Below are 288,358 nucleotides of genomic sequence, written 5' to 3'. Positions count from 1 at the left end.
CAGGGCATTCCTTTTTCTCACCCTTAAATTTTATGTTTTTGGATATCATCTCATCATAGTCAACTCACACCCATGCCCCCTGTCTAAGTATACCCCTTCTAACTGTCCTAATAAAGAAACAATTCTTAGGAGTTACAAGTATAATTTTCTTATACAGGAATGAAAACAAGTTTAGCCTTATTGAATCCCTTAATATTTCTATTTCCCATTTACCTTTTTATGCTTCTCTTGAGACATCTTTGATTGTCAGATTTTCTTTTTCAGCTCTGGGCTTTTCATCAGGAAAATTGAAAGTCTTGTCTTTCATTCAATTCCCATTTTCCCCCTGAAAGATTATAATGTATTGTTTGGTAGGTGATTTGTGGTTGTAATCTTAGCTCCTTTGCCCTCCAGGAAAATCATATTTCAATCCCTCTGATATTTTAATGTAGAGGCTGCTAAATCTTGTGTTATCCTAACTATGGCACCATGATACTTGAGTTGTTTCTTTCTGGCTGTTTGCAATATGTTCTCCTTGACCTGGAAGTTCTGGAATTTGCTTATAATATTACTGGGAGTTTTTATTTTGGGATCACTTCCAGGAGGTAATTGGTGGATTTATTCAATTTCTATTTTATCCTGTGGTTCTAGAATATCAAGACATCTTCCCTTGAATTTTTTTTCTTGTCTTTTCTTTTTTTGGGCAGGGTAATGAGGGTTAAGTGACTTACCCAGGGTCACATATCTAGTAAGTGTCAAGTGTCTGAGGCCAATTTTGAACTCAAGTCCTCCTGAATCCAGGGCCAGAGTTCCATTCATTATGCCACTTAGCTGCCCCCCTTGATATTTTCTTCAAAGATGTAATTAATCCAGGTTCCTTTTTTGATCATGGCTTTCAAGTAGGCCAATAATTCATTTTATTTATTTATTTTTTTTAGTGAGGAAATTGGGGTTAAGCAACTTGCCCAGGGTCACACAGCTAGTAATTGTTAAGTGTCTGAGGCCAGATTTGAACTCAAGTACACCTGACACCAGGGTCGGCACTCTGTCCTCTGTGTCACCTAGCTGCCCCAGCCAATAATTCTTAAATTATTTCTCCTCAATCTGTTTTCCAGGTCAGTTTTATTTCCAATGCATTACTTCACATTTTCTTCTATCTTTTTTGATCTTTTTTAATCTTTTGATTTTATTTTATTATTTCTTGATTTCTCATAGAGTCATTAACTTCCATGTGCCCAATTCTAACTTTTAAGTAATTATTTTTCAGCTTGTGTACCTCTTTTTCCATTTGGTCAATTCTATTTTTTAAGGAATTCTTTTCTTCAGTGAGTTTTTGTGCCTCTTTTTCCATTTGGACAATTCTATTTAAGGGATTCTTATCTTCAGGGGATTTTTGTTCCTCTTTTAACATTCAGCCTATTTTGTTTTTTAAGATGTTATTTTTGTCAGTATTTTTGTGCCTCCTTTACCAAGCTTTTGACTCTTTCTTGCATCATTTTCATTTCTTTTCCCAATTTTTCTTTGCTTCTATTATTTAAATTTTAAAATTCTTTTAAAGCTCTTTCAGGGCCTGAAATAAATTCACATTTTTTCTTTGAGGATTAGCATGAAGCTGCTTGAATTTCATTGACTTCTGAGTTTGTGTTTTGATGTTCCCTATCAACATAGTATCTTTCTATGGTCAATTTGTTTTTGTTGTTGTTTGCTTATTTTTCCAGTCTTTTTCTTGACTTTTAACTTTACATTAAAGTAGGGCTCTGCTTGCAGGGTGGAGGATGGACTGTCCTAATCTTTTGGTTTTTCATGTTGCTGTTTTCAGAGCTAGTTCTGGGGGTTTGTAAGTTTCGATTCTTCCAAGGTGGTATGATCTAAAGAGAGGTGTGGTCAATGCTTTCCTGACCTGTTTTCTGGTCTTTAAGTGACCACAGGCACTCTTTTCTGCCCTGGAATTACGACCAGGGTCATAATTTAAAATTGGATATAATAAGAGCATTAAACTCTCCTTTAACCTTTCCCTTATATATCTCCCTGACCAGTAAGAGAAAGAAGCCTCTGAGCTTTAGAGAGGGATTAATTAGCTTTTATTGTTTGTGAATTAATTAGCCAACAAACAGGTGATACTGATTAGGGAAATAGGAAAGTAGAAATACAAATGAATAGTCTTAGATCTAAGCTTAGTCTATAGTCTTTTATAAAACTCACCGAATCCCAAAACTACCTCTCAGGCTGAGAACCAGAGTCAAACGTGTGCTGCCACCAAGAACCAGAGCTGATCATCCGAATGCACAGTCAAACCCGAGCCAGAGTATGTGAGCCAGAACTGAGTATGGACAATGCAATAGAGTCCTATACCCAATGCCAGAAAGGGTCTCATGTAATCTTCTGACCTGTTTTCTTTGGAACTATCTTGGACCATCTGTAGGCTGAGAGTTCTAAAAGCTACCACCATGCTGGTTTAGTGCTCTTCCCCACCTCCAAGACGTGCTATTAGTTTGCTAGGGTTCAGCTTGTACTGGCACAATTTGTGCTGTATTGTGCTCCATTCTCACCCTAGTGAGCCAGCCCTTTCTTGCTCATCTTCTAAGTTGTCTTGGGCTGGAATTTTGTCTCACTCCATGCTTTTGTTGGTTCTGCTATTGCAGGATTCATTTTGAGGTATTATTTTACAGTTGTTTGGAGGGAAATTCTTGAGATCTTAGGTAAGTTCCTGCCTTTACTCCATAATCTTTTCTCTTCCCCTCCAGGGTAGGAACATATAACAAGGAGATATTTACTTGAGACCTTTGACGAAAAGATTCCTTTTCTCAGTTCTTTATCTTCTCATCTCACCTAAATAGCTGGCCTTCACGTTATCAAACAAACCCTCCTACATTTATAAGTATTTCCATTCCATCCTGTGTTTTCCAGTGAATTGCCTTCACTATCATAATAACTCTTTCACTTATCTTCAATCTCTCTATTTGTTGGTTCTTCCATACTATCTATAAACATGCTCATGTCTCTCCCATTCTCAGAAAATCATCATCTTATCCATCCTTCCCCACTAACATTCATCTTATTTCTCCACCCTTTCTAGGTTCCACTCCTTGACCAGGATGCATAAAATGTCTGCCTCTACCTCATTTCCTCTTACTCTTAATTTTCTGTAGTCTGGATTCCAGCTTCATTCACCTGAAACTGCTCCCTCCAGTTACCAGTGACCTGACTTCCAAATCTATTGGATTTTTCTCAAACCTAATTCTTCTTGACATCTCTGAAATTTTAATGCTGTCAATCACTCTCTTCTCTCTGGTTTTGGTGACACTGCTCTCCTGGTTCTCCTCCTACCTTATCTAATCACTTCTTTCTCAGTCATATTTGCTGTATCTTCATCCAAATCATGTCTGCCAACACTGGATATTTTGGACATTCTTTTCTTCTCTATATATGCTTATTCACTTGGCAATATGATCAGCTCCCATGGATTTGATTACCATATATTTTCTGATGATTCTAATATCTATTCATCCCACTCTAATCTTTAACCTTCAGACACACATCTCCAGTTCACTTTTGGATATTTTGAATTTTATGTTCTGAAACAAATTAAATATGACAAATCCAAAAGTTATTATCTTCCCATTAACAATCCCTACCATCTTCTCAAATTCTAAATTTCACATCACTGTTGAGAGCACCACCATCCTCCAAGTCATGAAATATTGGTGTCATTTTAGACTCTTCACTCTTACCTCACATATTTAAGTCAATTGCCAAATCTTGTTGATTTCACCTTTGTAACATCTCTTCTAAATTTCCCCTTCTCTCCTTTTACACTGCCAACACCCTGATGTAGGCCCTTGTCATCTCAAACCTGGACTATTATAATAGATTTCTTATTTGTTTCCCTTCCTCAAATCTTTCTTCATTCCAGTTTATCCTCTACTCAGCTAACTTTACTATCACCATCCACCTACCTAAAGATTCTTAAATCTTATACCCTATTCAATAAACCACATCTTGACTTGTTGATGTGACCTGAAAAAATACACATTTCAGAACATTTGGATAAGGACAAAAAGGGAAAGAAATATAACTGGTGGGCCTAAGGAATTATACTGTGAGGGCCAAAATTGGATATACTGAGAGCTATTTGGGTGACTTGCCTTAATTTGGGGTCCTGGAAATACGAGGGACTTTTTTAGGTTTAATCTCCCCTCTGAACTATTCTTTTTAGATATTTCTCCCTGGCCAATAAGAAAGGAGCCTCTAAGTTTTAGTTCACAAGAGGATCAGATTTTATTACTCAGGAACTGATTAAACGACAAAGGTGAAACTAATAAAAATCTAAGATAAGGAAATGGGAAAATAGAAATACAGATAGATGCTCTTAACTCTAAACTTAGCCTAAGCTGGTTCAAAGGAATTTAGGGTTTTCAGTAGGTAATTCACCAACCTGAACAACCTGCCAATCTAAGGTTGCTCATGCACCACCAAGACCTCATTCAAGTGCCAGAGAGAACATTCCCGAATTCAGGCAGTGCCTGAGAGCTTAGCCTACCAGAAGTGTCTCACCTCCCTTCAGTTTGCATTCAATCTTTCCTCCCCCAAAAGGGGAGGTCCTTCAAAAGCTGCTCATGAAGAGTTCTCCTTCTGACCTCAGTAGCATACATAATCTCAGGCTGGGCCAGGTCTGGTTCCTCCCAAATGATTCAGCTAAAACTTGTGATATTAATCTTTACAACAAATAATTTTTACCATAATACTACTGAGTCCTCAGGTATATGAAATAAATGGATGTTGCGTTTTAGTCATAGATTACATAGTTAGTATGCAGGCAAAAGTGAAGAACCAGAGAGACCTATTTGTTGAGTACTGAGGACTGAGGACTGAGTATAAGAAGTATGTGGTAGTATGGGAGTATGACTAGGGCTAGATGATTAATCAAACTGGCCCACAATCTTCAAACAGTATATATCAGCAGAATGAGCTGCAAGAGATTTAAAAAGGAAGAGAACAAATCTGAAAGCTATTGAGGCTAAGCTTGATTTTGTTTCCTGAGAAAATTCTAGAATTAAAGATATGATTGCTTAAGCATCTTGTGAGAAAAGAATGGGTTTTGGAATGCCCAAAGGCCCCAGCTTGAGAGGATTGATTGGATTGACTGACTTCACTGATTAACTCATTTAAAGTCTTTCAATTAAAACCACACCTGCCTGGCCCTCAAGAGGGTATGTTTTCAGAGGGTGTGAACTCTGACCTCAACATGGGACAACCCTAAAGTCTAGTGAACCAATGGATTTGGGTGATGCTGGCCAATTAGCTTAAAGCAGTGTATAAGGATTGCCTCTCCTCCCCATACAGAAAGAGCTTCCACTCTCAGTTTGTCTCTTGAACAGGCTTGTGGAGGAGGACTTGGAGGAAGAACCCAGCCAACCTGGAGCTCTAGGCTATATAGGACTTTTCTTAACTTTCTGACCCAGGTGTTCTCTTTTTACTAATACTTGCTGTGCTTTAATAAATGCTTAATGCCCCAAAACTGGTGCTAAAGCTTCTAATTTATAAGTAACAAACATATTAGAAACCCTAGTTAATTTTCCCCAAACTTGGGACAGAAATAAGGCAAGCACACATATAGTTTTACTTGTCACAATCTAGAACAAAAAGGAATAATTACAAAGAAACAGCATGGCTTCATTGAGAAATCAATTACAGATCATTGTGTCATTTGAAATATTAAGGAGAAGCTTGTCTCTGTTCTAAATTATTGGGGAACTTAGCTAGGGTTTCTAATATATCACTACTTATAAATTAGTGGCTATTGCACCAGTTTTGGCAGCAACCATTTATTATTAATTTGACCCCATGTCTGAAAAAACTTCCCCATTAGTTTTTTGTTTTGTTTTGTTTTGTTTTGTATTTTTTTTAGTGAGGCAACTGGGATTAAGTGACTTGTCCAGGGTCACACAGCTAGTAAGTGTTAAGTGTCTGAGGCTGGACCCAAACTCAGGTACTCCTGACTCCAGGGCCAGTGCTCTATCCACTGTGCCATCTAGCTGCCCCTAGACATTCTTCATGTTCTATTTTTTTTTTAGTTATTATTTTTGTTTTGGTGGGGCAATTGGGGTTAAGTGACTTGCCCAGGGTCACACAGCTAGTAAGTGTTAAGTGTCAGAGGCTGGATTTGAACTCAGGTCCTCCTGAATCCAGGGCCGGTGCTCTATCCACTGCGCCATCTAGTTGCCCCTCCCCATTAGTTTTTTTTGTTTTGTTTTTTAGTGGGGCAATGAGGGTTAAGTGACTTGCCCAGGGACATGCAGCTAGTAAGTGTCAAGTATCTGAGGCTGGATTTGAACTCAGGTACTCCTGAATCCAAGGCTGGTGTTTTATCCACTGTGCCACCTCGCTGCCCCCCCCCCCCGCATTAATTTTATACCTAGAGTGGAGGCCCAGAAAGGGGGACTGGAGAAAGCCAGCCCAGGGGTAAGAGAAGTATAAGCAAGTATGAGATGCAAGCCCAGCAAGAGAGGCAAGAGCATATGCCTGACTCTAGAGATGGAGAGAGAGAGAGAAAGCACATAGCTCCAAGCAGATTTCAGAGATCCTACATTATGTAGACAGAGAGAGAGAAGAATGCATTGCTAGTTCACTTGGGTCCCAGGCAAAAGACTGAAGCCTTTTGCAGTTTATACTCCTTACTCCTTCCCTAGGGTGTGGCTCTTACACACAATTCAAAGTTAATTGGCTAGAATCATTTGACTCCATTGATTGACATGACTTGGGGGTGGTCAATCTGCATTCTTTTTTAAGCTGCAGGCTCTTTCTAGGCTGGGGAGGGGGAGAGCAGTTTCTGGATTTCTCCTAGAAATTCATTATTAATAATTATTTTCTCACATCTTGCTATAGTAACTTTATTTCTTTTTGTGGACAGGGTTATTCAATTAGTTGATGAGAAGACTACTATTGAGGCAGTTTGTCTATATTTTAGTAAAGGCTTTGTTAAAGTACCTCATACTAACCAGGTGAAAAAAGTAGTCATATGTGAACTAGACAATCATGCAATTATATGGATTCAGTACTGGTTGTATGGCCTGATTTCAATAGTAGCAATTAATGATTCAAAGCCAACTGAACTGGTAGTGTCTGCTTACATATCCTAGAGATCTGTACTTGGTGCTCTGCTGTCTAACATATTTTTATCAATGACTTGGGCAAAGGGATTGATGGCATGCTCATTAAACTTTTAGATGAAAGAAAGTTTGGAGAAAAGAGACAAATTTAGGCTTACTGTTAGGAAAAATTACTAACAATTAGAAAAAGGGAGTTGAGTGGTCTGCCTTGAGAGATGATGTATTTGCCTTCCTGGGAAGATAAAACAAAGGAAATGAATTGTATTCTTTTGAATTTCTTCTTTTTTTCTATTCAGAAGGGATAGTCTTGGGTAACAAAGGGTGACTTAGGATGTGGGTTATAATGTTGTTGCTGTTTGTCCTTTATTCTCAAAGAGGACCATGACATAAGGGTGATGTCATGATTTTCAGTTAATTGAATTTTTCAGTGAGGGAAAGCTGTGCAGAGTCACTAGACTTACTCTCTCATTATGAGCTATCTGGGTATAGTGGCAAGATGTATATCAGGATGACTGGAGACAGCCTTGGATGTTTTTGTTTTGTTTTGTCTTTTAGACAATTGGGATTAAGTGACTTGCTCAGGATCACATAGTCTAAGGTGAGATTTGAACTTAAGTCCTCCCAACTTCTGTGCCAGTGCTCTATCCACTGCACCACCTAGCTGTCTCAGGTTATAATGACAATAGAGAGGCTGCAGGCCTCAAAACCAGAAAGATCTGAGTTCAAGTCCTGCCCTGATAAGTACTGGTTATGTGATCTTGGATAATTCACAACCCCTTGCTGCCCTAGGCAACTCTCTAAGACTGTGGATTGCAGAAAGGTATTGATTTGCATTCAGAGAGATAACTTTCTCAGCCAGAATTAACCAACACTAGTTAAATCACAAGTCTAGGTCTATCTTATTCCCATCTTGAGATAAAATATTTTCACTTACACATACACACACACACACACACACACACACACACCACCACCACCACCACCACCACCACCACCACCACCATAAAGATAACCCTATGATTTAACTACACAAGAGGTTGAGGGATTTATGTGTGACCCTATAATGAAATTTTTCAGATATGTGGTAGGTTAAGTCTTTGCCACCTTAAATCTCAGTTACCTGTCAGAGGTACTCATGAGGAAAATGTTTATAAGTGATAGAATCTAAAGAACTGCAGCAAACCAGTGTTAGCCATTGTTCTATAGTGAATGACTGAAACAGGACACTGTTTCATGCAGCTACTCCTCATCAGTCAAAGGATGCATTTCTAACATGTTGCCTTTGTGACTAAGTGGAGAAAACAAAGGCACATCTTTTAGACAAAAATTATTCCCTGGTGAACTCATTTCCATTAGCAAATGCTTTGAAAGAAAACAAATGCTCCATTCAGCTATTTTGAATAAAACTGAAATTCTTTGAGAATTTGTTAGTCTTCCTTGCTTTTTCTATGTAGACAAGGTCAGTCAATGTTTTCTCCAGAACAACAAAGCCAGCAAACCTTGAAATCTTGATAGGACATAAGCCCACGTGAATTGAGCTAAGTGACTCTATGAACCAAAGATTTTCAATGTACTATTTTAGTTTCCCTGATTTGAAGCCTAAAATAAATTGCACATTCATCAACACTAATCCTTGTGTCAAGCCCAACTAAAATTTTTGACCTAAGGAGTTGTAGAGACGCTTATTAACATATGACACAAGGAGGCATTTATTTTAGAACTTATTGATGAGGGATGCAAGGACAGAAAAGGAAGTTTCCACTGGAAGGCAACAATATATTTTCAGCACCATAATTATTGTGATTTACACTGCTGTGAAGCTTTTTAATCCAGGGGAAACTCATCAGTAGAATATGACTCAATTTGGTCTGAAAGTCCTTGAAAAGGGGAGAGATATTTGCAGATGGTTGATCATCTGCTCTTCATAATTACAGTATACGTTCACACACTAATAAACCTAAAAATATATCAAGACAAATACATTGATACCAATATAGCCAATCCTCTGAATAAGCAATAACTAATGAACATCTGGCAACTGCTGCAAAACTTGTAATTGAGTAGATAGTTTCCAATTAAGTCAATAAAAAATTACTCTTTGTTCCTAATAGAAATAGCCCAAGAAAACCTGTATTATTAAAAAATCACTAGATATATTAGAACCTTTCTGCCTCAGCTCCCTCATCGGTAAAATTGGAATGATAATAGCACTTACCTCCTAGGGTTTTTGTGTGGATAAGATGAGATAATATTTGTAAAACACTTTACAAACCTTAAAGCTCTCTATAAGTGCTAGAAGATATCACTGTTATTATTGTAATTATTATCAAAAGTTATAATAATATATACTGCAGTTTAAACAAAGAACGTAGTAAGGAAATCTTAACCCAAACACTGGATAAATTTAAGCGGCCTGTGAAATTGTTAGTTTTAAAAATTATTTGATAATTCTATTTCAATGTAATTGGTTTCCTTTGTAGTACTTTATTTCACTCATTTAAAAACATCATTCTGAGAAGTGTTCTGTATGTCTCAACAAACTTCCAAAGGTTCGCAAAAAGATTAAGAACTCCTGCCTTACATAGAATAGATTTGGCATACCCAGACCTAGAGAAAATTCTGAAGTAGGCACACAAGAGATGTCTTGATGTTCTTTTAAGGAAATCCACAGAAGAAGAAAAAAGAATACTGCCCATTTTAGGGCTGTGTCCTGATTTTTCTTTGGCTGTATCACAAAATCATAGAATGCTATAGTTGGAAGGAAACTCCAAGATAAATCACCCTTCCACCTGCTCTCTCCCACACATTTTGCAGATAAAGAAAACAAGGTCAAGAAAGAACTGACTTGCCCAAGATCACAGAACTAATTAATGATGGTACAGCAACTGTGTTCATAGATTATTTTTCTACTTGATAAAGAAAAGTCTAAATTAGATAGTCTATGACATTTTCAGTTTCAACATTTAAAATGCCTTATTTAGTTCCTGTAATTACAGATATTTTTCCTGTCAAGGCTAAGCTTCCATATAAGTTTAAACCCAGGTTTTAGGAAACTGGTACAGAAAACTGTAACTGTTCATGTTTATCCAGTGCATACATTGGGATAAGTACACATCACTTGTTATGGCTCTTATTCATAGATATAAAATCTGGAGGTTTTACTTGATGCTTTAGCATCTTTACATCTTGTGAACGTAAGAGGGATGCTTATATATACTGATTTCTATGCACACCCAAATGCATCTCATTCCAATATCAGTGAAAGCATAAAATAATCATGGTCTTTTCCCTCCCTCCCTTCCCTTCTTCCCTCCCTCCATTCCTTCCTCCCTTTCTTCCTTCCCTCCTCCCTTCCTTCCCTCTTCCCTTCTTTCCCTCCTTCCTTCCTCCCTCCCTTCCTTCCTTTCTTCTTTCATTCTTTCCTTCCTCGTTCTTTTTTGGGCAGCCATGTAAATCAGAGCAAATCTTATCAAACCTCATAGGCTAAATGATTCCATCATTAAAAGTTTCTACAAACATTTCCTGAGTGCCTACTAGATTCAAGACACTGTGCTAGATTGTTGCTCTATTTTAGCAATATAAAACTGACAAACATGATAACTATAGTCATTCCTTATACTTATGGACATCCCTTTAGCCAGGACATTCGGTTAAAATTTATTTTAAAATAACATTCACCATATAATAGTATAGTATATTGCTGTAAAACTGAAAACTCATTTAACAATGAAATACTTCACCTGACTGATTTCTTTATTTAGCTAATTCTAGGAGGTTTTCAGTGATTGAAGGCATGGAGTTTTCATAATGATCACCTTAAAGGACTCTGGTCTTTTAAAACTGGACAGGCAAGGATCTTTTTGGGAATATGGAAAAGATGATTTTTTTTTGTAAGGAAGGAATGCACTGATGAATAAGTCTTCCTTTTAAGCTACAACTGGAAAGGACCCTTTCATAATATGTCTCTCCTTTCTTCCCTTCTCTCTGCCTTTCTTATTCCCTCACCATCTCCCTTCTTACCCCTTTTCCTTTCTGCCTATGTATACTTCAATATGGTCTATGAACAAGTACACTGCACCTAGACCCAAGAGAACCAGGTGCTGATTATTGCCTTTCTTTATGACTTCTGGTCAATCACTTAACCTCTTGGAGACTCAATTTATTCATCTGCATGATCTCCTAGGCTTGAAGCTCCATGAAGAAAAGGCATCATATCTTATCTAAGCTTTGTATTTTCCCCCCTTACACAGTGCCTGAGTCCACTATTTGAAATGAACCTTTTGAAAAATTAATTTACCTTACTTTGGATAGTGATTACCTAATACTGAATGTGTTCTTGTTGTAACTACTGATTCCTACATAGATAACAATAACATTTTAAAGGTAAAATCATTGAGATATGAAAAAGTTATCATAATATTTCTTGTTATTTTATTTTTTTATATTAATGACTAATACCCATTTTAATTCTTGGTCAAAGAAACTGGAGAAAACTTAAAAGTTTTATAAAACAAAGTGGGGTGAGTCAGCAAAAAATTGATCTAAAGTGTATACTGGAGGGCAGCTAGGTGGCACAGTGGATAAAGCACCAGCCCTGGATTCAGGAGGGCAAATTTGGCCTCAGACACTTAACACTTACTAGCTGTGTGACCCTGGGCAAGTCACTTAACCCCCATTGTCCTGCAAAAATAAATAAATAAATAATAAATTCTATACTAAAATCCTTAAAATTCCTGTGTACACACAGTAGGTATTTAATAAATGCTTATACATACTTTAAAAATGTGGTGGGGGTGTGAACTAAATGAGTATGTTATTTATGTAACTAACAGACAATGATTGTGCGAGTCTAAATAGAAAAATAAATTGTTTTAAGATCAAAACATTTCCCCCATATTTATCACTATTATAGAGGATATACAACACAATCAAAATGGAAGAGAGATGATAAGTTCCTTTAGAAGTTCCAGGTTGTGAATAATGTTATTCTGTGTATGTGAGTGAGTGCACATACTCATGTTTGTGTGTGCATGGCCAGGACTTATCTGTGTATTATTCAATAAAAATAGACAAAGTACTACAGCCAGAATTCAATGTAGGAGGGAAGAGGGAAAGACACACTTTGAAAATTTTGGACTTCTTTTAATGTCACCAAGTTTGTCCCTGATAGAAAGATTTGTCTTTTTTAATACCAATATTCTTATGGTGATGCTGTATGCCTGCCCGAATCATGAAGTGCTATCATCCCTGAAAATTTCAACTTGCAGTTCTACCAAAAGGCATTGGAAAAAAATTATATTAAGAAAGAGAAGACTAAAGCAAATTACCAGCAAAAAATTGTTCAGAAATAGTTCAAAAAGAATTATCAAAGAAATGTACAATTGCTAAAGGAAGTGGGCTTGTCATATAATAAGAGGTAAGTAGCCCATCAGTTTTACTGGTATCCCGAAAATACCAAGGCTCAAAGCTCACAGAATGGATCCCTTGTGGAGAATTTAGAGTGGGACATGAGAATGGATAGGATTTGCCATTGTGGGAATACCCATTTAGTTGAAATCACACAGTCAAAAAAAAACTTTCAAAGTTGTATTTTTTTTTTAAATAAAGAATTAAGAAAAGTTTATTTTCTATGCCAGGAAGACAAAGTAGGTTCTTTTGCTCTTGCAACCCCACATTGACTAATAAAGTAAATGTAACTCCTTTCTCTTATAGTTATTTCAAAGGAAAAGAATAACCGTTCGTCTGAGACCAAGCACTTTCACTTGGAATCTCTAATAATCTTGTGAGACTCTGTTAGAGAATATTATAATTGCTGTCTAACTCAAGTCTAGAGGTCTGCAGCCAAAGCCAAAACAAGTGTTTCTTCCATTAAAGAACATTCGTTCCCTCCTCTAAACCTCTCTCTCTATCTGCCATGGCTGGAATGAATTCATCTTTCAATACTGTCATATCTCCTGTTTCACAGTTGTTGCTGATTATGAGCCTGTCAATCGGCTCAACACATCTCTGCAGCAGAAAACAGAATACTGAAGCAAGCCATTAGTTTGGCATCGTGTGTTAGTTTAAGCAAACCAGAACAGCTCTGCTGCAGTCATACCAACTTTAGTGGAAAGCAAATGATGCATCTCTAAGAATTTTACTTGGAAAAGGCAATTTACTAGATGTGGCCTGAGCCACAGGATTAATCATCTTCATCATCGTCATCATCATCATCATCCCATTTCAAAGATTAATTTTTATGACTGTAAATGGTGATTACCTCATTCTGATTTGTTCATATCAGAAGCTCTGGCCCCTACCCAGGTATCAATTGTCCTATTATACATCGTAGATAGCAATAATATGGGGAAGCAAGGATAGTGATGCCTGTCATTTTATTTTCTTTGGATATTAGTGACAGATACCCATTTTCAGGCTTGACTCAAAGACACTGGAAAAAAAGTAGCTTATAAGTTTTAGTAAACTCAAAGCAGCTATTGTGAGTCAAAACAGGGAATTGATCTATGGTGTATAATGAAGTTCTTAATATTCCAAAATAATGACACACATATGTAGGGTACAAATAATGGTAATATAGCTGCCCCTAAAATTCATTTTTTGGTATATGGTTGTAATCCTTTTTTCTGAAAAAAAAAAAAACAACTGATGGCTGGTCAAGATAATGTCTTTTCCAACCAGGACTACAACAGAATTATGTGAAAAAGAAAATACAAGCTATCTTTTGCATATGCTCCACTCCCCTTTCTTTGACCAAGTCTATAATTCCATTGTTGTAAGGATCTTCTTGTCAAGAAATTCCCTCTATCAAAGCAGAGTTGGATATGCTCTGTGACTTGTAGTCTTAGAGAGATGCCTGGGGTCATTGAAAGACTAGGTTATTTGGCCATTCACCGTCACAGTATTTGCTAGAAATGAGACTGGAACTCGGGTCTTCCTGACTCTAAGACCACTTTTCAATCTAGCCAATTAAATATACACTCATGTTCAAAAATCTGGTCAAAAGTCTTTTTTTTTTTGCATTTTAATTTTTGCATATCCATGTCATCTCTCCTACTATATTGCAAAGTCCCTGAAAGCAGGGACTTTGCCTTATTCATTGTTGTATCTCCCACAGCATATGACACAGTACTTTGCCAAGAGTCTGCATTTAAGGGGACATTTTTAGAAGTACAATTTGAATAATCCAGAGAGTTTTTTCATTTGGTCATTTTACAGATAAATAAACCAAGGCCAAGAAATTTTAGATGAGCTCATAGAGCTAGTAATAAAATGCAAGTCGTTCAATTTCTGTCTTATTCCTGTTATAGCATTAACTGATAACTGAATCACTAGATGAGAAAGGCTTCCTAGTAACATTTGCACATTGACATCAAATTCATGAAAATGACCAAAAATTTCAGGAATCAAAGGGACAAGGGTATAGTACTTGGATTATAGAGATCAGACTTGGTAATTTGCAGCATTGATTCCTGCCTAGGCTTTCCTTAAATTATGGCAGATACTTGTTCCCAAGACTGGCTTTGTCACTTTTGCTCCTGCTCATAACAGTTATGGTCCTTGAATTATATTAGTCATAAGATTTAAAGATAGGGGGGAGGCTAGGTGGCGCAGTGGATAAAGCACCAGCCCTGGAGTCAGGAGTACCTGAGTTCAAATCCGGCCTCAGACACTTGACACTTACTAGCTGTGTGACCCTGGGAAAGTCACTTAACCCCCATTGCCCTGCCCAAAAAGAAAAATAAAAAAGATTTAAAGATAGAAGAGACTCTAGATATCATATAGTTCTACCCATTTGTCTCTGTGCACATAAAGTGTACATACCTGTAATTATTATCTGAATCCTAGCAGGATGGAAAAGACCCATATTAACAAATAATCTTTTTGCCACATGAGAAGCCTGTCCTAGGCAGATATTGTGGCTGTTTAGGCGACCTGTCCCTGTTTGCCTCAAAAGATTCATGATGCTTGTACTCAAGAAAGCTGCTTGGGCTCTGATTGCTGCCCACCAAATGACTGTTTCTCCTGCTGTGTCTCAGCAGTCCACAACAGGATTGTTTGATTTCAAAGCCCACACCTGAGAACTGTCACACTGGAGAGGGAAGACATCTCCCAGAGAAACCAGTGTGACCTTTGCTCAGTGAGGCATTGTTAACAATTCCTATGCAACTAGTGTGGATCTTTCTGGATGACAACTGATCTCCTCCTCACAGTGTCCCTGATATCTTCCTATTAAGCAATTTCTCCTGTTTGTCACCACAAAAGTAAAACTGTGCAATAATGGAAACGGCCCTCATTTGGATTGACCAGATAATATTTATCTAGCCTTCCTCAGGTAGATAGTACAGGCCAAAAAAGGGTCCAGAGATTAATAGTGATAGTGTTGTTGAAACCGGTTTTTTAAATAAAGAAAAAGTAAATTGTATTTGCTACTGGCATTCCTTAATTTAGCATATATCCAAATCTATTGATATGTCTGTGGTATGATTTTTAATTCCTATATTCATGTCTATATTAACTATTAAGATGAAACAGGTTCACAGTGTTTTATGGCAAGGCAATAAGCATTTATTAAGTGCTTACTATGTTCCAGACATGTGCTAAGTACTAGATATGCAAATACAAACAAAAAGAAAAAAATAGTCCCTGCCCCCCAAGGTGTTCACATTCTAATGGAAGAAGATAACATATAAAAAGATAGCTGCTTGGGGGAAGGAGATGAAATACTAACATGAAGTCCATAGAAACAGAGGCACATCTGGAAGAGGAATGAAACTTGACTGACCTGGGTCAGTCTCCAAAATGGAAGTTCCAACATGGACTCAACAATGGGAGGAGGCAAGCAATGTAGAGGGATATTCCAGGATGAGAATGGCCCAGGCACTGAGCAAAATTTCAGGAAAATTAGGCATGTGGTTAAATGATGGCAAAGTTCACAGAGCCACAAACACAATCTTGAAGGGAATGAAATTATTTTTTTTTCCAGCACACATATATTTTAATTCACTATTGCAGAAATTTTATGCTATTTCCCTGTCTCCAATCTCTCTCACTTCTAACCCAGAGTAAACACCACAACCCAATTACTACCTGTAAAACTCAACTTTAATTAGAGTCTAAGGATCTGCATTCAAATCTTTCTTCTCTCACTGTCAAAAATTATATTTTCTCTTTTCACATAGAGCAATTAATGAGGAAAATAGCAAAAAAAAGCATTTTGTATAAAGGAAGATATTTATATTGCTTGTCAAATTATGTAAGATTTTGCTCCCATTATGGATGAACAATTGATATCTGAGCAGAAAAAGAGCTTCGTTTTAGTATATACTGATAAATAGATGATAGATGACAGATGATAGATGAGATAGATAATAGGTAGGTAGATGATAGATGATGATGATGATGATGATGATAGAGAGAGATGATAGATAGATAGATAGATAGATAGATAGATAGATAGATAGATAGATAGATAGATAGATAGATAGATAGATAGATAGGTAGGTAGGTAGATAATCTGAGTGGATTTTGTGGACTCCCCAAAGGAGATTGTTTTGAAGGGAAAACAATGTATGGTATAAATTTGATGACAGATATTTTTGTTAATATTATGGAATAATGCCTTATTTCTGTGGGAAAAGTTTAATGTTATAAAGAGGAAGAAAATGATCTTTGATTTATTAAAAACTAGAGAAATGTCAGTATGGAGAAATTGTGTTTTAAGGGCACCAAAAGAGACAAACTACCTTATTAAAGACTTAAGAGGAGGCATTATGGGTACTTCCCCTAATTTGTATATTTGTGCTTTATGATTAATAAGGTACAACTAAGTAAATAAGAAATCATATAAACATAGGAAAACTGAGGCATGTTTTTTTAAAAGGACTCATAACTTTGATAGGAGAAATTTAGGGAGTTGTGACTTTTTAATCAAAAGATGTGTCAGTGACAGTCAGGAAGTTGTCAATAAACAAAAGAGAACAAGAGGCATCATGAAAGATAGCAGTAGAAGAAAAACTTTAGAATATAAGAAGACATAATAGGGACAATGAAAAACTGCTATGTTGAAACTATGGCCATTAGAGTTACTCAGCTCAGCTGAGAGATTCCTGATTGGCCCAAGAGGGGTAACTAATATCATTTACTCGTCATCAAAATGTAGAGAAAAGTAGAACTTCTTATTGCTCTCTTTTGCCACCTCTGCCTTGAGAAAGAAAAAAAGGGATTTTGTAACTTCTCTGGTATCTGGATGAACTGATTTCAAAAGTGAACTTTACTTGTATTTTTGGAAGCTTCATTTTGATTATACAGTGTGGCACTGGTGAGTGAACAACTTCCTCGGCTTGTCCATATAGTTTAGAGATAGCCAGTATGGTGCCTTTGGCCATTGTTTGACATAAAGAGAGCTGCTATTCATATTAGGAGATAATATATTTTAAATGAAATTTTAAGTAAAAGTGTCAATTGAAAAAGTTTATAAAAGATATGTGATGGTAGAGAAGAGAACAGGATTTCCCCAGATAAAGAAGGGTAAGGATGAACAGCCAAGTAGTAAGGATAGTCACATTCTTGTGTAGTACAGATATTCCTAAATGGTTCAATAACACTGAAGCTCAGAGTTATGTTACACTAAGCACATGAGTTCTCTTTTCAACAAGTCAACATGTTCTTATTAAAAACCTACAATAATGGAACAAGATGGAAAAGTACAAAGAGCTTTTCAGCTGAGCTCTCCCTATATTCTCCTCCAAATAACTAAAACAATGCTTCAGATTGAATTCTGAAACAGCATAGCAAACAAAAAGTCAGGATGAGACATTTTTCCAGCCCAAGAAAACTTAAGAGCTTGGAAGGAGAAGTCTATGACATGGTAGTGGGGGCTGTCCCAGCACACACAGAAGGAACACAAGTGGTGTGCATTGGAGACAGCTGTGACAATGGGCTACTGGTAGTAGATTCAGAAACTCTCAGCCCAGAGATAGTAAAAGGATTGGAAAGCTGATCAAAGAGATTATATGATATCCTTGTTCTAACAATTGGTACAGGACCAGATTCTATTTGCCAACTCCATTGCTCATAGCCAGCTACAGTTTGCAGTTCCAGGGAGGAGAGGAGCATTACTGTGTCAGTAATGGAGCAGGAACCTGTCCCTGGTAAGGACTAGAGCACATGCCAGGAAAACAGTGACCACATTTCTTTCTGGATCACACCATCTTAGAAGCACTAAAAACTTACATCCTCCAAGAACTAGCTGTGAAAACAGTAGCAAAAAATCAAAACAAAACAAACAAAAAACCCCACCAACCCAAAGCTTAAGACAATCCCACCCCACTGCACCCTGGCCAGATGAGCACAGCCCAACTTTAACATAAAGTTAAAAGTGAAGAAAGAGGCTGGGGAAAAAATGAGTAAACAATAACAAAAAAAACAAAAACAAAAAAAACCCTAACTATAAAAATCTTCTATGATAACACAAACGAGAAGACAAAGATATGAAAATAGGTACAAGGAAAACCTCAACAGGAATAAAAAAGTAAATCTACCAAAATCCCAATAAGAATTCCTAGAAAAGGTAAAGAAAGAACAAAAATACAAAATCAAATTAAGAGTTATAGAGCAAAAAAAGTAGGAAAACACATGAGAACAATGCAATGAAATCACAAAAATTAAATTAACATCTTCATTAAAAAGGCACAAAAACATCAAAGGAAATAACACCTTCAAAAGAGAATTGGGCAATGCTAAAAGAGATATAAAACCTCACTGAAGAACAAAACTGCTTAAAAAGTGTAATTGGACAAATGCAAAAAGAGATAGAAAACTTAACTGATAAAAAATCCTTAAAAAGAAGGACTGGCCAAAGGAAAAAAGGCACAAAAACTAACTGAAGAAAATAATTCCTCACAAACTAAAATTGGGCAGGTAGGAGCTAATGATTCCATGAGAAATCAAGAAACAATAAAAGAAAGCCAAAAGAACGAAAAATTACATAAAATGTGAAACTTCTCATCAGGAAAACAACTTGTGGAAAATAGATTTTAGAAGAGATAATTTTAAAATTGTCATACTAACTGAAAACCATGATAAAATAGAGCCTAAACATCATATTTCATGAAATTATAAAGAAAAACTATGTTAGAACCAGAGGGTAAAACAGAAATGAAAAGAATCTCCCACTTAACTCCTGAAAGAGATCCCAAAATGAAAATTCCCAGAAATATTATAGTTACATTCCATAGTTCCTGTGTCAAAGAGAAAATATTGTAAGCAGTAAGAAAGAAACCAATAAAGCATCATGAATCCAGAATAAGGATAACACAGGATTTAACAACTACCACATTAAAGAAGTAGAAGAGAATATGATATTCTGTAAAGCAAAATAGCTGGGATTACAAGCAAGAGTAAAATACCCCACGGCAGCTAGGTGGCACAGTGGATAGAGCACCAGCCCTGGATTCAGGAGTACCTGAGTTCAAATCCGGCCTCAGACACTTAACACTTACTAGCTGTGTGACCCTGGGCAAGTCACTTAAACCCAATTGCCTCACTAAAAAAAAAAAAAGAGTAAAATACCCAGAGAATATGAGTATGTTGAGGGAGAGTACATGGTAAGAAGACTGGAAAGATTGCAAGAGGCCAGGTTATGAAGGATTTAGGTCAGTTTGATAGGGAAATTCAAAATGGATTAGAGTGGGGACAGACTTGAGGTAGGGAGACCAACCAGAAAGCTATTATAATACTGCAGGTTTGAAATGATGAGGGCCTAATCCATGGTGGTAACAGTGTCAGAAAATAGAAGGGAATACCCCAAAATTTTTTTACCAAAAAATGATACACAGGATTTGAGAACTAATTGGATATGGAGGGTGTATCTGTGTCAGATGCCTATAAGTAAGAGTTCACTCTTTACCAAAGTTGTTGAGTGCATTGGTAGAAGAGTGTGGTCTGGGCTTATATTTGTATGATGGTGATTTTGATTATTTATATATTTACTTTAATATTAGTATAAATGATATTATTTATTTTACCTTGTTAATTACATAGCTATGTTTAAGATCTAACTGTGAATAGTTGGTTGCATAGATAGAAAACATATTGCTTGGAGGCGGGGCCAAGATGGTGGAGAGGAAACAGCAAGCTGCCTGAGCTCTCCTTCTGTTCCCTCAAAAAGAACATTAAATCGAGCCTCTGGACAGATTCTGAAACTACAGAACCTGCAAAGAGACAGAGAGACACAGTCTTCCAACCAGAGATAATTTGGAAGACTTCAGGAAAAGGTCGGTCCGACTCCGGCAAAAGGGAGGCCCAGCACAGGGCAGCAGCCCAGGGCCAAGGGGGTCTGGGCAAGTCAGCAGGAGCTGCGGGCCACAGCCAAACAACTGAGGTCCCTAGAACTTGGCTCAAAAAATCTGGTGGCCAAGAAGAACAGTGGAAAAACCTACTTGCACCAGCCAAGAGGGCAAGTTGCCAGCGGCAGGTCCACAAACTTGATAGGCACGACCAGGCACACGGACGAAGTGCATTTAGACAGGAAGTGCAGGGGGGCGAACTGCACACACTACAAAGGCCTCAGAGTAAAAAGCCAGTCACACAGCACCTATACCCCTGCACAAGAAGCCCAAAACAAGGACCCTGGTGCCCCCAGAGCAGACCTCGACTTAAAAAATAAATAAATAAGTTGCAATAATGAGTAATGAGAAAAAAGAGCCCTCTCCATTGAGAGCTTCTGTATCAATAGGGAAGAAGCCAATGCAAACTCAGATGAGGACAATACCCTCAAATTGCCTACATGTGAAGCCTCACAAGGGAAGGTGAATTGGTCTCAAGAACAAAAAGCCTTCCTGGAAGAGCTCAAAAAGGATTTCAAAAATTAATTGAGAGAGGTAGAAGAAAAAATGGGAAGAGAAATGAAAGCAAAACAAGAAAACTATGAAAAAAGAATCAGCAGCTTGGAAAAGGAAGCACAAAGATTGACTGCAGAAAACAATTCCTTAAAAAATTCATCTGGCCAAATGGAAAAAAAAAAGTGCATAATTACACTGAAGAAAACAATGCCTTAAAAAATTCATTTGGCCAAATAGAAAAAAAAGGTGCATAATCTCACTGAAGAAGACAACGCCTTAAAAATTAAAATTGGACAGCTGGAAGATAAGGAATCCATGAGACACCAGGAATCAGTCAAGCAGAAGCAAAAGAATGAAAAAAAATAGAAGAAAATGTGAAATACCTCATTGGAAAGACAACTGATCTGGAAAACAGATTGAGGAGAGACAATCTGAGAATCATTGGACTGCCTGAAAGCCATGACCAGAAAAAGAATCTAGACACCATATTCCAGGAAATTATTAAGGAGAACTGCCCTGATATCATAGAATCAGAGGATAAAATCATCATCAAAAGAATCCACCAATCAACTCCTGAAAGAGACCCCAAAAGGAAAACTCCAAGGAATATTGTAGCCAAATTCCAGAATTATCAAGTGAAGGAGAAAATACTCCAAGCAGCCAGAAAGAAGCACTTTAAATATCATGGAGCCACAGTCAGGATTGCTCAGGACCTGGCAGCTTCAACATTAAAGAACCGCAAGGTTTGGAATATGATATTCCAGAAGGCAAAGGAGCTTGTATTGCAGCCAAGAATCTATTACCCAGCAAAAATGCACGTTCTCTTTCAGGGGAAAAGATGGAAATTTAATGGCATTGGGGACTTTCAATCTTTCCTGATGAAAAGACCAGAACTGAATAGAAAATTCGATCTTAACATACAAGACTCAAGAGAAGTTTAAAAAGGTAAACAGAGGGGGAAAAAAAAAAGGTTACCCTATTAGGTTAAACTGTTTATATCCCTACATGGGAAGATAATACTCATAACTCTTAAGAACTGTAAATGTATTTGGGCAGAGAGAAGGACTTTACATAGAGGGTATAAATATAAACTGTCTTTGATGTGATGATACAAAGAAAACTAAGGGGTTAAAAAGGGAGTCCATGGGGAGGAGAGGAAAGGGGAGGTGGAATGGGGTGAATTATATCATATGAAGAGGTGAAAAAAAAAAACCTATTACAATAGAGGGAAAGAAAGGAGGAGTGAACATTAGATTTGATTCAAAGAGGGAATAACATATACGTTCATTGGGATAAAGAAACTTAGCTCAACCTTTAGGGAAGCAAAAGGGGAAGGGAAAGGGGGGGACTGATAGAAGGGAGGACAAAAGCAAGGGAGAAAAGGGTAAAGAAAATAGAGGGGGGTGATAAAAGGCAGGGCAGATTGGGGGAGGCAGAGGTAAGAAATAAAACATCAGTGAGGAGGAATAGGGTGAAAGAAGGGGGGAAAAGTACAAAGGGGATAAATAGAATGCAGGGGAATAGACAGTCAGTAATAATAACTGTGAATGTGAATAGGATGAACTCTGCTATAAAACGGAAGCAAATTGCAGAGTGGATTAAAAAACAGAATCCTACAATATGCTGTTTACAAGAAACACATTTGAAGCAGAGAGATACACACAGAGTAAAGGTAAAAGGCTGGAGCAGAATATATTATGCTTCAGCTAAAGTAAAAAAAGCAGGGGTAGCAATCCTTATCTCAGACAAAGTGCAGGCAAAATAGATCTCATTAAAAGAGATAAGGAAGAAAATTATATCTTGCTAAAAGGTTCTATAGATAAAGAAGTAATATCAATATTAAATATGTATGGCCATGTGGTATAGCATCCAAATTCTTAGAGGAAAAGTTAAATGAGTTACAAGAGGAATTAGACAGTAATACTATACTAGTGGGGGATCTGAATCTCTCCCTCTCAGAATTAGATAAATCTAGCCAAAAAATAAATAAGAAAGAAGTGACAGAGGTGAAAAGATTACTAGAAAAGTTAGACCTGATAGATATTTGGAGAAAATTGAATGGGGATAGAAAGGAATATCCCTTTTTCTCAGCAGTACATGGGACATTTTCAAAAATTGACCATGTATTAGGGCACAAAAACAGCATAGTCAAATGTAGAAAGGCAGAAATAGTAAATGCATCCTTCTCAGATCATGATGCAATAAAAATTACATGTAAGAAAGAGCCATGGAAAAGTAGAATGAAAATCAATTGGAAACTAAATAACATCATTCTAAAGAATGAATGGGCCAAACAAGAAATCATAGAAACAATCAATAACTATATCCAAGAGAATGACAATAATGAGACAACATACCAAAACCTATGGGATGCAGCCAAAGCAGTACTTAGGGGAAAATTTATATCTCTAAAGGCTTACATCAATAAAAAAGAGAAAGAGTAGATTTATGAATTGGGCATGCAACTTAGAAAGCTAGAAAAAGAACAAATTAGAAATCCCCAATTAGATACTAAACTAGAGATTCTGAAAATCAAAGGAGAAATTAATAAGATTGAAAGCAAAAAAAACTATAGAATTAATCAATAAAACTAAGAACTGGTTTTATGAAAAAAACAATAAAATAGATAAAATATTGGTTAATTTGATTAAACAAAAGAAAGAAGAAAACCAAATTATCAGTATCAAAAATGAAAAGGGTGATGTTACCACCAATGTAGTGGAAATTAAATCAATAATTAGGAATTATTTTGCCCAACTGTATGCCAATAAATTTGACAATCTAAATGAAATGGATGAATATTTACAAAAATACAAACTGCCCAGGTTAACTGAAGAAGAAATAAAATCCTTAAATAAACCCATATTAGAAAAAGAAATTGAACAATCCATTAATCAACTCCCTAAGAAAAAATCCCCAGGGCCACATGGGTTTACGGGTGAATTTTACCAAATATTTAAAGAACAATTAATTCCAATATTATACAAATTATTTGGAAAAATAGGTGAAGAAGGAGTTCTACCAAATTCGTTTTATGACACAAATATGGTGGTGATACCAAAACCAGGCAAAGCAACAACAGAGAAAGAAAATTATAGACCAATTTCCCTAATGAATATTGATCCTAAAATCTTAAATATGATATTAGCAAGGAGATTACAGCAAGTGATCACCAGGATAATACACTATGACAAGGGGGGATTTATACCAGGAATACAGAGCTGGTTCAACATTAGGAAAACTATTAACATAATTAACCACATCAATAAGAAAACCAACCAAAATCATACAATTATCTCAATAGACCCAGAGAAAGCTTTTGACAAAATACAGCACCCATTCCTAATAAAAACACTAGAGAGTTTAAGAATAAGTGGAGCTTTCCTTAAAATAATAAACAGTATCTACCTAAAACCATAAGCAAGTATTATATGCAATGGAGATAAATTAGAGGCCTTCCCAATAGGATCAGGGGTGAAACAGAGATGTCCATTATCACCCCTATTATTTAATATTGTCCTAGAAATGTTAGCTTTAACAATCAGAGAAGAGAAAGGAATGAAAGGAATTAGAATAGGCAAGGAGGAAACAAAACTATCACTCTTTGCAGATGATATGATGGTATACTTAAAGAATCCTAGAGAATCAACTCAAAAATTACTTGAAACAATTAACAACTTTAGCAAAATAGCAGGATATAAAATAAATCCACATAAATCATCAGCATTTCTATACATAACCAACAATGTCCCGCAGCAAGAGATAGAAAGAGAAATTCCATTTAAAGTAACAGTAGATAATATAAAATACCTGGGAGTCTACTTGCCAAGAAAAAACCCAGGAACTCTATAAACACAACTACCAAACACTCTTCACGCAAATCAAATCAGATCTGAATAATTGGAAAAATATTAATCGCTCATGGATAGGCAGAGCCAATATAGTAAAAATGACAATACTGCCTAAATTAATTTACTTATTCAGTGCCATACCAGACTACCTAAAAATTATTTTATAGAGCTAGAAAATATAATAACAAAATTCATCTGGAAAAACAAAAAATCAAGACTATCCAGAAAAATAATGAAAAAAAAATTCATAGGAAGGTGGGTTAGCGGTACCAAACCTGGAGCTTTACTATAAAGCGGCAGTCATCAAAACTATTTGGTACTGGCTAAAAAATAGAGTGGTAGATCAATGGAATAGGCTAGGCACAGGAAATGCAGTAGTAAATGACACTAGTAATGTAGTGTTTGATAAACCCAAAGACTCCAGCTTCTGGGATAGGAACTCAGTATTTGACAAAAACTACTGGGAAAACTGGAAGATAGTATGGCAGAAATTAGGCATGGACCAACATCTTATACCTTATACTAAAATAAGGTCAAAATGGATACATGATTTAGACATAAGAGGTGATACCATAGGTAAATTAGGAGAGAAAGGAATAGTCTACCTATCAGATCTTTGGAAATGAAAACAGTTTATGACCAAACAAGAGACAGAGTATATTATAAAATGCAAAATGGATGATTTTGTTTACATTAAATTAAAAAATTTTGTTCAAACAGAAGCAATGCATCCAAAATTAGAAAGGAGGCAGAAAGCTGGGAAACAATTTTTGTGGCCAGTACTTCTTTTTTTTTTTTTCTTTTTTTTTTTTTTTTTTTTAGTGAGGCAATCGGGGTTAAGTGACTTGCCCAGGGTCACACAGCTGGTAAGTGTTAAGTGTCTGAGGCCGGATTTGAACTCAGGTACTCCTGACTCCAGGGCCGGTGCTCTATCCACTGCGCCACCTAGCTGCCCCGTGGCCAGTACTTCTGATAAAGGCCTCATCTCTAAAATATATAAGGAACTAAATCAAATTTATAAGAATCCAAGTCATTCCCCAATTGAGAAATGGTCAAAGGATATGAATAGGCAGTTTTCTGATGAAGAAACCAAAACTATCTATTCCCATATGAAAAAATGCTCTAAATCTCTATTGATTAGAGAGATGCAAATTAAAACAACTCTGAGGTACCATCTGATACCTATCAGATTGGCTATTATGACAAAAAAGGAAAACAATAAATGTTGGAGAAACTGTGGGAAAATTGGAACACTAATGCATTGTCGGTGGAGCTGTGAACTGATCCAACCATTCTGGAGAGCAATTTGGAATTATGCCCAAAGGGCGATAAATCTGTGCATACCCTTTAACCCAGCAATACCACTTTTGGGTCTTTTTCCCAAAGAAATCATGGAAGGGGGAAAGGGACCCACATGTACAAAAATATTTATAGCTGCTGTTTATATGGTGGCGAGGAATTGGAAGTTGAGGGGATGCCCAGCAATTGGGGAATGGCTGGACAAGTTGTGGTATGTGAATACAGTGGAATACTATTGTGCTGTAAGAAATGATGAGCAGGAAGAGTTCAGAGAAACCTGGAGGATCTTGCGTGGGCTGATGATGAGTGAGATGAGCAGAACCAGAAGAACACTGTACACAGTATCATCAACATTGAGTATTGACCTACTGTGATGGACTATATTCTTCTCACCAATGCAATGGTACAGAAGAGTTCCAGGGAACTCATGATAGAAAAGGATCTCCAAATCCAAGAAAAAAAAAAAAAGAACTGTGGAGTATAGATGCTAAATGAACCATACTATTTCTTTTGGTTTTGGTGCTGTTGTTTTTTCTATTTTGAGGTTTTTCATCATTGCTCTGATTTTTCTCTTACAACATGACTAATGCAGAAATAGGATTAATGTTATTATGTATATATCTATATCTATCTATATCTATATCTATATCTATGTCTATGTCTATGTCTATGTCTATGTCTATGTCTATGTCTCTGTCTATGTCTATGTCTATGTCTATGTCTATGTCTATGTCTATGTCTATGTCTATGTCTATCTATCTATCTATCTATCTATCTATCTATCTATCTATCTATCTATCTATCTATCTATCTATCTATAACATATATCATATTACCTGCTGCCTAGGGGAGGGGTGAGGGAGGTAGAAAAATCTGAAATTGTAAAGCCTGTATAAACAAAAGTTGAGAACTATCTTTACATGTAACTGGGAAAAATAAAATTCTTTATTAATAAAGAAAAAAAGAAAACATATTGCTTGGAGGCTCAAAAGATAGAGCTGTGAGTAAAAACATATTTCCTGTCCTTGGGAAATATTCTAGGGATCTTACAGATTTTGAATGTAATATTCTGGTAGGTCTATAACTGGGAACATAACCTTGCTAATGTAAAAGCAGGTTGGACGATAAAGGCAAAACCAGAGAAAGTTTGAGTGTTTCACAAAACTAGGTCAGAGTCGTGAGTCCCCAAATTCTACATAATACCCCATTTTGTGTCTAGACTGCATCTATAGTACATATATGGTGTTACATTTTGAAGATTTTGGAATAGTGTTGCTTTACTGTACCTTGACCAACGTCACTATATGTGATATTGAGGAAGTATTAAATTTCTTTGTATTTCATTTCATCATATATAAAAGGAGGGGGAGATAGTAAAGTGCATTTGAAAGAGCCCTATATTTAGATTCATAGGATCTGAATTTGAATAACAGCTTAACTTCTTATTGCCTTTGTAACTCTCTGTGTTTCAGTTCACACATCTGTAAAAGCAAGAGCACTGTACTAGATCATCTTTAATATCCTTCCTAACTACAAATCTAGAACTCAATTATCTTATGCCTTGATGGTATCTTTGGTTCTTTCCAATTCTAAATCATATGTTCATGTAACTCACATGCTCATAGGTTCTTTATTGACTAAAGGGTAAAACTCAAACTTATTATTTTATGATCAAAACAACCCTGGCATTTGGAATATATTATTACCTTCTCTGTATAGTTAAGGAACCTGAGGAAAAGAGAGATTAACTGACTTTCCCCGGGTGACAAAGATAGCAAATTTCTGAAGCTGAATTTGAATTCAGGTCTTCTCACTCAAAAGACAAAAATGTTTGGGCCTTAAAAGAAGTAGAAGAGATCAAGAAGAGGTGGACAAAATAGATGAAATGCAAGAAAAATCTTAACATAATCAATAACTATGATGTTGTGGTTACTTATCTACAGCCAGACATTCTGGAAAATGAAGTCAGGTGGGCCTTAGAAAACATTTCTAACAATAAGGCTAGTGGACGTGATAGAATTTCAGCTAATATATTTAAAATACTAAAATATGATGCTGTTAAAGTGTTGCACTCAATATACCAACTGATTTGGAAAACTAAACTATACAGTGGCCACTGGATTGGAAAAGATCAGTTTATACCCTAGTTGTAAAAACAGGGCAATGCCAAATGATGTTAAAATTATCCCAAAAAGGTGCTTATTTCAGTAAATTTATGTTTAAGATTCTGCAAGCTCAGCTTCAGCAATATGTCAACTAAGAATTACCAGAAGAGCATGCTCATTTTCTTTTTTTTTTTTTTTCATTTGTCCTTCATTTTCTTTTTTTTTTTTTTGAGATATTTTATTTTTTTCCGTTACATGTAAAGATAGTTCTCAACTTTTGTTTATACATGCTTTACAATTTCAGATTTTTCTCCCTCCCTCCCCTCCCTCCCCCCTCCCCTAGACAGCAGGTAATCTGATATAGGTTATATCTATATATATCTATACATATACATATAGATATATATATATACACACACATATATATATATACTCATAATAACATTAATCCTATTTCTGCATTAATCCTGTTACAAGAGAAAGAATCAGAGCAGTGATGCAGAACCTCAAAATAGAAAAAAAAAACAACAGCACCCAAAACAAAAGAAATAATATGGTTCAATCAGCATCTATACTCCACAGTTCTTTCTTTCTTTTTTTTTTTTCTTGGATTTGGAGATCCTCTTCTATCATGAGTTCCCTGGAACTCTTCTGTACCATTGCATTGGTGAGAAGAATATAGTCCATCACAGTAGGTCAACACTCAATGTTGATGATACTGTGTACAATGTTCTTCTGGTTCTGCTCATCTCACTCATCATCAGCTCACGTAAGACCCTCCAGGTTTCTCTGAACTCTTCCTGCTCATCATTTCTTACAGCACAATAGTATTCCATTGTATTCATATACCACAACTTGTCCAGCCATTCCCCAATTGATGGGCACCCCCTCAACTTCCAATTCCTTGCTACCACGTAAAGAGCCGCTATAAATATTTTTGTACATGTGGGTCCCTTTCCCCCTTCCATGATTTCTTTGGGCAAAAGACCTAAAAGTGGGATTGCTGGGTCAAAGGGTATGCACAGATTTATCGCCCTTTGGGCATAATTCCAAATTGCTCTCCAGAATGGTTGGATCAGCTCACAGCTCCACCAACAATGCATTAGTGTTCCAATTTTCCCACAGCCTCTCCAACATTTATTATCTTCCTTTTTTGTCATTTTAGCCAATCTGATAAGTGTCAGGTGGTACCTCAGAGTTGTTTTAATTTGCATCTCTCTAATCATTAGAGATTTAGAGCATTTTTTCATATGGGAATAGATAGCTTTGGTTTCTTCATCAGAAAACTGCCTGTTCATATCCTTTGACCATTTCTCAATTGGGGAATGACTTGGATTCTTATAAATTTGATTTAATTCCCTATATATTTTAGAGATGAGGCCTTTATCAGAAGCACTGGCCTCAAAAATTGTTTCCCAGCTTTCTGCCTCCCTTCTAATTTTGGATGCATTGCTTCTGTTTGTACAAAAATTTTTTAATTTAATATAATCAAAATCATCCACTTTGCATTTTATAATATACTCTATCTCATGTTTGGTCAAAAACTGTTCTCCTTTCCAAAGATCTGATAGGTACACTATTCCTTTCTCTCCTAATTTACCTATGGTATCACCTCTTATGTCTAAATCATGTATCCATTTTGACCTTATTTTAGTATAAGGTGTAAGATGTTGGTCTAAGCCTAATTTCTGCCATACTATCTTCCAGTTTTCCCAGCAGTTTTTGTCAAATACTGAGTTCCTATCCCAGAAGCTGGAGTCTTTGGGTTTATCAAACACTACATTACTAGTGTCATTTACTACTGCATTTCCTGAGCCTAGCCTATTCCATTGATCTACCACTCTATTTTTTAGCCAGTACCAGATAGTTTTGATGACTGCCGCTTTATAGTAAAGCTCCAGGTTTGGTACCGCTAACCCACCTTCCTGTGAATTTTTTTTCATTATTTCCCTGGAGATTCTTGATTTTTTGTTTTTCCAGATGAATTTTGTTATTATTTTTTCTAGCTGTATAAAATAATTTTTAGGTAGCCTGATTGGTATGGCACTGAATAAGTAAATTAATTTAGGCAGTATTGTCATTTTTACTATATTAGCTCTGCCTATCCATGAGCAATTGATATCTTTCCAATTATTTAGATCTGATTTGATTTGTGTGAAGAGTGTTTGGTAGTTGTGTTCATAGAGTTCCTGGGTTTGTCTTGGCAAGTAGACTCCCAAGTATTTTATATTACCTACCGTTACTTTAAATGGAATTTCTCTTTCTATCTCTTGCTGCTGGACTTTGTTGGTCATGTATAGAAATGCTGATGATTTATGTGGATTTATTTTATATCCTGCTACTTTGCTAAAGTTGTTAATTGTTTCAAGTAATTTTTGACTTGATTCTCGAGGATTCCTTAAGTATACCATCATATCATCTGCAAAGAGTGATAGTTTTGTTTCCTCCTTGCCTATTCTAATTCCTTTAATTCCTTTCTCTTCTCTGATTGCTAAAGCTAACATTTCTAGGACAATATTAAATAATAGGGGTGATAATGGACATCCCTGTTTCACCCCTGATCTTATTGGGAAGGCCTCTAATTTATCTCCATTGCATATAATACTTGCTGATGGCTTTAGGTAGATACTGTTTATTATTCTAAGGAAAGCTCCCCCTATTCCTAAACTCTCTAGTGTTTTTATTAGGAATGGGTGCTGTACTTTGTCAAAAGCTTTCTCTGCATCTATTGAGATAATCATATGATTTTGGTTGGTTTTCTTATTGATGTGGTTGATTATGTTAATAGTTTTCCTAATGTTGAACCAGCCCTGCATTCCTGGTATAAATCCCACCTGGTCATAGTGTATTATCCTGGTGATCACTTGCTGTAATCTCCTTGCTAATATCTTATTTAAGATTTTAGCATCAATATTCATTAGGGAGATTGGTCTATAATTTTCTTTCTCTGTTTTTGCTTTGCCTGGTTTTGGTATCACCACCATATTTGTGTCATAAAACGAATTTGGTAGAACTCCTTCTTCACCTATTTTTCCAAATAATTTGTATAATATTGGAATTAATTGTTCTTTAAATGTTTGGTAAAATTCACCCGTAAACCCATCTGGCCCTGGGGATTTTTTCTTAGGGAGTTCATTAATAGCTTGTTCAATTTCTTTTTCTAATATGGGTTTATTTAAGGATTTTATTTCCTCTTCAGTTAACCTGGGCAGTTTGTATTTTTGTAAATATTCATCCATTTCATTTAGATTGTCAAATTTATTGGCATACAGTTGGGCAAAATATTTCCTAATTATTGCTTTAATTTCCACTTCATTGGTGGTAACATCACCCTTTTCATTTTTGATACTGGTAATTTGGTTTTCTTCTTTCTTTTTTTTAATCAAATTAACCAGTATTTTATCTATTTTATTGGTTTTTTCATAAAACCAGCTCTTAGTTTTATTGATTAATTCTATAGTTTTTTTGCTTTCAATCTTATTGATTTCTCCTTTAATTTTCAGGATCTCTAATTTAGTGTCTAATTGGGGATTTCTAATTTGTTCTTTTTCTAACTTTTTAAGTTGCATGCCCAATTCATTAATCTCCTCTTTCTCTTTCTTATTCATGTAAGCATTTAGAGCTATAAATTTTCCCCTAAGCACTGCTTTGGCTGCATCCCATAGATTTTGGTATGTTGTCTCATTATTGTCATTCTCTTGGATAAAGTTATTGATTGTTTCTATGATTTCTTGTTTGGCCCATTCATTCTTTAGAATGAAATTATTTAGTTTCCAATTGATTTTCATTCTACTTTTCCCTGGCTCTTTCTTACATGTAATTTTTATTGCATCATGATCTGAGAAGGATGCATTTACTATTTCTGCCTTTCTACATTTGACTATGATGTTTTTGTGCCCTAATACATGGTCAATTTTTGAAAATGTTCCATGTACTGCTGAGAAAAAGGTATATTCCTTTCTATCCCCATTCAATTTTCTCCAGACATCTATCATGTCTAACTTTTCTAGTAATCTATTCACCTCTTTCACTTCTTTCTTATTTATTTTGTGGCTAGATTTATCTAATTCTGAGAGGGGGAGATTCAGATCCCCCACTAGTATAGTATTACTATCTAATTCCTCTTGTAACTCATTTAACTTCTCCTCTAAGAACTTGGATGCTATACCACTTGGCGCATACATATTCAATATTGATATTACTTCATTATCTATAGTACCTTTAAGTAAGATGTAATTTCCTTCCTTATCTCTTTTAATGAGATCTATTTTTGCCTGCACTTTGTCTGAGATAAGGATTGCTACCCCTGCTTTTTTTACTTTAGCTGAGGCATAATATATTCTGCTCCAGCCTTTTACCTTTACTCTGTGTGTATCTCTCTGCTTCAAATGTGTTTCTTGTAAACAGCATATTGTAGGGTTCTGGTTTTTAATCCACTCTGCAATTCGCTTCCGTTTTATAGCAGAGTTCATCCCATTCACATTCACAGTTATTATTACTGACTGTCTATTCCCCTCCATTCTATTTACCCCCTTTGTACTTTTCCCCACTTCTTTCACCCTATTCCTCCTCACCGACGTTTTACTTCTTACCCCTGCCTCCCCCAATCTGCCCTCCCTTTTTATCACCCCCCTCTCTTTTCTTTACCCTTTTCTCCCTTGCTTTTGTCCTCCCTTCTCAGTCCCCCCCTTTCCCTTCCCCTTTTGTTTCCCTAAAAGAGTGAGTTAAGTTTCTTTATCCCAATGAACGTATATGTTATTCCCTCTTTGAGTCAAATCTAATGAGAATAGGGTTGAAACCATGTTCCCCCCTCCTTTCTTTCCCTCTATTATAATAGGTTTTTTTCCACCTCTTCATATGATATAATTCATCCCATTCCACCTCCCCTTTCCTCTCCTCCCCATAGACTCCCTTTTTATCCCCTTAATTCTTTTGTATCATCACATCAAAGACAATTTATATTTATACCCTCTAAATAAAGTCCTTCTCTCTGCCCAAATACATTTACAGTTCTTAAGAGTTATGAGTATTATCTTCCTGTGTAGGGATATAAACAGTTTAACCTAATAGGGTAACTTTTTTTTTTCCCCCTCTGTTTACCTTTTTAAACTTCTCTTGAGTCTTGTATGTTGAGATCAAATTTTCTATTCAGTTCTGGTCTTTTCAACAGGAAAGATTGAAAGTCCCCAATGTCATTAAATGTCCATCTTTTCCCCTGAAAGAAAATGCACATTTTTGCTGGGTAATAGATTCTCGGCTGCAATCCAATCTCCTTTGCCTTCCGGAATATCATATTCCAAGCCTTGCGGTCCTTTAATGTTGAAGCTGCCAGGTCCTGAGCAATCCTGACTGTGGCTCCATGATATTTAAATTGCTTCTTTCTGGCTGCTTGGAGTATTTTCTCCTTCACCTGATAATTCTGGAATTTGGCTACAATATTCCTTGGAGTTTTCCTTTTGGGGTCTCTTTCAGGAGGTGATCGATGGATTCTTTCAATGATGATTTTATCCTCTGATTCTATGATATCAGGGCAGTTCTCCTTAATAATTTCCTGGAATATGGTATCTAGATTCTTTTTCTGGTCATGGCTTTCAGGCAGTCCAATGATTCTCAAATTGTCTCTCCTCGATCTGTTTTCCAGATCAGTTGTCTTTCCAATGAGGTATTTCACATTTTCTTCTATTTTTTTCATTTTTTTTATTCTGCTTGACTGATTCTTGTTGTCTCATGGATTCCTTTTCTTCCAACTGTCCCACTTTAATTTTTAAGGCATTGTTTTCTTCAGTGAGATTATGCACCTTTTTTTCCATTTGGCTAAGTGAATTTTTTAAGGTATTGTTTTCTTCAGTGAGATTATGTACCTTTTTTTCCGTTTGGCTAAGTGAATTTTTTAAGGTATTGTTTTCTTCAGTGAGATTATGCAGCTTTTTTTCCATTTGGCCAAATGAATTTTTTAAGGCTTTGTTTTCTTCAGCTTCCTTTTCTAAGCTGCTGATTCTTTTTTCATAGTTTTTTTGTTTTGCTTTCATTTCTCTCCCCATTTTTTCTTCTACCTCTTGCAATTGATTTTTAAAAGCCTTTTTGAGCTCTTCCAGGAAGGCTTTTTGTTCTTGCGACCAATTCACCTTCCCTTGTGAGGCTTCAGATGTAGACAATTTGAGGCTATTGTCCTCATCTGAGTTTGTGTTGGCTTCTTCCCTATTGATACAGAAGCTCTCAATGGAGAGGGCTCTTTTTTGCTTCTTACTCATTATTGCAGCTTATTTATTTATTCTTTAAGTTGAGGTCTGCTCTGGGAGCACCAGGGTCCCTGTTTTGGGCTTCTTGTGCAGGTGTATAGGTGCTGTGTGACCGGGCTTTTACTCTGAGGCCTTTATGGTGTGTGGAATTCCCCCGTCCTGCACTTCCTGTCTGATTGTGCTCGGCCAGCCAGGCGCCAGACCCCGGCGTCTGATCCCGCCGTTCGTGGCCCTCTCGGCCGGTGCAGGTAAGTTTTTCCACTGTCCTTCTTGGCCACCAGATTTTTGAACCAGGTTCCGGGAGCCTCAGTTGTTCGGCTGTGGCCCGCAGCTCCTGCTGATTTGCCCCGACCCCCTCGGCGCTGGGTTGCTGCCCTGCGCTGGGCCTCCCTTTTGCCCGAGTCAGACCGACCTTTTCCTGAAGTCTTCTAAATTATCTCTGGTTGGAGGACTGTGTCTCTCTGTCTCTTTGCAGGTTCTGTAGTTTCAGAATCCGTCCAGAGGCTTGATTTAATGTTCGTTTTGAGGGAACAGAAGGAGAGCTCAGGCAGCTTGCTGCTTCCTCTCCGCCATCTTGGCTCCGTCCCCTAGCATGCTCATTTTCAAAGAGGTAGAGGAACCAGAGACCAAATTGCCAAGAACCAGTAGATAATGGAGAAAGGCTGTTCCAGAAAAATAATCTACTTTTGCTTCATTGACTACACTAAAGCTTTTGACTATGTGGATCACAATAAAACTGGGCAAGTTTTCAAAGAGATAGGATTACCAGATCATCCTACTTGTCTCCTAAAGAACCTGTGTGCAGGCTAAGAACCAACAGTTAGAACCAAACATGGAACAATTGATTGATTGGTTTAAGATTGGAAAAGGAGTATGAAAGGTTGTATATTTATTGTATTTATTATTGCATACATATAATAAGGTTGTATACCTTATTGATTTAACTTATATGTAAAGTACATCATGTGAAATTCCAGGCTGGATGAATCAAAAGTCTAAATTAAGGTTGCTAGAATAACTATTTACAATTTCAGATATGCAGATGATACCATTGTGATGGCAGAAAATAAAGAATTAAAAAGCCTCTTGATGATGATGAAAGAGGAGAGTGTAAAAGCTGGTTAAAAAAAAAAAAAAAACTAAGAGCTTGGCAAGTGATACCATCACTTCCTGGCAAATAGAGTGAGAAGAATGGAAGCAGTGTCAGATTTTATATTCTTGGGCTCAAAGATCACTGAAGATGTTATCTGCAGCATGAAATTAAAAGATCCTTGCTCTTTTGAAAGAAGGATATGGCAAATCTAGACAGCATACTAAAAAGCAGAAATGTTACCTTGCTGAAAAAGGTGTGTATAGTCAAAGCTATTATTTTTTTTTCCAGTAGCAATGGAGGGCTATGAAAGTTGGACTATAAGTAAGGCTGAGCACCACAGAATTACCACTTTGAAATTGTGGTATTGGAGAAGACTTTTGAGAGCCACCTGTCATGTTAAATGGGGTCATGAAAAGTCAGACAGGATTGAATGACTTCACAACAAACTCACTCAAATCCAATAATGTTCTATCCTCTTTGCCACCTAGCCATATTTTCTTTGCTACCTAAACTGTCAAACTCAGAATGAAGTTTGGACCATGTAGAATCAGTCCTACTTCTGGTAAGTTCTTTTTTTTTAATGAGGCAATTGGGGTTAAGTGACTTGCCCAGAGTCACACAGCTAGTATGTGTTAAGTGTCTGAGGCCAGATTTGAACTCAGCTACTCCTGAATCCAGGGCCGGTGTTCTATCTACTGCACCACCTAGCTGCCCCCAGGTAAGTTCTTATAATGAATAACAAGAATGATTAAAAGGCATAATTCTATGTCAAAAGACCCCTAAAGAAAAGCTGCATAAAAAGGTATTATCTTTTAAACTGACACTCCCCTGCATTATCTTTATTATAGAAAGATATCACTAGAAAAGATGTAGAGGTATCAGTGACATTTTTATAGTAAGGTACAGCTATCTGACTTAGAAGTATTTAGTGTGCATTACTATCTTTGGCAGTTTGGTTTCAAAAATCATTGTTTGTGTTGTAGAAAGATCGAGAAAAAAAAGAGAAATATTTACATAATGACCTCAACAAAACACCACTGAAAGATATTAGAACTCCAATCAAGGCAGTAAATAATGGTGAATCAAGGACTAATGATGAGTCATGCCTGTCCCTTTTCCACCAGAAAATGATAGACTCTAAATGGGGAATGAAGCATATACTGTCCCACATGGCCAATATATTGGTTTATTTTGCTTACCTAAACTGTTGTTGTTACAAGAAGCAGTGGAATGAAAGAATAAAAAGCATTTCTTAAGTGCTTACTATGTGCAAACACTGTGGTTAGCATTGGGTAGACAAAAAGAAAATTGGAAATAATCATGGCTGCCACATGATGTCAGGGTATTTGCACTGTAATGGGAGAGACAACATATAGCTGCAAGTGAGCGGGAAAGAGTCCATGGTCCTTGGGATAAAACAGCAATGCACATTTATCTTCTTTTTTTTTTTTTTGGTGGGATAATGAGGGTTAAATGACTTGTCCAGGGTCATACAACTAGTAAGTGTCAAGTGTCTGAGGCCAGATTTGAACTCAGGTCCTGCTGAATCCAGGGCTGGTGCTTTATCCACTGTGCCACCTATCTACCCCCAAATTTATCTTCTTTAATCTAATTTTCTTTTTAAAAATACCCATATCCATTTCTTATATGAACCACTTGAAAATGCTGAAGACTTTGGTGGCAAGAACTTTCTTCTTCTGGTCCTCAGCCATGGCTACAGAGGGGTCAGAGATTGCAACAGCTGTTTGTTGGTCTAAATTGATCATTAGTTGAAGAAAGTAATTGAGATAGTGGAAATGGTTGGACTCACCTGTCACAAGATGCATTGCTTCAAATAGGCTTACTTGCCTGCCCCATGATCTGTTTTGTGTATTTATATGTATATCTTCTGGTAGGGTGTGAGGGGGAATATCATTATGAAGTAATGAAAATGTAAAAAAAAAAAAAAAAGAACATCCACAAAATATTTGTAAAAATAAAACAAAAAGCCATATTTCCAAAGGCTTTGGGAGCTTAGCAAATCACAATTTAAAAGGAATCAAAAGTTATTTTCATATTTTCAGTTTTCTTTCTCTTCCCCTCATTTCTATGTTTCAAAATGTCACCTTTGGTTTATATGCTGAAAGCGCCTTAAGAGTCTCCTTGTTCAAGGAGTCACTACCCTTTACAACATCTACACTAAGTAATCATCAGTTTTCTACTTCAAGAACTTTCAAGAACAACAAGGAAAGAGAATTCACAACTTCCCAAAGCAGCTCACTCCACTTTTGGACAGAACTTATTCTTATGACATTTTTCCTTACAACAAGGCTAAATATTCCTCCCTGTAACATTCACCTCTTGTCTAAAGTTCTGTCCTCTAAAGGCAAGCAGAACAATTCTCATATTTTTTCTACATAATAATTTTTCAAATATTTGAAGACCTCCATGAAGTTCTCTCTAAACCTTCTTTGAAGGTAAACAGACTCGATTCCTTTGGCTCATTCTTTTATGGCATTGTGTTCAATTACCTCATCAGCCTGCTTCCTAAAATGTGATTCCCAGAATTGAACACAGCACAGATGTGACCTAAACAAAGCAGAATCTAGTAAATTATTACTCTTTTACTCTAGACACCATGCCAGTCTTAATGTGACCTAAAATAATATTAGATTTGGGGCTTCCAGACATGAACATTGACACATACTGGGTTTGAAGTCCAATAGTACCATTAGATCTTCTTCACTAAAACTCTTATCTAGCCAAAAGCCCTTCCACGTTGTATGTTATCAAAGTGTTTTTAACCACATATACATATATGCCTATTAAATTTCATTTTATTCAGTTAATCCCATTCCTATGGCTTGTTGAGATCTATGTGGATATTTATTCTGTTTCCAAACTTCATAGCATGCACAGTACCAAAGACAGATCTCTGGTGTACTTCATAAGAAATGGCCTCCCAAATTGAGATCAACCTATTTAAGGATTTGGGGGGTATGATGATCTAATTAGTAGCAAAGTCACCTAAATACATTGTCATCTTACTAATAACTACTTCTCAGTAACAACTCTAGCATGAGTAGCTTTGACAAATACTTTAATGAAATTTTTCTGGCATGTCCATAGCATGCCTTTGATTTACCAGCCCAGTTTTCCTGTGGGGGAAAAACAGAAGAAATGTCATTACCCTGACATGACTTGCTTTTTAATGAAGTTATGCTGGCTTTTAATGATCACTTTTTTTTTCTTTTCTAAGTGTCCACAAACCTTCCCTTTAACAATGCATTCTAGAATGTTTCTTGGAATAGAAATGTGAATTGATTCCCCCCACCCTATTTTCTTTTTAAATTGTGATGATATTTGCAATTCATCAATCGGGACCATTCGAACTGATTGCTCACTAATCATATCTGTCACTTCTTTCAGTATCCTATATAGGACTTTTTCTAGGCTGGGCCTTGGGGGGGGGAGGAGAAGGAGGAGGAGGAGGCAGAGCAGGAGGAGGAGCAGGACCAGGAGCAGGAACAGGAGAAAGAAGAAAAGGAAAGAAACAAAAACTTTCAAAAATCACAACAGCCTAAAGTCATTTTGTACAGGAGCAAATTGTTGCATATACTTCAAAAGCCTCCAAGGGCAACATTATATTATAGAAATAGAATGGATGTTCATAATGATCATGCTGAATCATACAGAAAATGTGAAACTTTTTTCTGTTCATTCTGTTTAAGAACAGGCAGCATGTGACACATTTAAGAAGTATTTGTATTGAAACAAGTAAAATAATATAAGTTCTATGACTACAAGCATATAACTATTATTTAGAAAACTCAATTAAGTCGCTGATTTTCCTCATTTCAAATGAGGGATTACTTTAGTGTTCTGACACAGCTATGATACCATCAAACAAGAAATCAACAAATGCTGCATAACCACCTATTATGTGCCAGGGTCTGCTGGGTACAAGGGATGCAAAGAGTCCAGTGGAACAGTCTGTGACCTAAAAGAGCTTCTATTATATGGAATCAGTGTATACTCTTTTCAATAGTATAGATGGAAACTCCTCCAAGCCTTCTTATACTTCTATTTTTTTTTCCATAAATCCTCCATAGAGAATCTACATAACTGAATGGAGGTCCTTTTCTTTCCTTTTTAAGCTAAATGTTTTTAGTAGGTTTCACTGTACTTTTAATGACTTGTATATTTTAATGTTTATGTTTTATGCCTTTTTCTTTGTTAATGTTTTTGCCTTGGAATATAAGCTTCTAGAGTTAAGTGGTTCATTTAAAATTATTTCTACCATAGTTTTATATTCTAGAAGGAAATTCATAACTTACTTTCAATAATGTATGTTTTCAATTGAAGCTATAAATGTTTGTTACAATGGAGGATAGTATAGGACAGAGTGTTTGGAAGGGTGTTTTAGGATGAAGGAACTGCTTTGCAAATGGTGCTGGGAACTAGGCTTTGTCAACTTTAAAGTGTTAATTATTGCAGTAAAAGACCATAAATTTATATTTTATCAATTAGGAATTCATATTTGGAGTATATACGTGGACATTCTGCATTGGTCATGATGACTTCTTAGGCATAATTTTCTAATAATTTCTAAATAGCATTTCCAATATAGAGAAAAATATCATATTTTATTTTATGCAGCTTTCAATCATCACTGGACTCATAAGAACTCTCATATTACAGAGATTATGTCCACCATGACTGGTATTGCTCTCTCAGGCTCTCAATCATGCTCATTGATCATAGAAAACATAGAATATTATTGTAAATAAGGAAGAACTGGGAGGCCAAATATGTACTGAAATTTATGACATTCTTTCTGTGACATGAAATGCATGTTACCAATAGGTAGTCTCAAACCTTCAAAGGGAAATGCAATTAAGGTCCTTTATACCAGTGTATCAATCCATGGAAATGGAAGAATAACACTTTAGAGAAATGTTCAAACATAAGTAGGAGGCACTGAGTCCTTTTCATGGGATCAAGGTCCCAACCAATGGCTTCATCTTTATTCCATTTTTTAGTCATCAAGAGTTTCTTAAAGGACTATGGGAGATTAACTCTTTTTTTTTTTCCGGGTCAATGAGGGTTAAGTGACTTGCCCACAGTCACACAGCTAGGAAGTGTGTCTGAGGTCATATTTGAACTCAGGTCCTCCTGAATCCAGAGCTGGTGCTTTATGCACTGTGCCACCTGAGATTAAATCTCTTATCCAGGGTCATATAGCCAGCGGGTCAGAGATTAGACCTAGAATTGAGGTCTTCTTGACTCTGAAGTCAGTTCTTTATTCAGAACTCCACACTGCCTCTTCACGTTCTATCTATGAGAAGTAGAATAGCACTTCCTTTAAAAAAATAACCTCTGCATCATAAATACTACAGATGCAAAATAGGTATTAATTACCAAATATTTAACATCCTTAAATGTTACTATGAAAAATAAGAGCATACACCGCTTCTAGGAAATTCACTAGCAATACAAATGTATATACTAGCCATAGTACAAGTAAAATATGTTTTAATTGCATAGATTAAATTACGTCCTATGACAGTGTTGTCCTTTAGCTGTATTGGCCTCTAACAATTGATATGCAACCTTTCACAGCTCTAGAGCTGCTTTGTCACTCATCAGTATTGTGGAGAAGCATAAATAATCATTGTGTGACATCTTGACATGAGTTTTGCATTCTGACATTGACAGAATATGTGAGGACATTTCATCAGCAGCCAAATCCTGCCTTGCAGAATGCAAGGAAATTATCCTGTCCACTGGTTGTAAAAACTGGGTTTTTGACTTGTCATTTTCCCTTTTATCTTTCTTTCATTTAGCTTTTCTGATGGCTACATTCTTATTCTCTGGTTTATCATGAAGGGAACTTCTTCCTGAAAGGTATTTCTGTCCACATACACAGAAAGATAATTCATTATTTATTTGATACTTTTATAGAAGATTTTCAATCTTTCTTTATGTCTTTCATCTCCCTCAGAACAAAACAAAAACAAACAAGAAATCTAAAAGCTGAAAGACATCTGCTTTAGACTAGATCTTCAACAAAAAGTTAACATCCAAACAGTTGCTATTAAAAGTCCTTTTGACCCATTTGGATTAGCAACAAAGGAAGAAATTCTCTCATCTTGATCTACTCTGACATTCATTTCAGTTGTGCTGAGACAACAGGATTTATAATTACTAGAGTAAGAGTTAGATGAGGAGAGGTTGGAAAAGGACAGGGAGACGGGAATTATTTTACTGTTTTAATTGTTTCTAGAGCCACAAGCAGTATGTGTTTGAGGAAAAAAAACCAGATAGCTATACATTTCCTAAATAGTCAAGTCATCATATTATATTTTACTTTACTGTTTATCTGGATTAATTTTTAAGAATATTTACTACCTACTTACTGCAATCTGAATTGAAATGAATAAAAACTATGATATCAATACTGATAATTTGGAGAAGGCAATATTTAATGAATATATCTGCAGCTTAAATATTTTTCACCACTGTAAGAAACAAACAAAACACACACACACAAACACACACAACATATTTTTCAAGTCCTAAGAGTCTCATTATAGGGATAGAACTTTGGAATTTCAAGCAATGAACATATTATATGTTTTTACTGCACTTCTGTAGGGTAAAATCAGTGGAAGTTCTCCATGGATAGAGTACTTGTAGTGGAAGAATTTCAAAAAAATATATAAAATAACAGATTAGAATCCAGTTGTCATTGTAGATAGGCTTTTCTGGAATAGATCATCTCATTCAATATCCCAAGTCAAGATCAGCTCATTCAAATGTCCAGAATTAACCAACTCACCAAATGTAATATTTTCCCTATGTTACCTATGCTACAGGTGCTTAGCTTTATGTCTACAGCTGACACATAAAGAATAAAAAAGCACCAATGTACACTTCTGGTTCTACTGCATTCAGAGTTCCACATTTTAAAATATATACATTTTCATAGATTCTATACAAAAGAGTGATGAAGAAGGCAGGATTTTTTTATTTACAAAAGTTGCAACATCACTAAGGAAAATCCTTAAAACATTTATAGAATTTACAGTTCAATGATCATAGTTCACTTTAGTTCACTATTTTATGATTGTGTGGGTTCTTGGGATGGCTTAAACTTCCTCCAGTCTCCAGTACCTGTGACATCACTAAAAAAGGTTTCCCCCTGAAAGAGAATGGTTAGAAGTGGTAGTAATATAATTATCAAGTAGCTACGTTTACTTATGTGCAATGCTCTCATGGACACTGTACAATACATTAAAATTCTAGTTAATCTGTGATCTTATTGATGTGCAAATTCATTTAAGTGGTTCAAATTGCAAGCCATCCATGCCAGCCTGTCCTGTACAGTTCTTTGTGTTATTCCACAAGGCCAACATAAAGGGTCTATCCTATATGCTAGCTAGCATCTCCTAGATAGGACCATGTCACTTATTTGCTCAAGATGCATCAAGTGTCTTTCTGGGATAAAATACAAACTCTTCTGTTGGACTTTTAAAGCCTTTTACAATGTTTCTAACCTATATTTCAAGAATGGTTTTATATTACTTCCCTTCACTCACTCTGATGTGCCAGTTTGTCAACAAACAAAACATACTATCTCCCATTACTGTGCCTATGCACAAACCACCTCTGGTCTCTAGAATGCTCTCATTTCTCACCTCTCCCTCTTGAAATCTTGAGATTCTTTCAAGGCTCAAGTGATATCCTTGGCTTTTGGCACTCCCACCCTGGAAAAAAATTGGTAATTTGTCTGTTTCATGTTTACTTATCTGAGTATATCTTGTTTACCGCCATTAGAATGTAATTTCCTTCAAGTTGGAGCCAGTTTCATTGTTTTTTCTCTGTAATTTCAGCACCTAGCTCAGTATCTAGTGTGTACAATAATTTAACAAATACTTGTTGATTTAATTCCTTTAGTTTTCTTTTTTTTTTACATAGTATTTATGATAAATGGAGCAGATTCAATCTCCATTTTCATACTTCGATCTTGCTATGTGATAACTGACCCACATTTTTGTTATTATCTATCTTTTATGAAATCCATTATGGTATTTTTGCTGTGTAATTTTGTACTTGTAATGTGTTATGGACTGCTCATGCCCATTATCTGAGCAACTAGGCGGTACAGTGAATACAGTGCTGGGCCCAATGTCAGGCAGACTCATCTTCTTAAGTTCAAATCTGGCCTCAGACCAGATGTGTGACCCTGGGCAAGTCACTTAAACCTGGTTTCCTCAGTTTCCTCATCTGTAAAATGAGCTGGAGAAGGAAATGGCAAACCACTCTAATATGTTTACCAAGAAAACCCAAAATGAGGTCACAAAGAGTCAGACACAATTGAACAACATGCTCATCAGGTAACTTTCCACAGGCCTTTGCATAGTTTTAATGTTCATTAATGAAGTCTGTACTTTTTCATGAGTTACAATCATGGAAGTTCCAGTTCTAGCCACTGGCAGAAAATTGGTGTTAATAAATCAGGTGATTATTTCAAGAAGATGCTTGAATTATTAAAAAAAATTTCAATTTCCTAAGGACAATGCATCCTGATCTATTAAATTCTGAGCCTACCTCATTGTCCATTTGCAAAGTATGTACAAGATTATATATGCATATACATATATACACACATGCATATATACATATATAATCTTGTATGTATTTGCATACATATGTAGATGTATTCACACACATACATACATATACTAATATATGATAAAAGTATGGTCAATATTCATCCTTTATACACATTTTCTCAGTACAGATAGACATATTCTTTTGAGTGATTATGTATCTTATCTATGAGTTTCTGCAATATTCTGAAACTTAATTAGTAAAACATAATCTGCAAACAGAAACATTAGGAGAAAATGAACACCCAAAGTAAGGGTCCTTGAACGGAGGTCCATGAACTTAATATTTTATAACTATTTCAATAACTATGTTGGTAACTATATTCCTTTGTAATCTTATTAATTTTACTGTATGCTTTTAAAAACATTACTCTGAGATGGGGTCCATAAGCTTTGGCAGACCAAAGGGGTCCATGACACAAAAAGGCCAAGAATACCCAATCTCTAGGGAATTAACGAAGTGAAAAATTGATGGTGAAATATATACCAAATGTGCGGAAATTAAAAGTAAAAATCTTTAGGGAAGTAGAGATAGATTCATTTGGACATTCATACTGTCTCTGAGGTAAGGGAAGAAATAATGACATGAAAATGCTGTTAATTTAATCTGCTGAAGATTTCTAAATGATTTTATAACAGTACTTATACTTAATACATAGTTATATTTTCATAATAGATGCCCTTCCATCAGATGCATATTTTGAAATATGGGAACTTTTTAATGTTTTCAGAAGAAAAGGTTCTATCTTTAACTGAAATAGGACTGGGAAATTTTGAGTCTCTGTTCATATGAATTCACTTTCATATGACAGTCACTGGCGATAAAAGATTAAACAAAGATTAAAAATAATCCCTGCCCTCAAAGAGTTTTATATTCTATTGTTGTTCATTTATGAAGCCCTGACAACAAACTTGAGGACACATTATTCAATTATAAAAGTTTCTTTCCTTTAACTGAAAGTTTAATTTTTGCAATACATATATGCATTTTTAAAGGATTTATCATGCTTGGCTCTAAGTCATAAAAAGCTTTGATGGTTGAAAATAAATGGATTATGGGTGGTGACATTTTTGCTTTCTCCTGAATCCTCTGGAACAGGCTACAGTTTGGAAGTACAACTAAAGATGGAATGGGGTGAATTATCTGTTTTGGTAACTCAATGTCTCTTTTCCTAAATCTAAGCAATCATATCCCCAAATGATTTTTATTTCTGCAGAGGAAATAACCAGTATTCTTTAATTTTTAATTTTTAAATCAAAAGTATCTTATTATTTTCCAGTTACATGCAAAGACAGATTTCAACATTTGTTTTTATATGATTTTGAGTACCAAATGATTCTCCCTCACCCCCCAAGACAGAAAACAATCTGATATAGGTTATATGTGTACAAACATGTTAAACATATTTCGGCATTAGTCAAGTTGTGAACGAAAAATCAGAACAAAAGGGAAAAAATTCAAAAAAACCAATAACAAAAGTAGAAACAGTCTGGTTCAATCTGCATTCATTTTACACAGTTCTTTTTTTTTTTTTTCTGGAGCACTGGTTATGTAGCATAACCAGTGTTCTTTTATGGGAGGGTAAAAATGGAAAACCATGCTTTTTCCCCACACTACATCCAGTGACAGCCCAAGGGAAAGGCCCCTTAGAAAGCAATAAGGAATTACTCCCCCATGTCTTTCTCTCCCTGACACCAAATTGCCCGAAGTGTTAGAAATGGGAACGGGGTGAGTGAGTATTGCACAATGTAGGAGATTAAAGAACATTTTCCTGTCTGTATAATGTATTAGAGTGAATAACAAAGATGTGTGCTATAACTCAGTATGGTCATCAAGTGAATGATGAAATAAGCATGCCATAGAGTTGATACCATACAAAAATATTGAAAAACTAAATCAACTAGCATTTAAAATTTTCCTATTCAGTAACTTTTTAGAAGTGTGCTTCCCAAGAGCAAAGATTTTTGCTTTAACATCCACTACAAAGGATAATTAAATGACCATGTGGTTGCATAAGTCCTTCACCCTTATTTAGTATGATGCATAAATTCATAGTTCTTCAGTTTTGAAGATACTGGTATTTATGATATTTCTATCTATAAGTTCAGCAAAAAGCATACAGTAGCAGCAATCTTCTCCAGAATTTGTTGTAGGTAACCATTACTTGTGGCTTTGCTTTTTCACATTCTGGGCTAACCCTGTACAGGAATCAACCTCCCCGTCCTACCTCCATGTCCCATTGTTGCACTCTAGGTAATTTTTAGAATTATACATTCTCTGCTGTACTACCACTTTGGCCCCCCTTTTTTTTTGCTTTCTGTGCTCCACTTCAGCTTATCAGACATCACTTGCTTTAGTATCCAACTGTCTCTCATTCATTTTCTACCTGTCCTGTCCCATGGAGCTGATACTTCTGAAAGCATCATTTCAATGCTGGTAAGCCAGCTGTCCTTCAGTATATCTCTGCTGTGCATGCTGACACTTTTCCATTACCTGGCCTCTCTGGTCCATCAGTGAAATTCTTCAAAAAGTTGGATAAGATGTCTAAAGCAGGTCAAAGGTTTATCCATATATTAGGTATGACACAGGCACACTTTGATAACTTCTTTTGGAACTTAATGCTATGTTGATTTCATCTTTTACTTCTTACTTTTTCCTTTGTACTGTGATATTGTTCTTCATTAAGTTAGTGATAACTTTCCATTACCTTACAGTTCAGAACGACTTTGGTGAAGACTAGTTGGGTAGGTGAGAATCCCTTAAGGCAGCTACTATAAGACTTCTGCTGCCTTTTGAATTAGTCCATAGCATCAGAGTAACTCTTTAAAATGGCTTGTGATCCCTTGTTGGCAAGTATAACTCTAGTGCACAGCCATCAGCATACAAAAAAGCATAGTAAGAGCACATTGCTATTATATAATCTTAGCAACAAAAACAATGGTAGGAAACCTTTGATAGTCCAGTCATTCTCTTATCAAAAAGCTTACATGAACACCATATTTTGTCTTATAATCCAAGTAATGAAAAGTTCTCTTTTGCCTTCTTGCATCTGCTGTGCTAATGTTTGAGTATATATAGATTCTGTTTTAATGGAATTTACAGATGAGAAGGGATGAAAAGGAATATCCTGTATACATACCAAATAGGTTTAATTGTAGAGTACCTTTCAGATAGGTCACTTAGTCAAATGATTCTATCATTTTCCAAATAGATCCTCTTAATTGCCTGTGCTGCTCTTTATAGAAGCAGGAAAAAGAAAATAAACATTGGAACCTTCCTCAAATCTTTTCCCCTCCCTGTATTGTACCCCTCTCCTTTATTACCCTAACTGAGCTGTTCCTTTCACTCAGCTTTTCTTAAAGTGAATGAAGCAACATTTAGAATATTGGATTCCTGCATAGCACAGCAATCGTCAAGTTGGAAACCTTTGCTGTAGACCCAGCACACAGTTCTCCTAAAGCCCCTCTGCCAAATGCACCTTGGAGTTCTTAACAGCCCTGTCTCTGGCTTCCCTATCTCAGAAGCTGGCTGTTCCCTATTTAAAGGGACCTCTGCTGTTAATGATGGAGCACCACAACTAGGCATCATTTTTGAGTTAGAGCCATAGTTATTATAACCACAGAGCGCAGTGCTCTTCCTTCAGACTAGCAGTACTTGCTTGTTGGGGTGGTTTCTGGCTGATGGGACAAAGAAGGAGAGTTGGCTGGTTTTGGCAAGCAGATTTTGAGGAGCTCCTGATTCTAGGGGCTTGCCTTTTCTTGTGCTGCGAGACACTGCAGGCTCAACTCAGGAGCGGAGGTGCAATTCAGGCTGTTGGAACACTGGGGGAAGGCTGGGACAGGCGGGGCTAGCTGAGCTCTGCAGCTGATCACACGCACCAACAACACCACACTCCCACAGACCCTCTGCTTCTCTCTCTCTCTCTCTCTCTCTCTCTCTCTCTCTCTCTCTCTCTCTCTCTCTCTCTCTCTCTCTCTCTCTCTCTCTCTCTCTCTTTCTCTCTTCTCCTCCTCCTCTGAAAAGGGTAAAAGGGTAAGGGGTAGATTGAAAGAGAGAAGTAAATCTTACTATGAAGAGGAAACAGTGGAGCAGCGTTCCCCTTTGACCTGAAAGTCTGATCGCCAGCTCCCATCTTTAACCTCTTTGCTAAGGAATCACCGCGATTTGCCAGGAAAAGGGGGTGGAGGGGTGGGGGAGAGAAGAAACGAGGTGAAACCAGGAGCTCAGCTTTGAAGTCTCGCTGTGCCCAGCGCACCAGGATTCCTTTTGGGGGAGGGGGCTCTTTGGTACGCACTGGAGAAGGCTGGCTATGGGGGAGCTGCATTGGCACCCGACGTGGTAAACCAGGAAAAGTGGGGGCGAGGATGAAAACAACCTAGGAGTAAGAGAGACTCCTGAGAAGGGAAGCCACTGCTGCTGCTGCTGCCTTCTCTTTCCCCCTCCTAACAACCCCCCCTCCCCATTGGCGCTCCCTCTCCCAGATCTGAGTGCTTGGTACTGTCAGTCCCGTCGTCTCTTCGCAGGGGGGCGGCCCATGTGCCACTCTTGGGTCCAGCTGAAGAGCCCTGGCTGTTGCTACTGAAAGCCTGGCCGGACGTCGAATTAGGGGTAGTCTTGGATTTGCCAACCAGAAAGGGACTGCTCTGCTCTATCTTCTGAGACCGAAGGAAGGGGGGCGTTTTGCGGGGTGTCGCACCATAACGGGTCAGACATGCCTTTGTATCCAATTTTGGCGGAAGGATAGGAACCAGGAGTGGAGGGGTGCAGTGAGACTAACACCAGCAGCAAGGAAGAGGGGAGGCTTTGGGGGGAGGGGGGAGGGTCCAGGGAGGCAGTTCAGCCCTTAGCTACTCAGCTAATTTGCAGGTGGAGTGGGAGTAGGTTATTTATTTATTTTTTTAATGTTTTGTTTTTATTGCAACTTGCGGGTGCAGCTGAAAGGAGGGAGAAGTGAAGAAAAGAGGTAGAAGGTAAGGGGAAATGAGGAGGAAAGAAGGGAGAAAAGAGCTTTAATCGCACAAAGGTAAAACTGGGCTCTGTCCTTGCCTGGATTTCTCCTGCTCTTAAGTGTAGGAGAGCACCCTCCCCCCCCCCCTTTTAGGACTTAAATTAGAAAGAAGGAATTTGTCCCAGGGGAGGTGCCAAGGCATCGTACCTGAAGAGGAAAGAAAGAGGGAGGCTAAGAGACCTAGGATACCTGCTTGGCTGTCCTCCCTCCTCCCTTTCCTCTCCATTTGTTTCTCCTCTCATTCCCCCCCCCCGCGTTGTTGGTATTGGTTTGCAGTGCTTCGTTCCTGCGCCTCCTTCCTTTTTGAATCTGGCCCGCTCCCCCGTATTATGTCTGCGCTCCGCAGGAAATTTGGGGACGATTACCAGGTAGTGACCACCTCGTCCAGCAGCGCGGGCTTGCAGGGCCAGGGGCCCCAGCAGCAGCAACAGCAGCAGCAGCAGCTGGTCCCCAGGAAGAAGCGGCAGCGGTTCGTGGACAAGAACGGGAGGTGCAATGTGCAGCACGGCAACCTGGGCAGTGAGACTAGCCGCTACCTCTCCGACCTCTTTACCACCCTGGTGGACCTTAAGTGGCGCTGGAACTTGTTCATCTTCATCCTCACCTACACCGTGGCGTGGCTCTTCATGGCGTCCATGTGGTGGGTGATCGCCTACACCCGGGGAGACCTGAACAAAGCCCACGTCGGCAACTACACGCCCTGCGTGGCCAATGTCTACAACTTCCCCTCTGCTTTCCTCTTCTTCATCGAGACCGAAGCCACCATCGGCTATGGCTATCGCTACATCACCGACAAGTGCCCTGAGGGGATCATCCTCTTCCTCTTCCAATCGATCTTGGGCTCCATCGTGGATGCTTTCCTGATCGGCTGCATGTTCATTAAGATGTCCCAGCCCAAGAAGCGGGCGGAGACCCTTATGTTCAGCGAGCACTCGGTGATCTCCATGAGGGACGGGAAGCTGACACTCATGTTCAGAGTGGGCAACCTGCGAAACAGCCACATGGTCTCCGCTCAAATCCGCTGCAAGCTGCTCAAAGTAAGTCAGATAGTTATCCTCCCACTCCCTTGCTGAATTCTCACCCTCATCCTCACCCTCACCCTTGTCCCTTGGAACAATCAGCAAAGGAGAGCTTAGATTTCCCCTTCAAGTCTTACTTTAGGTTCGCAATCCCAACAGGTAAACTCACTTTCTGTCCTAGGAAAGCTAGTGCGGGTGCTTAATTCATTCCTCATTTCGCTGCCTCTCACACCTTTAGCTAAATTTATCACATTGGGCGTTTGTGTCCCTTTCTGGAATAGTAACACTTATCAAGAGCATGTTTTGGGGGGTAATTGTGTGCTTGGTTTTTGTTTTATTTTGTTTGTTTGTTTTTCCTTTCTCCCTTTCCTTGTTGACTTTCACAACACTTTGGGTTTGTTTTTTATACCTTGTCCCACTAAATTTGAAATGTTAAACTGAATATCTTTTATTTTTGAAAAACTCGTATTGATGTAACATTCCTTAAAAAGGAAAACAGAAACTTTTTTATCTTGTTTTCCTGAAAAGGGTAAAAAAAAAAATCCCTTCTTCTGCCCTTTGCCCCCCCCCCAAAACCCAACCCTGCAAAGCCTTTGGATCTTTTAATTCAGTTAACCCACTCCAGCTCAGTAGATAGTATCAGCATAGTGATAAAGAGAAGTCACACCTAGACCTGAGTTAGCTTTTTTCCCGTCTCGATTTTAAGTTTTAGAAGTTCTGGGAGGAAAATTGACTTTTTTGAAATCTGGACGACCCACTTCACAACAGCGCTTCTGTTAAGTAGGTTTTAAATTGACTGGTTCTATGAAGCAATTGTCAATTACAGTTTGTACTTGAAGCTTTTCTAAATCGATTAAAGAAGGCTTCCTAACATCAGCAGCATAAATGACTAAAATAAATTGCATATGGAGTGATTATGACCATGTCCATCTTGTCTTTAGAGGGCACTAAAGCAAATAAGAGTCACAGATGTCCTTTTATGGCAGAGTCACCCAATTAGGATCTGGAACACTAGAATTCAAATCAATTTAGCCTATGGGAGTGATTTTTAATTCATTGTTTCCAAAAGGGTTTAGCTTTAGGAAGTTCTCAAATATGACAGAATTGAAAAAGATAGATGAGCCTGAGTAAAATATTTCATAAAAAATATGGTCAGCTGAAGCCAGTTTCAGAACTAAGTATAATAAAAAAAAAGTATTAATCACTTAATTTGAGACCGAGCCTTAAAAGATTACCACACTAAATACCTACCCTTACCTAAGGATATAATCGTTTTTCCTATATCTCTACAATCGTTAGCCAAAGCTCACCTAGTGAATGTGGAAAAAATATTTTCGGAGTAACTTTAATTGTAATATATAAAAGTTACATCATCTATATTGCTCATTAAAATGTGCTAAAGTTCTGGCTATGCTCGAGGGCTTGTCCACATTTTTAATTGCTTTGAAATTTTGCTTTATTGATTATTTCTTGAATAAGTGAGCCACTTCCTGTGTCTTTTGGACCTTTTTTAAATATAGGAATGCCTTCTTTCTAATTTTATATTTTAAGTTGATTTGACCTATGTATGTGTATAATATACATATAAACATTTATATTAATAATATACTTATCTCTATACACTCTCAAAAAAAGAATCATAGATAATCTCTTGAGTGGCCATGTCTTTTGATTCCTTTACTTTATGCAGGACCTGATGATAAGATAATCCCCAGGCAGAGGATGGGACTCTTCTATTAAAGAACTCCAGAGAGGAGTCTAACACTTTGCACTGGACTAAAATGAGTAATGTTTAACATATTTCACTTTTAAGGCAATAATTTTGTTTTATATGCCACCTAAGCCTCCTTTTCAATAGTTGAAGCACAGTTCTGTCTTATTTGGGCCTCACTGAAATGAAAAATGGTTGTTAAACATTTATGGACAGTACCCAGTTTTTTTTCAAAATAATTATATTTAAACATTTTGTAAAAACAAATTTCTATACTTAGAAAATGACTTTTGGAGAGGGATTTGGAAGATCATTAATAGATCTATTTTCTTCCATACATATAAGTTTTTTGAAAGTAAGCAATAAACTGAAATACATATATGGTCAGTTTATTGCTTATTTCTGCTTCCTCAAATAGAAGTTTGTTCTTTTTGAAGGCATCTATGACCTTAGGCAACTCTGCTTAGATCACCAAGGTCTAAAGTCTATTAGTGGTGCCTTGCTTGAGAACCTAATGTTTAAGTATTTTGAGTAACTTGGAGCAAGGTGCTATATAAATACAAGGTCATATAATTCAGTGGTTAAAATTCATTTACAATATTCTTTTTATATCCTTTCAAATGTTGCGATGCTGAGGAATGGGGGAGATATAACAGTTACACAGAAGAAGGAAAAAATTACATAGGAAATGAATTTTGTTAGCAGAATTATGGAAAGTATGTCTACTGAAATGGTGACCTCAATGACAGCATTTCACCCAGCCAATTATAGTAGTTCATTTGAGGTCAGTGTTTACTGTAATTGCCCTAATTTACACACAATCTGAAAAATCCTAAGTTAGTCTTAGATTTTATTAAAATGGGATAACATTTTCCCCTCAGAATTCAAAGTGGACTTGTGCTTTAATAAGGTAGTTGTCAGTTATTGGGCTAATTTTCTCAAAGCTATACTGGGAAAGTGGCCTTTATGGACCAAGTGCATTTTAAAAATATACCACACTAAATATTTACGTATAATTTAGGTCAACATTTGTTCCATAAAGACTCAAGCAGTGAATTATAGTCTAAGTATGACCTAACGTTATATTAAAGTTTACGCCCAACTTTGAACCTCTTTTTAGAAATGTGTATTAGTTTTTACTTTTAATTTGAAAAGAAAAGATGCAGCTTAGAAAGCGATGAAAGCAATATAGTTATTTATGTGATAACTATGTGTCCTTGATGTTAGCTAAATTTTTCCTTCCTCTGATACCTTTACCTACCCTAGGTATTCATGGAAGCTAATTTCAACTCTCCTTCCCTTTTTGTTTATTTCTTTACTTTTTCAATTTTCCCAAAAATGTTTTCATTTATTCCAAGGATAACAATGTATTTTCCACCCCTTCAAATGTAGGCCTTTCATTTAATTATCTGGAGCAGTCTGCTTTACTATATCTGAAAACATATGCTTAAAAAAAGGGTTAGTCTGGTAATTCATAGTAGTCATCTACACTTAATCGTACAAATGATATAAAATTAAAATTATTTTTCAGTTAAAGCCCTCCCCAGTTGCCCCAGCAAAGGGCAAGGTGGAAACTAAACCATGTGAATTTAAACAGTTACTGGAAGTTTTAAAAAGAAACTTTTATGAAGGGACTACAGCAAGAAAAAATGCACCTGTTTGGTGAAAAGTATTTGGACTATTAGTATTTTTTGTGTTGAAACTAAAGAATCTCATATGATCTCATAGTCAAGTCTTTTAAGACCAAGGCAACACCTCAAGCTATCAATTCTAATGGTTGTTGCATTATTAATGATTACAAGGAGAGTAATTTCAGTGCCCTTCTTTGGTAACTTGTTTCAGTCTTTAGCAGATGTACATCTTGAAAGTCATTCAGTAGATCAAAGATTTGAAGCTGTAAGAGACTTTGGAGGTCATCTAGTCCATCCCCTGATGTTACAGATGAGAAAAGTGAAACACATAGAGATTAAGTGATTTGCAGAGTCAAACAGAGAGTAAGTGGCAGAGTCGAAATTCAAGCCCAGCTTTTCTAACTCTAAAGCCAGAGCTCTTTATGGTCCCACATTTAGAAATCTACAAGACTATCAAGTTAAACAGTTTCAGTTTAATCAGGTCAGCTGATGATTTTTCTGGCATTTCTATATCATATACCTTCTTTTATGATTCTAATATCTTGCTAGTCTTTGAAATAATGGCTAACTCATTCACTTTGTGATTCATAATCCACTCCTGGATTATTATCTTAATGCCCTACCCTTAATAACAGGGGTTTTTTTTTGTCCTTACACAAATTCATGTTGTATTTGATACATCATTTTCTTCAGTTTATCACAAGTGGAGTCATTCTATTTTTCTTTTACTATCCTGAGAGAATTTAACTTTACTTTAGATTGGTTGACCATACCAGGGCATCATCATTCAAATTATCAATAAAAATAATATTGTTTAATGATCAAGGACCCTGAGGGAGGGATTCAGCAATGACCTGATCTTGAATTCTCTAAGAAGTTACACTATCTACTTAGGATAGGTTGATTCTTATTTGATCAGGATTCATTCTCATTAATCGGACATGTGTGCATAAAAATGTCAAGATTCTATGTTTAAATTGGAAGCTGTTTTTGAAATGGCTTTTCCAAAGTAGATATGAGCAAAGCCTGAACCTTGTACTCTTAATCATAAAGTGTGAGCAGAAAGAATAGAAATAAATATCCCTAGTTCCACAACAAAAGCTAAGAGTGAAAGAGGAAGGAAGGAAAAAAAAAGAGAAAGGCATAGGTTGAGCAGCAGGAGTGGAGTTCTATTTAGTCAGCAGGATGATGTGGTAAGAAAGAAAGAGAACTGAACCTTCCTGTTATATTATTTAAAATATACCTATACAATTTAAGGTGTTATTTTCTCTGAAATTGCATGTGGCCTTTGGAACATCACAATAAATGGTATATATTTTCAAGTATATGGAAGTAAGATTATTAAGTACAGATTATTTGCTGAGGTTAATATATTAAATATCCACATTTGACTTGGGACCTGTAGTATTTCCTTCAGTGGAAAATGTATGTATCGTATTCTCAGCATAAACAAATAAAAGATACACACAGCCATGTAACATGCCGTGCACATATATGCCCCCAAAGAATTAAATAATACACTTCAGGTTTTTTTGCGTGTATTTTCTTCTTGCTGCCACCCTAGTGCCATATCTGCTCTCAATCTTATTGGCACAGCAAATCTTGATTCTTACTCATCCTGGTCCTTGCCCTACTATGTTTTGGTCTCTATTCTTAACTCTATTGCTTATTCTTAAATTCCAGCCTAATGTAGTTCCTTTTCCCTCCTTACCCTATACCTTTTAAATATTTAAGCATAGGGAAGTATAATGACAAATGAAAGAGTAGTAAGTCCTCTGTCCTTCATTCTAGCCCACTGTTCTCTACTATCCCCAGGCCACCAATTCTGACAGCTAGTGAGCTGAGGAAGACTATCCACAGAGAATAAAATAGAATGAGGTAAAGAGATGTACTGTTCCTGACATTTATTATGGAGGGGACGAACAGTTGTAATGAGATTAAAGTTGCAGTATAGCAGGATAGATGAGTGATAGGAGAAATGGGGCAAGGGTTGGGAAGGCAGCAAATTCCTAATTTACTTTACATTATGCCAAATGTTAATTTAAATTAAAAATTGCATTTTTAAATGGAAGTCTGTATGAACAGAAATAATATATTTCAGAGATTTGTTTATTGGCAAAAGCTGGGTAACCAGAACCCTTAGAGGAACAGATACTATGACAGAGTGTGGTCTTGCAGACTGAGCATGGATTGATTCATTGTCATGTGGTCTCCAAAAGAAAAGCAAAAGAAAAGCAAGGGTGAGGCTTATCTCCCTTTAATTTTGCTGTTTTCCTCATAGCACTTATTTACTATATCTGTTTTAGTTTCTAAAATGAAGGGTTAAACAAAGCTATCATTTGGGTTGCCTCCAATATTGTCTATATTGTGGTGCCCTTGTTTTATCCTGATGGAGGCCTGATGGCATGAATTCATTTATATGTTTTGTTGCCTCTTTGAAAGCTCAAAGTGTTGACTTATTTTATGGGCTGTGTTCATTGCAATTTAATATATGATTACATTAAAGAGTGATTCTAAGTTAATATTAGCACATGGGCCTACACATAAAATAAAATGTGGGTATACCAGTAACTAAGTGGCAATGACTTTTATTGGAAAATTTAAGAAATTGTACCAAAAAGTCATTTTTAAGGTCTTAATGATAAATACCTTAAAGAATTAAATTCCCATCATCCCCTGGCAATTTGTGCAGTTATTCCTGATGGATAGAATCCAATTATTGCCATAATCATTCCAGATATGCAAAAATAAAACAGTAAGTTTCATGAAAAAAAATAAATGCTTGTATTTCCCCCCCCCCCTATTTATGCAAGCTATCTGTAAACATATCACTGGAAATTAGACTTGTAAACAAAATTCATTATGGTATGTTGGCAGGAGCAAGCTATAGTGTAAAGAACACTGAAAACATGGGTTAAGGTCCCAGGTGTAAGAATATCTACTTAGAAGACCACAAATCATCACCTCTATGTTAGGAGAGGACTGAACCTGATTAATTCTGAGGTCTCTTTCAGATTTAACATTCCATGATTTATAATCCTGTGTGAGCCAGTTACTCTATTGATTTTTAATTAATCAAATATTTTTATGAAGTCTTAGAACTTGCAAGGTCACAAATTTATATCATAAAACCTCTCTTTCAATCCCATGCTGAATCTACATGCCTTTAGCTAGTCCACTGAGTGAAAAATATAAAAAACCTGGTTGTATAGCATTGTAAGTACTGAATTTTCTAACTTTTCCACCAGTTATTTTAGTACTTTTATCATGATAGTCCTAGAGTACACAAAAATAAACATTATTGCTTCATTTTAAAATTCTCTTTATCTTTTCAATTTGGTGAGTCAATAAAGCTCCAAAAATAAGATAGCATAGCAGTAATTCATTGGCATCTTTACTATAAGGCATAAAATAGCTCACATAAGAAAGTAGAAGTTAACATTAACATCACTGGCTTTCACATTTATTCTAATATTAGTTTATTTGGAATAGTTTTGTTTATAATAAAGTAAAGGAAAGTATTCTTTGAGATTTGGTAAATGTTGGGTCACTAGGAAAATTAAAGGGTTGTTGCAGAGTAATACAAATAATTGCATAGTGGTAGAAATTATTTTTATGCTGATGCAAAAATTCTGTATCATAAACTTTTTTTTTAAATGGGGCAATGGGGTTAAGTGACTTGCCCAGGGTCACACAGCCAGTAAGTGTCAAGTGTCTGAGGCCTGATTTGAACTCAGGAACTCCTGAATCCAGGGATGGTGCTTTATCCACTGTGCCACCTAGCCGCCCCTATCATAAACTTTTTATAAAAATAAAAGCATCTTATTCCCCTTCCCTTTATCATATATATATATATATATATATATATATATATATATATACATACATACATATATATATGCACATTTTTATTCAATTGTTAGAAAATAGGTAAGATAAAAATGAAGTTTACTCTTGCTGGCTCAAATTAGTCTGTTTAAATGAGGGTGATAGGGAAGCAGAATTAAAATCATCTGGAATGAGTTTTATTGGCATTAAAGGGAATGTATATGTTTCTCACCAAGTTTTACAATGTTATATTGGTGTTTGTATCATTAACATAGATGTGTGATCCTTGACTTAAATCCATGAGAAATAACACCACATTTATTTGGCAATTTAAGTCCATTGAATATAAACCCAAACCAAGGCGTGAGTCTTAGCAACAGAAGAGACCCTTAAAATCCCCTGTGCTAAAGCTGTACACTTAATTCCTTCAATCAGAACTTCATTGGTCCTTTCTTAGTACAATTCTTAATAAGCTCGATTGTCTAAATAAACTATTCTTAATATGCTTGACTTCCTCTACTGAAGTAAGCAAGTAAAAAGTAAGGAGAGACTAATCTTATAATAAGCAGATTTGACAGCCTGATAACAAGAGAGGAAATAGCCAAACTAAAAATAAGGTATGAGTGCATAGGAAAATAATAGGTGTTTAAAATGATGTCTTTGATGAAAAAAAAAAGGTTAAGCAGGGCATTGCATTAAGTACCTAAGATACAAGATTTGTAAAAATAACATAATCTTTGCCCTCAAAGAATTTATACTCTAATAGGAAAAATAAAAATGCACATGAGTAATAGACAAGGTAGAATGTCATGAGCACTAAGGAAGTTAAGCCAATAAAAATGAAGACAATGAGTACAATATCCAGACCACAAGAGGGATTACTTTCAGTTGAGGGCAATTGGAGAAGGCTTCATGGAGAAATTCCTTCAAGGCTTGAAGGAAAGGAGGGATTTCAACAAGTCAAATGAGAACTGAGTTCATATTAGGAATGCTACATGATGTACACAAAAACATAGAAGCAGGAGAAGTCAGGGCAAAATTAGAGAAATTTATTTTGAATGGAATATAGAATGAATGTTGTGGAAGGAAAACCTGCTGATTTGAGATCAGAGCATTTGGGTTAAAATCCTGTCTTTGACCTTTTGTAACCTTAACTTTTATTATGTCCCTTAGTCTTAGTTTTCTCATCTGTAAAATCAGGACATTGGACCTGATGATTTCTTCTGGCTTTAGATTTATGAACATATAGGTAGTGTGAGATAGGGTAAAAAATGTAGATTGATAGGTAGAAAAGGTGGATTGTGGAGGATAGGAAATGCTAGATGGAAAAGTTTTTCTTTTATCCTATAGGTAATGGAAGAATTTTTCAATATTCTTAACAGATAAATGGGATTCCATGATGTTCTACATCATCTGTTTTAAAAAGCTGGGGAATGACTCAATTGAAAAAAACAAAACAAAACAAAAATACTAGTTATAGTATCACAAACTTAAAGCTAGAAGGACATTAGGGATCAACAAGACCAACTCCTTCATTTATTTTATTTTTTCCCTTTTTGCAACATTTCACTATCCAATGATACCAGATAAATGAAGTGTTATTGCAATTTTTAAAGTTTTGTACATGATGGATAATAATGTTGTTCACAACGACATGGATTGAAGATCAGGAATATTCTGAGGGACCAGATATACTCTTAAGAGAATAGGGCTTTCAGGAAAAGGGTCTTTCTGGAGCCCTATAATTTTCTATGTAGTCAACCCTAGCTTCCCTAAATTCTAAATTTCTACTTATCTAATAACAACCAGCATTTGCATTTATATGGTGATTTCCTCCTCATAATATCCTTCTGAGTTGGAGGCAGTGTGAGTGCTATTATCTGCATTTTATTAGATGAAGAAATTGAAGCTCATAGAAATAAGGTTACTTGCTGCATGGTCAAGCAACTAAAGCCAAAAGCTGAGAACTAAGCTTTTAAGCTCTACAGCTGAAAAGTGAACCTGCTACTTCTGGACTGTTCTTAATCCCAAATTCACTATTTTAAAGGTTTTGCTTCCTTCTGTCACATAGCACACTGAATGAATCTTTACCTCTGCATGCCTTCAATTGGTGGGTGTTCAGGGAATAAAAATTAATTATGATGTTAGTTTCAGCAAAAATAACATTAGAAAAATAAATTTTATTGAAGGGGGAGAGACAGACATTCCAAAATAAAATAGCAAATACTTTTTTGATTATCCATGGCACCTACCTTTATCAAACGTAATGTGGAAGTGAATATCGGTATCTATAATGAAGTTGCCTTTTACCACTAGTAATAATAACAATGCCTTGTGTTTGTATAGCACCTGTTTTTAGTAGGTCAGACTATTTTATAGAAAAAATATTTTGCTAATGCAAATTTTATGAAAATTGAGGCATAAAGAATTGGTGAATTTCAAAAGTCACAACATGAACAAGTCTATTTTTAAAAAATTGAAGGATGCAGCTATACTTTCTGGACAAGCAGGTTTGTCATAGGTTTTTATTCTTAATCATTCATTCTTTGTTGCTTCAGTCTAGTTATTGAATGACAAAGGCTAATTAGGTAAACCTAATTGATTTCTTTAGGACCTTCCCTTACAACTGTGCTATCTACTATTAATGTTCACAACATTCACACTATATTAGAGCACTGAAGTTCATTTATGGCCCATGTTGATTCCAATGCTCTCTGCCAGTGCAGGCCACCACCGTTTGAAACCCTAATATGTTTCTAAGATTAGTTCTTATTAAGTCACATTTCTTAAATTTTCAAATTTTTTTTGATCATGTGTGATGGAGAGGGAGGCATTTGGACATCTAGATGATACATTACATCCTTTGAGTCTTAACTCAAGAGAAAAATATTCTTACTACTATCCTGTCCACTAATTCGGCTGTGTACCCTCCCACCCTCATGCCCGCCCCCAAAAGGCTTCAAAGTTAGTTGGGCCTGAAAAACTTAAAAACTTTTAAAAAATAGCCATTACCATATCTGTCCTACCTCTTGGCCATCTTCATTTCTCAGTAACTAAACAAAAGTTCCTGTCTTTTGTCAAGCTCCCTTCTCTTCCTCTTAATATCAGAAGTAAAAAATGAAATGAAAAGTGAATGGAAACAAAGAGACAGTACCTTCCATTTTAAGTCTACTGACAGCTTTATGTTTACATTGATTTTTATTAGACTTGCCATGAAATTTTTCCATTTGGGATTTGACTATCTGTCATCATAAACAGTTTTTCCCCCACTGGAGCTTCCTTTACTTTGTAATGATTGTCGTATAGAAATCCATTGTTATTGACATAATTATTTTAAATAATTTAAATAATGTAGCCCTATCAAAATCATGTCTTGGTTAAGTATATTTCAATTGAGCAAAGATCTTCATAACTGAATTTCATTTTTAATCATATTTAAATAGTGAATTTAAAACCTCTGAAGCAAGTTTGTAATTATCCTGAAAGCCCCTAACAAAATGCACCTGTGATTTTTTAAAAATATTGGATGAACCACAAAGTACATAAAACAACTTTGAAGAAAAAAATAAATCTTATCTCATTTCTTCATTACTATGTATCATTTTTCATCACTTTGTTAATTTTCAAGCATGTTAGAACCTCCATTATATTAATTTGGTTTCCAACCACTGTTCTGATATTCTTTTGTGATTTTAAACTTTTGATTTGTCTGACTTTACTGAACCATTTTCATAATGTAATACCTTTATTGCTTTAAAATATTTCATGGGAGTTATATATCTAATTGCAACCCCTCCAAAAACCAAACCAAACCAAACCAAAAACCTTTCTACCAAGTCCCACTTCTAATACATGCTGGCTGTGTGAACTTGGGCAAGTCACTTACCTCTCATTGCTCTAAGAAGCTCTCTAAGTCTTTAAGCTGCAGAGAAGATGCCAACCTTTTTTGGCAAAGAGCCCTGTTTCCTCATCCCAGAGCTCCCAATATTAATGAAATCACCAGCCAGACCCAATCCCTATTCCATCATGTCACAAATATTGCATGTATTCTCTACATGAATAATATGGAGCTTCTACCCATTTGCCATAACAAAGTCAGATTTTGTTGCAGATGATTGATAGGGCAGAATGTTGGCAATGATGTGAATTGCTGTTGGGCTGTCTTGAACATTGCTGTACTAGTGGTGATTTCTTCTCTTTTTCTGTGTGCTTGTCTAGTCTCGACAGACACCTGAGGGTGAGTTCCTACCCCTTGACCAACTTGAACTGGATGTAGGTTTTAGTACAGGGGCAGATCAACTTTTTCTTGTTTCCCCCCTCACAATTTGCCACGTGATCGATGCCAAAAGCCCCTTCTATGACCTATCCCAGCGAAGCATGCAAGCTGAACAGTTCGAGATTGTCGTCATCCTAGAAGGCATTGTGGAAACAACTGGTGAGTAAAAAAAAGAGCTATGTGATAGAATATCATTGTATCCATATCAACATTTTATTTATTCCAAATTTTTTTGAACTTTACATCACCTGTCAAAAATTGGACCAAAAAACCCACTGGGTCTCAAATGGTTAGTATAAATGAAAGTCATGATGTTACTTGTTTGCATTTAAATAAAACATCTGTTGAATGTTGTTTAGGAAATTAGGATGTCTTAATGAAGATGAAGTGTGTGTATGTACACACATATATATGTATATATAATATATACACATACACACATATATTTATATATATATATACATATATATATATGTATTGAAATTAAAGAGCTTAGAATTGATACAGATCCTTACAAGGTGTTTTATATTTCATTTTGAAATGTAAACCTGGAATATCCTGCAAATAAGTCTGTTCTCTATAGCTTTATTCCTTTGAGATAGAAAAATACAAATTAATGTGTACCTGAGCTCCATGTAAAATTGCCTTTGTGTTTTATACTTGATAGTCCCTGAAAAGCTCTCAAACATGTTAATGTATATAACCTTAATGGGAAGGTTTTTTTTAAACATTAGTACACATTAAGTGTCATATTGCTGAAGTCTCTTCTAAAACAATGTACTAATGCCTTATGTTATTTTAATGAAGCATGAGAGTAGGCAAAAGGTTGAGGTGGGTAAACTGAAAATATGTTTGCTGGGAACCCACATATTAAATGGCTGGTGTTGAAGTACAATGGGGTAGAGATTGGCTTAATTTGGAGCCAGATAGTGGCTCCAAATGGGCAACGATCCTCAATAGATTCAAAATATATTAAGCACTGACTGGAAAAAATATCCAAAGTCCTTGGTAATTAAATCACATCTCATATAATGTTTTTGGAAATAAATTGCTCTTTGCAAAGAGGGAAGAGGAAATGATATATTTTTTCTCTTCAGTTTGGATACCACCCAAAAGCAAAGAGATATTAGCTACAATCATGTGATTCTTTTTTCTTATGGATGGACTCCACCAGCACTAGGAAAGAATACTGAATCCTCAAGGAATTAGTGAAGTTCAGTTTTACTCTGCACCACTGTGTTTCTTAAAAGAAACTACTTCTTCTACCATTTTTTTTTGCGGGGCACTGAGGGTTAAGTGACACACAGTTAGTGTCAAGTGTCTGAGGTCATATTTGAACTCAGGTCCTCCTGAATCCAGGGCCAGTGCTTTATCCACTGAGCCACATAGCTGCCCCCTCTCCTACCTTTTCTTACTAGACATGATAATCTCCAGGTTTATTCACTGAACCCAGACTGATCATTTCTTCATAAATGTAAAGAATTGCTTCTTTTACTTACCTCTTACAAACACAAAATACTGATCATCATTTGATGTGAGGATTATTGTTCATACAACTCTATATTCTAGCTGCCTGGATGACTTGCCACTTGCCCTCTGGTCAGTCACTTTCCCTGTCCATTTCATTACATATAATGGGATGATAATATTGACCTTGAAGTTGCACTCTATATATTGTGTCAAGGTCTTAAAGGGTGATTCCTTGTGAATATAGCAGAATTAAGGAAACATGAAGAGTTGCAGAATCAAACAAATGCTTCTTTGTGCAAATCTTTAAGATCCTTGATCATGTATCACTTCCCACTAGATGTCCATCCAGGCTTCCTGTGCTTCAGGAAAGAAATTAAAAACAAACAAACAAGGATTAAAATAATTTATAAGTAAAGACTTCCCTATAACATCTATAATTGTGATTCTACTTTTTGGGATATTTAAATTCTGTAAAATTCTTAAATAGGATTTCCTACTTGGGTTTTATTCCTTGAAATAATACAGTTAAAAAATTAGATAACTTAGTTTTTACCATAACTAGATTATTTTCTTTTGACAGTAGAAATAGATCTAGATATATGATTTCTAGAGAATTCTCAGCATGGCAACTCCGTTCACTTTTTGTTTTTTTGACTGGACAATGAGGGTTAAGTGACTTGCCCAGGGTTGCACAGCTAGGAAGTATTAAGTATCTGAGGCCAGATTTAAACTCAGATCATCCTGAATCCAGGGCCAGTGCTTTATCCACTGCACCACTTAGCTGTCCTATTCCTTCACTCTTAAAGATGAGCAATTTCTCTGTAACTTGTACTCTGAGGGTTGCCTGGGCAGAGCCAAGAGGTTAAGTGATTTGTCTATCCTTCCACAGATGATAAATATCAGAGGTGTAACTTGACCTCTGATTTTCCTAATTCCAAGGCCAGCCATTGATCTGTTTTCCCACTCTTGATCAAATACTTTTTAGATGTGTTTTATTCATTGAAACTTTTTGAGGTAAATCTCAAGTTGCTTTTAGTTTATTTGTTCAAATAATAGTATGTTATCACAGCTTAGAGAACAGATGTCAGATAAATATTTTATTGTTCTCTTGTGGTTTATGGTTTCATAATTCCAAAGAATGACAACTGAGAGTTGAATTCAAGGTACTGGATGTCACCAGCACACCTGTTTATAGTTTACCAAGTGTTTATTATTAATGAATGTAGTGATCTGGAATATGAGTTAAACTTGGGATTATTTTTGACATTCTAAAGAAACATTCATTAGAAATTTTAATGTTTTACTGTATGTGTCCAACTTAGGGAATGATACTGTGTACAATATTTATATTCTGCCTATTTTTTATCAACTGATTAATTTTCATCTCCCACATTAGAATATCTAAGGTATGTACTTTTATTGTTTTGCATGAGGCCATCAGGGAGCCTGTGATAATGAGAATCTTTTAAAATGTCAGATTGGCAACCTCTCTCCTTTTTTAAACTTAGATGACAAAAAGAATTTGATAAGCCTGAATTTCTTATTTAGGGACTAAGTTTTTTTTGGTGGTGGTGTTAGTGAGAGATTTAAGCTTACTTTCTTATTATCTTAATTGAACCTTGTTTCTACATCTAAAATAGTAAGACAAACTGAGGAATATTAATCATCACATATATCATTTATTGAAAGGAAAAAGTACACCTGACTTTTTGTTTGAATTAATACTCTAAAAATGAACACATGCTATTTAAACTCTGTAAACTTGTATGCTATATCAGAGTTTAACTAGTATAAAAAGTATGTAAAGATTTCTAAATTCTGTTTTAGTCACTCAACTCAGCTTAAATTTCTTGAAAAAAACTCAATATTTTAAAGATAAATGTTAAGAATATATCTTCATTTGGGCACCTAATTACAGTTTTAGAAACTATGCATTAATGAAAATGAGGAGAGATTTCATCAATTTTTTTAAGCTGTCAATATTCTATAGAGTCTGAAATCATTCTTAAGTGTTGGTCCCTATTATTTTGTTGATGCCATGTTCTGCTTACCCAACTTTAATTATGTATTCCTGTTGACAGTTTAATATCTTTACACCTTAATTCATAAGATTGAGATGAATTTTGCTTTACTGGGTGAACTGGGAAATTTATAATTTGGTTAAAAACTAGAGTTGTTTTACTTTTCCCTTCCTATTGGACAACTCTCAACATCTTCCACTGGGGTATTCACATAACTCACACTTACACAGTGGGGACAGCAGTGCAGCGTGTGACTACTACTTTGGGTTCTAGAGTTCCCACGTGGATGGCTACTCATATTACTGTAGTTCATAAGCCCATACCAGTATGCTTCCCATTAACAATTAGCCTACAGATACAATTAGCACATAGCAAAGACATTTACCCAAGATGATGTACTTAAAACAGCAGGTACAAAAGCATCTATCCCTTAAACTTGAGGCATATTTTGCCATAAATATACACATCTCCATAGTAAGAGGGGGTTGAAACTTTAAACATATCGGTAGTGAAGCAAACCTTTAGAATACATATTTGGCAAAGGGGCTAGGATGTATTTTCTCACTTTGTAACATCCTCATGTAGCTCCCTTTGGTGCAGTATCTCAATTGGGTTCCTTGGATCTTAACTCTTCTGTATAGTTCTACTGTCTTTTCTACTTAGAGAGTTCTTAGTTTGGGTTTCTGTATGCATGGTATGCCCCTTCTCCTAGCTACATGCAGTCTCTCCTATAGGTCCAGTAGCTCTGATGACATGGTGATGGTGCAGAGGGTAGAGTAAGGAGAGCAAAACACCATCTACATCCTTGATGCCTTCTTGTAATAAGCATATAGATGCTCCAAAATTCTGGTCAACTTCTGATATCCCCAGGTTCCTCAGGGCTCAGCTATTTTTTGGGGGGTGTGGGGTTAATGTGGGTTAAGTGACTTGCCCACGGTCACACAGCTAGTAAGTGCCAAGTGTCTGAGACTGGATTTGAACTCAGGTCCTGCTGAATCCAGGGCTGGTGCTTTATCCACTGCGCCAAGTAGCTGCCCCCTAGGCTTAGCTATTTAAAAACCCCAAAGATATAGCAAACTTGCTCACCCAATTTTTTTCTTCGAATTCTATAATAGAAAAGTATTCACAAATCATTTAAGGGTCAGGACATAAACTTATCTTTTATAGTTATTTTAAGACCTCAATATTTTATGATTACAATCTAGGCCTTCTGAGTTTATATCTAACTAAACATGTGTATGGTGCGATTCATCTCTATATTTCATAATGAGTCAAATTGTCTGAAAATTAGCAGCACTCTAGAAAGAATAATGAAAGTACTCTGTTCAGAAAGAACTGGAAAGTTTTTTCTGCTTCTGTGCAATTATTATTATTTTTTTAAACCTTTCCAGTGTAAGGTAAACCTAGATTGTGCTAAGATCTCTCAGGTTTTTTTTTTTTCATTTGTACTTCCTGCTGGACTATATTCTATTTATATGTAGGTATCCAAGAAACTGACAAATGTGATTATGATTAGCAATTGAAAGGAAACAAACACTATTCATATGTTCTTGCTTACTTTACTAGTGAAAGAAAATTAGCAAGAAATGGACTGCAAATCACTCAAGCTAGTCTTGGTTAATTGAGAGTTACTGCATGTCATTTTAATCTTATAACATAATACTCCATTTGTCTTAGTAATTTTTTTCTCTGATGGTCATCATTACCTAGAGTAAATAAATACCTTATATGCTCTATTAAGTTATTGTAATTTTATAATTTGCAATATACTTACTTTAGCTCATCTCAGGTTCCAGTAAGTTAGAAGATCAATTGAGAAATCAGATCTTTATACCTACTCAGCCAGTGTCTTTAGTTAAGCCATTAGCTTGACTCTATATCAACATTATCTATCATCTATAATTGTATTTCCTCAGGTTGCTGTGACCTTTCAGAATAATGATCATTGGAAAGGTTTTCATCATTTTACCACTTTTGCTGACAAGTCTAGTGGTTGGACTAATTTGCTTATATAATCAAAATATCAAAATTAACTTCTAACAAGGTCCAAAGTTCTATTTATTCAACTTATATTTCTTTCTAATTTCATAATATATTTTTGTTTTATTTTTCTTTTGAGATAGCTTTACATGGTGGTTAGAAACCCAGACGCAGAAGACCTAGGTTCATGAGTAACTTCTTTCCCATATTGGCTGTGTGATCTTACAGAAGTAATTTAACTTTTCAAGTGCTTGAGGCGATCATTGACCTGTATTTATAGAGGGAGCCCCTTACTAAGGGATATTTATAACAATGAAATCTGAGATCCAGTCTCTATCCCTGACCCTAGAGAAAGCTCCAATAAGATGATGAACATAACAGTCATTTGAGCAATATTTGGTTTCTACCTCTTCTTTAATTTTTTCTATTTCCTTCTGTATCCTTAAAAAGTTCTTTAATTTTCCTTTAAATACATCTTCTTACATTTGAACTATTATAACTTTAGCTACTCTTACTCTTTTATTGAGACTCTTTGGGCATTCTATTTTTTTTTTAATTTCACAATGACTTTTTTTAAGTAGGTAATTTTTTAGCAGCATTCGCTTATCTTGTTTGTTGAGAAAGTATTTTCTGTTGGCTTCCTTTCACTCTTCACATCCCATGACTATAGGAATGTTGAAACTGTTCTGTTCTGATTATTTTTTTTAAGTGAGGCAATTGGGGTTAAGTGACTTGCCCAGGGTCACATAGCTACTAAGTGTTAAGTGTCTGAGGCCGGATTTGGACTCAGGTACTCCTGACTCCAGGGCCAGTGCTCTATCCATTGCACCACCTAGCTGCCCCTCTGTTCTGATTATTAAATTACAATTAACCATTTTTCAATATGGGCTTTAATTTTCCCTCATTAATGTATTGTTTTGTGGTTGTAGAATATATGTTTTATTACTATAATTTAGATATTTAGCAACATATTTAACAGATATTCAATGGACACCTCCTATGACTAAAATACTATACTATATACCAGGATGCATCCCTGCCCTCAGGGAGTAAATAATTTAGCAAAATATATTTGCTACTTTTCCAAGGTAATTAGACTCCTCTCTGTAGAGAGCTCCAACAATTCTTTGAAATCAATGAGATCTATAAAATAATTTTCTTACCTTTTAGGTTCATAAAGTTTTCATTATTCTCAAATAATGACTTTTACCCCTTAGTTCCCCATCCCTTCACAGTGAACTTTTATTCCATCATATTGACTAATCCTGCCAACTCTGCTTATTTTGTCAGGTTAATGTAGATATTTTTTGTTTGTTGTGTTTAGAGAAGAGGGTATTAAAGGAGATTATTTTCTCTCTTTGTTTCTGATCAAATTTAGGAAAGCAGGAAAAAATTGTAGATCGAAAGGGAGAAGGGTGATAAAGGAAACAAAGAACTGAAAAGCAATGAGACAAAGTGACGGTGAGGATGATATTACGGTGGGGAGGAAGATTATTGACATAGCTAATATAATCATATTAAAGGACAGTTCAAATCTAGCCTCAGACACTTAATAGCTGCATGTCCCTCAGCAAATCACTTTTACCTCCTTTTGCTCTAGTTTCTTCAACTAAAAGGGGAAATTTGGGGCAGCTAGATGGCTCAGTGGATAGAGCACCGGCCCTGGAGTCAGGAGTACCTGAGTTCAAATCTGGCCTCAGACCCTTGACACTTACTGGCTGTGTGACCCTGGGCAAATCACTTAATCCCAATTGCCTCACAAAAAAGGGGGGGAATTGATAGCATGTATGTCAAAAGGTTGTTTTAGGTATTAAATGACATAATATTTGTAAAGGCACAGTGCTTGGCATGTAGTAGCACTATACAAATATTTACTCTCACCCTTCTTTTACCTGATTGCCTTTAAAAATCTGAAGATTGTAAACATTTCTTTATGTAGTTGTCTTAAGACTTTATGTCTGATTATTGTTCTTACAGTCAAATTGTGCTGCTTGTAAAACCAACTCAAACCCACTGTCCCAATGCCTTCAGGCTTTGAAATAACTGAAAAACTCTTAAAGGTATTAACCATAATGGCAGAAAAATAATAGGAAATTAGTGTAACTTTTGTGTGAAAAAAGGGAAGATTGTAAAGAACACAGGTGACTAGAGTATTCTAGTTTTAAGAAGCTCATCGACTCATTATTTGACCTGGGCAGGGATTAGGAGGCAGTGGGGGATACATTATCCCACTGATAACTGGGTATCCACAAAACACACAGAAGAGCTGGAAAAGGAGGTTTGTGAAAAATGTAAGCTATCCTAATCAAAGAAGCGAAATGCAAATGAGCATGGGTAGAAAACCAGTATAAATCAGGAGTATGAATTAAAAAGCACTGTCATTCATCATCACAACCAAAAACAGGATGTGATAGTTATTGTGGAACATTTTGTGAAGATGTAATATAAATGCCAAACATGAATACTGGTGTTACTAACTGATGGATAGACTACAGATCATTAAAATTTCTGCACATGCATTAGACTACGGCTAGGACACTGTGTTCAGTTATTTACTGTTTAATATGAGATGATATTATGCTTATGATAAAGTTTGAAAAAGGACAATTAAAAGAATTTCAATCTGAAATTATTGCTAGATATTGTTATTGAGGCAAATTATTTGAGTGTATTCTCTTCCAAAAAATAGAATTATTCTTAGAGCAATGGCCAGATTGTTGAGATTAAATAGGATCCTGTGAGGTTAGCATTTGGCAACATTAATTAGGGAAACTTTTGAAAGGTAGACCCAATAAATTTAAGTTGACAGACCTAGGCTCTAGGTCTGGATTTGATATTACTTCACTGTTCAGTTTCTTTGTCTGGAAAACAAAACTAAAAACCCTGATTCTACTTCACAGGATTTTTTTTGAGAATTAACATGCGACTTTTTCAAATATAAAGTGCTAAATTAATAATCATAAATTTTGTGAACTGACATTTTTAGATTCTGAGAACATTTCAAGGCAGATTTCATGAACTTAGAAATAATTTTGAATCTTACTTTTAAAACCCCATGAGAGAAAGTCAATATAAAAAAATAAGACATTATAATATGAATTTCTTATTTCCAAATATGTTCACTGGGTAAATAAATGCAAACTGGAAAATGGTCTCTTCATAGAATAAAATACTGAAACTTTCACCATTTGCTTGTTTAAGAAATTGGCTCAAATGTAGAATTCTTTCTATATTTCATTTTTGTTACCAAATACTGGTAGCTATGCAAATAACATTTGAAGCTTTTCTCTCTAGCCAACCTCCCCTAGTCCCAAGAATACTGTAACCTCCATTCTAACACTATTAGACCATGAAAGAATAATCATATCTTCATGTCTGCATGACCAAAAGATGCTATAAGCTTTGGATGTTTCTTGGTTTTCAATAAGCACATGGTTCTTGCTTGTTCTTGAAAAAAAAACACATGTACAGTTAAATCAAATTGGGGAAAGAAGTTGTAAGCACTGTACTTTTTATCTGAATCTCAGGTTACTACTGATGCTGTTTTTTTTTTCTTTTGTCATTGTTGTTATTTGAAAAAGCTGGTAAAATCTTTAGAGTTTGCTTTCTAAGCTCTCCAGTGGTAATCAGTTACTGTATTTGTATGGGGAACCCTCTTGGCACAGGTCCTGGGACAATTGTTTACCATTCATTTGGGTAACTTTGTTTCTTCAAACTTATAAAAGATAATTTACAGTATTATTCTTCCTTTTTTGTGGTGCAATGAGGTTTAAGTGACTTGCCAAGGGTCACACAGCTAGCAAGTGTCAAGTGTCTGAGGCTGGATTTGAACTCAGGTCCTCCTGAATCCAGGACCAATGCTTTATCCACTGCACCACCTAGCTGCCCCAAATATTGTTGGAATACTGCTAAGTTTTTATGTTACTTCTTTTTTTTTTGGTGAGGCAATTGGAGTTAAGTGACTTGACTAGGGCCACATAGCTAGTAAGTGTTAAGTGTCTGAGGTCAGATTTGAACTCAGGTCCTTCTTAATCCAGGACCAGTACTCTATCCACTGTGCCAGCTAGCTGCCCCCATTCTTTCTTTCATATAGATCTCAGCAATCTATTTTTACTTGGGCATTTTGCAATAGTACTTTAAAGCAAACATGCCCACTCTATGCTTAATGGATTTCCATCTCTCCAGGTGTGTGCATTGTCTTCTCCTACATATAAAACTACCTTTTGAATTGCCCCATCCAATGTGTCCATGACCAACCCAACCCAAAACATGTTTTGAATAAAAAAGCTACATTTATTTTTTTCTTTTCTTTTGCCTCAGTAAATTCCAACTGTTATCCAACAAAATACAGGCTCTCTTTTTAATTTAAATTATAACATTCATACAGCATATGCCTGAGTAGATGGGCTGTTCAGAGAGGATCAGCACCAGTTTATAAGGGCTTGTTTAGGCTTTTTCAGGGCTTTTCATCTACCTTTAGTATCCACCTTCACCCAACTTTTCCCTGTGGCTCATAGAAACTGTGGTCTGTGAAGCAGATGGGCTAAATGAGGTTGAGGGTACCTAACAGGCCTCAAAACTGTTGGTGAGCTAGGGACATGTTTACCACAGGCATGTGAATATTTCCCCTAGCATAATGGACAGATGAGAAGAGTGCATATTAATGGCCATGAAGGAGGCATTGTGCAGTCTTAGAGCTTGACCAGACATTAGAGATGCCAGTGTCATTCAATGCACCCCTGGCCATCACCAATTGTCTGGACTTTTGTCTTGTTACTGGATTTCAGTGTCTCTGGGAGAGAGAGAGAGAGAGAGAGAGAGAGAGAGAGAGAGAGAGAGAGAGAGAGAGAGAGAGAGAAAGAGAGAGAGGGGCTGATTAGTTTGTGCAGCTCTGCCTCACTTAAATCTAATTAATCTCTGAGGCAAGGCATGACTCTGTGAAGTCATTGGTCCTCTTGAAAATAAAAGACAAACAAGAATTAGAAGGAGCATTGAATTTGATGTTAATAGAGAACTGGATTTGAATCCTTCTATCACTAGCTCTGTCACCATGTATAATCACTTAAGATTTCTGTACCACAGTTCCCAATATGTAAAATAAGAATAATAATCATTTATTTCATGGGGTTATGACAAAAATGACACAAAGTATGGATATTAATTAGCTAACCTTAAAGTGCTATATAAAAGTCATAACCAGAGATTTGTAGAAATCTCTTTTTATAATATTTCAAGTCTCATTGGCTATAAAACTGAGAAAACAATTTCCTGTCTCTAAATTTTGCAATTTCACATGGCTGTACTTTAAAATGTGACTATATTTTCCCCTTTAGTGTTTTTTTCCAAATCCTAATTTTATTTCACTTGTCACTAAAAAGCCATTTTGAACAGTCAGGTGAATGTAGCCTGATTGTAAAATGTGATTTGAAGCCTTGTGAAGCCAGTTGTTGTGATATCTTGTTGGACCTAATAACATCATTATATCTTTTTGATCTGAGTTGACTGGCTTGTGTGTTTGCTATAAACAAAATTCGTGTTGAACAAATTTAATGAAATTACTTGTAGCCTAGAAGAGGCACATTGCTTCCTTTATTTTTTCTATTATGTTAGTCAGAATATTGTCAGAACCAGGAGGAGAGGCAACAGGAATAACCAATTTAAATTTCTCCTATTATTTGGGGGCATTGTTGCTATATAACTGTAATGATGGAACTAGACAATTATAGATTTTGAGAGGTAGAAAGAACCTTAGAAGTCAGATAGTTCACCAACTTTATTTTATTAGATGACAAAGCCAAGACTTAGAGAAGTTGATTCATCCAAGATCACACCATTAATGTTAATGGAAGAACAGGACAAGCACCCATCCCCCTGATGGCCAGCCCAGTGCTCTTTCTACTATTTTCAAAGCTTCAAGTAAACAGTAGAATTTCTTATGCATTTTCCAGCCAGTTTCAGTCTCATATACTTTGTTAGCAATAATTAAAATTTAGAGAGACAGCCTAGCTGGCTAATTGACTTTGGAGGCAAGAAGACTTGTGTTCAACTCTATTTTTTTCAAGCAGGTGATTCTCGGATAAGTGGCACCATGGATAGAGAGATATGCATGGGGTCAGTAAGAACTGATACTTTTTAACTATATGACACTGGGCAAATCATTTAACCTCTCAGCTCTACAGAACTCCTTACCCCAGTACACTCACAGTTCTGCTCTTAAAACAAAACAAAACAAACAAACATCAAATGTTTACAGCACCTTGAAATGTACCTACTAAGTTGGTCCTAAAGACAATGAATGAGAGAGGGTGAAGGAATATATCTCATTGCTAATGGGGAAGAAAGAGAATTCAGAATTTTCCTGGGATAGTAGCATCATCTTTTATACTGAAGAAAACATATCTTTATTGATCGATCTATCAATACAAAAGTATTTTTGAGGAACATCCTTGAAAACATCAAGTTTGTTATAAAAATTTGAGGTCAAATTATAGTAAAATGGCTTTGGAACTCATCCAAGATCACTAAGCTTATCTCACTCAAGAACATATGTTTCATATCATAGTGCATTGATTTTCTATTTGGGATTCACCTTCAATGTGTTTATGTGGTTAGATTACTGCTTTAAGTGAATATTATTAGCTGAAAGATTAATGGGATAAAATTGTGCATTTTTTGAAATGTACTACATTAACTTTAATATAATAATGTGTACATTCTCATAATTCTCTAATAGTTCCCTCTTCACTCTACTTTTTCTGCTTGGATTTCAAGGGTCTCAATAATTTGGCTACTTTTTTTCTATCGAATGTTATTTCTTTGTATTCCTCAATACAATCCCTTTGCTTGGGTTAGGCTTACATATAGCCTTCTCATCCTAAAATAACACAAAAAAACAAAACCAAAACACCCTTATCTAAATTCTTACTTCTTCTGGGAACTTTTCTGCTGACACCAAAGAGAATTGATGTCCTTTTATTTTAAATCCTTTTGTAGTCATCTGTAGTTCAGTATTTAGCACTTTATTATATGCCTTCTAATGCTGATATTCATATATTATAGGTTCCTATCCCTATTTATATATCTGTTTTTAAACAGTATCATGTTTTTCTACTATGTGTGGTATGCTTAATTGCCTCAACAAAAGATTAGGCCAAACACATATTAGGGAGTGTTTTATAACTTCAGTTTTCATGGCCTTCTATTTTTCTAGGTATAGAGTAAATTGCTATGAGGTATCTGCTATGTAGGTCAGTGAAGTTTGACTATTTCCCTGGACCTTATGTTCTATAGTATAAAAAAAAGGAGATATGAACAGTAACAAATAGACTATTTAGTTCAGTGTGTACTGATGTTAAATAACTGTCTTTGGCATGTTTGTAAATGTAGTACTTGGACATACAAGAAAAATATTGATTCATTAACTTGGACATTTATATGTTATATAACATTATGAGAAAAAACATTTGAATAGATAATTCATATTGGCTAGGAATTAGAGACTCATTGTGCCCTCAAGTTGTAAAAATATACATCAATGTTCTTATTAACTTTTCAGTGGACAATTTTTATTCATTCATTTATTTGTTTGTTTACTTATATGTTTATTTACTTATTTTTTGCCTCTTAATTCATTCGTTTGTTTATTTGTTCATTAATCCATTCATCCATTAATCCATCCATCCATCCATCCATCCATCCATTCATTCATTCTTTCATATGAAGCAGACAGGTACCAGGCACTATGGAGATATAGACCTGATCTCTGCTCTCATGAAGATTATGATTAGTAGGAAACAGGGAGGATATACACAGAAGATACGACGCACAATGCAGTAATCAAATAATAGCATCAGGAAAGTTTATGATAGTTCATAGTAGGGAAACATTATTTTTGGCTAGAAGGATCAAGGATGGATTTGTGTACTATATGTCATGTGAGTTGGGGCTATGGAAATACATAGGAATTGAATAGGTGGAGTATAGGGATGAGTATTAGTTATTATATAGTATTAGATTGATAAGATTGAGTATTGGGTTAGAAAGAATAATGTGAAAATAATGTAGACATAAATAAGAAGCAAGATAAATAGGAAACCATGAGATGTCCTTAAAACAGTAATAGTCCAGTTTGGCTAGAATGAATTAGGCTTTGTAAAGGTGAGTAGTGGGAAAAATAGGTTAGAGTCAATTATAATTTTGAATGTTAACAAAGATTTTGAACTTTATTCAGTAGATAATGGTGAGCCTTTATAAACTTTTTTTTTTTTGTGGGGCAATGGGGGTTAAGTGACTTGCCCAGGGTCACACAGCTGGTAAGTGTCAAGTGTCTGAGGCCAGATTTGAACTCAGGTCCTCCTGAATCCAGAGTCAGTGCTTTTATCCACTGCACCACCTAGCTGCCCCGAGCCTTTATAAACTTAAGAGCAATGAGATGATATTTTATGTCGTAAAAATTCATACTTATTCATTTATAATGGAAAGGTGAGGGAAGTGACTAAGGTAAAAGTATAGAGATAGGAAACCACAAAGTATGTTTTAGGGAATAGAAGTATCTCAGTGTGGCTATAATATTTCCTAAAATTTATTTTATTTTTAATTTTTGGAAAAAAACAAGCATTTTCACAACATAATAGGCCATTGTGTTTTTAAGATCATTTCTGGGGAAAAAACAAAACAAAAACAAAAAAACAACAAGCTTAAGTCCTGATTTTGTATTCATTATTTGGGTGACCTTGAGCCCATCACTTTCTTTCATTCTTTTTTTTTTTTTTTTGGCAGGGCAATGAGGCTTAAGTGACTTTCCCAGGATCACACAGGTAGTAAGTGTCAAGTGTCTGAGGCCAGATTTGAACTCTGGTCCTCCCGAATCCACTGCGCCACCTAGCTGTGCCCCCCCATCACTTTTCTTTTCTTAGGCATGGTTTTCTCATTTGTAAAATGAGATCATTGAACTCAATTACTTTCTTTTTTATTTATTTGTTTATTTTTGTTTTCAACATTTGTTTACATAAGATTTCCAATTTCAAATTTTTCTCCTCCTCCCCTTCCTACCCCCTTCCTGAGACAGCAGGTTATATATATAATAACATTAAACATATTTCTGCATTAGTCATGTTATAAGAGAAGAATCAGAGGAAAAAGGAAAAACCTCAAAAAAGAAAAACAACAGCACCTAAAACAAAAGAAATGGTATGGTCCAATCAGCATCCATATTCCACAGTTACTTTTTTTTTTTCTGGATTTGGAGAGCCTTTTCCATCATGAGTCCTTTGGAATTTTGTTGTACCATTGGATTGGTGAGAAGAATCTAGTCTATCACAATTGATCAACACACAATGTTGATGATACTGTGTATAATGTTCTTCTGGTGAACTCGATTATTTTCATCTTGAACGTTTCTATAATTCTGAATCATATATGGGAAATTTTCCCATATATACATCTGCAGGTATGCAAAAACAAAGGTGAGGTGAAAAGGGTCTTATAGTTAATTCATTCTGACCGTATCATTTTACAGATGAGGAAACTGAGGTGCAGAAAGAGAAAGGAAAGTTTCCAAGAATGAGCTGGTGGACTATATTCCTGTCAGCCAAGTATCAACTCACAGCTAAATTCATATAGGCTTGTCATCCAAAGGTTGGCCAGTCACAGATAATGTAGATAGTTTTCTACATCTACTTCAACTTTCTGAGGTTAGTCATTTCCATCAGTTCTGTTTGAGAAAGTTTTTTTAATAGTTACATCTTTATTTTCACAAACCTTTGCCTTCCTTTATAATTCTCCATATTTTATTTTGTGTGTTTCCAAACATGATGCATATTATCTGTATCTATTTATTTGGATACAAAAAATGAAAGCAAACTAACAACCACCAAAAAACAAAAACTACAATTAGAGGATTCTTTTCTGAAGGCTAATCTGTTACTAACTTAACAAGTGAGGCTTTGGTGCAGCTACATGGTGCAGTGGATAGAGCACTGACCCTGGATTCAAGAGGACCTGAGTTCAAATCTGACCTTAGACACTTGACACTTACTAGCTGTGTGACCCTGGGCAAGTCACTTAACCCCAATTGCCTAACCAAAAAAAAAGTGAGGCTTTGGGGCTTCCTGAGATATGACATTTAGTAAAAATAAATAAAATACATAAATAACTTTTAAAAAAAATTATTGGCCACGTGTGGTCTAAATGTGGATCCATGCTAGGAAAAAAGTGGTTGGGGGCATTTTTGCCATAGGGGAAAATCAGGTACAAGACAGACAGAGGACACGGAATGTCATATGTGAGGAATGGCAAGAAGGTGTGGATCATAGAATACATAGAGGAGAGTAATGCTTAAGAAAGATAAAGTACAATTAAAAAAAATAAGACTAGAAAGATAGCAAGGGGTCAGCTTGTAAAGGAACTTAAAAGCCAAATGTAGGATTCTATATTTTATCCTAGAGGTCATAGAGAATTACTAGAATTGAATGATTTGGGGGAGGGGTGTGTTGATGTGGTTAGATCTCAGTTTTAGAGAAATTGCCAATTCATTGGACGCATGTGAATGTGGTAAAAAGTGAAAGTTACTTTTAACAAGTCGGTTAAGACGCCAGTTTTTGAAGGACCACCCTTTTGGGGAGGAGACTGTGACGAACCGCCAGTCAGTCTGCTAAGCACTCCACTTCCGGGGTGCGAGCTTAAAAGGCAAGGAGAGAAGGGAAGTGAGGTCTTTTTCTGCTCTCCTCCTCTGCTGGCTGGCACTACACACACAGACGCTGACTGAGGTTCGACTTGGCCAGGTTCTCCGTAACAGCATGTGCTTGACGTGGCTCTCAGCCTCAGAGGTGGCCTTGGGTTTTTGGTGAGTTCTATATGGAATATAGACTAAGCTTAGATCTAAGACTATTTGTTTGTACTTCTACTTTCCTATCTCTCTAATCAACATCACCTTGTAATTCCCAAACAATAAAAGCCCTAACTAAAGATCAGAGGCTTCTTCCACTTACTGGTCTGGGAGATAAATAAGGGAAAGGCTAAAGGGGAGTTTAATGCTGTTGTATCCAATTTTAAATCTCACATGAGAGAGACATGAGGTGGTCAAAGCATTCAGCAAACTGTGGCTGCTTCAGGTGATGAGGATATAAGGACTTGCATCAGGGTAGTAGCTGTGACGAGAAGAAGAGACAAATATAAGTGATGCTGTGAAAGCAGTATCAACAAAACTTGGCATGACATTGAATGGGGGGGGGAGGTTAGAATGAGGGGTATAGAATGATGTCTTGGTTATAAAAGTGAGTGACTGGAATGGTGTTGCCCTCTATGGTATTAGGAATGTTTGGAAAAGTAAACGTTTGAGGTTAAAAGTAATGAGTTTAGTTTTAGTCATGTTGAGTTTAGGAAGCCAGTTGAATCTATTGATTTGGCTGGTGGAGATATGAAACTGGTGATGAAGAGAGCGATCATGGCCAGATATGTAGATCTAAAAATAAAACCAAATTCTTGTATAGCTCTAGCCAAAAGAAAATAAGCATTTAATTTTTCAGTCTTGAATTGCTAACATAAAGTGTTTAAGTTTCTTAAATTTCTTATGTCTCTTAAGTTTGTTACTTCTTTTAGGCATGATTCAAAATTTTCCTTGCTGCTGAAAGTCTTCTTGTTGTGAACCATAAACAGCTTTGCAGGATGTTATTTGGGGTGCCAACTGATTTGTGCTTTTAACAATAGTTATTTTTCAATTTCCATTTGCTTCCTTTAAAAAAATATAAGGGGAAATACTGTTCTTTTTTGATTGAATCTCCTTGGAATTGTGAGAAAATAATCATTAATGATGGATTTCTTGAGGGGACTCAGAGATCAGTTTCTCAGTGCTTTCCCCCTCCCTTTACTCCAGAAAGCCCTGTTCTCCTTGACCTGGAACAGATCCAAGGGAACAAAAGAAATGGAGAATGATACTTTTGTCTAGCTCTGTGAAGGACTGATGGGATCATAGCACACCTAGATAAGGAACTTTGCCTTGAGCAACTTCAGTTCAGGACTTTTGCATTCTTTTCCCAGATGTCATCTGTAGAGTTTATTTTAATCTGAACCACCTTCAAATCATGCCAACCAATGGAATTGAATGATGCTAACCAATTAGCTTTGATCAATGCATAATGATCAACCTCTATCTAAAGAGGATAAAAACCCTGGGAAGAGTCCAGGAGCTCTCTTGTTGGGCTTTTGGCTCTTGGATCTCTATTTGAGGGCATTGTAGGTCATGTAGGTCTTGTGAACTCTCTTGGGTCTCTTTGAGACCACATGCTGTCTCTGGGAGACAGAATGAGTCTGTCCTTTGGGGATTTTTTCCTCCTCTCACTAACTGCCACGCTGAAGCTCTCTCCCTTATTTCTCTACCTGGGAGGCTGGTTGTAAAGAAGTTAGAAGAAAGCCTTTGGAATTGAATCTCTTTACTGGCTTCTTCTATACAGTATATTTGCATGTAGAGTATTAAGTTGTACTAGTGTCACATTCTTATCCTCTATTGATTCTTTAATTTGCTCTACTCCTCTACAAGTCCATATTCTTCTACACCTACTCTATTTACTTATTCTTAAACAAGAGAACTGATCTGATTCATGGGCTTCCACCTAATCAGGGAACATCGTCCTACCTGGGACATTGATGAGAGGTTAAATCCAAATCTGAGTGTCTCAAACTTTATTTGTCATGGTGTCCAAAGAGCCGCCATGGGCTAAAGCATCTATGGGCTAGGTATGTGTGTGGTAAGGGAATGGAGGTGTGAGGGAGAGCAGAAGTAATGATGGACTGGCTAGATGGTATTCTTTTTTTTTTTTGATGTGTAGGTGTAGAGGGTGGGTGTAGGTGTATTTAAGATCACTTAAAAAAACATTTTGCTTTAATTAGAACATGCAAGCACTTTTTTTTTCAAATCAGCATTTCATATCAAAATTATCTCAAGCAATGGTTGGCAACACAAGAGCCAAATTCTTGGCCCCATTTTAGGGATGCTGTCTAAGGTACATGAAGAAAAAAAGCACTGGCCATTATGAGGTGTGCCTAAAGGCAAACTTTTAAGGCTGCCTTTTGCTTTGTATCATAGCAACAACCAAAATATAGAAAGGTTTCTAAAGGAAAAAAGACATTCCTTTTGTCTTTATAGTAAGATTTGGTTACCTGAGAAAGTAAATGTGTTCATCAAAAGTTTAACAGCTTGCATCAGAATTTACTTTCCCACATGGGTTATAAGGGAAAAGGGAAGGAAGGGCCTCTTTTATTCTCCCCAGTGCTCACTGGAAACAGCAAGGGGCCCCTGACACTCAATAACTTTTTTGTTCAGGATGATGAGGAGAAAGATCCTCCCTAAGTTATTTCTTGCTCTTCCATTTTCTGCTATCTTCTTTATTAAAGACTAATTTGAAAGTACTTTTGAGTAGCATAACCATTTTAGTATCTGTTTACCAGTTCAACATTACAATAGCTGATTTTAATTCACAAATTCATTTAATTAATATCACTATGCCAGTAAGTTAGCATTTATAACCAATAAACCATGTATCCCACATGGGACTCTAAAAAATGGCTTTCAACTAGAGCACAAAGAAAGAGAAAACTTGTGTGATTCAAAGAACATTCAATGTACTGTCATGAAACCAGTTTAAATCTGTGCTCAGGAAAAAAACTGTATTAAATTTGTTTTTATGACAAACATAAAGTTCTTTGAGAAGGCAGGAACTTTCTAATAAAAATGAAAAGTTGTAAAGAGATAATGGTGCTCAATAGGATATTAGAGGTTTCTATCAACTTCAATTAAATGCATGTAGCCAAAGGAGAGTTAGCAGACTATTTCAATTTTCTAAAGACTGCAATAGAAATCTCTCTCTTAATTGAGGAAAAAATAGCCTTCACCAGTTACATTTCTTTTGTTTTGTTGTTTTTAATGTTTTCAGCCTTTTTTTTTTGTTTCTTCTCTTCTTTTGCCCTTGTAACAGAGGTGAAACCATTGTAGGTTTAGTTCAGGAGATGGTTATGGAAGGGCATGGTAGCCTGGAAAGATTGTTGGCTCTGGAGTAAGAAGACCTGGGTTCACATCTTAGTTATGCTACTATCTTTCTATTCTTGGCCAACTTATTTAACCTCTTTCCTTGTTTCATACCTGTAAAATTTGATAGAATTTTATGTTCTCCAAGGTCCCTTCTAACTCTAAATGCAGCCAACTACAATGCTAGTATCAGAGGAATGAATGCTTAAACTGAATTACACATCATTTGCAATAGTGACAACTGACACTGCCAGAAGAACATAGCTGATTTTCAGGTGATTTTATGATGGTATTGATAATGAGTTAGGGATAGTCTAATCCTTGTTTGATTTATTCACTTAGAATGTCCTTTACCTCTACATTAGCCTTCAGTGGTCTTTACTTCCTACAAAGTCTCATACATAGTCCCTTCAATAAATTTCTAAATAATTCAGCCCCTACTCAGATCCTCTAGTCTGAGTCTAAATAGGATTTTTGCACAGTTTATGTGTAGTAAAAAGAGCTCTAGATTTAGAATCAGGAGTCCTGTGTTTTGTAAAGAATTAATTGTTATTTGAGGTTTCTATGCCTCAGTGTGCACTGGCCTGGGGCTCCGCAAACCACATGGTGTTCCATCCAATGGTTATAGCTGTTGCCAGGGCTCTGGCACCTCACGTCATCACCACTGGCTGATGCCTACATGGGTCTGGCAAAATTATAATGATTGGAAGCCTAATGAGGGCAGTCATGTGACTGTCAGAGCAGCCATCCCATTGGCTGGGGCTGTGTGGGGTTTTTCTAGGTTTGGGGAAGAAGAATTGGGCATTCTAGTTGGAAGCTGGAAAGCGACTGGCGTTCTGCTTTGTGTTTTCAGCTGATTCCTGGGCGGTGGTATTTTTTCAGGTATTATAATTTCCCTTTCCCCATTTTATTTCCTTTCCCTTGATCCTACTCATCCTGTTTGTGTTTTTTTTTTTAAGTTCGTTCTTGTTAAAATAAATCTTGTTCTGTTTTGAGGGAGGCTGCTGGTCTCCTTCCTTGCCCCAATATTGCGGCGAGCCACTTAGCTAGCACTTCCCAATTAAAAATTGGTCCCCACAGTTTGAATCCATTACTATTTGTGTGACATTGGCCAAGTCATTTCTCCTCTTTCGAATTTAATTTCTTTGTATATAAAATGAAAAGTTCAAATGATATGATTCCTAAGGTCCCTTCAAATTTTAATGATCTATGACTCTGCTCTTATTATATTTTCAACTTTTGTTTATGTGTGCATATATATATACATATACATATACACACACATATATATATACATATATACATCATACACATATATAAAATGAATGTTTGTATATACACATATGGTTGTTGTTGTAATTATTGAGGTGATTCAGTTATGTCTAATTCTTCCTAACCCCATTTGGGGTTTTCTTGGCAGATACTCAAATGCATTGCATCTCTCTAATTAGATTCTAGGTTCCCAGAAGGCAGGTATCATGTTCTCTATATTTTGAGTAGTATTGTCTATTATTACCTAATATAGTGGCCTTTATGTGGTAGGCATTTGATAATTATAGCTTATTGGTAATTATAAGCCATAAATAGTGAAATCTCAGTGAAAATATCTAGTTAGCTCACAATCACCTGACAAGTATTTTTAGACAATGCCTACATATAGCATACCAAACTTCATTGATTACATCAAAGACGAGAAGTTAATCTTTTTCCCAAGATTCACACATGATTTTGTAAAAGATATGACAGTGCAAAGAAAACACAAGGCAATAATGAAGACAAATGTTGAAGAAGTGAACTTTGGGCAAAGGTAAATTTTTCTTTCATTGTCCTTTTTTTCCTAGTTCATCCTGCTATGTTTTAATTAAAATCGCATTTTTCCCCTGAAAACCTTCTCACCTTGTAAAAGGGAGAGACAGAATGATATGGTAGAAAGAACCCTGGATGTGGACTCAGGAAAAGTAGGGTTGAATTAGAGCTACATCATTCTCTGCCTTTGTTGCCCTAGGCAGGTTAGTTTACCTTTCTAGACCTCATTTGAGAAGGGATTATATTAAGTGATCTTTTGGTCATTTTCTGTCTTGGCCTCCTATTGTTAAACATCATAATAATACACTTAAGTTTCCCTTTTTAGAATCCATCTTGAGGATTTGCCATATCTAGGCTCCTGGAGTTAATGATGCCAGTCATTAACAGAATGTAAAAACAAAACAGAATCATGTGTTCTGGCCAATGTAAAATATAGTGAAAACGTGTTCTTTCTGTTGCTGCTATACTTCTATACATTTTCAACAGTTATATCCCACATAAAAAAAATATCCTGACAAATGCTGTCAAATACCTTGAGGAAGTGATGCATTCTATCCATGGCCCCTGATTTACCAATCATAGTAGCCCTGAATAAAAAGAAATTAATATTAATTTGGTTTAAAACTTGTTTTTAGGGAACCTATGCTGGCTCCCAATAATTGTTGCTTTATTTTGCTAGTGTTCACAAAAATCTGTTTACTTATTTCTTCTAGAATTTCATTACAGATTAATATCAAGCAGTTTCCTTTTGAAATTTGGGCCACTTGTTTATCTGCATGCTTTTAGCATCCTTGCTATAGTGTTGGGATGTATTCCTTCGGACTTGGATTCAACTAAAGCTTATACAATTTTAGTGATCAGTTAGCTACTTCATTTTAAGCTTCAGGTTTCATTTCTTCATTCTTGTTTTACTGTTTCTAATATAAAGACTATCCTTGATAAGAGAAGATAGAAACAAAATGGGAGTTGAATATTTCCTACTTATTTCTATCATTTGTTAACATGCCATTTTGCTCAAACAGAAGTTTTATTGTATACTAATGAGAAGAATAGAAGGTAAATTTAGATTAGCATTGAATTTCTTGGGTTGCCTTAGGTTTCATATATCTTAGATTGAAACAGCTTCATGTTTTGAGTTCCCTTCTAATCCTTTGATTCTATAAAACCTTTACAACAACTGTATACTGGTACCTAACATGAGTGGCGTGAATTATTATCTAAATTATGTTACTATTTTGATGTTTAACTTTGGACCCATTACTTCATTGGAGTTGAGTTTGCTTGCTAGGTGAACTCTAATTGTGATATTCATATTCACATACTACTTTTAAATTTACTTGCAGTTTTACCATTATAAAAATAATTTGATGATCATTTCCTTTTCTGTGTTAAATTTACTTCATTACTGATGTAAATGAACAGCAATATAGGCCCCATCTTTTTACTTTTATCACTGGATTTTGAGACCATTAGCATGAAAGCTCCTGCCAAATAGTAAATGACAAAATGTTTAAATTATAATTTTGTTACTGTTAGAATTAGGATTGTGGATATTCTTTTTTTTGTGGATATTCTTAAAGAAAGAAACTTCCTTAGTATCTTCAATTTTGCTTCTTATCACAACAGAAAAGATATTATTTACCTACTGTGCCAGATTGTTAATTCAGGCCCTGCAGGAAACTATTACTGATTCCCTTGTGAAGTGTGGTTTAGTGAGGCAACACTGTTTTGTGGAAAAATGGGAAACTAGAAAATGTTTTGAAAGCAATTCAACACCTATCTTTTTAATTTCTTTTGTAGAACTAAAGAATGTATTATTGATAGTGATGAGTAAGTTGGAAGATGCCCAGATATATTTCTTGGCGTAAGTGTATTTTGAACACACTATGACAACTGTAACTCACATAGTGAATTACTATAATAAAAGGAATTAATTAAAAACCACCATTTTTACCTTTGTAAAGTAGCCACGTAAAATAGTTTATATTTTGAAGTAGAGAATTGATGGAGCTATCCGAGTAACCTTAAAGAAATTAAAGTGCTTGAAATATTTTCATACTTAGTTAATTATCTCTATAACTACTTTATCTATTTGACATTTGTAAAGAAAGTCAGAGGAAAATTACCATATCCAAATATGACAACTTTTGACCTGGTTCCTGATCATCATCTTGGAGCTTAGATGAAATAATCTGTTTAAGACATTTTCCTGGTTCTTTAAGAAGGAACATATCCATGGTTTAATCTAAATATTTCCTCCAGTATACAAATGGAATTTTGAAAGCTTTAACTGGGGAACCAGTGAAATAATAAAGACATTTTTTTGTATCTGGCTTGAATTTCATGCTCATACACATCTGGTTTCTTATTTTTATAGGTTCCCAGGACAGTTTGGATTCTGTGAAAACTATATTGTTTCCTAATTAGAATGAGCATTTATGGGATTCTCTGTGCTCTCTATTTCTCACTTCCCTTCTCTGTGGGCAGTGGCTAATTTTCTGTGCCAATGAAATTTGGATCAGTTTTTAAAAGGAAAAAGAAAAAAGAAAACAGATCTCGATTGTCTCTTTGGAAATATAAAAGCAGTTTAGAGACAAAACTGTGTTTTGGCACAAGTATACAAAGACTGAGGAACAAAAAGCCTAAGTATCTCAGACTCTCTTTACACAAAATGTATAGGTTGAAATTTCATAATACCTGGCATTAAATTTGAGTTGATAATTAATTTATGAAATGGAACATTCATGTGTGGTTCTTTGGGTACTTGCTGGGAAAGAATACAACGGAAATAGGAAGTGAAATGGCGGTCAAAATTTAATAAGGGACAGAGGGGCACTTTAATAAGGGACAACACACAGACAAGCAGTGAAAGGGGTACAGAGGCAGATGGTGTGAGGACAGAGGTTGAGGTGGTAAAGGAAAGCAGGCAATGAGAGGAAGAGGATGGAATATGGGTGAATTATTTTTTTTTTAAGTGAGGCAATTGGGGTTAAGTGACTTGCCCAGGGTCACACAGCTAGTAAGTGTTAAGTGTCTGAGGCTGGATTTGAACTCAGGTACTCCTGACTCCAGGGCTGGTGCTCTATCCACTGCGCCACCTAGCTGCCCAAATGGGTGAATTATTTAACTGAATATTGGAATTGGGAACATGGACCCTTAGAAGATAGAAGAGTACATGGGGAATAGGAGTTGGAGGTCTCATTTTATAGGGTTTTTGTGGGGAACAGACTAACTCTTATCCATGTCACCTTGGGGTTAGTTCATTAAATTATCAGGATCATCTCAAACTTGTCAGTAAAACTTCAAAGTTAGCATGTTCATGTCATCACAAAATTACCAACACCATTTGTTGATTTTTCGGGATTTACTGCTCATATCTGGAATTTGTCTGAGATTTACATATCGTAGGACCAAAAGGCCCTGCAAACAAAACCTAGATGGCTTTGCCTAATTCAGTATGTATTACTATGATGTGATTTCTGGGGGTAAATATGATACAATTTGTAAATTATTCTTCTGTAATCTTTGGGATGGTTTGTACATGATTTGTAGGTTCGCCTTTGCAATCTTAGTCCCCATTATTGCTACTTTATGCTAGATACTTATAACCTTACTTCTTATACTGACTAGAAAGGTGGAGAGGATAGGGGGACCAGTACAAGATGCAATTGTAACAAAATATTTCTTATATATGTTATTCCAAGCAAGCATGACAAGCATCACATTAATTGGACATTTTTTTGTTTGTTTTATTTTTGTTTTGTTTTGTTTTGCTTTCTTTAGATTGATTAACTATTGCCTATCAGAATTTAGTATGTGCCTTTAGAGCTGATAAAGGCATTTGGGCAAAATATTAATTAGGGGAATGCATTATTTCCAAATCACTTGTAAAATACTAAAGGTTATACACTGAAGAGAAATAGGGCAGAAAATACATTTAATTTTTTTGAAGTAGTGATTTTGTTTTACTGGTGGAAGAAGTCAGATATTTAGTGTATTTCTGGCTAAGCTGGATCAAATGCATGCAGTTCAAAGCAGACACCTGGCAGTTCTCCACTGAGTTGGGACTTTATGTTTGGCCAGCTAAGAAAATTATGAGTAAGCAATAGTAAAACAAACAAACAAAAAAAAACCCAAACTTTTGTTCAAAGTGCTCTTTGCTTAGCTATAAAGATTGCACCAGTACCAAGCACTTTATTGGATGATAGAATTCAGTCTAGTGGCACAGTGGAAGTGTATAGCCCTCCCTCAGTTAAATCCAATTCAGCCCAAGTCATGCTATCACCCCAATGTCATGGTCCTCCTCGAAACAAAATTACAAACAACAATATCAGAGTAGTTGCTTGTTTATTTAGTATTTATTAATACAAAGATCCTTCTGTTTTGAATTATTTTGAATTGGCTATTTCCATAGGCAAAATATATTGTGTAACTTTCCACTTGATATTGTGAGATACAGCCATAGTCTTATTGAATGAGGATTTGGTGGGGTGGGGTGGGGGGACAATGAGGGATAAGTGACTAGCCCAGCATCACACAGCTAGTAAGTGTCAAGTGTCTGAGGTTGGATTTGAACTCAGGTCCTCCTGAATCTAGGACTTTATCTACTGCGCTGCCTAGCTGCCTCGAATGAGGATTTTGTTGTTATTGTTATACTTGAATTAAAAAAACAACAAAAACAAAAACAAATAAACCAACTTTAAAGCTCAGTCTATGCCATAGGCTCTATTGACATTTTAGTCATCTTATTAAATGGTTAGCTCTGTACTTCCCTCAACATAAGAAAACCAAAAGCTATATATGCTTATGCAGGTGAAGAGAAAAAGGGAACATATACAGACATGGATATTTTTCAAGTTTATTCTTTAGTCCAACACAGTCTTTTGAAAGAAGGGGAGAAAACTGTGTTAGTGACAACAATCTGCATTTCATGTGTAGGCACTTAAATGTGTGTTTTTTTAAAGTTGATTGGAGAGGGTGATGGAAAGCTTAGCTTCACCTCTCTTTGTGCCATATCCCCTTGGATATATATATATGGAATGACAGAATTGTAACAATTCTACTGTGGTCAGTGCCAACTTTTCCCAGTAGGCTATATACCCAATTATATAGATACTTTCAAAAATTGTGTATGAAGCAGGGCAGTGAGATTAAATGAAGCAATCTTTTATATGATCAAAACCAGTTTTTATTCCATATGCATAATGTGTGGTAGGATTCAAACTATTGCTGCTTCTTTATAAATATCAGAGGAGCTCTAGAAAAACAGTAAATGTAGTGATATCTGCAAATACTTGATTTTCACCCTAGTTACTCTGCTTTAATTTGGAGTTTGTTTGAATTGCTTTTGAAAGGTCCAGAATAAAATTAGAGCTTTGTCTTCCTTTCCCTCACCCAGAGGACTTTTTCTAAATTCTTTTTCCTCCCTCCACATATTAGGCAGGCTAATTTATTTCCTATTTTTAAAAAAATTTTAATTACTTTTAAATTATTTGATGTATTCTAAAGTAAACTTATCTTTTACTTTTACTTCTGATGACTTTTTTATAGTTTCTTTTGCAGCAGTGAAAGAGAGTGCAATTTGTAATACACATATTTGAATGATCTGCAGGGAAATCTTTAGTAGAGTCTACTATAACTAAAATTAGATTTAGACCTGAACATTTCCTCAGTATAGCTTGCTGTCATCAGAGGAGAGGTTGTGAAATGCACTTAATATTGTATTTGAGTGATATAAAATTCTGTATGTCTGGCTGGGATAAAGATATGAAAGTTAAAAACTGGATGTGTCTTGGGGGAGAGGCAGCTGGATAGAGCATTGGGCTTAAAGTTAAGAAGACGTGACTTCAAATCTGCCTCACATACTTACTATGTGATGCTAGGCAAGTCAGGTTCCTCAATTGTGAAACATCAATAACAGTAGCACCTGCCTCACAGATTATTGTTGTGAACATCAAATCTTTAGCATTGTTCCTGTTACATAGTAGGCTTTTAATAAATGTCCGATTTCTACATTTGAGTGTTTTCAAAGGGACATTTGATTAGAGTTATTCTGTTTAGCACCAGAGAACAGAACTAGGAACTGTGGAAGAAAGTTACAGAAAAATAAATTTAGCGTAATGTAAGAAAAAAAATGATAATAATTACAGCTTTCAAAAAGTGGAATAAAGTGCCTCCAGAGGTCATAGGATTATAGGGTCACATATTTAGAGCTGGAAGTTACCTTAGAGGTAGTACCTAAGTTGACTTCAAAATGGATTTGGAATTTGCTTAAGTCTACCTGGGTTATATTCTTATCTGATATATAATGTTATGCATGGGTGGGGGGGTACAGTAAGTAACATAATGAAGTAGTAGAAACTCTACAAAATAAAGCCCTGGGGTAGGAGAGAATATTGCTTTCCTCTCAAGAGATGATGTCTCACATTGAGGGTGACAATAATTGGCCTACTAGGAAGCTAAGGCTGTTGAATTTACAGCATTGAGAAGGGATGGAAAAACCAATAGAAAAGGAAACAGTGGGGGATGTGCCTGCCTAGTCTCTAAAAGGATTATTTTTAAAAATCCTACCTTAATTATCTATCTTTAATAATAATATTGATTTCATTATACAGGGTATAATGGAGCTCTAGCTCCATTATGAAATGCATAGTTTAATGAAATTAATAGACATTATCTCAGTCTGCTTTTTGACTTTTAGAAATTATTCAGCTCCATTCAGCAAATATCTACTAAAGTGCCTCCTATGTAGTAAACTGCTGGGTGCTTGGACTACAAAGGTGAAAGGACATCTTCTGTCTCTTAAAGTAAGTTATAATGTGGTAGGAGAAATGTGCTATGTACACAGTGAGAATGTGCAAACAAATATGCAAACATGGTTCGAATCATGGTTTGAGAGATTTAAAAAGGGAGAGAAACAATTTGAGGAACGGCATTGTGGAGGCTTTGGTACCAGAAGCAACCATTAAGGAAAAGAAGCATTTTGCAGACAGAGGAGTATATTCCAGGTTAGGTGAACAATATGTATATCAAATAGAAATTGGGGAACTGTAATTTAGTGGAGGCTACAAGGCAAATAAATCATGAAATAATGTTGAATAGGCAAGTTGGAGAAACATGGTAGAAAGCCTTGAATGACAGGCTAAGGAATTTATATTTTCTTTAGTAAGCATTCATTGTGTAGTATCTTTGTAGTAGTTTGCTTATTAAATTATGGGATTTTAGAGCAGGCTAACTTGCCAAGATATCATTACTGTGTAAAAGGGGGACTTTCTATTACATGACTAAGACTCCAAGGTGTTGATTTAGCTAGTTTTATAATGGTTTACTCTTATCCTTACATCAAGCTTTGGAAAATCTTGAAGTAACATTGTTGTAAAATGAGAGTAATAGCTCACTCACAGAGCAGGTAGTATAATGAAATGTAATGTATATAAAGTTTTTTTTACAAACCTTAAAATGGTATTTCAGTGTCTGCTATTTTAAATTATTAATACTTGAATCATATGACAATTATAAGCAGTGAAAGTATTATTTAATTATCATTATTATTAAGTCATGACAACTCCATGGTAGTGCAAGTGTCGTTATTACTTGAGGTTATGATTACTGTAAGGAAGTAAAATATTATTTTCACTTGAATCACATGGCAATATAAGGTAGTATAAGAATTATTATTATTCATTCACATTTTATATATAAGGAAAGTGAAACTCAGAGAGATTAAGTGACTTGCCGAAGATCACACAGTTAAGTGTCAGAAAAAGCATTGGAACCCAGGTCTTGCTTATTCCAACTCTATTATTATTTCTCTTATTACCATATTGCCTCTTGAATGCATTGTACCATCAACATACTTGTGTTTTGGCAGCAGATCTATTGTCAGTTTTCATTACTATTAATAGGATCAGTTAACTCTTTCCAAGGTGTTTTGCAGTGTGGTGTTGTAATTTTTAAACTTAGGATATTTGTTTTTTCTTGATTATAAATTGAAGTAGAAAGCAGTGGTGTATGAGGAAGTGAAAAGCTAGCTGAAAGGGGGAAAATCTTATTACCTACCTTTATTACCTACCTTTATTACCTTTTCCTTAACAGATAAAAATTCATGATCCCCTTAAGCAACTTGTCTTAGAATAAAATGGAATAAAAAAATAGATAACAAGGTGTGAAGTGAAAACAAAAGCTGATCAGGAGCTCATGGATTTGGGGTCTGTAATAATTATTCCTTCTGGTGATTCAGAATATTTTAAAAAAAATTACAATTATAGTCTCTTTTAGGAGTGTGATTTTTCCCTTAGTTATTCATGAGAGATTGGGGAAGCAAGAGACTGACAGACAGACTGACAGACAGACAGACAGACAGACAGAGACAGACAGAGACAGAGACAGATAGACAGACACACAGAGAGATAGAGACACAGAGAAAGACAGAAGTGGGGAGAGGGAACGTCCTTCCTTTACCCCCATTGGATTTTGACGCTATTTCTGAAAAATTGAATGTAACAAGGGTAAGAAATCATTATAGATTTTTTTTTCTTTTCTCCTTGCTTTTTTACTGTAACATTTAGAAAAGTTTATTTTGTGCTTCTTCTTTTGTCTTAATTTTTTTTTGGTGGGGCAATGAGGGTTAAGTGACTTGCCCAGGGTCACACAGCTAGTAAGTGTCATGTGTCTGAGGCCATATTTGAACTCAGGTCCTCCTGAATCCAGGGCTGGTGCTTTATCCACTGCCCCACCTAGCTGCTCCCTCATTTCTTGTCTTTTTGAAAGAAACACATTAGGCAGCCTTCCTTTCTCTTGATTATATTAAAAGATCTTGCTTCTCTCCCATTTTTACCAGGGATTGAATAATATCCTAAGAAAATTTTATAACACAATCTTTCCAATGACCATTGGCTCTCTTGGGTGAGAATCCAAATGAAGGAATTGTTTTGTTAAAGGCAAACTCACAAACCAAAGACATATCGGATGACTTTATGGATATGTATGATTAAAATGCTCTCCAGAAGGAGAAGAGAGTGGGCAATGAATATTCTCAGGGTGATTATTGTCAAACTGAAAATGAAGATCATGAAATATCCTCTGTATTCAAAAATTTAACTCTATTTTTAATTTCATCTAACTTTGGCATTTAAAGTTCTTCTTAGTCATTGGTATGGGTAGCCAGGCCTATAATTTCATTTGTACAGGGCATACCTGCTGAAGAACTTCCCACCAAAATGGGTCACCACCGAACTTCTTTGCAGTTTAGAGTCTTAGAGAATTGCCTTGAACACTGAGGTTAATTGTTTTGTCTAGGATAAGCTCTACTTAAAGCAAGTTAAACCTACTTTTTGTTTGTTTATTTTATTTATTCATTTATTTGTTTATTTTATTGATTTGATTGGGCTTATGATTTCTTTGGTGGTGGGGAACTTCTGGTGTGGAAATTACCTCTTTCAATGCAGATCAGCAACTCGTGCAATTTATAATTTTGGAGAATGGCTTAGTGCACTGACAGTTTATTCAGCTTATAGTGATTATAAACTAGTGTGTATCAGATGCAAAGCCTAAGCCTGGGTCTTCCAGACACCACCTCAAACAAAATCCAGACACCTTTACACCCCTGTCACCATAAAGTTCAGCTGGACTACATAGAAAGAGACACCCTTCTCATAAGCCACCATTAGCAAATCCACCCTTCCTACAACAAGCCTGAAATCACTCGGAAATCCCAAAGGATGAATATCTTCTCTGTCAAAAATGAAATCCAAAAGATAACTAAACTTCTAAATAATGAACAATGTGTTATGGTTGGTCAGTACATTTTAATGATTGTGATATTTTGGTGTGGTTTTTTTTCTATAAATCCCATACTTGAAGGTTTTGAATATTATAAAATCTGCTTTTACATTTTATCTATTCCTATTTTTTCACTAAAAATCTCATTTTCCCCAAATAAGACCACCCCTCCCCCACTATGGTTTGAAGTCAGATGGAAGGGGTTAACTTATCAATTTATTTTATGTTAACTCTTTCTGACATTGAAAACTATTCTCAATAGAAATGAGTACAGAAAAAAAAAAAAAAACTTCAATTTTTTCACCCTCCTCCCTGCTACCTCCACTATCCTAGGTGGTTTTGCTAGGCCATTTTCAGTGCTTGCTTTACCTCCTTTCTTGGAAATCCCTAGGGTTATTTGTTTGTTTTCTCTTTACGTTTTCACATTACTGACTGAAAATCAAGCAGAATTATTAATGTTAATTTTCATTTATAGAATTTTAGTTAGCTACTCCTGGTAATGAGGGGGAAAAATCCTTAGAGAAAGTGCTGATTCTTCCTGAGATTTCCTTTTGCAAGGTAGAAAATGCTGCTTTTTGGATAGCAATTATAAAGCCCCAATATTGAGCCCTGAATGAGGCCCTTCCAATTTCAGCATCTGTCTCTTTGGCAGAGGTATTAATTAGGTGGTTGATTGGATAGGAAAGTACCCTTGGGTTTTGTGTAGTTCTCCTGTTGCAGATGGTAGGCCTTTTTCTCTTTAGCACCGTCACTCTTTTAAAACCCCTCCTTTTTCCCATGAAAAATATTCGTATCAGTAGACAATAGCAATTTTTCTGTAAGATCCTTATAGAAAGCACTTTAATAGTGACACCTAGTATGCTTCCAAACCCATATATATTATACATTTGCAGAATTTATCTTTCTTGACTTTTTATTTGCTTTGCCAGTGTTCTAACAATATAATTCATAAAAAGAAACCATTTGGTCATATTTCCCTTTTTTTTTGGTATTTATTAGTCACAGGTGGATTTCAACCACCAACATTTTAATTTTCTACAGAATCCTTTACCCTGAAGGGATCTTGAGAGGACATCTTCACCATTCCTTTGCCTTTGGATAACACTGAATTCAGACTAAGCACCCAAAGAATTGGAGGTTCATCACAAATCTTGTAAAACAAAAATAGATTTATTAGGAGAGAAGGAAGTATGGCCTGTCAAAGATCACTACAGAGAACTGTCCCCACTGGAGTAAAAGAAGGCCTGGTCTTTTGTATCTTTACAACACAAAGAAAGTGGAGGGAATTACAAAGCAACTGGGAAGGAAATGCAAACAACAGGGAGGGGATTTTGGAATAATGGGACATCAGTAAGATATGCAGCACCTGTCCATCATCCAAGCCTATCATCTTGCAGACCTTGGTATTGCTTATAGGTGTACCCCAGAGTCTTGCTTGGCAACACCCATTCCTGAGGTGGGAGACACCCTTGGGAAAGTTTTAAGGATTCCTTGGGGATTGGAATCTTTAGGTTTCTTCTGGTCCCACTGCATTCCCACAACAAAGGCAGTGTAATCTAATGGAAAGAGATTTGAATTTGGGTTCAGAAGATAATCTTGGTCAAAATCCCAGTTTTGTGTTAGAGGCAGCTGGATGGTTTAATGCATAGTGCACTGCAGTTAGGAAAACCTGTGTGACCCTGGACAATTCACTTAACCTCTGATTCCCTTAATCCACCAGAGAAGGAAATGGTAAAACACTCCAGTATTTTTGCCAAGAAAACGAATAGTTTTCATGGGGTCATGAAGAGTTGGACATGACTGAACAACTGAACAACAACAACAAAAATCTGTGTCATCTTGGGGAAGTAAAAATACAAAAACAAAACTCTATGTCTGTTTCCTTATCTGTCAAATAAGTGTAATGAGTTGAATTAGATGTCTGACCCCAAGTTCCCTTCACCTCTAAACCTATGATCCCCATTCTTTCTCTGTATTAATGCTGAGTTCAAATTATTTTATACTGACTTTTTATTAGCCTTATCATATTCTTTGTTTTTTGTCTTTAATGAAATAGATCAGTTAGGAGTATTTCCTAAGTAGCTCTAAATAGATCCAGTGTTCCTTTTAATAGAAACACTGTACTGAGGCACTATCTTCCTTATGTTCTTAGTGGTGGTGTCACCACATACCTAATATCTTTAAACTTTTATTTCTTCCCTGACTTTGCAGTGAAATTTTATGATATGTATAGGATCAAATCTGCTTTGGAAAATATAAAAATCTGGGCATGTCTTGGAGTGTTTATGAAATTTCTTCATCTTTTACTTGTCATCTTCTTTCTATTTTTCTCCAATTTCTACTTCTAGACTTGAGAATTCTTGATCATAAGCATTTTTCTATCCTTATAAAAATCAGCTAGTGGCAAGATGGATCTTGGGCTCAGCAGACTTTGTTCTATTTGAATGATACCTTCTTGACTTACGATGTAATTTGTTTTGTTGTTGTTGTTTTGTATTTTATTTCTATTGTATTTAAATCCTGTTTTCTTTTGAAGGCAAATTTTCTTGAAACTTATTGGGCCAAATTGGCCTTTGGTACCCCAGATAAAGGAATAGTCTAGATTTATCTAAAGGCAGACGAGTGTCCCACCTCTCAAGATCCCTTCAGGCTAAATATTGAAATTGAATCATTTTTGTAATTTAAACAGGGCCATTTTCTCATCTAGATATGTTTGAAACAGCTTTTTGAAAATTTCACCTCAGATTACAATTTTTCAATCATAATTACAGTAGAATAAAAGTTTTTTAGTTGATATGATATTGCATGGGTGTAGAGGTCATGAATTAGGAACTGAAAATGAAGCTCAGAGGGGATAAGGTATTACAAATTATGGTGATGAAAATAATGTGAAAAGAAAGGTTTAAAAAGGATTCAGGCAATCATAGGCATTTATTGTAAATTGTAGGGCAAAGCTTCTTAAACTGTAGGATTATGACCCTATATGGGGTCGGAAAAGTAAATGCAGGGGTGAAAAATTTGGCAACAGTAAAATGTTATATATATAACATTTAAATACCTATTTACTTGCAGTCATGTAAAAATTTCTTGGGTGAAAAGGAGTTACAAGTGGAAAAAATTTTAAGAAGCCCTGATGTAGAGATCTATGGAGGTCATCTATACTTGAAGTGCCCCCAAAATCTAACCCTATTTCCATTTGATGATCAGTAAAATGTAGAATTTTAATATTCATGAACAAAAGTATTCTTTTTTGGGTAGTTTTGGTAAGGGTAAACTACAACATTTTCCAGACATGTTTGAGTATCTCTAACAATGACAATTTCCTTAAGGTCTAAAAACTGTTTTCTTGTAGAAGTAATATGTAAAGAGCGAAATACACCAATAAAAATTATTTGTAATCTGAATTTTAAATGTTGATTAGATCATCTACTTATCCTGAGTTATTATATACATGTTTCTGAAGATAGAGTCAGCTCTGGATTAGCCATACTTTGGAATGAAAACTGGCAAATAGAGGATCCAAAGAATGGATAAGTCCAACTCCTCTCCCCATCCTTTACATTATTTCTTAAATTGATGTCTAGTACCGCATAAGCAGATCTCAACTCTTATTTTAAATCTCTCCATATCTGGATCCTGGAGGTAGAAGAGGTAATTATTTTGGTTTAAAAGCATTACTCTTCTAGTCTCTATGAGTCTTCAAGCTGCATTCAGGGAGCAATAGTAAATAGAGATGGTGATAATATCAGCATATGAAATATGCACAAGAAGAAGCTGGAAATAAGATTTGCTGCAGAAATCCCTGATGCACATTATATACTTGTGTATAACTGAAACATTTGACTGTAGTTAAAATTTTATTCAGAGATTTGGATGCTTTTCTGTAACTATGTTAAGAATCACAGAATCTCAGAGTTGAAATGGAACTGGAGTCTGACCTTTATCCGAACAAGAGTTCCTTCTACTTTATACACAAGAAATCAGTCAGACTGGTAAATTCTATCTTATTTTCATAGGCTTCTTACAGCCTTTTAGCATTTTTTTGAGTTCTGAATCCATCATCCAGCATTTTAACTATCCATCTAAGCTTCATGTCACTTATGAATAAATATCCTGTTTATGTCCTAATTCAGATAACAGATAAAAATATTGAATGGCATACAAGGACAGATGCCTGGGGGTACTCCACTAAAATCAGCCTCCTCTTTGATAGCAATCCTGGATACTGTTATTCTTTAATTGTCTTTAATTCCACATATGTGTGCTAAATTCTTGCCTACATATCTCTATCTCATGCACAAGAATCACATGAAAGATATTGCTAAATGCTTAATTAACATCCAAACATAGTGCCTCTAATCTACTAGTGGAGTAAACCATTCAAAAATAAAACAGGATTAGTTTGGCATCATGGTCTCTTAAAGCATCAATAACTTTTAGTGATCACCGTGCCATTAAAAAAAATCCTTGAACCATTCATTTTCAGATTTTGCTGGGCATTGACATCAAGCTCTCTGAAATAGAGTTTGAAAAGTCCAGCTGCTTTAAAAAAATTGAGCATTTAATTATTGTCAGTCTTGAAGCATCTTCTCTTCTTCTCTATTATAGAGATAACTGACAGCAGCTTAAAATATTATCTGTCATTTTTAGGACTTCTCTATGTAGGTGGTTTGAACCTTAAGACATTCAAATCACTCACTGCGGGCAGCTAGGCCCCATCTTTCCATCTTCCTACTTATATTTTATTTTCGTTCCTTGTTAACCAATGTTGTTCTCTATAATCCAACACCATTCCCCTTAAAGGGAACGATGACTTTTTTTTAGTAGTTTAGCTTTCTCATCACCCATGTACTCCCCCACCCCCACCAGCCCCAGTGGTTTTATGCCTAATTTGACTCCCAATGACCCCAACATGGCTTAAGAAAAGCTTCTCCTTCCCTTTACCATTATTTTTCAGCATCAGGCTTCTTTGACCTTTAGTACTCCTGATACTATTTTTACATAAAAATGCCATTCTTTTGTCTGAATTGAACCTCTTTGCAGTCTACATGTATATTTTTTAGAACTTAAAATGGTCATCTACTCTCTGTCTTATTTGTATATATCTAGCTATTTACATGTTCTATATCCAGTTAGACTGCAACCCCCTTGAAGGCAGGAACAATTTTTGCTTTTCTTTGTATTCCTAGTGCTTGGCACAGTACCTTTAGCATATGAAATTTAATAAATATTTCTTTTGACTGACAGGCTAGACATCTGGTGCATCCACATTGCTCTCTTTAAGGCAATCTTCCCCCTTTTCTTACTCATCTGAGAATTTTTGTTATTCTGTGCTTATAATTTAATAATTGAAATCATCCCTTCTTCTCTAGATGTAACTTTTCCAGTATTAGATCCTGTTCATCTTTTCTTCCCTTGAATTCTTGGAAAGTAACTTTCCCAAAATTTAAGGTTCATTTTAGACTATGCCCTCATTTCTTCTGTACAATGAATTCCAAGATGACATGGATAGTACCTTCTAAGGTTCCCATCATTGGAAATGAACTTTAGTGACCAATTCTTTTCTTTTTTAATTGATCAGAATCCATTCCAAAATAATATTTTCTCTCATTGCTTCTCCTGAATTTTGAAAAAAAAATCTTACTGCTAATTGCAGTCTTTGAAATGTTTAAGGCAGAATGTGTAAGGTCACAGTGCCTCTCCTTTACTTCAGATTCTGATCTCTATATTTCTAAATGCATCTGCATCACCTGATCTCAATTTCTGATTGCTTTTCAGGTATGAAAGTTTAATTTTAATCTGCCATACTTTATTCCTTTTCTCTGATTAATATAGTCATAGCGATTTAGCAGGAAAATACTACTTACCCTAAAATACTTTTAGATCTGTTAACTTTTCTGTTCCATGGTTCTTCATAAAACCTATGCAATAGATATCATTCCCTCATTGATTTCAAGAAATGCTTTCATTTGTTAGGGAAAAAATGCCATTGATTTTTTAAATTATAAAAGTATTTTATTATTTTCCAGTTATATGTAGAGATAATTTTCAACATTTGGGGGTTTTTTTGTTTTTGTTTTTGTTTTTGTTTTTATTTTATGGTGAGGCAGTTGGGGTTAAGTGATTTGCCTAGGGTCACACATCTAGTAAGCGATAAGTGTCTGAGGCTGGATTTGAACTCAGGTCCTCCTGAATCCAGGGCTGGTGCTCTATCCACTACACCCCCTAGCTGCCCCAATATTTGTTTCTGTAGATTTCTAGTTTCAAATTTTTCTCCCTACCTCCCCTCCCCAACACAGAAAGCAATCTGATATAGGTTATATATGTATAATCACATTAAATATATTTCTGCATTAGTCATGCTGTGAAAGAAGAATCAGAGCAAAAACAAAAACAAAAACAAACTCAGAAAAGAAAAACAACAGCACCCCAAACAAAAGAAATAGTAAGGTTCATTCTGCATCCATATTCCGCAGTTCTTTTTTTCTGGATTTTGAGAGAATTTTCCATCATGAGTCCTTTGGAACTATCTTGGACCATTGTATTGCTGAGAAGAATCAAGTCTATCACAGTTGATAAACACATAATGTTGATGATGCTGTGTACAATGTTCTCCTGGTTCTGCTCATCTCACTCAGCATCAGTTCATGCAAGTCCTTCCAGGTTTCTCTGAAATCTGCCTGCTCATTGTTTCTTACAGCCCAATAGTATTCCATTACATTCATATACCACAACTTGTTCAGCCATTCCCCAATTAATGGGCGACCCCTCAATTTACAATTCCTTGCCACCACAAAAAGAGCAGCTATAAATATTTTTGTACATGTGGGCCCTTTTCCCTTTTTTCTATGTTTTTTCCTTTTTTGTTTTGTTTTGATTTGCAGGGCAATGAGGATTAAATGACTTGCCCAAGGTCACACAGCTAGTAAGTGTCAAGTGTCAGAGGTTGGATTTGAACTCAGGACCTCCTGAATCAAGCACTGGTGCTTTATCCACTGTGCCACCTACCTGTCCCAACTGCTTTTTAAAAAAATAAATTGTTACCTCATTCATAATACATCAAATAGTGAAGGCATTTGAATTTGTCATTTTGAAAAAAGAAGAATTATAGTGAGCATCTTTGAAAATTTCTAAACACTTTAAAAATATAGCTACACCATGGGCAGCTAGGTGGCACAGTGGATAGAGAAGCAGCCTTGGAATCAGGTGGACCTGAGGTCAAATCCAGCCTCAGACACTTATGACTTACTAGCTGTGTGACCCTGGGCAAGTCACTTAACCCCAATTGCCTCACCCTCCCCCCCAAAAAAAAAATATATAGCTACACCAGCAGTTTATAAATAGCAAGTTGCCACTTGAATACTCTCCTTCCAGTATTCTTCAATATTCAGTATCCATCCAGTATTAATTTTCTTAGAAAACAAATGTTGCAGTATATAACTTGTCACAACAAAGTAATCCTATGTAGACATTTACAAAAATTGAATGAATAATAACATCTTTGGAAGTGTGTAACCAAAGGTACCTTGAATAATTTATAATAGTTGTCAAAATTTCTTTGGGAAAAATACACTTTTTAAAAAATATTGTATGTAAAGGATACATATTCACTAAAAAAATGAAATCCTGCTTCTTTTAATGGCAGGCCCAGGCAGATAATCTGGTATTTTCTTATGGTGTTGGTCATTTTAGAATTGAGCTTCACAATCTAATAAAGAATGATTTAGATACAATAATTCACTATAGGAAAAAGTGTGTACTTGTCACAAAAAACACGCCTCTTAGTTGATAAAACAATTATTTCTTGTATCCTTTTATCACTGTGATCAAGAATATACTTTCTCTGCACTACTCTACAGAACTTATTTCTAATTTATACGAAAGTTGAGATGTTTAAAACAAAGAAAATGTGAAAGTTATTAATATGCTATGCTATTACGTAATAATAATGTAAGTGGATGCTATATGAAGGACTTTGTAAGCTAAATTAATGGATGTCACCTCACTAGTTAGGAGAGGAAAATAAAGGAATTGTAAGTCAATATTATGTTTCCAGTGGCAACAAGAAGCTTAATCTTGTGCAATATATGGGTATTATGTACTAAAGTGATCCAATAGATACTTGTAGTTTACACAAAACATTCATTGTAATAGATAAATAAATAAATAAATTACACACACACACACACACACACACAACTTGATAGGAGCCTTCAAATAAAATTAACATACACATTAATACTTGAGATTGGTGTAAAGTGGGTATGGGAAAAAATAGTAGAAATAATTTTGGAAATTTTTGTCCATGATTAAGAAATCAGACATTAGACACCAGGTAGAAGCCTGTTAGTTATATATAATAAATACTTTTGTGATAGAATCTAGTCTCATATATCATATCAAATTTGTTTTATTTCAACAAAATCATAGGATCATAGACTTAAACCTGTTATTGACATCAGAATCAATCGAGTCCAACTTTCTCATTTTATTAATGAAAAAACAAAGGGTCCTAGAGGCTAGATGACTTGCTCATCGTTAAACAAGTGAACTTCTAAGCAGCAGAATCTAACTCTTGACTTGAAACCCAGTGCTCTTAAATAACTCTTGACTGATACCAAAGGAATTTTACAAGCTGGGGTCTGTATAGTGAGACTATTGATGTTTTGGAGCAAAGTTCAAAATTAGCACTGAGTTAGGTTTGTTAAGGGCTAAAATTCTAGCTAAACTGTCTAAAATATCTAATGAGTGGTCGCCAATAAATTATAAGCTTTAGCAAGAGTTAGACTTTTAAGCATTTATTAAGGAGAATAAGAATTTGGTAAAGAGAGAGAAAAAGGCCAAGATTCCTATCTATTAAAGGGAGAGCACATTTCTAGCTCCGCTCTCCACCAGAGTCCAAAGGAAAGACCCCGCGAGACTGAGCGCCAGTCTCTTCCTTCCTCCTCCCACTAGTCCGCGTCACTTCCTGATGCCAAAGAAAAGACTCCTGGTCTTGCCCTCAAAGACCTTCACTTCATGGGCAGAACTCTTCTACTGTAAGTATCCAGCAGGTGGCGTTATTCCAATCGTTACAGGTTAATGATGAAAAGAAGCAATTCGGTGCCATTAAAACAGTTCAAAACAATCCTATTTAAATAAGGTATTGCTGTGAAAAGGGGGAAATGGGGAAAAAAAAGACTGAATTATAGGGGCAGTTAGGTGGTACAGTACATAGAGCACCAGCCCTGGACTCAGGAGGACCTGAGTTAAAATCCAGCCTCAGACACTTAATACTTACTAGCTGTGTGACCCTGGGCAAGTCACTTAACCCCAATTGCCTCACCAAAAATAAAAAAAGACTGAATTATAAACCATTAATTTTAAAGCAATAAAAAATTTTACAGCAATAATTGGAACATGGAGGCTAAACTAGCCTAGAAGCCTAGTCAGCAAACACTTTTCTTTCTACTTGGGAAGAAAATCATAAAAGCTACAGACAACAGTAGTTTAGAATATTAATCATTTGCAAAATCTGATGAAAGATGATGAGTAATTTAAACTTGCAAAGCAGGGAAAAAGTAGTAGTAAACTACATTTGAAAAAATAAAAGCTTAGAATAAGACTCAGTTAATCTAGTTATCCCAACAGCATTTAAAGAAGAACCTGGAAGGAAGCTTTTCTTCAGCATGTTACTTTCTATATTTATACTAATGTAGTAAGGGCAGCACATTGGATAGGGTCCTGGGCCTGAATTCAGGTACACTCATCTTTGTCAGTTTGAATCTGGGCTCACACTCTGAGTAGCAGTGTGACCCCAGGAAAGTAATTTAACTCTGCTTGCCTCAGTTCCTCAGCTGTAAAATGAGCTAGAGAAGGTGTGATAAAATAATGGGATTTAGCAGGTCCTCAAAGGCAACCTGGAGATTAATCTAAACTGATTGAAATAAGTGAGAATGATTGACTGCTGATTAGCCTACTTCAGGTTAACTAGATTGTAATCATACCTGTCTAGCCCTTAAGAAGGTATTGTTCTCAGAAGCTAAAGACTTTGAAGTTAGCTCAAGACCACCTTCAAGTCCAGTGAACCAATGGATTTGGATGATGATAACCAATCAGCTTGACTCAGTATATAAGGACTGCCCATGCTCTAGACCTATAAAAAGCTTCCACACTCATTTTGCTGAAGCAGGCTTATGGAGGATGACTTGAGGAAGAACCAAACCAGGCTGGAACTCTAGGCTAGATAGACCTTTTCTTAACTTTCTGAACTCCATGTGAATACCTGTTATGCTTTAATAAATGCTTAATGCCCAAAGACTGGTGCTAAAACTTCTAATTTATGTCAACTACATAATTTAGATTTTAAATATCACAAAGGAAATGGCAAATTGCTTCAGTATCTTTGCCTAGAAAACTCTAAATGGGGTCACAAAATTGGACATGAATGAAATGACTGAATAGCAACTAGTATAGTCATCACATATGTATATATATATATATATATACATATATATATATACATATATATATATACATATATATATATATACATATATACATACATATATATATATATATATATATATATATATATATATATATATATATATATATATATATATATATAAACATCATAGTCTCTGATATGCCAGAGGAGGAAATGGAAATGTCAATAAAGAAAACAGACACAAAAAAGTGGTTGCAGATCAAGTATGAATAGAGAAGGCCTATGGATGATGTAATACAATGTTGATGGTACTGCAAGATTTATTATTAAGGTAGCTGAAAAAATATTATAATCAAAAATCACTAATGGGAAAAAAGTAACAGAGAGGACATGTTGTTGTTTGTCCTTCATTCTTGAAGAAGACCATGACATCAGGAGGTGATGTCATGAATTGCAGTGCATTGGATTTAAGTGAAGAAAGGCTGTGTGCAAGGTCATCAACCTCACTCTCTCCTCCAGAGCCATCTGGGTCCAGTGGCAAGATATATCTCAGGATAATTGGATATGGCCTTCGATATTTTAAGGCAGTTGGGGTTAAGTGACTTGCCCAAGGTCACACAGCTAGTAAGTGTCTGAGGGGAGATTAGAACTCAGGTCCTCCTGACTCTAGGGCCAGTGTTGTATCCACTGTGCCACCTAGCTGCCCCTAGGAGCAGGTCATACCACTATTCTTTATTCTATACACCTTTTAGTCAACTATGAGATTGTAAAGATATGGCTTGCTATAATATATAATTTTTGGAAACCTCTCTTGACTAATTTTTACTTTCTTATGTTTTGGTATATAAGATAGAACAAAGAACAAAATTTATTTTAAACTCAACACAATTTTCTTGCTAAAGTGCTAAAGTTTTACTCATATTTTCATCAACAATGCTACATATAATATATAAATATATATACATATAAAAGTGTGTGACTATGTATATCTATAGATATAGCTTTTAATATAGGTAGACAAAGATATTTATGGTGAAGCTTGGGTCTATTGAAAGTACTATATGGGGGCAGCTAGGTGGCATAGTGTTTAAAGCACTGGCTCTGGATTCAGGAGGTCCTGAGTTCAAATCCAGTCTCAGACACTTGATACTTATTAGCTGTGTGACCCTGAGTAAGTCTCTTAACTGTCATTGCCCTGCAAAACAACCCAAAACAAAGAAACAAAAAATGAAAATGAAAGTACAATACCATCTCATAAATACAATCATATATATATACATACACACATACTTACACACATATACATTCACATATACATATACATACATACCTAGGTACACACAAACACACACACATATATATATCTATATCTTGACTAATTTTTATTTTCTTACATTTTGGCATATAAGATAGAACAAAGTACAAAATTTATTTTAAACTGGATATAATTTTCTTGCTAAAGTTTTTACTCGTATTTTCATCAAAAATGTTACATATAATGCATAAATACGTATACATAAAAGTGTGTATAAATGCATATCTATAGTTATAGCTATTAATATAGATAAACATGGATATTTATGGTGAAGCTTGGGTCTATTAAAAGTACTATACATTTTCTCAAATGCAATGCATTATATATTGTTCTTTCTTCTATCTTATATACCAAAACATAAGAAAATAAAAATTACTCAAGAGAGGTTTTCACAAATTATATATTATAGCAGGCCATATCTTTACAATATCATAGTTGACTAAAAGGTGTAGAGATTAAAGGATAGCACAGTGTTTATTGCTTGTTTGACTTTTATAGAAACATATAATTCAGTAGGACAAAACAACTTTAAAAGCTGTTCTCCAACTATGCATTTCTTATTCATATGCCAAAATCATATAAGTTTGCATGATAGATGCAACAATAAAGATGACTGTCTTTGATCATCTGAGTATGAATATGAATCAAGGGATAAAACAGGATGTGCTTATTTGCCAGATGTTTTTCACTGTCATGGGGGATGTCCAGTGCAGTATCCAAATCATAGAATTCCCTAAAGATGATAAAGTCTTGCAGATGTTCCTATTTGTGGTTGACATTGTGCTGATTGTATCAATCTCTGGATGATAGCCAAGTCTCCTAAATGAGATTAACAAATATTCACTAGAGTTTGGCTTAACAAGTGAATGTAGGAGCCTGCTGTCTAGACTATAATTACAGTTGGATGAACAGCACATTGACATGCTCCATAAGTGCATATATTTTGGACAGACGGAGCAGATGGATAGTGCACTGGGCCCAAAATGAACATTTATGGAATTGTGTGATACTTTCAGTGGACCCAAGCTTTGCCCTAAATTCTTTCTTTTAAATATCGATAATCTTATTGTGATGCTCTATTATATGGTTGCAAAAAAATGGTAGGCCATAATGTTGTGGGGCGAAAGAAGAAGTTATAGGACACTTCAAAGGAAATGTAGAGACTTCTAATGATAGTGTGATGTAGTTAGCATTCTGGGCTAGTATCCAGGAAGCCTTATGTTCACATCCTGCTTCTGAGACTAACTGGCTAGGTGATAATGGGCAAATCAGTTAACTTTTCTGAGCCTCACTTTTCTCATTAATAATAGCTTAAAACTCCAAGGGTTTATTGTGAGAACCAAAGAAAATAGTTTATGTAAAGCATTTTGTGATCTCTAAAGCACTTTGTAAATGTGAATGCTGGTGGTTGTCATTTAGGACTCCAACATTTTAGCAGTTTCGATCCTATGATATTTTTTCTACTACAAAGAGATAAATAACCACAAAAGGATTTGTTGTCATGTAGAGTGACTGAGAAATAGTAGATGGACAGCCTGAATAATACATTGCTACACATGTAATGGTAAGATACTTAGAGGAACATCCTAAGCATGTTTGATAGACATCTTGTAGAGGATTTAGCTGAGGACATGGAAAAGTATTGCCTGGAATAACAAAGGTATAGATGGGTGAGCTGTGATTCAGTATCATTAGAGGAAATAGCTACATCAATGAGGTCATAATCTATGAGAACACAAGAATATAGGTTAGGAATGTTTTTCAGTCGAGGGTCATTTAATAAATTAAAATTGAATTGAGTTAATGCATCAAAAGGTTTTCATCTGAGGGGTACAAAATATCATACAGAATATTCCTCTTAAGAATTGTGAAACAGAAATAAGTGTGTGGGTTCTTGGTCTCTTCCTAAAAAGAGGGTAGTTTTTCTCCCTTCAAGTTATTATGGATTCATATATTATTTTTTTTTCTTTTGGTGAGGCAATTGGGGTTAAGTGACTTGCTCAGGGTTACACAGCTAGTAAGTGTTCAGTGTCTGAGGCCAGATTTGAACTCAGGTCCTCCTGAATCCAGGGCTGGTGCTCTATCCACTGCACCACCTAGCTGCCCCAGATTCATATATTATTACCATGTAAGAACAGGAAAAACATAAAGTATCAAACTCGTGAGTTTTTTTGGGGGGCACTATGAATTCATCTATTCTAGAGAACAAAACCATTGGGAATTATGTAAGACAACTAAATTATATGCTCTTGGCAATGACCTGAAGTCATATATCTCACAAAGCAAATCAAATTTATGAATCTAATATTTGGGAAAAGAGCAGAAATACATATTGAGAAGCATATCTGTGTTCACTGATCTCAACATTTTAGGCACCTGCTAAATGGTAGGGACAGAAGTGAAATATATTAAATATATCTGTTCAGCATATCACACTATTCTTTTCTAGTATTAAATAATAAAAACCCATTGCTTGCAAAACAGAGCCCCAGTTGACTAGCATCACTGATATTTCACTAATGAGTTCATTTTTCCTAAGCAGGAATTATATCTAGTTTTATTTTAGTGTGATCTTAGTACATTGATGCTTTTCAAATAGAATCTCAAGTATCAAAGTTTTGTTTCCTAAGGGGAAATTTGATTTTTGGGGAAACTACATCAAAGTTTTCAAATGAATATAATACCATTTAACAAGTGGAACCCTGTACACTAATACATAGGAATGTAAGAGACATCAGATTCTGAAATAGTCAATGTGCTTAGCTTTTGGAAGGACCAAAAGTCAAACTTCTGGTCTCAGTGCTTTAGAAGATAGCCTAGTGACCTGAAAGAGCTTAATGCAACTTCCTCAAGGACTTAAGTTACACCCAGACTCTCTGATGCTGAGAGATACAGATGTCACCAAAAGACTCACTGTTTGATTTTCCATGATTTGTAAAGCTGCATCATAAGCTCTAGGGACTGGTACTCTTGAGTTCCCTAGCAGTGTATGAGCCACAGAGAATTCGAACAAAAGAACTTTCAGTCATCTCTAGTTGTGCTGCACTTGTATACAGCCAGCCTCAGGGAATAGTTTACATGGTAGGAGAATGCTGGCAAATAGTTTACATAGAAGTCTATTTATTTTTCATTTAGTTTCTGAATACAGAAAAAAAATGAAAATTCATAATTTTAAAATTTTGTGTGAATGTTCAGTGAGAGAGGACCTATAAAATAGGAAAACAGTGTCTATGTTCCATTAACAGTTTAAACTTCTCAGAATTCATTCTTAAATTCCATTCATTTGACTCTAATTCACTGACACTAGAGGTAGTTGTTGGCACAATGTAGAGTCACACAAACCCATAAATGAGAGAGTGTCCAAAATAGAGGGAATAATAAATAGTATGAAACACTTCAAGGAAGTAGGGGAAAAAATGAGAGGGGCAGCTAGATGGCGCAGTGGATGGAGCACCGGCCCTGGCGTCAGGAGTGCCTGAGTTCAAATCTAGCCTCAGACACTTAACATTTACTAGTTGTGTGACCCTGCGCAAGTCACTTAACCCCTATTGCCTCACTAAAAAAAAAAAAAAAAAAAAAGTTTAGGAGATAAGGACTGAGATACAGCTGTTGGATTTCACCATAAGATCAATGGTAACTTTGAAGGGAATAGTTTTTAATTGCCTATATTTCACCTCATTCTATATTACTCATTATAACCCTCAACAACCTGGTACATATTTTGTGTGTGTGTGTTGTTGTTGTTTTTTGAGAGCCAGTGAGGGTTAAGTGACTTGCCCAGGCTCACACAGCTAGTAAGTATCAAGGGTCTGAGGCCAGATTTGAACTCAGATACTCCTGAATCCAGGGCTGGTGCTTTATCCACTGTACCATCTAGCTGCCCCCCAACGTAGTACATATGAATGCAAGCCAGATTACAAGAGGATAAGAGATGAATGACAGGCAAAAAAGTCTACTGATTAGATTGTGAGCTCTTTGAGGAAATTGACTTTTTTTTTGCATTCTTTGTATCCCTAGTGCTTAGCTCAGTGCCTGACACATAATAAAGCCTTATCATAGTATTTATTATATTCATTGATTTTACTTGATTTGAATATTTTCTATTAAATTTTAACTTGTGGAAAGAGATTATCTTTATATTCCTCATAAAATTTAGTAAAGATTCACATTGTTAGGAATTAAATATTTGCTGAATTATAGTACTACTGCCCTAACATGCAGGCTCCAATCATATTTGTAGTTGACTGAGACTAATAGGGTAAGATATCTGAATTAAACATGTTATTAAACTATGTTATCTCTATCTGTCATCTATTTATCTAGCTATCTCTCCATCTATTTATCCATCTATACATCTGTCCACACACACTGAAATTATTTACTCTTTGGCCCAGCAACACAGGCTCCAGGCTTTTTTTTGACTGGATACAATATTGGAAACACTCTCTTCTCTTTCCTCTGTAATGTTCCCCCTCTCCCTAGTCTCATTGCTTCATACATTCCCAGATTTGTCTCTTAGAAATCTCCAAATATACATCTAAAACAGCTCAGGGCTAGGTCTACATAGATGTGGTACAAGGGCCTTCATTTCATTTATAAACCCTCAAGGAATCATTAAATATACTAGATTATTGTTGTTATTCAATCATATCCAAGTCTTTGTGACCCCATTTGGGGTTTTCTTGGTGAAGGTATTGGAGTGCTTTGTCATTTTCTTCTCCAGTTCATTTTACAGTTGAGGAAACTGAGACAAAGAGGATTAAGTGACTTGCCCAAGGTCACACAGCTAGGATCTGAGCTAGTGTCATAGCTGGATTTGAACTCAGAGCACTTAACAGATACAGAACAGCTTTTATTTCATCCCACAGAAAATGTAGAAATATATAAGGGATTTATAGTAGTACCTAAATGCAATCAATATAATTTTCTTCCCCTTTTATTCAGTTCTGCCTTTTCCCAAGTACTTAATGTAATCTCCCAGACTTTAGCATCATCCTCTTCTTGCTTAGACTCTCCTTAGAAGGGATGCTAGAAAAGAAAACCCTTGCAATTCTTTGAACCATGCTTATCTTAGAGATAGATCTATATAGACATCTGGCCTTTTGATAATACCTTGAGGGCATGGAATATCCTTGAAGGGACACATTTGAGGGTGGCTGGAGAGGCAACCCTTTTCCTTTTGGAACTAGGAGATAGAAAGGATAATAAAAATTTCCAAAGGCACCTTCATTTTACAGATGAGGAAAATGGTGCCCAGAGAGGACTTAGCTAAGATTATTCAGGTAGGTAGCAGAGTCAATATTTGAATTATCTAACTTCAAATCCACCATTCTTTTCATTGTACCATGCTATACTGGCCAAATAACTCATAATAACAGCAGAGGCCAATATCCAGGTCTTCTTCCCCATAATGTGGTTTAGTTTCTGATTCCTCTTCCAACTCTAGGGACCAAGGGCATAATCCTCTTTCCTCAGGGGCAGCTAGGTGACACAGTGGATAAAGCACCGGACCTGGAATCAGGAGGACCTGATTTCAAATCTGGCCTCAGACACTTGACACTTACTAGCTGTGTGACCCTGGGCAAGTCACTTAACCCTTATTGCCCTGCAAAAAAATCTTCTTTTCTCCCCAATAATTAAGTGTATCTCAGAAAGTTCCCTCTCTCTGACTGTCCTCAGATGGCTTTGCTAGGAAGGCAACAGTGAGACTGGCATTGTCTGATTTCCCTTCTCTCTAAAAGACTGGATCCCCCTATCTCTTCCTTCCTTCCTTCCTTCCTTCCTTCCTTCCTTCCTTCCTTCCTTCCTTCCTTCCTTCCTTCCTTCCTTCCTTTCTTCCTTTCTTTCTTCCTTTCTTTCTTCCTTTCTTTCTTTCTTTCATAAATTATTAAGAATTTATTAGGGTTCAAGAATTGTGGTGTGTTCTGGGAAAACAAATACACAAATACAAAGGGTTAATGTCCTAAAGGAACTTACATTGTGTTGTGGCAGACATACTATACATAGTTAAGTAAATACAAAATGTACACAAAGTAAGTACAGAATAATTTCATAGGGTTGAGAGCACTGGTTACTGAGGGGATCAGGAAGGGCTCATGTAGGAAATGGCATTTTTGCTACATCTTGGAGGAATTTAGGAATGAGAGGATGTATTATAGACTGGGAAGCAAAAGGTAAAATGTTTTGTGTGGAAAACAGCACACTTGGTTTGAAAATAGAGTGTATGAAATGGAATTAATGTGAAATACATCTTATTAAGTCTGATAGAGTCATATTATGAAGGACTTTAATGACAAAGGAGTGATGTGGTTAGGTCCATACCTGAGAAAAATCAATTTGTCAATGATTTGGAGGATGAATCAGAATGTGGAAAAACCTGAGAAGTGGGGAGTGGGAAGAGATTAGCAACTGAATTGAGTGGTGAGGTGACTTACCCAAAGTCCCATAGATAGTTGGCCCCTGACACAAGCCCTCTTTTCAAAGTACTATGCAGTCTGAATTCCTAATGGATAATGTATAATCAAGGTTTCAAACACTGACAAGCTCAAGTTTTTCAAAGAACTCTTCTTAAAAGTGTTTTTACTCATAGCTACATAGCACAAGCATCTTTTAAAAAGTAGGAAAAAGTTTATATCTTTCTTCCTATAACTTAACCAAGCATTTATAGCTTTTACTTTTGTTGTTGTTCAGTTGTTTCAGTTGTGTCTGGCTCCTCGTGACACCATTTGGAGTTTTCTTGGCAAATATACTAGAATGGTTTGTCATTTTCTTCTCCAGCTCATTTTTACTCATGAGAAACAGAGGTAAACAGACTTAGATATTTGCCCAGGGTCACACTGCCTGTCATCTCCACCAGGTCAACACAGTAAGTGTTGAAGCCAGATTTGAACTCAGGAAGACTTATTTTCCTGATTCCAGGCATGGCACTCTATATATTCTGCCATTTAAAAAGACAGTAGGATGGGGGCAGCTAGGTAGTGCAGTGGATAGAGCACCAGCCCTGGAGTCAGGGCTGAGTTCAAATCCTGAGTTCAAATCCTGCCTCAGACACTTGACACTTACTAGCCGTGTCAACTTAACCCCAATTGCCTCACAAAAAAAAAGGCGGTAGGATGAAATGGATTCATAGTTGGCTTCAAAGCCAAGAAGATCTGGGTTCAAAGTCCTTCCTTCTGACACATACTGGCTTGGTGACTCTGAGTGAGTCATTAGGGTGCTCTAGAGAACTCCCAAAGACTAGTTTGTTGAGATGGAGCCAGCCTACCTTGCTTAGTGGGAGTTTACTTACCAGTAATTTCCCTTGATTAATAAAATCACAGATCTAGTCTTTATCCTTATCTCATGTTCATCCTTCTTTCTAATTTACCTCCACCTATTGGAATCACATCCTTTCCTGAGATGACGCTTTAAGAGACAAAGAGTTGTGCAGTGGTGAGTACACTTCCTTTAGAATCAGAAAAGCTGGGTTCAAACTCTGCCTCTTTTTGTACCTGCATGATCTTGCAAAAATCACTCTTTGGGCCGTGGATTCTTCATCTGTAAAATAAGGGTGTTGGACCAGTTGACCTCTATTCCTTTCCAGCTCTAAATTTATGAACCAAAGAGCTCAATTTAACTTCAGATGTCCCTCTAGCAAATCATTTTTAACCTTCCAGTTGCTCATAGTTTTCTTCTAATGCAGGCAAAGGCTAGTCTGATAGAACTAATTTAAATGGATATTAATGGTTTGCTTTTATTACTTTCTTATAAAAGAGAAAGCCCTTAACATTTTATTTTAACCCTTCTTTCTTCTGTCTTCTATTTTATATATATATATATATATACATATATATATATGTAGTAATGGTGATGATAATATAATAACAATAACTAGAATTAGAATGGAGTCACAAAATCTTAAGAACAATGTTTAAAATATACAATTTACAGTTTTCAAGGTCTATGGAATCAAAAGCTTTCAACACAGAGAGACCTGAGCAGGGAGATGAAATTTCTATGAGAACAGGATAAAGTACATATATATCATCCATGATGTCCTGGCTCCTAATAGAACTGTACTGAAGATGCTTTTATTAAATCTACAGAGGGCATATTATGTTTACTCAAGGAAACAATCCAGGTTTTTTTTTGACCTCTGCACAATCCACAGAACATTGAACATATATAGAAAGAATAACAGGATAACAACTTGGCCTAGGACTGTTTATATGAATAACATTGAAAAAACCATGAGAATAGGATAATACTAAAATTCATAATATTTGAACTTTGTGAAATGAAAAGCTTTCAAAATATAAAAACCTAGGGGAAGAAATAAAAAAAAATTAGGAATAAAATGTCATTGTCTTCCTTGTCATCTGGTCTACTGCTGGAGTTTTACTGATGATACTTTGAATGACTTTACATAAAATGAGCTTGTATCCAATGCTCCTAATAGAACTGTACTGAAGATGCTTTTATTAAATCTACAGAGGGATTATTTTGTTTACTCAAGGAAACAATCCAGTTTGGGTTTTTTTGTTTGTTTTTTAGTGAGGCAATTGGGGTTAAGTGACTTGCCCAGGGTTACACAGCTAGTACTCCTGAGTCCAAGGCCAGTGCTCTATCCACTGCACTACCTATCTGCCCCCTTGATGTTCATAGATTCTTATAGGATGATATTTTAATCACACGCATATAAGTATATGAATATATCACGCATGATTATATACATATGCACATTTGTATATATGCATACATAAATTTTGTGAATTCTTGTTGCTGTCCTTTTCCAAAGAAAATTGGCTAGTGTTTCATTCTTCCCTCAACATAGCAGATAGCTTCAATTTCCTGAGAGATTATTTAAAAATTTCCTTAACTAGATCTTGTCTAAGTTGAAGTTAAAGATGATGGCCTCCTTAGCAACCACAGCCACTTTTACAAGTAGCTTTCTAATCTAATTGCTTTAGCCAGAGTTTTAGCCATATTCTACTTATAAATATAATCATATGAAAATTACAGATAACACAATACTTTAATGCAGAATTAAAGTAGTTTCATTACAGTGCACAATACTGTACAAAATAATCCTATGGAAATAAAATCACATATTGTTAAATGTGGTACTTTTTCCCTGAAACATAGATTTAGAAAGGATGAGAGAACTCATTCCATTTTTTGCATAATATTAAGAAGTTTTTCCTTAGGTTGAATACAAATCTACTACCCTATAACATCTAATGTCCTATTTGATGCTTAATTAATAATTAGCTATCTAACTGATTTGAAGCTATTTATAAGCATTTTGCTATATTGTCTTAATAAAACAGGGTTGACACTAACATTAGGTGAGACAGTTCTTTTCTTTTTTTCAATAGCTTGTATTCCAGTTCCAGCTTGTAAGAAAAGAACTTGTTAGTACAGGTTGTTCCAGATTTTAACACTGATGCATAAATATCTTGTTCCTCACGCAAGTTTCACTGTAGAAAGCATCTGTGTGAATTAGGGTTTTTTCCCCACATTTATAGTGGTTTAGCATGTTATCATCTATCAGTGCCCCATTAATAACCTAATGTGAGTTCTATAAATATTAATGCCAGGCAGCTACTAGGGAGATGTTAAAGTCCACTCATAACATCAATGATTTTATACTCAAATGATGACACTTGGGCAATATTTCTTTTATCTTCAATGAAATTATTAATATAACAATGCTGTCTATAGAAGTCTATGGGAAGTTATTTAATGTTCTTAAATAATATTGAATTTATATAATAATATAATATAATATAGATTTTAAGCTGGAAAGGACCTTAGAGGCCATTGAGTCCAACCTTCTTATTTCAGAGATGAAGAAAATGAGACAAAAAGGTTAAGTGACTTGTTCACTTAAGTGAACAACATCTGAGGCAAAATTTGAACCCAGATCTTCCTGCCTCCAAGTCAGGTGTCCTATTAATTATACCATTCTGCTTCTCTTATGTTGTACAGATGTGCATGCATGAAAAGAAAATATGTTAACAGTTTTCCATTGAAAAGATAGTTTTTCAAATACTTCCATGCTTAAATTCAAAATAGTTTTTGATGACTCAATAGGTGCTAAAATCACCAAAAAAACCCCACCAAGAATAAAAATGCATATGTTTTAAGAAAAATAAATTGCCTTTGCGAGAAACCAAGCTATAATGAAAGGAACATTGACTCGAGTTAGGTGACTTGGGTTCGACACCCATCTTTGCCAGAAACAAGTTGTGAACTTGGGAAAATCATTTCATGTATCCTGTGGCATTCGGGCCATTTCATAAGGGTTCATGTTTGACTAGATCATTTTTGTATCAAAGACCTAGGAGACAGTCCGTTGAAACTCTTAGCAGAATAACTTTTTTTTTTTTTGTGAGGCACTTGGGGTTAAGTGACTTGCCCAGGGTCACACAGCTAGTAAGTGTGTAAAGTGTCCGAGGCCAGATTTGAACTCAGGTCCTCCTGAATCCAGGGCTAGTGCTCCATTCACTGCGCCACCTAGCTGCCCCCAGAACAACATTTTTAAATACATAAAATAAAGTGTGTAGAATTACACAGTAACCAAATCAGATCCAAAAACAGTTATCAAAAATTTTAAAAACAAGCAAGTTCTTTAATGTTAGGTTATAAACCCTTTGACTAAAGGAAATTTAAGGAGCCTTTTGTTCTAATACTCCAGGACCTTTAGGACTACATTGTTTCCTAGATGGGAAATAGTTGAATTATTCTCAGAAACAATGCACTATATAAATATTTTTACAACATTCCCAATAAGTGACTTTCACTTGAAGATCTCAAGTGAAAAAGAAACCTATTGAATTCTATGGCAACCCACTATATATTATGTACTATATATAATATGTGTGTGTGAATACATACATACTATAATATAGCACTCATGTACTGTAATTATAAGGAATGTCTTTTTTTCCCCTTGCATCTAGTTTAAATCTGTCTCTTTGCCACTTCTCCTCCTGCTTTCTAGTTCTGTCTTCTGCAGTCAAGCAATGTAATTCTAATAACATTTTTCACGTGATAGTCCTCTGTTCTTGAGAAGTAACATTTCCACTTCAAACATAAGGTCAAGATGATAGAATTTATAGCTAAAAGGGATCTTAGAGATTGTTTATAATGACTCATTCAGGTTATAGGGGAAGAAACTACCAGGTTCTCCCTAAGGCTAAATTCCCTTATTATCTGTAACTAGTCCATATTTATGGCATAGCTTCTAGGCCCCTTACCATTTTCAACATGCTCCAAAGAAGGGATATACTGATAAATGTTCAACAACTGGCTTTCTTTAAAAATAAACACAATAGGGGCAGCTAGGTGGTGCAGTGGATAAAGCACCAGCCCTGGATTCAGGAGTACCTGAGTTCAAATCTGGCCTCAAACACTTGACATGTACTAGCTGTGTGACCCTGGGCAAGTCACTTAACCCCCATTGCCCCACAAAAAAAAATAAGCACAATAGGGGCAGCTAGGTGGCACAGTGGATAGAGCACTGGCCCTGGAGTCAGGAGGAACTGAGTTCAAATCCGGTCTCAGACACTTAACACTTACTAGCTGTGTGGCCCTGGGCAAGTCACTTACCCCCAATTTCCCAGAAAAAACAAATAAACAAAAAATAAGCACAATACAATTTTATTGTAAATTTTCATTATTAATATTTGTCTGTCACTTTCTTAAGTCTAGACAATCGACAAAACAATAAATGAAGCCCTAATTTTTAGTGCTTGCTGATATCCAAGATGTGCTAAAAATTTAACAATTGACTCTCACAAGCTGTTACAAGATAAGTCCAACATACCATTTGTTTCTTTATTTACTTTTTAGTAGGTGAACATCCTTCCTAAAATGTGGTAGACATAATTGAACAGAGTAATAAATGATCTAAGCAGGTTTCACTTTCTGCAGTCTGAATCTTTTACCTCTGTTAATGTTATCAAACTTCGTATTAACTTATTTAGCTGTCAGGTTAGAATAAAAATATTACCAAATCTCAGAGTTGGAAGGCAATTGAGATGTCATGCAGTCCAAAACCATACTTGAATAAATATCTCCTTTAAAAATATTAAACAATTAGTCACCCCACCTTTTTAAGACATCAAATGAATGGAAACACTACTCAAGGCAGATCATTCTATTTTTGGATAACTTTAATTCTTAGGAAATTTTGCCTTACACTAAAGTAATTCATTTTCCCTATAACTTCTATCCATTATCCCTAGTTCTGTTCTGGGAAGAAGGTTGAATAAATCTATTTTCCCCACAGGAGAGCCTTTTAAATACTGTAAGACACATATTTTCCACCCAGATCTTCTCTTCTCCAGGCTTACCACCTGTAGTTCCTTCAACTGATCATCATAGAGCATAGTCTCCTAACCTTTCTTCACTCTGGTCACACTCTTCCAGACATGAAAGAGTTTATCAATATCCCTTCTCACATGTGGTGCTCAGAACTGAACACAATACTCCAGATGTGTTCTCACCAGGTAGCCTATAGAAGAATTTCCACCTTTGTAGTCCTTGACTGTATGCCTCTTGTAATATAGTCTAAGGTTATGGTAATATTTGGGTGTCCATATTACTGCTGACTCATTGAGTTTGCAGGCTACTTAAAATCCTAGCCCTTTCTCAGCTTAACTGTGGACTAGTTATACTGTGCCCATCTTAAACTTGTTATTTTAAAACCAAGTTTTAAATATAGTGTTACTAAATTTCAACTTCTTACATTTGCCAATGTTCTTGCATATTGAAATATATATATATATATACATATATATACATTATAAGTACATATATATATATATATATATATATAGGATCTAGATGCTTTTAGCCAGTGTGTTAACTGTTCCTCCTAACTTTTTGCATTTTATTGAACTAGAAACCCCAGAATTTAAATGTTTTATATTTGTAGGGTTTTGTGGGGGTTTTTTGTGGTGTTTTTTTTGGTAATTGTTAACCTTTTTGCAACTGGTGTGTGTGTGTGTGTGTGTGTGTGTGTGTGTGTGTGTGTATTTGAATGTGATTTAATTAATCCTATAAATCTTTCTGGGAATAGTATCTTCTAGTATGGGAAGATGACTTTGGTAGCACTCTAATGTTGTTCACTAAGCTGAGAGTCATTTTCATGCTAGGTAGTTTTCACTTTTTTTTTTGAATTATATAGGAATTATAAATGTGTGAGATTTAAAATTGGATATTAGATCATAAATCTCCCCTACTTAACCTTTCCCTTAATTTATCTCCCAAACTAGTAAATGGAAACAGGTTTTGGTTTTCTAGATAGACCTTTTTATTTATAGTTATGATAGTCACAAGGTGATGTTGGTTAGAAGGATAGGAAAGTAGAAACACAATACAAATCGTCTTAAGTCTAAGCTTAGTCTATATTCCTTATAACAACTCACCAAACCGACAAGGCCACCAACCGACAAGGCCACCAACCGACAAGGCCACCTTTGGAGAGAGAGAGTCTGTGCCGCGCCGTCAGGAGTCCCGCCAAGCAGGCAAAAAGGCCTCTCTCCTTTTCTCCACCCCGGAAGTCAAAAAAAACCCGGCAGGCAGTCTGACATGCGCAGCAGGCGCACTGTACCTGGCAGGCAGTCTGACATGCGCAGCAGGCGGACTGTACCCGGCAGGCAGTCTGACATGCGCAGCAGGCGGACTGTTCATCTCCTCCCCAAAAGGGTGGTCCTTGAAAAACTGGCGTCTTTCAGTTATCCTAACCGACTGTTAAAAACTTTCATATTTTACCACATTTCCCCCCTTTGCTTCCTCAAGAAACGGAATGTTTCCTTGATGGAACAGTAAAAAGAATATAATAACTTTTGCTGACTAATAATATGCGAACAACAATACAGAAAAGGAAGAGAGGAAAGTTTTGTCCAGAGGGGTGATTTTTTTTTTGTCCTCATGAACCGACGCTTTGACATTAGTCTTGCAAAGGGAGGGCCTCTGCAGAGAATACATGTTACAGATGGTGTATATTATAACAGAAAGAGAAAAAAACAACAAAAACAACAAATCAAAACTGTTCATTTAAAGTCTCTGAAAGTCTTTTCTCAGATGTCCTCTAGGTGTAGTCGTAGAATGGAAGTCTTTTCAGGGGTTGATGTGTGGATGCTGGTAATCAGCCAGGAAAATTTCCTACAAAATTGAGCTTAACACAACTTTAAAATAGCTTTGTCAATAATCAAATCAAACAATGAAAGTTCTCAAAAACATGTCTAAGGGAATTCAGAATCTTAGTTGTTACACATGAAACATATAATAAAACAAAAATTCTAACATTCTTTAAAATTATAATATTACTATAGTCCCCCCTTATGGAGGGTAATTGAGAAGACAATTGCTGCAATATTAATTAATAAAAATAATTTTTATCTTTGTTTTATCACTTTTTGCATCATCTGCCTAATTATCCTCATGCCATTATGAGAAATTTAAAATCTAATATAATTAGTAACAGATGTCAAGGCCAAATTCAACACTGTTATTTATCATGACACCTGAGATAATTATGGGGGTTACCATAAAAGAACAGAGAAATGATGGGATATGAGCATTCCCACACTTGAGCAATATATACTGCCCATGCAGTATGCCAGGTCTAAAATAGGTGGATGGAATATATGTCCATGCCACCGAACATATTGGAGGAAACTGAGATGATTTCTACAGTGACCTTCTAGCTGGTCTGCTAAAGCCCTAAAAAGGCAATTTCCGTCTCCTGATACTTTACGAAGACTGAGTCCCAAAGCATTTAACTGATCAGTGGGATTCTTAAATGGGAACTTCCTGTTTCCTCTGAACTTTCTTTGCTCTTTAACAGTTGCTATCGTTAGGGTTTTTACCTCTTTAGCGTCTACCTCAGGTCTATCTGAAATCTCTTCACCTATGAATGGTGCAGGCTTTATATGAGAGCAATGAATCCATGAGTCTTTTTCACCAATTTTAATGGCGGTAGGAGTTGTCAATAATACCTGAAAAGGTCCTTCCCAGGCAGGTTGAGTTCCACTGGTTCTCTGAAAATTCTTTACATATATTTTATCTCCTGGGTTGAAGTTATGCAATGAAAAGTCTAATGGTCCTGCCTGGACCACAGCTCCTGCCTCATGGAGTTCACGTAGCCTGGTCTGTAATTCCTGTATATAGGAAGCAACAGAAGTATCACCTCCCACCAGTGATGTATAAACTGGGGAAAAAGTTTTAGCTTGGATAGGAGGGTGACCAAAAAGCATTTCATAAGGAGATATATGAAGTTCTCCTCTTGGTCTACTTCGTAGATAGAATAATGCCAATGGTAGAACATCAGGCCATTTCAAATGGGTTTCAGTACATAATTTGCCAATCATACTCTTAAGCTCTTTATTCATACGTTCGACTTGGCCTGAACTTTGTGGATGGTAGGGCGTGTGGAATTTTGGAGTCACTCCCAAGAAAGAGTAGATTTGGGATAAAATCGAATCAGTGAAATGTGTGCCTTTGTCAGAATCGATGCGGGCTGGTGGGCCAAAACGAGGTACTATCTCTTTAAGAAGAATTTTGGCAACAAAGGCAGCTGTGGCTCGGGGGCTGGGAAAGGCCTCCACCCACCGAGTGAGCTGATCAACTATAACAAGGCAAAATTTATAATGTCCTGCTTTTGGCATAGTAATATAATCAATTTGTAAGTGCTCAAAAGGTGTATATGCTAGAGGACGCCCTCCATAAGCTTTGGCCTTAAAAGCATACTGATTATAAGACTGACATGTGGAGCAGCCCGAGCAGATTCGAGATGCTGTATTAGTCACACCTGGTGCTATCCAGGTTCTCTTAATAGAGTCTACAATGCCTTGTGTACCAAAATGGCCTTTTCTGTGAACAGAGAGGCATACCTGGTGGTAGAATTTCCGGGGAAGAAATGGCTTACCTTCCGGAGACACCCAGATGCCATTGATCTGTTTCGCCTTAAATTTCTTTTTCCACTTTTCTACTTCAGAATCGTCATAGGTTAGGTTGGAAGGAATATCCTCAGAAGGTGAAAGGTTAAATACATGTTCAGGAGCTTCTAATGCAGCAAGCTTGGCTGCAGAATCGGCTCGTGCATTTCCCTTTGAAACAGGGTCACTATTCCCTGTGTGGGCAGGGCAATGTACAACGGCTAGGGAAGAAGGCAGTTTTAGGGCATCTAAGAGGTCCTTGATAAGGTCCCCATTGGCAATAGCCTTGCCCGAGGATGTTAGAAAGCCTCGTTGACGCCAAATCATACCAATAAAGTGGCATATGCCAAAGCCATATTTCAAGTCAGTAAAAATGGTGGCACTCTTATCTTTAGCTATATTACAGGCCTGTGTAAGAGCCACAAGTTCAGCAGCCTGTGCACTAAAATGGGAAGGCAGAGAAGCTGCCCAGAGGGTGTCATAATCAGAAACTACAGCAGCTCCAGTAAAACGGGTTCCCTCTCTCATAAATGAGGAACCATCTGTATAGAGGACAAGATCAGGATTTTCTAAAGGTGTATCAAAAAGATCATCACGGGGTTTTTCAGCCATATCAACTAAAGAAGCACAGTCATGCAACGGTTCCCCCGAGAATGATAAATTAGGGAGTAGTGTTGCTGGATTAAGAACTGTGCAGCGTTTTAAAGTGATATTCTCATTACCTAACAGGGTTATTTCATACTTAGCCAGCCTTTGATCTGAAAAGGCTTGTGTCCTGTGACGTAGTAAGAGAGCCTCCACTTCGTGAGGGCATTGCACAGTTAGAGGGTTACCTAGGACCAAATCAGAGGCTTTTTCTACCAAAAGCGCTGTGGCCGCCACTGCTCTAAGGCAAGGTGGCACTCCAGCCGCTACAGGGTCCAGCTGAATTGAATAGTAGGCTATAGGACGCTGGTTAGGCCCCAGTGACTGAGTCAGGACTCCAGAAGCCACCCCCCTTTGTTCATGCACAAAGAGAGTGAAAGGCTTACTATAATCTGGCAGTCCTAGGGCAGGTGCTGATAACAAGGCCCGTTTTAATTCTTTTATGGCTGAGAGATGCTGGGGATCCAACTGTAAAATGTCTGGAACAGAACTTTTTGTAAGAGCTATGAGGGGTTTAGTAATTTCACCAAAAGAGGGTATCCATTGTCTACAGTACCCAGCTGCTCCCAGAATGGCTCTCAACTGCCTCTTAGTAGTGGGGGCAGAGAGTTGTTGAATGGCCTGGACTCGCTTAGAAGAGACAGAGCGAGTTCCAGCAGCCAAAATAAATCCTAAATATTCTACCTGGGGCAAACACCATTGTACCTTTGTCTTAGAAACCTTGTGTCCTCTCTTGTGCAGCTCCAGCAGTAAGTGACGGCTATCTTCCTGACAAATTTCAGCATTAGGAGAGGCCAAAAGTAAGTCATCAACATATTGTACTAGTGTGGAGGCTTTAAAGGTAATAGAGGCCAGATCCTGCTGTAAAATTTGGGAAAATAATGTGGGACTGTCTACAAATCCCTGTGGGAGTCTAGTCCAGGTCCACTGTCTATTTTTCCAGGTAAAAGCAAATAAATATTGGAAGTCCTCATGTACTGGTATGGAGAAAAAGGCAGAGCAAAGGTCTACCACTGTGAAACATGTAGATTCATAGGGAATTGAGGAAATTATCATAGCCGGATTTGCGACTATAGAATGTCTAGGAATAACATAATTATTAATCGCTCTAAGATCTTGCACAAAGCGATAAACAGGTTTACCATCTGGCCCAGGCTTGGGTTTTTTAACTGGCAAAATGGGAGTATTGCATGGAGAGTGATGACATGGAATAATAATACCCTGGCTTTTCAAAGCCTCAATTATAGGGGTGATCCCTTCTATTGCTTCCCTAGACAATGGATACTGTGGAATGGAGGGGGGTGGTCCCCCCTTAACTTTAAAGGTAACAGGCATGGCAGACTTAAGGAGCCCCACCTCATTAGGGGATGAGGCCCATAAAGACTCAGGAATGTCAGAGGGGATTTTGGATACCTCCCCTGCTGTTCCTTGAGCTTCTGTAAGTAAAATTGGTAATAAATGAACAGTATCCTCTGGCAATTGTAAGGAGACAGCCCCATCTGGAGCACAAGATATGGTTGCTCTAAGCTTGCAAAGGAGATCACGACCTAATAAATTTACAGGGGCATCAGGCATGAGTAAAAATGAATGTTCTACTGTTAAGGGCCCCATAGATACCATGCGAGGATTCAATTTTGCCACTCTCTGGCTCTTTCCTGAGACTCCCACTACATTCAAATATCCTACAGGTCTACACCCAGCATCTGGTTTGCTTACTAATACTGATTTAGAGGCTCCTGTGTCTAGCAGACAATCATAATAAGTCTCCCCCACTTTTAAGGTGACATGTGGTTCATTACTCTGGGGAGGTGAATGGACTGGCACAAGTGCATTCAAAAAATCCGGATCTGGGAATATATGGCTTTCATTATCTATGTTCCATTCCTCCCCAAGACACCATCATTCCTGTGTCCTCTTCTGAGGGGGGTCTTGGTTACCATTATTCTGGTACTGCCTTTCTGTATTCCTCCAAAAAGATCTATTTCTATTTTGATTTCGCCTGTAATTAGAATTAGAATTTCTTCTCCAAGTCCTACATTCTCTCAATTCATGCCCCTCCTTACGACAGTAACAACACACCTTAGTGTCCTTGCTCCGGTATCCACATGGCTGACTAGTAATCGCTGGTGCCAGAATGCTCTGTTTAGGGTGATCTGGATCTTCCTCACGTGAGTCAAAGACATAATTTGCAAGTTCCTTAATTCTATCTACTGAGAGATTTCTCCAGTCTGGACATTGTTTCAGAAAGTATCTGCGTATTTCTGGCAGTGAATTATAAACAAATGTGTTGAGAATGATACAGGAATCTCTTAAATCTACTGGATCCAATCTGGTGTACTGTCTAGCGGCCTCACAAAGTCTATCATAAAATCTGTTTGGTCTTTCATTAGCCTCCTGAGGTAGGCTTAAAAATTTCTGCCAGTTTTCTGGTTTTCTAGAGCAAGATTCCATTCCCTTCAGAAGTGTTTCTCTAGCATCTTTTAATCTTTGGAAATCCCTATCATCATTATAATTCCACTCTGGATCCTTTAGAGGCCATTCCACATCGGCCTTACCTTTCGCAACAAGGGCATTTCCTGCTGAGATAACATCTGTAATCTCAGTTGGGGACAGTAAAGTTTCCAAAAGGCAAGTAACATCAGCCCAACTGGGTTGATATGCATTAAATATAGTCCTTAACTGTGAAATTACAGTGTTAGGATTTTTCTCAAAACTAGGGATGATTGATTTCCATGCGCTCAAGTCACTTGGTCTAAAGGGGCTATATTTTCTGACTTGAATTGGCACTCCCTTCTTACTATGTTCTATAGCTTCCTGCAGAGGGAGTAGTTTCTGCTGATCTGATTCTGAACTTGGATCATCTCTAGTAGAAACAGCCATTTTGAGGTCTCTCTCCATATGTGAGAATTTCATTTCGAGGTCTCTCTCCATATGTGAGAATTTCCCCCATATCATAACAATGATAATAACAAAAACAATGATAATAACAAAAACAAAAAAAAACCAAAAAAAAAATAAAATCCTTAGTCGTATGAACTATGGATGTGGTATTAAAAGGTATTTCAATTGCAGGCATAAAATTTCTACTTATATTAAACGTATTTTCCCAAAGATTCTCACGTATACTATTATACAAAAAACTTTTTGCTGCCTGAATGAGGAAAAAACCAATAATGTTATGAAGGACCATTGAGTAAACTATTCCTCTAAGTCGGGATGTTATGCTGTCCCAATACATTCCGATGAGAAAAATCAAAGGGATAGTAGAATATTCGAGCATCTTGCCCTTTAAACTGGGCTGGCTTTTCTGTTTAAAGCAAGACTCTTAGAGGCTTAAAGTCTTTAAGGGAGATTAGACAAAGGGAAAGTCCGTGGGGGGGGGGGGGGTAATTTGGAAAATCCACCGAATTGGCCGGCTTATGGCCAAACTAGGGAGGGTGGGAGGGTCCTTAAGATCCCTTCGTGGTTGCCAAAACTGTGAGATTTAAAATTGGATATTAGATCATAAATCTCCCCTACTTAACCTTTCCCTTAATTTATCTCCCAAACTAGTAAATGGAAACAGGTTTTGGTTTTCTAGATAGACCTTTTTATTTATAGTTATGATAGTCACAAGGTGATGTTGGTAGAAGGATAGGAAAGTAGAAACACAATACAAATCGTCTTAAGTCTAAGCTTAGTCTATATTCCTTATAACAACTCACCAAACCGACAAGGCCACCAACCGACAAGGCCACCAACCGACAAGGCCACCTTTGGAGAGAGAGAGTCTGTGCCGCGCCGTCAGGAGTCCCGCCAAGCAGGCAAAAAGGCCTCTCTCCTTTTCTCCACCCCGGAAGTCAAAAAAAACCCGGCAGGCAGTCTGACATGCGCAGCAGGCGCACTGTACCTGGCAGGCAGTCTGACATGCGCAGCAGGCGGACTGTACCCGGCAGGCAGTCTGACATGCGCAGCAGGCGGACTGTTCATCTCCTCCCCAAAAGGGTGGTCCTTGAAAAACTGGCGTCTTTCAGTTATCCTAACCGACTGTTAAAAACTTTCATATTTTACCACAAATGAGAGAGGACTTCTGTTCAAATTTAGAAGTTGATCACTTTGGTGCCTGATGATATATAAAATTAAAGTGTTAGCTTTATTCAGCCTCCTTCCAAACCTAATATATTCAGCTCCATGTGGAATAGATGAGCACCATTCCATCATGGAAGCTTCTTGGAAAGTTTAGTAAGTGCTCTTTAATTCAGAGAGGCACAGCAAAGGTGGAAGTTGGTGATAATTCAGACTAGGTATCTTTTCACAGAAAGATTCCTCTTGGATAATTCCTGCAGTGGTGATAGTGCCTTTAGAAATCAGGATGCATAATATTCTCTTGCTGTGTTTTGATTTACATTCAAATTCTACTGCAGTAAATGTAGCTTCATCTAAAAGCTTCATCTAAAGCTTCATCTAAAAAATGCTTTTTTTTCAGTCTACACTCATTTGGACTATTCTCTTCCATGAGACTAAATAAACTCTGTCTTAGATGTACTTTGTATCTTTTTGGAACACTTACAACTGCTTTGGGTTCAATGGCTGCTCAATAAATCTTTGAGTTAATTGTATTCATATGTAAAGGACAAGTTTTGTACCTTATTAATGTATTCATACTGGAACTCCTAGGAGTTCTCTCCCATCCATGAGCTGCTTCTATGTCCTTTTTGCCCTAAGCATGTTTACAAGTCACCTTCTTTTTCATGTTAGCTCTACTATTGAGATTTAGGGTGAAATCTGCATCTGAACCTTAAGGTCACAGTGTTAGGATTTTTAGGTAAACGTGACATTAGAGAAAATCCAGAAAAGGATTTTTTTTGGCTTTTTGATGTCATAGACCCCATGAGTGGTCTAGTGAAACTATGGACACCTTGTAAAAAATAGTTTAAATGAAGAAAATACTTAGGATTACAATGGAAACTAATTATATTAAAATAGAAATGTAGTTTATTTCCTTACAAGTTCAGGGACCCATTGGGTTTCTGTAGACCTCAGGTTAAGGAGCCTCTTAACTATTTCATCACCAATCAAGTTATAGGTATGGAAATTATGACTCAGAGAACTATTGATTTGCCCATGATTTCACAAACACAGTATGAATGAATAGACTGGGATTCAGGAAGACCTGGTTTCAAATCATACTTTGCTGGATGACGTGGTGAAAGTCACTTAAACACCCTGTGCCACAAGTGCCTGAAATATATGTGATAAAAATGGACTATGATCTAAATCTCTCATGCTGTGATCCTAAATAGTAGAGCCAAGATTCAAATTTAGGTAATCTGACTTCAGATGCAATATTATTTTCCTTATGCTAATATGTTCAATAATTGAACTTGAAAATCTCCTCCTAAATCTCTATTTCGTTTATCACATCACCATTTTCTCACTCATCCAGGTTATAAATGTTGTGTCATCTTTGGCTCCTTCATCTCCCATTTCTTGTCACTTGCTTGGTAATTCTTCTGCCTTAGCGTTTCTGGAATCCTTGTTTTTCCCAGTGTTCCCATAGGTCCTATCCCAGTTTATGCTCTCATCAAACCTATCATCATCATCATATACATTGATTATTGATGTACACTTGAGAGTCATATCCGTGCCTCCACTTTTTTCCTATCTTAACCTTATCAGACACGCTGCTAACAAAGTAATCTACTTAATATACTATTGTCATCATGGCACTCCTTGACTCAAAAACCTTTAATGGCCTTTTTCCTCAAGAATAAAGTCTAGGGACAGCTAGGTGGTGCAGTGGATAAAGCACAGGACCTGAGTTCAAATTTGGCCTCAGACACTTGACACTTACTATCTGTGTGACTCTGGCAAGTCACTTAACCCTCATTGCCCCGCCAAAAAAAAAAAAAGAAAAAAAAAGAATGAAGTCTAATTCCCTTAGGCTGGAATTTAAAACCTCTACAACCTGCCTTCAAATTTGCTTTAAAACAGGTCTTAACATGGAATCTGTGAACTTTTTAAAAAGATAGTTATATTTCATTATAATTAGCATCCTTTGTAATTGTATAAATTTTATTTTACGAATTGAAGAATATTATTCTGAGACTGTCAAAAGGTCCATGCCACAAAGAGAAAAAGAAAAAGAAAAGGATGCCTTCTTTAAAGTCTCATTACATTTATTCCTCCTTTTTGAATACAACATTCCCAATTGGAAGTCTAATATTCACTAAATTTATTGTCTTCATTCTCCTATTCTAGGAATGGCATATTAAAATTAAATTAATTAGAAATAAAACAGGAATTCACTTTTAAAGTATTCCCCTTATATCAAAGTGTAGCTCCAATGTCACTTCCTTCAAGATTTCCTGATACTGTTCCCCCACCTCTCCTCTCAACTAGCTAAAAGAGCTCTCTCTCTCTTTTTTACACTTCTCTTTTACAAATATCAGATGTCATTTAAAAAAAAAAATTGGTACTTATGAACATTTCTTATTTTTACTCCAAGACTGTAAATTATTCCTAGGACAGGGACTATGCTTTATCTATCTCCATATAACCAGTGTTCCACAAAATTCCCTGTTTATAACAAACACTTTATACATATTTACCAGATGAAGGATACTACCTTTCCTGGCCTTTCTTGTAAGCTCTGCCCACTTTCCCGCATAATCTTTGATGACTTGTGGAACTGGTGCCCCATAGGCAAGTGAGTTATCCAAAATCTTCCTTACTATTTTGAAAAAAATACTGATTTTATCAATATGGCCTATCCTCCCTACTGCAATCAAAACCCCTATACACTTTGGCAGATAGTTTCCCAAATTTCTTTGATCATAAAAATGTTCAACTAGTAGCTAAGCTTGTGGTGATGAGCCTCTAAAAGTCTGCATGGTTGTCCTGAGAAAACTGACCATCACTAAGTGACAGACACACAGTCCAGCACTGGGTCTGTGATCACAATCCTTTCAAGTTCTTACAGAATAACACAACTTCAATATCCCTTACATAGCCTTCAAATACCTACTCAAAATGTGAGGAAAAGTATCAGAGTAAAGATTTAATGGAGGTTTCATATTCTCATTATTACAGTTTTGAAATGTCAAAAATGGCTTTGGCAGATAGTAGTCATAATGGACAATAGTAAGTGAAGAATCATTCTTGTAGAGGGTGGATAAGATAAAATATTTTGTTTGCAGTCCAATTTTTCAGACCCACTTTTGGGATATAAACATTTTTAGATAAAAAAATCTAATATCCGCAATACTCTAACAAAATACATTTTTTTCCACTCTGGAATAAGACATAACTGATTTGTAAATAAAGTGGTCACTGAGCAGGACTAATCTAGACATATTTGAATGTCACAGAAAATCTGTGAGGTTTCCTCCCTTCCATTTTTGGCTCATTTTAAGAACAGCAACTAAGCAAAGCTGCTGATTCTGTGTTTGTGAGCAGCAGAGTGGTATAATAAGAGAAATGAGTCTTTTTGGAGGAAGATATAGCATTGAGACAGCTGGCTGAGACTATTCCCTTATCAGAAATAGTACTGCAAGTCTATGAGATGTGGGAAGAAAAGCTTAAAATGCTGGGGGATTTTTTCTGTAAAAGCATATTATTCTCCCTGCTTCCATCCCATTCCTTTCCCCCTTAGCCTCTCACACATGCACATGAGGCTTTCATTTTCCAGAGAGGATAAAGAATTGGTTAAGGAGGGGCAAGACCAGCTCCTTCAATGTATTTTGGAAGCTTAGTTTCAATCTCTGCTGTTTTGATGGCATTGCTACAAAATGTTATGCTTAGCTTGGCAGAAATACTTAGTATCACAGATTCATTAAGGCAGCTGTATGTTGAATAATTCTAAGGTTCCTTAGTTTCAAACATTTTATAAGTTGAAGCTTGGGGATTTTGATTTTCTTTCTTCCCCATTTAAGCAGAGTGAGGTACTTGTAGGTATTTTTGTCATTAATTCAGCTAAGCTCCTTAAATTTTATGCAGGACTTAGAGAGTTGGGCATCTCATGGAATCTCAAAACTGCTATTCTTTCTTTCTTTCTTTTTTCTCTTTTTGGGGGGGGGCATTCAGGTAGAATATCTTTGAGTAACATAATCAAGAATCCCCCTCCCATAGAGTACACTTGGGGGTACTTCCAAAGAAACTAAGAGAAGAGTTTGCAATCAATTGTAGAAATAGGATAAATACATATATAAAATGCATGATACCATAGAAAACATTATTAATAAGGATTGCAGATAATCTCTTCTAGTGACCCCAAAGTGCTAGAAGTTGCTGAAGAGATTGAGGTAACAATAGTAAGAGGCCTGAATTTGGAGAGCATCTTTTGTTGACTTTGGGAGATTAGAGGACTAGTCACTACTCATTAAATTGATCCCTTAAATTTCTACTACTTGTGAGGGTAATCTGGCTGGTTTAGAACCAAGTTCTAAGTAAATGAGTGAGTCTCCTGTAATATGATAATTGTAATCCATTATTTCTTTAAGTCATCTTATTTGTGATTCAAAATTCATATTCTACATTCTTCATCTTGATTCTGCTGTTTAGTTTTGCCCCAGGGGCCTTTCACAACAACTACAACAACAACAACAACCACTGAAAAAACATGTTTCATAATATAAGCAAATAAAATAGTTGATTTCAAATTCTCTGACTTGCTGACTCAGGAACAGATGGTGTGTCCCTCTCTTTTTTATTAAATGTCCTATTTAGAATGTTCATTCCTGCATCCAAACCAATTAGTATTTCAACTAATGGGAGCTTACTGTAATTCTAAGAGTGTCCTGTCTATCAAAGTGTTTCTTGAACCAAGAAACTATTGCTTGTCTCCTGAAACAAAGGTAAGATGACCAAAACAGTGGAATTGGTTTTCTTCTTTGTTAAGAAGTTGTATTCGATAACTACACTGTAAAACCTGTGGTTTTGTAATTCTTTAGAACAGACTGTCCATGCTTGGACTCCTTGTGTAAATGCTGATTCCCCCTGTTGCATCTAAAGCAACAGTTATACTTTCTCCAGTAAAACCTTCTTGGGCAGCTAGTGGTTCAGTGGATAAAGCACCAGCCCTGGATTCAGGAGGACCTGAGTTCAAATTTGGCCTCAGATACTTGACACTAGCTGTGTGACTCTGGACAAGTCACTTAACCCTCATTGCCCCCCCCCCCAAAAAAAAACCACACAAAAACAAAAACAAAAAACCCTTCTTGAGGATGAACCACAACCTAGGCACCAAAGAAGAGAATGTTATTTTCCAAGCAAGTACATGACACTGTCACATGAGAGGAAGGGAATCATTGCATAGGTCATAACAATATTGGGTCTGTTCAAGTAGATGTGGGAGCATACCAAAATGGATTAGAAAGCTATAGGCAATACCACCTGGAAAGGATGAAGAGTGAAAGATGGAGTGCCCTGATGAGTTCAGTAGGAAAGAAATCCATATCCTAGAAGGTATGTATACTTATGTTACCTATGTGATTATCCCCTTAGTAGCAAAACCCTCAACAATTAGCACATTAGAGATAATGAAAATGTTAGTGTTATAGATTGGTAGTAAGTTCTTTTGTAGTCATCAGGCAAAACAAGCATTCATGAACAGCCTTGCAATGAAACTGACTCCATGCTAGTAATTAAAGGTTGATTTAGAGATAGCACCCACCAGATAGGGAACAGAAGACATAACTAGAAACATTGTCTTTTCCTTACTTAGGACTTTTCTTCATGTGTAGCCCACTCTTTGGGGTACTAGTCATGATGTTCTGTGAGGGGCTAGGCTAGTGTGAGATTAATGATTTACTTCAAGATGTTTTTGGTTTGTGTTTTTGTCTTTTAGTTTTTTTGTTTTGTTTTGTTTTTTAAGTGTAGTTGTTTCTCATTACTAGCTTTTTATTCCCCAGAGGAGGGAAACCTTAGAAAATCGTGCTCTGATGCTGATGTTTATGTTGGACAGCTATCAAGATATCTCTGTCTCTTACCTTCCTGATTACCTGCTTTCTTCGTGTAGAGGAAAGGATTTTATTGCTCTCCCCTCCCCCTTCCCAGATTGTTTGCTGTCACTGTTGATGCAGTAACATGTTGCTAACGTGTGATCTCTGTATGAATACTTTTGAGTCAGAAGAGGCAAAGTGATCTGAGCTAAAAATACTCCAGGCCTCTGAAGACTTTAAATAGTTAAGCTTGGTAGCAGTTTATCAGTTCCAGAGATTCTATCCTTCGGGGCCAAAGAGAGAGCTGATCTCTGAGAGAGAATTGTTCTTGGGATTAGAAGTAGAACATTTTTCTTCCTCAAAGCCATGATGCTTTGAAGTAGAGCTTCAACAGAAGGTGACATTTCATCCGGTGGAGAACAAAGATGAACTCTCCAGACAGGGCTACAGCAAAGCACTCATTTGAGGAAGTTCCTAGGAGTGGGACCTCTAGTAACAGAGAAGGGAGGGACTGAGCCTGGTAATTGAAAGTCAAGCTGTGGAGAGGAGCTGACTCTGTTAACTCATTTAAGCAACCTGCCCAGCAGATATGTTTTAACCAGTGGGGTGCTTTGTGAAAACTTTGTGAGGAAAAAAGAACACGTTGGGGTCCTGAAGTCTTATAGCTGTGAGTTGTATCCCCCACATGTAGTCTGTACCACCATTGTGCACTTAAGTTTTTTTTTACCTTTTCCACAAAATTCTCTGTGTATTTGTGGGAGAACGTGTCCCAGATTTGCATTGGGTGGAGGATTTTCTATTTTTTATTATGCTATATTAAAAATGTCTTTGCTAAGAATCAGTTCTGTCTACCGGCTTATTGTTAGAGTAATTACAGCAATGAGGGCTCAGGAGCTATAGCTCTAGAAGTTGATACAGCACCCAAAAAAAAGGAAAATATCAACTTTCCAGAGAACCAGTCCATAAATGAAAGTACAAATTTGGGGAGTTATCCCAGAGGAGCTATTATATTTGCAAATCATGAAAGAGATATTTGCTAAAAGTAATTTTTTTCATTTGCAGACATCTTATTTATTATACAAATTATTTATTATATGAATGTTTGTTTCATTGCATAAATTAAAAATAAATATTTTTATTTATTTTATTTATAAATATATATTTAATTTATATTGCATAAATTAAAAATAAATAATTTTTAAAAAGTAGAGTCAACAGACATGGAACAACCAGGAATTTAATATTTGGAACTTCTAGGAATTGGGAAGCAATTATGAAAAAGCATGAAGTACCAATATCAGGAAGAAACCCAGTAGCTATTTTTTTTTTCCTTTCAATGTTTTCTCTCTGTATGTATATCTCACCATGATGCACTGAAAAGAACCCTGAACTTCTACTTTCAGGTCTTGCATTCAGACTCTAGCTCTGCTATGTCCTTACTATTTATGTAAATTTGAACAAACCTCTTAACCTTTGAGCCTCAGTATCTTCATGGCAAAAATGAGAGAGTAGGACAATAAAACCTCCAAGTGCACTTTCACTTATAGATCTATTATTTGTGTTCCTAAAAACATGATAGGAACTCCAAAACTTAAAATATTCTTCCCATTATCAAATAAGATTATACAATAATTGATATTTAGGCCTCCAATAAAGTCATAGACAGTCAAAGATAGAAAGGCCCTTGAGGATCACCTGGTTCAATTTCTAAATTTTCTAGAGGAGAAAATTAAAGTCACCTACATATTTATTGTTAGATTAGGACAAAAACCTGGTTCTCCTGATTTCAAGTCTAGTGCTTTTTCCAATTTATATCCTAAAAATTTCCAGATAGGACATTTTGATAACAGTTAATATTCAAATGCTACAATGAGCTTTTCATCCTTTTGTTTAAATCAAAATTGTAAAAGTTCATCTTTATTTTCAAAACCACTTCATAGGAAATAGCTTTAGCATGAATGTTATTATTTCAATTGCTTTTTTTATTCTAGGCTCTAATGAAATATTATTGTTGAGAGAAATATAGAACTTAGAGTGCTGGGACAAGTAAAGATTTTCTAAAATGCCCCATCATTTCTTCTTTATTTTCTGGGTCAATAATTGATTTGTTTGGCCAACTTGGAGACTCAGCTACTCAGGAATTAGAAAAAGACATTGAATTGTCATTTAATAAGGAGCTCAGAGCAGGTCATTCATCCCTTATGATGAGGGAAGGTTTGCATAGCACAAGAAAAGAAAGGAAGAATAGGTTTATACATGAATAATTCTTGCAGAAGACCTTTAAAATCTTTGTCATTAGGCAAAAGCATAAAACTGTGCCAGTAAATGCTGACTCAACCCATACTCTTGCTCAGGTTTTAAGTTTGAGCTAATGAAGGACCCCCTCCCCCGACCAAGGGCTGGTCTTTATTAAAGTTATTTATTATCAGACCTACTCAGCAAGAACATGTGTATTTGGTGCCACATCATCTCTGGTTCGTGGATATTCAGGGGGTTACTCCTTATTGGAGGTAGAGGCAAATGGCAGAACATTCTTTTGAGTGTTTAGGAGACAGGATTTTTAGTATTAATGTTCATATGCAGTCCCCCAGCTTTGTGATTTTTCTCTGTATGATTCAGCTCAGGAATCCCTTTGTTTAAGGTAAGTGAGGTGAGGCAGTAGACTGTCATAATAGGCAGACTTTTAGAGACTTTTAAAATTTATCTATGCTTTTCCTTCTTGCTGATATATATTATATACAGCTATAATTTCTCTCTTCCCCTTTTCTAAAACAGAAGCTTAATTTTCTTCTCCAAAATCTATCCCTCCTTCAAACTTGCCTATTTCTGTTCTTCTGATTACACAGGAGTCATCCATTATTCCTCCTTCTCCCTCACTATCTGTGTTACAATCAGTTGCCAAATCATGAGACTGCTTTGATAAAGTCTCTCACATCTGTTCCTTTCACTCCCCTTATACAACCTCTTCTCTAATACAAGACAGTCAGTCAGTCAATAATCAAGGAGTCAGTCAGTGATGCCCTTACACAGGAATTTGGTTCCCCCTGTCCTGAATATACTTGCTCCCATCTTTTTTATAGCATTTTGTATAACTCTGTATATTCCTTTCTATTTCTCTCTGCAGTGTTGCATTCTTCTGGCATGATATGAGCTCCTTTAAGATAAGGACTGTTTGCTTAGGTTTTGTCTTTGTAATCTCAAACCATGATGCTTTGCAGTAGAGCTACTTCAAGAGAAGGTGATGTTCCATCCAGTGGAGTACAAAGATGAACTCTCCAGACAGGGTTACAGCAAAGCATTCATTTGAGTCCTGTTAGTGTGGGCCCTTAAGCATTGCTGCTGATTGGACTGCCTCCATAACAGTTGGTCCCAAACCAATCTGTTTTTATTGTTGCATAATAAATTAAAAAAAGCATTTTGGAGTATTCTAATCATAGGCAAATATAATAGAATCTCTATCAGATGTCCCTAAGAGGGGATGCTCTTCTAATTATCTTACCTTTTCTCACTTCACCCAGGGTAATGATTGTTTGTGTACTTTTATCTGGACTGGAGGGGGGAATACAAGTAGAAGAAAGAAGTAATTCCAAGAAGTGAATGCCAAGAAGGTGGGCATTCATGAGTGTTGATAGGTTAAGTAGTGGAACATAAAGTGTTGATGATAAGCTTCGCGCTTCCTACTTATCTATAATGTCTATGTCTTCTGAACTGTTATAGCACCTGAATTCCCTCAGAAGTTCAGGTTATATGGAACTGGTCTTTGTTTCATCTGCAAAATTAAAGTTTTTAATGTAATAGTGTTTAGCCATCTCTACTTGCCGTATAATAATGCTGAATTTTATGAAGTCTTTCCCTTTTCTACATGATTATTCTTGAGATTTAGCCAAATGAATCTCTTTCCATTGTGAGCCATTTCCTTTTATAGACACTGTTTCTACACCCTTTATTCAGGCAGTAATGTGTTTTAATAGTTCTTCCTGTAATATGCTTTCCAAGTTAATAAATTACTGTTTCACAACAGAATATGGCATGAAAATAAAACTAAATTTGAATGGTAATTTACCTATAGGAATGATGTTTAGGTTAAATCTAACCTCAGAGACAAATGTAACTGTTTTAAGGGACATTTGAGGTCATCCCATAAGAAATAAGCAGAAAGTAATATCAGTTGCAATAGATATAAATCATTTTTCTCAAGAAAGAAAACAAAAACAAAAGAAAAAGTAAAAATAGTATGGTTCAATCTGCATTCAGATTCCACAGTTTTGTTTTTTTTCTGGACGTGGAGAGCCTTTCCCATATATAACAGGACCTTTGGAGATGTCTTGGATAGCTGAGAAAAGCCGTCTATCAAAGCTGATCATCACACAATGTTGCTGTTACTGTGTACAGCGTTCTTCTCGTTCTGCTCATTTCACTCGGCATCAGTTCAAGTAAGTCTTTCCAGGTTTTCTTGAAATATGCCTGCGCATCTTTTCTTATAGGACAGTAGTATTCCATTACATTAATATACCTCAACTTGTTCAGCCATTCCCCAATTGATGGACATCTCCTCAGTTTCCAATTCTTTGCCAACCTTAAGAGAGTTGCTAGAAATATTTTTGTACATGTGGGTCCTTTTCCCCTTTTATCATCTCTTTGGGATATAAACCTAGTAATGGTATTACTGTGTCAAAGGGTATTCATAGCCCATGGCCCTTTGGACATGGTTCCAAATTGCTCTGCAGAATGTTTGGATCAATTCACAACTCCACCAACAATACATTAGTGTTCCCATTTTCCTCCATCTTCTCCAACATTTATCATTTTTCTTTTTTGTCATATTAGCCAATCTGATAGGTATGAGGTGGTACCTCAGAGCTCTTTTAATTTGCATTTCTCTAATCAATAGTTATTTATAACATTTTTCATATAGCAATAGAGCTTTGATTTCTTTATCGGAAAACTGCCTGTTCATATCCTTTGACCATTTTTCACTTGAGGAATGACTTGTATTCTTATAAATTTTATTCAGTTCTCTATATATTTTAGAAATGAGTCCTTTATCAGAAACACTGACTTTAAAAAAATTGTTTCCCAGCTTTCTGCTTTCCTTCTAACCTTGTTTGCATTGGTTTCGTTTGTACAAAAACTTTTTGATTTAATGTAGTCAAAGTGATCCATTTTGCATTTCATAATTTTCTCTGTCTCTTCTTCTCCTAGTTTACCTATGGTATTAGCCTTTATGTCTAAATCCAATACCCATTTTGACTTTATTTTGGTAGAAGGTGTAAGATGTTTATCTGTGCCTAATTTCTGCCATACCATCTTCCAGTTTTCTCAGCTGTTTTTGTCAAATAGTGAGTTCTTATCCCAGAAGTTGGAGTCTTTGGATTTATCAGTTTATTACTATAGTATAGTCATTTGCTACTGTGTCTCCTGTGCCTAACTGCTTCCCCTGATCCACCACTGTATTTCTTAGCCAGTACCAAATAGTGTTGATAACTACTGGTTATTTGGGTTTTTCTTGAAAAGATATGAAATGGTTTGCCATTTCCTTCTCCTGATAATTTTATAGAAGGGGAAACTGAGGTAAACAAGATTAAGTGACTTGCCCAGGTTACCCAGCTGGTAAGTATCTGAGGTGGGTTTGAAAACAGGAAGATGAGTCTTTCTAAATCTATGCCTAGAACTCTATTCACTGCATCACCTAGCTGCCCTCTTTCCATCTGTAGTGCATATCTAATATATCTATAGTTATATTTACATCTGTACCTGTATCTGCATCCATAGCTATATAGAAATACAAATATTTGTATTTGTCTTTATTTAGATATGTATGCATTTTATACACATATGACATTTTAAAAAAACTACTTCAAAAGACCTTTTAATTGGATAGTGAAATTTTTAGACTTTAATACTAGTATTAGAGCACAATTATATTCATACATTACAGGACAAATTGCATTATAACCTCTAAATTAAGAATATTAAAATGTTATTTTAGGCCTTTTTTCAATCTATAATATCTACCATTGACTAAGTCTTTCATCAATGTTACATAATCATCACTCTTCATTTTACTTCTATTTATTTGCTGTGTGACCTTAGGCAAGGTCATGTAAATTCTAAGTCCATTTCTGTATATGTAAAATTAAGAGTTTGGATTTAAGACACCTTCCAGGTCTGAAAATCTATGACCATGTTTATAAGCATGTGGCAAAGCATATGTTTGAAAACCTAATTTAAATTAGTCATTTAATTTGCAATTTTAGTCTTTATGTGGCAACTCTTATGAAGCAAACCTTTACATTTTTTCTCTTTATTTTTAAGCCTTTAAAGGGTTTTAGAAATTATTATTAACTCATCAAAGTTATTTGCTGTACATCTATGGAGTTCCATGGTATTTGCGGAATGCAGAAATAAGTAAAATCCTAACACCGACTTCAAGTATTGTAAGGGAGAGGCAAAGTACTGAAATATCTCTATAATATTGGTCCCATTTCTTCTATAAGGACCTAAAATTCTAGCTAATTATATAGTAAGAGCAACTAACCCAAACTTTGTAATTGGTACCAAGGTAATGTTAAAAAAAAAATTAGATAGTCATCTTGACTGGAAGACCTACAGAAGATGTATGGATAGACTAGGGCAAGAGTTGTGCAGGTTAAAGAGGTATGGATTGGTTGCAGTCTATATTGTTGGACAAAGCACCCACATCAATGAGATCACAGATACATTGAAATGCTGAATTTTGTTGAGTGGGGTAGCTTATTGCCTTTTTGTGCCTACTATGTTATACTCATTCCCCATGACCTTATAGCATGACTGTATCTGGGACTGTTTTGACTGTCCCATTTGGATCCCTTAAATCCAATTTCTACCTCTCCTTTATTCCCATTGTAGGAGGGCAGGTTGTAGGTTTGTTTTTCCTTAAGTATTCTATAATCTTTGCTGAACTCCTGATAGTCTGACTTCCACTACCTACACACTAAGCTCCCTGGTAATCAGTTGAGGATAAGATTAGGTTTGCCCTTACCCTGATTCCTGATTCTCAATAGGTATAATTTGATGCTGTTAGAGATAAATTGTTAGGTGTTAATTAACTAGAGTATTTTAGTAAGCTATCACTTAAAGCACTATTCCTTCTTTGTTGTGTTAACACATCTTTGAAAATTCCAAAGTGCATTTTATTGTCTTATGGCTTTCTAACAGTTAAACGGTTTATTTAGCTCTCAGTGGATCAGTTAGCATCTTTCCTGTTCTTCATTTTCTTTTTGGAATGAGTAGCAACAATACAGAGAAACCAAACAAAAAGAGTGACTGTATCCCAGAGGATCCTTCCTACCTTAATTAATTCTTGATTGGTCAGATGCAACTGATATTACTTTAATTCTTCCAAAAAGGGCAATTTGTGGATATTAAAATACTACATCATGGACCTTGCAACAGAAGAGGTTCTACTTAGTATTGGAAATTTACATTAACAGTACCCTGCCCCCTCTAAGAACCTCTTTGTTGGCAGTCAAATTCTGCATGGTGAATGTAACTACTGATTATGCCTGATCTTTATAAATTTTTGTTATAAGGGGGGTAATTTTAGCTTAAAAAAACACAAAATACTGTGTCTAACTGCTAAATTTGTTGGGAATATGAAATCTCTACTTCAGACAATTATAGTTATCTCAGGATTAAGGATCATTTGGTAAATGCTAAAGCATCATCTTTTTTAGGCTTAAAATGAGGGGTAAATATCTCTTATATGACACTGGTGATTTTTTATAGCATTATGATATTTGCTTATCTCAGGTTTCAAGCTTCAGAATCCTTTAAACATGATCATCTTTGAGTCTGAGTGTATGGTTGGTTAACCAAAGGATATTGGCAAACATTTATTCTCAGCAAAACATAGAGCAAATTTGAAGGGGAAATCATTCTATAGTTGACAATACTTACCTAATCCAACAGTTATTCATCCAAGTTATAATGTTAAGCTTTCTGGGTAAATAATGTCCCCAAAGAAAAGTTTCCATGATTTTCATTCCATTAAACATTATAGGAACCCTAATGCTTTGTGGGTAAAAATAGTAACTAGATTCAGGGATCTCTATCCTCAACTAATTTAGGGACCAAGTTATTGACTGCTGTTCTGATGAACTGGAGGAAAGACCAAGGAGGATGGACTGCCCACTTTTAGCTAGGGGACATTCATTAAGCAATCTCCCTGTAAGAAAATAATGGGCTTTGCCAATGCCTAAAGGCCCCAGATTGATTGGACTGACTGAGATTGATTTCACTGATTAATTTACTTAAAGTTAATTCAGTTGAAACCATACTTGCCTGGCCCTCAAGAGGGTATTGCTCTCAGAAGCTGTGGACTCTGACCTCAACATGGGACCACCCTCAAGTCCAGTGAAACAATAGATTTGGATGATGCTAGCCAATTAGCTTGAAGCAGGGTAGAAGGACCGCCTCTCCTTGGGAGGTAGAAGGAGCTTCCTCTGTCAGTTGGTCTTGGGAACAGGCTCATGGTGAAGGACTTGAGGAAGAACTAGGCCAGGCTTGAACTCTAGGCTAGATAGGCCTTTTCTTAACTTTCTTACCCAGGTGTTCTCATTTTACTAATTTTTAATATACTTTAATAAATACTTAATGCCCAAAATTGGTGCTAAACTTCTAATTTACAAGTAAAAAATATATTAAAAATCCCATTTAATTTTCCCTACACTTGGGACAGGAAAAGGCGACCACACATTAAATTCTACACATCACCTCCCAAAAGGCCTCAATCACAACAATAAATCTTTCTACAAAACACATTTTACTCTGTGTTCAAATGCTGGACCTACTGTGTGACCTTAGGAAAGTCACTTTACGGGGCAGCTAGGTGGCACAGTGGATAGAGCACCGGCCCTGGAGTCAGGAGGACCTGAGTTCAAATTCGGCCTTGGACACTTAACACTTACTAGCTGTGTGACCCTGGGGAAGTCACTTAACCCCAAATGCAAAAAAAAAAAGTCACTTTAACATTCTGGGCCTCTGTTCTTCATCTATATAATGATGAGTTTAGACTAGAGATTCTCTAAGATCCCTTAAAACTAATTCTATGATCAATGATACTATGAATTACTTTCTTTTGAATGTGAGTGATTGAGCTTCCCTGCTGATATATGTAGTAATGATGGTAGAAGGGAAAGTATTTTGGAAAATAGGGAAGTTTGAAGGAAAGAATAATTAGCAAAAGTACTTGCATAGGGATTTTTAGACAACATGGAGGCACTTTGGTACTTTGGGAAAGGATGTAGCTACATAATAATAGTAAATGGAAAAAGGGTATGGAAAGTGAGATGGGATAGTGCCAGGGAAAAATTTAGCCTTCTCTGCAGTTTTGCTCTGAGACCTTTTGGTACATATTTTTGATATACTGGTTGGTGTTTCATGCTTCAATGGTTTACTTGGTTTCTGGTTTTGTTTTGGGGTTTTTTGTGTGTGAGGCAATGACTGTTAAGTGACTTGCCCAGGGTCACACAGCTAGTAAGTGTCAAATGTCTGAGGTCAGATTTGAACTCAGGTCCTCCTGAATCCAAAACTGGTGCTTTATCCACTGTGGCACTTAGTTGCCCTGGTTTCTGTTTTCTAAGTGAAATATTATTTTACTTCTGTTTGAATTGGAATGACACCCTTTGCTGGAAGGGACATTGTGAGCTCAGGCCTGAAAAGAAAACACGGGCCTTCGGTGTCCTGAAAGTTGTGTCTGCCGTCTGTGGGTAGCTGTCAATCAGTTTTACCAGCCAATTAGCCTGGAGCTGTGTGTTTGTAGAATGCCCTGTTTCCTGTTACCCAGGAGGCTTCTGGGAGAAGTGAGGCCTCTTGGGTGTCTGGACTTGGGCTTGGGGGCAGAGGCAGCAGGGGACAGGCGGAATGGGGATACTTTATCCAGGTATTTATTCTCTTTACTAACCCCTAATATATTTTAATAAATATTTAGTTCGCAAAGATTGGTGCTATACGTTTTCTAATTTAAGGCAACCACTCATTAGATTTTAGACATCACAGCTAGAATTTTATCCCCTTATACTTCAAATATTTGTCTTTACTCAAAGGTCAAATAACTAGTTTTGGCTCTGACTTGGGCCTTGTGTGTTCTAATACTCTTTTAATGATCTTTCCAATTTTAAATTATGCTTTTCTCACTTATTCACTTTTAGAGGCTTTGCAAAAATAGTATATTAATTGAAAGTATAGTGTTTATATTTGATGGCCTGTCTCAGTATATAAATCATATTTATTAAAATGTTCTTGTGATCATTTTAACCCTAATATTTCTTCTTAGTTTGAAAGAAAAGGGGGATATATTTCCTTTTTCCTACAAATACATAAGTCCATGATGTAATAAGTAAGTAGTTACAATCCTACTGCAGAACTGGCTAAGAAATTCTCCTACCCAATTCTGACCTTTCATTACTTAATCCAGATTATCCAGTTGGGGCATACCAAAACCAAACAAAGACAACAACAAATAAACCATAAATAATATGTGAAAAGTAGTTGAAGTAACAAAGAATGCTAAGATGATTGAATATGGAAATTAGCATAAGATTAATACCTTATTATGTCACATTCATTGGTGAGGATGTTCTGTCAATAATTTGTATTTTCACACAAGAAAAACATTTTGAAGTAGTTTAGTTAAGTTTACTAAATACAGATACAAAACAATTTTATTCCTATGGAAACCAACACTTGATGTGATGGAATATTGATTTGAAATAATTTGTTTTTTAATCAGATGTACATTTTGATGGAATTTTTATTGTTTAGATTTAGTGTTCTCATTAGGAAAGTAGAGCCCCTGCCAATTAGAACTAGGTTATGTTTTCTGAACTCAAATGTTTTTTTTTTATTAATTTACTTATCAAATCACATAAATCTTGGGATTTTAAAGAACTTCAGATTTCAGATAGACCCATCCATACCAGAACTAGAATCTCCTGACTAACATATCCTATGAGGAATTATTCACCTTTTGTTTAAAGACTTCCAGTTGTGGGGGGAAGGGGCACACTATTTCCTGACATAGTCAGTTCTACTTTTTTAGATAACACTAATTGGTAGGAATTATTCTCTTATGTGTGTCTTTGAATTTTCCATTCATTATTCATAGGACCAAGTAGGAAAAGTCTAACTCTTCTCTATGACAACTGTTCAATTACTTGAATATAGCTGTCATGTCTTTTTTATGTATTCCCTGCTCCAGGATAAACATTCCCTATTTCTTCAACCATTTCTTTCTGGCATGATCTGGAGACCAATCCAGTTGTCATTTTTTTTTTTTTGGTAATCTTTGTCTTATCAATAGATCTATCTGGCATTTCTGAAAATGAGAAAATGATTACCATAAATTGAATATAGTATGCCAGATACTATCTCAGGAGGATGATTTCAGGTAAAGATCACAATTTCCCTTTTCTTGGGTACTATGATTCTCAATACAATCTTGTCTTTTTGAGCCCCTCTTTTTTCTTTTTTCTTTTTTCAGAAGGTGGGTTTCTTGTGCTGTTATATAATCCTATTGACTCATATTGAACTTTCAGTCCAGATGAAGTAATCCCCTCCCCCATCTTTTATTTGTGAAGTAGATTGCTTAAACCCAATCATAAGACTTTACATTTATTCTTATTCAGTTAGATCTTATATAAAGACTTGAAAGAGAATGTTTGTTTTTAGCATGGCATTAAACCTCTTCATTGAAATAGTTAATATTTTGTACAGAGCTTTACATTCTCCAAAATGGGCTAGCAGCTGGGTGGTGCAGTGAATAGAGAACTGGCCCTGAAGTTGTGAGGAACTGAGTTCATATTTGAGGGGGTTATCTCCCATTGTCCTGATATATATCTTGCTATTGGAATCAAATGGCTGTGGAGGAGAGACTGAGGTTGGTGACTTTGCACAGCCCTCCCTCACTTAAATCTAATTCACTGCAAGTCTCCTATTATATCTATATAATAGAGAGATCAGATTTATTCCCCAGTTGGCCTCAGAGGACAGAACTAGAATGTGAAACAAATAAAAAAGTGAAAACAAAAAAACAAAAAACCTTCCCAATATCCAAAAAATAGAAGGGGATTCGTCAGGTGATTCTTCACAGGAGATTTTTAAGCAACAGTTAGATGATAATTTCTTTGAAACATAGGAGACTATTCATGAGAGAATTGCTCTAGATCAGGTGTCAATCTTGCATGTGAATGTCACAATAAATTGTAGTTGAAGTATAAGGTAATAGAAATTTGCCACTTATATCTAAATTTCTATATTCATTGTCTAAATTGTCTTTGTCAACTAAGGGTATGTTCCTAGGGAAATTTGCATAAATTGATTTCCTCAAAATTAGTCATATTTCCATTCATTTGCCATATAATCTGAAATGAGATATAGCTTACTCATCTGGGGATTCCTGGTACCAATGAAATCAGAGGTCCATTTTCTAACCTCATGACTTGAAAAATGTTTATCTTCATGAAGTGAGATGGGGGGAAAAAAGCTAGAATTGAAGTTAAAATAGTGAGGTCTCATTTCCAACTTTACTATTTATTAGCCCTGTGGCCTCAGACAACTCATAACCTCTGAACTTCAGTTTTCTCAACTATAAAATGATGACATTATTATTTGCATTTTCTTTTTTTTTAATGTATGAGGTATTTTATTTTTTCCGTTACATGTAAAGACAGTTCTCAACTTTTGTTTATACATGCTTTACAATTTCAGATTTTTCTCCCTCCCTCCCTCCCTCCCCCCTCCCCTAGACAGCAGGTAATCTGATATAGGTTATATCTATATCTGATATAGGTTATATCTATACATATAAATATAGATATAGATATATACACACACATATATATATACACATAATAACATTAATCCTATTTCTGCATTAATCCTGTTACAAGAGAAAGAATCAGAGCAGTGATGCAAAACCTCAAAATAGAAAAAAAAAAACAACAGCACCCAAAACAAAAGAAATAATATGGTTCAATCAGCATCTATACTCCACAGTTCTTTCTTTCTTTTTTTTTCTTGGCTTTGGAGATCCTCTTCTATCATGAGTTCCCTGGAACTCTTCTGTACCATTTCATTGGTGAGAAGAATATAGTCCATCACAGTAGGTCAACACTCAATGTTGATGATACTGTGTACAATGTTCTTCTGGTTCTGCTCATCTCACTCATCATCAGCTCACGTAAGACCCTCCAGGTTTCTCTGAACTCTTCCTGCTCATCATTTCTTACAGCACAATAGTATTCCATTGTATTCATATACCACAACTTGTCCAGCCATTCCCCAATTGATGGGCACCCCCTCAACTTCCAATTCCTTGCTACCACGTAAAGAGCAGCTATAAATATTTTTGTACATGTGGGTCCCTTTCCCCCTTCCATGATTTCTTTGGGCAAAAGACCTAAAAGTGGGATTGCTGGGTCAAAGGGTATGCACAGCTTTATCGCCCTTTGGGCATAATTCCAAATTGCTCTCCAGAATGGTTGGATCAGCTCACAGCTCCACCAACAATGCATTAGTGTTCCAATTTTCCCACAGCCTCTCCAACATTTATTATCTTCCTTTTTTGTCATTTAACCAATCTGATAGGTGTCAGGTGGTACCTCAGAGTTGTTTTAGTTTGCATCTCTCTAATCATTAGAGATTTAGAGCATTTTTTCATATGGGAATAGATAGCTTTGGTTTCTTCATCAGAAAACTGCCTGTTCATATCCTTTGACCATTTCTCTGCATTTTCTAACTAATGGGATTCTTATGAGGGGAATAAAATTGATTATCTTATATAAATATAAGAGAGTATTAATACTATTTCTCTTTGATCTCAAATAACCAATGATTTCTGCTACTGAAGGCTTAAGATGTCTTTCTGCTTTTCTCCCTTTCCCCTGTTCAGATGTAGTTAATGATCTGTAAACAAATATCAAGTACTGGAGGGAATTGCCTATTTAAAAGAACCCTGTGAGTCACTCTGAAAATGAAGAAGCCTTTTGTAATGCAAACAATCAACACAGAATTTAGTATTTTATATTCATGCATTTACATATCAATCTTTAATACAAGAAATGTACCCAGTAATGCAACTGGCTAATTAGCATCCAATTCAACCAGTTGGAATCCTGCCTCAGACACTTAGTAGTCTTGTGACCCTGAGTAAGCTATTTAATCTTTTTCATTCTCAATGTCCTCATTATTAAAATGAAGATAACAATAGCAAGTACTTAACAGGGTTGTGAGGATCAAATGACACAATACATAAAAACTACCTTGCAAATCTTAAAGCACTATATAAATGCTAGCACCTTCATCATTTTACTATTTAAATAATATATTATTTAGTACTTCATGCAATAAGGATCTGGTTTGATCCTCACCAGGATAATTTAGTTTTATTCTATTCCAGATGGATAATAGCCACATAACCAAACAGAAAGGTCAAGAGTACAATGGTAGTAAGAAAAGTACTAGGCAACTCAACTAATATTTATTAAGCACAGGAAGGAAGAGAGGAAGGGAGGAAGAATTATATCAAGGAGTTTATATTCTGTTGGTCTTCTGAGTGAGTTGACATTGAATTGGTAATTATCATTATTACAGAGACTGGAAAGATCTGGCCTACATATTAAAATCCAAGGATTAAGTAAGGATTCTGCGTGTGCTTTCTCACTAGCAGCTTTAATCATGCTAGGAATGCTAAATCCTTTCCTTATATTGGGGGAATTGCTTCCACACATTGCTTAATTAAAACTGTTAATTGTAAGTACTGTTGTTGGCTTCCATCAACTGTTAATTATAGTGTTTCCAACTGATTTAGCTATCTCATCAAAATACTTTTTTTTTTTTGCCTCAACATTGTCATTAGTCTTTGAACCAATGATAATATGTTACACTTTTAAGATCTACACTGAAAAGTGTGCCACAGTAGTAAGTTTAATGAACTCTCTGGAAAAATGTAGTCAGTCAGAGCTGTTGGAGAAAGTAGCAACAGCAGCCTCTGAACACCAAAGACTAAATGGATCAATTACTCTCATTCCTCTATTAGTATGATTGAGTATAATGAAGATATTTATTTAGCAATGGCTTCCCAATTATTTGAAGTGTGGTGCTGAATTTGCTGATTCATATTTATGACTACAAATTGCTGTATTAAACATGCTTAAACAGATTAGTGCAATGGAGAGAGTTTTTCATTTGGAGTCAGAAAAAACTGAGTTTGAATCTTAGCTCTGCTCCTTATTAATTAAGTGACTTTGGGCATATAACTTAACCTAAACCTCAGTTTTTCTGTGTTGAAATGGAGAAATGGAGATCACAACAATCTCTCTCTCTCTCTCTCTCTCTCTCTCTCTCTCTCTCTACATATATATATATATACATATATATATATATATACGTGTATATATATATATATATATAGTGAGAAAATTATTTTGGAAGATGTTGTTGTTGTTGTTTTTCCTTCATTCTTTTTTTTTTTTTTTGTGAGGCAGTTGGGGTTAAATAACTTACCCAGGGTCACACAGCTAGTAAGTATTAAGTGTCTGAATCCGGATTTGAACTCAGGTCCTCCTGAATCCAGGGCCGGTGCTCTATCCACTGAGCCACCTAGCTGACCCTGTCCTTGCTTCTTAAAGAGAGCAATAATATTGAAGTCAGCTGATATACCCTTTCCATTCGACTCTCCTTTATAATAGTGCAGGGCAGAAGGAACCTCTAAGCCAATACAACCATGAATACATTCACCCACAGCCAGATACAGTCATAGATTGTTAGAGCTATAAGAGATCTTAGAAATCATCTAGTTAGAATTATTTTTAAGTATGTTTCTTTTCCTAGTGCATTAAGGTCTACAAACTATTTCTCCATAGCAACTTTATGAGATTCATTATGAAGATATTTTTTACTCCACTTTACAGACAGCTCAGAAAAGTGAAATAACTTGCCTCCTTAGGGTCTTCACCATTTTACCAAAGAGGTAATGCAGAGCATATGTCTGGGACCATGATATCAACTCTTTTTTTTTTTTTTTTGTGAGGCAATTGGGGTTAAGTGACTTGCCCAGGGTCACACAGCTAGTTAAGTATTAAGTGTCTGAGGCCGGATTTGAACTCAGGTACTCCTGACTCCAGGGCCGGTGCTCTATCCACTGCGCCATCTAGCTGCCCCATGATATCAACTCTTAACTTCTACTTTTTAAGATCACCCCTCCACCCCAAACCACCTCAGGCACTGCTTCCATTTCCTTTCTATTTGGAAAGCATAATAAATACATCTGGGCTGGTAGCACCTTAATAATTTATTCTAACTCCCTAATTTTCCACATGAGCAAACTAAAGCCCAGCAAAGTTAATTGATAATATCAGGATTAAAACCCAGGGTTTCTTACTCTTTGTTCAGCACTTTTTCCAATTCAATTTCATACTGTTGATAAAACATTTATTATCTGGCTATGATCTCAAGGATCTGAACTGGCACTAGAAATAGAAGAACAAAATGGCAGCCCCTCCTCTTGAAGATTACATTGTAAAAGACAGTCTTGCCTCTGGTACCTATTTTAAGGTAGAGAAAAGATGGGGGGAATATATTGGTATATAAGAATGAAGAACCAATTTATATATCTTTAAATTACATGTGAATAATGTATCAGTATCAAGTGTCAGAATTTCTCGCTATAGTCATTTTAATTTTCAAAAATCTCTAGAGAAAGAACATCTTTATATTTCTGAAATTGCATCATACTTTGTATAACAAGAGGTACTTGAAATATTTGATTGGTTTTGAACCCTAGCAGATAGTTCTGTAAGGAAATGAATGAGCATTTTATGTTAATTCTTATTATCATATTGAATTAATCTTCTAGTCCAATCGAAGAAAGAGAATTATAAACTGAGTACAAAAATTGCTACAGTTAAATAAAAATGCTACTAGAAATTAGATTTTTTAAATGTACCACTGGCTGGTAAGTGTAAATTGCATTCTCACTAGTACTTATTGGCTGTTTTAGAGATACCTTATCATGTTATCACCTATAAAGACCCCCCCCAACCAAAAAAGAAATTATAAACTACTAAGAAATAAAAAGTAGAATGTTATCTTAATGTTCTATTTTCACTTGGTGTTATAAATAACCAGTTAGCCAATCTCTAAATATTTTCCAGAAGTTCTTGTACTACAAAACTCTTCCAGAAATCTGTCCACTCGATTTTCACAGAGGTGCATGAAAAATTTCAAATCTAAATTGAAACATTTCAATAGAGAAATGAGCTAAATTTGACTGTTGGTTTAGAATAGTACGTACACACACACACACACACACTCCATCATACTTGTGTTTGCATCACATATACATGTATGAGTATGTGTGTGTATATATATGTGTATATATATATATATGTATACATACACAGATATATGTAAGAAATATCATGTGCTATGAGTGCTGTAAAGAATTAATTGTTATTTGAGGTTTTTATGCCTTGGTGCGCACTGGCCTGAGGCTCTGTAAACCGCGAAGTGCTCCATCCACTGGTTGTAGCCGTTGCCAGGGCTCTGGCACCTCATGTCATCACCACTCGCCGATGCCTACATGGGCCTGGCAAAATTATTTTCAAAGCATTGTAAAGAATTAATTGTTATTTGAGGTTTTTATGCCTCGGCATGCACTGGCCTGGGGCTCCTCAAACCGCATGATGCTCCACCCACTGGTTGTAGCCTTTGCCAGGGCTCTGGCACCTCATGTCATCACCACTCGCCCGATGCCTACATGGGCCTGGCAGAATTATAATGATTGGAAGCCTAGTGAGGGCAGTCATGTGACTGTCAGAGCGGCCATCTCATTGGCTGGGGCTGTGTGGGTTGTTTCTAGGTTTGGGGGAGGAGAATTGGGCATTCTAGGTGGAAGCTGGAAAGCGACTGGCGTTCTGCTGCGTGTTTTCAGCTGATTCCTGGGCGGTGGTATTTTTTCAGGTATTATAATTTCCCTTTCCCCATTTTATTTCCTTTCCCTTGATCCTACTCATCCTGTTTGTGTTTTTTTTAAAGTTCGTTCTTGTTAAAATAAATCTTGTTCTGTTTTGAGGGAGGCTGCTGGTCTCCTTCCTTGCCCCAATATTGCGGCGAGCCACTTAGCTAGCACTCCCCAATTAAAAATTGGTCCCCACAGTTTTTGGCAAGCCAGCTAGGAGTTGATTAGTCTAGTGAATTTCTTTACATTGCCTGGGGCTATGTGGGGTGTTTCTAGGTTTGGGGGAGGAGAATTGGGCATTCTAGGTGGAAGCTGGAAAGCAACTGGAGTTCTGCTACATATTTTCAGCTGATTCCTAGAATGCCCAATTCTCCTCCCCCAAACCTAGAAAGAATCCACACAGCCCCAGCCAATGGGATGGCCACTCTGACAGTCACATGGCTGTCCTCACTAGGCTTCCAATCATTATAATTTTGCAAGGCCCATGTAGGCATCAGGTGAGTAGTGATGACATGAGGTGCCAGAGCCCTGGCAAAGGCTACAAACAGTGGGTGGAGCACCATGTGGTTTGCAGAGCCCCAGGCCAGTGCATGCCGAGGCATAAAAACCTCAAATAACAATTAATTCTTTACAGTGCTTTGAAAATATTAATTTAATTTATCAATATACATTATTTACCAATTTGAGCCATGCTGGAAATAGTAATTACAGTATTTTTCTTATGCTTTTTGAAGAAATTTACAACTACACTGTGTAGTACACTAGTCATAAGTTAAAGTATACATTGAATATAAGTAAACTCTTGAAAATTTTCATTTGTAGCAAACAGAGTGAGTTTTATTTTTCTTTGCCTAGACAGTCAGAAGCTAAGAATTGCAAGGCCCAGGACAAGCTATTTAAAAAAATGGCCTTTCTATGAAACTTAGCTAATACTTATTACATTGATAATCTCATCTTTTGTTTTTGTTTATCTGTGTGTTAATCTGTCTCAACCTTGGCAAATGAAATATTGGGGACAGTTGTCAGAGCAACTGAATTTTAGTGCATTTTTCTGCTAACTGCATTGGAATGGAATTCTGAACTAGATAACAATCTTAGCCCTCTTTCCCCCTCATTGAAGTTCCTTACATCATAGTAAGGAGTTTTTTAAGGACTTGGTTTTGGGATGTATTTACCCTGTCATATAAAATAGAAATACATTGCTTTTCTCTTTCTTTTCTGATTTCCTCCATTTGCCTCAGTCCAAAAGGTGAAAAATGACCTGGCTTCTAAAAGAAAGATATTAGAACTGAGGTACAGGGACCCTTTTTATTGCCAAAGGTGTATGGATATTAAATAAAACTCATGATGTCTTTTGGAGAGAATTTCTGTGTTCAGTCACCTATCTCCTTTCAACAACAGGCATTGGCTAGTTGCATTATGATGGGATTCATAGCATAAATTAATGTGGAGAAATTATATTCAGAAAAATTAAATGTATTGTAAACCATCTACTAATTTCAGCAAATGAAGGAGTTTTCTGTCTCACTTTTAAATTTATGTAATATTGCAGCTGTATATTATTTAGTGTATATTTAACTAATAGAAGCAGGTTTTGACATAGTTTTGTCAAACAAAGGGGTATTTTAGATTCCCCTCTATAATATTTGGTTAGGTATTTATTGTATTTTAGTCTCTTCCAAATGCATTAATGTTATCAAGAAAGGGAAACTATTTTTATTGAAGTTATGCAATTTTCCTGCTTATGGCAAAGAAAACTGCATTCCTACTTTACTGTTAGAATGTAAACATAACAAGCATTATATGGAGCAGCTAATTGGCACAAGGGCAATTAGGTGGCACAATGGATAGAGTGCTGGGCCTGAAGTCAAGAAGATTCATCTTCCTGAGTTCAAATCTGGCCTCAGATACTTATTAGCTGTGAGAGACCCTGGGTAAGTTACTTAACCCTATTTGTCTCAGTTACTCATCTGTAAAATGAGTGAAAGAAGGAAAAGGCAAACACCTTCAGTATTTTTGCCAAGAAAACTCCAGATGGGGTCATGGAGAGTCATATATGACTGAAAATGACTAAACAGCGACATACTCTCTGCCTTCCTTTTTCCCTCGCTCCCTCATTCTTCACTTCTTCCTCCCTCCTTCCTTCTATTCCTTTCTCTATTATAGATTGCAGGGGACCTTAGGGACCCTGAACCTAAGGTCTTGCAGTCTGAGTGTTACTATACTTGCTGTTTCCAGTTGTTTACAAGGACTATGGGAGTTATGTGCTTTTGTTGCCTCTGGACACAAAATCTTGCAGGCTACAAATTACTCACTCCATCTGTGGACATTCTGGGAGATTTCCACCTTATTTTCCTACAGTGATGCTGGCTTTTCTGACAAGCCTTTTTTAATGCCTGTGGGTTTTTAGCTGACATTGTGTGCAATTCTAGGACATATGAAATCATTGACTATAGTTGCTTATAAAATTTCTTGATTATGACTTGGTAATATCCAAGCCTTTTTCTTTTCTTTTTGTCCTAGAGTTGGTATGTAGGAACTAGGCTTTCTTCTTCCTAACATCTTAACCAGAAATCCAAGTTAGCATTTGTAATCCAATGTGGAAGTTTGTAATCATTGAACTTGTTTTTTTTAACACTTCAGAGTTTTATATTTTACGTTTTTAAGTGATGGGAACAAACTTTAATTACGTTTGATGGTTTTCTCTTCTCACTTCTGTGTGGGGTGAAGGGGATATTGAATTAGAAAAGCAATTATAGATCATTTAGTTATAAAAACCAATCCTCTGGTCATATAGTTTTTGTCTTGCCCTAGTGAGCCTAGTGTTTTAAAGGGGACTGATAAACTTGTTCTAGAGAGCTAATGTGTACATCAACAAAAACCAGCATTACTTTCCACTTTGAAATTTCTTATTTTAGATGAGAACTGAACTGCCACTGAAGACTTTTGCATATTCATTTCATATATGATGTTTCTCTTGAATATATTTTATGTCATTTTGAGCATGGGTTGTTTCTAGTCTTTCTAAATTTCTTAAATGTATAGGGTTTCTCTATAGTATGATTTTTCTGACATCAAAAAAGGCTTTTGTTCTGACTAAATACTTTTTTCCCCTATATTCATTCAATTAATAGGGTTTCTTTCTTTCTTTTTTTTTCACCAGGATTAATTCTTAGATGCTCACTCAGTAAGGGATTAATTCTGGCTGAAGAGTTTCTCACATTTGTTGTTAACATTTATAGAGTTTCAATTCCAATGAATTACTTGATGTTAAGTAAGGCCTCTGTTTGACTAAAAGCTTGTCCCATTCATTATAATGTTTCTTTCAGTGTAAATTCTCAGGTGTTTAATAAGTTTTTTGTGGTCCAGCAGAATATCTTCCCAAAAACATTAAATTCAGAAGGGCTCTCTACAGTGTAAAAGTGCTGATGTTTAGTAAGGTGCCCCTTATTGCTAAAGGCTTTCTCTAATTCATTACATTGGTAAGGCTTCTTTCCAGTATAAATAATTTGTTGTTCAGCAAGATATCCCTAGTGACTGAAGTCTTTACCTCTTTCATTGCATTTGTAGAATTCCTGTCTTGTAGGTACTCAGTATTACTAAATAATATATGAGTGGAAACCGAGGGCTTTACTGAATTAACTATATAAAATTTCTTCCATGAAATGTTATTATGCTTAATTATCTGAATACTGTTAGGAATGATTCCATTGCTATTGTATTCTCCAGGCATACACTGGAGTTACCTCCCTGACAACTTATTTGTGTAATTCCTAAGACATTCTCAATATTTTTGGAATTTCTCTACTACCCTATGATTACACCCTTTTCCCTAATTATATCTGAAGCAGCATACTGTCACAAACAGAAACCTGACCTAGGATCAAGTAGGTAGGTGTTCATAATAATAAATGAGATAATAGTATAGAGTATCCCAAAATATTTAGTGTAATTTTAATGAATTAAAGCTTAACATTTGAAACTACTAAAGCTTAAAATTTTACCAAGACTTTTGGGACACCTTATACATGTACTGTGCTTTATAAGCTTTAAAACGTACAAATATCAGTGTTTTGAATCTATTTGTAATACTATAACTTAGTGATGGCATAACTCTTAACTGTTGTTAATATTACGACATTTTTGAACAACTATATGACAGAAAAGAAACATTAGAAAATCCCTTACAACTCAAGAGAAAACACTAGTTTCAAAAATATATATATGTACATGTATATATATTGTGTATGTATGCATATATACACACACACAATTTACCCCAATTATATTTTTAAATAATTCTTTACATTTTTTAAAAGTTTTGAGTTTCAAATTCTATCCTTTTCTCTGTCACCCCTCCCTCCATGGCAAGCAATCCAATAGAGATTATACATGTATAGTCATCCAAATCATTTCCATATTACTCATTTTGTAGAAGAAGCCTCAAACAAAAAAATGAAAGGAAAAAAAAAGACAAAGAAAGAAAGGTAATCATATACCACATTTTGTTCAACCATTCCCCAATTGATGGACATCCCTTTAAATTCTAATTCTTAGCCATCACAAAAAGAGTTGCTATAAATATTTTTGTACAAGTGGGTCCTTTTCTCTTCCTCTTCCTGCTCCACCTTCCCCCCTGCCCCCACCTTCTTCTTTTTTAATGTCTTTGGGATATAGACCTGGCAGTGGTATTGCTGAATCAAAGTATATGCAGTTTTAGAGGCCTTTTGGAATAGATCCAAATTGCTCTCCAGAATGGTTCGATCAGTTCACAACTCCACCAACAGTGCATTAGTGTCTCAGTTTTCCCACATTCCCTCCAACATTTATAACTTTCCTTTTTTTTTTTTTTGGTCATATTAGTCATTCTGATAGATACAAAGTGGTACCTCAGAGTCGTTTTAATTCCTGCTTGTGACTTCTTAACTCATCTGGCTAGTACTTGGTACTAATAAGGCCCGTGCTTATTAGTTCATTCTCCGTGTGAAACAGTTCATTTTATCCTGTCCAATAACTATCCATATTGTAAGGGGCTAAAATTCTAGCTTTACTATCTAAAATCTAATGACTAGTCTCCAATAAATTATAAGGTTTAGCAAGAGTATTTAAGTGTTTAAGTATTTATTAAAGAGGATTAGGATCAGAGAGAAAGGTAAAAATCAAACTATTTCTAAAAGACCCCATCATCTGACCCACCATGGCAAGGTCAGGAACCAAAAGAGATAGAACCCCTCTACCAGCATCTGCTTCCTACTTCGTGTCCTCCTCCCAGAATTGCGAAGCTCCTCAAGTTGACTGACTGGTAGCCTTGATAGACAGTACCCACGAGCAAACATCACTTCCTGACACTAAGGACCTTGATCACATGGCTTGCCCTTGGAGGCCTTCTCATGGCAGATCTTTTCTATAGTAAGTCTCCAGCAGGTGGCGTCATTCCAATCGTTACAGTATCCCTAATAGCTATCTTGAAATCATGTGCTGTTGAAAACAAGGAGAACTGATGAGATTGAAGAAATTAATCCATTTCTGTCTACAAAAACAATTAGTAATTCATAGCTCACCAACAGTGGGTTTATTATTGCTACCCTTATAAATCAAGGGTGGTATTGTTATTTAGTCTGGATTTCTGATTTCATTTTTATTAAGTTTGGCTGGGCTGGGACTTATTCAGGCCACATACACACCCTGCTCATTTGTTTAGATTTTGTATTAGCAAAAATAAAACATGGATAACATGCAATAGCAGGCACAAAACAATTTACTTGACCATAGCAGAGGGGATATTCAAATAGGATAGACTAGGTTTGAAGGATACCTTGAGTTGATTTAACTAAGTAAAGCTCCCCTGCCTGAGTTAACCACCATGATACACTTGGCAAACATCTGAGTAACCCTGGAGTTCCTTGGGGCTGCTTCATGCATAGGCAGTGAGAAAGTGAAATTTGTAGGCCTCTTTAATCCCCTGAGCCAAATAAATTTCAAGGAATAGCTCAATACTTTTTTTTTTTTTTTTAATGAGGCAGTTGGGGTTAAATGACTTACCCATGGTCACACAGCTAGTAAGTGTTAAGTGTCTGAGGCCGGATTTGAACTCAGGTACTCCTGACTCCAGGGCCGGTGCTCTATCCACTGCGCCATCTAGCTGCCCCTCAATACCTTTTAAGGAAAAATCTATCCTAACTTTCCTGGGGGGGAAATGTTAGAATATTGTTACAATCACTAAGAAGCAATTTGTAAGGCAGGCCCTTCCACTTCAACTTAGTCTTAGGTTTGAGGAAGATATAAATTTGAATATGGCCTCAAGCACTTCGCCTTTTTTGCTTTGGGAAATCACTCAGCTTCTCTGAATCTTAGTTTTGTTTTGGTAAAATGAAAGGGCTGGACTTGATAATGTCTCAAGTTCCTTCCAATGCTAAACCTAGGATCTGAAGAACCATACTAATGGAGACATTTTGCAATTTAGATGTCATTAAAAATAATTTGCACACTCAAGGAAAAAACTCTATGGTGAAGGATTGCTTAACTATTTGGGACAAAAAAGCCTGCACGTTTTTATCCCTTTAATAAATGATATTATGTCACTAGAAGATTCTTCCCTACTTTCTCCTTGACTCCTTTTTATATACATAGACAAATGTTAGGAAACTGTTGATTGTTTTGTAAAGATACTTCTTTTCTGAAAGCATTCATTTCTTACTGGAAGACTAAGTTGAATAATCAATAGGATCATAGATCTAGACATGAAAGAGACTAAGGATCCCTGCTGCTCAGTATTGGCTTAGAAAACCACAAATTAACATTACCCATTTGGTTTCATGTTTTTATTTACTTTATTAAGCATTTCCCTGTTAAACTTTAATCTGGTTGGTTTGTACTTGGGAGTTTTGACTGGGGGTGGGGGGAGTTACCTTTAAACTACAGCATCTGGCCCAACCCACTCATTTTGTTTGTTTGTTTGTTTGTTTTGGATTTTTTGCTGGGCAGTTGGGGTTAAGTGACTTGCCCAGGGTCACACAGCTAGTAAGTGTTAAGTGTCTGAGGCCAGGTTTGAACTCAGGTCCTCCTGAATCCAGGGCCAGTGCTCTATCCACTGTGCCACCTAGCTGCCCCCAACCCACTCATTTTAAAATATAAAGAGAATAAGGACCCAGGAAGTGAAGTGAGTTATTTGAAGTAACAGAAGTAGTAAGAATCAGAGACAGGATTCCAGATCCAGTGACCTTCTGACTGCACCATGTTGAATGGCAAGGGGAATCAGCCAATTAAAAAAAATGATTACTTGTATTACAAAAACATTGTTTTCTTGATATGATCTATTCCATTGTATTGGTGAATTTTCATGTGACTTAATTAGAAATGGCACTTGGATGCTTCAATTAACATATCAGATATCCTTAGGAAATCTGGAATCTGAAACTTTTGACAAGCTAAAAAAGAAAATTCACAAGCAAGTTCATTTGGAAACCACATAATGTTAAGTTGTTATGAGTTTGGAACATGAATTGTGTGTTCTCTTCGCTTTAAATTGAAAAAATTGGGACAGTGAAAGGTTTTAAGTGTGGAAATCTTTCTTATTTTATAATATGTTCATCCATATGAATATATCAATGATTAATGAGAACTTCTCAAAGACTGAAAGGAATCCATAGCCTACCTTTTACCACTATTTCCTTAGTAATCTTATTACTGTTGCTGGATTTTGAAAGGTATTTTCTTCCTTTTATCTTGGAAATATTGATATAATTATTTTTGACATATTTAGATATCATAATAAGAATAGTTGACAAAATTGCCAGTAAGTTCTGTTTAGCCAATGCTTTATCAAGCTTCTGAGTAAGATTTTCCATCTTGCTAGTCAGAATAGTTAGCAGTATGAAATAAGGGAGGGACATGTCCTTATTTGAGTGGGCAAATAATTCATTGTTTGTTCAGCTGCTAGCTTTCTTTTGTGATGCCTGTCAGGTGTAATATAGTCAGGCTCTTAATAATATAGTCAGGTGTTGTTTTTTTTTTTTTTAACATTTAAAAAATTGACTTTTGATTTCTCCCCTACCCCCCTCAATCATTACAAAATATAATCCAAAATGTAATATGAGGTGATTACTATTCAAATAAATGAAACAAAGAAATTTAAATGCAAGGGGGATCTTTCTCCATATTACAACTGTAAACATGTATGCTTTTTATGGATTAAAAAATAGATGAACAATGAAGTCAGAATACTTGTATGAGATCACAGGATGAGTCAGTGTTAGAATGAATAACCAGTAATAAAACCTAGGTCCCCAGACTGTATGTCTGATGCCATAAACAAGAAGCTAATATAGGGTTCTTTGACTAGAGAGTTATTGCAATGAAATGAGTGGTAAGAAAGATATGACTTGTAGTCAGTGTTTATAGCTTGTATTAGAGTACAGAGTATCCTCGAAATATTGTACTCTTTCCTCTTGAATTATCTGAAGAAAATGTGAAAACTAGCTATAAAATAGAGATAAAACTGTTTTTCCTGATCAGTAGCCTAACAGTGAATGTCCTGATATGAAATCCTCATATTTTTCCTTTCCCTTTATTCCTGATAACCTGTTTCTAAATTTTTCTATTGTATTTATTGTATAATTATGTTGGATGCATTGATTATAGGAATATCAGGTGAGACATGGGAGGAATGTGATATGGTGTGAATAAGTCAGTATACTAGTTTATATCATACTAGCTTTAGTGTAATCATGCTATTAATGATTTTAAAGAATCATTTGTATTCCTGGGCAAAATGCATGAGTTAATTTTTAGTCAATTTAGGCCTATTCTTTTTTTTTTTTTTTGTGAGGCAATAGGGGTTAAGTGACTTGCCCAGGGTCACACAGCTAGTAAGTGTTAAGTGTCTGAGGCTGGATTTGAACTCAGGTCCTCCTGACTCCAGGGCTGCCCCAGGCCTATTCTTAATATGTTAATATGTGTGTGCACATTTGTCTGTGCATATGTGTGTGTGTGATATATGGAGTAGTGTATCCTGGGAAAGAACTGAAAAAGAAACCCAAAAAACAGGACTCATACTTGTTGATTTTAGCTTGCAACAATTAAAGCACCCTAAATTGATGTTGGACTCAGTAGAAAATCAATCACATATTTCTGAACCTCAGGCTGGCAAATATGCTGAAGGACCAGGTAACTTAAAAATAGAGAGGAGCTAAGTGCTTAGTCTATGTATACCTTCTGTGTATACCTCATTCCCGTGGAATAAGGCTAATAAGTCCTGGGGTAAGGCTAAGGACCAGGAATCAACAGTGAATTTTATATGTCCTGGGGAACTGATTTCCTGGGATTTACTGAATCAGATATTTAGCAAGAATTCTTTGTCCCCTACACCTCCAGTTTTCCAGTATATGGAGGGATAAGCCCTGGAGGTTGATGACATTGGATCTGCACAGATGTTATTCTCAGGACCCTGGAAAGTGGGAGGCTGAGGTTGATCGATTGATCCCATACCTGGCAAGCTCCTACTTCCACCTCTACTTACCTTTGTGATTCCATTATTTTTTTCATCCGAGACAAAAAGACTTTTCCCTCTTTTAACTTACTTGTACTCTCTCTATCCTCAACAGTAATACTTATCTATAGTCCCTATCTTCCTTTGCTTTCCTGTTCTGCTATGCCCTCTAGGATAAAACTTCTTAAACTTTGGGTCATGACCCCATATGGAGTCGTGTAACTGAGTATGGGTGTAGTGAAAAATTTGGCAACAGTAAAATGTTTATATATATGTATATATATGTATGTATACGCATACACACATATATGTATGTATGTGTATATATATGTGTGTGTGTGTGTATATATATTGCCAGGGCCATGTAAAAATTTCTTGGGCAAAAAGTGGAAAAAGTTTAAGAATTCCTGCTCTAGGATACCTATTCTATTGTTATTGATTTCCTTTTACCCTATTCCTTTTTTTTTTTTTTTGCAGGGCAATGAAGATTAAATGACTTGCCCAGGGTCACACAGCTAATAAGTATCAAGTGTCTGAGGCCTATTTTGAATTCAGGTCCATCTGAATCCAGGGCTGGTGCTTTATCACTGCCCCACCTAGTTGCCCCACCCTATTCCTCTTAATTGCACACTATTTGTATCATGGAAATCTGGTTCTCTGCAGAGGACACTGACTCTCTGGAGCAAGCTTGTGTCCCAATGAATGCATTGGGATGGGGGAGGTAGAGAAAGAAGAAAGGTGGTTATGTGAGGAGAAGAAAGAAGCAATGAGAGAGAGAGAGAGAGAGAGAGAGAGAGAGAGAGAGAGAGAGAGAGAGGGGACAGAGACAGAGACAGACAGAGACAGAAGCTTGCTCATTCTCCTTTAGTACAATTTGAAGATCCTTTTCTCATAGTCATCATTCTGTAATTTTTATATATTTATTTTCAAGCATTTATTAAGTACCTATCAATCGGTTACTCAACAAACATTTATTAAGTGCCTACTGTGTTCCAGTCAGTATGCTAAATTCTGGGGATATCAAAAAATTGAAGCAGTCTCTGCCCTCAAAGAACTTAAGACTTAAAAAAAGACATTTAACACTGTGCTAAAGCATAGGACAGCAGTCATAACATGAAATGTGAAATTGACAGCAATAAAAAAAAATCAACAATCATTTATTAAACACCTCCTATGTGTTAGGCACCAGACTGAAGTGCTGAGGATAACAAGACTCAAATGAAACAGCTCTGACATGAAGATGTTTCCTTTTCTTCTGGGGGCAGCCTCAGACACTTGACACTTAACTAGCTGTATGACCCTTGGCAAGTCACTTAACTCTCATTGCCCCACAAAAAAAAATTCTTCCATTCTAATATTAATAGTTTATAGTCTTTGGTGTTAGCTAATAGAATCTGGTTATTACAAAAAATAAAGGAAAGCTAGTGTTCGTAGTTTTTTTAAAATAGATTTTCCCTGTATGTTTTTTGAAGTTGAGCACAGTAATACCTTAATTAGTAAATACTCTGGAAATTAAAAAAAACACACATAGACACAAAACTTGTCTTAAAAAAATATGTCTGATTCCAAATCAGCATTCTTTTCACTGTACCCTGCTGTATTACCACCAGAGTACAAATATACCATATTAAAGTATTTTAAAGATGTACTACATTTAAAAATCTGCAAGCACTTTTCCAGTGAGAAATTGATTTAATTAAAGTGCTGAAATTTTCCATTAGAGTTTAAAATTATTCTGAGGCTTAAATTCTGAAATTTATTTTTATAGACATGGTTCACAAATTAAGGTAAATAAGGCTCAGTGTTGATGTTTGAAACTAGATCTGAGCAATGCTGCTCCAGAATTTATGTTGACAAAGTCTTCATTTGACTGAAAAATAAAGAGCTCAGGGTGTTAGCAAACAGTTTCATCTTTGAATAATTCTCATTATTAATGCATAACGGTGATGTGAGGAAAAATTAGCTTTGACACAGAATGGCTTGCCACAGATAATTTTAGAGTAGAATGTAATTTTAGCTCCCCATGGAAGCAGATCTAACTATATCTTTTCTCTTGCTTTCTAAGAAACATGTTTCTTCATGCTGTACTTCACTTGGAGTTGTAGGAATATTTATGTATTGTGTGTGGACTGGTAGGCATGGCTGTATGCTTTTTAAGGGAAGTGAATAAGCATTTAAGTTGTGCCTACTATGTGCCAGACACCGTGCTAAGCACTTTACAAATATTAAATCATTTTATTTTTACAACAATCCTGAGAGGTAGGTGCTATCATTACTCCCACTTTGCAGTTGAAGAAACTGAAGCAAACAAAAGGCCATAAAGCTAATAAAGGTCTGAGGCTGGATTTGAACTCCTGTCTTCTTGACTCTAGGCCTAGCTCTCCATTTACTGCCTGTATATCAACCCCTCTCCTTTACAACAGTGAATACAATGCCTTTTGTAAATCCCTTATTTTACTTTTTGTGTGTGTGTGGGGGGGGGTGGGCAGGGACAGGGCAGTGAGGGTTAAGTGACTTGTCCAGGGTCACACAGCTAGTGTCAAGTGTCTGAGACCGGATTTGAAATCGGGTCCTTCCAAATCCAGGGCCTACGCTTTATCCACTGCACCATCTAGCTGCCCCCTTATTTTACTCTTTAATAACTTTTAAGAGGTAGGCTCTGAGTTATTTCAGTCTTCCAAAAATGCTATCAATTTTTTAAACAGCTAGAGTTTTTACAATTTTGTACTTTCTAAATGCCTTCTTGAGGCAGTTAATACAGGTTTGTCTGTACTTCCTAAACATTTCAGGTGTGATTTGAAAAATAAAAATGGGACAAAGAGATCTCTTCCAAGAAAATAAGGGGAAAAGCAATTATGGCTCTGCTTTTTTTCAGTTGAAAGTTGAAAGTGTTTTTATGTCCCACAACTCTGCTGACCTGACCATGATGAGTAATTTTAGGAAAATCTTCTAATTTTCATTTGATCACCTAAATAGTTGCTCCTGAACATAATTGTTAGCTGATAGCAGAACTAACAGTACAATGGGTAGAAGGTTGGCATGGAAGTAATATTGTTTTAAACTTGTTTTTGAAATAGATTAAAGACAACCAACCCTTTCACCTCTGAAGCATTCTTTATCTTTATTTGTGCTGGATTTCTGCCATCCTCATTGTTTTCATTTTAAATGAAGCTTGACAGCTAAATTGAAAAAAGATAATATATTTTTTTTCTGTTAGTAAAGAAAAAAACTGTATCCAGATATTTTAAATTATAATAATATTTCCTCTGTAATATAATTTTGGGTTTTAGATCACTTATAACTTCCCACTTCATTACCTGAAAGCCCGCTTTTTTCCTTAATCATCTGTAGTTGATATCAGAGAACTTCCTCTTAGTATGATTCCCCCCACGCAGATGTCAGACTTAATAATACCATTGCCACTGTTACATAGTTATTCAATGACACTCCTCTAAGCAACGCTTGCAGGTTTAGGAAATAAGGATCAGGTATTACTGTTCATATTTGTATAAAATCTTTCAATGGTAGTTTCCTTTGCAAAATGAAGCTCGTTTGAACTGATCGATATGCATAAGAATCAATTCATTTCCTTCATTTTAAATGAGATTTTTTTTCAAATCAGAAGCAAAATAGTAGTGTTTAAGGTACATTTATATGAAGTAACTATTCCCTGCCCTTTACCAGACCTGTATTAGAAGAGTGAAATGAAGCAATTGTTTGGATAACCACCACCCTAGAAATTCCTCTAAATTATCTAAATATTTTCTTTTACAATAGCTGGATATGTTGACATATACACTGATATATTGTTTGAGTGCTGCAAAATCTCTTTCAGACTTTAGGCCTTATACATATGAAAGACCAGGCATGTTGTTAGATGTATAAAAGAGACCATGACCTAAATTGAGTAAGAGGAAACTAAGGTATAAAAGGCTTTGAATGTTAATAGGGGATTTCTTTCTTTCTTTTCTTTTTTTTTTTTTTTTACTTAACACTAGAGATGGTAATGAGCCACTTGAATTTTTTAAATGGGGGTTGAGGGAAGAGGGTTACAAGTTCAGACTTATACTCTAGGAAGATTGTTTTAACAACTGAGTGGAAAATGAAACAGAATTGGCAGAGATGATACAGGGAGATTAATAAAATGATATTGCAATAGCCCAGGTGTAAGGCTATGAGAGCTTGAAACAGAGTGCTATCAGTGTCAAAGGAGTGAAAGGGATTTTTAGGAGATATGTTGCAAAGGTAGAATCAGGATGGCATGCTGACAAATTGGATACTGGGAGTGAGAGAGATAGAGGAATCAAAAATAACACACACCTTGGTTGCAAATCTATGTGAATGAGAGAATGGTGGTGTCCTCAACAGTGATAAGGAAATTTGGAGTGGGGAAGGTTTGAGAAAAATATAATGAGTTCAGTTTTGGACATGTTGATTTAAGATGTCCACAGAACATACAATTCAAGATGTCCATTAGGAAGATGGAGATATGAGACTAAGGACTGGATAAGTAGATTTAAGAGTAATCATCATAGAGATAATGATTGAATCCATGGGAACTGATTAGATCATCAGGTGAAATATTATAGAGAAAGATGAGAAAAAGGACCAGGACAGATCCCCTGGGGTTAGTGGATATGCCCTTGATGGATGAAGATGTAGTAAAAGAGATTGAAAAAGAAAGATCAAACAGGTAGAAGGACAGCTATGATAGACTAATGTCCCCCAGGGAGAACAGAATATTAGAGATGACTGATCAACTGTTCCAAAGTCTTCAAAGAGGTAAAAAAGATAAAATTTGAGAAAAGACCATTAGTTTTGATAATTAAGCAATCATTGGTAGCTTTGAAAAGAGCAATGCCAGTTGAATGATGAGGTTGGAAGTTAATCTCTATAGGGTTAAGAGAGAGGAATGTGGAGGCAGTGATTGAAGATGGCCTTCACAAGGAGTTCAGCCACAAAAAAAGAAGAGAGATATGGAATGATAGATAGTGGGGAATGGGCAAATCAAATGAGGTGGTTTTTTTCTTTGTTTTTCTTTTTGTTTGTTTTTTTGAGGATAGGGGAGACATGGGCATGTTTGTAGATAGTAAAGGATAAAGCAGTAGACAGGGAGAGAGTGAAGATAAGTGAGAGAGGGGGGATGATAGAGGAGGCAATTTTCTAGGAATGATAGAACTTGTGCAAGTAGAGAGGTTGAACTTGGCAAGGTGAAGGGTTACCTTTTCATGTGAGACAAGAGTGAAGGAGGAAATAGTTACATAAGGTATCTGACTTTTGTGATGAGAGGAAGAGGTAAGAAGAGTGCTCTCAGCAAATTGCTTCATTTTTTTTTCAATGAAATATTGGGCATGGTCTCTTAGCAGAGAGGGAGAGAATATTATAGGTATGGAAACATTTGAAAAATACTTTCATGAGTGACATAATGTCAATTAGAAAGGTACAAAAGGTTCTTTTTGCACTGTGTAAATTTAGATAAATATAAATTTATAGTGGACCTAGCTAGGACCGTTTCATGATTTTTCTGTTTCCATTCTGCTACCATACTCTGGACTTTCATGTAGCATGATTAAAATCTGTAATCTCATTCAACCATAATCTGAGCAGCAAGTTTATAACTTTTTAAAAATTATATATGAGGATATTTTATGAATGAAATTGTTTCATTTCTTTTGATTAGGATAGATCAAAATATCATTTTCTTCTGCTCAGACCAAGGCCAGATTTAATTCCTAAACTTATCTACAGAGAACATGTTTGTTATTGCTTGGATGCCATATATATATATATATATATATATATATATATATATATATATATATATATATATATATATATATATATATACACACATACATACACACATATACATACATATACATATACATACATACACATACACATACACATACACATACACATATACATATACATATACATACATATATATACAGAGAGAGAGAGAGAGACAATAGAGACTAAGAAAAGACACTCCTATTTTGGGGTTTCAATTTTAAAACTTTCAGGTTGAGAAAACAGAATGGAAATTCTAGCTCCATCAGTGCAAACTACCTAGTCAACATTTTTATGACCAGTGAAACCTTTCAAAGGATGTCTCAAAGAAGTAAAAAACAAGAAAAGTAAGTAACTGGACCTATTCATCACAAGTTGTCATATTTTATTTCCATTGCTTTCCCTAGTCTAATTATTTTCCAGTCAGCAAACAACTTCATATAGGTATATCTGTGCAAAATTCACAAAAAACTGTTTCTTGATAATAATAATAGCAGATAATATTTATATAGTTCTTCAAAGTTTACATGTATTATTCTCATTTTATCCTTAAACCATTCTGGGAGATAGGTGGATGCTAGTATGATTATCCCCACTTTATAGATAAAGAAACTGAGACACATTCTAAGTAACTTTCCCATGATTGCATAGCTGTTAAAGGCCTAAAGTAAAATTTGAACTCATGTTTTCTTTATCCCAAGTCTAATGCTCTATTCACAGCACCATTTAGCTGCTTGCTTTATTCAGAGTAAAGAATTTCTAACACTGAATGAAATTGATGAGACTCTCTTCAGTATTATATTTAAAAAACACACTGGGGGCAGCTAGATGGTACAGGGGTAAAGCACCTGCCCTGGATTCAGGAGTATCTGAGTTCAAATCTGGCCTCAGACACTTGACACTTACTAGCTGTGTGACCCTGGGCAAGTCACATAACCCTCATTGCCCTGCAAAAACAACAACAACAACAAAAATACAACAACAACTTCAACTCTTTGGGACTCAATTTCTATGGCTTCAAAATGCATGGATTCAATTCTAATTGTACTATCATAGATTTGGAGCTAGAAATGGCCCTATGATCTTATAAGGCAAACTCCTAATTGAGGAAATTAGTTTTGAAGGGTTAAATGATTTGTCCAAGGTCAAACAGATAGTAAGGAGGTCAACCGGCATCCAAACCTCATTTTTCTCCCTTCCAAATCCAACTTAAATTTGACTATCTCAAAAATTCTATGATACCCTGAATTTTCAATAAAAGTAATCTCCTTTATAGGCTTGATGCAATGAAAATACCTCAAGGACATATTGACAAGAACTCCAGCTATGATAACTGCATTCATTCAACTTTTACCAAGCCAGTTAAGCATTTTACTTTTTAATATGTTTAGATCTAAGACCACGGTCTCTCATGATAACTGAATATTCATTGTGACGAGTTGAATGAGACTTTTCTCATTGAATCCTGGGTAGAAAAGTTCTCTTTTCTTGCTTTCTTTAACTTTTTATTTTTCTTTTTGAAAGATTAGGTACCTCTATATTGTCCAGGCTCAAAATCCTGGAGCTACTTATAAGCCCTATCAAACTACTGATTAGTACATAAGCTTGGATTTATCCTGTATCTTCCCAGGGACACCCACTCCCCCAATATAAATGTGTTATTTATGTATATTTAATCTGTAGAGCCTCCTCTAGCTCAAAACTACTAAGCTTGGGAGATCCACCATCAGCTTCCCTAATTGCTAGAATTATAGGTATGCACCACCACTTCTAGCTCCTTATTATATTTTTTGACCCGTTGTGGGCTTTTTATATTTTATTTAAGCTAGAAAAATCTTTTTCCCCTACCTCACTCATTTTCCCTACCATTGTGAGAAAAAGAAAATACTTGCAACAAATATGCAAAATTAAGAAAAATAAATCTCCACATTGAATATGTACATACACATACATATACATACATGCTTACACATATTCATATATACATGCATGTGTTTGCAATACATGCATGTGTATACATACATACATACATTTATATTTCATTCTCTACCCTGAGTCTATAACATTTCTGTCAGAAAGTGGATATCATTTTTAAAAATTAGTCCTCTAGAGTTTTGGCTGGTCATTATATTTATCAGAGTTATTAAGACTTCCAGAGTTGTTTTTCTTTATAGTATTGTTATTATAGTAAAAATGTTCTCTTAGTTCTGCTCATTTTAGTCTCTTTTGTTTATGAAAGTCTTCCCAGGTCCAACCTGTGATTTTGTAGGTTCAGAGAACACCTGATAAGGAGCTTTCTTTAAAAATGGGGCAGCTAGGTGGCACAGTGGATAAAGCACCGACCTGGATTCAGGAGGACCTGAGTTCAAATCCAGTCTCAGACCCTTGACACTTACTAGCTGTGTGACCCTGGGCAAATCACTTAACTCCAATTGCCTCACCAAACAAAAATGCATATCCTTACCTCTGAAATTGGTTATCTTTTATATTTTGAAATCATATTATTTATTTTTAATATTCTTTAAAAAAAATGTTCCAAATTTCTCACCTTCCCTCAAACCCATCCATTACCCATTGAGAAGCCAAGCAATATGATATTAATTATTCATGTGAAATCATAAAAGACATCCATATTTGATGGGTTGCAAAAAAAAAGCAAGAAAAATAAAGTGAGAAAATTATGCTTCAATTTGTACTCAGACATCATCAGTTTTCTCTCGGGTGATAGAATTTTCCATCATTTTTCATTTGGAATTGTCTTGGAATGTTGTCTTACTCAGAGTCCTTAAGTCACAGTTGATCACCATCATTACAGTACTTCTATTATTATGCATAATGACCTTCTTGTTCTGTTCACTTCATTTTGCATCAATTCATATAGGTTTTCCCACATGTTTTTGAAACCATCTCCCCATAAATTTTTGTAGCATGATAGCATTCCATCACAATCATATACCACAACTTGTTCAGTTATACTCCAGTTGATATGCATCCCCTCAATTTGCAATTCTTTGCCAGTGCAAAAAGAGCAGCTATAAATAGTTTTGTACAAATAGGCCCTTTTCCTTTTTTCTTTCATCTCCTTGGAATAGAAACCTACTAGTGGTTTTTCTGTGTCAAAGAGTATACACAGTTCAATAGCCTTTGGGGATAGTTCCAAATTCTTCTAATGAATGTTTAGACCAGTTTATTCCATCAAGAATGCATTAGTACTCCTACTTTTTCACATCCCCTCCAACATTTCTTATTTTCCTTTTCTATCATGTTAGCCAATCTGATGCATCTCAGAGTTATAATTTATATTTCCCTAATCAATAGTGATTTTGAACATCTTTGCACATGACTATAGATAACTTCTATTTCTTCTTCTGAAAACTGTTTATATCCTTTAACCACTTATCAGTTGGGAAATAGCTCATATTTTTTTTTATAAATTGCATCTATCTATCTATCATCTATTTAGCTTTCTATCTATCTGTGTGAAGTATTTTCTAATTTTATTCATGTAGTTCTTGGATTTGACTCAGCAATTGACTCCCAAACATTTTATATTGATTGCCGCTATTTTAAATGCAATTTCTCTATCTCTTCCTGCTGTGTTTTGTTGGTGATAGATAGAAATGCTGATGATTTATGTGAGTTTTTTTTTTTCATATTCTGCAACAATTTTAAAGTTGTTAATTGTTTCAACTAGTTTTTTTTTTTTTAGTTGATTCCCAAGGGCTCTCTAAGTATATCATCATATTGTCTGCAAAGAGTAATATTTCAGTTTCCTCGTTACCTATTCTTATTTCCTCAATTTCTTTTGCTTCTCTTATTGCTATAGCTAGCATTTCTAGGATGATATTGAAAAATAGTGGTGATAATTTACATCCTTGATTCACCCCTGATCTTTTTGGGAAGGCTTCTAGATTAAATCCCTTACAAATAATGCTTGCTCTTGGTTTTCATTGATACTACTTATCATTTCAAGGCAAGCTCCATTTACTCCTTTGTTTTCTAGTGTTTTTAATAGGAATGGGTGTTGTATTTTGTCAAAAGCATTTTTTGGAATATGTTGAGATAATATAATTTTTTGTTGTTTGTGTCATTGATATGATCAATTATGCTGGTAGTTTTCCTAATATTGAATCAGGCCTGCATTCCTTGTATAAATCCTACCTGGTCACAGTGTGTGATCTTTCTCATATATGCAATTTATTATTTTAAAAATTATCTGGAGCTCTATGTGCCTTGCCCAGTGTGGGGAATAATTTTTAATTGGGGAGTGTTAGCTAAGTGGCTCACTGCAATATTGGGGCAAAGAAGGAAACTGGCAGCCTCCCTCAAAACAGAACAGGATTTATTTTAACAAGAACGAACTTAAAAACACACACACACACACACACACACACACACACACACACAAACAGGATCAGTAGGATCAAGGGAAAGGAAATAAAATGGGGAAAGGGAAATTATACAACCTGAAAATATACCACCGCCCAGGAATCAGCTGAGAATACACAGCAGCACTCCTGTTGTCTTCCAGCTTCCAGCTAGAATGGCGAATTCTCCTCCCCCTTCCCAGCAAACCCCAGCAGCCCCCAACCAATTGGCTGGCCGCTCTGACAGTCACATGACTGCCCTCACTAGGCTTCCAATCATTATAATTTTGCCAGGCTCATGTAGGCATGGGGGAGTAGTGATGACGTGAGGTGCCAGAGCCCTGGCAATGGCTACAACTAGTGGGTGGAGCACCATGCCGTTTGCAGAGCCCCAGAGGCCAGTGCACGCCGAGGTTTTTTTTGTTAAAAATTCTTGCCAAAAGATGAGGGTCATAAAACTCTCATATAACAATTAATTCTTTACACCAGGATTACAGAGTTTGTTTTAGAGGAAGAATTTTAAAACTATATGTAGTCACCAACAGATGTTACGTCTGACATTAAAATTCTTATGGAGAAACAAACATGCTATATTAATTGAATTAATGAAATGGAAATTCAGGCATGCATGCTAGAAAAATTGTATTAAAATGAAAAAGTCAGGCTTCCAGTATTAAATCCAAAATCTTAGAAAGATCCAGGTTTTATGATTTTACATAAACCTGCTGAATTTAATCTTCAGCATTAGAAGGCTAGTGATCAGGTCATGATTTTTTGAACCACTACAGTTCATAAAAGCTGTTTACTAAGACGTAGAAATGTCTTAACCTGCAGAGGTGGAAGCAATATTCCTTTTGTGCCATTCTATTTCTTCTCCATTTTTAGTTATGTTTTCAATTTACATCATTGTGATGCAAGGCACTTGCTCTTAAGTCACAGGACCTAGTTTCAACTCCTGACTCTGATGATTTTCCAACTGCTGTGATCTTAGACTAATCACTTACCCTTCCTAGAACTCAAGTTTCCTTATCCATAAAATAAAGAGGTTGCATTAGATGGGCTTTGATGTTCTTGGTGATGATATATCTATCATCCTATGAAACAGGACTTTTGGGGTCCGGGAGAGAATATATTTTAAATGCTACTGAAAATATTGGTTATTTGGGGATTGGAATGCACTCTTTTAAACAATGCATTCCAATATTACAATAACCAATATTTTCATTAATTTTTAAAACCATATATTTGAATATTAGAACCTTCCTGTTTTAAAGTACATCAAAGGATAGTGATAACATCATACAATTAAAAATAGTAATGATATAATATTTATACCTTATTAATATTGATATATTAATGGATCTGTGATCTCATCAGATCAAGTATTCCTTCCAAAGATTTAGCTAACATTTGAATGGTTATGAATTTCATTTAGGAGTCTCTGCAGTATTTTATGACTTACTGCAATCAGCCCAATATCATCAGCAAACAGGAAAATCAGAAAGACTTTATCATTTATAGGATCTATTTCTTCAATTTTGACTTTTCACTTGATATCACCAATTACAATGGTATAATTTTCCACAAAGAACAAGTAATTTATAAGCTTAAAACTGGTGAAAAACTAGAGGACATAAATTCTCAGTGATTTATTGTTTATTGATTATACAGAGGCATTTTATTCAGTAAGGCAACATATGCAGGGTGTACTAGAGCCAGAAATAATTGGCATGAGAGAATTGATTGTTAAGTTTTCTGTGTGAGCATTTATACCTAAGAAATTAGGAAATACTACAAATCATGGCTTAATTTGTTGATTTTCTAGACTTAAGAAAGCTATGGAAAAATCTAATAATGCAGGTTGTTTAAAAGATACACACACTACAAGAATATATGAAAAATTTTAATTGTCAAACATTTACCAGCACACCTTTAAACATATATTCTTATTATAAAGAATTTCTAGATATATCTAAAACAGAAAAAGCTTTGCTCTACAGCTTTTTAATTATTAATATGAAGTAAGGCACAAAATAGTGAGACTTATGTTCAATAAACATACTTACCCATGATATTGCTATCCTTCAATAAAATTGTAAAGAAATAAAAATACTGGTTATACATCACTGTAGCAATATTTTCAGTAATTCATGCCATATGCTTAACTCCTAAAGACTGACTTATTACACATAGCAAATAATCATCCTTCATATGACCAAATAAAATGTATCCCTGCTGTAATAGTGAAACTACCAAATGGCTGTTTTTACTGATGAAATTTTAAACCCAGTTGTATTAATGAGCTACTACAAGTAATCTTTAAAACATCTGAACTCATTAGAGACGTTCGAAATCATAATCCAGTTTTTAGAAGCAGTAATTGCTTCTTTAAAAACAACAACAGAAACAAGACCCAAGACCAAATGAATCTAAAAACAAACTCTATCAAACATTCAAAGAACAATTAATTCAAGTATTACATAAGCTGCAAAAATAAAAACATAAAGGACCTATAAATTTCCTTTTATGATACATATATGGTCTTAGTACCTAAACCAGGAAGATTTGAAACCAAGAAAAAACTGAAGGATTGATATAGCTGATGATCATGAAGGCAAAAATATGAAATAAACTATGAGGAAAGAGGCTACCATAATATACTGCAAAGATTGGACACTGACTGGGTTGAATTTATACCTGGAGTTCAGGTTTGGTTTCATATTAATGATAATAATAAGTAAAATTTATCCTATAACAAGAACAATTAAAATCATATAATTATTTTATTAATTTAGAAAAAAGTATTTAATACAATACAATAATTTTTTAAGACCACAAGAAAATATGGGAATAAATGGACCTTTCCTTAATATGATTACAAGTATGTATCTGAAACAGGAGATGCATGGTGGTAATCTTAAATCCCCTTCCAATTAGTATAGAAGTAAAGCAATGATTTCCATTGTCATCATTTCTATTTGACATAGTGATAGATATGCTAAGTATAGCAATAAGATTAGAAAAAATAATTGTGAAAAGTAGAATTAAATGCTTTGTGCAGATAATATGATGGTGAGTTGTGTAGATATGGCAGAAGAAATAGGGGAGGCCAAATTATGAAAAGTTTTAAATGATAAACTGGGGGAGCAGCTAGGTAGCGCAGTGGATAAAGCACTGGCCCTGGATTCAGGAGGACCTGAGTTCAAATCCGGCCTCAGACACTTAACTCTAGCTGTGTGACCCTGGGCAAGTTACTTAACACCAATTGCCTCACCAAAAAAAAAAAAAAAAAGATAAACTGGGGACTTTTTTTTTTTAATCTGAACCCAGGAGTGTTAGCCAGTGGAGCTCTGTGAACAGTGGAGCTGACATGGTCAGACCTACAGTTTAGAAAAAATCACCTTGAATATCTCAGGAAAGGATGTATTAAGAGTGCAAAGAGACTTAAGCCACCATTTATAAGGCTTTTGCAGTTATTTTGGTGAGAGGTAACAAGAGCCTAAACTTGAGTCATGGATGTGTAGAGAGAAAGGGATGCACATGAAAGATGTGAAGATAGATACAGTAATGGATTTTATCCAAGTAATTATATATCATATGCCTATAATTATATAATGTTGAGTAAAATGGTCTATGATATTGAATGTTTCTAAATGTTTTTTGTTGTTGGGGAATCATTAGTATGATTTAGCATGGCAAAAATATTCCCTAAATATCCATAATTAATATGTTGATTTGGAGATGGTTCACTTCCCAGTCAATTCAGAATTATTTATATCGCATAGCTCATAAATAAAACAACCTGATCATCATGTGTTTTTACATTATACCTGCAAAATATCAAGATAAATCAGTGCTTTAAAATTTATAGTTTATAACCTCTGAAACTATAACCAAACTCTAAGTCTGAATTGTCAAAAATCTGTATTAAGGTCATGTTGACATGAATATAATCTTGAAAAAAGGAACCAGTTAAATGTATCTTCCAGAATAGTGATTTAAATAAATTTGAATAGAGATTTTAAATTGGTTTAATGTAATTGAAATCAACTCTACTACTCATTACTATTGAAATTTCATTTTTGTGTGAACATGATTCTTCCAACACATTTTATTTTTCAGCTATACTTATTTTAAAATACAAAAGTCCACTGACATGTTAGTACTGGGGTATAGTTATCCTTGATTTAATAAGCCAAAGAATATGCAGTTCTTTTAGTGTCTGCTTCTTTCTTTTGCACAGGAAATTTAAATTGAATACTTGGGTTCTGTGTTCATATATTAATATATGATACTTTATTCTAAGGATTTTTTCTCCTTTCTCTCTAAAGAAAACCAATACTTGAAGATAAAATTCTAAACTCTAATGGTCAGTGAAGAAGATAGCATTGTAATAACCATTTTTGTTGAAAGGAACTAAGAAACTCAGAAACACCACTGATTTCCCTCACAAGTAAAATTATCAGATTGGTGAAGTAATCTAATCTGATCTGCATGGTGCAATAAGGTATGAACTTGGAGTCAGAAGACCCAAGTTCACAATCTAGTTCTGCCATACGTTACAGAAGTAAACATGCACAATTCACTTAAACTCTCCAGATTTCTGTTTTCTTCTTATCTAAAATAAGGAATTTGAATTAGATGCTTTGAAGATCACTTCCAGCTAAAGATCTGTGATCATGTTTTATCACTTCCTTTCAGGATAAATATCCCACAGAATTTGGTGGATCTATTTCTCAAACTATAGCTCACAACCGAACCACCCATGGATTTCCCTTTAACAGTCATCAAGAAGGCACAATTGGATTAAAGCAAAGTCATTTTTCTTTTTCTTTTTCTTTTTTCTTTTTTGTATTGCATGGCAATGGGGGTTAAGTGACTTGTCCAGAGTCACACAGCTAGTAAGTGTCAAGTGTCTGAGGCCGGATTTGAATTCAGGTACTCCTGAATCCAAGGCCAGTGCTCTATCCACTGCGCCACCTAGCTGCCCCACAAAGGCATTTTTCTAAAGTGGCATCATAAGAACCATAGCAACAAAACAATGTAGGGTATATTCTATAAGTAATCACAAAATCAATGGGAAGTGTGGGCCCATTCAGAGTACAGTAGCAATGAGTTGTGCAGGTTTGGAATACTAATGCCTCAGGTAATTCCCAGCTCTAGTTCTTGAAGAACTTTCTCTCATAATGTTCTTATGTTGTGTCTGGGCTTCAGCATCTCTCCTGGAGAGTTCACTTAGCTGAGCTCCCAGACACCACTACAATTCAACTTCCAAATCTCTCTTGACTCATAAAGCTCCTTTGGTCTCATATCTTGACTCACTTGGCCTATATACCTTTCTGTATGCAGTGTCTCCTATTGGGTGAGAAGTTCTGCTACATTACATTCATGGAGTAGGAATAATTTCCTTTCAAAAGCTGGGTTCTTCTTCCACATCTGGCTCTCTGTCATCTAGACTGACAGAACTCACATTCAGAGCTATTTCCTATGTGAGAATGTGTCTTGCTTTTATAAAAGGCCAATTCAATTTAACAAGTGTTTATTAAACTTCTGGAAACCTGGAGTAAGTATGAGGGGGCCCCAGGGGATACTTGGATTGGGATCATATTCTAACATAGAATTCAAAACAAGCAGAGATTCACATTATTGGGCTTTGGTTAGGCAGTGTTAAGCTGCCCTCAAATTCCCAATACAGTATAATGAGTATTTCATAGTCCTCTTCCTTCTTGAATTCTCTGTGGCTTTTGACACTGTTAATTACCCCATTCTTTATACTTATTTCTAAATTTTTGTGATACTGCCCTTCCCTAGTTCTCCTCCTACTTGTCTATTCCTTCTCAGTCTCCTTTTCTGGATTTTCAATCCATACCCACTAACCATGGGTATCTGCCATCCTCTGTCTTTGGCATTCTTCTCCCTGTTATACTGTTTTCCTTATCAGCCACCTGAGTTTCCATGGATTCAACTAGCACCTGTATGCCAGTGATTTTCAAATCTATTTATCAAGTCCTTGCTTTTCTCCTGACCTCTAATCTCATACCTCCAGTGGCCTATTGGACATCTCAAACTTTATGTCTCCTAGGTATCTTGAGCTTAACATAACCAAAACTGAACTCATTAACTGTCCTTACAAAACCTCCCTTTCTTCCTAATTTCCCTATTACTATTGAGACTACCATTGTTCTTCCAGTCACCCAGGCTACCATACTCAGTATTATCCTTGACTCTTCACTCTCATCACCCATATCCAATTTGTGGCTACATCATGCTGTTTCTAACTTTTTTTTGGCTGGACAATGAGGGTTAAGTGACTTGCCAATGGTTACACAGCTGATAAGTGTCAATCAAGGTTCCAAGGCAAATTTGAACTCAGGTTCTCCTGAATCCTTGGCCAGGATTCTATCCACTGTGCCATCTAGCTGTCCCTGTTTCTAACTTTTTAACATTCTTTGTATACATCCCCTTCTCTCTCACAATGTTACCACTTTGTTGCAGGCCTTCATCACTTCGTAATGCGGGACTAGAGCAGTAGCCCTTCCAATTAGTTGCTGTGCTTAAGAGCTATCCTTATTATAGTTCGTCCTTTGCTAAGTTATCAAAATGATCTTCCTAAAGGTTATCTGATGCTGTCATATATTCAGTAACCTCCAGTGGTTGTCTATTTTGTCCAGGTTCAAATATAAAAACCTTCCATTTGCCTTTTAAAGCCTTTTATAACCTGACCCTTCCTCTCCACATACTTTGCAGTCCAGTGATACTGGCATCCTCGTACTTCCTTGCACAAGATATTCCATCTCCAGATTCCAAACATTTTCAGTGGATGTCCTCCATGCCTAAAATTCTGCCACCTAGTTTTCTGTAAATCTCAGTCCTATATTTTCCAGAAACCTTTCTCAGTTCTCCATGAATTTAGTCTCTGAGATTTTATCCAATTTATCATATATGTGTGTTTTTGTATTGTTTGTTCATAGTCATTTGCATCCTGGCTCCCCCATTAGACTGTGAGGTCCTTGCAGGCAGGAACTGTTTTTGGTCTTTCTTTATATGCTCAGTTGCTATCACAGTGCCTGGAAAAAGTAAGCAATAAATGCTTGTTGACTTAACTTTACTTGGTCTTGTGTCTTTGGTTAAAGAGAACGATATTCTCCACCTCAAATTTTATTGTCCATTATTGGTTGTTCTAATACATTTCCATTACTTTAATTTTATTAATATACTTTCAAAAACTTGTATTATAAATTTAGATTACTGAATAAAAATATTTTAAAATTCTTAGAAAATTATTTAATGTAGATCAGCTATCCCATCAGGGCTTTTTGTGTGTCTTTAAAACAGAAAAAGAAAGTTCCATGGAATTAATAGTATTAGCGTCAATAAAAACAAGAGTAAAGCAATTCCATTGCTTAATGCTTATGTAAGGATTTTAAATTTTTCAAAGCCCTTTAAAGAAAATAAATAATTAATCAACAAGGCATTCTAAGGCAGATAAAAATCTTTGTATCCTCTTTCAAGGGGTAAGAAACTAGATAAGATGCCTAAAATATGAAAGCTTCTTTTTTAGTCATACATGTTTTCCCATCAAATTTTTGACAATTAATTATGAAACTTCTTCATATTTAACATACATTGGGTTCCACTGATATCTGCTCTCCTGAGTATAGTACCATGCTTCAGTTTTGTTCTTGGTTTTGTTGTTTGTCCTTTATTCTCAAAGAGGACCATGACATCAGGATAATGTCATGATTTGCAGTGAATTGGATTTAAATGAGGTTGGGTTCTACAAAGTCACCAACCTCACTCTCTCCTCCAGAGCCATCTGGGTCTAGTTGCAACATATATATATATATATATATATATATATATATATATATATATATATATATATAATCTCAGGATGATGAGATGGCCCCAGATGTTTACGGCAATAGGGGTTAAGTGATTTGCTCAGGGTCTCATAACTAGTAAATGTCTGAGGTCAAATTTGAACTCAGGTCCTCCCAACTTCAGGGCCAGTACTCTATTGATTTCACCACTTAGATGCCCCTCCTGTTCCTGGTATATCATGAAGAAAGTTTACATTTACTGTGTCTCTTAGAAACAGCATGGTGCACTTTCGAATCAAAAGGCCTAAATATGATCCTAGGTCTTTTACATATGGTAGTAATGAACCCATAGTCATTTAATTTCTTTTTTTTTTTGATCCTCACCTTCTTCGTTTGTAAATTTGGAGTGATAAGATTTACACTGTCTTATAATTACATGGTCTTTAGAAGGAAATCATATTGTTTATATACAAGTGTTAGATAAATGGAGGTAGTTGTTATTATTCCTAGGCCTGCTTTGTCTCTTTCCCAATATAGAAATAGAACAGTAGCTTGTTTGTTTTTAATCCCCAATGTTTCTCAGATGAAAAATTACTACTCAGAGAGCCAATACCTGACTCCTTTTCAGAGGTTTCCAACAAATCATCTATGATAGTGATGGTATATAGACATTGAGGAAAAAAAAAAATCAATGTACACACATTACCTGAGAAAAAGAGGGATAGATTTTTGTAGTCAAAAGTACAGTCAAGATTTTGGAATGCTAGACTTTATTCCTGATTAGGATCCCCTTGGAATTTTCTAAATGAATAAAATATATGGCTTGGGGTACATCAGTGGCTTGAATTCACTTATCCATTTCTTTATGTATTAACAAAATTAAGTGTCTGGTATTATGTTGCTGCCATAAAGGCAACTAGGCATCACTATGAACAGAGTACTGAAACCAAGTCGGAAAAAGCTGAATTCAAATCCAGACTCATATACTTATTGTGTGACCCTGAGAAAGTCATTTAAATTTTTTCTGCCTCAGTTTCCTTAACTGTAACATGAGGATAATAATCACAAATATGTCTTAAGGTTTTATGAGGACCAAATAAGATATTTATTAAGTGCTTAGTACAGTGTCAGGATAATAGTATATGCTTAATAAATCCTTATTTTATTCCCACATTACCCTAGTTGTTTTCTTTTCTTTTTTTATGTAGTTCTATGTATATGATGGAGAAAAACATATAATAAATAATAGAAATTAAAAGATACATAGAAACCTGGAAGAAAAGAAAGAAAATGTTGGGATGGAGGGTAACTTTGTTCCTTTCTCCAGGTGTTTCTCTGTGTAGTTTATATATACATATATGTATATGTATACATATACATATATATATATATAATTAATAATGATATTTGGGGCATCTAGGTGGCACAGTAGAAAGAGTGCTGGACCAGGAGTCAGGAAGACTCATCTTCCTGAGTTCAAATCTGGCTTCAGACACTTTCTAGCTATGTAACACTGGGCAAGGTACTTAACCCTGTTTGCCTCAGTTTCCTCATCTGTTAAAATGACCTAGAGAAGAAAATGGTAAAGGAAAAGCTAGAGAAGGAAATGGCAAGATACTCCAGTATCTTTGCCAAGAAATCTCTAAATAGGGTCACAGAGAGTCAAACATGACTGAAAATGACAAATAAGAGATTCAGGAAAGGAAGTTACTTTGGTATGTGGTAAGTGGGGAAAAAAAGACAAAATAGTTTGGAAATGAGATTGAAATTTATTTTAAGCCCCAATTTTAAAAATAATTTTTAGTAATTATACTTTTACTTTAACTTAAATCCAATTCACTTCAAGTCATGACATCATCTCCTGATGCCATAGTTCTCTTCCGGAATGAAGTACGAACAACAACCACAAAAACAAACCAATCTCAGAGTTGTTGTAATTCATATTACTATAATTGACAGTGATTGAGAACATTTCTCCATCTGACTATTGATAGTTTTGATTTCTTCTTCTGAAAATTGTCTGTTCCTCTTCTTTGATCACTTATCAATTGGTGAATGTGAAGACTCAAATTTGTTTGGAAACCTTTTCTTATATTTCTTGAATTTTCTATCAAATCCACCTACATTTCTTCAACAGAGCTCTGTCTATTCAGATTTTACTTTATTTCTACTATTGCCTTCTTTCCATTGTGTTTTTGCTATCTCTATGTATTTAAAATGCACTAAGAATCTTGGTCTTGTAAAATTGATAGTTAAGCTTATTGGGTAAGCATGCCCATGTTTGATTCCAGTACAAGGAGAAATTTTTGGTATATATAAACCCATAGTTATACATATTTTTTATGGATTAAGTTTGTCCTTTATTTAAAAAGCTATTAAACCAAAGAAAATTCTATTCAAGAAGAATTTTTAAAATTATTGTAAATTTTTTCTCACCATTTATTTAAAACTATAGCCATTCTAAGTCACTATACTTCATGCTAAAAAAGAAAGCAGATTCCTCCTTATAGGTTGTGAATTTTTTTTTTTGCCTTCTTTCCTCTGAAGTACAAAAGCAGTCTGTTTTTAATTAGTACAGATGCTTGCCTAATTCAATTCTAATTCCATGACTCACTAAACTCATATTGAATTATTAGTTAGATAATATGGGAGTATGCAAAAAATGTTATTTACTCACGCACAGGTTCCTTTTCCTTTTGTGAATGACATGGCCACGGTCACATTTAGGTGCATAAAGAAATTGTGTGATTGTATTAATTTTAATGGGTTATATTGTACCTCTGTAGGATCACCAAGATTTTGCTCCAACCCCTTAACAAATCTGAATAGTTTTGAAAATTACCAAATTATAATGCATCACATTAGAGAGAATTCTGCATGTCCTATCCCATAGTCTCCTTCTGTTCATTAGTTCCAATGGAGGAATTATGTCACGTGACAATAGTCTTAGGGAATGTATTGAAGCTAATGGATTTACTATTACGTCAAATGAAGCCCAATTCCAAATTTCATAAAGTACCACATTTTATTGTTTTTTATAAAATGAAGTTATGCTGGGGACATTCCCCTCCCCACCACCACCAATAAAGTTCATGCAATGCTGCCTCAAATCTAATAAATTTACAATGCAAATTACTTTTAGTTTTCCCAAACAAAATAATATGTTTATCAGAATCTTGGATAAAGCATTCAATAAATGATTATTATCTGAAAAGGTGAGAAAGAGACCAAGTGTGGAGATACAACTAAGTTTTTATAGACCTTAGATTTCCAATAAACAAAGAGGGAAAGCAGGAGACAGATGCTGACTGGTGATATTGCTTTGATAAGGAAAGGTAATAGCGGCACTTCATACAAAACCCCATTTAATCTATTGACTTAACATGCCAGTTTATTTGGAGGCTCCAGGTATGACTTGAAGTGAACAAACATGGGTTCTTGATATGTATTGAAAGCAGTTTAGGGTCAGGAGTGTTAAATTATGTTACGTCATTAACTGGAATTTATATTCTGGGAATTAACATCTCTTTATCCCAATTTCATACCTACAAATTAGAAGGAACATCTAATCTTTATCTTCCTGCTTTAGAGACTGGTTCCATTTTAGTTCCAAAGAATGTTTTGGAAATCCAATATTGCTTCCTAGATTGATTGGCTGATTAATGTACATATTTTGAATTTAACCTGCATTTATAGCCCAGTATAATATCACCATTCATTTGTGTTATAATTTAAAATTTCAAAGCACTTTCATGTCCATCATCTCCTTTGAATATCACAAAACCCTTTGAAGTACATATAATTAATCCTCAAGAATATTTATACTCATACTTTACAGAAAGGCAACAAAAGACAAGAAAAGGTTTCAGAGAAGGTAGGGCTCTTCTAAAACCAAAGTATCATGGTCTACGACTATTTTCTACTTTTATATGGTAGGTGAACCTTGATACCTCTTTCCAGGAGCCCCTGAGGTCTGCTCTAGTCCTATGTATCAGCTGCTACTTCCCACTGGCCATGGTTGCTAAAAAAGCCCAAGTCCCCTTGACTATCACTATGAAGGGAGTTTACAGTACTTTTGCTTTTCTGCCTCCCCTAAAAATCTTTGATGAATACAAAATATCTTTTATATTACAAATAAAGTAAGAAAGTAGTGTTATTTTAAAAATAGACTCCTCTCTGTTTTAAATGCTATTAGGCATCATGATTTTCCTTGCTAATTTCTAGTGCTTTTATAAAATTTATTTAGAATTGTTACCACAGAAAGGAACCTTTAAAACTGACCTGAATTCAGTGACTAAAAAAATTCACTAATTCCATTAGCTATGATGTATAGAGCAACACTGAGCTTTATTATTATGCCTTTAATAATTCTTTAATAATTTTTTTTAATTTTTGAATTTAATTGAGAACTGTGACTTCACTGATGTAGAGAATGTCAGGATTAGAACCCCCTATACCTCTAGGCAAATTATCAGTAATTTATAGTCTTAGAGAGATATGTGAGGTACTGAGAGGTTAAGTTACTTGTCTGTGGTCAAATAGCCAGTGTATATCAGACTTGGACAGTTCCTTAGTGAGAGTCTACCAGACTCCAAAATTGCCATGGCACTATATGATATAAGTTCATGACCCTACTCCCAAAACAACAAATGGTAATTTTTGAAATCTAAATATTAGTAGTAGTAACATTGTCACTCTGTGTGGAAGATTTGTTTATTTCTACAAGACTTCAAGGAGGTAGTTGATACTGTCTGATTCAGTCAATATATTGGTGCATTCAGTTGAAAATACAGAATGGAGCTTAACTGGGTGCTTGTCATCATTAAAACAACATTTTTCACTCTTAATTTTATTTTTTCCTGACAAGACAATGAGAAGTTTTAATTAGGCCTACCATTTGCCCCAGAATGGAGCATCCCCCCATTCTCAAATATACATGTAGCCCCTATGTTAAAGTCTATTTGCATGAAATTATTCTCTTTCATTTAGATTCAATGTTCAGTGTTCTGTGCCTGTATGTTGGGTGGAGTTGTAGAGAGCTTGGGAGAATTATCCTCATTGTCTGAGCTCCACCTTTGAGAGACAATATTAATATTCTGTTAGGTCCCTGAAGGGAGAGAAAGACCCTGGGAAGGAGCCTAGAGATGTTCCTATCCTCATCTTACTATACTAGAGACCTAGGAGAATCTTCCCTTGGGTTAAATCTGTCTATTTCTCCTCATTGACCTAAGGTATCTCACTCCCAGTGTGAGTTCATTTACTCTGTATATTTTCTTATCTATATGTTTATCTTCTTGTCTGTAGACCTCTGATTTCTATTTGCTATCTACTTGGAAAAATTAATTTATTCAATACGTTATAGGTTATTTGTTTTGTGGAACTGGCATTTGGTGGGAAAGGGAGTTAAACCTTGGACATATAGCTTGAGTCAGCCCTTATCCATTAAAGGATATATCAAGAGCATAATTTAAAACTAAAAGTTATTCTCTCTAGACTAAAAATATTTGAAGAAAGGCTATGTGGGTGTGTCAGAGGCGTGGGGAGGGGCAGATAGATATAATTCTATTCTGGTACTCATTTTGTAAGGAGAGATTTTGATTCTGTGAGGAGGGAAGAATGAGATCGAGGCCATACACCTATTGAGAGTGTTTCAGTTATTTCCATATGTTCATGGATCCTTTTACCATGAGGCACTTTTCTTTTTGGAACATAGTGGGTAAGAATTGTTTGATTTCACCGGTATAGGAAATGCCCAGGTGTCACAAAAAACAACGAGATGGGGGCAGCTAGGTGGCACAGTGGATAAAACACTGGACCTGGATTCAGGAGGACCTGAGTTCAAATACGGCCTCAGACACTTGACACTAGCTGTGTAACTCTGGGCAAGTTACTTAACCCTCATTGCCCCACAAAACAAAACAAAACAAAACAAAACAAAACAAAACAAAACAAAACAAAACAAAACAAAACAAAAAACCAACCAGAAAAACAAAAAACTCAACAATGCAAGTTGGTATCTTCTCTGAAATTTGGAGTCTGAGAGAGTTGCCCAGAGCAGAGGTTTCAGACTCTTGGCTGCAAAACTCTTCAATCTGGTATAATCATATTAAAATGTAAGTGGGAATTATACAACAATATCAGTTAAAATACTGAAAGGTTAAGGGAACTTTCCCAGGTTACATAACCAGTATGGGCCAGAGGTGTGAAACCAAGGTCATCCTGATTTGAGACTGGCCCTCTATGAACTAACCATGCTGCTTCTCATTTCCCAGATATAATCTGACTTTTAATTTTGTTTACTATTTTCTTAAGAATACAGACATTTGGCATTTATCTTATTTTTCCTTCAAATCAAATAAACTTTAAAAAGCTACAAATATTCACATGCCCTTGTCCTTTGTTAAAGCCTTTAATGAACCATCATTAGGTACAAAACCAGCATAACATTGGTCACATTGTGGAAAGGACTAATATAAATTTAATGTCCTAGGGAAATTTTAGAATAGCTAAGAATATTTTTAAAGTAGCCACTAAAGCTACCCTAAAAGAGTCTCATTCCTAGGTATTTGTTTTACACTTAATCTCACCCTTATTTCACCTTTGTTTTGCCCTTTCTCAATTGGATAATTCTAAATATTGAATTTTGCTTTGTTTCCTTGTTTAGAGATTTACACTGGTTTGATTTAAATAAGAAACTAAAGGTGATAGAAAACATAAGTATGTGCAAATTAATCAGGACAAAGTAAGATATTTAAATGTCTTGACTTATACAATAAAGTCCACAACCTTTTATGTCTTAAAAATAAATAATTTGCATGTATCCTCCTTTTATAAAATCTACAATTATCTTACCTAATATGGGATTTAGTTCTCAAGATTTTGACATATTATTTAATTCTTCATCATTAAACCAGGATTTTATCACATTAGCTACTTTGAACCTTTGATAAACAGTCCATTTTTCCAAGTCTAGCTTAGATTTTATCTGCCATAAATTTTGAACAAGGTTTAAGTTATTGAGGTTCCCAGAATCTTGATAGATTCTGATCTCCAATTCATGGATAAATTTTTTAACCTTTAGTTACATAATGGCATAATATAAGGTCACTTTGGAGAATTCTATCTGCTTTGCGGAATTTCTGTAGCTTAGAAATAATTCTGCTTTTCAGTATATCAATATATTTGTTAGAATTAATTATTCTCTCCAAAGGAGCATAGACATCAAGACCAACTTGGGCCTATTTATACCAAAATATTTATAGCAGCTCTTTGTGTGGTGGCTAAGAATTGGAAATCAAAGGAATCCTTATCAATTGGGGAATGGCTAAACAAGCTGTGGTACATGATTGTAATGGAACATTATTATGCTATAAGAAATGACAAGCAGGACAGTTTCAGAAAGAACTGGAAAGACTTATGAACTAATGTATACTCGTGTGAGAAGAACCAGGAGAATGTTGTACACAGTGACAACAATTTTTTTGATGAAGAATTGTGAATAAAATTAACTGTTGTCACCAATACAATGATCCAAGACAATCCCAGAGTAGTAATGATGAAGCATACTATCTACCTCCAAAGAAAGAGCTGATACTGATTGAAACCAGATTGACGCATGCTTTTTTCACTTCCCTTCTTTCATTTTTTTTTGAGTTCTTTTGTACAAAATGACTAATATGGTAAGTTTTATACATTCATACATATATAACCAGTATCTGCTTACTACCTCAGAGAGTGATGAGGATAAGGAAGGATAGAATTTGGAATTCAAAACTTCAAATAAAAATATTTATTTTTTAAAAATGACCCCATTTGGAAGTAAAAAACAAATACCCAAACCATCTTTTTCTCGGAAGATGGTTTATAGTCTTATTAAAATGTCCATCATATCTTGTTGGCTCATCTGAACTGACAAAAATTTTGGTATATTCTTGAATTGAAAAGTGAATTTCATAAATAAAAAATAACTTTACTATTTGTTTTACTGCTCTTCTCATTTTTCTTGCAACTTCAAAAACTTAAACTATGTTCTAAATCAATCAATAATATTGCCTCCAAAAACTAGGTTCCCTCTGAATGAATGCTTTTGCTTTTTTATCTGAGCATCTAGAAGGCTGTTTGTAGCAGTACGTTGTCATTTGGGGGCATTGTTTTTCATTTTGATCATGCCTTTCTTTTTTCTTCATTATGACTGACCCTACTTCATTGTGAGTTTGAATGATCCTTGAAACTTGTGACTTACCCATACCTATATTCAGTTCATCCATCCATCTCTCATATATGTCCCTCTTCTCTCCTCTAACACTGACACCACCTTGGTGCAGGCCCACATCACCTCACACTTTGATGATAGTAATAATGATGACGACGACAATGACGACAGATAGGTGATACAGTGCACTGGGACTGGAGTCAGGAAGACCTGAGTTAAAATCTGAGCTCAGACACTTGCCATCTATACTTTGAACAAATCACCTAATTTGTTTCACTCAGTTTTGTAATATGTAAAATGGAGATAATAATAGCACCTACCTCACAAAATTGTTGAGAACCAAATAAGATATTTGTAAAGCACTTAGTACAGTGTGTGACTATAGGTGGTATATAAATGGTAGCTATTATTGCTATTATTATACACAACAAAAGAAAGAATATTTGAGATACTTGTCAATGGTGCAAAACATAGCACCCTGACTACTAAGTAACTATACTTGAGAAGCTAGCACCATTTGACTTCTGGTTATACAATATCAGGCATACTGAATCAGTTTAGTGTGGAAGCACACATGCATAACCAGTTTTTTAATCTTAAAAGTATTTTATTATTTTCTAGATATATGTAAAGATGGTTTTCAATATTTGTTTTTATAAGATTTTGAGTTCCAAATTTTTCTCCCTCCCTTCTTTCTTTCCCCCAAGACAGAAGATAATTTGATACAGCATAACCGTTATTGTTACAAAAGAAACCATGTCAGAATTATTTATTTTCCCAAGTAATTTACACTTAACATAAGGAAAACAAAATCAATATAAGGAAGAATCATTAGACATTCTATTATTGTGAAGAAAGGGGAAAAAATGGAGTATTTATATAGGCCTACTTATTACCAGACGCTATGCTAAGAACATTTTACAAATGTAATCTCATTTGATTAAGGAAAGCTTAACTTTTCAAATATTAAAAAATATGAACTTAGTTTCTTTGAAATATATTTCTCTAAACATGTATTTTCTTAGTTCCACATGGTTTTAACACAATTAGAATGTTTCAAATACAAGGAAACCTTGGATTCACAAGACAGTAGAGCAAGGCAGACTTATTGAGGGGATATATTCAGGGAAGATGGACCCAGAGAAGTTTGCTGGATTCTGGGTGAGGCTAGGACCCTTGCTAAGGCCCTCGAGGGAATGGTACTCCCTTACCCCAAACAAGTAAAGTCTGGTGAGTTTTTATCTGGGACTAGCAGGACCAAACAAAGTAGGAGTAAAGGGGTTGGTTCTTTTTTTTTTTTTTTTTTTGGTGGGCCAGTTGGGGTCAAGTGACTTGCCCAGCATCACACAGCAAGTGTCTGAGGCCGGATTTGAACTCAGGTCCTCTTGACTCCAGAACTGGTACTCTATCCACTGCACCACCGAGCTGCCCCGGTTGGTTCTTTATTAGTTCTGATTCATTCTACTGAGATGAAGAGAAGAATTTTGGGGAGTTGGGGACAATTTGATATTCAAACTTCTTGCTCCAGCAGGAGAAGGGATTTTACTGCTGATCTTAATTCAGGCAAGATGGCTCAGCTTTACAGTTAGGGGTCTTTGATCTTGATGGGGCCTTCTTCTCTCTGTTATTGGATGGTGAGGTTACTGGGGTCTTTGGACTTATCTAGAGAGTAAAACAGTTTGCTTATGTATGAACTACTGAATTATCACTTCTGTCACTTGAGTAATACATTATTAATCATTTAAAACCAGAACAAGATTCCATTTATTTTTTGTTGTTGTTGTTTTGTTTTTTGTTTTTTGTTTTTGTGTTTTTTATTTGTTTGTTTTTTGCGCAGGGCAGTGGGGGTTAAATGACTTGCCCAGGGTCACACAGCTAGTAAGTGTCAAGTGTCTGAGGCCGGATTTGAACTCAGGTACTCCTGAATCCAGGGCCAGTGCTTTATTCACTGCATCACCTAGCTGCCCCCATAAGATTCTGTTTCTAAAAATGCACAAGAGAAACTCATTGAGGGAAAGTGTATTCCATGAGGAGTTGTGCAATCCAAAATTTCTGGTAATTTTATAAAAAAATGTGTTGTTATTTCATTAGAATTTGATAATTGTCCAAAGGAAAAATAGTATCGTTATATTTATACTTAATGAACATTGTTATAAATAGGCTTATGAAGTTTGGGCTTATTTAAATATTTTGTCTCTAAATGGAGGAAAAGATCATAAAAGTGAAATCTCTAATGGCCAATTTGATACCAAATATCCTCTTTGTTCCCTAATGTTTTCATTTTTCATTTTTTGTACTCTATGTACTCTCACTGAACAATTTAAAAAAGGAAAAGAAAATTCTCATATGAAATATTTATTGTCCAAAAACCAAATCTCCACATTGCTCATGTACAAAAATATGTCTCATTTTTCATTTTAAGTCTATCACCTCTGATGAGGGAAGTTGTGTTTCATCTTCCATCCTCTGCAATATTGATTTGTCATTACATTTATTATAATTCTTTTTCTTTATAATGTTGTTGTCATTGTATAAGTTATTCTAATTCTACTCCATTCTGTAGCAGTTCATAGACTTCTTCACAGTTTGTTTCTTCAACTGTTCATTTCATTACTTCTTATTGCTTGGTAGTATTTCCTTATGTAACGGCCAAATTCATTATGGGGAGAGTTAATTGGGTGGCTCTCCATAATTTTGGGGTTCAGAAAATACTGAAAGACCTTTAGGTCCAAAGTTTCCTCCCTTCCAAGCTGCCTTTTTTAGTTTTTTCTCCCAGAGTAATAAGAAAGGAGGTTAACAGCTTCTTTTCCACAAACAAACCAGAATTTATTAATAGGAACAAAATTTACAACAAAGGTGAATTAATAAAGCCAGGGACAAGGGAATAGGGGAAGAGAAAACGAATAAGCTCCCTGGCTCTAGCAAAGACTGACTCAAACCTCAAACTTGCTTCCAGCTCAGCTAGCTCAAAGAGCTGGCCTTGCTTCCACAAACTCATCCCTGGGGGCCATAGTTTAAATGAGAGTCAGCTGGTCAGTCCCTCTCTGGTACGCTCCAAAGCTCACCAAAAAGAAAGAGTTCTTCTACATCACCTTCCTAATTTCTCTCTTCCTTCCCCAAAGGGGAGGTCCTTCAAGCTGGTTGTCTGAGAGTCGTCCCCTGCTGACATCAGTAGTACACCAGCATGTCACTCAGGGCCAGCCAGGTGTGGCTTCCAATCATTCCCAAGTAGGTATTTAGTCAGTTGCTCATTTTTAACTGATTCAAACAATATTATATCAATCAGGTGGGGCCCCTGGGAATCTGCCAAATTCCATTATTTTATCACATTTACATCCATATACTATAATGTGTTTAGGTATTCCCCAATAGATGGATACCACCTTAGTTTCCAGTTTTGGGCTACTAAAAAAAATGCTGATATAAATATGTTTGTACCTTCCAATCCTTTTTGATTTGAGGAGGGATATATGCCTAGTAGTGATCATTTTGGCTGACCCCCTAACCTCTAAACAGTATGGATCTGAGGGTAAATTTTTCAAGCAAACTTTATCCCTCTATACCAGTCCAGGGCCTAAGATTCCACAGATCCCTCCTTTGACCATCAGGTTCTCTTTGTCTGCCCTATTTCCATTTCTCCCATTCACTCAGGTAATGATAGTCAAATCAAAATTAACATTGCTTCCCTAATATGGTGTAACATGTTTATAACCACTATATGTTTTCTTTTGCCCTTTAGGTCCCTGCAATTTTTGTTCTTCTGAGAATCAGAATTGTGATGTTAACTGGTTTTCATGATTGGGAATGTATTGATGTTTAAAGGAAAAAGAAAGCTTGAGTCTTGGAAACAGGGATAAATTAGGCATGTTTTAAAATGTCATTTAATTTATCAAATATTATCTAAACCTCTTCTTCAATTCAGGGCCCAGCTCATTGGCCATCTGCATTATTTGTTCAAGATGGACTAACTTGATTCACTGTCTTTTCTGTCTACATTCCATAATATTGGTTCATTGCATTTGTTTGTTTCCCCCCCCCCTCTGGAATTATTTGACCAGTCAAAAAATATCATCCCTTTGTATATCACTTAGAAGGAACTATTGTATTGTGGTACTTAATACAATCAGCACAATGCCCTCTGCAGATAGTAATATCCAGGAGATTTCTCCCTCCATGAGTAATCCATCTTAATTTTAAACTTATCATAAGATATTCTCCATCACAGTACTAAAATGTTTGAGCATGTCTCCTTAGTTTATGCTTTGCTTCACACACACACACGTACTTAAAAGAATATATATAGTCAGAAATGCTTTAAAGAATACAGCTTAACAAATCTGAAGATTGGGAAAAAATGTCTAAAAAGAAGTTACCTCAAGATTCAATCCTCTTTAAGGAGACATTTAGCCACCCTAACAAAGAACGTTTAATGCAAAGTAATTGCAGTTCAGATTCAATAGTCCAGGGAATAAAATCAGGAAATAGCCAAATAAGAAAGCATGGGGGGATTATGATTTGTCTTGGTATAGAAGACCCATACTGATGAGACTACTGATTCATCCAAGTGTATCTGAAGCCCAACTGGAATGTCAGATTTGAGTGTTCATATCCAATTTATCAGAACTAAGACTTCTCTGAATATGGCTTTCAAATACTCTTCAATCAATGCTAGTGTCAGTTTCTGAAAGTGTTCCTGAAATAAAGAAGGATGTTGGTTTACAAAGCCTGAATTTCCAGCAGCTGCTCTTGGTCTAGCTTCATTAATAATTATAAATATAGGGGCAGCTAGGTAGTGCAGTGGATAGAGAACCCACCCTGGAATCAGAGGACCTGAGTTTAAATTCAGCCTCAGACATTCAAGTCACTTAAGCCCAATGACCTCACCAAGAAAACCCACAAAAAACAAAACAAAACAAACAAACAAAAAGAATTATAAATACAACTGCTTTCTTGTGAATAGGGCACTGAAGTATCATGTGGCCACAATTTCTTCATGTATACAATAAGATATTAAATGATGCAGTAAGAATATTAGATAAACTTGTACAGTGCTTTAAAGGTTACAAAGTCTTTCATATACATGATATGCTTTGCCATACAAACTTTTAAGGTAAGGACTACAAGTAAAAAAAAAAAAGTTGAGGTCACTTGCCATTCCATTGTCATGTAATGAGGATTGACATAGATCAGATTTGAATCCAAGTGTTCTGATTCCAAGTGCCAGCACTTTCTGCTATGTTATGCTGGCTTACATATAATATTTAAGGCTTTTTCCATCTCTGAAATTCTGTTTTGTTGTCATTGTTGTTTTGTTTTTGTTTGTTTCTTTAACCAAAAATATTTTAGGGTTACTTGTTTTTTTGTCTTAGTTATGGCTTTTCTGGAGAAATTAATAATATCCTTATACTACTTCATATATGGAAGTGATTAAATCACCATCCAGATGTCTCTTCTTTATGATAATTCTGTTAACCTTTCTGTGTAAGCCCTGTTTTCCAAATCGGTAATCTTTTTTGTTGTTCTTTGAATTCTTGCCAATATATCCATTTCCCCTCGAAAATGTATCATTTTTAAATTGATGCAATATGTCATTAATTCTCAGACCTCTGCTTTCTCCCTCTTGAATGGCATTCTTGTTATTTTTCAGTATAAAATTAAATGTTTAAAAATATCATAATATATAAAAATATGCATTTTATGGTCTTTTCTGCTCCCCATTATCTTTCAGTTATAGCTAATCTAATTAATCACACTACTATGTATCATTGTAGTTTGGATTTTATTTCTAAGACTTTGGGATTGAAGGTTGTATGTGTATATGAGAAAAAGGTAAAGAAATTTATGTCAACTTTAACAAAATGACACTGTGTTCATATCAGTTTTCTTTTTTCCCCTCATTTTATTTTAAAATTAATATTTTATTTTTTTCCTGTTACACGTAAAGATAGTTTTCAACTTTTGTTTATACAAGCTTTCCAATTTCAGAATTTTCTCCCTCCCTCCCCTCCCTCCCCCCTCCCCTAGACAGCAGGTAATCTGATATAGGTTACATATATATATATGTGTGTGTGTGTGTGTGTGTGTGTGTATGTATGTATATGTATATGTGTGTATATGTGTATATATATGTGTATATATGTATATATACACATATAATAACATTAGACATATTTCTGCATTGGTCATGTTATAAGAGAAAAATCAGAGCAATGATGAAAAACCTCAAAATAGAAAAACATGAACGCCAAAAACAAAAGAAATAGTATGCTTCATTCAGCACCTACTTCACAGTTCTTTTTTTTTTTTCTTGGATTTAGAGATCCTCTTCTATCATGAGTTCCCTGGAACTCTTCTGTACCATTGCATTGATGAGAAGAATATAGTCCATCACAGTAGATCAGCACTCAATGTTGATGATACTGTGTACAATGTTCTTCTGGTTCTGCTCATCTCACTCATCATCAGCCCACTCAAGACCCTCTAGGTTTCTCTGAAGCCCTCCTGCTCATCATTTCTTACAGCAGAGTAGAATTCCATTGTATTCATAGACCACAACTTGTCTAGCCATTCCCCAATTGATGGGCATCCCCTCAACTTCCAATTCCTTGCTACCACATAAAGAGCAGCTATAAATATTTTTCTACATGTGGGTCCCTTTCCCCTTTCCATGATTTCTTTGGGAAAAAGACCCAAAAGTGGTATTGCTGGGTCAAAGGGTATGCACAGCTTTATCGCCCTTTGGGCATAATTCCAAATTGTTCTCCAGAATGGTTGGATCAGTTCACAGCTCCACCAACAATGCATTAGTGTTCCAATTTTCCCACAGTTTCTCCAACATTTATTATTTTCCTTTTTTGTAATTTTAGCCAATTTGATAGGTGTCAGGTGGTACCTCAGAGTTGTTTTAATTTGCATCTCTCTAATCATTAGAGATTTAGAGCATTTTTTCATATGGGAATAGATAGCTTTGGTTTCTTCATCAGAAAACTGCCTGTTCATATCCTTTGACCATTTCTCAATTGGGGAATGACTTGGATTCTTATACATTTTAGTTCCCTATATATTTTAGAAATGAGGCCTTTATCAGAAGTACTGGCCATAAAAATTGTTTCCCATCTTTCTGCCTCCCTTCTAATTTTGGATGCATTGTTTCAGTTTGTACAATTTTTTTTTTAATTTAATGTAATCAAAATCATCCATTTTGCATTTTATAATATACTCTATCTCTTGTTTGGTCATAAACTGTTTTCCTATCCCCAAAGATCTGATAGGTATACTATTCCTTTCTCTCCTAATTTACCTATGGTATCACCTCTTATGTCTAAATCATGTATCCATTTTGACCTTATTTTAGCATAAGGTGTAAGATGTTGGTCTATGCCTAATTTCTGCCATATTATGTTCCAGTTTTCCCAGCAGTTTTTGTCAAATACTGAGTTCCTATCCCAGAAACTGGAGTCTTTGGGTTTATCAAACACTATATTACTAGTGTCATTTACTACTGCGTTTCCTGTGCCTAGCCTATTCCATTGATCCTCCATTCTATTTCTTAGCCAGTACCAGATAGTTTTGATGACTGCTGCTTTATAGTAAAGCTCCAGGTTTGCTACTCCTAACCCACCTTCCTGTGATTTTTTTTTCATTATTTCCCTGGATATTCTTGATTTTTTATTTTTCCAGATGAATTTTGTTATTATTTTTTCTAGCTCTATAAAATAATTTTTAGGTAGTCTGATTGGTATGGCACTGAATAAGTAAATTAATTTAGGTAGTATTGTCATTTTTACTATATTAGCTCTGCTTATCCATGATCAATTGATATCTTTCCAATTATTCAGATCTGATTTGATTTGTGTGAAGAGTGTATGGTAGTTGTGTTCATAGAATTCCTGTGTTTGTCTTGGCAAGTAGACTCCCAACTATTTTATATTGTCTAACATTACTTTAAATGGAATTTATCTTTCTATCTCTTGCTGCTGGATTTGTTGGTCATGTATAGAAATGCTGCTGATTTATGTGGATTTATTTTATATCCTGCTACTTTGCTAAACTTGTTAATTGTTTCAAGTAATTTTTGAGTTGATTCTCTAGGATGCTTTAAGAATACCATCATTATCATCTGAAAAGAGTGATAGTTTTGTTTCCTCCTTTCCTACTCTAATTCCTTTAATTCCTTTTTCTTCTCTGATTGCTAAAGCTAACATTTCTAGGACAATATTAAATAATAAGGGTGATAATGGACATCCCTGTTTCACCCCTGATCTTATTGGGAAGGCCTCTAATTTATCTCCATTGCATATAATACTTGCTGATGGCTTTAGGTAGATACTGTTTATTAATTTAAGGAAAGCTCCACCTATTCCTAAACTTTCTAGTGTTTTTATTAGGAATGGGTGCTGTATTCAAAAGCTTTCTCTGCAGCTATTGAGATAATGATATAATTTTGGTTGCTTTTCTAATTGATGTGGTTGATTATGTTAATAATTTTCCTAATGTTGAACCAGCCCTGCGTTGCTGGTATAAATCCCACCTGGTCATAGTGTATTATCCTGGTGATCACTTGCTGTAATCTCCTTGCTAATACCTTATTTAAGATTTTAACATTAATATTCATTAGGGAAATTGGTCTATAATTTTCTTTCTCTGTTTTTGCTTAGCCTGGTTTTGGTATCACCAGCATATTTATGTCATAAAACGAATTTGGTAGAACTCCTTCTTCACCTATTTTTCCAAATAATTTGTATAATATTGGAATTAATTGTTCTTTAAATGTTTGATAAAATGCACCCGTAAACCCATCTGGCCTTCTTAGGGAGTTCATTAATGGCTTGTTCAATTTCTTTTTCTAATATGGGTTTATTTAAGGATTTTATTTCCTCTTCAGTTAACCTGGGCAGTTTGCATTTTTGTAAATATTCATCCATTTCATTTAGATTGTCAAATTTATTGGCATACAGTTGGGCAAAATAATTCCTAATTATTGATTTAATTTCCACTTCATTGTTGGTATCATCACCCTTTTCATTTTTGATACTGGTAATTTGGTTTTCTTTCTTTTTTTAAAATCAAATTACCCAATATTTTATCTATTTTATTGGTTTTTTCATAAAACCAGCTCTTAGTTTTATTAATTCTATATATTTTTTTCAATCTTATTAATTTCTCCTTTAATTTTCAGGATCTCTCGTTTAGTATCTAACTGGGGATTTCTACTTTGTTCTTTTTCTGGCTTTTTAAGTTGCATGCCCAGTTCATTAATCTCCTCTTTCTCTTTTTTATTCATGTAAGCATTTAGAGCTATAAATTTTCCCCTAAGCACTGCTTTGACTGCTTCCCATAGATTTTCGTATGTTGTCTCATTATTGGCATTCTCTTGGATATAGTTATTGATTGTTTCTATGATTTTTTGTTTGGCCCATTCATTCTTTAGAATATTATTTAGTTTCCAATTGATTTTCATTCTACTTTTTCCTGGCTTTCTTACATATAATTTTTATTGCATCATGATCTGAGAAGGATGCATTTACTATTTCTGCCTTTCTACATTTAACTTTGATGTTTTGTGCCCTAATACATGGTCAGTTTTTGAAAATGTGCCATGTACTGCTGAGAAAAAGGTATATTCCTTTCTATCCCCATTCAGTTTTCTCCAGACATCATCATGTCTAACTTTTCTAGTAATCTATTCACCTCTTTCACTTCTTTCTTCTTTATTTTTCAGCCAGATTTATCTAATTCTGAGAGGGGGAGATTCAGACTCCCCCACTAGGATAGTATTACTGTCTAATTCCTCTTGTAACTCATTTAACTTCTCCTCTAAGAACTTGGATACTATAGCACTTGGTGCATACATGTTTAGTATTGATATTGCTTCATTATCTATGGTACCTTTTAGCAATATGTACTTTCCTTCCTTATGTCTTTTAATTAGATCTACTTTTGCCTTTGCTTTTTCTGAGATAAGGATAGCTACCCCTGCTTTTTTTTTACTTTAGCTGAAGCATAATATATTCTGCTCCAGCCTTTTACCTTTACTCTGTGTGTATCTCTCTGCTTCAAATGTGTTTCTTGTAAACAGCATATTGTAGGATTCTGGTTTTTAATCCACTCTGCAATTCGCTTCTGTTTTATATCAGAGTTCATCCCATTCATATTCACAGTTATTATTACTGACCGTCTATTCCCTTCCATTCTATTTACCCCCTTTGTACTTTCCCCCCTTCTTTCACCCTATTCCTCCTCACCAACATTTTACTTCTTACCCCTGCCTCCCCCAATTTGCCCTCCCTTTATATCACCCCCCTCTCTTTTCTTTACCCTTTTCTCCCTTGCTTTTGTCCTCCCTTCTATCAGTCCCCCCCTTTCCCTTCCCTGTTTGCTTCCCTAAAGAATGAGCTAAGTTTCTTTATCCCAATGAATGTATATGTTATTCCCTCTTTGAATCAAATCTAATGAGATTAGGGTTGAAACAATGTTCAGCCCTCCTTTCTTTCCCTCTATTGTAATAGATTTTTTTTCACCTCTTCATATGATATAATTCATCCCCTTCCACCTCCCCTTTCCTCTCCTCCCCATAGACTCCTTTTTTAACCCCTTAATTTTTTTTTGTATCATCACATCAAAGACAATTTATATTTATACCCTCTCTGTACAGTCCTTCTCTCTGCCCAAATACATTTACATTTCTTAAGAGTTATGAGTATTATCTTCTGGTGTAGGGATATAAACAGTTTAACTTATTTGGATAACCTTTGTTTTTCCCCTCTGTTTACCTTTTTAAACTTCTCTTGAGTCTTGTATGTTAAGATCAAATGTTCTATTCAGTTCTGGTCTTTTCACCAGGAAAGATTGATAGTTCCCAATGTCATTAAATGTCCATCTTTTCCCCTGAAAGAGAATGCACATTTTTGCTGGGAAATAGATACTTGGCTGCAATTCAAGCTCCTTTGCCTTCCGATCATATTCCAAGCCTTGCGGTTCTTTAATGTTGAAGCTGCCAGGTCCTGAGCAATCCTGACTGTTGCTCCATGATATTTAAATTGCTTCTTCCTGGCTGCTTGGAGTATTTTCTCCTTCACCTGGATAATTCTGGAATTTGGCTAAAATATTCTTTGGAGTTTTCCTTTTGGGGTCTCTTTTAGGAGGTGATCGGTAGATTCTTTCAATGATGAGTTTATCCTCTGATTCTATGATATCAGGGCAGTTCTCCTTAATAATTTCCTGGATTATGGTGTCTAGATTCTTTTTCTGGTCATGGCTTTCAGGCAGTCCAATGATTCTCAAATTATCTCTCCTTGATCTGTTTTCCAGGTCAGTTGTCTTTCCAATGAGGTATTTCACATTATCTTCTATTTTTTCATTCTTTTGATTCTGCTTGACTGATTTCCAGTGTCTCATGGATTCCTTATCTTCCAACTGTCCAATTTTAATTTCTAACGCATTGTTTTCTTCAATGAGATTATACACCTTTTTTTTTCCATTTGGCCAAATGAACTTTTTAAGGCATTGTTTTCTTCAGTGAAATTATGCACTTTTTTTTCCATTTGGCCAGATGAATTTTTTAAGGCATTGTTTTCTGCAGTCAATCTTTGTGCTTCCTTTTCCAAGCTGCTGATTCTTTTTTCATAGTTTTCTTGTTTTGCTTTCATTTCTCTCCCCATTTTTTTTTCTACCTCTCTCAATTGATATTTGAAATCCTTTTTGAGCTCTTCCAGGAAGGCTTTTTGTTCTTGAGACCAATTCACCTTCCCTCATGAGGATTTACATGTAGGCAATTTGAGGGTATTGTCCTCATCTGAGTTTACATTGGCTTCTTCCCTATTGATACAGAATCTCTCAATGGAGAGGGCTCTTTTTTGCTTCTTACATGTTATTGCAGCTTATTTATTTATTTTTAAGTTGAGGTCTGCTCTGGGGGCACCAGGGTCCCTGTTTTGGGCTTCTTGTGCAGGGGTATAGGTGCTGTGTGACTGGCTTTTTACTCTGAGGCCTTTATAGTGTGTGTAGTTTGCCCCCCTGCACTTCCTGTCTAAGTGCGCTGCGTCTGTGTGCCTGGTCGCACCTCTCCTGTTCGTGGCAACTTGCCCTCTCGGCTGGTGCAGGTAGGTTTTTCCACTGTCCTTCCTGGCCACCAGATTTTTGAGCCAGGTTCCAGGGGCCTCAGTTGTTTGGCTGTGGCCCGCAGATCCTGCTGACTTGACCTGACCCCCTTGGCGCTGGGCTGATGCCCTGCACTGGGCCTCCCTTTTGCCGGAGTCAGACCGACCTTTTCCTGAAGTCTTCTAAATTATCCCTGTTTGGAAGACTGTGTCTCTGTTTCTTTGCAGGTTCTGTAGTTTCAGAATCTGTCCAGAGACTTGATTTAATGTTCTTTTTGAGGGAACAGAAGGAGAGCTCAGGCAGCTTGCTGCTTCCTCTCCGCCATCTTGGCTCTGCCCCACATATCAGTTTTCTTAAAAGAAAAAACTTATTAAATTAGAAAATGCTAAGTTACTTCAAACATATTCTTCTATAATATGCAGGAACTGCACTCCCCACAACATTACTATAATTTCAAGGCACATTTTGACTCTGCATATAAGCAAAATGTTGGCTAATGAGGCCCCACCTATAGATTACTTTTTAGTCTTCAATCATGTAACAAAATAGCAAGGCATGAAATGTTAAAATAGTATATTTTTCCCATTAACCTGAAGCAAACTTTCTCACAAATATTCTATCAGTGGAAAGACTGGAAATACCTGACCATGGATAGGAATGGAAAAACAAGTAGGTTTTTTTTGTAGTTCAGGCACATGAATGGAGAATCTGAGAGTCAAAATGGATATTGAGGTTATATACATGGGAAGGAGCAGAACCACCAATGTCTTCATATTGCCCTTGCTTACTTCCAGGATGGTACTCTCTGTTGGGTGTTACTCCATTAGTTTCAGGGTTGCTGCTGGATAATACTCTAAGGAGCTTATAATAGATCTTAAATAGCTCTCTTCAGGCACATAGTTTTAGAATTTCCTTCCTCCCCCTCACCGATCTGAGGATATCTCTCTGAAAAGAAGAGTGGGCTCTGCTGTCTTTTATCTCAAGTCCCCAGAGGCATTGGTAAGTTTCAGCTGTCTTAGGGTAAAATGCCATTCATGCAACTGATATCATGAGGGAAAACCCCTCAGTAGCTCTTCTCTTTATGAGGAAAGGGAGATTTGTCATTTCCTAAAGTTTTAGCTGTGGGCATTTTCCTCCTCTCCACAAGGAGAGCTTTTATCTCCAGAGTAAACAGAGAATAGCCAGGCAGTTACACAGAGCTGACAGGCATTTAATCTGTTTTAGAATTTACTTCCTTCTGCTAAGAAGAGCTGCCTTCTCCCAAGTCTCTATTTGATTTAGGCTTAGAAAGTCTTTGTAATTCCAACTTAATTCCTAAAGGGATACTATATATCCCTTAAACTCATTTATGGAGGAGGGTTTTTGTCAAAGGAACCCTGCAGGTCCGTGGTTCTTTTGCAACCCTTCAAGATCTTTTCATCTCCTTTGGAATTAAAAGGAGGGGAGAAAAGCCAAAAAAAAAAACCTCCCATGTGTAGACAAAAAGAGACAACACACTCCACCTTCAGTTGACACCATGTTGCTCTTGGCTAGATAGAGTGCTAGGAGTCATAAGTTCAAATTCAGCCTCAGATATTTGATAGCTATGTTTCCTTGGGCAAGTCACTTCACCTCTTTGCCTCAGTTTCCTCAATTGTAAAATAGGGTTAATAATAGCACCTACCTTGCAAGAGTTGTTGTGAAGATCAAATGAGATAATCTGTACAGAATGCATGTACAGTCCTTAGCAGATAGTAGGTGTTCTTTCTTTATATTTGAAGTAGGGGGAGAAAGCATACCCTTCATTAAATTGTGAGCACACAGAGAGCAGGAACTGTTTTTGCCTTTATATATCCAGTACTTAACACAGTACATGTCACACAAAAAATGCTCAATAAATGCTTGTTGACTTGATGTGGCTTGAATAATTGAATGTTTCAGTATTTATTTTGATATTCTGATTTCAGGCTGGCAAGAAAACAGTGACTGAATAGTCCCACCCTCTTTTAATGATATCTTCTTTAATGTCAAAGCTAAGCAGTTTGAGTACTTTGAGTTACCAGCTTAGCTTCCTTTTACCCTCCTGGAAGCAATGAAATGTCATATGATTTCTATGTTTTAGGTTTGATCCTGTTAAATTCTAGTTCTATGGAAAGATTTAACAAATAATATTTGATGAGAAAAAAACCAGTCACTAATACCTTAGGTTATCTACGGTGTTGAAGAACTTAAACTGGAGAAACTCCATTTGCTCTCATGCTTTTTTATATGAGTATCCTACACTGTTAGATGCTTAATAAATGTTTATTCATTGTTGGAGTTATCACTTATATAGAAACAAATACCTTTTCTGTTTCTGTCAGTGAAAATGTGAAGTGACAGTATCTAATATCTGTTCCAAATATAACCCCAATTTTATAGATTTCAATTTGGACTAGACCTCAGTGGTTATCTGAGTGAAAATTTATTTTAACAGTGAGGAGACTAGGCCCTAGAGAAATTAATTAATTGCTAAAGCTCACTTGTTTAACAAGTAGATTCTATGTCCTTTAACTTCAGACATATAGCTATACAGGCTTCTATCAAATTCCACATTATCTTCCCATTTTCAAGCAAAGTTCTCTATAATACCGAACTGGTTTCTCCATGAGGCATATATGTTTTCATATCTTTACGTACACAGAAATCCACTGAAAATGTAACAAAATGTTAATTTAAATGAGCTATAGTATTTAGAGTCGATATAATTGTAAATTTTGAGTTCAAAGGGACAATAGTTTCTGTAGTTCAATGTACACTCATTTTACAACTAAAGAAATTAAGGCCCAGAATGGAGAAGTAACATGTCCAAAGTTATACAATTAGTAAGTACAATACCCCAAATTCAAATCCAGGTCCTCTATCTACAAGATATCTAGAGGCCCCTAGGTAGCGCAATGGATAGAGTACTGGACCTGAAGTCAGGAAGATCTGAGTTCAGATATGCCCTCGGATACTTAATAGCTTTGAAACCTTAAACAAGTCACTTAAACTGTGCCTCAGTCACCTCAACTATAACATGAGTATAATAATAAATCTACCTGGTAGGGTTGGAATCAGTATCAGATGAGATATTTGTAAAGGCACTTAGTACAATACCTGACAAGGTCAATTAAAAAATGCTAGTCATCATCATCATCATCATCATTATTACAAATCCAGAGTTCTTTCTAATATGCCACATTTACATTTTCTTGTGACGATCGTCTTCATTTTTATAATCCCAGTCTCCCTACCGTGAAGCTCTAGGCACACAGGATAGAGATCTGAAAGGAACACTGAACATCATCTTGTCTAGCTAGTCCTCTTATTTTCAGTTTGAGAAACTTAAGACCCAGAGAGGGTGATTTCTACCAAGTTGCTCGGGTAGTAAATCACAGAGGCAGAATTTGAAATCAGGTTCCTTGATAAATCCAGTGATTTTCTCTGAGGAATTCAGAAGGAAATCTTACATTCAATGTAATTTCAGACCAATTTCATTTTATAGTCATTCAGTTTTGAAAACTTCATGTGGCATTTTGTTCACCAAACATTTTAAAGTTAGTGGGCTCCAAAAAAGTACAAAACTATGAAGTAAGAGATAACACTTAAGTTAGAATTAGAAAACTCCCCAATTCAGAATACATATATTAATCATTAATATCCTAAACCTTAGATCTCAAAAATTTTCTTGCTCTTTGCAGCCTTCCCATCCATATTATGCAGCTCTTTCTTGTCTTTGGTCATAACTGTAGTTCATTTGGATTTATAAACAAATTACCAGTTTTGTGAAGGAAAAAACTGTTATGAGAATAATAATTAAGGTAGCTTAGTAGCATAAAATTAATACAAATTAATTAATTAATTAATTAATTAATTAATACAAATTTCCAGTCATCACTTTCAAGGTAGGTTGCTAAATTCTATGTCTCTCTGTCTCTGTCTCTGCCTTTTTGTCTCTCTGTATCTCTATGTCTCTGTCTCTACCTCCACTGAAATATATATATATATATATATATATATATATATATATATATACACACACATATGTATATATTTATATGTGTGTGTGTTCTCCCTTTCTTTTCTCTCTTTTGCCATTTCCCCATTATTCTGCCTCACTCTACTTCTTTCTTTCCTGCTTCTCCACACCCTTATCTTTACTGAATAGTTTTATTTATTTGTCTGTTTATTTATTTATTTGTTTGTTTATCTATTTGTTTATTTATTTGCTTTTGCTGGGCAATGGGGGTTAAGTGACTTGCTCAGGGGCACACAGCTAGAAGTGTCAAGTGTCTGAGGTCCTCCTGAATCCAGGGCTGCTGATTCATCCACTATGTCAACTAGCTGCCCCATTTACTGAATGGTGGTTTTTTGTTTGTTTGTTTTGGTTTTTTGGGGGTTTTTTGTGGGGCAATGGGGGTTAAGTGACTTGCCCAGGGTCACACAGCTAGTAAGTGTCAATGTCTAAGGCTGGATTTGAACTCAGGTACTCCTGAATCCAGGGCCGGTGCTTTATCCACTACGCCACCTAGCCGCCCCCTACTGAATGTTTTAAAATATTTTTTGTAATTTGCTGAGGAAAGTTTTATGTTTCACATTCATAATGTTAAAATCAGAAGAGTTGAACTTTGCTTTTTCTCTTACATCAAACTATCCAAAATTGTTTTGTTTTCTTTGTTTTTCATTTCATTTTAGATATGGCCCATGATAAAATAAGATTTTGCCAACAGGATTATACCAATGAACTTTCTATTTTCCAGGGAAATACAATGTACGGATTCATTTTAATACAGTCACTGATTCTGGTTATAAGGAAAGTGACTCAAACTTAGCTATTGTAGTTTGATCATCTGTAAAGCACAGGTGATAATTTCTTCTCTTGCCTTAACAGCATTTTGTGAAGACAAATTAGACTTTAGAAATCCCTAAGTTGCTTAGAGTTTCCCAGAAATAAATACTAAAGACCAAGAATTCTGTTATACTAACTTTTTGAGACTTTTCTGACAATATTTGTACATTTGGGACCCTAATGACCTATATCAATCATTTTGCTTTGTCAGAGGGAAATATACCTTTCTAGCTGGTGAACCAAGATTGTAGTTTTTGTTAGAAAGATTTAACAGGAAAATTCAGTTTTAAAATGCCAAGTTCTTCTGTGATTATATATATAGTTTGTAATAAACATTTTACTTGTAGTTTGGGGTTCCAATTTTTATCCCTCTTTCCCTCTTTCTCCTCTCCCCTCCCAAAGACAGAAAACAATCAGATATGGGTTATACATGTATGATTATGTAAAACATTACCACATTTGTCATTTTATACAAGAAAACTGGATTAAAAGAAAAAAAATGAAAGAAAGTGAAAAATAATGTGCTTCAGTCTGTTCCACCAATATCAGTTCTTTCTTTAGAGGTAGATAGCCCTTTGGGATTGTCTTGGATCACTGTATTATTGAGAATAGTCAAGTCATTCACAGTTGTTCATCAAACAATATTGCTGTCTTTGTGCACAATGTTCTCTTGGTTCTGCTAACTTCATTATACATCATTTCATACATGTCTTTCCAGGCCTTTCTGAAGTCATCCTGCTTGTCATTTCTTATAGCACAATAATATTCCATCACCATTATATACCACAGTTTGTTTAGCCATTCCCCAATTGTTGGGCATTCCTTTGATTTCCAATTCTTAGCCACCACAAAAAGAGCTTCTATAAATATTTTTATACAAAAAGGTCTTTTTCTCTTTGTGGGGATGTCTTTGAGATATAATCCTAGCAGTGGTATTTCTGTATCAAAGGATATTCACAGTTCTATTGCCCTTTCAGCATAGTTTCCAGAATAGTTGGATCTTTTCACAACTCTACTACCAGTTTTCCCAAATCCCCTCCAAAATCCAATATTTTCCATTTTTGTTGTACTTGCCACTCTGATAGGTGTGAGGTGATACCTCAGAGTTGTTTTAATTTGCATTTCTCTGATCAATAGTTATCTAGAGTATTTTTTCATGTGATTATAGATAGATTTGATTTCTTTGTCTAAAAACTATCTAAAACCTTTGGCCATTTATCAGTTAGGGATTGACTTGTATTCTTATAAATTTGATTCAGTTTTCTATATATTTGAGAAATGGGGGGCTGCTAGGTGGCGCAGTAGAGCACCAGCCCTGTAGTCAGGAGGACCTAAGTTCAAATCTGCCCTCAGACACTTGACACTTACTAACTGTGTGACCCTGGAGAAGTCACTTAAACCTCATTGCCCCCCCCCAAAAAAAAAGATATGAAAAGAGAAATGAGGCCTTTATCAGAGATATTTGTTTAAAAATTCTTTCTCAGTTTTCTACTTCCCTTGTAATTCTTGGTTACATTAGTTTTGTTTGTGCAAAAGCATTTTAATTTTATATAATAAAAATTATCTATTTTACATTTTATTTTACTCTGTATATCTTTGTTGTCCCTAAATTCTTCCTCTGCCCATAAATCTTACAGATAAATGATTCCATATTCTCTTAGTTTGCTTATGGTATCATCCTTTATGTGTAAATCATGTACACATTTTGACCTTATTTTAGTATACAGTGTGAGATGTTGCTCTATAGCTAGTTTCTTCTATACTGTTTTCCAGTTTTCCCAGCAGTTTTTGTCAAGTAATGAGTTTTTGTTCAAAAAGCTTGGATCTTTGGGTTTATCATATACTAGATTACTAGTCGTTTACTATAGTGTAATTTCTATCTATTCTATTCCATTGTTCTACCTCTCTATTCCTTAGCCAGTACCACATTGTTGCAATAATTACTCCTTTATAACACAGTTTGAGATCTGGTACTGCTACACTACCTTCTTTCATATTTTTTTCATTGATTCTCACTTTGTCATTGAACATTTGTTTTCCCAGATGCATTTTGTTATTATTTTTTCTGACTCTATAAACTTTTTTTGATACTTTGTTATAGCACTAAATAAATTAATTAATTTAGGAATGTCATTTTTATTATATTGGATTGGCCTACCCATGAGCAATTAATATTTTTCCAATTGTTTAGGTATGACTTTATTTCTGTGAAAAGTGTTTTGTAGTTCTGGTCATATAGTTTCTGTGTTTGTCTTGGCAGGTAGACTCCCAAGTATTTTATATTGGCCACAGTTATTTTAAATAGAGTTTCCCTTTCTATCTGTTGTTGCTAGACTTTATTGGTAATATATAGAAATGCTGATGATTTATGTGGGTTTATTTTGTATTCTGCAACTTTGACAAATTTCTTAATAATTAATAATGTCAAGTAGCTTTTTAGTTAATTCTCTAGAATTTTCTAAGTAAAACATATCATCTGCAAAGTATGATAGTTTTGTTTCCTCATTACCTATTCTAATTAATTTTATTCCTTTTTCTTTTCATAGCTTTCTTCTCATAGCTAACATTTCTAATACAATATTAAATAATAAAGGTGATAATGGGCATCCTTGCTTCACCCCTGATTGTGTGGGGAAGGGTTTTAGGATATCCCCATTACAGATAATGCTTGCAGTTAGTTTTAGATAAATAGTACTTATCATCTTTAAGTTGTCATTTCTTTTTTTTTGTTTGTTTAATTTAGTGAGGCAATTGGGGTTAAGTGACTTGCCCAGAGTCACACAGCTAGTAAGTGTTAAGTGTTTGAGGCCAGATTTGAACTCAGGTACTCCTGACTCCAGGGCCGGTGCTCTATCCACTACGCCACCTAGCTGCCCCAGTACTTATCATCTTAAAGTAAGCTCCTTTTATTCCTATGCTCTCTGGTGTTTTTAAAAGGCATGGGTGCTATATTTTGTCAAAGGCCTTTTCTGCATCTATTGAGATAATCATATGATTTCTGTTGTTTTTGTTATTGATATGGTCAATTTTACTGATAGTTTTCCTAATATTGAACCAGTTCTTCATTCCTGGTATAAATCCTACTTGGTCATAGTGTATGATCCTTGTGATATATTTCTGTAATCTTTTTGCTAGTATTTTATTCAAAATTTCTTCATAAATGGGGCAGCTAGTTGGTGCAGTGGATAAAGCACTGGCCCTGGATTCAGGAGGACCTGAGTTCAAATCCAGCCTCAGACACTTGACACTCACTAGCAGTGTGTCCCTGGGCAAGTCACTTAACCCTTATTGCCCTTCCCCTCAAAATAAATAAATCATCAATATTCAGTAGCAAGATTGGTCTATAATTTTCTTTCTCTGTTTTGACTCTTCCTGGTTTGGATATCAGCACCATAGTTGTCTCATAAAAGGAATTTGGTAGTACTCTACTTATTTTTTCAAATATTTTTTATAGTATTGGGATTAATTGTTCTTTAAATATTTTGTAGAATTCACTTGTGAATCCATCTGGTCCTGGGCATTTTTTCTTAGAAAGTTCATTGATGGCTTCTTAAACTTGTTTTTCTAAAATTGGGTTATTTAAATACTTTTTTCTTTTGCTAATCTGGGTAATTTATATTTTTGTAGATATTCATCCATTTCATTTAGATTATAAAATTTATTGGCATATAATTGGGCAAAAAAAGTTCCTAATATTTGTCTTAATTTCTTCTTCATTGGTGGTGAGTTCACCCTTTTTTTTTTTTTTTTGGCAGGGAAATGAGGGTTAAGTAACTTGCCCAGTGTCACACAGCTAGTAAGTCTTAGGCTGGATTTGAACTCAGGTCCTCCTGAATCCAGGGCTGGTTCTGTATCCACTCTGCCGCCTAGCTACCCCAACCCCTTTCATTTTTGATACTAGTAATTTGATTTTCTTCTTTCCTTTTTTTGATCAAATTAACCAATGGTTTATCTATTTTATTGCTTTATTCATAAAACCAACTTCTAGTTTTATTTATTAATTTGATGGTTTTCTTCTTTTCAATTTTATTCATCTCTCCTTTGATTTACAGAATTTCCAATTCAGTGTTTAGTTTGGGATTTTTTATTTATTCATTTTCTAGTTTTTTTAGTTGTGTGCCCAATTCATTGATCTGCTTTTTCTCTATTTTATTGATGTAAGCAGTCAGGGATATAAATTTTCCCCTAAGAACTGCTTTGGCTGCATCCCATAAATATTGATATGTTATCTCATCATTGTCATTTTCTTTAATGAAATCATTAATTGTTTCTATTATTTGTTCTTTGACCCATTTGTCACATGGGTAGATAAAGACACATGGATACTAAGTGATAGAGCTGGGATTTGAACCCTAGTCATTTGAAACTAAACAAAGTGTAACAACATTACATTTGAACATGTTTCCATCTCATATAGCACTTGTCTTCTGACAGAAGGTGGCAGGGGGTTACCTCTACCTTCACAGGAAACTTTTGTCTCCTACTATATCTGGATGATCTCCGGATCAAGTGAGAAGAGATGTAACCTTCCTCTGACTGCTGGTGGACTTGTCTTCTATCTGCTCCAAAAAAATTTCCATTTTCCACTGTGGGTGACACTTCCACCTCCTATTACACCAGCCCTGATTTCGAGTCTCAGCCTGATCTTCCATCTCCTATTCCTCTCCTCCTAAGATGAAGGGAATCTTTTATAAAAAGAGGAACTTCCCTCTGACTGTGAGACTTCCATCTCCTGCTGTACAGGTTTGACTTCCATCTCTTGCTGTCTCCTGACTAATCTCTAACCTTTTTAGGAAAGAGAAGTGAAAAGGAGCTGCCAACCTGACCATGCAACTTCCATCTCATGCTATACTTGTCTCCTATATGATCTGCAGCCTCCTCTGTGAAGAGCAGTGTGTCTTTCCACTCAGTGATTAACATACTCATACTTTGTCCTACTCTACTTATCTCAGTGATTCTGAATCCCTATAGGTCATCATCCCAACCCCATTTCACATCCCCCACCACCCAAATCCTCATTAATATGCCCTTAATCTTTCCACCCCAGAGTCCCAGCCAAACACTTCTCATCCCTTCCACTGTGTCCTCTAGAATGCTTATTCTGTCAGCAATCATTTTCTTTTCTACTCTTTCCATCTTCTAGCAATTACCTCAACCTGGCTCCCCCAAATAACGCTGCCTCTCTGGCCATCCTTTCCAGTACTGACTACACATTCACTCTTTCCCCTTGGCTAAATGACTGAGGCAAGTGAGTTGAAATGCTCTTTGATTCACAGTGCTACATTCAGATTGTTCCCCTACCTTTATCATCTAATAACACATATTTCTTGAAGGTTCATACAATCCATATCTACTACAAAATCAAAATCCTAGCGATTTATCTGCAGATTCCCATGTAATTATTTTTTCTTCTTTAGTGAGTCTGCTACCTAGTTGACAATTTTTCTCTCCTCCCCACCTCCTGTTTTTTATCCTAGAGAGCTTATCATATATATTGAGTCTCTCTCAAGTACACTAGCTACTCAGTTCCTCAACTTATTAACTTCCCATGACCTACTTCTCTAATCCTCCACAGTCAAACATGAAGATAGTCATACCCTTCATCTTGCCATTAGAAATAAATGTTGAACAATTCTAAAATTCCCTTATCTGACCATAATCTATTGGCTTTATACCCCTCCCTCTACCTTCCATTTGTAAAACCCTACTCTTTGCCCCATGTCATAATGTCCAATACCCCAATCCTTTAGTTGTCTCCCAGGCACCATGATGGCATCATGATACATGACCTACTCCTTCCTCTTTCACCCATTTTGACCGCTTGGTGAAATAGTTCAGCTCTAAATTGTCCTCTTCTCTTGAGTCTCTGGCCCACTTATCATGTTGCCCATTGTGCCCTGGCAAGCATCAGCCATGTATCATTCCCACTGTGTGCCACCTTCCATCCCATACACATGCTGCTGAACCAAAGTTGCAAAAATCATGCAATTGTTCTGACTAGATCTATTCCAAATTTATGTTATACAACCTCAATTGTGTTATCATAGTTGCTAGAAAATTCTTCACCATCCCCCTTATCAAATCACTATTACAATCTCCACAACAGCTCTTCCAACCATTTTCATCCTCCTAAAATTTCCCATGGTTCTCTTCCCCCACCCACTCACTTAGCCAAGAACTTTACCTTATTTGTTCAATCACTTAACAAGTATTTATTGAAAACCAATATTATATATTTGTGTATATATACATATCTATATGTTTATATTTATAATATTCCTGTGGTAAATATCATTGGAGTTTTAGCTGACTCATTGGGAGGGGCCACACCTGGCCCACCCTAAAGTTACATATGATACTGAGGTCAGAAGGAGAACTCTCCATAGGCAGTTTTTGAAGGACCTCCCCTTTGCGGGGAGGAAAGATTGAATGCTCCCTGAAGGGAAGCGGAAGCACTTCCAGACCACTAGCACAATCTCTCTCAGTCTTTTGCCCTTCAGGTGGCGTGAGCAACTGTAGACTTTCCAGGTTTTGGTGAGTTAATTATGGAAAACTCTAAATTCTTTTGAATTAACTTAATTGGAAATGATCTGTGGATTGCATAGGCTAAATTTGGATTTAAGAGTATCTATATTTCTTTTTTTCATATTTCCCTATCTTTGATTTTTATTAGTTTCACCTTTGTTGTTTAATTAATTCCCATGTAATAAAATCTGATCATTCTGTGAATTAAAGCTTCAAGGCTCCTTTCGTATTGGCCTGGGAGACATATCTTAAAGGGAAGTTCAGAGGGGAGGGTGAACCTAAAGGTCCCTCGTATTTCCGGGACCCCAGTATTCTGGTGAGTCACCCAATTAACACTCTGTATATCAAATTTTGGCCCTCACAGTCCCCTATTTCATGTTTAAAATTTTAATATATTTCTTAAAGTTTTGAGCTCCAAATTCTATCTCTTCCTCCTCTCCCCCATACCTGAGATGGTAAGCAATCAGCTATAGGTAATACCTGTGCAGTCTTATGAAACATTTCCATATTACTGATTTTGTACATGAAGACTCAAGTAAAAAAAATGAAATAAAGTGAAAAATACCATGTTTCACTCCATATTTGACATTTTTTACAGAAAAAAAATAGAAGCCATTTGTCATGAGCTGCCTTTTCTTATCCCTTCCTCTTCTCCTACCAGTGAAGTGCCTTCACCTTTGTCTAACACAAAGAGGTAGCCCTACTCCTGACCAAGGCAAACCCCTCTACCTGCACAAATGATGTCATTCTACCCTTCTCCAACAGACTGATAAATTAAATCCATGGAAAGTGATGACTCTATCCTGAGCCCTCTTGTCTTCTCCCTCTATACCAAAGTTGGTTAAACTGTGAGTCCCAACCCCAGATGGGGACACATAATTGAATGTGGGGGTTGTAAAAAATTTAGCAACAGTAAAAGTTATGTATACCTGAACTGATGCTGAGTGAGATGAGCAGAACAAGGAGAACATTGTACACAGTATCAACAACATTGTGTGTTGATCAACTGTGATAGACTTGACTCTTCTCAGCAATACAGTGGTCCAAGATAGTTCCAAAGGATTCATGATGGAAAATCCAGAAAAAAAAGAACTATGGAATCTAGATGCAAATTGAACCATACCATCATTTTTCGTTTTATTTTGATTTTTTGAGGTTTTTGCTTTGTTCTGATTCTTCTTGCACAGCATATAACCTATATCAGATTGCTTGCTGTCTTGGGGAAGGAAGAGGGAGGAGAGGGAGGGAGAAAAAAATTGAAACTAGAAATCTTATAAAAACAAATGTTGCAAACTATCTCTGGAAAATAATAAAATACTTTTATGGGCAAAAAAGTTATGTAAAAAGTTTAAGAAGCCCAACTCTATATTATTACTTGGTTTTCTCATCACTTTCCATGGATTTAATTTATCACCTCTCTACAAATGATTCTCAGATCTACCCTCTGCCTTAATCTCTTTAATAACGCATTAGTCTCACATCCTTCATACATCTTGAACTAGAAGTCAGTAGACATCTTCAACTCAACCTGTCCAAAACTGAACTCAATATCTTTCTCCCTAAATCCTACCCTATTCCTATGCCCCTGCCTATCAAAGGCACCAACACCCTACTACTTTTGGAACATCAGTGTCATACTTGACTATTCACTCTCTCTTACCCCTCAATATACAATCTTTTGTCAAATATTGTTGATTTCATACTTTACTATATTTCAAATATACCCCCTTTCTTCAAATTTAGAGTCTCATGGATTTTATACTATCTAAAAACTTATGGAAGATTTACTAAATGGGAAATGATCAAAATTGGTTATAAAATCATTTTTATAGGTATGTACTTGCAGGCGTTATGCAATCAGATAAATTATTTTCATTTCAGTATTTAGCAGAGACCAGTTGCTATAGTCAAATTGTTTTCTTAGCCAAAAAAAAATGTTGCTGCATATGAGTATATTGTGGACTATGCTACAGTACACATTTTGATAAGATAATAGGCATTTTAAAAAGATATTTGGTTGGTGTTTCTGCAATGCAAATGTTATATGTGATGGATAGGGCAGGTGATTAATCATGTTGAGATTATAGTTTATATTGTCATTTTTATTAATCTGTGATATTTTGAATAACAGGTTTATGTTTTATCTAAAAGATATGGGCATTCTTTTAGAGGTGTTTTAAAAAGATTTGCTAGGTTCTTAAAATATTATTTTATTACACAGTTCTTTTTGCTAACAGTGGAGTGTTGATCTAAGGAAACATCATAGTCAAATATGCAGAAAATTACTGCAAAATTTGGTAGAATGTGTCTATTCTGTTAAATAAGAGACAACTCTCAATTTGATAAGATGGTTGGGTTTAGTTTTATACTTTTGGGGGGGTTCTTTTAACATTTGTTTCTTTTAGGGCCATATCATGAAGGAAAGATTCTATTTCTATTCTGATTGAATTATTTGCATTTGAAATTTAATCTGGCTTCTTGTTGACAAGACATGTATTTTTAGAACTTCAATGATATAAAAATCCCTTTTTATGGTGATTTATTGTGTTTTAAAATAAATGTAGCACATCTATGAGTGAGTTTTCACCATTTGTCAGAATTCTGTCGTTTTCTACCTTCTGAATGAACATGTTTGAGTTTTCAGACAGCTTGCGTTTTCCTAGAATAGCTAACTTTATAGTTCACTTTGTCTTGGCTCAGTATACATGCTTCTTCATTTTGGACTTGGACTCTTAGGCCCAAATGATTATGTTTTTAAGCAGGGCAACGAGGGTTAAGTGACTTGCCCAGGGTCAGACAAGTAGTAAGTGTCCAGTGTCTGAGGTCGGACTTGAACTCAAGTCCTCCTGAATTCAGGGCCAGTACTTTATCCACTTTGCCACCTAGCTGCCCCCCCCAACTGATTTTCAATCCAAGAATACCCTAGATTTATTAACTGTGTATAGTTGTGTCTGATAACCCATGTTATTTCTTATCTCTTATGAATTCCCTCGATTCATTGTTTTATTTTGGTGATTTAATTTTCCTTTTGTTTTTCTTTATCAGTTTAGTATTGGTTTGTCCATCACTTTTTGTCTTTATTTTAAAGCTTTTATGGTTGTTTTGTTTTTTATTAATGCTTAATCATTCTTCTACTCTTGAGAAATATAGTCATATTTTTCATTGTCATTTTAAATTACATGGTCTGGTTTCATTATATTTAGATTTAAAGCTCAAAGAATGATATTTTGATAATAATGCATTTGAAATAGGACACATGACTTTATTTAAATATATATACATATATATATATATATATATATATATATATATAAAATTGTATTTGTTCATGTCTAGTGTTTAAAACCTCAGTCAGAAGGGAGCTTGAATTCAGCATCCTGATTTATTTTAGCTTATGGTTCCATGGCAGAAATTTGGGATCTGAATTAGAAATCAAACATATTTCTAAAAAAACCAAAACTCATTAGGATAGACATATATTATTTAAATAACTGCATAAATAAGATGATACATAGATAAATAGAGAGCTAGACAGATAGATAGATGTAAAGGCATATTTTAAATATGTCTATAATTTAGTTTTAATACACTGGATCCTTGTGTTTGCTTTTCTGATTTTTTTTATTATCATTTCCAACAAATATTTATTTCCTATCCCCAAAACATTTATTCACTCTGTGAGTGCACTAGACACAGAAAATGAGCTGTAAAAGGAGCCATTTAAAACCCAATTTATTAATATGGCTGTTGTGTTCCAGAGTTTTTCCATTATTCTAATTCAAGTTCTAATGATCAATAACTAATGAAAACAAAGACATGAACTTACAAAGGGCTCAAAATTATTTTATAATCCCTAGATATAAAAATAGTAAAATTTGGGGGGGGGCAGCTAGGTGGCACAGTGGATAAAGCACCGGCCCTGGATCCTGGATTCAGGAGTAGCTGAGTTCAAATCCGGCCTCAGACACTTAACATTTACTAGCTGTGTGACCTTGGGCAAGTCACTTAACCCCCATTGCCTGAGAAATTTTTTTTTTTAATTTTAAAAAATAGTAAGATTTGTAATTTGAGGTTAAAACAACTATTTGGGGCCTTAGAATTGATTCAAGTGGAAAAATTCTAAGTGTTTAAAAGTTTTCCTCTATCATGTGCAGTATAATGCAATAAGAAGGAATGAAATTGAAGAAATATATTTGATATGATAGAGTTTTTTCTATCTAAAATTCCTAATATTGACTGTATTTGGTGTTGAGAAGACTTAAGGTATATAGAGTCAAAGTTAAGTAATCCTGCATATTGCTGGTTTGAATTCAGAGCAGATGAGCTAGAGCCCATTGTTCTTTTCCCATTGATTTTATAAAGTAGACTAAAAAGAATGAAGTCTTCCCATCTTTCTTTGCTAATGGCTATACAGAATTTCTTTACCTCCATAAAGGCAAGATCATTTAGCTATCATAAATAATAGAAATGACATTTACAATGCCTAATTTGATCTGGATAGGTTAGGTCAGCAGTATCCTATAGGGAGGGTATTGCTTCTGAGACACAAACAAAAGTGCTTAGTTATACTCAACAAAATAGTAACCATAAAACTTTCTGTAGACTGCAGATCATTAAAAAAATAAACCTCTGGGTAGACATTTATATTTAAGTGTTATTAATTGTTCTGCATCAATATCTTGAAATATAAGTGGGAACTTCAGCATAACATTGCTTGATTTTTCCTGACCTTTGCTTTAGGCATTAATAACGCATGCATTTATATCAAAAAGATAAAGCTGTGGTGCTAGATTTCAAATAACTTGGCGTTCCCATTTGCTTTCCTATAATGAGCTGTTTGACCCTTAGTTCCTATGTTATATCAACTCTCAGCCACATACAAAAAACTGATTCATGTAAGGAAACAAAAGTAAGCCATTCCCATTTGAGTATATTCATTGTTTTTAAATAAACAGCTATACTTTCCCCTCACAATAACCAGGGTTTCTCTTACTTTAGCATTCAGAGTTTCATTGGGTTATTCGGTATATTTCTAATTCCTTTTATACTCTAATAACAATAAACACTCTGCAGCCTTAATCATTATAAGAGGTCTCAAAACTCTCTTAATGCATTTTTTCCAGTAAACATGTTTGATTAAAACATCAATAATTCTACATTGGCACCAGCTAGATGAGGCTAGAATGTCTACTAGAAATTTTACATAGGGAATACTACGTAATTATTCAGTTTCATTGAGGTTTATGTTATATCTGCTTTGAGCTTCCTGCCAGAAATTTGAACCCTACAGAGAAAGCTAGTTCAAGCTTTCAAGATTACTGCCATTCACTTATTATATATGACATAAAAAGTAAAATTAAAGCCTCTCCACAGAGCCATCAACCTTCTGGCAAATGTCCTAGAACTGTAAAATCATGAAAATATAAAGATAGGAAGATCTATTAGGTTATCTAATCCAACCCTCCCCCAGCTCTGGAGTAAATGTTCCCATTAAGATGGTTTTGATTGTTTTGACTAGTCGACTTGAAATGACTTTGGCAATAAGGCTTTGACTGCTTCCCCTAGGAGAACTTTTTCTGGTCTAATAGATAACATTGTGTAGAAATGTTTCCTAATTGCTAACCCACATTTTCCTTTGTTTAATTGCCTACCAGATCTTTTGTGACATAAGCTGCCCTCCCACAACCACTATGACCGTGTGCATGTACTGACTATACCCTCATATTCTAAGCATTTGAATATTTTTTATAGTCTTAAGTTTTTGAGCTCAGGGCTTGCCATGCAAGACAAGAACATCAAAGAGACTCATTTTCAAATTACATTGTCATATGGAATACCTAGACGTGGGTTGATCATTTTCATAGTAATTCATTCAGTGAGTCAGTCAGTAAGGATTTACTAAGCACCTACTATATGCCAGGAACAATTTATTTTCTTTAACATTAGAAACTAATTGTACTTTTTGATTTCTTTGATCAGAAAATCTCTTCTATAATGCTCCAGAACCAACTCGAGGTCATATACTTATTTGCAAACTGAGTAGATTCCTTGGTCCCTTTGAAAGAGATAAACTGTTGGTTGTCTTTTCTCATGGGAACAATGTTAGCAAAATGAACAGGGGATTTGATGGACTTTATTGCTGCATGACTTCTACTTAGCTTCAGGTTTGCACAGAAATGCACATTCCCAGTCTCAAATTGCAGGTCAGTTTTGATGTTTAAATGTTCCCAAAATTGTGGTTTTGTACTAATCCAGAAAAAATAGACTACATCCCTGGGGAAGACTTTAAAGTTGGAAACTAAATTTAGGGTTCGTTGATGAACATAGAAAAGCTATGGATTCCAAATGCCTTTTTATTTTCCTAGCAAAGCCTGTTGTCAGTACATCCAAATTATCCCCCTTTCTCCCGAAATAGCAGAAGAAAATATGATGCAAGCTGGCTTTCTTTCTATGAATGCTTTTCTTTATTTTGTGATTAATCATAGTTTGTTGGAGTTTATAAAATAAATTTCTTTCTGTTAGCTCTTTACTTTCAAATATTGAGGAAATTTTAAGAAGAGTTTGAGTCTCAGAGCCAACAAATATATTTGGTATGTTTTTTCCTTCTTATCAGAACTCAGCTGGAATTCCACATAGAAAAAGAACTCCCATAGCCTTTTGTCTTAAGCTTCAAAAGTCTTTCCTTTTGGTCTTGCCAAGTTCCCCTGCATTCCATCACAGAGGATATAGAGATTATTCAGGGAAGAAAAAATGCCAATGAGCTGTTGAATTAGGTAAGTCCTGAATGGTAGGACAAATAAAAATATGGCCAGGACTTTGCATAGGTCTGCTAGTGAAACAAAACTCATCGATATATGTATATATGTGTGTATATCCATAAGCATCCAAATATCTATCTATATCTATATGTATGTGTACACACATAATGTACACACACATAAAGTGGCTATTATCTTTGAGAAATAATAAAAAAGCAATGTACTGCACTGTGACCATTTAAAGGAATTTTATTTGAGAGATAAATTACAAGGTTGGTACCTGTAGCATTATATTTTCTCATCCTCTGTTTGTGCTCTTTTAATAGCTGATGCATCCCCAGATCATGATCTCTGATAGAGTTTAAATGAGCTTTCATTAACTATCCCTCAGGTCTTGTTCAGGATGGTTTTCTTTTCCAAAGAAAGCAAAGCAAGCTTCCCTCAGAGACCTACAGTGATGATGGAAAATGCTAGCACATAAACCTTTCCAAGAAGGAGGAAAAAAAAAACACTTGCTAATTTTATAAAGTGCATCTGTCTGACAGCAGAGAGACATTAAAAAAAGGTTTTGTCGTGCTAGCTTCATATTTCTGGAGTCAGAGCATCATAACATGCCACTGTAGCCTTCAATACCTGCAGAGCACATTGTCAACTTTAATGATGCTGCAAACAAGAAAACATGGTACTTGTGATAAAATAGATTTCTGCTTCTAGCTCTTAAGTGTAGATTTGTGGCATTTTCAGATGCTTGCAAATGGGACTGAGCAGTTGTTCAAACACTAAAGGTGCTATGAGTCATCACAGAATGCTCAATTTTATTTAATTTTTTTTTCTAAAATGGTAATATGTTAAATAAAGACATACAAAAAGATTCCATGGTTATTTGAATCCCAGATCTTGGTGCTTCATGAATATATGGATTATAACAACTTTGACTCCTGAGATAAAATTTAAACTATTTCTATGGAGGGTAAAATCAAGAATAGAGCAGTTACTCAAGGATACTAAATGGAGACCAAATGTTTTGCCAATTCCCAACAGTTCATGTTTTCCTCAATTATCTGGAAATATCATCACCTTTCCCTCCATAGTTCAGTGTGATTTTTTTCTGACATTAAAAGGAAAATAAAACCAACTTGACATTGTAGCTAATTTCTCCTGCATGATAAGGGCAATATCTGAATATTTTGTATTAATGGAGAATTTTTTGTTGTTACATAACTACTATATCAATTACAGTTTCTCCCAGTTCACCATCTGAAATACATGTAAACTTGGAATTAATATTTTTAAAGAAACTTAGATGTAAGGGGCAGTTAAGTGGTGCAGTAGACAAAGCACCAGCCCTGGATTCAGGAGGACCTGAGTTCAAATCCAGCCTCAGACACTTGACACTTACCAGCTTTGTGACCCTGGGCAAATCACTTAACTCTCATTGCTCTGCAAAAATAAAAGAAAGAAAGAAAGAAAATTATATTTATACTTTATAAAATATATAATTAAAGATCATACTTAAGTCTCAGTCTCTTGATATTACTAAAACAGGCAAAATTGTAAGCTACTATATCAGATAAGGACAATACTTGGTGTGTCTGATTTATTTAGTCCTTAAACTGCAATATTACTAGTGAGTTCTTTTTTCAGTAAATTATTAAACGTTATATATTCTGTTTTCTACTCAAAATGCATAGGTATTGTTATGGGTTCATGGATGCATGATTGTTAAAGAAACTCAATTTTTGATCTTAAAGAGATGTCATTTGAAGTTAGGCATATAGGCACAGGGCAGAGTATTACATCAAATTTATAAAGTAAATTCTTTTTATTTTCATTTGTAATTAGGTCATTAACATAGGTCAGTGGAAGAGGAGAGTGATAGGAAAAGAGTAAAAGTGGTAGAACTTCACCAATAATAATCATATATTAATTTCTGATGATTTTTAATTCACCCAATAGAACCAGGAAGCTTATAGGTTAAAAAGACAATAATTGGTTCAGACTTTTATGGATAGAATTTTAGAGACATGGTCACTCCAAATCATCTCCAAATAGACTGTTCAAAATTCAAGAAGATAAAGTTTACCACTAATTAAATATTTATTACAGCCGCCTTATAAACAAACAGCCATGTAACATGGAATAAGCATCATTGTCATTTTACAAGGAAGGAAAATGAAACTTAAAACATTTAAGTGAATTTTCCAGAATTACACAGTAACGTGTCAATCCAGTACTTGAAACCAGATCTTTTGATTCCAAGTCCATACTCTTCCTACTATGCCATCCTGTAAAAGTAAATTATTTTTCATCTTTTTGCTTTGATTACATTTTGGTGATGTTTATGATTTATTTGATGCTGACCAAGACTGAATTCCCCAATTATAACATTATTCTTATAAGAAAATATGACCCAATTGTTGGAAGCAGTTTCCAGGAATGCACTGTGGGGAAAGAAGTGTCTCCTGCCTGTTTGAACATGGATCTATAACAGTAAGGCAGACTGGATCATAAAGCAATTTATAGCTAAGCCTTCCTGAATACTGGTTGCTAAAGAGAATGTTTTGTCATAATTTAAAGCAAATAGCTATCTAGAGAGGGCTTTCAGTTAGGTAATCTCAAAAGAAAAAATAAATAAATAATAAAGTAATTCAGAACCTTCTTATTTTAAAATATGGTTATTGGAGTTTTCTAATAATGTAGAAGTGTACTTTGCAAAAAAAAAAAACTTTTCTAGGCACTTCCATTTGAAAAGGGAGATGAAATAGAAATGAAGAGAAGGAAGTAAAATTTTCAGGAAATTTCTTCAGATGGGAAAAGGAAAGACACAGTAATAGTTATTTTACCCACAGCTGTGACTACAAGGCATTCTGGTACCAATCTGCCCTCTATTTTCAGTCACATGTATATATTACACTAAGTACGGGATTTTGCCTATTAAAAAAAATTGCTTGTTAGGAATATATATCCAGATCTGTGAATTTAAATAATGTAACATATCAATAATGTAGTTAAGAGTTAGTGGGTAAGTTACCTAACTGTATGCTGTTATTGATGCTACTATTACTAATTATGCTATTATTGATTTTCTTTTTAAGATTGCTTTGTAAGATATTTCTATTTTAGTGATATGATTATCTGCAGTGCTACTTTTGTTAAAAGCAAACAAATAAACAAACATGCAATTAATAGGAAAAGGATGATAATTCCCGACTTCATTAATCCTACCTACAGTGAAAGCCTAGGCCATAAGCCACCACTGCCCAGCTGTTAGTAACATACTTTAATTTCAGTCAAATTACCTGAAAGGAAACCAAGAGCTTAATGCATAAATCTTTAAAGATGATAATAATTTGTGACAGCAACATTTGTCAAATTTGTGCTCTTGAAAGTATCTGTACTCTGAACATCAGCCTTCCTTTCTAATCCCAGTTAAGAGTCAAGTTCATAAGATTCCCAAAATCCTTCATGTCCCCTACATCTCTATTTTAATAATAACTACCATTTGCACAGCACTAAACAAATATTATCTGATTTTTATCCTCACAACAGTCCTGGAATATAGGTGCTATTATTGTTTCCATTTTACAAACCAGGAAAGTGAGTTACACAGCAATCATATAACAATGATAGACTGAAAGATTTAGTTACTCTGATAAATGAAATGATCCAATTCCAAAAGACCCATGATGAAAAATGGTATCACCCTCATGAGAGAGAAGTGATGAACTAGATTGAAGTATACTTTTTTCACTTTCATTATGTTTCTTGCATTTTAGTGTTTCTTTTTGTACCATGACTAATATGAAATATGTTTTGTGTAGCTTCACATGCATAATTGATATCATATTACCTGCCTTCTCAATGGGTGTAGAAGAGGTGGAAGAAAGAAAATTTGAAACTCAAAATAAATAAACATATTAATGAAAAAAGGAAAAAAAACAGTGAGTTACAGTGGGTAAGTGCCTTGCCCAGGGTCACACAGCAAATAGATATATGAAAAAGGTGGGGAGGAGTGAGTTACAGAGTAGGTAAGGTTATAAGTTGCCCAGGATCACAAAGCTATGTGTTTACTTTTCTTGTTTCTTTTATTTGTTGCTTTTAAAAAAAAACACCTCTATATAACTTTGGTTTTCTTGACAAGAGAGTCTCTTTCCCCTAATATAGGGTTATATTCAAGTTTGCAGAAGTTACTGTTGCTTACAATCCATTACTATTTAGCTTTTGCCTTATTACAGTCATTATTTTCACTTAGTTTTTGAGTTATCTTTAACAACTTTCCATGAAGGTATAAAATGCCTTCCAATATGTTATTAAGTTTTAAAATTTTTCTAGATAGAAACAACCATAGAGATAACTTCGTCCATAATGTCCTAATTATAAATTAAAACATAAAACAGATAAATGTTTAGGATATGATCAGAGAATGTAACAAAGTCCAATAGAATAGGTTTTGACCAATAGATGGAAGAGATACTCTGGATGTTTCTCTTTAAAGATGACATTTGGGGGGGCAGCTTGGTAGCACAGTGGATAAAGCACCGGCCCTGCATTCAGGAGTACCTGAGTTCAAATTCGGCCTCAGACACTAGCTATGTGACCTTGGGCAAGTCACTTAAACCCCATTGCCCTAAAAAAAAAAAAAAGATGACATTTTGTTGATGTATTATGTTTCATAATATGTAGAGCTTATTTTCAGTCAGATCCATGGCTTCTTTTTTTTTCCTGATAAAAGTATTTTATTTTTTTTTTCAGTTACATGTAAAGATAGTTCTCAACATTTGTTTATACAAGCTTTCCAATTTCAGATTTTTCTCCCTCCACCCTCCCCTAGACAGCAAGTAATTTGATATAGATTATATATATATATATATATACACACACACATATACATATAAAATAACATTAAACATATTTCAGTATTAGTCATGCTATAAGAGAAGAATCAGAGCAATGAGGAAAAACCTCAAAATAGAAAAACAACAGTACCAAAAACAAAAGAAATAGTATGGTTCAATCAGCATCTATACTCCATAGTTCCATGGCTTCTTGAAAGAGATCAGCATAATAGTTCATACAGGTGGGGAAAAGTGGGGAAAGAAGAATATATATTGCTAGATTTGCTATGTGAATTGTGTTTCCTCTGTGACAGCAAAATCCACATTTTTCAAATAACATTTTAGTTGTGTTTATATGTGGTTTACTCTCTAGTAACCTCTGGATTCTGTCGTCATTTTTCTTTCTGTTTCTTATACCCCAGGGCAATTATCTTCTATGTTTTCTTAAAATGTAGTAAATTATTAATTTTATTATAATCTTTTGGGATCCAAACAATCCTTTTAAATTAAATGTTATTTTTTCAATTAACAAAAATTATTTTTCTATTCCTTCCCCTCAGCATTGAAAAGAAAAATAATCCTTATGACAAATATGTATAGTCAAACAAAAAAAATTCACATTAGCAGTATCAAAAAATACCTGCATTGGGGGCAGCTAGATAGCGCAGTGGTAAAGCACTGGCCCTGGATTCAGGAGTACCTGAGTTCAAATCCGGCCTCAGACACTTGACACTTACTAGCTGTGTGACCCTTGGCAAGTCACTTAACCCTCACTGCCCTGCAAAAAAACAAAAACAAAAAAATACCTGCATTATTCTGCATTTAGCCTAGCCCCTCCTTTTCAAGATATAGGTGACATGCTTTATCCTAGTCCCCTGTCATCTTTGTTGGTAACTTCATTGATGAGAGTTTTTAGGCTTTTCAAAGTTGTTATTGTCATTTCCTTTTTTTTTGTTTGTTTTGTTTTTGTTTTTTGCGGGGCAATGGGGGTTAAGTGACTTGCCCAGGGTCACACAGCTAGTAAGTGTCAAGTGTCTGAGGCCGGATTTGAACTGAGGTACTCCTGAATCCAGGGCCAGTGCTTTAACCACTGCGCCATCTAGCTGCCCTCATCATTTCCTTTTCTTTTTTTTTTTTTTTCTTTTTTTTTTTTTTAGTGAGGCAATTGGGGTCAAGTGACTTGCCCAGGCTCACACAGCTAGTAAGTGTTAAGTGTCTGAGGCCGGATCCGAACCCAGGTACTCCTGACTCCAGGGCCGGTGCTTTATCCACTGCGCCACCTAGCTGCCCTCATCACTTCCTTTTTAACTTTGTTTTTATTGGATAAATTGTTTTCCTTTTTCTACTCAATTCATTCTCGAGAAGTTATTAAAATCATCCCAATTTCACTGAAACTAGACCATCAATAGTTCTTAGATTATTTCTTTATGCTCCATTTTCCTTATGAGTTATTAAATATAAAAACATCTCATTAACATATGCTCATATGTGTATAAATAAGAGTGTGTGTATATGTGTTTGTGTGTGTATTCAAAGCTTCCATTTTAGACCTTCTAGTCCATACATCCAATCAGTTTCTAAATGCTAGCAGTTCTATTTATACAGTATATTTCACATGGCCTGTTCTTTTCACTCCAACTACCAACCAGTCAACCAGTCAACGAGCATTTATTAAACCTGTATGTAAGATGTTGTGCAAAGTGCTGGGAATATAAAGAATTCCCCCCACACCCCCCAAAATCATTACCCTTAAGGATCTTTTATACTAATGTGGAAGGCAACATATAAATAATTAACTATATATAAATAATTATATAAACTATGAACAATTATATATACATATATATGCATATATATTCCATTTTCCTCCCATATATATGTATCCACATGTGTTTATATACATATATATGCATACATACATACCAGGAAAAGAGAAATCTGATGGATCAGATCCTCATTATCACTTGTCCATGGTACCACCATCATTCCAGTGACTCAGGCTCACAATTTAGATATCATCCTTGACTCTTCCCTCTCTCTCTTTCTCAACTCATATCCAATCTCTTGGCAAAACCTGACAATTTTCCCTTCATAACATTTCTCATGTATGCTGCCTTCTCTGCTCTGATTGTACCACCCACCTGGTACAAGTATTCTTGGACTCATGTTTAGCCTATTGCAATAGTTTGCCTCTTGGCCTTCTTTCTATAAGCCTCTCTTTAGTCGTTCTTTAACTCAGTTGTCAGTGATCTTTCTATACTGCAGGTCTGACCATGACATACCCTCTGGCTGATGATTCCTCACTCCCAGTAACAAATATAACAATATTTGGTTTCATTTTGAAAGCCTTTCAGAACTGGTCCCCTTTCTACCTTCTTGTTCTTTTTACACTTTAGCTCCCCACTCCCCAAAATTTTGTAATTCAGTGCCAATAGCCTCAAAACCATCTCTTGATTTCTAATATTTTTACTGGCTATTCCCCATACTTGGACTGCACTCCTTCATCTCTGCCTCTTGGCTTCCATCAGATCCCAGCTACAATCTCACCTTCTACAAAAAGCCTTTCTTATCACTTGTAATTCTAATGCATTCCCTTTGTTGAATACTTTCAATTTATATATACATATATGTATGTGTATATATATATATATATATATTTATCTTATTTGTACATAATTGTTTGAATCTTTTCTTCCGATTTAGATTTTGAAGTCTTTGATAAGAGGGACTACCTTCTGTTTTTGTATTACTAGCACTTAGCACCATGGCTGGCACATAGTAGGAAAATAACATTTATTGACTGACTACATGAACTACTTTAGTCTTGTAAATGATCTCTAAAGTTTCCCTTCTCTAGTATGTCATTCATATAGCTCTCCATTTTCTATAAAATAAACTACAAGCTATTTGCCTGAAAACTCAGAACAAAGTTTGAGTTTTCTTCACTGAAAACAAGGACTTAGCTGTTGCCAGATTTAGGTGGATAGTTATTCTAATTCTTCAACTCACTCTGCCTGACTTGACACAACTTTTGTTATATCTTTGAATTTATTCCTAAAGTGTATTGGATATTCCTGTGCTTGCACATATGTGAAAATGAGTGAATTGGGATTGTGGGAAACTTCTTCTCCTATCAACCTTACAAAGTACTTTCACAAATACAATCTCTTGATCTTAACAAAATCCAGTAAAGCAAGTAGCACTATTCCCCTTTTATTGATGAGGAACCTGAGGGCCAAGTTACTTACACAATATAACACAATCAAGAATAAAATCTAAATCTTCTAAGTCTTTATTCAATCTCTTGAATCCTTAGTTTCCTCATCTTATAAAATCAGAGGTCTAGATTGTGTCCGGTGGTCTTCGTCTTAAACTCTAAAAATTATTCTGACTCCACAATTCTTTTCTGTCTTTCTCTCTGTATCTCTTTGTCTGTCTGTCTGTCTCTGTCTCTCTCTCTCTCTCTCTGTTTCTGTATATCTCTGTCTCTTTGTCTCCGCTAACCTTTTTATGCCAAAAGGATAAATCACATAATTATAAAGAACATTACTCTGCCTCTTAAGAACTATTACCAATTTCCTTTTTTTGCCCACATTGTATTATAGTATTTTAGGGCAGAGGGAAGCAAGTGAAATCACTTTTGCATCTCATTTCTATTGATTAGACAAAGATAATGCTTCCAGTAAACCTACATTTCAGCATCATCAAATCATCATGACATTACTCTTGATACCCTCTTAGCCAGAAAAGATCCTTAGAAGGCAGTTGCTCCTATATGTTTCCCATGTGTTTCAATCTAAATTTATTTAATATGATTAGTTGGCTGAAACAAAGCCAGTGCTCTGTCAGCAGCTAGGTAGTAAAACAAAAAGGCTATAATTAATGAAATTAATGCCAGGAATAGAAACTTGAGATTCGAGGTGACATTTCGGTCATAACATTTCCTTTGAGGTTGACAGAATGGAAAGACAGTTTGGTTGGAAGTAATTGTTCTTAGCTTAATGGCACATGATTATGAGGATGGTTATGTTTCCTAATGTTACTGACTGTTAAGAAGAATACAGATCAGCTGACATAAAATGTACAAGGCTATCTGAAAAAATCTGAGTAGAGAGCTCAAAAAAGAACAGGAACTGTATTTTCCCTTTGTCATTACCTGCTTCCTATTTCTTCTTAGAGTAATACCCTTGAGTAACATGAGCACAATCATTCTGGCAATTCTAACATTCATCTAGTTGAAATGAGTTATGCCTTTTTATATATTTCTATGGTATGCTATCTAGTGTAATTGTAATGCCTATTAGTACTGATTACTCTCTATTTGGTGGAAATTTTGTTGATCTCATGGCTGTTATTTTCTTGGTAATTACAGACAGCATTTCATGCAGTGATTTACACTTAGTAGTAAATTATCAATCAATGACAGTGTTTATGAATTTGGTGGTATGTTCTTGACTGTACCAAAAGTAATTACCAGAATGAATTATGTTTAGTTTAGGCCCTATTAAGAGAAATGTATTATTACCAAAAACAATAAGTTAAGATAAAAAATATGGCTCTTTCTATTCATTCACAGCAAAGCTTTAACTTAAATGATCATAGGTGTTAAAATATTATTGTTATGTATATCAGTCATAAGAATTAATATCCCCATTTAAATGAGTACTAGATAAGACCTTCTCTGAAAATTAATTGAATGTGAATCTAGAATTCCATAAATGAACCAGTTTTAGATTTTGACTAATCAAATAATTCTTTCTCAGATACTCAAGTGGATCTGTGATCACTATCAGTTTAAATATTCCATCAAATAGTACAGATCACAACTTATTCATGAGGTTCTCTCCACTACAACTTCTATACGAATACTACCATAAGTTTTATATAGTACATGCATATCCACTGTGATATGGATATGTCTTGCTTTCTCTTGACATCACAAACATTCCAATAGATAGCCAGATAGACCAACTGTCCATCAATTATCTCTTATACTTTCCACTTAACCAATCCATCTTCTTTTTTCACCATAGGTTTCTTTAATATCAGTCTTTATATCACTTCCCTTTCATAATCCCTTGTTTGTAATGGTTTATAGCCTAATTTCACCATATTCTTTTCCACTTTGGCCATTTCTCAATTTTAACCCAATGTTCTGGAACTTGCAGCAATACAACAACACTGGAAAAATATTTTAAATGATGGGCTCTCAAATAGATCTTAAAAAGGGGAAAAGATACACATGTACAAAAATATTTATGGCTGCAATTTTGTGGTGGCAAGGAATTGGAAATTGAGGGGATGCCAATCAATTGAGGAATGGCTGAACAAGTTGTGGTATATGAATGTAATGGAATACTATCGTGCTGTAAGAAATGATGAGCAGGCAAATTTGAGAGAAACTTGGAAGGACTTACATGAACCGATGCTGAGTGAGATGAGCAGAACCAGGAGAACATTGTACACAGTATCAACAATATTGTGTTGATCAACTGTGATAGACTTAACTCTTCTCAGCAATACAGTGGTACAAGATAGTTCCAAAGGATTCATGATGGAAAATGCTCTCCAACCCCCCCCCCAAAAGAACTATGGATTCTAGATGCAGATTGAACCATACTATTTCTATTTTTGTATTTGATTTTCCTTTTTGCTCTGATTCTACTTACACAGCATGACTAATGCAGAAATATGTTTAATGTGATTGTATATATATCAGATTGCCATATAAGATTGCTTGCTGTCTTGGGGAGGGGGGAGGGAGGGAGGCAAATTTGAAACTAGAAATCTTACAAAAACAAATGTTGAAAACTATCTCTACATGTAACTGGAAACTAATAAAATATTTTAATGAAAAAAATAAAATGATGGGTTCTTATCTCATAAAGAAGTTATTAATCATTAAAAGAACATTATAATTTTCCAGAGTCCATCAGCTCACTCTTCTCATTCCATTTATTTGACCCCAAATTTGTACATTATACCCAAGAAAATAAGCGTTCTTCATCTACTTTTTTTCCAATGTGGACATTTAGATTAAAATCTTTCAAATGATTACTCATTTAGGATGCTCTGCAAAGTTCCAGAGCGCAATGGAATAGGGATAATGTTAGGAGCAAACAGGAATATCTGAATAATTCACCATCTTTAGTGAATCCCTCACTTTGGACTCTGTGTTTGGTCTCCTCCATGACAATAGCAAACATCTTTGTTAAGCAAACATTTCTGTGTTTTATGCCTCTTGATATTAATGGTCAGCCAGTCATTAAATAATCTTTTCACTTTTTTTGGAATTCAAGTTTATTGTAATGACCATTCTCTATCATAGAAATAGTATGATAAAACATAGTAGAGAGTCAAGAAATTAAAAAAAACAGATTTTATAATTTATCTGATGCTGTTGATTAGTTTTTTCTTGTTACAAGGAAAGAGGGATATCATGAGGGTAAAGGTTTTGGATGAAAGCTAGGCAGCTTGGGAATTATTGGGCTCACAGACATTGTGTTGTCTTGAATCCTTTCTTCATTCTCAAAAAAGACTATGATATCACCTTCTGATGTCATGACTCTTAAGGAATTGGATTTAAGTGAGGAAAGGTTATAAAAAATCACCAGCCTCACTTTCTCCTCCTGAGTTATTTGGGTCCAGTAGCAAGATACATATCAGGACAACTGGAGATGACCCCGGGTATAAAATGGAGGAAACATGACATGGGAATTGATATTGGGAGAGGGGGTAACAGCACCAGGCATATAATGATTGGAAGCTAAAGAGGTAATATAGCTGGAAAGGAAGTTGAAACTGTAGCTCTAATGTCAAAGCAGGGTGGGGAGGAGAGCTGTGCTGCTAGGTCTCTCCTGAAAAATTCCACATTCCAAATCCCATCTGATTTCCTTTGCTTTATATCTGGACTGAAAGGGGGTAGAGGAAGTAATAATCCTCAGGATGTTAAACTGTCATTCAAAACATTTACTTTAGTGATTTCCTTAACCTAGGCCTGCCTATGGGGTCTTAAATAAGTAAATATAAATCATTTACAATGTAAACATAAAATAATGAGAAGGGAGATCATTAACAACTGAATGGATAAGAAAAGGACTATTAAAGGAGGTGTCTCAGCTTTTTTTATTATGAAAGTATTTTATTATTTTTCACTTACATGTAGAGATAGTTTTCAACATTTGGGTTTTTTTTTTGTTTTTTTTTTTAATAAAAGTATTTTATTATTTTTCAGTTACACGTAGAGGTAGTTTTAAAAATTTGTTTTTATACGATTTCGAATTTCAAATTTTTCTCCCTCCATCTCCTCCTACCCCCCCTCCCCAAGAGAGCAAGTAATTTGATATAGGTTATATATTTACAAAAACATTAAACATATTTCTTCGGTAGTATTGTTATAAGAGAAGAATCAGAGCAAAAAGGAAAACCTCAAAAAAGAAAAACAACCACACCAAAAACAAAAGAAATAATATGGTTCAAGCAGCATCCATATTCCACAGTTCTTTTTTTACCTTGGATTTGGAGAGTCTTTTCCATCATGCGTCCTTTGGTAATCTCTTGTACTGTTGTATTGCTGAGAAGAATCAAGTATATCATAGTTGATCAACACAAAATGTTGATGATACTGTGTACAATGTTCTCCTGATTCTGCTCATCTCACTCATCATCAGTTCATGCAAGTCGTTCCAGGTTTCTCTGAACTCCTCCTGCACAATACAATACTCTTACAGCACAATAGAATTCCATTACATTCATATACCACAACTTGTTCAGCCATTCCCCAACTGATGGGCAATCCCTCAATTTTCAATTCATTGCCACCAGAAAAAAAGCAGCTATAAATATTTTTGAACACGTGGGTCCTTCTCCTTTTTCTGTAATCTCCTTGGGAAATCTCCAAAAGTGGTATTGCTAGGTCAAAGGGTACACACAGCTTTATAGCCCTTAGGGCATAATTGCAGATTGCTCTCCAGAATGGTTGGATCAGTTCACAGCTCCACCAACAATGCATTAGTGTTCCAATTTTCCCACAGCTTCACCAACATTTATTTTTTTCCGTTTTTTATCATATTAGCCAATCTGATAGGTGTCAAGTGTTACTTCTGAGTTGTTTTAATTTGCATCTCTCTAATCAATAGTAATTTAGAGCATTTTCTCATATGGGAATAGATAGCTTTGATTTCTTCATCAGAAAAGTGCCTATTCATATCCTTTGACCATTTCTCAATTGGGGAATAACTTGGAGTCTTATAAATTTGATTTAGTTCCCTATATGTTAGAAATGAGGCCTTTATCAGAAATACTGGCTATAAAAATTGTTTCCCAGCTTTCTGCCTCCCTTCTAATTTTGGAGGGATTGCTTCTGTTTGTACAAAACCGTTTTAATTTAATGTAATCAAAATCATCCAGTTTGCATTTCATAATATTCTCTATCTCCTTTTGGTCATAAACTGTTCTCCTTTCCAAAGATCTGAAAGGTAAACTATTCCTTCCTCTCTTAATTTACCTATGGTATGACCTTTTATGTCTAAATCATGTACCCATTTTGACCTTATTTTAGTATAAGTTGTAAGATGTTGGTTTATGCCTAATTTCTACCATACTACCTTCCAGTTTTCCCAGCAGTTTTTGTCAAATACTGAGTTCCTATCCCAGAAGATGGAGTCTTTGGGTTTATCAAACAGTAGATTACTAAAGTCATTTACTACTGTGTCTCCTGTGCCTAGCCTATTCCATTGATCCTCTACTCTGTTTCTTAGGCAATACCAGATAGTTTTGATGACTGCAGCTTTATAGTAAAGCTTCAGATTTGGTATAGCTAGCCCACCTTCATGTGCATTCTTTTTCATTATTTCCCTTGATATTCTTGACCTTTTGTTTTTTTTGTTTGTTTGTTTTTGTTTTTGTTTTTTTTTAGTGAGGCAATTGGGGTTAAGTGACTTGCCCAGGGTCACACAGCTAGTAAGTGTTAAGTGTCTGAGGCCGGATTTGAACTCAGGTACTCCTGAATCCAGGGCCGGTGCTCTATCCACTGCGAAATCTAGCTGCCCCCGACCTTTTGTTTTTACACATGAATTTTGTTATTATTTTTTCTAGCTCTATAAAATAATTTTTAGGTAGTCTGATTGGTATGGCACTGAAAAAGTAAATTAATTTAGGTAGAATTGTCATTTTTATTATATTAGCTTGGCCTATCCATGAGGAATTGATATTTTTCCAGTTATTTAGGTCTGATTTGATTTGGGTGAAGAGTGTTTTGTAATTGTGTTCATAGAGTTCCTGGCATTGTCTTGCTAAGTAGACTCCCATGTATTTTATATTGTCTAACATTACTTTAAATGGAATTTAACTTTCTATCTCTTGCTGCTGGACTTTGTTGGTCATGTATAGAAATGCTGATGATTTATGTGGATTTATTTTATATCCTGCTACTTTGCTAAACTTGTTAATTCTTTCAAGTAATTTTTGAGTTGATTCTCTAGGATTCTCTAATTATACCATCATATCATCTGCAAAGAGTGGTAGTTTTGTTTCCTCCTTGCCTATTCTAATTACTTTAATTCCCTTTTCTTTTCTGATTGCTGAAGCTAATGTTTCTAGTACAATATTAAATAATAAAGGTGATAATGGACATCCCTGCTTCGCCCCTGATCTTATTGGGAAGGCCTCTAACTTATCTCCATTATATATAATGCTTGCTGATGGTTTTAGATAGATACTGCTTATTATTTTAAGGAAAGCACCACCTATTCCTAAGCTCTCTAGTATTTTTATTAGGAACTGGTTCTGTATTTTGTCAAAAGATTTCTCTGCATCTATTGAGATAATCATATGATTTTGGTTGGTTTTCTAATTGATGTGGTTGATTATGGTAATAGTTTTCCTAATGCTGAACCATCCCTGCATTCCTGGTATAAATCCCATCTGGTCATCATGTATTATCCTGGTGATCACTTGCTGTAATCTTCTTGCTAACATCTTATTTAAGATTTTTGCATCAATATTCATTAGGGAAATTTGTCTATAATTTTATTTCTCTGTTTTGGTTCTGCCTGGTTTTGGTATCAACACCAGATTTGTGTCATAAATGGAATTTGGTAGAACTCCTTCTTCATCCATTTTTCCAAATAATTTGTATAGTATTAGAATTAATTGTTCTTTAAATGTTTAGTAGAATTCACTTGAAAACCCATCTGGCCCTGGAGATTTTTTCTTAGGGAGTTTATTAATGGTGTGTTCAATTTCTTTTTCTGATATGGTCTTATTTAAGGATTTTATTTCCTCTTCACTTAACCTGGGCAGTTTGTATTTTTGTAAATATTTATCCATTTCATTTAGATTGTCAAATTTACTGGCATACAGTTGGGCAAAATAGTTCCTAATTATTCCTTTAACTTTGACTTCATTGGTGGTGAAATCACCCGTTTCATTTTTGATACTGGTAATTTGGTTTTCTTCTTTCTTTTTTTAAATCTAATTAACCAACAATTTATCTATTTTATTGTTTATTTTTCATAAAACCCGCTCATAGTTTTATTGATTCATTCTATAGTTTTCTTACTTACAACTTTATTAATTTCTTCTTTAGTTTTCAGGATTTCTAATTTAGTATTTAATGGGTGATTTTAATTTGTTCTTTTTCTAGATTTTTATGTTGCATGCCCAATTCATTGATCTTTTTCTCTTTTTCATTCATGTAAGCAGTTAGAGATATAAGATTTCCCCTAAGCACCACTTTGGCTGCATCTCATAGATTTTGGTATATTGTCTCATTATTATCATTGTCTTGGACAAAGTTATTGATTATTTCTATGATTTGTTCTTTCACCCACTCATTCTTTAGAATGAAATTATTTAGTTTCCAATTAATGTTCAGTCTATCTTTTCATGGCTCTTTATTACATGTAATTTTTATTGCATCATGATCTGAGAAGGATACATTTACTATTTCTGCCTTTCTTCATTTGATTATGAGATTTTTGTGCCCTAATACATGGTCAGTTTTTTTTAATATGTGCCATGTACTGCTGAGAAAAAGGTATATTCCTTTCTATCCCCATTCAGTTTTCTCCAGACATCTATCATATCTAACTTTTCTAACACTCTATTCACATCTTTAACTTCTTTCTTATTTATTTTGTGGCTAGATTTATCTAATTCTGAGAGGGGAAGATTCAGATCCCCCACTAGTATAGTTTTTCTGTCTATTTCCTCTTGAAGCTCATTTCATATCTCCTCTAAGAACTTGGATACTATACCACTTGGTGCATACATGTTTAGTATTGATATTGCTTCATTATCTATGGTACCTTTTAGCAATATGTACTTTCCTTCCTTATGTCTTTTAATTAGATCTACTTTTGCCTTTGATATGTCTGAGATAAGGATTGCTACCCCTGCTTTTTTCACTTTAGCTGAAGCATAATATATTCTGCTCCAGCCTTTTACATTTACTCTGTGTGTATCTCTCTGCTTCAAATGTGTTTCTTGTAAACAAAATATTGTAGGATTCTGGTTTTTAAGCCACTCTGCTAATTGCTTCCATTTTATGGCAGAGTTCATCCATTCACATTCACAGTTATGATTACTAGCTGTCTGTTACCCTCCATTCTATTTACCCCCTTTGTACTTTTCCCCACTTCTTTCACCCTATTCCTCCTCACCAATGTTTTGCTTCTTACCCCTGCCTTCCCCAATGTGCCCTCCCTTTTATCAGCCCTCCTCCCTTTTCTTCCCTTATTCTGCCATCCCTTCTATTATCCCCCCTTTTCCCCTTTCCCTTTTATTTCCCTCAAGAATATACTAAGGATCTTTATCCGAATGAACATATATGTTATTCCCTCTTTGAATCAAATCTAGTGATAGTAAGGTTGAAACAATGTTCCCCCCTCCCTTATTTCTATCTGTCGTAATAGGTTTTTTTGCACCTCTTCATATGATTTAATTCACCCCATTCCACTTCCCATTTCCTCTTCTCCCCATAAACTACTTTTTAACCCCTTAATTCTCTTTATATCATCATATCAAAGACAATTTATATTTATACCCTCTCTGTATAATACTTCTGCCTGCCTATATATAAAATTATATATGTCTGTGTGTGTGTTTGTGAATGTATATATATGTGTGTGTGTGTGTATATGTGTATATATATATGTGTGTGTATATATATACACACACACACACGCACACACACACAGAGTTCTCAAGAGTTATATTATTTTCCTATGTAGGAATGTAAACAGTTTAACCTTATTGAATAACTTTTTCCCCCCCTTGTTTACCTTCTTAAATTTCTCTTGTGTCTTGTATGTTAAGATCAAATTTTCAATTCAGTTCTGGTCTTTTCATCAGGAAACCTTGATATGCCCCAATTTTATTGAATGTCCACCTTTTCTCCTGAAAGAGAATGCTCAGTTTTGCTGGGTAATAGATTCTTGGCTGCAATTCAAGCTCCTTTGCCTTCCAGAATATCATATATTCCATGCCTTGCTATCCTTTAATATTGAAGCTGCCAGGTCCTGAGCAATACTGACTGTGGCTCCATATTTAAATTACTTCTATTTGGTTGCTTTCAGTATTTTCTCCTTCATCTGATAATTCTAGAATTTGGCTACAATATTCCTTGGAGTTTTCCTTTTGGGGTCTCTTTCAGGAGGTGAGATATAAGATAAATTTGAAGGATGGATTGCTATTCAATGGTGATATAAACCAGATATACCTTCTTAAAGATGCATTGATTTCATTAAGACCTAGACTTTGCAGAATATCCCAAATGAAATCCATAACCTATCAAAAGAGATTACCATAATTGACTCCCATAAAAAAGTTGACACATGCGTATTGTATTTTAATATGTGTATTTACAAACCATAGAGCTAATGCTTAAGTATATGTATTTTTATGATGTTTATAGAGTCATTATGAGTACATAATGAGTTATGTCCATAATTAAATAACCAAGAATGGGCAGTGTTGTCTTCAGGAAATTGCAAAGCCCTTTTCAATAATCATAAATTCTCCTTAATACAAAGGCTCACATTTTAAAATATTTTCCCAGAGTTGTTTTATGACTGAAATATAAGGAAGTGACTATTAAAAGCAGATTAAATGATATCATAAAAAATGAGTTCATGTGCTACACTGATATCCTAATAAGAAAAAATTTGTTCGACTGTTGGAATGTTCGACAGACACCTTTTAGTGTACTCATAAGAGAAAATGGATAAGAAACACAAAGAATGAACAATCAAAGATGTTTTATGACCTGCATCATAGGAAGAAATATCCACACCAATGAAATCATAGATACTTTTAGATATGGTGGATTGCTAAGGTTCATTTTCTTTGTAAACAAAAGTTAGCGCTTCCAAGATGAGGAAGGAAAGACAGAAGACATTTTAAGTATGAGGAATGTGTGATGTAGAAAAGCATAGAGATGGAGGACGAGGAAAGTGCAATATGGGGAATAACAAGAAGGTTAGTTTTGCCAGAACACAGAGTGTATTGGTGGAACAATATATAATCAATGATAGACTAGTGCTAGATTGTGAAAGACTTAAAATGCCAAACAGAGATTTTTTAAATTTATTTAGTCTTATAATCAAATTATATATTTGCAGAAGATTCTTGAATAGGGGTGTCACGTGATCAGATTTGTGCTTTAGGAATATCAGTTTGTCAACTCTTCAGAATACGAATAGGAATGTAGAAAGGCTGGAAGCAAAAACACCAAAAGGGAAGCTCTCAAAATAGTATAGGGAAGAGGTATTAGAGGAGTAACCTAGGGTAGCTGTGGTCTGAAATCTGTGAGAAGAGATAAAAGAATATATAAACAAAATGCTATGGAAATGCTACCAATCTAGAAAACATTAAATTTTAAAATTACTAATACAGACTTAATGGAAATCATCAAAATCTGTGTGTATCTATATCTGGGTCAAGGTAATATTGAGGATTCAATGTAGATCTTTAATTTAAGCATAGGTTACTTTCAATTTTTATGTAGTGAAAATATATATTTGTAATTTTGGGATTTGTATTAGAATGGGGTAAAAAGAAGCAAAGAAAATACAAACTCCTGGAAGTGGATGTATCTTTTTTGTTTTGTTCTTATTATTTAGGGTAGGTATTTCCTGTTTTTGTTTTATGGTGCACTCCAGCAACTAGGAGATAGGCATTTACTTTATAGTTCCTCTGGGCAAGATGCCCTGTTATATAAATCAAAATCTATATGTTGCAGTTGAATATTTGCATAATCTAACATGCTTGTTGTTAATTGGAGCCTGGGGAAATAAAATGTTGTATCTCAATGATGTCAGTCTTCCATGAAATTTTAACTAGCTAAGCAAGAACATAAAAGCTCAGGCAGTTCCATTGCCTAGTAGGATTGCAGTAATTAGATCAGGATTTTCAATCATCACTAAAAGCTTTGATCTTCTATTTTAAAGCTAAAGTTCTACCTCATTAGATATAATAATCTGTAGCTAGTCTTTCATAATTTGGCAAATAGATGTATTTTTTGCATTGGCATTGTTACAAATAAAGTATCAGCTCATGATTAAAAAAATTTTAACTGCTGATAGGGATATATTTTCAAAACATTAATCATAAACTGAAATGTCATCTAGGAGGAAGAAACAATTCTTAAGGGATGCTTTTAAAAGGCAATTCATCATTGAAAAATTTTATCTAATTTATTTCAACAAACCTTTTTCAAGTACCAGCTATGTAAAAGGCACAATGGATTCACAAAGGAAAAACAATATAGTCCCTGCTCCTAAAGAATTTATATCCTTTTGTTATTCACCATCTTTATTAGAGTAGCATAATAAGGGTAATTGTGTGGGTGGTAGTACTACTTGTAGCAGCAGCAGCAGCAGCAGCAGCAGCAGCAGCAGCAGCAGTAGTAGTAGTAGTAGTAGTAGTAGTAGTAGTAGTAGTAGTAGTAGTAACTGCAGCAGTAGTAGCAATATCAATGGCAATAGCTGATTTTCATATAGAAGTAGCAGCTACAGGAAGATGAGGAGGAGTAGGAGTAAGATTACATTGTAAGCTCCTTGAGGGCAGTACTCTCTTTTGCCTATTTTTATATCTCTAGTACTTATAAAATGCCTGGTACATTAGGTTCTTAATAAATCTTTATTGTTTGATTGATAGTAGCAACAGCTAGTATTGATGGTGGTGGTAGTCCAGCAGCAGCAGCAGAATCACCAGCTGATTCTGATAAAGCACATCAAAGGGAAAATTATTGAGCAGCTAATAGCCCTTATTTGAAGATCTCTAACAAAGAGGCAAGCACTAGCTCCTGAGGTAGCCCATTTCACATCTCAATATCTCTGCCTACTAGGAAATGTCTCATTATATCAAGTCTTAATCTGTTCCCCTGTTACTTCCAACAATAGGTCTTAGTTCTGCCTTCTGCTCCCATATTGGTAGAGAACCAAAGGCAGTTTTCTTAACCCCTTTGCATTTTCAATGTAAAGCCATTTTGATTAGACTTGTAAGACTTCAGGCAAATACATTTTCATTGGTCTTTGAAAGATATATCACCTTACTGACCAAGAACCTTTCCTCCTTATTTTTTAAGTTCTGGTTTAGAAATCAATCAATTAACATTTATTAAGCATCTACTAAGTGACTGGCACTATGTTAAGCACTAGGGATAGAAAAAAGGTAAAAGACAATTCCTGCCATTTAGAAGTTCACTGTATAATGAAGGGTGTCAACATGTAAACAGATATATACAAACAACTTATATACAAGATAAATTGAAAATAAGGAAGAAGACACTGGAATTAAGAGGAGTTGGGAAGGGCTTCCTATAAAAGACAGGATTTTATTTGGAACTTAAAGGAAACCAGGGAAATCCATAAGTGGTATTAAGGAGGTAGAACATTCCAGGCATGGGAGATAGCCAGAGCAAATGCTCACAACTAAGAGATGGAGTTTCTTATTTATGGAATATCCAGAAAATCAATGTCACTGGATCAAAGAATATGTGGTGGTGCAGGGGGAGAGTAAGGTATAAAGAGACAGGAAAGTAAGAGAAGGCTAGATTATGAAGGACTTTGAATGGGAAACGAGTTTATATTTCTTTCTGAAGAATAGTGGGAGCCATTGGAATTTTTTGAATAGGTAAGTGAAAATCACTTTAGTGGCTAAATGGAGAATGGGTTGGGTCAGGAAAGGCAGGGAGACCCCATCAGCAGGCTTTTTCAATAATCAAAATATCATGTGATGATTTGTGACTGCACAACAGAGTGGTAGCAATGTCAGAGGGGAGAAGGTATTATATTTGAGAGATATTGAAAAGGTGAAATCAAGAGGCCTTAGCAACAGTTGGGGAGTGAAAGATAGTGAAGAGTAAAGAATGACTCCTAGGCTGTGAACCTGAGGCACTGGAAAAATAGTGTTGCACTCTAGAGTAATAGGAAATATGGGAGGCAGGTAGGACTTGGAGGAAAAAATAGGAGTTCCATTCTGGACATGTTGAGTTTTAAGATGTCCACTGAACATCTAGTTTGAAGCAGTTGGAAATGTGAAATTGGATGCCAGCAGAGTGAGTTAATAGGGCAAGTAGCAGTGAGGGCCCATTTGAACATGATCAAATAAATTTGTAGTAGGTGGGCCCAATTTTAGTGATACCATGATTTTCAACCTTTTTTATCCTTCAGCAGCATGTATGTAGGAGTGAAGGTGGCAAATGGTAGGGGTTTTCCAATACTAGATAGTTGCAAGGAGGTGTGGGAGGGTGGTGGGGGGAATAGAGAAAATGGCTAGTGTAAGGGAGATAGCCTTAGAGAGAATAGAGGTCACACTGTGGAAAAAGAAAAGATTTTTTTAAGAGACAGGAGAGAGAGAGGTGAAAATCATATTTAGATAAAAGAATTTTGGAATTATTGAACATGGAGAGTGTACATTTGTGTGTGACGGCAAGAGAAAGGTTATGACTTCCTGTGTATATTGACTCTTATGGCTTGAAGGAGAAGGCAATACGAAGTAAGTATGTTGAAGAACTAAGCAGTTAGAAGATTCAAGGAAAGCCAAAATGTATATTGCAGCCCCCCTTAATTTAAAACAGGTGTTGAGGAGGAAAGGGGGAAATTTGAGCATGTTCCAAACTCATTGAGAAAGGAAAGGGAGTGACTTGGGAGTCTGACAGCAGCAGAATTTTTATTGGGTGATAAATATCAATAGAAACCCAAATTCAATCCTCAGATACCTCTTTCTTAAAGATAATTTTGATTCTCAAATCTGCCTTTTCTCTTCCAAAGCAGGGAGTCACCAAGCAATGTATCCTAATGGAAGATCTCTCACATGACATTTAGGTCATCATGTCTTGGAAGACAAGCTACTGGGTTCTCCTCAGAGGTCAAGTTCTCTAACTTTTTGAACATATCGTTTCTGTTCCAAATGTGCAGCAATCTTTTTTCTTCCTTTTCATTGGGAATTATTCCATATTCCAACCTCTTCATACATGTAAGGCTTCCTTTTTGCCTTTACATCAGAGAGGGGACAGCTAGGTGGCACAGTGGATAAAGCACCAGCCCTGGATTCAGGAGTACCAGAGTTTAAATCTCCCTCAGACACTTGACACTTACTAGCTGTGTGACCCTGGGCAAGTCACTTAACCCTCATTACCCTGCAAAAAAAACCCCAAAACCCAAACAAAAGACCCCATCATATCAGAGAGGTAGTTCACATAGTGAATAGAGAGGTAGATCTGGAGTCTTGAAAATCTGAATTCAAATTTGTCTTCAGATGTTTGCTAGATCTGTGACTGAAATTTGCTCAATCTTTCTCCAACTTTATTTATTTACCTCTAAAACAGAAAAAATATAGCCAGATCCTTATTGGTACAAAGTGGTCTCGTGTATTCAAATTTGTATTGTTTGACATTGTAATTATGTAAAATATGGTCATTAGTTCCATCCCAATGGAAATATGCAGTGCACATTTGAGTAATATGAACGTTTCACAAGAGAACTCATTTTTCATACTAATCAGTACCTAGCTGAGTGCTTACTTCCCATAGTTATTATCAGGATAAACTGGAATCTTTGTGAAGTGCTTTGAAAACCTTAAAATTCTGTATAAATGCAGGCTATTATTACTATTAGTGTTATTTTTCTTCACATTTAAGCCCTTCTTCCTTTTTTTAAAAATGGATATTTCATTATGTTAAATTCAGCAAGATGGTTATTTTGGCTAACCTATTTCCCTAAATGTTCCCTCCCTTTCATCAGTTAGCAGTGTTTATTAAGCACCTGTTACGTGCCCTATCTTGGCACAGGATACATTCTCCTCAAATCTTTTATAGAGATCTCTAATAAAATGGTATTTCTAAATAAAAACTATGAATGTTTCAAGGCGTTTCTAAAATTATTCTCACTGAGAACAAAGAATAGAAGGTCCAAAGAGATAATAGAAATTAATGTTACTGTAGTTATAAGATTTTTTTTTTGCAGGGCAATGAGGGTTAAGTGACTTGCCCAGGGTCACACAGCTAGTTAATTGTCAAGAGTCTGAGGCAGGATTTGAACTCAGGTCCTCCTGAATCCAAGCCCAGTGCTTTATCCACTGTGCCACCTAGCTGCCCCCTGTAATTATAAGATTTTTAAGAGTTGTAAATAGTAGGAGAATTGAGCTTTACCCCAGTGCGTGAACAACTAGGGAAGAGGGATGCACTTTGCCATTGCAGTCTTCTTTTGCATTGTTTTTTGCTCCTTTTCTTTTAGAATAGCCACTTCTGTTTTTTTATTGTTTGTTTGTTTGTTTTTGCCTGAGCGTAGGCTTTCACTCCCAGGCTTCTGTTGCAATGGTACCCTTTTTTAAGGGCCATTTTCTCCCTACCATGCTCTACTTATAACCTTCTAACTCCTTAGTGAATTTAAATGAGTTCAAGGATTATTGGCTGTACCACAGAAATATGGACTACATCCTTGGGAAACATGGTTCCCTGTCCATGATGTGACTGCACCTAATTGCAGTGCAATTTGTCTTTCACACAAAGACATCCATGAAGCAATGAAAATGAAAGCCAATGTATGCTAACTGAGATAGGATTCCAAGGTCTTCCCATACCCCAGATAATTATTGCCTGTCCCAACCTTACCATACCCACTACCTCAGTAAGGGTGTCTACAATATTGTTTTTCCATGTTTTTTATGAATTGAGAACAACCTATAATATATATATTTCCCCCAACATGATGGTTTCCCAGTATTCCAGTGTTTATGTGATTTTATGTCCCAAATCTGGTCTTCTCTCATATCCAGTCAGAAGTCTCTTCCAAGGGTTACTATGAGGTGAATTTGTCACAGGCACCAGAGTTCTTAATTATGGCACTGATGCTTTTCCAAGAAAGTCATTTTTTATCCACCATGAAAAAAGTACATGAAGTCCTAAATATAAAAATAAACTTTATTCCAAAAAAATTTGCAATCTGTTATTTAGAACGTGGAAAATATGTTGTTGTGCAGTAATTTTTAGCCATATATGATTCTTCATGACCCCATTTTAGAGTTTTGTGGGCAAAGATACTAAAGTGATTTGCCATTTCCTTTTCCAGCTCATTTTACAGATGAGGAAATTGAGGCAAACAGGGTTAAAGTAACTTGCCCAGGATCACATAACTAATAAGTGTCTGAGAAAGCATTTGAACCCAGGTCTTCCTAACTCCAGCCCTGCCTCTCTCTGTCCACTGGTCTACTGAGCTGACCCTTTGGGAAATATATTTATATAGAGATCATGTTGAAACTGTAGTAAGGTTTTCAGATTAGACTGTGAAAGACTATTTGTTCCATAAGGTTGATGGAATACATTGAATGGCAGTTTAAATAAAACTATCTATCATTCTAGTCATTAAAACAAAAATAATAAAATTGAACAAATTAGTTTCTTTGTTTTTAAGTTAATTTTGAAAACTGTTCCTTCAGAAAAGCATAGATTTAATTAGAGGATAATAAGAAAGTATTTGGAGAAATTTTAATTTGGACTTTTCATGGAAATTAATAGCAGCACAACTTTATTTTATTTCATGCATATATGCAACTATGTGTGAGTGTGTGTCTATATATAATATGCATATACATATACCCATACGTGTGCATATACATATGCATGTGTGTATCTGCATATGTGTGTACATATACATGCATACATACATAGATTTTTCTGAGGGATCTGGAATGACTTGGGAAACTAATAAATGAGTTATAAAGGACATATTTGAGATTAGCTGGAAGAGCATTATGAATGGTAAAAAGCAGGAAAAAAAGGAAAGGAGAGAGCATGGTGGTATGTACATATTCTTCCTTGGAAGGAAGAAAGGAGGTAATGGTAAAGAAATATTGAGTTAGGTATCAGTGGGCCCAGCTTGGTTTCTATCTGAAGTTAAGGGAAGTATTTGAAAAAGTGGTCACAGGATTATTTTAATTTGGTTGCTTAAAATATAGACATTTATATATATGTATACATTTAAATATATATGATATGTATAAGTGTATACGTGCACACACCTACATGTGTAATATGTACATGTACATATTATACACATATATAATATATGTATATATTTAAATACATAATATTTACATATTATATATATAGTTAAAATATAAGTTTACATGATATCTCTTTAGTTTGCTTTATTACTTAAAATATGTTACTAAGGCCAGTGAAGAGTACTTTCTGTTCTAGTGGGTCTCTGCTTTCATTCCACTGTGATTTGGACCTTTTTCTTCATCTTGTACTTTTTACTTTCAGATCCTCTTAAGGGTTTTCTTCAATGTTTGCTTTTGGAGTACTAGGTTGAAAACTGTTCTCTATCATTACCTGAGATTTTTGAATATCCATATTTAAGAAGCTCAGACTAAATGCTGGTATATGATCATGCTTGAATCAGGATATGATTTCCTTTCCTAATACATATTAGATCATATGAATATTTTAAACGTTGATGTCTAAAATAGGGTAGAAGCAGATTAAGAGTTGCCATGTGACAGTCTAAAAATATTGGAATACTCTCATATCCAAGAAGCAAAGGGGTCTTAGAAGTGATATAAATAAGAGTGATGATTTAAAGTTACATAGCAGGAATTGTCAATCTGTAGTTTAAAAATTGTGTTCTATTTTTAATACGTTGTTTACAGAAATTATTCATAAAAGCTTGTCACTAGACTAAGCATTTTAAAAATTAGTATAAAGATAGCAATCCCTTTGTTTATGAGAGATTGGAACAAATGTTTTAGAGAATTCTCGAAGCTCCTGTTTCTGTAGTGCCTTTTCATAATGTGAACTCATCGAAAAAGAGTTAGATTATTAAACATTAAATTAATAAAACTTTATTAAATACCTATTCTATGCCAAGAACTGAACTGGGGATACAAACAGAAGCCAAATATAGGCCTTGCCCTCAAGAATCTTATAATTGTATGGAGGAAAGTGCTTTACATTGTTAAACTTTAGAATAAATGTCTATATTAAACAAGTCATATATTTTATTATATATTGGGTATCCCAAAGTCTTGGTGCAGTTTTAAAAGTGCTTAAACCTACACCAAAACTTTTGGGACACCTTATAGAGTAATGGATAGTGATTAGACCTTCAATTTCTTCTGGATTAAGAAACATGCTCTATTAATGAAGGTCCTCACCTTCTCTATAAGATACTGTCTTAGAATTTTGCCTTTTGCACTTAGAGGTTAAGTGACTTGCCCAGGGTCACACAGCTTGTATGTATTATAAGTGGGATGTGAAGCCAGCTCTTCTGGGCACTGAGGCTAGCATTCTGTAGACTAAAGCTTGTTTCCTTTCATTATCTAAGGAATAGACTTTGATGTATACATATGTGTGTACATATATAATACTGTGGCATTAATAATAATAACTCATTTATATCTAGCAGTCCTATGGAGTAGGTAGTGCTTATACTTTTGTCCATCTGTTAAATATTAAGAGACTCTTTCAGATATGTACAGTGGGTTGCAAAAGGCTACATAGCTGGTAAATGTTAGAAGCTAAGACTTGAATTTTGGTCTTCTGACTTTTTAGCCATTTATTTTTCTTATAATAACTATGTTGCTCCCATTTTCCTTTAGAATAATTAAAATAGAAACAAGCATCTAAATTTTCTTATACTGTCCTTCTAAAATATTTTTTCAGAGTTTAATTACCCTTCAGATTCATATTGACATTCTATCTCTGAAACATTTTATACCACAGAATATAGCAACTAGTTTGGGCAGGTACTCTCTACAGTGTCCTTTGTATCTATTATGTTTTTGTTGTATGCAGAACATTAACATCAATGTAACTGGTAAATTATATGATGGGTATTTCTGTCAGATACAAAACTCAGTTAAAACTCTCACTTTATACTTATTTTTCTGTGAAATCTTTCCTCAGAGTTGCTTCCCTTGAAGTCAGAGTTTGGGTTTCAATGAATCCAAAGAAGAGAGATTTAAAAATAACTTATTTTGTTTTGTGTTCCTGTCATATCTCTTCTCTTAGAATATAAGTGCTTTAAAAAAGAGTGTCTATAATTTGTTCATCTTTGTATCAGCCTTACAATGACTTCATAAAATAAATTCTCTATAAATGTTCATGGGATTTCTTGATGATTCTTTTACCTCTGTAACTTTGAGGTTGTTGAACAACTGAGTAAAGGTGTAACAAGTGTTTGTGCCTGTTGTTAAAATTCAGTCCATGAGATAATATGGGCAGAACATTTTAGTTATTAGTCCACTGATTGTTAGGATTCAGTTCAATTCAGTGAACTTTTATTAATCATCTACTCTACACACACTCAGCAGTGGCTTAGGTGCTATGAATGCAAAATTGATAACTGACAACATCCTTGCCCTCAAATATCTTATAATTAGAGACATTTCATGTGCACACAATGCCCAGTGCCTCCAAAGTCTAATTGTAGTAAGCTTTAACAGCTTAAAACTTCGAATGTATCCATTGTCAGACTCTATTTTTTATACTGCAGGTAGGTTGTTCAAAAAGTAAATACTTCTAAGATTTTGAGGACACCCTCTGTATGTACTATGAAAAATAGAGTATTGCAAGGGAAAATTTTATATTTCTCTCAAAATATTTGAGGAGAGAGAAAATATCTTCAACTTTGGGTAAAGAGAATCTCGATTTCATGGAAGGGTGTTATTTGAGCCAGGTGTTGAAGACAGCTACATTTCAACATAGTGAGAGGGTTACAGCTAAAGGGGTTAGTATGTGAAAATGCTCAGAAAAGAATATAACGTTAGCATAGGATTAAAGACTTAGTGCAACAAGAGACTAGCAACTGTCTAGTCTAAGTACTTTATTTTGCCCATAAGGATGTTATGGGTGAGATAAATTAGGTGACTTGCCCTAGACAAGTGGTTACTCCAAAGCCAGTGTTATTTACATAGCACCAATGATATCTAGTAGTGGTTTGACTGTGTACATGCTCTTTTTCTATAGTAGAATATAATAAATTCTTTGAGAGAAGAATGGTTTTCATTTTTCCTTTGTATGCCTAGCACCTATCATAGTGCCTGATACATAATAGATACCCAATTTAAATTTTTTAAATATTAACTGGATAAATTTAAAGAAAAAAATAATGTGAAATAAGCCTTCAAAGTTATTTTGGAGCAGATTATTAAGGGCTACTTTAATGCTAGGATAAAGAGACCTTCATGTATCTTTACAGCCAAAACCAATTAACCCTCTCAACTATATTCCTTCAGTCATTAGAAGTGAGCTCAAACATCTCTTCAAGCACCACCTGTTCCAAATCAGTTGCCAAATTTGTTCAATATCATTCATATCCATCCTTTACTTTCTCTTCCAATTATCACTACCATAATAAAAAAGACTTCTTATTCCAAAATCTGGATTATTCTAAAATTATTCTAACTCACCTGAATCCAGTGTTTTGCTTTTCTACTCTATTCTGCATACTATTGAAATATTTATCTTTCTAAAAAATTTATATCACATCCTTCCCCTGTTCAGAATCTTTCAAAGTAATTAGTAGTAGAAGTAGTAGTAGTAAAAGTGGTGGTAGTAGTAGTAGTAGTAGTGCTGGTGTTGGTGGTGGTAGAGGTCGTGGTGGTAGTGGTGGCAGTAGTAGTAGTTGTTGCTGTTGTTGTTGTAATACTGGTAGTACCTGTAGAATAAAGTCCAAATTCTTCAGCCTGACATTGAAGAACTTTCTCATTATGAAGCCAGCCTGTCTTTGTGAACATAAAGCCTGTACAGCATGCTTATCTCTGCTTGAACCACATTTATTCCCACCATTATGTATGTTATTTTCATACTTACTTTTGGACCTTTGATCTAGTCAACCCCTTCTGCTGGCCATACCCTCCCAACATTTTTCCCTATTCAATCCCTATCTTCCAGGTTTTTAAAACTTCAACTTAATTCCCATCTCTCTCATGAAGGCTGAGGAATCCTACTAATATAAACTGGAAAGGGAATTTGTTTGTGATTCAAGAGACCTAAGATCCTAATGCTGACTATACCAGACCAACTATTAAACCTTGGGAATATTACTAAAGCTCTTTGGGTCTGTTTCCTCATGTGTTGACATGAAGAAATTGGTCTAAAAGATCTCTCCTTCTAGCCCTAAAATCCATTGACTATCATTTTGTAGAACTGATATTTAGGGTTTTTGTTTTGTTTTTTGCTTTGTTTTGTTTTAATGTGGGTATGTCTTGTTATGTCAATTATGTTCTATTGTCTCCCAAAATAAATTATAAACCATCATGGCAGAGGACCTGTGTTTTCCCTTGCACCTACCCTGGTACTTTGTCCAAATTAGTTACTTGGTAAATGTTGTCTGGATTGAGGTTGTGTAATTCAATACATTTTAAAATTAATGAACAAGTTAATTGATTTTGAGACATCAGACTGAGTGATTAGTCTTAATAATTTTTTATTATCTTATAATTTTGTCTTCCTGTGTAATGATCACTTGATTGGTGGATTGATGGGTTCTGCAAGAATTTTGACCCTGGTATAACTATCCCACACATGAGTCTATAAGGATTTTGGAAGCAATATTGAAGTTTAACCTATAGTTAGACCGTATCTATCTAGAGTCAACTGATAGTGCCAGAGGCAGCTAAACCTGGAGTCAAGAAGACTTCAAATTAATCTGACCTCAGACAGTTATTAGCTGTGACCCTAGACAAATCATTTATTTGACTCACCTCAGTTTCTTCTAAGATAAAATGGGGATAACTAAAATTATTTTATAGAGCTAGAAAATATAATAACAAAATTCATCTGGAAAAACCAAAGGTCAAGAATATCAAGGCAAGTAATGAAAAAAAAAATGCACAGGAAGGAGGGCTAGCTGTACCAAATATGAAGCTTTACTATAAAGTGGCAGTCATCAAAACTTTTTGGTACTGGCTAAGAAATAGAGTAGTGGATCAATGGAATAGGCTAGGCACAGGAGACATAGTAGTAAATGAATTTAGTAATATACTGTTTGATAAACCCAAAGACTCCAGCTTCAGGGATAGGAACTCAGTATTTGACCAAAAAACTGCTGAGAAAACTGGAAGATAGTATGGCAGAAACTAGGCATAGACCAACATCTTACACCTTATACTAAAATAGGATCAAAACGAGTAAATTATTTAGATGATACCATAGTTAAATTAGGATAGGAAGGAATAGTTTACCTCTCAGATATTTAGAAAGGAGAACAGTTTATGACCAAACAAGAGATAGAGAATAATATGAAATACAATATGGTTGATTTTGATTACATTAATTTAAAAAGTTTTTGTACAAACAGAAGCAATGCCTTCAAAATTAGAAGGGAGACAGAAAGTTGGGAAACAATTTTTATAGCCAGTATTTCTGATAAAGGCCTCGATTCTAACATATATCAGGAACTAAGTCAAATTTATAAGAATCCAAGTTATTCCCCAATTGAGAAATGGTCAAAGGATATGAACAGGCAGTTTTCTGATGAAGAAATCAAAGCTATCTATTGCCATATGAGAAAATGCTCTAAATCACTATTGAACATAGAATGCAAATTAAAACAACTCTGAGGTACCACCTCATACCTATCAGATTGACTAATATGACAAAAAAAGGAAAATAAAAAATTTTGGAGAAACTATGGAAAAATTGGAAGACTAATGTATTGTTGGTGGAGCTGTGAACTGATCCAGCCATTCTGGAGAACAGTTTGGAACTATGCCCACAGGGCTATGGGACTGTTCATATCCTTTGATCCAGTGGTACCACTGGTGGGTCTGTATCTGAAAGAGACCATGGAAAAGGGAAAAGGGCCCACATGTACAAAATTATTTATAGCTGCTCTTTTTGTGGTGGCAAGAAATTGGACATTGAGGGGCTGCCCAACAATTGGGGAATGGCTGAACAAGTTGTGGTATATGAATATAATGGAATACTATTGTGTTATAAGAAATGATGAACAGGGGAAGCTAGGTGGCACAGTGGATAAAGCACTGTCTCTAGATTCAGGAAGACCTGAGTTCAAATCCAACCTCTGACACTTGACACTTACTAGCTATGTGACCCTGGGCATGTCACTTATCCCTCACTTCCCTGCAAAAAAAAAAAGAAAAGAAAAGAAAGAAAAAAAGAAAAATAAGAGTAGGCAGATTTCAGAGAAACCTGGAAGGACTTATATGAACTGATGCTGAGTGAGATGAGCAGAACCAGGAGAACATTATACACAGTATCAACAACAGTATGTGTTGATCAACTGTGATAGACTTGACTCTTCTCAGCAATACAATGGTCCAAGATAGTTCCAAAGGAATCATGATAGAAAATGCTCTCCAAATCTAGAAAAAAAAAGAACTGTGGAATATGGACACAGATTGATCCACACTATTACTTTTGTTTTTTGGTACTGTTGTTTTTCTTTTTTTGAGGTTTTTCCTTTTTGCTCTGATTCTTCTTTCACAGCAAGACTAATGCAGAAATACATTTAATGTGACTGTACATATATAACGTATATCAGATTACTTGCTGTCTTGGGGAAGGGGGAGAGAGGGGAGGGAGGGAGAAAACTTTGAAACTAGGAATCTTATAAAAACAAATGTTGAAAACTATCTCTACATGTAATTGGAAAATAGTAAAATACTTTTATGGGGAAAAAAATGAAGTTATCAAGAGAAAAAAAAAAAGATAAAATGGGGATAAATAGTATCCATCTTGGAGACTCTTGTGAGGATCAAATGAAAGATAGTATTTGCAAAAGGTACTCAGCACAATTCCTGGTACATAGTAGGCACCATATAAATGCATATTTATTTCCTTTTCCCCTTCCAAGGGAAAACTCCAACTATTCTGTATATATGTTCCCCCTTTAAGCATTGGAATTTTTACATATTTTTTTTAATCTAAAAGTTTTAATTTGGCCTATTTTCTGTCTTCTTACATAGAGTAACATGTTCATTTAACTTTTAATGATTCAGAATCCTCATTAAATTGTGGCCAACTCCTTCTTGACTTTCATGACTACAATCACTTGTGTTTTTTTTCACTTTTAATTTAGCAGTTTAGTTAATTCTCTTTCTCTTTCTCATCCACTAAATGAGTTCTCTTCCCAGAGCTCTATTTCTGTCTCCACATGCCTGATGCCAGAGAAAGAAGATAGGTTTCAAAACCTACCTTTTACACTTACTACTTGTATCAGCTAACCTTACTAGACCTCAGTTTCTTTATCTCCAAAATGAGGAATGTTGGTAGAGATATATTGTACCAGATGTTTTCTGAGGTTCCTCTTAGCTATATGATATTATAATCCTCTAATATCTGAATAAATATCCTTCTAGCACCCCAAAATCAACATTGGTAAAACTGACCTTATCTCCCCCCAAAAGTTCCCATTTTGCTACCTGCCTTTCTTTCTGTCCCTTTAATTCCATCTTCTTCCTAACTCCTCTATCCTCCAAGAACTCATTGCCTTGTTACTTATTGCCCACTTCCTTATTAAATTTTCCTTATCTCTTCATTTATTTTTTTCTCTGATACTTAACACATATCATTTCCAGGTTTTCTTGAGCCCCAAAGAAAAAATCAAATAAAACATGAATGAACACTTGTCAACTTCTTAGGCTGTTATGCTATATCTATCCTCTGTTTCTCAACCAAACTCCTAGAAAAGGTCATCTTTATTCCTTGTCGCTCTTTCCTCACTTCTCATCCATTTCTTTACCTCTTTAAATATTGGCTTTGAATAATAAAGTAAAACTGCTCTTTTGATGGTCATCAGAAGAAAAGGATCTAAAAGCCTTTTCTCAACCATCATCTCTTTGACCTTTCTGAAGCTCTTAACCACTACTAGATACTATTCTTCTCTTCATTTCCACGTATATGGTAAAATACTCAAGGTTTTGTGAGATGAATGAATGAATGGATACATATTTTCGGGATGTTATAAAACTGTAATATTTAAGGAGCTATGAAAGTATTTTTCTAGTGTTATTGTCTCACTCAGATTGTTAACCACAGGAATAATTATTGAACAAAATAATGATTGCTTGACATGAAATGCTTAACTTTATGGTTCTATAATTCAATATACTTTCATAAATAATAAATTCTTATATGGAAATAGGATTCTAGGTAGTAGATTGTTAAAGTGAAAAGGATTTATTATTGTAGAGAAACAGAATTTATATCAGGCAAAATATAGCATCAAAGAAATTAGGCCTTATAGCTGACAGGACATAATATAGAAAGTTAAGTAAAAAATGCTGACTTTGCCTCCTTAGTTTACTTTTTGTACTAAATCAAATTAATTTGCATATTAAGCCAGATGAAACTCTTCATTGTATCTAACACTGTTATATATTCAATTGTAACAATCCTTTGATCGCTGTTGTTGTTGCTGCTACTGCAGTTATTGATGTTGTTGTGGTTGTTGTTGAATCATTTCAGTAATGTCTGACTCAGCAATTTCATTTGGGTTTTCTTGCAGATATATTAGAATGGTTTGCCATTTCCTTCTCCACCTCATTTATGGATGAGGTTTAAGTGAATTGCCTAGGGTCACGGAGCTAGTAAGGGTCAGAGGCTGGATTTTAACTCAGGTCCTCCTGACTCAAGAGCTGGTGCTCTATCTGTTCTGCTACATTGATCTCTGCCCAAATGTAAAGGTCCAAAAGGAAAAAAACCTCAAGCTACATTTGGGAACACTCTGCTTCCATTTTGTTAGCTGACTCTGATACTTTGAATCTCTGAGCACCTTGTGCCCAATGCAAAAACAGAATTACCAAAGAAATAACCCAAAAAGTTTAAAATTATTTATTTCTCAGGAGTATTAGTTGACTAATGTGCAGCAAAGGAAAGAGAAAGGCTTGAAGATGGCAACAAGGTAATAGTAGAATTAAGAATTCTTTCTTTTATGTTATTGTTCCTGCTCTGGGCAGGGGGTCATGATAGAAATGCTCCATCTCCCCTTTCTGGAAATTCAAGGGAGAAAAGTTATTAAAAAAAGAGATAAGGACTCAAAACAGTAAATAGTTCATCAATTTCAGTCTTATATACCACAGAGAACAACAATTTTCACCAGCTTTTTACCAGTCATCCTCAATGCAACCCTAGTCACTGGACTCCCATCATAGAAGTTCAATCTCTCCCCTCATGGAGGGGCCTGTGCACATATCTGGCTCCATAGGAAGTTTTCCAGACCAAGGCTGCTCTGAAAGAAATATTTTTCAGTTATACCAAAAGCTAAAACTCATTATAGGATATATTCAAACTGTATTCAAGAAAGAGTCCGGTAGGAGTCCAGGAAATGACATCTATTTGATTAAAAGCTAAAGTTTCACTGAAATGTATTGCCATTTGTATATGGCCACAGGATTTACTTTTTTTTGGGGGGGGGAATCAATTAATTTTTTTCTTATAAGGCTTACACAGTTAAGTAAACTAGATACCACTGATCAAAGTAGACATTTTTCTTCCCTACCTTCCCCATTCCTCCTAAATCAGAGACCCCTTTAGAGGAAAGATATAGATTCTGGTTGTTGCTTTTCCTTAATATGATTTATATCATATTACAAATTATTCAAAAAGTATAAAAATAATCTTCAAAAGTATTAAAGATAAAAATCGCCTTTAAGGTCACCAAGCCAGTTAGGAATTTTGCTCCTGGACCCTGTTTCACTACATTACCAAAATTATTTTAGACAGATCATTTGTCACTTTGAAAGCCCCAGGAGAAAATTCAGGCTGCATCATCACTTGAGTTGTGTTTTAGCATAATTTTTCAGATGATCTATATTATTTCCCTTCTGAAACAAAAAAAGCAGTTCTAGGTAGTCACCATTTGTATCTCATAGATACAGTCTGTCATTAGACGTTTGATATTTGTGGTTCTTAACTTATTTATCTATTTGGTTGTAAATAAACTAGATTAAAATAATTACTAAAAAGATGAAAACAGATATAATTTTAAATGATCTTTTGCTAGTTGAACCTTTCAGTGGTTGGTTTTTGTTGCATAAGAAAAAAATTATTTCCTTTTTAAGACTTAATTAATGTTTATCTACCTTTGTCTTATTTTTAGGTATCTTTCATTCCTCCTAAAAATACTTAGAAAAATGGAGATTTAAATTAGGAAGAGACTTTCAGGATCATTGTGTTGTTGGGGTTTTTTCTTTGTTTTTTTGTTTGTTTGTTTGGTTTGTTTTTTGTTTTTTTGTTTTTTGTTTTTAGTGAAGCATTTGGGGTTAAGTGACTTGCCCAGAGTCACACAGCTAGTAAGTGCTAAGTGTCTGAGGCCAGATTTGAACTCAGGTACTCCTGACTCCAGAGTCCGTGCTCTATCCACTGCACCACCTAGCTGCCCCATTCAGGATCATTATGTACACTAACCCACAACATATTTTTATTTTTAATATACTGTGCTATTTTCCCACCAAATTTGAAAGACTATTGAGAAGTAGTGCCATCAATTGATAAAAGATTTTATTTGTGATATATAATCTATAAATAACAGAACTGCAAAATGAGAGGACCTTGATGGATGAGGGAGTATATAATATTTTTACCATAAAAAAATATGAAGTAGGAAAAAGACTTGGGTTTCTAGTTATTTATTCAATCTCTCTTCCAAGCCTGTTAAAGTGTGTAGGTACACACACACACACACACACACAATTTGAATGACTGCCAACAAGAATTTAAAAAAAAAATGAGAGTAAACCTCGCTTTTGTCTTTGATGTGAAACAATGTGAAAGTCCACTTAAACATAAACAGAGGCAATATAAGAGTACAAGTAGGGGGCAGCTAGGTGGTTCAGTGGATAAAGCACCGGCCCTGGATTCAGGAGTACCTGAGTTCAAATCTGGCCTCAGACACTTGACACTTACTAGCAGTGTGACCCTGGGCAAGTCACTTAACCCCCATTGCCCCACCAAAAAAAAAAAAGAATACAAGTAAGTTTAAATTGTCAAAAAAAAAAAAAAAAGGATACTCAGGGAATGACTGGTTTTCAAACAAAATGAAAACAATGAAATTTAGAGCATATTAAGAGTTGGAAAATAGGGTACATACCCTCCTGCATTGTTTCTTTCCTTTCGAGATAAATTGCTTCACAAATATTAGGGTGTCTGATCAGCGGTTTTTTTTTTTGAGAATAGTTTTTGCCCTTAGATGAACAACTCCAGTGATTTTGTCCAGAAAAGTTCAACATTTAGATGAGTAAATCATATTGTCATAGAGCTTTCTAAAATAGATGTCTGAGCTCACCAATGCTATGCCAACTAGGTAATCATGGAACATTGTTGAACAGGAAGTAAATTGTTTTGTCTCTGGAATATTAGTGCTTTATTTAAGAGCCCTTTATCATTTGCCCTGTTTGCTTCTATTCTTTCACTCTCAGAACTGAGACTCCTTTTGAACTGGAATTTTGGATGGTAAAGTCTCTGATGTTTCTAGGGCGTCCCTGTGTTCACTCCTTCAGCTGATGGAGCTTTGGTCTTTAAAGCACAGAGAATGATGCAGTTTGACATATTTCAAATATCCTTTTCATCATTGCCTATAACCCATAAATATTTGTTTAGTGACCTTTCCCAGTAGTGGTTAAATGAACTGCTGACAGGCATGGGATGATCCATTTCAGTCTGTGTGGTGAGTTCTCACCTTCTGTTGTTCTAGTGAACCTCCTCTGTCTGATCTTTAGCTGAACATCAGCAGAGTATTAGCCTATGGGGAATTTGTATCTTAAAGTAAAGTGGATATGGTTGTCCTTAAAATATACCAACCCAATCCTATGGTGCTTACAATGATAAATGGCTATAAAACCAGGTCATTGAACAGTAACATACTTCTGTGCTTGAAGGTAATGAGAATGAGAATGAACATGATCTACTTAGCCCCTAAAAGAAGAATTTGGAAAATGGGTGGTGTATTTAGAGTTAGAAAACCTGGGGTTAAGTTCCAACTCTTTTGCTTACTAGTGATATGATGATGAATGATATGAATGATGATGATATAACAACAACAGTGATAAGAAAGCTAATGTTTATACAGGGCAGCTAGGTGGTGCAATAGATAGACTCCTGAACCTGGACTCAGAAACAGTCATCTTCCTGAAATCAAACCAGCCTCAGACATTTACTAGCCATGTGACCCATGGCAAGTCACTTCACTCTATTTGCCTCAGTTTTGTCATATGTAAAATGGGCTGGAGAAGAAAGTGTCAAACCACTCTGGTATTTTTACCAAGAAAACCCCAAATGGAGTCAGTTGAAAACAACTGAACAGCAACAAGAAAACTTATATAAAACACTTATGTATCAGGCACTGTTCTAAGCATTTTACAGTTATCTCATTGATCTTTGATCCTTATAACAACTCTGGGAATTAATTGCTATTATTATCCTCATTTTACAGTTAAGGAAATTGGGAGGTGGGGAGTTAATTGACTTGCACAGGGCCTCACAGTTAGAAAGTGTCTGAGACCAGATTTGTTCTCAGGTCTTCCTGATTCCAGGCCCAGTGTCCTATCTGATGGACCACTTTTAGCTTCCCTATATCATATAACAATGTTCTGCCTCAATTTCCTGATCTGTAAAACAAAGATAATAGTACTTGTATTACCTAGTACTCAAGATATTTGTGGGAGAAATACGTTGTAAAATAGAAAGCATCATGTAAATGTATATGTAGGCATGCAAGTAAATTATATATATATATATATATATGTGTGTATATATATGTATATATACATATATACACATACACACACACACATATATATATAAACACAAACACACACACATGGATATAGTGGAGAAACAGAAAATCATTGCTTTACATTTGTAGAAAAATCTGAAATTTCAGATGCATATTTTCTGCTGTAAGATCTATGAGTTACCAGCTCTCATTATTGTCATCACTATCTTTCTCTATTGATAAGAAATAAGGTTGGGTGTAAGACAATATATAAAGGGAGGCTCTATTAGTGTTCCTGTTAATACACTGAAAGAATAAATAATTTATAACCAGAAGATAAGTAACACAATGGAAAAATAGTTTATAGTCCATTTTTAAATGATTGGGAAATTTCTCACAGTGTCATATTTTCCAAATGAAGTCTTTAGAAAACTCAAAGTGACATATGTATGTGTACATACATACATACATACATATATCACAAAAGTATCTTAAAATCAAGTGAATTTATTACATAACATCTTTATTACTCTTTTATGTTTTAAACTTTTTTGGATAATAAAAATTTTTGTTTAAAGTTTTGATCTCCAAATTCTATCCCTCCTTCCCTCTCTCCCCTCCTCCCTCCCTGAGGTGGTAAGCAATCAGATATAGGTTATACATGTGCAGTTATGTAAAACATTATCATATTAGTTATTTTGTATAAGAAAATGAATAAAAATGAAAGAAAATCAACAATAGCATACTTCAGTCTGTTTTCAGTCAATATCAGTTCTTTCTTTGGAGATGGATAGTATGCTTCATCATTTGGGATTGACTTGGATCATTGTATTGATGAGAATAATTGTCATTCACAGTTCTTCACCAAACACTATTGCTATCACTGTGCTGAGTGTTCTGGTTCTGCTCACTTGACTATACATCAGTTCATAGAAGTCTTTCCAGGGCTTTCTGACATCAACCTGCTTGTCATTTCTTATAGCAAAATAATTTTGTATTGCAATCACATACCACAGCTTTTTTAACCAATTGATGGCCATCACTTTGATTTCCAATTCTTAGCCACCACAAAAAGAGCTGATATAAATATTTTTGTACAAATAGGTCTTGTTCTCTTTTGGGGGATATCTCTGGCATATAAACTTAGCAGTGGTATTGCTGAATCAAAGGGTATGCATAGTGTTATAGCCCTTTGGGCGTAGTTCCAAATTGCTCTCCAGAATGGTTAGATCAGTTGACAATTCCACCAACAGTGGATTAGTATCCAGATTTCCCCACATGCCCTGCAACATACAATATTTTATTACTTTTAAGGATGTTATGATTTGAGTTGGAATGATCACAAAATTATACCACTGTCCTTTAATCTCTACCATCAAACTTTTTTTCTTTTTTCTTTTTTTTTCCTTTTTTTTGTGGGGCAATGAGGGTTAAGTGACTTGCCCAGGGTCACACAGCTAGTAAGTGTCAAGTGTCTGAGGCCAGATTTGAACTCAGGTCCTCCTGAATCCAGGGTTGGTGCTTTATCCACTGCACCACCTAGCTGCCCCCATCAAACTTTAGTAACATTTTAAACAGCTTTGTCAACATGTGGTGAGAGCATATGATGTGAGGTCCAAATAAATATTCAATTAATTTTTTTGTTTGTTTTTTCAGGGCAATGAGGGTTAAGTGACTTGCCCAGGGTCACACAGCTATTAAGTGTCAAGTGTCTGAGGTCAGATTTGAACTCAGATCCCTCTGAATCCAGGGCCAGTGCTTTATCCACTGTACCACCTAGCTGCCCCCTAATATTCAATTAATTCAACAAACATTAATCAAATACCTACCAAAAGTACTGTGGGTAGAAAGCCAAAAATGAAACAGCCTCAACCATCGAGAAATTTCTATTTTACCTGTGGCTAATTTGCCTTAAGACATTTCCAAACCAAAGTGTCATTTATTTAGAACTAGGAAATTATATAAATCTAATATCAAAATATAGAAATCATGTTGTCTTTTGGGCAGTAAAATTTAAATTTTGGTACATTTCTGTGGAATACCCTTAGGTAACAAAAGATTGTCATTAAATATACTTGCTTTGAGGTGTTTCCACAACAAAATATTAGCATAAATGATTTTTTCAGTAGAAAATTCTATTTCTTCTTTGGGGGTCTTATGATAATGTAGCATAAATGTGTCAAGATTTATACAGTCAGTGGAGACCTCTATTTATTTATTTGTTTAGTTGGTTTTTGAGGGGCAGTGAGGGTTAAGTGACATGCCCAGGATCACACGGGTAGTAAGTGTGAAGTGTCTGAGGTCAGATTTGAAACTCAGGTTCTCCTGAATCCACCAGGGCCTGTGCTTTATGTACCACCTAGCTGCCCCCGAGACCTCTGAATTTTGACTATGAGTTCTCAATTTTGGTTCCCTGTGATTTATGGAGATGGTAGAGAGAACCTTTTTGCTGCTGCAGAAAAAGAGATTTTTACAAATGTCAACTCTGTTCATTCACATTTTTATGACATTGATCTCATGTTAAATTGTCCATTGCTTTGTCAGTTTAATTTTGTACACACACGGAGGTGTGGGGGGAAAGAGAGAGAGAGAGGACGTACCTAAGAAATAATGTATATTTCTACATGGAGACATGTATATCTCATTAGCATCTACATAAGATATATGTGTATAAATAAAATCAATCTTGAATTACATACACACATAGACATAAATAAAACTTTAGTGTATATAAAATATATATTTATTTGCAATAAGCAGATATTTATTTTGAATGATCTGTTGACATATGCAATATATGTGTGTATGCATATACATATGTATATATATGTTTGTATATGTGTGTGTTTCACAAACATATTTGCAATTGGGTTATTAAAACCAAGTTTGCCTTCTGTTCTGGAGGCAGAGTCCAGATGATGGAGTGAAACAAGGAAGCTGCCTGAGTTCTCCTAAATTTTCCTCAGAAACAACTTAAATTAAGTCTCTCAACAGATTCTGGAGCTGCAAAACCTGCAAAAAATGAAGCAAAACAGTCTTCTGACTTAAGATAACCTAGAAAATCTTCAGGAAAGGTCTGTTTCATCTGGGTAAAAGGGGAGCACAGCTCAGTGCAGAGGGTGTCTTGGCAAGCCAGCAAAATCTCAAGCCAGCTGCTCAGATCGTAAACTGAGGACCTGAGGTCCTAGCTCATCAAGCTAATGGTACAGCAGACCAGTTGTAAGGCCTTTAGCACCAAAGCATAAGACAATCTGCCACCTGGGGTATCTGCTACCCAAAAGTTCCAAGTAGACAGGTCTACTCCACTGCAGTGGACAAGCTGCAAGCTGCTGAGGCCTCAGAGCAGAAAGCCAGTAACTGGGTTCTTGGCCCTCTGCAAAAAAGCTGGATAGTGCATGTTGTATTCCAGTAGCAGAACTCAACCTTAAAAGGCACAGAAAAGGCTAAAATATGAATAAGAAACAGAAAAGAAACCTCACCATTCAAAATTACTATGGTGACAGAGAGGATCAAAACATAAACTCAGAAGAGGACAACATCGATAAAACATGGGAAGTCTTAAAGGTGAAGAAGAATTGGTTTTGACAGTCAAAACCCCTTCTTGGAAGAGCCCCAAAAGGATTTTATAAACCAAATAAGAGAGGTAGAAGAAAAATTTGGAAAAGAAATGAGAGTTATGCAAGAGAAAGTCAGTAGCTTGGAAAAAAAATAATGCCTTAAAAAGTACAATTGGACAAATGGAAAAGTCGGTGCAAAAGTTGGCTGGGGAAAATAGTTAAACAACATTAATAGAAAAACAACAGACCTGGAAAATAGATCCATAAGGGACAACCTAAGAAATATTAGACTACCTGAGGACCATGATCAAAAAAAAAAAAAAAAAGAGCCTGGACAGCTTATTTCATGACATGATCAAGGAGAACTTCTGCAGTGTCTTAGAACCAGAGGAAAAATTAGTTATTGAAAGAATTAACCAATTACCTCCTGAAAGGGACCCTAAAAGGACAACTCCAAGGAATATCGTAGTGAAATTCCAGAATTATCAAGTAAAGGAGGAATACTGCAAGCAGCCATCAGGGTAAAACCATGCTCTTCTTATTGGGCAGCTAGGTGGCGTACTGGATAGAGCATTGGCCCTGGAGTCAGGAGTACCTGAGTTCAAATGCGGCCTCAGACACTTAACACTTACTAGCTGTGTGACCTTGGGCAAGTCACTTAACCCCAATTGCCTCACTAAAAAAAAAAAAATACTGCAAGCAGCCAGAAAGAAACAATTTAAATATCAAGGAACAACAATCAGAATTACACAGGACCTGACAGCTTCAACATTAAAGGATCAGAGGGCTTAGAATATGAAATTCTGGAGGACAAAGGAACTGGGATTATAACCAATAATGTACTACCCATCAAAATTAAGCATAATCTTTCAGGGGGAAACCAAGTGTTTTGGGGTGTATGGGCATATTCACACTCAGTACAATGTTTCAAATATTTATAATTTTGTTGGTTATGCAAAATCATAACTTCTTGATAACTTTGTAGATCTTAAGTTACTTTAGCCAAAATGTTCATTATCTTGTGACCAGTGTGGTCTTGATCTTGTAACGATTGGAATGACACCACCTGCTGGAGACTTACTGTAGAAGAGTTCTGCCCATGAAGCGAAGGTCTTTGAGGGCAAGACCAGGAGTCAGGAAGTGACGCGGGCTAGTGGGAGGAGGAAGGAAGAGACTGGCGCTCGCTCTCGTGCTCTTTCCTTTGGACTCTGGTGGAGAGCGGAGCTAGAAATGTGCTCTCCCTTTAATAGATAGGAATCTAGGCCTTTTTCTCTCTCTTTACCAAATTCTTATTCTCCTTAATAAATGCTTAAAAGTTTAACTCTTGCTAAAGCTTATAATTTATTGGCGACCACTCATTAGATATTTTAGACAGTTTAGCTAGAATTTTAGCCCTTAACAGATAACTGTGTAATTTAAGATTCTAAATGTTGATTCCCCCAGTTTGGGGGAAACTGACTAAAAATAACTGAATAAAACGAGTTTAGGTTTTTAAGGGTTTATTGGAAAATAGAAAGAAAATAGAAAGAAAAAGATTGAGAACAGAATTCTAACAGCCTGGCATTCCTATCTTTCCTCAAATTTCCTGTGAAGTCCTCTGCCGCCCCACCATCAAGTCCGGAAGCCAAAAGGGCCAGCGCTCTCCGCGCAGGCTCCCTTTCCTCCTTCCTGTCTCCTCCCAGACCATAGGAGGCTCCTCCAGTTGATTGGCTGGTAGACTTGATAGACAGCACCCATGAGCAAACGTCATTTCCTGACGCCAAGGAAAGCCACAATGCCTCTGAGGCATTTTCCTCATGGTGGAGCTCTCCACAGCAAGTCTCCAGTAGGTGGCGTCATTCCAATCATTACAGTCCCCCCTGTTGTTCCTCAAGAAACAAAATGTTTCCTTGACGGAACAGTAAAAAGAATCGATTCTGACAAAGGCACACATTTCACTGATTCGATTTTATCCCAAATCTAGTCTTTCTTGAGAGTGACTCCAAAATTCCACACGCCCTACCATCCACAAAGTTCAGGCCAAGTTGAACGTATGAATAAAGAGCTTAAGAGCATGATTGGCAAATTATGTACTGAAACCCATTTGAAATGGCCTGATGTTCTACCATTGGCATTATTCTATCTACGCAGTAGACCAAGGGGAGAACTTCATATATCTCCTTATGAAATGCTTTTTGGTCACCCTCCTATCCAAGCTAAAACTTTTTCCCCAGTTTATACATCACTGGTGGGAGGTGATACTTCTGTTGCCTCCTATATACAGGAATTACAGACCAGGCTACGTGAACTCCATGAGGCAGGAGCTGTGGTCCAGGCAGGCCCATTAGACTTTTCATTGCATAACTTCAACCCAGGAGATAAAATATATGTAAAGAATTTTCAGAGAACCAGTGGAACCCAACCTGCCTGGGAAGGACCTTTTCAGGTATTATTGACAACTCCTACTGCCATTAAAATTGGTGAAAAAAGACTCATGGATTCATTGCTCTCATGTAAAGCCTGCACCATTCATAGGTGAAGAGATTTCAGATAGACCTGAGGTAGACTTGATAGACAGCACCCATGAGCAAACGTCATTTCCTGACGCCAAGGAAAAGTCACAATGCCTCTGAGGCATTTTCCTCATGGTGGAGCTCTCCACAGCAAGTCTCCAGTAGGTGGCGTCATTCCAATCATTACAATCTTCTCTGTAGCCAGTACAGTCTAGCCATGACAGAGGTACAATTATTTCATCACCAGAAATCCACTCATAATTTTTCCAGTTTTGTTAAGACCTACCAGCTCCTAAGTTCCACTATTATACAGGGTATATTAAAAATCTTAGGGCAGTTTTAAACTTAAATATTTAAAATGTCACTAAGACTTTTGGTACACTCTGTATAGTTTCTGGAGACCTCAGGGTCTCCTCCATGATGAAGGATAAGCATAAAATTTTGGGAGGAAGAGTTCATATGCATTTTATCTAGTTTTCAAATTGGTGCTCTTTTTATTTAGCAGTAAAATATTAGTATTTATTATGGCTCATAGTGCAGAAACAAAAGTGAAAGTTATGGTGCCTCTCTCTCTCTCTCTCTATATATATATATATATATATATATATATACATATATATATATGTATATATATATATATATAATATTTTGACAACCAATATATAATTCTAGCCTGTTAACATATAACATATATTCAGAAGCCATTCAAAAGTTCACCTAAATAATGCTAAAATGAGTAAATAAGAGGGCCTTTGTTCCTCATCTAGATGTTTTAAAGACCATTATAAAAAAAATTAATCAGGGCAGCTAGGTGGCACAGTGGATAAAGCACCGGCCCTGGAGTCAGGAGGACCTGAGTTTAAATTCCACGTCACACACTTAACAATTACTAGCTGTGTGACTCTGGGCAAGTCACTTAACCCCAATTGCCTCATCAAAAAAATCCCACAAAAAACAAAAAAAAATTTAAATTTTAAAAATCAATCAATAAGATAAAAATAAAGGTGATTAGAACCAATTTTATTGAAAATCAGAAGATTAAATTGTCATTCCCACAGGGAGCAGGAAACCTTTTCACAGATTTGGTAGAAATGATAAATGACGTAGGATATGTGGTTACTTTTTGACTTTTCTCTTCTTTCCTTGCTTCTAGCCTTGTGACAAGTTTGTAGGATCCAAATTATTTCCCAGGAAAAGATAAATGAAGTTTGGCTGAACACATGAGCAGAACTTTTTCAAAGAGAAAATTATAGGTGTAACTTTAGTCAAATCAAAAGTTTGTTTGACTATGCCCAAGATTAAACACCACAAGATGGCATGATTTATATTTTATGCAATTGCTTCATGAATCTTCTCTTTACCTGAGTGTTCAGTCCTCATATTTTGTTATTAATTTCAATAGCAGTTGCCGTGAGAGCAGGGACATTGTTCATGACTTATGCACTGGGTCACAGATGAAACAGAAGCAAGCAAAAACCTAGAGGCCCCTTCATTCTCCCCTTATATTTTGTCCCTCTTCCACTCTCCACCCCCACATCATCTAATAGGAATTTGCTTACAATGATAGTGCGAAATTGAAATTTTAGAAATCTTTACCAAACACAGATTAGACTAAAGGGCTTACTTTAATTTATTTTGTAGTGCTTGGGGAAAATTGACATTTGTGGTTTGCTTGCGGCAAGGTTTTAAAAGGGTTTTCTTTTCAATGACTAGGGATAATGTCCTCAGATATAATTAAATTCTAGCCTATGCTGAAAGAGGCTCTGTTTTTACAAGCTAGGAGTTCATTATTACATTTTCACCATGTGAAAAAAAATATGTCCTGATATAAGCTTGAAAGAATAGATCTATCCTTCAAAACTTATTGAATTGTGTTATAACTATAACCATTATAATGCTTCAGTATCTATAAATCAAGTCTTAGGGAGGGGAAAAAAATCACAGTTACTATCTTAAAAAAATATACCCTGGGGGTATAATGCAATATTATTATGTTGTTGTGAAACTGATGTAAGACCACAATAAATAATGATCAGAAATATTGAAATTATGGTTTGTTCAAATTAAATTTCTTTATAACTTTTGATGAAATGAAAATAATTTTTAGAAGAAGCCACACTGCTTATATTTTAGATTTCACACTTCACTGACCTGTGATTTACTTGGTGTGGAAACCTTTTGACCCATGCAGATCACAACTCGCTAATAGTGTAGTAGATAAGTCTTACACAGCTGCTTAGGCATCTAGGTGGCACATGAGATACAATGCTGGGTCTTGAATTCAGGAAGATCTAAATTCAAATCCAGTCTCAGACATTTCCTAGCTGTGTGGCCCTGGATAAGTCATTTAATCTTTTATTGCCTAACAAAAAGGATCCACTGCATTGACTGGATGAGGAAATGACAAAGCACTCCAGTATTTTTGCCAAGAAAACCCTATGGACATTTGGTCCACAGAAAAATCACACATAACTGACTAACTGAATGACAACAACATGAGTAAAGCATTGTGTTAAGTGCTATGGATACAAATAGAAATGTATGACTATCTTCTATGAAGAAGCTCACTTCTAATGGGAGAGATAACACATGGTTTTTGCTTTCTCTTTCACCATTCTATCATCACTGCAGATAGATGCAGAATTTGGGGTTTTGTTTTGTTTAATTTCATGGCCAGTAGGCTGGACAACTGATGATAAATTCATCATGGGTACTAAAAAAAGAAAAATACATCTTTTACAAAATATTCTATTTGTAAGATGTGAGGTCATTGTGGTTAGCTAGGTAGCACAGTGGATAAAAAACACTGGCCCTTGAGTCAGGAGAAACAGAGTTGCAATTTGGCCTCGGATACTTAGTAGCTGTGTGACCCCGGATAAGTCACTTAACCTCTATTTCCCCCAGTTTCTGCATTTGTAAAAATGAAGATAATCTAGCACCATCCTTCCTAGTTGTTAAAAGGATAAAATGAGAGATTAATTCTAAAGTGCTTAGCACGGTGCCTGGCACATAGTAAGTGTCATATAAATGTTAATGCTATTGTTTTATTATTACTGAAATCTCAAAAAGGTTAAATGACTTGCCCATGGTCACATAGTGATTAAAATGTCAGAGGAAGGATTCAAACTCATTTGCCTGACTCCAAGTACAGCATTCCATCTACTATGCCAAATATTCCTTCACATTCTGCAGAAAGGGGAAAATAATATTTATATATTTATGTCCTCCACTAAAGTCCTACTTGATTTATCATGGTATGAAGGTGGACCCTGAGGTCTATTCAAAGCTTTGGCATACCCTGCCAAGCCAGGAAGCTTCAAGTAGAGCTCCACAGATGAACTTATAGCTTCATTCCAAGGTTGTATACAGCTAAATTTGAAGACATTCATTGTCAGATTAGTCATAAGATAATCCATTTTCCAGCCACAACAATCCTCAAAGATGACCTACTAATTCATAAAGGGATGGTAATATGCATAGGTATATGGAGGCATATGGAGACCAAGAAAAATAATACATCCTTAAAGTTTAAAATAACAACATAGCTGTATGTATAAGTGTGTTTGTGTTTATTGTTTTAAAACAAGATTGCAAGAATGTTGCTTAGAAAGTCAATCAATATACATCAATTAAGCATCTAATTTGTAAAGCACTTCGTCAGGCACTTTGCTAAGGCCTGGGTACTGTGTTAAGTGCTGGGAGCTGGCGCTTATAATGTGAATCCATATGATGCAACATGATACAAACAACAAACACATTTAATAGTTATTTGAACTACCTGTATCATCAAGGAGACATGAAATTTTGGAAATGCTTTAAGAATAGAAAATTACAGGTGAATTTTATGCCAGGAAAGACAGGTAGAAGGATTAGCTACAGAATGCGCATATTCATATAGTACAGTTGGCCTATATGTAGTACCCAGTGCTATCATGATTAAATCCAATGACTTTGTTTCAATTTTCATTCTCCCTGACCTCTGTGCAGCCTTTGACATTGTTGATGATTCTCTTCTCCTTGATATTTTCTTCTCTAGGTTTTTGAGATACCTATCACTTCTGGTTCTCAGACTGCCTATCTGGCTAGTCCTTCTCTACCCATTTTTCTGGATGCTATTCCAGATCACACTCTCTAATTGTTTTTGTCCCAGGGCCTCTGACCTGGACCCTCTAATTTTCTCCTTCTATACTACTTTACTTGGTAATATTCATATGCTCCCATAGATTTAATTACCATTTCTAAGCTAAATATTCTCAAATCTAGTTAACCTTGCCCTCACCTCTCTGTTGACCTCCAATCTATCTCTAACTGCCATTCAGACATTTTAAATTGGATATATAGTAAACATTTTAAACTTATATATCCAAGACAGAATTCGTTATCTTTTCCCCTAAACTTCTCCCTCCTACCTTCTCTAATACTGTAGAGGGTAACACCTTCTCTCAGTCCCTCAGGCTTACAACTTGAGTCACCCTGTACTTCTCACTATCTCTCATCCCCCAAATCCAATTTGTTGCTAAGGCCTGTCAGTTTTATTCAAATATTTCTCCTTCTCTCCTCTGACACTGCCATGACTCTAGTAGAGGACATCATCACCTTACATCTATATCATTGCTATAGCCTGCTAGTGGTTTTCCCTGCCTCAAATCTCTGCACTCCAGTTCATTCTCCATTCAGCTGCTTGAAGGGATTTTCCTAAAGTTACAGTCCAATCATGTAATTCCCCTGCCCCCACAGTAAACTCCAGTGGTTCCCTATTGCCTTCAGGATCAAATACAAATGTTGTTTGACATTTAAAGCTCTTTATAACCGTGCTCCAGCCTGTGTTTCCAATCTTCTTACACCTTACTTCCCAACCTGTATTCTTCAATTTAGTGACAGTGAGCTTCTGGCTGTTCCATGAAAAAAGACCCTCCAAATCTCAACTCCAGTCATTTTTTTTCTGTCTGTCCTCCATGCTTGGAATGCTCCTTCCTCCACTTCACCTGCTGAGTGCCTTGTCTTCCTTTAAATCCCAGCTAAAATTCCATCTTTTATTGGAAGCCATCCCAAAACACATTGAACTTTGGTACCTTCCCTTTGTTAATTATTTCATATTTATAATACATATATATAATATATATACATATATATATATATATATGTCTGTATTTGTAGATGTGTAATTTGCTTTGATATATTTTCTTGCTTACTGTCTCCCCATTAGGTTGTAAGCTCCTTGATGGCAGAATAGTATTTTTTTGCCTCTTTTTGTATTCCCTGTGTTTAGCACTGTGTCTGGCACACAGTAGGTGCTTAATAAATATTTATTGATTATTGATTGCCACCTAAGTTTTAGAAAAACTGGCTGTATTGAATTACTAAAAACAGAACATGGTGTTAAAAAAGCATCATTTACTTTGAGTTGATTCTGAGGAAAGACATCATAATTGAAAATGAGGTAAAGGAGGCTACTCCAAATTAGTTTTTATGTCAAATAAATAATGAAGCTACAATTTTCCAATATGGCCTCTATCATCTTTCCTTCCATCTTTACCTGCCACTCTGGACAACCTTGTTTTGTTTTGTTTTGTTTTCCTTCTGGCCATTGTTCATTAAAGTTTTTTGAGTTCCAAGTCTAACTATTTGTAAATGCATCCCGTAATTTTTGATTGTTAAAATTACTCACTAAACCAGAATATTCTGAAGTTTGATAAAAATCTCTACCAAATTGGTAAAATATCACTATTTCTAGGAGTAATGCACTTACTCCCCATTGCTTTGCTAGCAGCATTCTAGAAGGAATGTTTCCAGAACATTTAATGCTATTTAAATACTGCATCTGCACAGTTTGGGTTTTTTGTTTGTTTTATTTTAGTTGGGGAAGATGATCAAAGTCACATTATGATTCTTCAGAAAATGTACATACTAAATATTAGTCCAGCCAAATGAAAGTAAAGGATGAAACCAGAGTAGCAATTAGATTTTATGCTTGTTATATCTCAAGAGTAGGTGAGATTTCTCAATTTTTAGGATGTAAAACTCTGCACACTTTGCTCGATATACTGCCATAAAACATTCAGAAGGTGGAGATGACATTTAACAGAGGAAGTCTTTCTTTTGAAAAGATGCTGTACAAATCATGTAGTAAAGATGAACTTCCTGACTAATAGCTTGCATCCCACAGGATCATAATCAGCTAATTAAGAATTCACAGTATCAGTACAACAAGCCAAGGATCCTGTTATTTGGACAAGGATAGAAATGGTGAATGAGGATTGTCTATTCTTGTGTTCAGTTGATCTTGACTCATGTCATAGTGATTGAAAAGGGAGCATAATATAGAATATAGATTGATTTGAAGGACAAACTTAGTGATGAGGTTAAATTGATAGCATTCTGAACAACTGGTCAATATTTTTTTAAAAAATAATTTGTAGAAAACAGCTAAACAGAGTGGCATGATGTATGCAAAAAAAGGATTAAGACCTAGATTTATACTGCTCTACCTATTTCTTTGAACACTTGCAAGTACATTGCTAAAGTAACAATGCAACTTTTTCAAAGGGGAATATTTACTTCAAAAGATAATCACAGGGGCAGCTAGGTGGCACAGTGGATAGAGCACCGGCCCTGGATTCAGGAGGACCTGAGTTCAAATCCAGCCTCAGACACTTGACACTTACTAGCTGTGTGACCCTGGGCAAGTCACTTAAACCCAATTGCCTCACCAAAAAGAAAAACAAAACAAAACAAAACCAAAAAACCCCAACAACAACAACAACAAAAATGATAATCACAAACATAGAGCTATACTCAGTCCCTCCACATATAGGAGTCATAATCCCCTTCCGTGCTTCACCACTTCAACCTCTGGGAAGTGGAAGGGGAAGGGGAAGGGGATTTAGTTTATAGTTTCGCTCAGTTTCCATAAAGCTTAGTCTCAGTTCCAAAGCCAAAGCTTGTGGGTTTAAGTTCCAAGCACTCTGACTTCTCAGGGGTTCCATAGGAGGGTGGCTGACCATATTGTCCTGACAGCAATCCTGGCTCTAAGTTCTTCGTGGTTCAAAGTCTTAAACTTTTGAGGATCACCTCCAGCAAGTAAAACTAAGAACAAACAACACAGAACAAAAATGAAGACTCGCAGGCCCTTTGTGGTGTCCAACTCTACAGTGGGCACAGGAGTTAGAAACAGAAAAAATGATGGTAGGAAAATAAAAGCCAGCGTTGATCTCAATATTAAAAAACAAAAAAAACAGCCAGCCATTCAAGGAGTTGACCCCAATCCATGTGGTAGGGGAACAAAAGCTGCTACATGTTAGACAAACTGGACATGCTCAAAGGCTGGGTTACATATGATCACTAATTATAGAGGAAACTATATAATAACTGGAATGAAGGATATCTTGAAAGTAAAAGAAGAAATTTTGGGCTTGGCTACATTTCTTCAAATTAAACCCTTTGGTTTGGTCATTTAGTTGAAAATGAATGAGTTTAGGGAGAAAAGATGAACTGCAAGCTTAGTAGAGCAACATTCAGTGAAGTAGGCAGTAAATATGGGGAGAAAAAGAAAAATGAAAGATAATAGACTTCCTTTGGAAAACAGCAATAGTAAAATATTTTTAATGCAATCTGTATTTCATATTTTAGGTCCTTGGATAAGTGAAATACAGGTATTTTTAACATAAAAATATTTCTTAGCTAGGAGATTAAAAAAAGTTCTATTTCTAGTGGCAATATCTCATGCTTTAATGCTTTTCACTAAACTGTGTTAGTATTTTTTGTATTGTCCATTTGGAAAAGTTTTCATATGGTTGCTTGGATAACAGAATCCTAATGCATTTATTCAAAGTTTAGATGATATTTAGGAATTTAAACATGAGTTCTTTTACAGGAAATGAGTCACGCTTGTATATATAATTTTAAAATCTGTATCCCTAAAGAAAACTCATCATGAACTATATCTAACTTTGTAGCATCATTATATAAATAGCACTATTCATGTTTTTGAGAATATTTTTGGTGGTTTTTTTAATTACCAGAAACTCAGTTCTGTGCTTTAAAAGAACATGTTAATATATTTGTTACCAAACTACAATTTGGCAGCCCTAGACAGTTTAGCATTATCTAATTTCTAAAGCTGCTGTATTCATTAGTGATATATTGATTACAAACACTCATTTAGTAATGAGATCCCTAGGTGAAATCAGATCTCAAAAATCTGATGTTGATGGGCCCTGGTTGGAAATATTTGGTGTCTGTGTATCTACATCTAATGAGCAGCTGTGAAGAACAAGGTTGGGGAAAGTGCTCAGTATAATTACCATGATACCATAATTGATTTGAGCAAGATCTACATTTCATATAATTGTTTTATGCAATATGTGAAATCATATTTTAAAATGTTTAGAGAAAAGGGAAGAGACACAAAGAAAATGGGCTGTTAATTTCTAGGACCCCAGTGTCATACTTGCTAGGCTAGTTTTGCTAGGTTTTACTTATTCCTTTTGATATTATTTTGCAAATTTTGATGTTTGGTTATTTCCTTCAGTTGTTTATATATTATAGCCATCAACAATAACCATTTTTATCCCCTAAAACATTAGGTTAATAACTAACAATTTCCCAGTTAGGAGGACCTAGCAATCAACAAACTTAACTTATACTGGCCTTGCCCCCATGACACCAACTGAGGGAGGCTTTTGACCTTTTTACCAAGAAGAAACAATTGAACCCCAATATTACTTCTATCCCCCCCAACTTTGTTCTTTTGCCCCTACCTGAACTTGTTTTCAAAAGCAGTGATCCTACCTTGTGGTCCCCTTCCCACACACACTTGCAATTTAATTGGTGTGGGTCTTCCCTCCACCCGTATAAATATAACCTGTGTTTAATTTAGCAGATGGTGTTTGAGAGGTACTGTGGCTAAAATGTAATCACTCAGTAATGATCACTTATTTTTTGTCTGTTTATTTTTTCATTCATTCATTCTTTCTTTCATTTATAAAATAAACAGGCATTTATTAAGTGTCCTTTATGACCTAGTTATACTCTGGAGATACAAACATAAGTAACATATGCTCCCTTACAAAGTCATTAGCCTGAGGCTAAATAGCTTTTGGGCAACAAAGATATAGTTTACTACTTGGTATTACTTGAACCATTTTCAGCTTTCAGAGAAAATGTCAGAGCTTGTGCTGGTATACCCTTTGAAAGCCATGGTTCTCTCCTATGCAAAATATAAGGCATTAGAACAAAATTTCAGGGGAGGTATAGAATTTACATATAATTAACAATAATATATTCTATCCAAATCCAGTATTCAATAAGTTCCAACCACGAGAAAGGCACAGTCTCAGGCTCAAGGAGTTGATCCATTTTTCTTGGGATGGAATGGTAGTGGAAAGAACTATAGAATTGTAAAGAAAGTTTGCTACCCCTGAGGAAATCAGCATCTTTTCTAGGCTAGTTGTATAGCAAATAAATCCTTAATTCCTCTATCTGCCTCTTACCTTAAAACAGGGACTTCTTTGACAGTCTGATGAATCCTATGGACTCCTCAGAATAAAATTTTGTTTTGTTTTTAATACTTAAAGTCAATGGTAAATTACAGTTAAAATTAAAAAAGAAAAAGAAAAAATATGTCATTTTTTCTCAATCAGGGTAAAATGACCCCCAGAAGTCTATCCATGGACCCTTTTAGGTCCATGTACCAGAAGTTAAGAACCACTGCCTGAATAGAATCATGATGCAATTGTCTGGCTGAGAAAAATAATTAATACCATTTGGAAACTTGTAATTCATTTTACCATGGGTGCCCTGTTCTATCCAAAAATTTTAAAATGAGGACTACATCATAGCCATGTGTCACCAATACAGAAAACTGTTTTAAGTTTGGCAAAGAAAATTCACAGTGGTCTGGAAATATAACATATTTGGCTTCATTTTCATAATAACCACTATTTAAACCAGCATTTGTTTCTAGAGCTAAAAATAGTTTTCTGTTCAGCCTTTTTGTAAAGGTCTACCAGGTGCTCTAATTTCTTTCTCTCTCACCTGATTTTTCATATGAATATATACACACTATCCAATTTTCCAATAATTCCTTTTGATGTATAGACTTGCAAATGCCAGAAATGTGTTCACGCACAAGTAGAGACATCCAAATTGTTTATATACATGCATGCCTGCACATCTTTATCCCATGAAATTATTTTAAATGAATTTAATCCACCCAGTATCTGATGCAAAAATTATTCCTTTCTCTTGGTAAATATATGTCCATTCCTTCTTGAAATTTTAATTCTGGACTCTTTATCATAGGAGGTCTCTCGAGAAGAAACATACTTGCTTCAGTCTTTGAGGACATTTCCTGTCTTTCATCCATACCAAATTTCTTTTAAAAATCAGAATGACTAAAAGTCAATGCCTTTAAAGAATACTCAAGCATTCAATTCTATATCATCAATAAAGGTTTTCTCTCCATGGGTGCATATGCCTCCATAGCCTATATGTTTCCTTTCCATGTTCTTCTATAACTTTGTCACAGAGCTTCCACACATTTTACTGGGATATTTACATTTTTTTGACATCACAATACTGGTAGAGCACACAGGCTTTCTGTCAATTAATTTATCCATGCTATGTTCATACAATTTACCAATCTTCTTTTTTCAATCATAAATTTCCCTGACGATATAATTTACTCAAGTTTTCTTCAAGATTTCTTGTTTCTTCTACATTACAGCTTTCCTCCATTTGCCTCTCCGTTGCTGTCTCAATGAAACTCATTTTTAATGTTTTGGAAATCACAATATTTCATGCCTTGCTGCTGAACAATTTGAGTGGGATGTTAGTATCCAAAAGATGGGCTTTTCTTTTTGGGAGAAGCTAGCAGTCATCAAAAAGCATTACAATTTTCAAAGGCAAACCTGGTCTGCTATATTCTTTCTTTCTTTCTTCCTTCCTTCCTTCCTTCCTTCTCTTCCTTCCTTCCCTTCCTTCCTTCCTTCCTTCCTTCCCTCCTTCCTCCTTCCTTTCCTTCCTTTCTTTCCGTCTTCGTTCCTTCTTCCTTCCTTCCCTCCTTCCTTCCTTCTCTTCTTCCTTCCTTCCTCCTTCCTTCCTTCCTTCTTATAAAAGTATTTTCAGTTAAGTGGTTGTGACTTAATGCATGGACCTGGATTAAGTAAAACTTGGGTGCAGTTCCTAATGTGCTACATAACAGTTATAGGCACCTAGGAAATATCTTTACCTTTAGTATCCTAGACAATTCTCTTTGAGTGTAAATTAAAGAGAAGGTTCCCCCATTCAACACTCCTTACCCCTGATGAAGTCAACAGTTATGATCACCCTCAAATACATAAAAAGAAAGAAATTTCAAGTCCTTCTATTTCCCTTATGTTATCTGCTTTACAATTTTCATCCATAAGTGACATTGGGATAACTTTATCAATTTCTCATTAAGCTTTTTTAAAACTGATTTTACTCATTACTTCTCTCTATTAAGTGACATTTCTCATATTTCTGTGATTGTTTTAAAATATTACTTTGCATATCATTTTAAATTCTAATTATTGTTGCCTCGTGGCTAACACTCTTTCATATATCTCACTTCCATCACCTGTCCTTGTCTACTTCTTTTCAGTCTTAAAACAAAAAATATTTTCCACTTGCTAAAGCTGAAACCTCTACCTGTACCCTTAGTCCTATCTCTGTTCATATACTCCATAACCTTGTTCCATTAATAATACCCCCTCTTTACATCATCCCTTTTCTGTTGACTACAAACACAATCAGATATCTGGTTCCTCCCCACAAAACAAAACAAAAATTCCCTATGGCTTTGCCATCTCCATAAAACTATGATCCTATCTTTCACTTTACCTTACCAAAACAAAAAAAGAACAATCTACACTCACTGCCTTTACTTCATTACCATTCATTCTCACCTCAACTCAGGGATTCCTAGGCCCTTTTCAATGCTAGCTCTTTTGAATGCTCACAATCTAACATTGTCAGCCCCCTCCCCCAGTCTCTCTGCAAAGCTGCTAATGACTTTCTTATCACCAAATCTAGGCCCTTTTTCTTTCCTTGCACTCATCCTCCTTAAACTCTTTGTGCCATTGAATACCATAGAACATTCATTCTTCATACTCATTCTTCCCTTTTTTCTATGATAATTTACAGCCTGAGTTCTCCCTTAAAGTTGCCAACTTAGGGGCAGCTAGGTGGCACAGTGGATAAAGCCTTGCCCTGGAATCAGGAGGACCTAAGTTCAAATCCAACCTCAGACACTAGACACTTACTAGCTGTGTGACCCTGGGCAAGTCACTTTAACCCTCGTTACCCTAAAAAATTTAAAAAAATTAAATAAATAATTAAAGTTGCCAACTTGTCCCTCTTGGTTAGTCTGTTGACACTTCTTAAATTCAATTGCATATAAGGGCTCAGGCCGTGGCCTTCTTCTGGTTCTTCTCTACACTCTCTTCCATGATGATCTCACTTGCTCCTGTGCTTTTAATTATTAGGCCTATGCATATTCCTTCCAAATATTTATCATCTCTTAAATCCAGTATTTCTAACTAATTGTTGGGTTTACCTATATGGATGTTTCTATGGTACCTCAAATTCAATGGGTTGAATATTAAATTCATTTCCACTAAATCTGCCTATCTCTCATAAGGTTGATAGTAATACTATTTATCCAGTCATCCAAGCTTATAACCTGTCCTATAGAGTAGATTGGGACAGTGAAGTGGCTTGTAGATAGAGCACAGTCCCTCGATAAGGAACGACCCTGAGTTTCAAAATCTGACCTCAGATTTCTCTGATGTGAGCAAGTCACTTAACCACTGTTATGCATAAGTTTTCTCATCTGTAAAATGGGAATAATAATAGCACCTCCCTGGCAGAGTTGTTGTGTGGATCAAATGAAATAGTTTCTAAAATTCTTATAAATTTTAAAGAACTACATAAATTCCCAGTTGTCACAATCATCACCATCATTATTACTATTCTTATTCTTATTATCATGTGTATTGATTATGAATGGACTTTAGGCAGTAATTTTAATCAAATGAGCCTCTCAACCCATAACTTGTTGTGTATTTAGCACCACATTCTTTTTTAGTAGCTGTGGTGATAAAATGCTTATCTCATAGTAATTTTCTTCCTGGTTTCTTTCCATGCTGGACATTACCCCCTATCTGCCTTTTGAAGGAACTGATGCATATGAAGGGCAAAGTGTTAATGCCTACTTATGTTAATTCTAGCATTAACATGTACCAAGTGGCTCTACCCACCTACCTTTCCTTTCCTGGTAGATGCTAAACCAGAGATATGCTCTCTTTAGAAGACTCAGAGACAATTATTTGGTTTTAATAATAATAACAATACTTAACATTTCTATAGCCATGTATTATGTGCAAGGCAGTATACTAAGCACTTTATAATTATTGTCTCATTTGATCCTCCTGACAACCATGGAAGTCAAGTTCCTATTATTTTCCCAAATTTACAGATGAGAAAACTCAGGGAAACAAAGGTTAAGTAATGTTGCCCAGGGTCAGACAGCTAGTAAGTGTAAAAAGCCAGATTTCAACTCAGGTGTTCTTGACTCCCCATAGCTATCCATTGGGGCTAACCCTTTACTTGGAAAGCAGTCTTCCATAGTGTTTGCATCTTGACTGGGAAATATTCTGGTTTTCCTCAATATGTGTCACCTCTCTGACAAGGACTCTCTATCCTCCCAATATACACTCTTGTTCAGAAAATGCTCTCAGCACCCCATATACTCTCCCTAGATGCTAAGGAAGCCACATGTCATTTATTCACAAGGAAAGAGAACATTCTAACATGCTAAAATATTTTTTATTTAAATTAAAAGAAAATCCCAGAACAAAATGAAACTACACTCAGAAAATGAGTGTGGGGACTATGTAAAATATATAGAAAAGAGCAGGTAAGTGGATCAGTAGACCCATTTATTTAACTTAAACAGAAAGAGAGGAGCCTCAGTTTAGGAAGATCTAGGTTCAAGTGCCTCCTCTGAATAATATTGACTGTATAACCCCTTGGCAAGTCACTTCCTATTTTCCATGCCCCCAAGCAATTTTCTAAGAATAGAAGTTCAATAAAGGTACTGACAAGCCTTAATAAAAGGAACTTCCTCACAAGTCTGGCCTGAAAAAACATATTTTTTAAAGATCATAAAAAAGATCATTTTTTAAGATCATAAAAAAATAAACCAAACATCTCTTCTTACCTCTTACAGAGCTCAGAGTTCTGCAGTCTCGCAGAGGCAAGAGATGAATTATTATTATTTTTTTTTTTGCGGGTCAATGAGGCGTTAAGTGACTTGCCCCAGGGTCACACAGCTAGTAAGTGTCAAGTGTCTGAGGTCGGATTTGAACTCAGGTACTCCTGAAGAGATGAATTCTGAAACAATGTGGAGTAAAGGTAGTGTTAACCCAGAAATTAAGGAAACAATCAATATAGGAGAAATAAGGACTTTAATTGGGGCAGAATATCGCTCCTGGTATCTCACAGCAGAACCTAGGAACACCTAAACATGGGAACCCAGGACACGGTTTTTATGATGTAACAAAACAAAGGCACTCCCTGCTCCTAGGAGTCACTACTAATTACTTAATGTTAAACGAACCTTTAGCAAAAGAAAACTATAGAACAACTGAGTTAAGCATAGATGCTACTTAACTGTAAATAGAAACTACTTCATGTAAGTGGATGACCCTTTTACATAATAACATAAAGTCCAGGGAGGAAGGTGGGGATCATTTACTGGGGGAAGGTCCATAAGTCAATCAAGACTCTGGAATTGACAAAGACCAGTCAGCCCCAGGCAATTCACCTACCTGGGTAGGGGGACTGTGTGGGCAATCAATCAGTTCTCAGTAAATTTGTAGTTATTAATGGAAAAATTAATTATAAATTTGAGTAACATGGAACTATAATGTGTGCTGTGTCATTAAAAATTATGCTATAACCATATTTATGTTAAATTGCTATTACTGTGGGGGACAGCTAGTGGGAACAGTGGATAAATCACTGGCCCTGGATTCAGGAGGACCTGAGTTCAAATTCTACCTCATGACACCTTACACTTACTAGCTGTGTGAACCTGAGCAAGTCACTTACCCCTCGTTTGCCCCCACAAAAAAAAAAGAGATTAAAAAAAATTGCTATTGCTGTGTCTTATGAATTAATTGATTGCAAATTGCATCAGTTCTGCATAAGCATTTATTACTTAATTAATATTATGTCAGTAAGTATTTATTGCATGTCTCCCCTAACTCCTCATGGTCTCAGGACTTCAGGCCTACATTGTCCTAAGAAGAAGAGACTCACACTAAGAGAAAGAGTCCAGCGCAAGAGACCATAGGCAAGAGAGAGTGAAGCCAGAGAGAGCTAGGGCCCTGCACATGACCAAGGGTTTTTATCCTCTTTAGATAGAGCAGGTCATTATACTTTGATCCAAAGCTAATTGGTTAGCATCATTCAATTTCCATTGATTGACTGACTTGAAGGTGGTCTAAATTAAAATGAACTCTACAGATGACATCAGAGAAAGAATATTCAAAAGATCCTCACTGAAGGGCATAAGTCAAGTATCTAGGTGTTTTTCTTCAATGAGCTAGACAAAAGAGTCTATCTCCATTTCCTTTGTTCCCCTTGGGCTCCCTCCCAGACAAGAACTTTCTGGAATGGGGGAGAGAAAGGACTGAAACTGATTTCTGGGTCTCCCCTAGAAATCCATTATAATAATTATTTTCTCACAGTGGCTAGAGAAGACTCTCCATTAAACATGATTTGCTTGAAGAGAGGTTGCTTCTATTACTTTTGCCCAAAGAAAAGGATACTTAACATTCTATAAGACACTAAAATAATTATGGTATTATTTTGAAAAAAAATGTCTAAAGATAGGTATGGAAAGGAAAGGAGTAATACCAATTACTTTAGATTATTCTGTAAAAACTAATTTTGATTGAGTTACATGATAAAAAACGGATTGCTTCCGTCTTTCGCTAAATACTTTCCTTCAAGTATTTATGATATAGATTAAATGCATGAAGAAGTTCAGGTATAGTGGAGTCGGTTGGGGAAGTAAGAATATCAGGGTCCAGAATCATGAAGATGCTGTAGTTTTAGCTGTTGGTGAGTCCAAAGGGCAACTATTTCTCTAGGTAATTTGAAGTAAAGTTGGAAATTTACATCATTAATTAAACAGGTTAATGCATTGAGCGACCATGTTGCTTGTTAGGAGATTATCAGTTCTGACTGCTGAAGTCACCAAGGAGAGAGAGTAGAGAAGAAAATTGAAGTCAGTATCTGCACATTAGTTTTTAAAAATAGTTCTTGTTCCATATTTAGGTCTAAAACCAGTTGGTACCAGTCAGTGAGGAAAGTGGAAGAGTAGTAATGAAAATGACTATGGTTCTGGAAACGTAACAAAACTCAAGTGGTTTTTTTACACTTGTAAAGAATAGGGGTTTTTAGAATAATGACAGTAAAATGAGAATTTCTAAAATGGAAATGGTCGTGCAATAATTTTGGTACATCCTCATACTGACTGTGAGTTGAGAATGGAGGAGAAGGGAAGTAAACAATAGAAAAATAGTAGCCAAGAAGGAAAAGTTGTGGAGAGAGTCAAATTCCAGTTAATGCCTAACAGATGCAAGAAGCACAAAGACATCAAAATCAAAAAAAAAAGGGGAATTCTGATAATAATAGGGCATAGCTGCTTAAGAGGAAACATTGTTGGCAGAAGAAAATAGGAACCTTGAGAAAGGTAGAGCTATGGCCAAATGAAAATAGGACTTTGGGGAGAATAGCAAAAGAAAACCAAGGTTTTTTGTTTGTTGGTATTGGTTTTAATTTTGGTGGTGGTTGTTGTTTTTCTCAAAAACCTGTTTAAAAAAAAACAACGCAAAGATTATAGCAAAAGGATTTTGGAAATTGCATATGGGAAATTATTAGGCAAAAGTTTATGTTATAAATCAGTAATTAGGGTATTAGTGCAATGGACCCTAATAGATCTTATTTCCCAGATGGATCACTCATTCATACAATCAAAGAAGGTTAAGGCCAAAGGTCTGAAAGCTCAGGGATTCTTGGAAGCTTTTGCTGATTCTGTATCCCCAGGTTGAACATCTGCTTCAATGACTGTAGGTGTAGAGAGCCAAAAGTCAAAGAGTCCAAGAGATGAGTTGAAGTGGAAGTAATGAATTTGGAAAATAAAAATATTTCATATGCTTAAGCCAGTATCTCCAAATTACCATAGGAAATGATTGCTTTCTTTTCTATAATTCTTTCTTTTCTATAATTGATTTATTATGCATTTCAGTAAAAGGAGTCCTTAGGAGAAAGTATAATGAAGAATCACAGATCTTAATTGAAAAACCCTCTTTAAAAAGCCACTGCAAAGTATACCAAAATGAAAACTTTTTTTCCTTGTTTGCTCCCACCCTCACTATCAGTTCCCTATTTAATCACTCATATTTTTTGAAAATATCTCATAATTTCTCTCAAAATATGAACATAAACATTTGCAACCTTGACAACTCTTCTCAAATACCCTTTTCTGAAGCATTGTTCCCCAGATTCAAAAATAGAGGAATGTGGAGAAAAATTTGAAACTAGAAATCTTATAAGAACGAATGTTGAAAATATTGAATGTCTCTAAATGTAACTGGAAAATAATAAAATATTTATATGGGGAAAAATAGAGGAATATCTTTAAATATTTTTATCTTAAATGATATGTAAGATTGCATATAGATCTAGACCATTATACCTGTGGCCTAATTTAGCATTCTTATTTAGTAGACTGCATTTTGCTTTGTCTTTGTACCATATTGCAAATGAATGATGAAAATCCTCTCTCCATCACACACAAATAGATACTCACTCATACATTCTCCTTCAGATTCCACAAACTTCTGGCAAGAGAATTCTCCAAGCGAACTAACCAGTTGCATAAATTTCTAACTAGTTTGTGCCTGTTTCCCCACTAACTCTGCCCCTACCATTGGTTTCGTTGGGGAATCTGAAGGAGAGACCTCAGTGGTCTCAATAGTCAGAGTTAACATTACAACTGTTTATAGCCCAGGGATTTACGTGAGTGAAGGAAGATGGTTAAGTCTGGAAAGTGTTCTCTATAACTACAGGAGAAGGGAAGATAAAGCCTTACAGTGAGTGGCTATTGGTTTCCTTATTCTTCTTGAATGGCATGAACCAAAGTGAATTCTATCACCTAGCATTCATATTCAGAAACTTCATTCATATTCATTAAACTGTCTTATTAAAAATTATTCAGTTCTTTAAATTGGACTAAACATATACTTGATGGCATGTCAACTTTTATTCATCTCTCCCAGAATATAATAGAAGTGGGTTCATCTCAATATAAGAAAAAACTTTCTGTTGATGAGACACAGTTGGGTTACATTCAGGGGTATCAATTACCTTCAACAGAAATATTCAGGAAGAGAGTGTATTAACAGTCTTAATAATGAAACAATCTATATAATGCTTTGAGTTATATAAATAATTTTCCTTAGAACAATCTCATGAAGTAGGTAGTACAAGTGAAATCACTGAATTTTATAGATAAGGAGACTGAGTCACAGATATGTTGAGACAGGAAGACAGTTTGTCAGAGATGTTGGGCAAGTGACTTGCCTAAGATTATGCAATGAATTACCTTGTAGCAGAGTTTAAAATTGAATTTAAAATTTAATTCAACATACCTTGATTCCCAAATCAGTGATTTTTTTTAAAAAATGTGTTACATATATGTAGGAATGAATTGCGTTTTGTATGTGTGTTTCTTCATGTATTTTAGCTACCTTTTAGAGTGATGGTACTACAGGTACCATTTTACCTGTGTAAAAGTCTTTTCATTCTGTAAGATACCCTCCCGGGGCAGCTAGATGGCGCAGTGGTTAAAGCACCAGCCCTGGATTCAGGAGTACCTGAGTTCAAATCCGACTTCAGACACTTGACACTTACTAGCTGTGTGACTGTGGGCAAGTCACTTAACCCCCATTGCCTAAAAAAAAAATAAAAAAAAAAATAAGATACCCTCCCCCCCCCAACACACACATCTGATTGATATAATCATGGAAGGGACACATTTGAAGTAATTAATCAATCAATTTAGTAAACTAGGTATTAACGTTGTTTCCTGTTATCTCATTACAATGTATAGAAAGCTCTTAATCAATTTGAAGGGACACAGAACTTTGGGACATTAGATGAAAGGTAAATTTTGATTGAGAAAATCAAGTCACACCTCTTGGGAGATATACAAACCAAGTCAGATGAGCTATGAGTCAGTGAAGTGTTCAAGGATTCGAGGGTCAAAGGGAATTGCTCTGGCAGGAATGAGAAAGGAGAGAATCAAAACACCCTAAATGTTAGGAATATTCTTGAACTGAGGCTTTGAACTAGTGTTATATTAATAACTTTCTATCTTATATAAGCTCCATAAAATAACAGAGAGAAGGACTTCATGGATCTAAAGGTAATCATATTGCCTGTATGTCAAAATCAAGCTAATTGTTATAACAGGGTGTGGCTAATTAAATATCTAATCCCCATGTCAGCAACAGGAAGGGAGCAAGTAGAGAGAAGGTAAAGAAAGGCTCTGAGATTCATCTCTGGCCCTTCCAGAAGGGGGGAAGAAGTAGAAATTGTGAAGTGTTGTCCATCAGTGTTAGAAGTCTGTTTTGCAGTTATTGTAGTTGCTTCATAAGAGAGAAGGTGAAATCTCTTGATGTGAAATTTGGACATGAAATTTGGATATCATTAATCCATGCTCTCCCTGTCTCTAATATCATGGACAATCCAGAATAGAATAGTTCCTGATAATAGGGATGAACACAGTCAATTTCCATTAAACAAAAGAGGACATTTGATGAATCAGCGCAGTATATTCTATTTATACAGCAATACTGCATAGAATCCTAGAGAATGAATGGAGGCATCCTTTGATTGAATTGCCTGCCTTGCATCCTGTAAAAGGAATTTATCTTCTTATGAGGTACTTTTTGGATTGAGTTTAGGCTTCTAAAAGCAATATATATGCATTTTTATTTCCATTTTCCATAGGTAATAATAAGGTTAATGTTCTACTTTCACAGTTGTTTCTTTTATTGTTATCATCTGTATGTATTTTAAAATCTTTGCCACTTCTATTTTATAGGCCAACATTTTGCATTGTTAATGGAGTCTAGTATTCTCAAATGCTAATTTTCTCAAGAATAATATAAACTGGTTATGCTGTTTACCCAAAACTAATCATCTTCTCTTTTAAAATCAGGATTAGTTAGATCTGGCAACTAAGTAGGCAGTGGGTCTTTCAAAGGTAGAAAAATAATTATTTTTTTATTTAAATTATATATTATTTAATCAAATGTATATCATATCTATTTATGCATAAATATATATGTTATAACTATCATTCTGCTTGCAGTGAGGTAAGATAATAGCAAAAATACACACTCAAGCTCCTAACACATTCAATCTTCAAAATCACATACTGGAAGGAAGCGTTTGTAGTAATAATACAAATTGAAATTATTGACTCATGCTGTTTTTACATGTGCTTTTAATTGTCTATCATTTATCAAGTTCTATTTTTTTGTTTTGTTTTGTTTTCTGCTTGTAGGGATGACCTGTCAAGCTCGGACTTCATACACTGAAGATGAAGTTCTTTGGGGTCACCGCTTTTTCCCTGTTATTTCCTTAGAAGAAGGATTCTTTAAAGTTGATTACTCCCAGTTCCATGCAACCTTTGAAGTCCCTACTCCACCTTACAGTGTGAAAGAACAGGAGGAAATGCTTCTCATGTCCTCCCCTTTAATAGCACCAGCCATTACTAACACTAAAGAAAGGAATAATTCTGTTGAATGTCTAGATGGAATAGATGACATTAGTACCAAACTCCCATCGAAGTTACAGAAAATTACAGGAAGAGAAGACTTTCCCAAAAAACTCCTAAGAATGAGTTCTACAACTTCAGAAAAGGCCTACAGTTTGGGAGACTTACCCATGAAACTTCAACGAATAAGTTCAGTTCCTGGCAATTCAGAAGAAAAACTGGTATCTAAAACCACAAAGATGTTGTCTGATCCCATGAGCCAATCAGTGGCTGATTTGCCACCAAAGCTTCAAAAGATGTCAGGAGGTGCAGCCAGAATGGAAGGGAACCTTCCAGCCAAATTGAGAAAAATGAACTCTGATAGGGTTCACATAACAAGACCAGACTTTTAGGCATTATTTTAAAGTTGAATTTAGTAGTAGTCCACATTTTGTCTGACAAAGTAAGCCTCTCCATAGGACAGATTGTGAAAAAGGTGACATTTCCCTGTGTATTCCATGCACCCATGGCAACATTGCTTTTCTTAAGTAATGCTGGCTATGCAGAAAATGGAAATGGTAATGGGGGAAAGTCAAAAGCAACCTGCTATTATTAACTGGCATGTAGTATCACACCAAGCATGCAATAATGTGCAAATTTCACATTTAGTTTTATGGCATGATTCTTACTATATTTATATTGTATATTCTGAAAAATATTTAAGGAGGTATTGTCCTCTCTTATATTTCTAAAGTGTATAGTAGACAAAAATGGGTGGATAGATTTCAGGGCATACTACAACTTTAAGTTAACATATATACATATATGTATGTGTACCCATGCACATATATACATGTACATATATTTCCGATAGAGATTGTATTGTTTTGTTTAATATAATAGTCCTGCTGCATGTTTAGTTTCTTAGAATGCTAAGGTTATTGGCATTACAAAATTATTAACCAGTTCCTTGAGCCTTAAATTATTTGTCATTTTAAAATTTGATTTAATGTTTGTTTCAGTTATCTGTGATTTAAGATCATGGGAGGCTTTCACTTATGCTTTAGAAGAGGCATTCACAATGTTTCTATTTTAGGGCTGTGCAAATGATAACCCTTAAAGAATTAACTTTTTAAATACAAGATACAAATATGCAGTGATATCACTATATAAAGTGTCTTTATGTTTTTTTTTTTTACAAATGATGTGAAAATGCTAAAAATGAGGAAATGTTGAGATTGGCAGAATCTGATCCCTTACCTGAAAATGTTAAGTTTGTTTCTTAAAATCTTGAGAAGTTTTAAATAATTATGTGGGTTTTTTTTTTTAATATCAAAAGACTTGCATTCCCAAACACCTTCATACAGGACACAGCCCATGAACAAATGCTGAATCATTACGGTAATAATTAGGAGTCAAGTTATTTGAATATGTCAGAATCTGATTAAAAGTTCAGTGATGGATACTTTTTATTGCAGCCTGAATCAATTGGACCCATATAAACATTGTTATGTGAGATTTTTCTCACTTTTAAACCAAGAAATTGTCACTAAGCAAGATGACCATTTAATGGTGAACTATGATAAATATTTATCCATAACAAATGTATAGGTGAATTTTTATTTCAATTTTTATTATTTTTCTCTGCTAAATAGTTTTATTGTTTAATAGCCCTTATTTCTTTCTTCAGTTTAGCAGTTTCTTCTATTCATTTGATCTCATTGATTTGGAGGGGAACTTACTGTACAGAAGAAATACATGGTATTTTGGGAAAAAATGAAAATCTAATGTAATAAGAGTACCTTCAGAACAGAGTATTAGTTAATTTTTGGCTCCATTAGGATCCCTGCTCTAAATTAGTCTAATCCAGCATGCATTTCCTAGCATATGCAAAGCTCTGTGTTTGCTACTGTGAATACAAAGATAAAATAAAGACAGTCTCTGCCTTTCAGGAGCTTACATACCATAGCAGAGAATGTAAACATTTAAACAAATAAGTATATACATGTTCATTTAAGGAGGAGGAAGAGGCAAGTACTTACTAATTGCTATCAGTATCATGAAATACTAGGAGTTGGCACATGAACTGGAGCCTGACCAGTAGTATTTTCCTAACCCCAAGTCTTAAACTTTTGAATAGTTAGCATGAGTTGCAGTTACCAGCCACTGGAATATTTGAGACAAGTGATTTGGAATGCATGAGTGAGTCAGCACTTTGAGGAGGTAACCATAGTATAGCTTTACTTCCTCTTTATGGCCCTTTTCATAAAGGGCAGTCAGTGACTTCCCAAGGATCATAGATTTAGAGCTGGGAGAGACCATTGAAGACAACATTAGATCCAGCCCCCTCATTTTACAAAAGATAAGGAAACTAAAGGTGAGAGTGGCTAGGTAACTTGCCATGGGTCCCACATTGCATTCAACCTAAGGTCATCCTGACTTCTGGACCTGCTCTCTATAATTTTACTGCATATTATTGCTTGGTAATTCTATGGGACTGGTTCATGTTTCCTCCTGTAAGGGGCTAAAATTCTAGCTATGATGTCTAAAATCTAATGAGTGGTTGACTTAAATTAAAAAATGTATAGCACCAATCCTTGAGTGTTAAGTACTTATTAAAGTATATTAGGAGTAAGTAAAGAGAAACACATGGATCAAGTATGAAATTTGCTTGCTCTCCCTATCCTGACTTTCTCTTGCTCCCCAGCCAAAATCTCCCACTGAAAGGCCACTTGCTTCTTGGCTTCTCCCAGAAGCCTCCTGAGACACTGGAAACAGGGCCAGCCACACACACAGCTCCAAACTAATTGGCTGATAGCTCTGATTGACAGGTCTCACAGGTGGTTCTATAGATTTAATTCCTTGGTGCTGGGCAACTTCCAGACGTTGCTAAAGTCCAGATGCTAAAGTCACATGGTTTCTAAATCACATGCTTTCTCCTCATGGCGGAGCTTCCCTGCAATATCTTCCCCAGCAGGGGGTATCATTCCAATTCTCATACTCCAGCACTAGATTAGTTATTTTGGATATATTTAGATGGGGAAATTATATTTTGTTTTGTAGAAAAGCAGTATAATCACGCAATGTTTCTCAAAATATGGCAGTCCTAGAGACCCTTTCAGGATGGCCTGTGGGTCAAAACTATTTTCATAATACTAAGACTTTAATTTTAATTCCTAATAAGGCAAATATCTATAACTAGAACCCACATAATCAAAAATATCTTTGGGAGAGGTTCCTCAATCACTTTTAAGAATATAAATGGGTCCTAAGACCAAAAAGTTTGAGAACTCCTGACTTCATACATAGAGGCCCAGCTGTGTGATAAGTCACTTGGTTTCTCAAAACCCTGAGGAGGGGGGCAGCTAGGTGGCTCAGTGGATAAAGCACCAGCCCTGGATTCAGGAGGACCAGAGTTCAAATCAGGCCTCAGACACTTGGCATTTATTAGCTGTGTGATCCTGGTCAAGTCACTTAATCCTCATTGCCTTGCAAAAAAAAACAAAAAACCCTGAGAAAACTCTTTAAAGATAACATATTAAAACAGTCTTGCTCATCTTGTATCACTAGAAGAATTTCTAAGATCTGATAAAATACATTGCACACATATGTAGCTGATTAGGGTGGTAGCTCATAAATTAAGACTGAAAAAGCAGGACAGGCAAATTGCCCACTGAATGAACCATCATTAGTTCTCTGTCTCCCAGTGGCACCTCCCTTTAAACATATATCTGATTATCCAGAATTTGATTTATTTATATAAGGAAAAAGATACAACTGGACATTATGAATCCTGCTTGGGTCAGGTGAATTAAAAGTAGTCAACAAGCATTTATTAAGCACTTAATATGTGTCAGGAACAGTGGACCATACAAAAAAGTGCAAAAATTTATCCCTTGGTTTCGGGAGTTCAAATTTTAATGGGAGAAATAACATGCAAAGAAATCTCCATACAAGATATGTACAGTGTAAATGAAAGGTAATATCAGAGGAAAGGCATACTTTAGTAATACTCAATATTGACTGTCTATTGTATACAGAGCCCATTTCAATCCCTCCATTTTAACTCAGTTGCTGCAGGAAATGAATAGATTATATGTATGTTGGGGGTAGGGGAAATATTTTCTTTGTTGGTGAATGTTGCCTTATATGAACGACAGATGTCATTTCCAAAAAGGCACTCTCTGAAATATATTTTTACATTTGACTTATTTCTAAGCTCTCTCTATTTCAAATGGATTTGTCTGAGTGAATCTTATTTGTTCTGGTTGTCTTTTTTTTTTTTTTTTTGGTGATATAGAACTTTGCTTTCTAGGATTGGGGGTGAGAGACGTCCAGGATAGTCATGTTATTCTCAATGAATTCATTACTATGAAACAGAACTGTATTCACAGCTATACTGAGTATAGTTAACAGAGAAATGATGCCCTTTTCTCTCACTTCACCAGTTATCGGCTCTCTCTGACCTCTAGTCCAACAAAGTCATCTTATTTCCAAATCGTTCAACCTGGAGGCCTCTTGTCAAAGTGATTTCTTGAAACTTGTGTTTAGTCTGTGTACAGCACCCTTCCTTAGCACAGAGGCCTTATGCGTTTCTATGGACTGAATAAAATGTAAATCTCTGAACACTGTCACTTGGCAGATTTTGTAAGACTTAGGCCTTGGGAAAGTCTGTGATAAAAGCAAACCTGCATCAAGAAGATCTTTGGCACATTGATGTTGTGGTTAGTATTATAATATACAGTGCAAAGAAACCCTCTGACACTACAAAATGTTCAATGAATTGAATAATCCTAATTAAGTTAGCTACTGCAAAGTACTCCCTTTTTGTAGAGTTCTCATGTGGCAGAATCCATCAAGAGGAACCTGTTCCAATCTGATTCATCCAAATGCTGTAAATAAATAAAAGAAATAAAATACTTTTGATAATTTGTGTCTTCAACTTAAAAAAAATTACGTGTGAATTCATATCTTAGCCATCTGGTATGACATGAAAATACATTCTTTGATGAGTGTACTGAAAATAAGAAACAGAACGTGATTCTGTTTGAATTTTAACTTATGGCAGGTTGTTAGTTAACTAGTACAATGTACTTCATTGGCCCAGTACATAAGCCACTCACTTCCTGGTAGTAAGATAGGCACTTAGGCAAATTGACTCTTTTAGAGCAAATAAGGGCCACTTATTGCATGCTTGCTACTAAGGAATAATTTAGGAAGTGTCCAAAAGCTGGCTCATGATCTGTTTGTAAGACTACTACTGTCTCATCTCTTACAGTTTTGCCTAGCCTGAGGGCTTAGCATTACAAAGGCGGTTCAGTTTAACTGCACAGCAGGTCTGTGTTCTCTACTGTGGAATCTATGCTTGAATTATATTGTAAATTGTACATATTTAAATTAGAATTGAAATAATTGCATTTTCTGGCATGCAATCTCTAATTACACCAATGTACAAGTTCATTTGGGTTATACAGAATATAAACTCTTGTACTCAATACTGCAAGCTCAGTTTTATCAAAGCTTTATTAAACTTTCAAAATATTGTTGGGTTTAATTTTTACAGTGTGCTTGTCATTTTTGCCCTTTCTAACAGCTGATTATTCTAAGATTCTCTGGGGTAAGTTTAATTATGGTAAGGCTTAATCCCCCTGAGATATAGTGATCTGATCAAAGTTGTTCCCTGCAAGAAAATGGGAGGGGGGCTTTTTCTCCTTGCCTTTGTTATCTACAGTATTAGAAAGTCATGAAATATTATGATAGCCTAGTAGCCTAATTGTATTTTATTCAATAATCCAATAAAATGACCAGTTAGAGAAAAAAGGTTAACAGGGCATAGTTTGATTAAACCTAAAGGAGAAAGATAAGAGATGAATAACCTTAAGGAAATGGATTTATATACTGTTCCATTTATACCAAGGTTTCTTAACCTTTTTTTTTTCTGTTATGCATTGCTCTAGTGAAGTCTATGCTTCCTTTTGCAGAATAACTTTTTGAATGAAGAAGATAAAATAAGTAACGATTACAAAGGAAACCAAAGGCTAGTAAAAATAGATGTGTTTTTCCACCATTCAAGTTCGTAAACCCCACCCACCCACCCACCCACTCATATATACAGAGGGCTGAAAAGAAGTAATTAAAATTTCATTCAGAATGACCTATCTAGAAGGTGAATAAATTTTAAAATATTACTAAGTGGAATTACAGACTTTTAGGCCCTGAAGATCTTTTATGGTATTATTGTTGAATTGTTAACCTTTTTAGAAGAATCTTACAACTCTCTACCTTCTTGAAAATTGAAATGATACAAAGAATTTCAGTGATACTAAAGCATTTCCTTGGTATTTTGGTATCTTTGGATTCTTGAGAGCTACCCTTCAATATTTTATCTACCTTATTTGATTGCCTATAGATAAATTTAATTGAGCTTTCTTCATTTACATACAAAGGTATTGAAGGGGGAAAAAAGACTAGTGTACTTTTTGGAAATGCCTGCATTTTAACACAATTTTCACCAAAATAAAATTTGCTTCAATATGGAAGTATAGAGGAAGTAAAGGAAATTTAAAAGATAGATTGAATCCTGTACCATAGTTGTGAAGTAGCTAGGTGATGCAGTGAATAGAGCACTAGACCTAGAAAGAAGACTTGAGTTCAAGTTCTGCTTAGACATTTTTCTAGAGGTATAAAACTGAGGTGTAACACCCTTGACTGTCTTAAGTTCCTCATCTATAAAATGGGAATAATAAAAGCCCCTACCACCCAGGGTTGTTGTGAGGCTAAAATGAGATCCTTGTAAAGTTCTTAACAAACTTTCATGTGCTAGATAAATGCTAGCTAGGTGATACAGTGGGTAGAGATCTGGGCCTGGCATCTGCAAGACCCATCTTCCTGAGTTCAAAACTGGCTTTAGACACTTACTAGCTATATGACCCTGGGCAAGTCACTTAACCCCATTTGCCTCAGGTTGCTCATCTGTAAAATTATCTGGAGAAGGAAATGCCAAACCATCCCAGCATCTTTGCCAAGCAAATCCCAAATGAGGTCATGTAGAGTTGGACCCAACCAAAACAATGATTGAACAACAACATAGTTATTGCTATTATTCACCTCTACAGGATTATAACGTCTTTTCAAAAGGTAAAAAGGTGTTTTGTCTACTTCTGACAGCTCTTCTCACCATTCACAAACAGAACAATACTATATTGCATTGTCTCATTCAATGTATAACATCAAGGTGGCCATAACACGGTTAATCAAGAGATGCTGTGTTTTATAGCACCTGACCCTGATGATTTGGGAGTTTGTTTTTTTTTTATTAATCATCTAAACTAGAAAATAAATGAGACCATTTGCATACATGAACACAGAATTGCTTAAATACTTAAAGCATACTTTGAAAATCATCTATCCATTTGCTAATTATTTCATGTGCATTCTTGTATATTTGTAGAAGTTCGGTGAAGAGAGTAATTAGAATGAGGGAGTGGATGCAACCAGGATGTACCATAAGATTGAAAAAACAGGGAAAACAAAAAGGGAGAAATTTGTGTCTAGACAAGGAGGAAGAAAGGTAAAAGGATGAAAAGACCACTGTGAATAAATTCCATCCCTGGTATTTTCTGTCCCATTCCACCTGCTGTCTTTTGCTGTTTCTCCGTTTGTCCAGCCTCAGGGAATTTTGTAGGACTAATTTCCAATTGAACAGACTTCTCCTTTCAGTATGATGGCCTGGTCTTAAAGTGTCCTTAGAATGAAGCAAAATGGTTACTATCAGCTTCTTTTCTAGCTGACAAATTTGGGGAAGTTGTAACCTTCTCAGATGGAGATTTTTTGCATGTTGTCTTCAGGCACTCTGAACTAAGCATTTTGAAGAATGTTTATTTCCCGTGATATTTATATACCTGAGGGCAGAGCCTTACACTAGAAATAATTTTAAACAAGGAGCATCAATCTCTTCTTCCCCTGTCCCCTAAATCAAATTTGTTGTAAAAATTTGATACAAATAAAATAGATAAATAGAAACATGTGCATGTTTGTGCATAAGTATATATGGATATGTAAAACACTTAGAAAATTTTAAATTATATATGTGCTAGTTATTACTATAATTAATGTCATCTTCCTTTCCACCTAATTTATATTCCTCTCCTTTCTCCCCCTTCTTATTAGGAATTAGAGCTCTCACAAACCATCTTCTGCGTCATAGACTAAGGATTCTCCCCTCAAATACATATCCAAAAAAACCAAACCAAAACTACAAAGAATGAAAAGACAAAACATATTCAGTTTTTGTTTTTGTTTTGCAGGGCAATGAGGGTTAAGTGACTTGCCCAGGGTCATACAGCTAGTAAGTGTCATGTTTCTGAGTCTGGATTTGAACTCAGGTCCTCCTGATTCCAGGGCCAATGCTATATCCACTGCAACACCTCGCTGCCCCAAAATATATTCCATTTTAATCAGACCCATGCTTATTTTCTTTGCAATTCTGGGCATATGGCCCAATGCTTATTTTTATGACTGACGTAGTTTTTCCTTTAGAGGCTAACTCATACCTCATGA

At 35.6% G+C, this 288,358-nt stretch overlaps 1 protein-coding gene across 2 annotated transcripts; it reads left to right on the top strand.

Moving 5' to 3' along the window:
* The first annotated feature begins 49,407 nt into the window (after window positions 1-49,407).
* On the top strand, window positions 49,408-285,774 carry KCNJ3 (potassium inwardly rectifying channel subfamily J member 3). 2 transcript variants are annotated; one of them, XM_043993100.1, is made up of 3 exons: window positions 49,411-50,216; window positions 61,587-61,803; window positions 279,608-285,774. In XM_043993100.1, the coding sequence occupies exons 1-3, from the start codon at window positions 49,509-49,511 to the stop codon at window positions 280,210-280,212; spliced, it is 1,530 nt and encodes a 509-aa protein (XP_043849035.1). In that variant the 5' UTR covers window positions 49,411-49,508; the 3' UTR covers window positions 280,213-285,774. The 2 variants fall into 2 exon arrangements, with proteins under 2 accessions (XP_043849036.1, XP_043849035.1); XM_043993101.1 differs by lacking the exon at window positions 61,587-61,803 and having other exon boundaries at window positions 49,408-50,216; window positions 279,608-279,725.
* Window positions 285,775-288,358: the final 2,584 nt, after the last annotated feature.

This window comes from Dromiciops gliroides, chromosome 3, assembly GCF_019393635.1.
Source record: "Dromiciops gliroides isolate mDroGli1 chromosome 3, mDroGli1.pri, whole genome shotgun sequence".
NCBI lineage: Eukaryota > Metazoa > Chordata > Mammalia > Microbiotheria > Microbiotheriidae > Dromiciops > Dromiciops gliroides.
Note: the sequence above shows the minus strand (reverse complement) of the source record. Positions and strands in the feature narration are given on the sequence as shown.

Excerpts from the sequence above, each read along its gene's own strand:
- KCNJ3 (XM_043993100.1), top strand. The coding sequence starts at position 49,509 with ATGTCTGCGCTCCGCAGGAAATTTGGGGACGATTACCAGGTAGTGACC. Across the intron at positions 50,217-61,586 it reads TCCGCTGCAAGCTGCTCAAA|TCTCGACAGACACCTGAGGG; the intron begins GTAAGTCAGATA and ends GTGCTTGTCTAG. Across the intron at positions 61,804-279,607 it reads AGGCATTGTGGAAACAACTG|GGATGACCTGTCAAGCTCGG; the intron begins GTGAGTAAAAAA and ends TTCTGCTTGTAG.